This window comes from Hemitrygon akajei, chromosome 9 (assembly GCF_048418815.1).
Source record: "Hemitrygon akajei chromosome 9, sHemAka1.3, whole genome shotgun sequence".
In the NCBI taxonomy this organism is placed as follows: Eukaryota; Metazoa; Chordata; class Chondrichthyes; order Myliobatiformes; family Dasyatidae; genus Hemitrygon; species Hemitrygon akajei.
In genome coordinates, this window is record NC_133132.1 from 151,831,074 (window position 1) to 152,114,500 (window position 283,427).

General features: G+C 42.1%; 1 protein-coding gene across 7 annotated transcripts; it reads right to left on the minus strand.

Moving 5' to 3' along the window:
* Positions 1-83,896: 83,896 nt before the first annotated feature.
* Positions 83,897-239,452, minus strand: l3mbtl3 (L3MBTL histone methyl-lysine binding protein 3). 7 transcript variants are annotated; one of them, XM_073057299.1, is made up of 23 exons: positions 239,330-239,392; positions 220,687-220,752; positions 219,947-220,090; positions 219,542-219,653; positions 214,642-214,798; positions 200,157-200,304; positions 192,737-192,836; positions 192,533-192,627; positions 190,746-190,850; positions 185,732-185,867; positions 183,292-183,383; positions 180,593-180,744; positions 178,664-178,740; positions 177,624-177,709; positions 176,356-176,466; positions 174,396-174,510; positions 159,847-159,949; positions 143,857-144,024; positions 138,659-138,793; positions 122,869-122,951; positions 120,664-120,827; positions 117,065-117,127; positions 83,897-86,619 (listed from the first exon to the last, which is right to left on the minus strand). In XM_073057299.1, the coding sequence occupies exons 3-23, from the start codon at positions 220,061-220,063 to the stop codon at positions 86,476-86,478; spliced, it is 2,463 nt and encodes an 820-aa protein (XP_072913400.1). In that variant the 5' UTR covers positions 220,064-220,090; positions 220,687-220,752; positions 239,330-239,392; the 3' UTR covers positions 83,897-86,475. The 7 variants fall into 7 exon arrangements, with proteins under 7 accessions (XP_072913400.1, XP_072913399.1, XP_072913401.1 ...); XM_073057298.1 differs by lacking the exon at positions 220,687-220,752 and having other exon boundaries at positions 239,330-239,452; XM_073057300.1 differs by lacking the exon at positions 220,687-220,752 and having other exon boundaries at positions 219,947-220,086; positions 239,330-239,395.
* Positions 239,453-283,427: the final 43,975 nt, after the last annotated feature.

Here is a 283,427-nt window from a genome sequence, read left to right on the forward strand (position 1 = left end):
CACCGGGAAGTCCTGCTTTTGGCGGATGGAGTGGAGGTGTTTGACAAAGGAGTCTCCCCCAATTTACAACAGGTCTCAACAGCGTAGAGGAGGCCACATCAGGAGCACTGGACACAATAGACGACCTCAGCAGATTTTCAGGTGAAGAGTTGCCTCACCTGGAAGGACTGTTTGGGGCCCTGAATGGAGGTGAGGGAGGAGATGAATGGGCAGGAGTAGCACTTCGGCCGCTTGCAGGGGTAAGTGCTGGGAGGGAGAGTAGTGGGGAGGGACAAATGGACAAGGGAAGAACAGAGGGAGCAATCCCTGCAGAAAGCGGAGAGTGGTGAGGTGGGCAGGAAAAGATGTATTTAGTGGTAGGATCCCTTTGGAGATGGTGAAAGTTGCAGAAAATTATGTCTTCAATGCAGAGACTTGTAATAGGTTAGGACAAGAGAAACTCTATCACTGTTCAGGTGGCAGGAAGTTGGAGTAAACACGGTTGTTTAGGAAATGGAGGAGATGCGGATGAGGGCAGCATCAATAGTGAGGAAGGGAAACCCTGTTCTTTGAAAAAGGAGGACATCTCTGATGTCCTGAAAAGGAAAGCTGCATTCAGGAAATGGATGCAGCAGAGGCAAAGGAACGAAGAAAAGGGAAAAGCATTTTTGCAGGAAATAGGGTGGGAAGAGGCATAGTCAAGATAACAATGGGATTTAGTAGGTTTATAAAAGATGTTGGTTGACAGTTAAATGACCTGGATGAGGAAGTGGAGGGACGGGTTAGTAGGTTTGCTGATGACACAAAGGTTGGGGGTGTTGTGGATTGTGTGGAGGGCTGTCAGAGGTCACAGCAGGTCATTGATAGGATACAAAACTGGGCTGAGAAGTGGCAGATGGAGTTCAACCCAGATAAGTGTGAAGTGGTTCATTTTGCTAGGTCAAATATGATGGAGATGTTCCAGAGATGGAGATAGAGAGACTGGAAAGGAGAGGGAGGTGTCAGAGATGGACCGAGTGAATTTAAGGGCAGGGTGAAAGTTGGAGACAGGGTTGATGAAATTGACGAGCTCAGCATGGGTGCATGAAGCAGCCCCAATGCAATCATCAATGTAACAGAGGAAGAATTAGGGAGAATTACCGGGGAAGGCTTGGAACATGGACTGCTCCTTGTAGCCATGAAAAGGCAGTCAGAGCTGGTGCCCATGGCGACTCCTCAAGTCTGGAGAAAGTGGGAAGAGCTGAAGGAAAAATTATTGAGGGTGAGGACCATTTCTGCCAGATGGGGGAGGGTGGCAGTGGAGGGGAACTGGATGGTTCTTTAATTGAGAAAGAAGTGGAGAGCTATAAGACCTTTGAGGAAGAAGCTGAAACAATATTTGTTCAGGATAGTCTAGTGACCAAGCTATTACTTTAATATCCAGAGACTTGGACTATTGATCCAGTGTTGCAAAATTTCAATCTCACTGTGACAGCTGGAGAAGCTAAAATCCATCAATACAGTTGACTCTTAACCACACTCAAAATGACCACAGGACAGTCGGTTTTGGTCAATAAATCACCAATTACAAGACAACATCACCTGACTGTGCAGGTGATGCCTCCCTCCCAAATGCGCTGAATAACTTCTACACCTGGTTTGAGGCGGAAAGTGATGTGGCGGCGAGGATGTCCACCCCTCCTGCAAATGACCAGGTGCTGTGTCTCTCCGTGGCTGACATGAGAAGAACCCTGTGCAGGGTCAACCCACGGAAGGCTGCTGGACCAGACAACATCCCTGGTAGAGTGCTCAGAGGATGTGCAGACCAGCTAGCAGATGTTCTCACTGACATCTTCAACATCTCCCTGAGCAGCGCCACCATTCCAACGTGCTTCAAGGCCACCAGCATCGTCCCCGTGCCGAAGAAGTCTTCAGTGTCCTGCCTAAATGACTACTGTCCCGTTGCACTTACATCCATCATCATGAAGTGTTTCGAGAGGCTCGTCATGAGGCATATCAAGACCCTGCTGCCCCCCTCACTGGAACCCCTGCAGTTTGTGTACCGTCCCAACCGCTCAACAGATGACGCCTTTGCCATCACCCTCCACCTGGCCCTAACCCACCTGGACAAAAAAGACACATACGTTCAAATGCTGTTCATAGACTTTAGTTCAGCATTCAACACAATCGTCCCTCAGAAACTGATTGGAAAGCTGAGTCTACTGGGCCTGATCACCTCCCTCTGCAACTGGATCCTAGACTTCCTGACTGGGAGAACTCAGTAAGTCCGGATCGGGAGCAGCATCTCCAACACCATCACACTGAGCCCAGGGGCCCCCAGGGCTGTGTGCTCAGTCCACTGCTGCTCACTCTGCTGACCCATGACTGTGCTGCAACACACAGCTCGAACCATATCATCAAGTTCGCCGATGCCACGACCGTGGTGGGTCTCATCAGCAGGAATGACGAGTCAGCTTACAGAGAGGAGGTGCAGCAGCTAACGGACTGGTGCAGAGCCAGCAACCTGTCTCTGAATGTGAACAAAACAAAAGAGATGGTTAAAAACACAAAATGCTGGCAGAACTCAGCAGGCCAGACAGCATCTATGGGAGGAGGTAGTGACGACGTTTCGGGCCGAAACCCTTCATCTCACTCCTGATGAAGGGTTTCGGCCCGAAACGTCGTCACTACCTCCTCCCATAGATGCTGTCTGGCCTGCTGAGTTCTGCCAGCATTTGTGTTTTTATTTATTTCCAGCATCTGCAGATTCACTTGTGTTGCAAAAGAGATGGTTGTTGACTTCAGGAGGGCATGGAGCGACCACTCCCCGCTGAACATCAACAGCTCCTCGGTAGAGATCGTAAAGAGCACCAAATTTCTTGGTGTTCACCTGATGGAGAATCTCACCTGGTCCCTCAACACCAGCTCCATAGCAAAGAAAGCCCAGCAGCATCTCTACTTTCTGTGAAGGCTGAGGGAAGTCCATCTCCCACCCCCCATCCTCATCACATTCTACAGGGGTTGTATTGAGAGTGTCCTGAGCAACTGCATCACTGCCTGGTTCGGAAATTGTACCATCTCGGATCACAGACCCTGCAGCGGATAGTGAGGTCAGCTGAGAAGATCATCGGGGTCTCTCTTCCCACCATCACGGACATTTACACTACACGCTGCATCCGCAAAGGAAACAGCGTTATGAAGGACCCCATGCACTCCTGATACAATCTCTTCTCCCTCCTGCCATCTGGGAAAAGGCTCTGAAGCATTCTGGCTCTCACGACCAGACTATATAACAGTTTCTTCCCCCAAGCTATCAGACTCCTCAATACCCAAAGCCTGGACTGACACCTTGCCCTATTGTCCTGTTTATTATTTATTCTAATGCCTGCACTGTTTTTGTGCACTTTATGCAGTCCAGTGTAGCTTTCTCTGTTTTTTTTATTACGTCGTTCAGTCTAGTTTTTTGTACTGTGTCATGTAAACCATGGTCCTGAAAAACATTGTCTCATCTTTACTATGCACTGTACCAGCAGTTATGGTTGAAATGACAATAAAAGTTGACTTGACTTGACTAAATGTTGACCTTACCAGTGATGTTCACAGTGAGCAGAGAATTAAGAAGTTTTAACACCATAAGATATAGGAACAGAATTAGGCCACTTGACCTATCGAGTCTGCTCCACCACATCATCATAGCTGATCCATTTTCATTCTCAACCCCAATCTCCTGCATTGTCCCCATATCCCTTCATCCCCTGACTTATCAAGAATCGATCGACCCAGGCCTTAAATATACCCAATGACCTGGCTAAATATACCCAATGACTTGTGGCAATGAATTCCACAGATTTACCACTCTCTGGCTGAATAAATTCCTCTTCACCTCCAGTCTAAAAGGCTGCCCTCTATCCTGAGGCTGCGTCCTGTGGTCTTAGACTCCCAGACAGTAGAAAGTTTTGAACACCTTCTACTCATTTTATAACACCCACTGATCTCTATGGATGGATACAGACAACTATATGCTGTGAGAAGGTACACCAGGTAAACCACAAACATTTATTTTCTGAATGATATACAAAACTTGACTGGGGCATGAACCTGAATAATTACTAATACAGCTAAAACAGGAGAGAAGAAAGTAGTTGACTAAATAGCAAAAGAGAAGGAATTAAAGTCCTGCTCTATATTTAATACATTCACTCAATCCATTCTAAACATTGGTAGAAAATTTACTACTTTGTTTCATGATAGCTAATGCCAGAGCACTGATAGACATAAAGAATTTCAAGCAATCTTGGGAACAATGAACCAATCATACCAATTTGAAAAGAAGTGATAGTGTATAAAATACTGCAGAAAATAATTAACATAGATTCCCAAAGGGTGTTACGTTCAACAAAACTTTTGTATCTTGTTTGAAATTGTGCTAGAAATATTAGATAAGAGTAGTGTAGTAGCATAGAAATAGAAATCTACAGCACATTACAAGCCGTTCAGCCCACAATGTTGTGCCGACCATGTCACCTACTCTAGAAACTGCCTAGAATTTCCCTACCGCATAGCCCTCTATTTGTCTAAGCTCCATGTACCTATCCAAGAGTCTCTTAAAAGACCCTATTGTATCTGACTCTACCACCTTGGCAGAGCATTCCACACACCCACCACTCTCAGTGTGAAAAACTTACCTTTGACATCCCCCTTGTACCTACTTCCAAGCACCTTAAACCTATGCCCCCTCATGTTAGCCATTTCAGCCCTGGGAAAAAGCCTCTGGCTATCCACATGATCAATGCCTCTCATCATCTTATACACCTCTATCAGGTCACCTCTCATCCTCTGTCACTCCAAGGAGAAAAGGCCAAGTTCACTCTATCTATTCAGGCAACATCCTTGTAAATCTCCTCTGCACTCTCTATAGTATCCACATCCTTCCTGTAGTGAGGTGACCAGAAATAAACACAGTACTCCAAGTGGGGTCTAACTAAGGTCATATATAGCTGTAACATTATTTCACGGCTCTTGAATTCAATCCTACAGCTGATGAAGGCCAACACATCATATCTTAACAATATTGTCAACCTGAGCAGCAGTTTTGAGTGTCCTATGGAAATGGACCCCATGATATTACTTGTCTGGGTTGAACTCCATCTACCACTTCTCAACCCAGTTTTGCATCCTATCGATGTTCAAAAGCTCTAGTTCATCCTCTTTCTTATGTCTATACACTCACGCATTTCAGTCCGTTGTAAGTCATCCCTACAATTGCCAAGATCCTTTTCACTGGAGAATACTGAAGTAAAGTTTTCATTAAGTATCTCCCCATCTCCTCTGGCTCCATGCACATGTTTCTACTATCACTCCTGATTGGTCCTATTCTCAAATGGTTCATCCTCTTGCTCTTCACATACTTGTAGAATGCCTTGAGTTTTTCTTAATCCTGCTTAATCCTGCTTTTCTTCTTAACTAGATTTTCTACAACCTTTGTACACCATGGTTCTTTACCCCTACCATCCTTTCCATGCCTCAGTGGAACATCCCTATGCAGAATACCATGTAAATGTTCCTTGAACATTTGCCACATTTATGCCGTGCATTTCCCTGAGAACGTCTGCTTCCAATTATGTTCCCAAGTTCCTGCCTAATAGCATCATATTTCTCCCTAGACCAATTAAATGTTTTCCCAAATTGTCTACTCCTATCCCTCTCAAGCACTATGGTAAAGAGATAGAGATGTGATCACTACCTCCAAAATGCTCTCCCACCAAGAGATCTGACACCAGGTTCATTTCCCAATACTGGATCAAGTACAACCTCTCCTCTAGTTGGCTTATCTACATATTGAATCAGGAAACCTCCCTGAACACAACTAACAAACTCCACCCCATCTAAACTCCTTGCTCTAAGGATTTGCCAGTCAATATTAGGTAAGTTAAAATGACCCATCAGAACAACCTTATTATTATTGCACCATTCCAGAATCTGCCTCCCTACCTGCTCCTCGATGTCAGTTTCTATTTAGGGGTCTATAAAAAACACCCAGTAGAGTTATTGCCCCCTTCCTGTTTCTGGCTTCCACCCACAATGGCTCAGTAGGCAATCCCTCTATGACTTCCTCCTTTTCTGCAGCCGTGATACTATCCCTGATTAGCAGTGCCACTCCCCCACCTCTTTTGCCTCCCTCCCTGTCCTTTTTGAAACATCTAAAGCCCGGCACCCTCAGCAGCCGTTCCTGCCCCGAGAGGTAATGGCCACAATGTCATAGTTGCGCGTATTGATCCATGCTCTATGTTCATCTGTGTTGCAGATGATACTCCTCGCATTAAAATAGACACAACTAAAGCCATCTGGCTGGGTGCATCTTTGTTCTATCATCTGTTTATTCTTCCTCACAAACTCCCTACAAGCTGTCTCTACTTGTATGCCAACCACCCCATCCTTTGCCTCTTCATTTTGGTTCCCACCCCCCTGCAAATCTAGTTTAAACCCTCCTTAGCAAACCTCCCTCCCAGGATATTCATTCCCCTCCAGTTCAGGTGCCACCTGCCCCACTTGTACAGGTCACCCCTTCCCCAGAAAAGGTTCCAATGATTCAAGAACTTGAAACCCTGCCCCCTGCACCATCTCCTCAGCCACTCATTCATCTGTGCTATCTTCCTGTTCTGACCTTCCCTAGCTCGTGACAACGGGGGTAATCCAGAGATTACCACCTTAGATAGATAGATAGATAGATAGATAGATAGATAGATAGATAGATAGATAGATAGATACTTTATTCATCCCCATGGGGAAATTCAACTTTTTTTCCAATGTCCCATACACTTGTTGTAGCAAAACTAATTACATACAATACTTAACTCAGTAAAAAAAATATGATATGCATCTAAATCACTATCTCAAAAAGCATTAATAATAGCTTTTAAAAAGTTCTTAAGTCCTGGCGGTAGAATTGTAAAGCCTAATGGCATTGGGGAGTATTGACCTCTTCATCCTGTCTGAGGAGCATTGCATCGATAGTAACCTGTCGCTGAAACTGCTTTTCTGTCTCTGGATGGTGCTATGTAGAGGATGTTCAGAGTTATCCATAATTGACCGTAGCCTACTCTTCGGCCTCCTTCCTAACTCCTTAAATTTACTGCACAGAGCCTCTACCCCTCTCCTGCCTATATCATTGGTACCAACATGTACCACAACCTCCAGCTGCTCACCCGCCCCTTCAAAAATATTCTGCAACCACTCAGAGACATCCTGGACCCTTGCACCCAGGAGTAACACACTATCCTGGTGTCTCCCTTGCTGCCACAGAATCTCCTATCTGTCCCCCTAGCTACCGAGTCTCCAATGACTATTGCTCCACCTGACTTCACCCTATCCTTCTGAGGCTCAGAGCTGACCACAGTTCCACTGGTCTGGCTGCTGCTGCCTTGCTCAGATAGGTCACCCCCCTCATCAGTATTCAAAGGGGTATACTTGTTGCTAAGAGGAATGGCCACAGGGGGACCCTGCACAGACTTCCTTCTACCTTTACCTCTCTCGGTGTTTGCCCATCTGCTCCCTGAATTCTACATTCTGGGTGGTGTAACCACCTGCTCAAAAGTCATAGCTATCAATTGCTCTGCCTCCTGGATGATCCTAAATTCATTCAGCTCCAGCTCCGGCCCCTTAATGCGGTCTTTCATGAGCTGGAGTTGGCTGCACTTCCGGCAGGTGTGTTCATCAGGGAGACTGTCAGGTTCCATGAATTCCCACATCCTACAGGAGGAGCATTCCACTGCCATATCCGCCATCCTGCCTGCACTGTACAATGGACAACCAACACCAAATCTTCTAACCTGTTTCTTTGGCCTCAGCCTTTTCTCGTTGAAGCCTCTTGAGTCAAATCCTGATGCTCCTAATCTTACTGCTGGCCTACTCCCAACAATGGCTGCCCCACTTGCCCCATTCAGTACTTTTATTTGCCATTTTCTCAGACGTCAAATTCTTTTGATTACGGACCACTTAGTAGATCTATAATGAAGCTTCGGGATGAGAAATCAGGGGACAAAAAACTGAGTAGGTAACAAACTAACTGGGTTAGGGGATAAAAGTAGTTTTTCAAGATGACAGAAAATACAAATTAGTGTTCCACGTACAGCCTGATCTAATAATGATATTGTGGCTGATGAAATAATTATACATAATTTCCATTTAATGATTTGGACATGGATAAATAGCTTGATATTAAAATTTCAAAATTATATCTATAGGTTTTATACATAGTAAGAATAAAGTTGACAATAAAAAATTTTGAGAAGCTACAAGTCTGAAATAAAATCAGAACATGTGGATACTCAGTAGGCCAGCCAGCATCAATGAAGAGAAAAAAACAGTTAATGTTTCAGGTAAATGACTTTTCACCATAACTGGAAAAAAAACATGTTATTTAAAGACTTCTATCCCCCATCGAGGAGGATATTAGAGGCGTGTAAATTAGACAGAAATAATGAGAAACAAAAATCAAAGGAACAAATGAGCAGACTCATTGGATTAAATGGCCTAATTCTGCTCCTATACCTTGTGGTCTTATGCAGAAAGTCTAAGATTAAAACAGAAAATTTCTGGAAATTAGCAGATCAGGCAGCATTGGTAGAAAGAGAGATATGTAGATTTAATGCTTCTGGTCAGGAAGGTAGAAAGAAAGGATTTAAGAGAATGATTAATTTGCAAAGAAGGTGGCAGAAGAGATGGGTAGGACAAGAGGAATATCTGTGGTAGGATAAAGTCAGGACACATGGCCTAATAGGGCAGTTTGAGACGGTTATAAGACCATAAGACAAAGGGGCAGGTTAGGCATTTGGCCCATTGAGTCTGCTCCACGATTTCATCATGGTTGATCCACTTTTCCTCTCAGCCCCAATCTCCTGCCTTCTCCCCATATCCTGTCATGTCCTTACCAATCAAGAATCTATCAACCTCTGCCTTGAATATGGATATTGACAGCCTCCACAGATTAACAGCTCTCTGACTAAAGAAATTCCACCTCATCTCCATTCTAAAAGGATGCCTCTCTATTCTGATTCTGCATCCTCTGGTCTTATACTCTCCACTTCCACTCTATCAAGACCTTTCCCCGTTCAATAGGTTTCAATGAAGTCACCCCTCATTCTTCTAAATTCCATTGAATACTCGCCCAGAGCCATCAAACACTTTCCATATGACAAGCCTTTCAAACCTTGGATCATTTTCATGAAACTTCTTTGAACCCTCTCCAGTTTCAGCACATCCTTTCTAAGATAAGGGGCCTCAAACTGCTCACAATATCCCAGTGAGGCTTCATCAGTGCTTTATAAAGTCTCAACATTACATCCTTGCTTTTATATTTAGTCCTCCAGAAATGAATGATAACACCGTCTTTGCCTTCCTCACCACAGACTCAACCTGAAAATTAATCTTTAGGGAATTCTGCACAAAGACTCCCAAGTCCCTTTGCACTTCAGATTTTTGTATTTTCTCTCCATTTAGAAAATAGTCAACCCTTTCATTTCTTCTACCGAAGTGCATGACCATACACTTCCCGACACCATATTTCATCTGCCATTTTCCTAATCTATCTAAGTCCTTCTGTAGTCTCCCTACTTGCTCAAAACCACTGCCCCGCCACCATTCTTCATATCGTTTGCAAACTATGCAAGAAAGCCATCAATTCCATCATCTAAATCATTAACATATAAGATAAAAAGTATCTGTCCCAACACAGATCCCTGTAGAGCATTACTAGTCACCACCAATGAACCAGAAAAGCTTCCCTTTATTTGCACTCTTTGCCTCCAGCCAATCAACCACTGCTTTATCCATGCTAGAATCTTTCCTGTAATACAATGGGCTCATAGCTTGTTAAGCAGTCTCATAAGAACATAAGAACATAAGAGACAGGAGCAGGAGTAGGCCAATCGGCCCCTCAAGCCTGCTCCACCATTCAACAAGATCATGGCTGATCCAATCTTAACTCTCGTGTATGGAACCTTGTCAAAAGCCTTCTGAAAATCCAAATACATAACATCTACCTATTCTCTTTTGTCTATTTTTCTTGCTGATCCTTCAAATAATTCTAACAGATTTGTCAGACAAGATTTTCCCTTGAGGAAATCATGCTGACTATGACCTATTTTATCATGTGCCTCCACGTACTATGAGATCTCATCCTTAATAATCGACTCCAACATGATGATCATTTGCTGATCAAAATGACTATGATCACTTTCCCCTAAGGGTCCTTTAACCTTAAGCTCTCTGATCAATTCTGGTTCATTGCACAATACCCAATCCAGAATAGCCGACCCCTTAGTGGGCTCAACCACGAGCTGCTCTAAAAAGCCATCTCGTAAGCATTCTGGATATTCCCCCTCCTGTAATCCAGCACCAACCTGATTTTCCCAATCTATCTGCATATTGAAATCCCTCATGACTATTGTGAAATTACCCTTTTGGCATGCATTATCTATCTCCTTTTGTAATTTGTAGACCACATGTTTACCACTGTTTGGGGGTCTGTATATAAATCCTGTCAGTGTCTTTTTACCCTTGCAGTTCCTTAGCTCTATCCACAATAATTCAACACCTTCCAACCTTATGTCACCTCTTTCTAATGATTTGATTTCATTTTTTACTAACGGAGCAACACCACCTACTCGGCCTTCCTGCCTGTCCTTTTGATACAATGTGTATCATTGGACATTAAGCTCCCAGCTATAATCTTCTTTCAGCCATGATTCATTGATGCCTACAGCATCATACATGCCAATCTGTAACTGTGTTACAAGTTCATCTACCTTATTCCACATACTGTGCACATTCTAATATAACACCTTCAGTCTTTTCACCCTTTTCGATTTTGTCCACCTTTTACATTGCAACTCATCCTGTTGACTGCAATTTTTCCCTATCATCAGCCTCCCCTTGCTCGGAGTCTCACTACATATTGTGTGTTTGTAAACCAGCTACCTCACCTTCAGCACAATCACTCCAGTTCCCATCCCCCTGCCAAATTACTTTAACCCCACCCAAGCAGCTCTAGCCAACCTGCCCGTAAGGATATTGGACCCCCTTGGGTTCAGGTGTAACCTATCCCTTTTGTAGAGGTCACATCTTTCCCAGAAGAGATCCCAATTATGCATAAATTTGAACACCTGCCCCCTGCGCCAGCTCCTCAGCCATGCAGTCACCTGCCAAATCATCTTATTCTTCCCTTCACTGGCACTACCCTGGAGGTCCTGTTTCTCAGCTTTTTACCTAGCACTCTAAAATCTCCCTTCAGGACCTCCTCACCTTGTCTACTTATGTCATTGGTGTTAATATGTGCCAAGACTACTGGCTACTCATCCCCACCCTTGAGAATGCCATGGACATGATCCAAAACATCCCTGATCCTGGCAACCGGGAGGCAACATACCATCTGGGTGTCTGTTGCACACACAAATCCTTGTCTCTGTTGTTTGGAAGAAGAAATCTCCGATCAACACTGCCGTCCTCTTATCCTCTCTGCTTAGTGCCGGAGATCCAGTCACTGTCGCTCCCTCCTGTAGGTCACCCTCCTCAATGGTATCTAAAGTTAGGTACTTATTATTGAGGGGGACTGCCACAGGTGTACTCTGCACTGGCTGTGCATTTCCCTTCCTTCTGGCAGTCACCCAGTTACCGATCTCCAGCAACCTAGGGGTGACTACCTCCCTGTAGCTCCTATCTATCACCTCCTCATCCTCCCATATGAGTTGAAGGTCATCGAGTTGCAGCTCCAGTTCCTCAATATGTTCTCTCAGGAGCTGCAACTCAGTGCACCTGGTGCAGATCTGCTTAACCTGACTTCCCACATCGCACACAGAGTACAAAACACTGCACCTGGAGCCATTCTTACTAAACTACTATGCATGAACAGATGAGGAATGAACAAATAAGGACAGAGAGAGAGAGAGTAACTTACAAGACAATTTACTTTATCCAATCCTGATCTCGCCTAAGCCTGAAGCCACTCTAAGCACTGACACACTCCAAAGGAATGGCTGCTCTGCTTGCACTTGAATTGATTTTATTCGCCCTTTCTGAAAAATCCCTCTTGCTGATTGGTTGGTCCTCAAGTCAGAGAAACTATTGCGAAACTCTGCCTTTGGAATCTCGGTCATCCTCTTGATTAAAAGGTAGCTCTTTTTACGCAGTCCTGACGTATTATTGTCCAACTCAGAGAAAGCTAGCATGAAGTTCTGCTTTTAAGTCTTGAACATGGACCTAACTGAAAGGTAGCTCGTTATGCTTCCTTATATTAATGTGCTACTGGTCTCACTCTGTCACATATATTCCCCAGCATTTACAAAGCAATTGAAAATACTTAAAGAAGTTCTGGGATTTACTTCCAAAGGCATAGAATTCAAATGTTAATGTTAACCTTGTGTAGAGCTGAGATCGGCCAGAATGAAGCACACAGGTTTGGTCACAGAATTATGAAAAGCACAGGGAAACAGTGAACAATGCCAAGAATTACCAGGATTGTATTAAATTACAACTATAGGGAAAGTTTCCACAGATTTTTGTATCTTTAAAAATAATCTCTGAGTTCACTTGTTAGAGCAATTTAAAAATATAAAATGGTTGCATAAGATAGATGTGGAAAGAATGTTTCTCAGATAATCCAAACTGAAATGAATAAATATAGATGGTTACTGATAAATTTCAGCGGGGAAAAAGAAAGAAATTTCCATTCTCAGCAGGAGTTTAGATTCTGGAACTCACTGTCACAGGAGGTGGCAGAGACAAATGGTTTACATATTTACAAGATATGGGGGAAATAGGAACAGGCAGGAAGGCTCAAAGACCGTTAAGAAGCAGCAGAATGAAAGGACACTATGAATGCTTGGAAACTCTAATTGGGCTGGATGGCCAGTTTTTCTGAGTGTATTCTCCATGCAATTTGATGTAATACTCTGATACACTTGGATATTGGGCCCGGGATGGCTAAACATGAGCCAAATGTTGTTATATATACCCCATTGAATTGCCTTCTTTCATGTTGCATGCTTTTCTGATCAGAATCTATAATTTATCTTGGAGGCAATTGAAAGCATTATAAAAATTCCTCATTGAAATAATTGCATCTTCATCCTGGAGTTTCATCCAAACCATGACAAATGCTGGAGAATGAAACAGGGTACTTTAGACATTTGAACCAAATACATAATTCAAACTGAACATTTCATTTCCTGGTATTGAGTTCCTTGAAGACAAACTGTCTCAAAATACTATTGGATTAATGTGCATGCATCTCCTCTGTAAATAAACTAAAGTATGATTGTGACACATAATCCAAACTGTGCACCAAGTAGTCAACCATCTCAATATGCACTCACTCTGTGAGATAATAGCAAAATTGCAAGGGTGCCGCTCATATCTAACAGAACTTGACATTGACATTTAGCACTTGCAGATTTTGCCACATTCATTTGTGAACTAGCAGACATTGCAATCCTAAAAGCAGAAATGGCTGAACAGATGAAAACTGGTTACTTAGAGAGAATAGAAGGTCTCAGTGTATCATGCTGTTTATAATTGTGGCTTACCTTTTGAATCAGTTTTTATTAAAATCTTTGCCGAAATTCACATCAGTGAATGGTGTCCACTTGCCTGCCCATATCAATCCTCATGGTCACCTTTTCAAAAAACTAAATTAAATTCACAAGACATGGTTTCCAATGCACAAAAGCTAGTTGACTATCCATAATCACTCCTTATCTTTCCTTTCATGTCCTTACAGGGCATGTAGGCCCTGTCTAGAAACAGAAACATAGAAAACTACAGCACAATACAGGCCCTTCAGCCCACAAAACTGTGCCAAACATGTCCTGACCTTAGAACTTACCTAGGGCTACCCATCACCTTCTATTTTTCTAAGCTCCATGTACCTATCCAGGAGACTCTTAAAAGACCACCCCCACCTCATTTCCACCTCCACCATTGCTGCTGGCAGCCCATTCCACACACTCACCACTCTCTGCGTAAAAAAATTAACCTTGACATCTCCTCTGAACCTACTTCCAAGCACTGTGTCCTCTTGTTCTAGCCATTTCAGCCCTGGGAAAAAGCCTCTGACTATCCACACGATCAATGCCTCTCATCATCTTGTACACTTCTGTCAGGTCACCTCTCATTCTCTATCGCTTCAAGGAGAAAAGGCCAAGTTCACTAAACCTATTCTCATAAAGCATGCTCCCCAATCCAGGCAACATCCTCGTAAATCTCCTTTACACCTTTGCTATGGTTTCCACATCCTTCCTGTATTGAGGCGACACGTACTGAGCACAGTACTCCAAGTGGGGTCTGACCAGGGTGCTATATAGCTGCAACATTAAACACTGCTCTTAAACTCAATCCCACAATTGATGAAGGCCAATGCACTCTCTTAATCACAGAGTCAACCTGTGTAGCAGCTTTGAGAGTCCTAAGGACTTGGACCCCAAAATACCTCTGATCCTCCACACTGCCAAGAGTCTTACCATTAATACTATGTTTTGCCATCATATTTGACCTACCAAAATGAACCACCTCACACTTATCTAGATTGAACTCCATCTGCCACTTCTCAGCCCAGTTTGGCATCCTATCAATGTCCCACTGTAACCTCTGACAGCCCTCCACACCATCCACAACACAGCAGCAAATTTACTAACCCGTCCCCCCCATTTCCTCACCCAGGTCATTTATAAAAACGACAAAGAGTAGGGGTCCCACAACAGATCCCTGAGGCACACCACTGGTTACTGACCTCCATGCAGAATATGACCCGTCTACAACCACTCTTTGCTTTCTGTGGGCAAGCCAGTTCTGGATCCACAAAGCAATGTCCCCTTGGATCCCATGCCTCCTTACTTTCTCAATAAGCCTTGCATGGGGTACCTTGTCAAATGCCTTGATGAAATCCATATACACTACATCTACTGCTCTACCTTCATCAATGTGTTTAGTTACATTCTCAGAAAATTCAATCAGGCTCGTAGGACATGACCTGCCTTTGACAAAGCCATGTTGACTATTCGTAATCATATTGTACCTCTTCAAATGTTCATAAATCTTGCCACTTAGGATCTTCTCCATCAGCTTACCAACCACTGATAGACTCACTGGTCTATAATTTCCTGGGCTATCTCCACTCCCTTTCTTGAATAAGGGAACAACATCCACAACCCTCCAATCCTCCATCCCCATTGATGATGCAAAGATCATTGCCAGAGGCTCAGTAATCTCCTCCCTCGCCTCCCACAGTAGCCTGGGGTACATCTCATCTGGTCCCGGTGACTTATCCAACTTGATGCTTTCCAAAAGCTCCAGCTCATCCTTTTCCTTAATATCTACATGCTCAAGCTTTTCAGTCTGCTGTAAGTCATCCCTACAATCACCAAGATCCTTTTCTGTAGTGAATACTAAAGCAAAGTATTCATTAAGTACCTCTGCTATCTCCTCCGGTTCCATACACACTTTTTCACTGCCACACTTGATTGGTCTTATTCTCTCATGTCTTATCCTCTTACTCTTGCTTGCCTTGGGTTTTCCTTAATCCTGTCCACCAAGGCCTTCTCATGGCCCCTTCTGGCTCTCCTAATTTCATTTTTAATCTCCTTCCTGCTGGCTTCTAGATCTCTCTCATTACCTAGTTTTTTTGAATCTTTCATAAGCTCTTCTTTTCTTCTTGACTAGATTTACAACAGCCTTTGTACATCACAGTTCCTGTACCCTACCATCCTTTCCCTGTCTCATTGGAACGTACCAATGCAGAACCCCATGCAAATATCCCCTGAACATTTGCCACATCTCTTTCGTACTCTTCGCTGAGAACATCTACTTCCAAGTTCCTGGCTGATAACCTCATATTTCCCCTTACTCCAATTAAACGCTTTCCTAACTTGTCTGTTCCTATCCCTCTCCAATGCTATGGTAAAAGAGATAGAATTGTGATCACTATCTCCAAAATGCTCTCCCACTGAGAGATCAGCCACCTGACCAGGTTCATTTCCCAATACCAGATCAAGTACAGCCTCTCCTCTCGTAGGCTTGTGGTAAACCATGTATATAGGTTGTAACTGGGTTATCTGTCTGGACACGCCCCTCTGCTGACTGCTCCTGTGGCTCCTCCCACAGACCCCTGTATAAAGGCGATTGTGTCACTGCTCCTCCCACTGTCCAGGACAGACATACAGCATGAACGTGGATCCATTTTACCATTACTAAAATTGATGCACTATCAATTATTCCAAAAGACTGGAAGTAGAGTAAATACTGAAAGGCTTTTATTAACTGTAAAATGGATCCACGTCCATGCTGTATGTCTGTCCTGGACAGTGGGAGGAGCAGTGACACAATCGCCTTTATACAGGAGTCTGTGGGAGGAGCCACAGGAGCACTCAGCAGAGGAGCGTGTCCAGACAGATAACCCAGTTACAACCTATATACATAGTTTACCACAAGGCTTATCTAATATTGTGTCAAGAAACTTTTCTGAACACACCTAACAAACTCCACCCCATCTAAACCCCTCGCTCTAGGGAGATGCCAATCGACATTTGGGAAATTAAAATCCCCCACCACAACAACCCTGTTATTATTACACCTTTCCAGAATCTGTCTCCCTACCTGCTCCTCGATGTCCCTGTTACTATTGGGTGGTCTATAAAAGACACCCAGTAGAGTTATTGACCCCTTCCTGTTCCTAACTTGGCCTGAGTTGATGTAGTAGTAGTGTTCCTAACTTCCACCCACGGAGACTCAGTAGACAATCCCTCCATAACTTCCTCCTTTTCTGCAGCCGTGACAGTATTTCTGATCAACAGTGCCACACCCCCACCTCTTCTGTCTCCCACCCTGTCCTTTCTGAAACATCTAACATTCGAACTAACCATTCCTGCCCCTGAGTTATCGAATTCTCTGTAATGGCCACAACATCATAGCTGTCCCTCAGAAGTTCCTTCAGCAATTTTACCGCCATAATGTTAGGCTCACCAGCCTGCATTTCCCTAGCTTGGTATTGAAGCCCTTCCTAAATAAAGGCACAACGCTGGGCAACCTTCAGTGTTTTGGCACTTCACCTGAAGATACAAAACACTTCTGTCATGACCCCGGCCACTTCGTCCCTTGCTTCTCACAGTGTTGTGAGATACTGGACATACACCAGTGAACATGCACTCAATACATGAGCTGTTCCTGAGCTTATAAACTCGGCACTTGGCTGGCATTCATCTCTCAGACATCCCTTTTTAATTCATGTTCATTTATTTAAATCTGCTGTCACTTGATGCAAGTAATGGAATGTGTACAAGTTGTCCAACTGACTGCTTCTCAAGTGACAAGCATAAACTCCTCGGCATGAAGTTAGGTAAATCTGACAGTTGTTCCAGCTCATGGTTAATATAATCATTCCTTTTTTTTTTACATTTTATAGTGCTTTGCAGGACAGCACACAGCAAAACTGAGCATGGATAAGGAAGCACAGAACTAGAGGTGTTCCACTCAATCAGCTGAAGAGCGACAGTGCAGGACCAAGAAGTATCAGAACTTGCCTATAAATCCAGTAGAGTAAGTAGCAGTTTATATAATGTTTTTGAGAATTCCCACTGTGGAGTCATAACTCGTAGCTGTAAACTGTTGTGTAAACACTTTACTGTCATGAAGAACACCATGGAGACCTGGGCCAACCAGTGGCTTCAATGGTCAAGATCAAATGCCAGCATATATTTCCTTCAATTTCACTTCCTTCACTTCATATGACCTGTTAGGGAACCAAAAAATCCAGAACTTCCACTTACTAGGCAGCCAATTTACATGATTTTGTCACAAATATTTGTTTGGTTATTTTTATAGATAAAATAAAACCTTTCAAATTCTCATTGGCTTAAATATTTCTATTATCCTAAACACTTTAGTTTTATAAAAGTATTTTGTTAATCAACTGCGAGGCACTTCCCAGAAATTAAATTTCTGTTAATTATTTTTTCCATATTTGCTATAAAAAGTAGTAATCTATCATCTGAATTTTAAGGGCACACTTTGCAAAAACAAGCCAAGATGTTACATTGTGAGTAGATTTCTAGAATTGCCAGGTGTATGTAGACAATTGCAATGTGCCACTAGACCTTTGCACTTAATGTAAATGCAATGAATCTAAATCCCTCTCAGTCTGTCAGTCAAATATCTCATTCAATTTTATGTGACAAGAAAAATGTTGAAAATTGACACCGCCGAAGTAGCTCATGAATCAACCCACTTCACTTACAGAGCTGATTGAGCCTATTTATTGCTTCTGTCTCCAAACACTCTTAGACTGTTCCAAATCTGTGGGAGAAATCAAGCTTCGATGTTAATATCTATAGATCTATTCTTTAGCAATACCAATCTAGTCTTTATTCAGAAGTCTATTTGTCCTGTTGCTGCTGAAGACAAAAAATAAACATCTCAAAATAAATTCAATTGTGTACTGAAGAGTGTATGCTTGTTTGTATTTCATCATAATGATTTTAATGCCAATGTAGCCATTCAGCATCAAATTTATTAGTGATTTCCAACCAGCTAAGAAAGTATAATCAAATATGCACCTCAATTCAGTTTCTGATTAGCTGGAATATTCTCACCATACTTTTTAATTCAAAATCCTCTTGTGTAATAAATCAGTATGACTGACTGTGGGCTTAATAGAATGCAGAGCCCAAGAGTACTGCCTGTTTCTCAACATACAGTACTTGAGAGCTGGGAATGTTTCCAGTGTTAAAATAAATGATAAAACTTATAGAAAAACTGATAGGTATAATTTCAGTAATATTTATTGTAAAACCACATGCAGAGAAATCTCTGAAAGGACCAAACAGGTCAAGACAGGTGACGTACACACTATTTGGTATTACAAATGGAGTATGATCTTACATCACCTGCCCTACAATGTGTATCATGCTGCAAATTTCAACTCCGAAGAGAAAAAGGAAATCATTACTGGTTATCTTGTATCTTAAAAGAAAATGAATGTGGCATATGAAAGCTTGAAAAGGAAATTCAAATCTTGAAGGCATTGAATTGTGTGGTGCAATTTAAAGAATTTGCAGCTAACCCCTCTGAAGAATTTGATTTTTTGAACAAAAACACTGCTGTAAGCACAAGACATTTTGCAGATACTTCATGTCCTGAGCAACACACTCAAAATGCTGGATGACCTCAGCAAGTTAGTCAGCATCTCTGGAGAAGAATGTCCTGATGAAGAGATTTGGTCTGAAACATCGATTGCTCATTCCTTTCCATAGATGGTGCCTGACCTGCTGACTACCCACAGCAAAAAAATCTTTTGTTTCATTTATCCACTTTTACTTTGCATAACTTACATTTGTGATAAATACTTGCTTCTATCTCATGTTTGCTAAGCCTGCTTTCTAAATAGCAGCTGCCACTTGAAAGGGCACAAACAGTTGTAAGTAAACTTTCAACTATATTGCTTTATTAAACTTCTGGGTGTTAAAAAGAAGTCAGTCTTTAGTTCGTAAAATGGAAAGTAGCTTGAAGATGAAAAAACACTCTTTATAGAACAACTTTACAAATAGACTGTATTTTGCAGATGTTCTTTCTGTAAAGAGTCACTGCACTTGCTTTGTTATTACTCTAGAGTAGAATATAAGATAATTGGTTATTTAATTTGGGCTGTTTCAAATAGACAAGCTGATTCTTAAGTTGATTAGTGCAAGGAAGCTTGCATAACAGATGGAGAATATCATTTAGCATATCAATAATTGACATATTTATAGTTGGAAGAGTTTTATGTACTTTGAAGTTAACTTTACAACATTAGTGGGAGCAAGCTAAGATAAATATCTCCAGAAAATACTTCTAAACTATTTGTGTTAAAAGAATATCTGAGTAAATATCACATGCTTGTCTCACTCAAGTGGCTAAAAATGGTATAAATGTAGAGAGAAGTTCTGTCCCATTAGGTATGGGATAAGGAACATCAAGAACCATGGAAGACCTAGAGCCCATTCTTCCAGCATCGATTTCTGTGATGTCAACTTGTTCATCGGCATCTTTGATATGTCTTTTTAGTTTATGGAAATTGTGCCTGAGTTTTGGAAATCCTTATTTCTTTGTTTCAGAAATGTTTTGTGCTTTGTGCTTAGGAAGTGGTTTGTGTTTTAGAAATGGTTTGTAGTTGAGAAATATTTAAGATAGAAATCCCCTGTAAGATTTAAATGTTTTTTTAAGAGTGTTGTGTGGATTTAAGCGGGTGTCACAGAAAATAAATAAATGAACAGTGTTTCAAACTAGTTTGTTTGCTGGAAATATCTTCTCCTTGGTAGGGAGAAGGCAGCCACCACTTGAATAGTAAGTATTGGCAGCTAAACACACCTTGGAGAACAAACAGGGAAGTCAACTAGTCTTTGAAGAGTAGGTAGTTACAGTAAAATGACAGTAAAAGTGCAAGTACTCATGGCTATTTATATCAAATAGGGCTTAAAGTCTTTGCTTGTGTTTAAAAATTTGTAAACAGTGAACCTAATATCATCATACACTGCTAATAAATGAAAAACTGAAGTGAAATTTGTAATTCTAGTGTACTAGCTAAACCATTGCTTTATCAAAGGCTATGCTAATGAATGGGGTTTGCGAACTTACTTACCCATTTATGTGGTTCCTACAGCTGGGGTGGCCTTGGACAAACTATTACGTAGTGAAAAAGGCAAAAGGTATGTTGGCATTCATAGCAAAAGGATTTTAGTACAGGAGCAGGGAGGTTCTACTACAGTTGTACAAGGCCTTGGTGAGACCACACCTAGAGTATTGTGTGCAGTTTTGGTCCCCTAATCTGAGGAAAGACATTCTTGCCATAGAGGGAGTACAAAGAAGGTCCACCAGATTGATTCCTGGGGTGGCAGGACTTTCATATGAAGAAAGACAGGACCAACTAGGCTTATACTCACTGGAATTTAGAAGATTGAGGGGGGATCTCATTGAAACCTATAAAATTCTAAAGGGATTGGACAGGCTAGAAGCAGGAAGACTATTTCCGATGTTGGGGAAGTCCAGAACGAGGGGTCACAGTTTAAGGATAAAGGGGAAGCCTTTTAGGACCGAGATGAGGGAAAACTTCTTCACACAGAGAGTGGTGAATCTGTGGAATTCTCTGCCACAGGGAACAGTTGAGGCCGGTTCATTGGCTATAATTAAGAGGAAATTAGATATGGCCCTTGTGGCTAAAGGGATCGGGGGTATGGAGAGAAAGCAGGTACAGGGTTTTGAGTTGGTTGATCAGCCATGATCATACTGCATATATGTCAAACTCAAGGCCCGCGGGCCAAATCCGGCCCGCGAGATAATATCTAATTACTATTAAAGCTGGCCCCAGTAATCGAAGCGCCTATGGCGTATGATATGGCTAATGCTGAGTTTATTCAGGTACCAGGTTTTCAGGGTTTTTAGTGTTTATTCGGCAGTCTTGCTCGGCAGTCTTCTTCATAAGAAACGGAATTTGTAAAGTGAAACACTTTGTAGTTATAGCAGAGACTGAGACACATGAGAGCAGGCTGAAAAAACGGAGGCAACGAAAGCTGCGTTCGCACGCATCCAACTGATCCGGCCCGCATGAAGCTGCATTTTGCTCAATCCGGCCCGTGACCTAAAATGAGTTTGACACCCCTGTCATACTGAATGGTGGTGCAGGCTCGAAGGGCCGAATGGCCTACTCCTGCACCTATTTTCTATGTTTCTATGTTTCTAGTTGGAAGAACTATTTGCAGCGGTTGATCCTTTTCATGAGAAAACTGGTATCCCTGAAGATACATTGCAGGTTTAATGAGCATTAAGTTAGAAATACCATTAGTATCCATCACTAAATGGCTTATATCAATAAGACATTAGATCTTTGCAGTAATTTTGACTATTTATCTGCAACTTTAATACTATAACACACAAGCAGCACATGGTCCTTGGCAAACTCCCAAAGTAATTTTCACAACTAAGTATAATTTTACATTATTAATAGGAAAAATTCCTCACCATTTTAGTGCAACATTGAACATTTCATGCTACAACATAATTTCTTTTTACTTCTCATCACATTACAGTGTTCCCTAATTTAGTCAAATAGAAGTGATAAGCTGTCATTCGTAATGTGTGAAAGCAGAGGGGGAGTTAATATTATCACAACAGAGATCACTTCCAATCACATCCTGTTTATTCATTCAGTTGAAATTGTTGACCAAGTTCTTTAAAAAAATGAGTAAAGCCCTGTAAGAAACAAAACACCACAAAAATAAAAATTAACATTGGAATTTTTGAATAAACAATGAGACATGCTGAAACCAACAGTACTTCAAAATAAGACCACATGATCATAAGACATAAGAGCAGAATTAGGCCATCTGGCCCATCGAGTCTGCTCCACCGTTCAATCATGGCTGATCCTTTTTTTCTATCTCCTCCTCAACCCCAGTTCCCAGCTTCTCCCCATAACCTTTGATGCTATGTCCAGTCAAGAACCTATCAATCTCTGCCTTAAATACACTCAACAACCTGGCCTCCATTACTGCCTGAAGCAACAAATTCCATAAATTCACCACCCTTTGGCTAAAGAATTTTCTCTGTATCCCTGTTTTGAAAGGGTGCCCCTCTATCCTGAGGCTGTGCCCTCTTATCCTAGACTCTCCCACCATGGGAAACATCCTTTCCACATCTACTCTGTCGAGGCCTTTCAACATTCAAAAGGTTTCAATGAGATCCCCTCTCATCCTTCTGAATTCCAGTGAGTACAGACCCAGAACCATCAAATGTTCCTCGTTTGATAACCCTTTTGTTCCTGGAATCATCCTTGAGAACCTCCTCTGGACCCTCTCCAATGCCAACACATCTTTTCTAAGATCAGGGGCCCAAAATTGTTCACAATACTCAAGGTGACTTATAAAGCCTCAGCATCACATCCTTGCTCTTGTATTCTAGACCTCTTGAAATGAATGCCAACATGGCATTTGCCTTCCTCACCACTGGCTCAACCTGCAAGTTAACCTTTAGCGTGTTCTGCACAATGACTCCCACGTCCCTTTGCATTTCAGATTTTTGGATTTTCTACCTATTTAGAAAATAGTCTGCACATTTATTTCTACTACCAAAGTGCATGAAAATGTTGCATTTTCCAACATTGTATTCCATTTGCCACTCTCTTGCCTATTCTCCTAATCTGTCCAAGTCTTTCTGCAGCCTACCTGGTTCCTCAACACTACCCGCCCCTCCACCAATCTTCTTATCATCTGCAAACTAGGCAACAAAGCCATCTATTCCATCATCTAAATCATTTATATACAGCATAAAAAGAAATGGTCCCAACACCGACCCCTATGGAACACCACTAGTCACTGACAGCCAACCAGCAAAGGATCCTTTTATTGCCACTCGCTGCCTCCTACCAATCATGGCTCTAACCATGTTAGTAACTTCCCTGTAATACCACGGGCTCTTAACTTGGTAAGCAGCCTCACGTGTGGCACCTTGTCAAAGGCCTTCCGAAAGTCCAAATATCCAACATCCACTGCATCCCTTTTATCTATCCTACTTGTAATCTCTCAAAGAATCCCAACAGGTTTTTCAGGCAGGATTTTTCCTGAAGGAAACCATGCTGATTTTGTACTATCTTGTCCTGGGTCACCAAGTACTCCATCACCTCATCCTTAACAATTGACTCCAACATCTTCCCAACCACTGAGGTTAGGCTAGCTGGTCTATAATTTCCTTTCTGCTGCCTTCCTCCTTTCTTAAAGAGTGGAGTAACTTTTGCAATTTTCCAGGCCTCTGGCACCATGCCAGACTCCAATGATTTTTGAAAGATCATTTCTAATGCCAGCACAATCTCTAACACTGCCTCTTTCAGAATAAGAGCAACACAATTAATGCACAGGCCATTGGAAAGGAAGAAAACTGAAAATAATGGTAATCTGACTACAATATCCAAATAAGAATCTAAACTACTAATATAAGCTAACATTTTAATAAGACTGGGAAACTAGAGCAAAAGCATCAGATCCGGGTCCAGGATATCTCAGATCGAGTCCTTAGCATTCTTAAGTGGGAGAGTCAATAGCCAGAGGTCGTGGTCCAAGTAGGTAACATTGACATAGGTAGGATGCTTGTTGAGGTTCTGCATTAGGAATTCAGGGAGATAGGCGCTAAGTTGAAGGGCAGGACCTCCAGGGCTATGATCTCAGAATTGCTACTCATGCCACATGCTATTGGGGCCAGAACTAGGAAGATTACACAGATTAATACATGGCTAAGGAGTTGGTGGAGGAGAGAAGGCTTAAGATTATTGGATCATTGGGCTCCCTTCCAGGGAAGGTAGGACCTGTACAGAAGGGACTGCTTGCACCTAAACTGGAGGGGGCTAATATCCTGAAGAGAATGTTTCTTAATGCTATGCGGTGGGGTTTAAACTGGAATTTGCGGGGGGGGGGGGGAGGGGGGGGAGGGGTGAGAACCAGAGTGCCAGAGCAGACAATGGAGAGGTTGTGGAGGCAGATGTCGATAAGACCTCAGACAAAGTTAGGAATCAAAAAGTTGAGCATGCTGTACTGAGCAGCTTATATTTCAATACAAGAAGTATCAAAGGAAAGGTGGATAATAGTGCTAAAGATCAGGTAGCTGGTTTACAAACAGAGGCAACGCGCAGTGAGGAGAGGCTGTTGATAGGGCAAAATTGCAGTCAACAGGATGAGTTGCAACGTAAAAGGAGGACAAAATCGAAAAGGGCGAATACAGGACTGAAGGTGTTATATTTGAATGTGCGCAGTATATGGAGTAAGGCAGATGAACTTGCAGCACAGTTGCCGATTGCCAAGTATGACATTGTAGGCATCACTGAATCATGGCTGAAGGATTAAGCTGGAGGCTTAATGTCCAAGGGTACACATTATATCGAAAGGATAGGCTGGGAGGCAAAGGGGACTGTGTTACTCTTGGTAAAAAATTAAATCAAATCATTAAGAGGTGACATAGGCTTGGAAGGTGTTGAATCATTGTGGATAGAGCTAAGGAACTACAAGAGTAAAAAGACCCTGATCGGAGTTGTATACAGACCTGCAAACAGTAGTAAAATTACAATGGGAGATAAAAAATGTATACCAAAAGGACAATGTTGTGGGGACTTCAAGATGCAGGTAAAATGAGGTTGGTGCTGGATTACAGGAGGGGGGAAATTCTAGCATGCCTGTGAGATAACTTTTTAGAGCAGCTCATGGTTGAGCCCACTAGAGGATCAACTATTCTGGATTGGGTGTTGTGCAATGAACTAGAATTGATTAGAGGGCTTAAGCTAAAACATCCCTGAGGGGAAAGAATTCGCCCTGAAATTTGCGAAGGAGAAGCTAAAGTCAGACATATCAGTACTACATGGAGTAAAGGGAATTACAGAGGCCTGAGAGATAAAGAGTGGGCATATAATCGAGCAAAAATTAGTGGGAAGATGGGGGATTAGAAAGCTTTTAAAACCCAACAGAAGGGCAACTAAAAAATCATTAAGAAGGTAAAGATGGAATATGAAAGTAAGCTAGCCAATAATATTAAAGAGTATACCAAATGTTTCTTCAGATACACAAAGTGTAAAAGAGAGGTGAGAGTGGATATCAGACCACTGAAAAACAATGCTGGAGAGGTAATAATGGGGGATGACAGAAGGACAGATAAACTGAATAAATATTTTGCAACGTTCTTCATGGTGGAAGACACTAGCAGTATGGTGGAAGTTCCAGGTATCAGTGTGTGAATTTCCCATAACTAGAGAAGGATTTTGGGAAACTGAAAGGTCTGAAAGTAGGTAGGTCACCTGGACCAGATGGTGTACACCCCAGAGTTCTGAAAGAGGAGGTTGAAGAGATCATGGAGGCATTAGTAATGATCTTTCAAGAATCATTAGATTGTGGAGCGGTTCTGGAAGACAGGAAAATTGCACTCTTCAAGAAGGGACAGAGGCAGAAGGAAGGAAACTATAGACCAATTAGTCTGATTTTACTGGTTGGGAAGATGTTGGAGTCAATCATTAAGGATGAGGTCTCAGGGTACTTGGAAGCACATGATCAAATAGGCTGTGATCATCATCGTTTCCTCAAGGGAAAATCTCACCTGACATTCTGTTGGAATTCTTTGGAAAAAATAACAAGCAGGTAGTTAAAAGAGAATCAATTGATGTTGTGTATTTAGATTTTCAGAAGGCCTTTGACAAGGTGCCTCACATGAGGCTGCTTAACAAGTTAGTCTCTGGCTGGTTGCCAGAGACTAGTGGTGTTCCAAAGGAGTCTGTGTTGGGACCATATCTTTTTACATTATATGTCAATGATTTAGATGATGGAATTGATGGCTGTGTTGCAAAGCTTTCAGACGATATAAAGATAGGTGGAGGGGTAGGTAGTTTTAAGGAAGTATAGAAGCTACAGAAGGACTTAGACAGATCAGGAGAATGGGTAAAGAAATGGCAGATGGAATATAGTGTCGGGAAGTGTATGGTCATGCACTTTGGTAGAAGAAATGAAAGAGTTGACTATTTTCTAAATGGAGAGTAAGTACAAAAAGACTGTGGTGTAAACGTACTTCTGTGTGCTTGTGCAGGATTCCCTAAAGGTTAATTTGCAGGTTGAGTCTGTGATGAGGAAGACAAATGCAATGCTCGTATTCATTTCAAGTGGTCTAGAATATAAAAGCAAGGATGTAATGTTGAGACTTTGTAAAGCACTAGTGAGGCCTCACTTGGAGTATTCTGAGCAGGTTTGGACACCTTAACTTAGAAAGGATGTGCTGAAATTGGGGAGAGTTCAAAGGAGGTTCATGAAAATGATTCCAAGTTTGAATGGCTTGTCATGTGAAGAGCTTTGATGGCTCTTGGCTGTAATCACTGCAAATAAGAAGAATAGGGGGTGACCTCATTGAAACCTATGGTGACATGTCTTGATAGAGTGGATGAGGAGATGTTTCCTATGTCTAAAACCAGAGGACATAGCCTCAGGACAGAGGAGTATCCTTTTAGAATGGAGATGAGGAGAAGCTCTTTGCCACAGGCAGCTGCGGAGGCCAAGTCTATATGTATATTTAAGGCAGAGGTTGATAGATTTTTGATTGGTCGGGGCATGAAAGGTTGTAAGGAGAAGACAGGAGATTGGGGCAGAGAGGAAAATTGGATTAGCCATGATGAAAATGGCAGAGCAGATTCGATGGGCAAAAGAGCCTAATTCTGCTCCTATATCTTATGGTCTTATGGTCTTATAATAAACTGGAACCTATGATAAGATGTCTCTGTGCAGTGTTTATCGATAAAGTCATGACACTCTAACTTTTGTGGAGCAAGAGGTCTTATACGTATCTACATATATCTAGATTGCCTAAGACTTTTGCACAGTACTGTATTTGTCAACGTGGAGCAGAGAGTGAGTTTGTAAATCTTGCAGGAGCAGTGGATATTGAGAACGGTGAGCGTGGAGCGCATGGGATGGGGTGTGGGACAGGTGACAGAGAAGGAGTGCCGGGGCAGTGGGGGGGGGGGGGGGGGTGGCGCGGGTGCAGACACGCCCAGCCCCGAGATGCCAGACAAGGTCATCTGATTCCAAAACAATAGGTTTATTGATCATTACTGAATGCCACTCTGGTACTTCCCACTCTCTCCCCTCTCCCTTCCCCCTTCCCCTTTTCCCAACCATAACTCCCCTCTCCCTGCCCCCTTCTTACTTTCTGTCCACCATAGAGACCATATCAGAATCAGATTTATCATCGCTCATATATATTATGGTTTTTTTTGCGACAGCTGTACAGTGCAATACATAAAATTTCTACAGTACTGTGCAAAAGTCTTAGGCAACCTAACTATATATCTGCCTAAGACTTCTGCACTGTACTGTGTGTATTCATTTTCCAATGTAAGTGGAAAGCTTTATTAATTAACAAGGAGGCATCCTGCATAGGATGTCCAGGAGCATTACTATTTCTTTATAGGATGCAGGAGTACCCAGTCTGCCACCATATGAAAGAAATCATTCCCCTTGCCACACCCCAAGCCAACCGTTTTCTCTTCCAGCTCCAAACTCTGATGGCCTGGCTCTGATCCTTTCACAATGCAGATTAAATGGAGTCTACAAAGTAAGTTTGTTTTGTGCTATTATTGGCAAAAAGCTGAAAAATCATCCGATCTTCACTTTTAGGTCCCTTATTTCATGTCAATGTGGAAAATTTTGAAGCTCATTCTCTAGATTTCTACTAAAGCAGTCAAACTGTCTTTTTTCACTTCCTTTCTGATAGATTGAATTATACTATTCATCAAAATGTATCAGGAACAATATGAATACAAAAAATCAAAGCATTCATTGTTGCAGATGATCACGCCATTTTATTGGGTCTATTATCCATTGTACTGTGCATGACAGAGATAATACGCTGTTTCAACACCTTCAGTTTCAGGTTAGAATATTGATCACGAAACCAGTTTTGAAAGAGATTTTCAGTTCGGATACTGTCGATGGTTTAATGAAAGAATATGTGCTTTAGTGCATTTATATGAAACTCAACTGACTGTTAGAAAGGAAAAATAAACTACACAGAAATTACAATGAATAATGATCGCCACAAATATGTTGACGGGCACTGAGACAGCTTTCTTAATAGATCATGGACATAACAGCCCTTCCACCTTTCAGCTCCTCAGGACATGCCACATCACTCTGCAGCTAACAAAACACTTTTGGTTGATGTGTAGCCACTATTGTTAAATGGACAAATGTCAACAGCCAAAAGGCTCTCGGCAAAATCTCTCGAAGAGCTGATAGATACATTTCCATGCAATTTACTATTGTAACACATTTATGACTCCATTTACTTACTTCAAGTAATTGTGAAGTAGAAAAGAATTTCCCTTCCTCATTTCCCCCAGAGACAAAAGCTCCATCTGTTTTGAGGAAGGAAAGAGTTATAGAAATCATGGTTTAAACACATCCATTTGAATTAGCTGGAAATGCAGGGAAACAAGAATAAGTGATGATTTTTATAAACATATAAATTAACAAACTAAGCAGTAAGACACAGCAATGGAACAGCACAGATGTAGAACTGGAACAGGCCCTCCAGCACACAACTAACTAGAGACATAGAGCACTGCAGCACAAGAACAGGTCCATCTAGTCCATGTTCTATCATCCCACATCTGAACCATAGACCTTTATAGCCCTTCTAGCCATTAACTAATTCTATGGTACGTGAAAGATGTAGAGGAATGCCCAATTAAGTTTACGTCTTCTACCACATCTTTCCTACCTGGGAGCCCCATGAATGCACTTTCATGTTTATCTCCACAATCACCCCAGGCATTTCTGGGACTCTGTGTAAAAAAAAATTGTCCCGCTCATCTCCATTAAGCTTACCCTCGCTCACCTTAAATGAGGCCCTCTAGTATTAGACTGTGGTAAACTATGTATACCTGTCTGGACACGCCCCCCCCCGCTGACTGCTCCTGTGGCTCCTCCCACAGACCCCTGTATAAAGGCGATTGGGGGCACTGCTCCTCTCTCAGTCTTCTACATGGTCGAGTTCCCTTTTTCGCTGTTAATAAAAGCCACTTCCAGTCTCCTTGAGTTACTGATGGTGCATCATAGACATTTCAACATCGGGAAAAAGATATCAACTGGCTACTCTACACTGTCTCATAATCTTATAAACCTCTATCAGATCACTCCTCAGCCCAAGTTTCTCCAGCCTTTAGGAATTGGAACTTTTTTTTGAGTGATCATGGACGTTGGATAAGGAAGCACAGAAGTGTAATAATAGTTCATATGGGTGTACGAATCCTACAGTAATAAGTGTGACAAAGATGTAAGCTCCAATACTACAGGCCAATGGGAATAGGCAGTTTAAATGGTTTGGCACAGACTAGACTGAAGGACCTGTTTCTGTGCTGTACTTTTCTTTGACTCTATAACTCTATTGGCAATACAACTTTACTAGAACTACTTGCATTATAAGGAAAAGCAATGGGAGTCAAAATCTCATATAATTTAGATCATAATAAAGGAAAGAACTTAGAGATCTTTTTTGTTAAAGTACTTTCCAGTGCAAGGGAACACTATATTAGAACATCAGTACTTGAGCCAGATTACCCTGATATAAAATGATGTAACATTGTTTGTTAGTACACTCTGGTCAAATGCATCACATTCAGAAGCATCTCTGTGCAATTGCAATCACAAGTTCCATCAAGAAGTTCAAGAAAAATCAGAATGAAAATTCTGTAACTGAAAGCTCATAGACAAGTGTGTATCCAAATGCCATAAATGCCAATAAACTCCATTTCTATTGTTGTTAAAATTGCTGCAATCTCTCTGACCCTTCTTCACGCCTTTCTTTCTCTCTCTCCCGTTCCCCTTCCTGTATTCACCACCTAAGCTACGGAACCTGCGTCTCTGTACCTCCCTCTGCAATTAGATCATCAAGTTCCTAACTGGAAGACCACAATCTCGGATTGGTATTAATAACTCCTCCTCGCTGACGATCAACACTGGCATACCTCAGGGATGTGTACTTAGTCCACTGCTCTATTCTTTCTACACCCATGACTGTGTGGCTAGGCATAGTTCAAACGCCATCTACAAATTTGCTGATGATGCAACCATCATTGTCAGAAGCTCAGATGGAGCTGAGATGGTGTATAGGAGCGAGATTTATCAGCTGGTTGAGTGGTGTCGCAGCATCAACCTTGTATTCAACGTCAGTAAGACCAAAGAGCTGATTGTGGACTTCAGAAAAGGTAGGATGAGGGATCACGGACCAATCCTCATAGAGGGATCAGAAGTGGAGAGAGTGAGCAATTTCAAGTTCCTGAGTGTCAAGATCTCTGAGCATCCAACCTGGTCTCAAGATATTGATGCAGCTATATGAAAGGCAAGACAGTGGCTATATTTCATCAGGAGTTTGAGGAGAGTTGGTTTGTCACCTAAGACACTTGAAAACCTCTACAGATGTACTGTGAAGATCATTCTGACAGGCTGCATCACTGTCTGGAAATGGGGGAGGGTGCTACTGCACAGGATCAAAAGCAGCTACAGAAAGTTGTGAAAGTAGTCAACTTCACGCTGGGTACTGGCCTCAGTAGCATCCAAGGCATCTTCAAGGAGCGGTATCTCAGAAAGGCAGCATCCATTACTAAGGAACCCCATCACTCACGCTTCTCATTGTTACCATCAGGAAGGAGGTACAGAAGCCTGAGGCACACACTCAGCGATTCCATAATAGCTTCTTCCCCTCTGCCATCCAATTCCAAAGTGGGCATTGAACCCACGAACACTGCCTCACTTTCATTGTTTCTGTTCTTGCACCATTTTTAATTTAACGATTTAATATGCATATATATACTTACTGTAATTGACTTACACATTTACTTTTTCCCATTTTACCATGCATTGCATTGTACTGCTGCCACTAATTTAACAAATTTCATGACATATACTGGTGATATTAAACCTAATTCTGATTCTGATACTCTTCCTCCCAGTGTTTGAGATGAAATTTCTGATTGTAAAATGGAGGGCAAACTGTTAACAAGTCTATTGAAGGCACTCAGGCAATTTTAGCTCAAATTCATGCTTGGCTCTGACTCTTGCTTGAAGTTGGCAGATCAGATGTTACCATGGCTGTGGTGAGAGGGTTCATAAAGGCTCACAGGTGGAATAAGTCATGATGTGGGGAGGATTGTGTAGAGCCTGTGACAGCAAGCTGAAAATCCGCAATAGGATATAGACTACATCAGAAGATCAGAGTCAGAATCAAGTTTAATATCATTGGCGTAAGTCGTGAAATTTGTTAAGTTCATGGCAGCAGTACAACGCAATACATGATAACAGAGAAAAATAGTGCAAAAATCAAAATAAAAAGTAGTGAGGTAGTGTTCATGGGTTCAGTGTCCATTCAGAAATCGGATGGCAGAGGAGAAGAAGCTGTTCCTGAATCACTGATTGTGGGCACTCACACTGCAGTACCTCTTTCCTGATGGGAGCAAGGCGTGACCTGGGTGATGAGGAGTCCTTAATGATAGACATGCCTTTTAGGGGTATCACTCCTTGAAGGTGTGCTGGATACTTTGGAGCTAGCTAAGTTGATAACTCTCTGCAGCTTCCTTCAGTCCTATGCAGTAGTTCCTCCCCACCCACCAATGCCAGACAGTGAAGCAGCCTGTTAGAATGCTCTCCACCATACATCTGTAGAAATTTTCAAGTGTTATCGGTGACTTAACAAATCTTCTGAAACTGCTAATGAAATAGAGCCGGTGTCGTGCCTTCTTTGTAGCTGCATCAATATGCTGAGTGCAGGTTAGATGCTCAGAGATACTGACACCCATGAACTTGAAATTGCTCATTCTCTCCATTCCAGCTCTCTATGAGGACTGGTGTGTGTACCCTTATCGTGCCCTTTCTGAAGTCCACAATTTTTGCTTCCTTTCGAATACTGAAATAAAAGAAAATCATTTAACTCAGGCTCCCGGCCAGAATTCTCTATGCTACAAGTTTGTTTTGACAGCTCAAAATTACTTAAGCCTGTATATTCAATAATATAAGCTATATAAGTTCAATAATGTGGCTGGAATTTTAGTATTGCTATTTATAATGGACCCTGGGTCATCAAAGATTGGGATACCAAAGATGTCCAACAATTGTGAGGCCAGGTGAAGATTCTTCTTCTACTGGCTGACACATTGTACCTGATAAGTGAGAAGTTAATTAAACATTACAGTGACAAGAAAACTGTTACATCCAAGGTGAAATATGAAGTGTATAAACATCAGCCTTTCAATTCAAAGGTATCAGGAATGGCGATGAATGCTGGTATTGCCATTGACTCTTACGTATCATAAGTGAATTTTGAGAAGAATTAACCCTGATACACTTGTTATCGCAACATAATCTATGGAAATCATTTTAAAATAGTAGGAACACTGTCTCGTTCAGATGTTACTAAGTATGGTTTGAATGATAATTAAACTTGATTTGATAGTTCAGAGTTGACAAAAACATAGTTGCATACTGTTACAGATAAACTATAAGGGCAGGGCCACAGAGATTTGAACTGATCCATTACTGTGGTCAATTATTTCTGTTGATTGCATACTGTAAAATACATTCTATATTTAATGAAACACATTAGAAAAGGTCATGTTCACAGAAATGTTTCATCATGGGATATGTCTCAGGGCAAAGCCATAAATTTGGATCTCTACAAACAGGCATGTGAAAGTGAAAATACAGTCTTAAGTAATCTGTGAGAAGCCTTTTTAGCTCTAAGCCTCTATGTTGCTATTAAATCATTTTGTGAGTCACCACAGTTCTCACCAATGAGTAACACCAAATATAAAACAATCAATCCAATCTGGTTGACTTTCTTCTGACATTTTTACTCTATCAAGCTCTGAATGTGAGTATCTGTGCCTGTTTTTGGTAATTATATAAATAGTCCACTGAAACTGGCTAACAGCCTAAAATATTCTGACTAGTCCAGTTGGCCACCAGCCCAAAGCATCCTGACTGGTTCAGTTTTTGAAGCCAGTAGTCTTAACATATTTAATATAGAACACAGCTGGACACACCCAAATGCTGGAATTAGCATCATTTGCACTCAAAGTAGTACTCAAAAAGCTTCAAACACTGAGTATTTTCTTGCCAATGGAAAATTTTTTACCCCCTCTGAGGAATTGGAAAGATTTTTGACAAGCCTATGATTAATTACAAAAGCACAGTCTCTTGATAATGTTAAGCTTTCCTCTGCTATAAAAATATTGGATTGAACATTAGCAGTTAAGACATGAGAACTTTTTGCAAGTGGCATTGTAAATTGTTGAGAGTTCGAGTTTTTTTTCTTTTGTTATGAACAACAATGCTTTGCATTATACAGCAACGACTAAAATACTATGAGGCCTTTAGATAGGAATATTCAAATTCACATCTATTCATTAAAATTAAATCCAGCATAGAAATCCCACATAAGCAAAACCTCAGATTTAGAATTGCATTGTTTTATAAACTTTTAATTAGTGTTGGCTCTCCCTACCTCTGTAACTTCCTTCAGTCCTGTAACCTTCTGAGATAGCTTCGGTTCTGGTTTCTTATATATCCTGGACCTTAATTGCTCCACCACTAGGGCATGCATCTATAGCCCCTCTATAAATCTCTCTGCTTTTCTTTCCTCCCTCAGCTGCTCTTAAATCCTTCCTCTTTGACCAGTCTTTTGAATATCCGCTTTATTATCTCCCTAGATAGTTCAAGAGTATTTTGTTTGATGATCCTCCTGAAAAGTGTCTTGAAAGTTTCAAAGCCAAATCTTGTTAATGTAATCAAACTGTACAGCAGGAATCCTCTCAAATGAATATCTATCAATGAATAAGTCAAGAGGTCGGTACTGAGAGAAGAGATGCCACTTATCATTAAACTGACTTTTTAATGTTTTAGGAAATTTTTATTTGCTATTTCTTTTGTTAAGTTATTTATTCGAGTGACCTTTTTTTTAATATTGCGCCAACCTCAGTCGTTACAACTTGTATTGGCGTGTAAGTCTCCTTCTGAGGTTCTATTATTTGGAATAAGAACAGAACAAAGATATTAGGGAACAGAAAGAACAGAGGAATGTGATGCTGAGGCTTTATAAAGCACTGGTGAGGCCTCAACTGGAGTATTGTGAACAGTTTAGTCTCCCCATCGAAGAAAAGATGTGCTGGCATTGGAGAGGGTTCAGAGGAGGTTCACAAGGATGATTATAAGAATGAAAGGGTTATCATACCAGGAATGCCTGATAGCTCTGGGTCTGTACTCGCTGGAATTTAGAAGGATGGGGGGGGGGGGGGGATCTCATTTAAACCTTTCAAATGTTGAAAAGCCTAGGAAAGGATGTTTCCCATGATGGGGGAGTCTAGGACAAAACGGCACATCCTCAGAATAGAGGGGTATCCATTTAAAACAAAGAAATTTCTTTCGCCAGAGGTGAGATAGGTGGTGTTGTGGATAATGGAGTAGGTTTTCAAAGCTTGCAGAGAGATTTAGGCCAGTTAGAAGAGTGGGCTGAAAGATGGCAGATGGAGTTTAATGCTGATAAGTGTGAGGTGCTACATTTTGGTAGGACTAATCAAAATAGGACATACATGGTAAATGGCAGGGCATTGAGGAATGCAGTAGATCAAAGTGATCTAGGAATAGTGGTGCATAGTTCCCTGAAGGTGGAATCTCATGTGGATAGGGTGGTGAAGAAAGCTTTTAGTATGCTGGCCTTTATAAATCAGAGTATTGAGTTTAGGAGTTGGGATGTAATGTTAAAATTGTGCAAGTCATTGGTGAGGCCAAATTTGGAGTATTGTGTACAGTTCTGGTCACTGAATTATAGGAAAGATGTCAATAAAATAGAGAGAGTACAGAGGAGATTTACTAGAATGTTACCTGGGTTTCAGCACCTAAGATACAGAGAAAGGTTGACCAAGTTAGGTCTTTATTCTTTGGAGCGTGGAAGGCTGAGGGGGGACTTGATAGAGGTATTTAAAATTATGAGGGGAATAGATAGAGTTGACGTGGATAGGCTTTTTCCTCTGGGAGTAGGGGAGATTCAAACAAGAGTTGAGAGTTAAGGGGCAAAAGATTAGGGGTAACACGAGGGGGAACTTCTTTACTCAGAGAGTGGTAGCTGTGTGGAACGAGCTTCCAGTAGAAGTGGTAGAGGCAGGTTCGGTATTGTCATTTAAAGTAAAATTGGATAAGTATATGGACAGGAAGAAATGGAGGGTTATGGGCTGAGTGTAGGTCGGTGGGACTAGGTGAGTGTAGGTGTTCGGCATGGACTAGAAGGGCCGAGATGGCCTGTTTCCGTGCTGTAATTGTTATATGGTTAGAGGCTGGTGAATTTGTGGATGACAGGTTGTTCGGTGTATTTAAGGCAGAGCTTGATAGGTTCTTGAATGGACATGACATCAAAGGTTACGGAGAGAAGGCCAGGGAGTGGGTCTGATGAGGGGAGTAAAGGATCAGCCATGTTTGAATGGTGGAGCAGACTTGATGGGCCAAATGGCCTAATTCTGTTCCTATGTCTTATAGCTAGTCAGGTAGCACGACAAGCACTAGAGACATCCTGAACTCATTGTTATCCTTTAACAAGCATGCACATTTCTGTCCAATCTGTATGATTCCATTTTTATCCGTTGAAAGATTGATGTTGCATATTTCCATTTTTCAGAAGGACTTTGACAAAGCACCACACATCTTTCTAGCAAGGATAAAACAGTTGCTGATTGGCAGAAGGCCAAGAGTGTGAACAAAGGGAGCCTTTTCTGGCTGGATGTCGGTGATTAGTGGTGTTCCACAGGGGTCTGTGTTGAGACTGATTCTTTTTACATTATATTTCAGTGATTTGGATGTGGAATTGATGGCTTTCTTGCAAAGTTTGCAAACAATATGAAGATAGGTGGAGGGGCAGTTAGTTTTGAGGAAGTAGAGAGGCTACAGAAGGACTTAGACAGATGAGGAGAATGGACAAAGAAGTGGCAGAAGGAATACAGTGTCAGGAAGTGTATGGTCATGCACTTTGGCAGAAGAAATAAAAGGGTTGAATATTTTCTAAATGGAGAGAAATTACAAGAAACTGAGGTGCAAAGGGGCTTGGGAGTCCTTGTGCAGGACTCCCTAAAGGTTCATTTGCAGGTTGAGTCTGTATTGAGGGAGGAAAATGTGATGTTAGCATTCATTTCAAGAGGAGTGGACCCATTGCAATTTGCCTATCGCTACAATAGGTCAACGACAGACACGATCTCAATGGCTTTTCACAAGGCCTTATACCAGCTGGACAATACAAACACCTATATCAAGATGCTGTTCATCAACTATAACTCAGCTTTTAATACCATCATTCACACAATCCTTATTGAGAAGTTACAGCACCTGAGCCTCTGTACCTCCCTCTGCAATTGGATCTTCGACTTCCTAACCAGAAGACCACAAACTCTGCGGGTTGGTGATAACATATCCTCCTCACTGACGATCAACACTGGTGCTCCTCAGGGATGTGTGCTTAGCCCACTGCTCTACTCTCTGTATAGCTTTGACTGAGTAGCTAGGCATAGCTCAAATTCCATCTATAAATTTGCTGATGATACAACCATTGTTGGTAGAATCTCTGATGGAGACGAGAGGGTGTACAGGAGTGAGATATGCCAACTAGTGAAGTGGTGTCACAGCAACAACCTTGCACTCAATGTCAGTAGGACGAAAGAGCTGATTGTGGACTTCAGGAAGGGTAAGACAAAGAAATACACACCAATCCTCATAGAGGGATCAGAAGTGGAGAGAGTGAGCAGTTTCAAGTTCCTAGGTGTCAAGATCTCTGAGGACCTAACCTGGTCCCAATATATCAATACAGTTATAAAGAAGACAAGACAGCGGCCATACTTTATTAGGAATTTGAAGAGATTTGGTATGTCAACAAATGCACTCAGAAACTTCTATAGATGTACCATGGAGAGCATTCCGACAGGCTGCATCACTATCTGGTATGGTGGGGGTGTCTACTGCACAGGACCAAAAGAAGCTGCAAAGGGTTGTGAATTTAGTCAGCTCCATCTTGGGTACTAGCCTACAAACTACCCAGGACATCTTCAAGGAGTCTCAGAAAGGCAGCATCCATTCTTTGGGACCTCCAGCACCCAAGGCATGCTCTTTTCTCATTGTTACCATCAGGTAGGAGATACAGAAGCCTGAAGGCACACACTCAGCGATTCAGGAACAGCTTCTTCCCCTCTACCATCCGATTCCTAAATGGACATTGAACCCGTGAACACTACTTCACTTTTTAAATATAAATTATTTCTGTTTTTTGCATGGTTTTAATCTGTTCAATATACATATACTGTAATTTTTTTTCTCTCTTCTGTATTGAGTGTTGCATTGAACTGCTGCTGCTAAGTTAACAAATTTCACAACACATGCTGGTGATAATAAACATGATTCTGATTCTGATTCTGATTTTGACTAGAATATAAAAGCAAGGATGTTATGTTGAAACTTTACAAACCACTGGTGAGACCTCACTAGGAGTATTGTGAGCAGTTTTGGGCTCCTTATCTTTGAAAGTTCATGCTGAATCTAGAGACTGTTCAAAGGAGGTTCAAGAAAATGATTTGAAGTTTGAACGGCTTGTCATATCAGGAGTGTTTGACAGCTCTGGGCCCATATTCACTGGAATTCAGATGAATGAGGAGTGACCTCATTGAAATATATCGAATGGTGCAAGGCTTAATAGAGTGGATGTGGAGAGGATGTTTCTTTTGGTGGGAGAGTCAAAGACCAGAGGACACAGCCTCAGAATAGAGAACTGTCTTTTTACAATGGAGATGATGAAGAATTTCTTCAGCCAGATAGTGGTGAATCTGTGGAATTCATTGCCACAGGCCAAATCTGTATGTATATTTGAGACAGAGGGTGATAGTTTCTTGATTGTTCAGGGCATGAAGGCATACAAAGAGAAGGTAAGAGACTGGGGCTGAGAGGAAAATTGGATCAGCAATAATTAAATGGCAGAGCAGACTTGATGGGCCAAATGGCCTAATTTTTCTCCTATTTCTTATTGTCTTATACCAGATGGAACCTGTGGTCAAATTTCTCTGTGCTGTGTTTATAGATAAAGTTTTGACACTTTAAGTTTTGTGGTGCAAGAGGTCCTGCTAACATCAGTCATGTTATTTGTAACAGAGATTTCAAGCAGGTTTAGGGTAGTGGTGAATATTTTAAGCAGGAATCTAGTGCCTTGGTTTGAGAGAGGTAATTGCCTAATTTCTACTAAAGTGGGCAATGATCTGCATGGGAAAAATAACTTTTTCAAGGTGGCAGAATCTTACAGGATATTTGGAATAAAAAGGGAGAATGCTGGAAATATACAACAGGCCAGGCAGCATCTGTGGAGAGAGAAAAACAGGTAATGTTTTCAGTCAAAAGCCTGTCATCAGAATAAAGAGAAATCCCCTTTATCCTCTTCATCCCTTCCCCTTCGCTGCAGTTTATAAGATCTTCATTTTCTAAATGTTCCTAGTTCTGATGAATTGCCATCTTACAGAGATCAAAAACAATTCCTTACTACTTCTTAGGCAGTAGCCTGACAGAAAAGAAGCAACTTCCCATTATTCATTGGTCACTCCCAGTCATGTTCAATGGATCAGAGTGCAATACGTAGCTGATTTGTTTTGCCAGTTTTCTGCTACCTTCAAAGTTACAGTTGTCCCCTCTATGTTGGCTTCCAGTGAGATCACATCCATGTTTCTATGTGTGTGCTGTTCTTATGATTTTGGAAAGGAAGATAATACAAGGAAAGGAAACTCACCGGCCACTTTTTTTAGGTACAACTGTATACCTACTCGTTAATACAAATATCTTAAACAGGCAATCATCTGGAAGTAACTCAATGCATAACCCTCTTGACGTGATCAAGAGGGATAGTTGTTCAGACCAAACATCAGAATGGGGAAGAAATGTGCTCTAAGTGACTTTAGCCATCGATTGATTGTTGGTAGCAGTTGATCTCCTGGAATTTTGTGCAGAACAGTCTCTAGAGCAGGGTATCCAAACCTTTTTTACACCATGGATCCCCGCCATTAACCAAGGGGTCCGTGAATGCCAGGTTGGGAACCCCTGCTCTAGAGTTTACAGAGAATGATGTACAACTGACAAGGAGAAAACATCTGGTGAGCAGTAATTCTGCAGGCAAAAATTACTTGTTAGTGAGAGAGGTCAGAGGAGAATAGCTAGACTGGCTCAACCGACCTGGAAGGCAACAGTAACTCAAACCATGCATTACACGATGTGCAGAAGAACATCTCTGAATGCACAAAACTTCGAATTTTGAAGTGGATGGGCTACAGCACGAGTCTCCTGTACCTGTGCATGGATATTTATTTAACTGATATTTTTACAGTATGCCAACAGATGCAGAAAGAGAAGCGTGTCTATGTGAAATTGTTGTTCCTTTTCACGCTTTGTGGCACACCAGGTGGCACTTTTTGTCTTTTACGAGGCTGAGTTGCTGGCTCGACGCTCAACGCAGCACGTCCAGATTTGAACCCAGGACCATTCGCCTCGAAGTCAAGTGCTGATGCCACTACACCGCCGGCCAGCATTTATATATGTGAAAGAGCAATGGCAAATTCCAGCCCCTCGTTGACCTTGATCCATCTGCTCAAGCGTTAAAAATACACATTTCTGAAATTTTTTGTTTAAAGTTAGACTGGGAAATGGGAGAAAGAGAACCTAATGTGCAGTCCTCATGTACATTAAACATGTTTCGGAAATGTTTATTCAAGAAGGCCAAAATGTCTATCTCCATTTATGGAAAAATGTTTCTACTCTGCAGTATTTCTCAAACCCTGGGTGCAATTGATAACTGGTTTATTATTGTCACATGTATGAGATACAGTGAAAAACTTTCCTTTGCATGCCATTTGAAATTATCACAGGGTCAAACAAAGGGAAAGGATCTAATAGTTTGCTGAATGTAGTATAACAGAGAAAGAGTAGTGCAGGTAGACAATAAGGTGAAAGGGCCATAATGAGCTTGACTGTGAGATCAAGAGTTCACCTTTATTGTACAAGAGGTCCATTCAAGAGGCTTATAACAGAAAGATATAAGCTGCTCTTGAGCCTGGTGTCACCAAAATTACTTCTATTCACACATTCTAGTTCTGAATTCAAGCTGAATAAAGTGTGGCAAAGAAAGGGTCTCTCATCTATTAATAAAGGTTACCATCTGCAGAAAGAGTTACTTAACAAATCTAGTTAGACACAACTGAGTATAAGAAATATCCTGAAGTTATGGAAGCTGTCAGCAACTTTCTGTCTTTAATCTGGCACGTGATACCAAAAATACTAACTAAGCAAAACTAAAACAAACCTTGAGTTTGCCATAAGCCATTAGTGAGCATTTTAGAGACATCTCAGGGCAGTTGTATCTCCAGCACTTCTATTTTTAATTTCAGAATGTCATAGTGATACTGTCTATTATTGCTACTTAGAATTAATATTGTATCTGGAAACTATTATCTGTTGTTCATGCGCTCAGAAGAAATAAAAGCAGAAACAGACCATTTGGCCCCTCTTGCCTGCTGTGCTATTCATTAAGGGCACCTTTTATCTCGACAATACTTCTCTGCAATAAATCCTGTTATCCCTTGTTTCTTGTTATATCTTAATATAATAAAATGGTAGCGTTTGTGATTCTTCCTCCAGGAAATTGTTTCTTATTTTCTTCAAGCCTGCTGAGTGCAGATTGCCTATAAGCATGTCCTTACGACCATGAATCAAAATAGTGTTTGCTAAAGACGATAAAACAGTAACACAACATTAGTCGCAAAAGCACAATGATTCCTATTGATTTAGAAGACGGTAGCTATCAGCTACATACAGTACATTCAATATTAACTGGATAAACTACATACATGGTTACAGATCTCTTAATATAAAAAATCTACTGACATTAGTCTTAAATATAGTCAGAGAATGAACATCCAAAAACTCCATTCTCTCAGAGAGAAGAAATTTCTCATCTCTGTTCTGAATCGACAATATCTTACTGAATAAGTTCTTTCTACATAGACAACCAGAGGAAACACCACCTCTCCATCCCTGCTCTTCCCTCCCCCTACCTTTTTCTTACATCTTCCCCCCCTTCCTTTTCAGTCCTGAAGAGGAGCCTGAAAGATCAACTGTTTATTCATTTCCATAGTTGCTGCCTGACCTGCAGCATTTTCTGTGCGTTACCATAAGAAGTTTATACATTTCAGTTGAGATCATAACTTGCACTTCTAAGTTTAAAGGAGTACAGTATAGATCTCACCTGCTTAATCACTCCTTAAATGCCAAATTTTCAATCAATTCCCCTATCCTTTCCTAGATAGGGAAATGCGAACTTTGTGCTATATATCCCAAATGTATTCTCAGCTGTACTTTATATAATTGGTGCCATAAGACAACCCGAATCCTCCGCCTTCTTCCCATAACATTTTACGCTTTGATTAATCAAGAATCTGATAACCAACATCTTAAGTACACCCTATGACTTGGCATTCACAGTTGCCCGTGGCCACAAATTCCACAGATTTACCACCCTCTGGCCGAAGAGATACCTCCTCATCTCCGTACTGAATGGATGTCTCTCTCATCTGAGATTGTGCCCTCTGGTCCTAGACTTCCCAACTATATGAAACATAAGAGCATCTCCAGCATCTGCAGATTTTTTCTTGTTTGTACTTTACAGCTCTGGCGGGATATAATTAATAGCGCAAGTAACATTTTGCATACAACAATCCCCTTGGAGATATTGGATTGCATAGTGGGAGAGAGATATCAAAAGAAGCAATCTGGGGCAGTAAGAACATTCTGAATGGCAAAGTTCCCTTGAGATGTTGGACTGCAGAGAGGCAGAAATATTTCAAAAGAGGTGAGCTGAGGCAGTAGGGAAATTTTGCAAGCCGCAGATCCCTTGGGGTTGTTGGATTGTGCATAAGTAGGTACTTATTAAGGGTCAATAAAAAGCAGTTAGGTTTCAACGGAGCGGTCATTGTGGGAGCGGGCTGGTGTAAGTCAAGCTTTGGCTTGTGGAGGCTTTGACAAGGAGAGGTCGATGTTGTGGATAGATTTTTTTTTGTGTAATTTTCTTTCTTTCTCTTTTTTTGCACAGTTCGAGCAGTGGGGATGCCAGACAGGTTAGTAGAACGCTCCTCGTGAGAAGGCAGAGAGCCTCCAGTGTACCTGACGACCATACACCCAGCTGCAGCTTCTTTCGGACCATGTTAAGGAATTGTAGCTGGAACAGGAAGGACTCTGCATTATTCAGAATGCTGAGGGGTTTATAGATCTGGAGATAGTGACACCCAAGGTGCAGGACACAGTTAAATGGGTGACCATCGGAAGCAGGAAAAGAGATTGACAGGCAGTGCAGAGTAATCCTGTAGCTGTTCTCCTCAGGAACAGGTATACCACTTCAGATACTGTGAGGGGATGTCAAGAAGAGGAAAGCCACAGCAGTTAGGTCTCTGGTACTGAGTCTGGTTGTGAGGCACAGAAGTGACAAGAAGACCAAAGCTGTAGTAACAAGGGATTCATTCGTAAATGGAACAGATAGTAAGTTCTGTGGATGAGAACGAGATTCTGGGATGGTATGTTGCCTGCCAGGTGCCAGGGTCAGGGACATCTGAGATTAAGTCCACAGCATTGTTACATGGGATGATGAGTAGCCAGAGGTCATAGTCAATCTCATAGGTAGGAAGAGTGAAGACGTCTTGCAAAGTGAATTCAGGGAGTTAGGGGCCATGTTAAAGGACAGGACTTCCAGGGTTGTGATCTCAGGATTGCTATCCATCCCACATGCTAGTGAGGCCAGAAATAGGAAGTTCATACAGTTTAATATGTGGCTAATGGGATGGTTCAGGAGGGGAGCTTTAGATGTTTGGATCATTAGGATCTTTTCCAAGGAAGGTGGGACCTATACCGAAGGGACGATTTGTACCTGAACTGGAAGGGGACTAATATGCTAGTGGGAAGATTTGATAGTGCTGTGGGGGGTGGGGGTGGAGGGGGTTTAAACTGGAGTTGTAGGAGGATGGGAACCAGAGCACCAGAGCAGATAGTGCAATGTCTGTAGGGAAAGATGCTGCTAAGCACACATATATACATATAAGGTCAAGAATTGAATTGTTGACTAATGTTCTGAGTTACGTATATTTCAATAAAAGGAATATTGTTAGGAAAGGCAGATGAGCTTAGGGGACAGATCATCACATGGAATTACGACTGTAGCCATTAGTGAGACTTGTTTGCAGGAAGAGCAGGACTGGCAGTGTTTGATTTATTTAGACACGATAGAGTGGGAAGGTTTAAAGGGGGAGGGGTGGTATTACTAGACAGGCATTACAATGTCACAGCAGTGCTCAGTCAGGACAGACTGGAGAACTCATCTACTGAGATTATATGGGTAGAACTGATGAATAAGAAATGGACGACCATGTTAACGGGACTAACATTTAGAGCAGTAAATTTGTAGAGAAATCGCAAATGGGTGCAAGAAACATAAGGTTGTGATCATAGATGATTATAACTTTCCACATCTTGACTGGGACTCCTATACTGTAAAAGGGCTGGATGGGATCGAGTTTGTCAAATGCGTTTAGAAAAGTTTCCTTAATCCTAGAGTTTCCAACTACAGAGAGCGCAATACCAGATCTCCTATTAGGGAATGAGACAGGGTAGATGACAGATTTGTGTGGGGGATCACTTTGCATCTAGTGATCACAATGCCGTCACGTTCAAGATAATTATAGAGAAGGATAGATCTGGTCCTCGGATTGAGATTCTGAAGTGGAGAAAAGTCAATTTTGATGATATCAGAAAGGATCTGACAATTATAGACTGGGACAGGCTGTTCTCTGGCAAAGGTGTACTTGGTAAGTGGGAGGCCTTCAAAACGTGAAATTTTGAGAGTATGGAGTTTATATGTCCCTGTCAGAATAAAAGGTTTAGAACAGATTTAGGGAACCTTGGTTTTTGAGAGATATTGAGGCCTGGGTTAAGAAAGAGAAAGAGGTGCACAGCACATATCGGCAGGAAGGAGCAAATGAGGTAATTAAGGAGAGTAAGAAATGCAACAGAATGCTTAAGAAGGGCAAAAAGAAGGCATGAGGTTACTCTAGCAGACAAGTGAAGGAGAATCCCAAGGGCCTCTACAGATACATTAAGGGAAAAGGAAAGAAAGGGACAAAATTGGTCCTGTAGAAGATCAGAATGGTCATCTATGCATGGAGCCAAAAGAGATGTGGGAAGATCTTCAGTGGATTTTTTTTTTTTGCACCTGTACTTAGTCGTGAGACAGACACAAAGTAAATGGAAGTGAGGCAATGCAGCAGCGAAGCCAGTTGGTGGTGTAGTGGCATCCGCACCGGACTTCAAGGCGAGTGGTCACGGGTTCTAATCCGGCTGGATCCTTGCACACTTTCCAGCCGTGCTGCGTTCAGCATCAAGCAAACAACTTGGCCTCATGAAGAACAAACAAAAATGCTACAGAAATGGCAGGGTTGCTGCCCGATGCACCACGAGGTACGGATAGAAACAACAACAGCAACAAAGCAGCAATGTGGTCATGGATGGTTTACAGAGGAGGACGTGTTTTTTGTTTGGGGGCAAATTAGGATAGAGAAATCCCCAAAACCTGATAAAATACTCCCGCCGACCCTCTGGGAGCTAGTGCAGAAATTGCTAGGAGAGAAGCAGTAGTGAATAATTTATTGGAAGATGTTCTAAGGGGAACCAGATAAATAGTATTTGGACAGACGGGGACTGATTAGAGATAGTCAACATGGCTTTGTGAGTGGTGTCTAGCCAATCTTTTCGAGTCTTTTGAGGATGTTACCAAGAAAGTTGATGTAGGCAGTGGATATTATCTACATGGACTTTAGAAAGGCATTTGACAAAGTCCCACATGGGAGGTTGGTCAAGAATGTTCCGTCACTTGGCATTCAAGATCAGGCGGTAAGTTGGATTAGACTTCGCAGGAAAAGCCAGAGAGTGGTAGTGGATAGTTGCTTCTCTCACTGGAGGCCTGTGATTAGTGGTGTGCCACAGCGATTGGTCCATTGTCATTTTGTTGTCCATCTCAATGATCTAGATAATAATGTGGTTAACTGGATCAACAAATTTGTAGATGACACTTAGATTGGGGGTGTAGTGGACAGTGAGGAGCACTATTAAAGCTTACCACAAAGTACACTGCAGATGCTGTGGTCCAATCAACACGTACAAACAAGCTGGAGGAACTCATCAGGTCGGGCAGCATCTGTGGAAACGAGTAGAAAATGTTTCTGGCCGAGACCCTTCATCGGGACGGACGAAGGGTCTTTGCCCGAAACGTTGACTGCTCGTTTCCACAGATGCTGCCCGACCTGCTGAGTTAACTCCAGTTTGTTTGTATGTGACTATTAAAGCTTGTAGCAGGATCAAGACCAAATGAAAAAATGACAGGTGGAATTTAATGCAGACAAGTATGAGGTGTTGCACTTTGGAAGGACCAAACAAGGTAGGTCTTACACAATGGGCACTGAGGAGTTTGGTAGAACTCAGGGATCTTCAAATATTGATTCACAATTTCTTGAAGGTGTGCCACAGGTAGATAGGATTGTAAAGAATGCTTTGGGCACCTTGGCCTTCATAAATCAAAGTTCAGAGTGCAGGAGTTGGAATGTTATGTTGACGTTGTATAAAATGTTGGTGAGACCTAATATGGAGTATTGTGTCCAGTTTTGGTCACCTACCTGCAGGAAAGATTTAAATAAGGTTGAATGAGTACAGAGAAAACTTACAAGGATGTTGTCAGGACCAGAGGACTTGAGTTATAGGGAAAGGTTGAGCAGGATAGGACTTTATTCCCCAGAGTGTAGGAGACAGGAGAAGTGGACAAAATTATGAGAGACATAGAAAGGGTAAATGCAAACTGGCTTTTTCCACTGAGGGTGGGTGAGACTACAACTAGAGGCTGTGGGTTAAGGGGGAAAAGGTGAAATATTTAAGGGCATCATGAGGGGAACTTCTTCACTCAGAGGGTGGTAAGAGTGTGGAATGAGCTGCCAGCATAAATGGTGGATGAGGGTTCGATATCAACATTCAAGAGATATTTGGATAGGTACGTGGATGGGAGAGGTATTAAGAGCAATCATCTGAGTGGAGGTCAATGGGACTAGGCAGCTTAACAGGTTGGCATGGACTAGGTGGGCCAAAGGGCCTGTTTCTATGCTGTAGTGTTCTATGACTCTGTAACACAAATGAAGTATGTGTTTGTGATGCTGCTCCAAGCAAGTTTATCTTTGTATCTGCACCTCACTGCGCTTGCGCACATGACAATAAATTTAACTTGACTTGATCTATGCAAGAAGGCAGCAGTTCTACAGGAGTCAGTCAGGTCAAGTTAAGCAATAATAAAGGGTCTTGACCCAAAGCATCGACTGTTCACTCATTTCCATAGATGCTGCCTGACCTGCTGAGTTCTTCCAGTATTTTGCATGTGTTACTCTGGGTTTTCAGGATGTGTAGAATCTCGAGTTTCAAATTAAGCAATGCTTCCTTTTGCTATGTACCATCTTGACCATGACCTGCTAATTAAATTTGCCAACAACACTAAATTGATTGGCCTTATCTCAAACAATAACAAGGTGGCCTAAAGGGAAGAAGTCATCTCTCTGACACGGTGGTGTCAAGAAAACAACCTCTCCCTCAATGTCACAGAAACAAAGGAGCTGGTTGTGGAATGGAGATAGGCTAACACCTATTGACATCAATGGATCTGGAGTTGAGAGGATAAACAGCTTTAAGTTCCTTGGCATCCACATCACCGAGGACCTCACGTGGTCAGTACACACCAGCTGTATGGTGAAAAAGGCACAGCAGCACCTCCTTCACCTCAGATGATTGAGGGAGTTTGGTATGGGCCCCCAAATCCTAAGAACTTTCTACAGGGGCACAATTGAGATCATCCTGACTGGCTACATCATTGACAGGTATGGGAACTGTACTTCCCTCAATGGCAGGCTCTGCAGAGAGTGGTGCAGACAGCCAGCACATCTATATTAGTGAACCTCCCATGATTCAGGACATTTACAAAGACAGTTGTGAAAAAAGGCCCAAAGGATCACTGGGGACCCAAGTCACCCCAACCACAGTCTATTCCAGCTACTACCATCAGGGAAACGGTACCACAGCATAAAAGCCAGGACCAACAGGCTCTGGGACAGCTTCTTACACCAGGGCATCAGACTGATTAATTCATGCTGATTTGAGTGTTCTCTATAATACATTGACTGTTCTATTTATTACAAATTATTATAAATTTCTACAATTGCACATTGCACATTTAGACGGAAAGATTTTTGCTCTTCATGAATGTGAAGGATATAAGAAATAATGTCAATTCAAATTCAAGAATCATGCATGGGTGGAAACTCCTCACAACTTATTGTTGAAGATACAGCTGAATGTTTTCTATGACCTTACTGTTTGCTGTCTAAAGCCAAAATGCAGTGGTCGTGAAAACTAATCCTGAAAATATAGGTGCATTGTCATCTTGAAAGAAGTTTGTAGAGGTAACCTTTCTGACGCCATAGAGCTGCATGTTACAAATTCATTTCCTGCAGACGCACCACGAGTGATTATAATCCTGTGAGCAAATACCTATTGGATTAGCTACATTGCAAAAAATTGATGCTTCTACGTTGAAAAGTTGACTTGAAACAATCAGCTTTCTGATTTAATCAGAATGGGTCAGGCTGTTGCTGAGAAATAGCCTCAAGAGAGAAGGTCGTTAATAAATCATTTTAACTGCTGAGATGTTATCTGCTACCATCATCCTTACCCTATCCAGTGTTCTCTGCTTTTGTTGACATCACATGGAGTGAATAGAATTGGCTGAACACTGGCTGCATTGGTGGGGGAGTGCTGGGAATAAACAGGATGGATCATCCATTCAACAATTCTTAACCATATACAGTTTCAAATGCTTCAGCTCTGCCTTTGGTGTGCTCATGCAAGCATCACCATTCTCAAGTAAGGGGAATGTCCTCGGATTCTCTTCCTTCTGTTCACTGCTTAACTGTCATCCACAGCAGAAGTTAAAAAGAATTAATTCACCAGATGCGGTTGTCAGGAGAAAGGCCATTCCCATGATTGCCCTTGTACTCAACAAATAGCTCTACTGTTTCAGAGGGCTCCAAGGGTCATTCACAATGCTGAGCATCTGGACTCACACATACACCGGGATAATCATTTCTTTCCTTGAAATACTCAAGTGAGATCAATGTATTTTTGACTACAGAATTTTATACCATTGATGTTCCGGATTTATTTATTATCTGACTATGACACCCAAATGACCATACTAGGATTTGGGATTTATCTCTGAATCATAATGAAGACACTTTAGTTGCTTGTTTAGTAATGTAAGTATTACCTAATTTGTTTTCACCATGTTCTGGTAAATTTATGATGTTGAGGATGTCAAATACATCTATCAGTTACCCAAAACAACTTGTTCAGTCAAATGACAGGTGACAATGTACTGCATTTGCTTGTGGCAAGAAAATATTTGCTCATTTCAGACTTTTCTGCTGGATCAAAGAACTTCAAGTAACAGAAGCCTTTGCTAGAGAAAGAAATGTATCCATTGTTTAAAACTGAAATACTGATGTCTGTGATGGCATCTGAAGGTTATAATAGATTAACTAGTTAGTTACATGTGGTCAAAAATGTAATTGATCTACTAACATGGAAACATGACAATAACCTTTCATTCAATGTCAGCAAAACAAAAGAGTCGATCATTGACTTCAGGAAGGAGAGTAGAGCACATGCTCCTGCTTACATCAAAGGTTCTGAGGTTGAGAGGGTTGAGATCTTCAAGTTCCTAGGAGTGAACATCACTGATAGCCTGACCTGGTCCAATCACATTCATGCTATGGTCAAGGAAGTTCAACTTTGCCTCTTCTTCCTCAGAAGGCAAACAGTTCAGCATATCCACTTTGACCCTCATCAATTATTACTGATGCATCATGGAAGGCATCCTCTGGAGATGAGTAATAGCTCAACGTGGCAACTGCTCTACCAGTGAACACAAGATATTGTAGAGATTTGTGGTCACAGCTAAGCAAATCACGGAAACAATACTGCTCTCCATGATCTCTTTGTAGACTTCTCACAGCCTCACTAACGCAGCCAGCATAGTCAAAGACCCCAGTCACTCCAGATATACTCTCTTCTTCCCCTTTCCATCGGGAAGAAGTTACAAAAGCATAAAAGTGCTGCCAGGCTCAAGGACAACTTCTATCCACTGTAATAACACCACTCAACAGTTCCTCAGATTGATAAAGTGGACTCTTGATTTGAAAATCACAAACACCAGCCATAAGTTCACCAAGGATACAACTGTTGTTGACAGAATCTCAGATGGTGACAAGGAGGTATACAGGAGTGAGATAGATCAGCTGGTTGAGTGGTGTCACAACAACTATCTTGCACTCAACGTCAGTAAAACCAAGTGAATCAGGAAGGGGAGATCAAGGGAACACATGCCAGTCCTCATCAAGAGGTCACCAGTGCTAAGTGTGAGCAGCTTGAACTTGCTGGCTGTCAACAGCTCTGAAGATCTATCTAAAGCCCAGCATATTTGATGCAATTATGAAGAAGGCATGCTGGTGCTTATATTTCATTAGGAGTTTGAGGAGATTTGGTATGTCACCAAGGGATCTAGAAAATTTGCCATCAGGAGTATTCCAACGGTTGCATCAGCATCTGGTATGGAGGGGTCACTGCACAGAATCAGAAAAAGCTGCAGATGATTGTAAACTCAGCCAGCTCATCACGAGGACCAGCGTCCCCACTATCAAGGACATCTTCAGAAGGCAATGACTCAGAAAGACGGCATCCATCATTGAGCAAGCCTACCACCTAGAACATGGCCTCTGCTCAGAGGGGAGGAACAGGAGGCTAAAAGAACACATCTTAGAAACAGCTTCTTCCCCTCTGTTCACCAGATTTCTGAATGGTCTATGAACATTACTACTTATTTATTTGAAAAGAAATATATATTTATATGTATTTATGATTTATTGTATTTATAGCATGTTTTATGTATTGCTGCCACAAAACAATATATTTCACATCTGTCAATGATAATAGACCTAACTTAAATACAGATTCAATCTATCTCGCTATGACCTTGCACATTGTCTGCCTGCTGTGCACTTTCTCTGTAATTGCAACAAGTTGCTGTGCACACTATTATTGGTTTACCCTGGACTATCTCAATGCACCATTGTAATGAATCCATCTGTGTGAATAGTAGGCAAGACCAGGTTTTCACTGTACCCTGGTACATGTAACAATAATAAAACAATTTACCAGTCTTACAATTTGAAATCGTGTATTGGATTAACTGTGGTTATTAATTTTAACTTTAAATCATTACGTTTTTCATAGAGTTATTAAGCAGCTCCAGTTATGTGTTTATGATCAGCACTTACAAGGCTGTTCTCAGTTGTGCATACATGCTTTGAGGTTTGTCAGCTTCATCCAGCTGACTAATATTGTGTAAAACAAAGCTTGCTCAATGAAGATATTATTTTAAAAAATATTAATCTCCATTGTTTCTCCATATGCCACAGAAACCACTTTATCATTTCATGCCACTTTGAGGCTGCCAGGCAAATTGCTCTAAGGTCAGTGCTGATGCTGCTGTGAGTCAGTTGCTAGGAGATGAGCGAGACTAGTGGGGGTTGGCTCAGCCTTTGGCTTTACCTCCGTCTCAGAATTAGCTCAGCATTTAATAGTTCCTAGAATCCCACTGTTCTCTGATAGAGAAACACAGGGCTGAATATAGTTCATGGTTCACACAATGATAACTAAAACTCTTTCATATTGTTGTGACAACAATATACATCTTTAAATTAACTCTGAAGAGATGAGATCCCATTTATCAAAAATAATTCTCAGGTGTAAGACAGCTTTCTGCGTGTGAATTGCGTTAGATCACAGGAATTATGAGGTTAACTTTTGAACTGGGTTCCAAGATAACTATTATGCTGTTACAAGGCATAAATAAAACCAATGTAACGGCAATATTATTTCTTCTTCCTCCAAGATTTTTCTTTGAAGTTTTCTCGTTTGCTCTACCTCTTTGGACGCCAGTCCTACACAGCAGAGCAGTTTGCCGGTCCGACAATATCAATTGCGAAGTCTGGGTAACACAAACAACTCCGCTCCTGCCCATGTTTGAAGGGGGCACATTAGCAGCTTTTAATTATCAGCAGTAGGCCTCAGCTGAATCTTGCATATGAGGCTAAAGTGACCAAATTATATCAAATTCATCAGCTATCCTAGCCAACAGTACCACTGGAGGAATCTCCTGATTAGATTTATTTTCAGCTGATGCGAAATTCTCTATTCTTCTTTGTATGCCACACTCACTTATTAACAAATCTTTTGTGTGGTGATAGCAACTTTCATGCATTAACTCAAGCTACCTGTTCAGTGATTCTTTTTTTAAATACCCAAGAGGGAAATCAGAAGGGCAGATGGAGGTCATGAATTTTTAGCCATTGTGGTAGGTTAGATTAAGGAGAATAACCAGTCATTCTTTAAGTAAGAATGAAGCAAGAGGGTAGCTAGGGAATGAATGGATCCTTTGAGGGGCCAAAAGGGCAATCTATGTGTCGGGGGATTTGGGTGACACCGTAAATAAGTACTCCTGTCTGTACTCACCAAGGAGAAGGACATGGAGGACTTTCAGGGAAAGATATATTGTCAGGATCATGTATTTATTAAAAAGTTGAGTTGTTAAATGTCCTGGAACACATCGGAGTGGATAAATCCCTTGGACCTGATGAGATTGTAGAATGGTACAGCACAAAAACAGGCCTTTCCATCCTCTGTCATTTGTGCTGACTGCGGCATTTATTTATTCCTTCCCTCTCACCTTAAATTCTGTGTCCTCCGGTTCTACTCACTTGCCTCAGAGAAAAATGATCCTGACTGTCTGTCCTGTCTGTGCCACTTGTAATTTTATAAACATCTATAAGCCTCTTGTGTTCCTGTGGTAATAAATCCAAACTATCCAGTCTCTCTTTATGACGACAGCCTTCCGTTCCAGTCAGCATCCTGGTGAATCTCTTCTGCACCCTGGTGTACCACAGGGGTTGGTGCTGAGACTTTGATGATTGTGGCTTATATTAACGATTTGGATGTGAACGTGGGGGTATGACTATTCAATTTGTGGATGATGTGAATAATACTGTGATGTTGTCGATAAGGTGGAAGGTTGTTTAAGTCTACAGCAGGATATAGGCAATAGACAATAGACAATAGGTGCAGGAGTAGGCCATTCAGCCCTTTGAGCCAGTACAATCAGTACCCCATTCCTGCCTTCTCCCCATATCCCTTGACTCTGCTATCTTTAAGAGCTCTATCTAACTCTTTCTTGGAAGCATCCAGAGAATTGGCCTCCACTGCCTTCTGAGGCAGAGCATTCCATAGATCCACAACTCTCTGGGTGAAAAGGTTTTTCCTGAACTCTGTTCTAAATGGCCTACCCCTTATTCTTAAACTGTGGCCTCTGGTTCTGGACTACCCCAACATCGGGAACATGTCTCCTGCCTCTAGCGTGTCCAATCCCTTAATAATCTTATATGTTTCAATCAGATCCCCTCTCATCCTTCTAAATTCCAGTGTATTCAAGCCCAGTCACTCCAATCTTTCAACATATGACAGTCCCGCCATCCAAGGAATCAACCTCGTGAACCTGTGCTGCACTCCCTCAATAGCAAGAATGTCCTTCCTCAAATTTGGAGACCAAAACTGAACACAATACTCCAGGTGTGGTCTCACCAGGGCCCTGTACAACTGCAGAAGGACCTCTTTGCTCCTATACTCAACTCCCCTTGTTATGAAGGCCAACATGCCTGCTGTACCTGCATGCTTACTTTCAGTGACTGATGAACAAGGGCACCCAGATCTCGTTGTACTTCCCCTTTTCCTAACTTGACACCACTCAGGCCAGTTGGAAATTTGGTGGGACACTGGCAAATGGAATTTAATCCTGACAAGTACGAGGTGATGCAGTTTGAGAAGTCAAACTGGTAGGGCATTAAGGAGTGTTGTTGAACAGAAAGACTAAGGGGTTAAGTTCATGCTTCTCTGTAAGGGGCAATGTAGTGAGAAAGGCTGATGGCATGGTTTACTGCATAGGGCAGGACTTAGAATATAAGAGTTGGGATAGGGTGTTGCAACTTTACAAAACATTGGTTAGATCACATTTGGAAATATTGTGTCACCACACTATAGGATGGATGAGATTAAACCGGAGAGTGCGCAGAACAGATGTTGTTGGGACCAAAAGGCCTGAGTAATGAGAGACTGCATAAACCAGGATGGTCTTCCCTGGAGCAAAGGAGGCTGAGGGGTGACTTAACAGAGGCATATAGAATCATGATGGGCATAGATAGTCTTCTTCCGTGGGGTAAGGGAGTCTTTTCACCTTGAGGGCAGTGGGTAAATGCAATGAGCTGCCAGAAGAGGTGGTAGAGGCAGGTACATTTACAACACAAAAGACGTTTGGACGGGATAGGGAAGGTTTCAAGGGAAATGAGTTTAATGCGCTAGCTCAGGAAGGCAACTTTGTTGCCAGAGGATCTATTTCAGTGCTGTATAAATTTATGACCACGAAAGAAATTATAAAGAATGCCCTAATAAAAATGGAAATATCAGTACATTGAGTGAGGTGTTTATCCTTATAATGCTGTACCACTCTTCAGAAAGTTTTTTTTAGATGAATTGTAAATCAGTATCATAATTTTAAATAGCAAGTGAATTCGAATTGCCTGCATTTTTCTCAAAGTAGGCATATTTCTCCGTAGCCCTTGGTTTCAGTACATTGGTATGGCAACCTCCACTCTTTCAGTAACATCAATCGAAGTATCTCTGGTTCTACTGATTAGAAGCTGTGACATTATATGAATATGTCACCTGACTCTTACCTCACAAATAACTCTCTGAATTGTTCACCGTCTCAGATTTGACAAATTTTTTTTGCCATTGGAAGCTGAGTGAAGAGAAATTTCCCAACAAATAAATGCAGCAAAGACTTAAACCAGGGGTTCCCAACCTGGGGTCCACAAACCCTCAGTTAATGGTTGGGGTCCATGGCATAAAAAAAGGTTGGAACCCCTGAATTTAACCATTGTCTATGGACTCTATCACAAATTCACGTATCAAGACCAAGGGCATAGTTTTAAGGTGAGAAGTAAGTTTTGAAGGGGAGCTAAGGGGTATTTATTTTGCAGATATGAAACACACTGCCAGAGGTAATTTCAAAGGCAACACAAGTGAATCTGCAGATGCTGGAAATAAATAAAAACACAAAATGCTGGCAGAACTCAGCAGGCCAGACAGCATCTATGGGAGGAGGTAGTGGCGACGTTTCGGGCCGAAACCCTTCATCAGGAGTGAAGTAACATGGGATGGTTGAGGGGGGATAAGAAGTGGGGGGAGGGATGAAGTAGAGAGCTGGGAAGTGATAGGCTGAAGGGAAATGGGCTAGGGGGAAGGTGGAGAATTATGGGAAATAAAGGAGAAAGAAAGGTAGGGCTGGGGGGAGATTATATTGAGGGAGGAAAAAGAGAGAGAAAGAGAACCAGACTAAAACTATAGATAGGGATGGGGTAAGTGGGGGGCAGGGGTATCAACAGAGGTCTGTGAGTTGAATGTTCATGCCGACAGGTAGGAGGCTACCTAGGTGGGAGATAAGGTATTGCTCCATCGACCTGCGTGTGGTCTCATCTTGACGGTAGAGGAGGCCATGGACAGACATATCGGAGTGGGAGTGGTCTGTGGAATTGAAGTGTGTGGCCACAGGGAGATCCCGCCACTGCTGGAGGACTGAGTGCTGGAGTTCGGTGAAACGGTCTCCCAGTCTGTGGCGGGTCTCCTCAATGTATACATGGCCACATCGGGAGCACTGGATACAGTATATCACCCCAGCTGACTCGCAGGTGAAGTGGTGCCTCACCTGAAAGGACTGTCTGGGGCCTAGGATGGTGGTGAGGGAAGAAGTGTGGGGGCAGGTGTAGCACTTCATGCCAGAGGTGATGGTGGATTTGCATACAGTTAATACATTTAAGAAACAGTTAGACAGGCACTTACATAGGCGGGGCAAAGAAGGAAAGGGTCCTAGTGCAGGAAGGCAAACATGATCAATATTGTTGTCTAAAATGGCTGGCATGCATGCGATGGGCCAATGGGCACATTTCTGTGTTGTGCCAAATTATGAAACACTACTGCCTATTAAAACATAGAAAAAGTTGACCTGGTATACCTTAGAGATCAGTCATTTTAGAAAGAAAATAAAAATCCTCTTTTAAAAAAATGACATCAATAAGGAAGAAAAGTGACTACCTAATACAGAAGTCGACTACAAATCATGAGAGGGTACAGTGAAAATAAATTCTGAGAAATTTATTATTTGTTTTGTTTGAGCTGCACCCTCTCATGATCCCTGTCTAATCTGTTGTCAGCTTCAATCTGCTTTCTCATCGTTTCCTAATTGCTAATCATCTAACTGCATTCAGTAAGGTCACTAATGAATTAGGCTCCAATACAATCTTTTCACTGGAAAGTTCCAGGACTCGTGCGATCTTTCTTACCTGTAATCACAGATTTCAGTCCATTTTAGAATTCAGGAGTGGTTACAGCAAGAAGCAGGCCATTTGATCTCTAGTCCAGGCCAGCTCCAGGTAAAGAGAATCAGCTAGTCCACCCTTTCCCCATAGCATTATGAATTCTTCTTTGTAGATATTCACCAGTAACAGAAAAAAGCATAAGAAGCCATTTTATTGTTATGATCATATCTGCTTCACTCCTACCTTCAGCAATGTATTTCACTTGCTGAGCGACAGAAATTTCCCCTTGTCACAAATCTTTTTGACCTTCTGTAAGCTCGAGCTCTTGACCTTTCCGTCAATGGGAACAATTTCTCTCTCACTCTTTCTATATCTGTGGTGAACTACATATACCTGTCTGGACACGCCCCTCTGCTGACTGCTCCTGTGGCTCCTCCCACAGACCCCGGTATAAAGGCGATTGGAGGCACTGCTCCTCCCTCAGTCTCCAGGATGTTGTGTGATGGTCTCTTGCTGCTGACAGTGCTTTCTTCCAGCTAATAAAAGCCTATCTCTCGCCTCACATCTCCAAGAGTTATTGATGGTGCATCAATATCCCTCATGACCTTCAAAGCCACTTGCACACACTCCTTTTCTGAGGAGAATCACCCCAGCCTCCCCAATCTACGCGCATAACCAAAGTTTACTTGTTGCTGGAATTATTTCAGTCTGCAATCCCTCTGAAGCTTTTACACCTCTCCTGAAGTGTAGTGTTCCGTTCTGGGCGAAGTGCTCCAGCTGTGGTTATGCTGGTGTTTTGTAAAATTCACCATGATTTCCTTGATCTTGCATCTTCTGCCCCTCTTTGTGAAACACAGGATTCTACATGCACAGGAAGCCTTTCTCAACTTGCCCTTCCACTTTCCGGAAGCTATGCACATACATATCCTTGTAAAATTGTGGTCTGTAAATTATACTGCCTCTGCTGTTTCTTCTGCCAAGATCATACTGGTTGATTTTTCTTAGGAGGAGAAAGGAAATACAGGAAGCACATACAGACCGCTCGTCAGGTGCTCCAGACCAGTTCAGAAGCAGGTGAAAACCTGGCCAGCAGGAGCCATCTCTGCTCTGCAAGACGGCTTTGAGCACACTGACTGGCACATGTTCAGGGAGGCTGCAACTGATGGCGACTCTACCAACTTAGAGGAGAACACGACATCAGTGACCAGCTACATCAGCAAGTGCATTGATGATGTTACTCTGTCCGAGACCATCACTATACGCGCTAACCAGAAGCCATTGATGACCGCGGAGGTGCGTGCGGTGCTGAGGACCCAGAACTCCGCCTTCAGAGCAGGCGACAAGGCAGCTCTAACAACAGCAAGGGCCAAACTGTCCCAAGCTATCAGAGGGGCAAAGCGTGCACACGCCCAGCTAATCCACAGCCACCTCGAGGACAGCAGCGACACGCGGTGCATGTGGAAGGGCATCCAGGACATCACCAATTACAGGACAACATCACCTGACTGTGCAGGTGATGCCTCCCTCCCAGATGCGCTGAATAACTTCTATGCCCGTTTTGAGGCGGAAAATGACGTGGCAGCGAGGAAGTCCGCCCCTCCAACAAATGAACAAATGAACATCGACGGCTCCTAGGTAGAGATCATTAAGAGCACAAAATTTCCTGGTGTTCACCTAGCGGAGAATCTCACCTGGTCCCTCAACACCAGCTCCGTAGCAAAGAAAGCCCAGCAGCGTCTCTACTTTCTGTGAAGGCTGAGGAAACTCCATCTCCCAGCCCCCCATCCTCATCACATTCTACAGGGGTTGTATTGAGAGCATCCTGAGCAGTTGCATCACTGCCTGGTTTGGAAATTGCACCATCTCGGATTGCAAGACCTTGCAGTGGATAGTGAGGTCAGCTGAGAAGATCATCAGGGTCTCTCTTCCCACCATTACGGACATTTACACTACACGCTGCATCCGCAAAGCAAACAGCATTATGAAGGACCTCACACACCCCTCACACAAACTCTTCTCCCTCCTGTCATCTGGGAAAAGGCACCAAAGCATTCCGGCTCTCAAGACCAGCTCATGTAACAGTTTCTTCCCCCAAGCTATCAGACTCCTCAATACTCAGACCCTGGACTGACACCTTACCCTACTGTCCTGTTTATTATTTATTGTAATGCCTGCACTGTTTTGTACACCTTATGCAGTCCTGGGTAGGTCTGTAGTCTAGTGTAGTTTCTTCCTGTGTTGTTTTTTACGTAATTCAGTCTAGTTTTTTGTACTGTGTTATGTAACACCATGGTCCTGAAAAAACATTGTCTCGTTTTTACTATGTCCTGTACCAGCAGTTATGGTCGAAATGACAATAAAAGTGACTTGACTTGACATATACAAAATATGCATTTTTTTATGAAAACATGATTAACACCAGTATGATCACTTGTACTTCCACTCAGCCTATGATACCAATCTTACTGCAACCTTTAACCAAAAGACACACAAGATACTAATTTGATAATACAGGGTCTCAGCAGAACAAGAAAACTGCCACAAATAAATCACCATCATCATTACGTGCCATGCCATATCTAAGAACAAACGCTATTGACAGTAAGAGGCTGTAAATTCATTGACGTTATCATCTGACGATCTCTTTGGTATAGGACTAAATAGGTTACCTTCTCCATTGCTTCCGGCCATCTGTCTTTAGCAATAACAAAGACAGAAATTCCTCATATCACACTCCTATTATAACTCTGGATTCCAATCCTCACCTACATTAAGATTTCACACTTGCTCTTAAACCAGATTTTATCAAATCAATGGTGTATAAGATGATGAGAGGCATTGACCGTGTGGATAGTCAGAGGCTTTTTCCCAGGGCTGAAATGGTTGCCACAAGAGGACACAGGTTTAAGGTGCTGGGGAGTAGGTACAGAGGAGATGTCAGGGGTAAGTTTTTTATTCAGAGAGTGGTGAGGGCATGGAATGGGCTGCCAGCAATGGTGGTGGAGGCGGATACGATAGGGTCTTTTAAGAGGCTTTTAGATAAGTACATGGAGCTTAGTGAAATAGAGGGCTATAGGTAACCCTAGTAATTTCTAAGGTAGGGACATGTTCGGCACAACTTTGTGGGCCGAAGGGCCTGTATTGTGCTGTAGGATTTCTATGTTTCTATGATGAAGACAAGAACATGGAGTAGAGGGAGACTGAGGGAATGTGGTGCAGATTTAGGATTCTGGAGCAACAAGCAACATTCTGGAGGAACTCAGTGGGTCAGACAGCATCTGTGGAAAGCAACAGGAAATCAACATTTCACATGAAGACCCCTCATCTGCGGAACAGAAAAATAGCCCTCTCCAGATGCAGGGTTTTCATGCAAAATGTCTACTTCTCATTTCCTTCCACAGATGCTGCCTGACCCATTGAATCAGGCAGCATCTGAGAGAAATGGAGGTAAGGGGTCGGGCTGGAACATGAGCTGGCAAGTGATAGGTAGATTTAGGTGAGGAGGGGTGATAGGCCGATGGAGAAGGGTGAACGGAAATTATGACAGAGGCTGAGAGGTGATATGTGGAGGAACAAAGAGATATAGACAAGCAGAGACAGGGCCAGGATCAGAAATGATCTAGGATCTCTAAGACTAGAACTGACTTAGCATAACATGTTAGGAAACAAGATGTCACCAGAACAGATAAGACCTCTCCTTTTATGAAACATATCGAGGTGTTTTTGTAGAACATTTGGATGGTGGCTGGAGAAGGTTAGCAAGGAAGCCAATCCTGAAATGCTCTGTGATTTTCAGTGGAAACCTTGATCAGCTTTAAACCGCAGTATCATTTAACTAATCATTAAAGCTTATCACCCTATTTTAGTGGCAAGATGCTGCCAATTTTTTTTAAAATGCAATATCTTCTAATTAGTGATAATTTCTTAGGTTCCCACATTTGGAGTTCAAACACAGGTTTCCTCTCTGATATGCAGATAGTTCCCAGAAGCACAGCATATCCCAATAGATTGTGTGAATTCCAGAAAATATTCTGATGTGTTTATTTTACTTTACACAGAAGATTTGCTTCTTTATCATTTGTTTTTTAATAATGGTTACACTTCGACCACCTACATATACTTGCTTAAAATTGACACCATTACTCATGGCACACAAACTTATTTTCACTCAGCCATTCACTTTAAAGCACAACCTGTAGCAGCAAAGCAGTTGCAGGAGAAAATACCTTTCTGAAATAAAACAGCTCGCGACATGCTATAAGCGTTCTATATTGGCGCCAGAAGAATGGCAACTCACTCAGGCTGCCCCCAACACATCCTCGGACAGTGTTGATCATCATTCCTCAATATATTTCAATGCACAGGACTGTGCAAAGGTCTTGGGCACGTATATGTAGCTGGGGTGCCTAAGACGTTTGCACAATACTGTATTTATCAATGTGGAGCAGAGAGCAAGTTTGCAAATCTGGCAGGAGCAAAGGGTGTTGGGAATGGTGAGGGTAGAGCACCATGGGAGGGATGTGGGCCAGATGGAAGGGATGGGTGCAGACACACTCAGCCCTAAGACACAAGCAAAGTCTTTTGTTTCAAAACAATTTGTTTATTGATCTTTACAGAATCTCTCTGGTGCTACCCGCTCCCTCCACTCTCCCTGTGGTGAACTACATATACCTGTCTGGACACGCCCCCCCCCCCGCTGACTGCTCCTGTGGCTCCTCCCACAGACCCCGGTATAAAGGCAATTGGAGACACTGCTCCTCCCTCAGTCTCCAGGATGTTATGTGATGGTCTCTTGATGCTTTCTTCCAGCTAATAAAAGCCTATCTCGCCTCACGTCTCCGAGAGTTATTGATGGTGCATCACTCCCTTCCCCTTTTCCAACCGTGATTCGCCTTTCCCTACCCCTTTTTCACTCTCAGTCCACAGTAGAGACCCATATCAAAATCAGGTGTTTCTTCACTCACATGTATCATGAAATTTAGTGGGTTTTTTTGTTGCAGCAGTACAGTGCAATTCATAACATTACTACAGAACTGAGCAAATGTCTGAGGCACCCCGGCTATATTCTCTGAGCTGAAGGCCTGCGTACTGTACTGTACACGTGACAAATAAAGGTAATCTTTAATCTTTACATGTAGTAGTGTTCAATCAGTCGAGTCATGAGTACCTACCCACAATCAGTCATGATACTCCCTTAAGGGGTTGTCTACAGGTAGCTGTAAAGGCCACACCTTTCTGCCTCAGTCCAAGAGCCCAGTGACTGAATCAAACACAGCCCAATGTGCCAGCTTGAGCCTAGGGCCTTCCAGTCTTCACAAACCTGCCATCCTTGCCACTTGCTGATCACCGTGGGACTTAATTCAGGATGTTAAGGTGGATTCCCTTAATGCTTGTGTGTGACCTGGTTTAATGTGAGGAGGCTGAAGCAAGGGCAGTCCTTGGCAAATCCAATGACAGGGGACACTTCACCGCTGCATCCTTCCTTCACCTTCACTGCCGTTGTGATGTGTCGTCATCATCTTCCACCAGCTCCACCGCTGAGGGCTTGGTTAAATCGCTCCTCCTTGACCTTACCGCCAGGAGTGACCCGAACAGGGTCTAAACTCCAGACGCCATTGCTCTTGGGATCTCAGGAACTCACAAGCTTATCTACCTGGCGAGGTCTTTACCTGTAACAAAGCAGGATTGCAGTCCTGGTTTCAGAGAGTTCAGGATTGCTGTTTCTTGCATCCTCTCAGCTCTCACTCCGTCCTGTTAAAAACATAGAAACATAGAAAATAGGCGCAGGAGTAGGCCATTCGGCCCTTCGAGCCTGCACCGCCATTCAGTATGATCATGACTGATCATCCAACTCAGAACCCTGTACCTGCTTTCTCTCCATACCCCCTGATCCCTTTAGCCACAAGGGCCATATCTAACTTCCTCTTAAATATAGCCAATGAACCGGCCTCAACTGTTTCCTGTGGCAGAGAATTCCAATGTTACTCTATTTCTGATCGCCCCAGAGGGCTGCTTTAAGTGAGGTAGGCAGATAGGCCTTCACCTCATCACGGTGCCCAGTGTAGGCAGATTGCACAGTGTGATCAGGCCAGAGACCAGCTTCCATCCATCCTCTGGCCCTCCGCCTTATTCACAGGCCAGTCACCAAAAATCTGCTCCTGAGACTTTGCAAAGGAACTTGCCATTCATTGTATCATTGTCTAGGAGTTGTGACACATGTGGAAATATATTCTAAAATATTGACACACAGGCAATCCACATCAGTTTCTCCCTGCACTGTGAGGAAGGGTATTATTTTTATATATACACTCTATGAGTAGAGATGTTGTGTGTGCAAGTGTGTGATTCCTGAATTCACACTTAGGTTCAGAAACTGCTGGCGAACTGGCATGTGTAATCTTGCACACGGCAGGGCTGTTAAAGCAGGTAGTGTCCTATCATTGGGAGCAGGGAATGAACAGGTTATCACGGACCCTGTTTCCCTGATGCTTGATCATGATCAGATACAAGCCCTGTCCTGGGGTTGGTGGTCTGTCTGTGTGTGTGAGCGGATGGGTAGATGGGAGGGAGGAAAAGGGCTTGTTTTGCTGTTGTTTGTGTTCTTGTTGCTTTCGCTTGTGTTGTTCTGCTAGAAGTTGTCGGTGTGTGTTCTCTGTCGGCACCGGAATGTGTGGTGACACCTGCAGGCTCTTTGACGTTGTTTTGACTTACACGCGATAAGTAAGTGAATCTGAATCTGGTGGTGGGGTTACCTGCTCAAAGCATTACTTACTGTCACGCCCACCACCTCCTCCCTGCTCACCCAAAAAAATATAAGGCCTCACCAGCATCATCTGCTTCATCAGAGAAGAATCCCTAGTCGTCTTCGGTGGCAAACACCAACCATCTGCTTTCCTTCAACTAACGCACGTGCTGACAGGTGTCCGAGTGTTGAGACCTACTACCTTCCTGGCCCATGCTCACTCAGTACGGTAGTGTAATGGTTAGCATAATGCCTTTCGGTACGGGCAACCCAGGTTCAATTCCCGCTGCTGCCTGTAAGGAGTTTGTACGTTCTTCCCGTGAACACATGGATTTCATCTGGGTGCTCCAGTGTACTGGTCATTGTAGATTGCCCCTGTGATTAGGCTAAGTTAAATCAGGGGTTGCTAGGTGGCGAGCCTCAAAGGGCCAGAAAGGCCTGTTGCTCACTGTATCTCTATAAGTAAATAAATAAAATCTGTTGCAGCATTGACAACAGTCATCCACTGGATGTCCAGTTAACTCAGCAATCAGCAGCTGGTTTAACTTCACATCATGCTCCCCCGTGTGCACTAAGTGCTGATTACATTCAGCAGCCAACTTAGCAGTTCCACTCGATTGCATCGCACTCGTTCAGCCTCTCATTAGCTACTCACATGAAAATGCAGACAGTGCTCTCGACCAAGTGCTGACAAGTAAGATTATTATGGGCAGGTACTCGATAGTTAGAATGGGGATGCAAGACTGAAGAGCCTGTAGCTGTGTGTACGACTTTCTGACACTATGAATGCAAGCACAACAGTATACAGCAGAAAACAGTGCTAGCATTGACCCAAGCTGTAGCTTTTTTGTTCATGTGGCGAATGCAGTGCTCAAATTAGTATAGATGGAATTTTAAATTGTGAAATAACCCATCCACTTTATAGATGGCGAGAAACATGCAGGTCCTCAGAGAAAGCAGACAAATCTCTCTGCTGGGTTGCTTGCACAGTAAACTGGCATAGGCGCAATGGGCCAAATGGCCTCATTCATTCAGAGGGAACCACTCTGAAAATATTTATTACTAAGCACCTCTGTTTTCCCAAATGGGCGGTAAGGTGGCAAATGAGAATAATTTGAATGAGAAAGTGAAACAAAGAAAGTTTGTTGCTTCTGGAGCTGAAGAGGTATAGATGATGGAAGGGGCAGGATTAATGCGGCTGCTGGCTTGAATATCAAGGTGTTCAGAAGTGATAATATTAATCAGCTCGTATTATTGCTTTCTGGAGCAGGATTAAGGGAAAAATGAATGTGAATTGGGCAATTAATGGTTGTTATTATGCACGATAATCTAATGACAGCACAAAGAGAATGCCAGAGAACTGAAAACTAATAAAGCTGGAATGAGTAGATTGGTGATGAATGTTGCCAAGGTAGCGGTTATCTATATTACTGTTGGATACATTTTTCCTTATTATACAGCGTGTTTTCTGTCATAAGGAAACTTGCAAATTTGTTTATCATGTGTCAGCCCACCCCTATCCGCAAATGAACAAGGAGCAAACAGGTAAGATATTGAAATTTATGGAATTCATTTATGGAAGGCTTGTAATCAGTTGGATAAAATAAATACAGGCCGCTGTGAAATCAATATCACACCAATATTATTTCCCTTCCTTTATCTGAAATCTCTTCAATAAGATGCCCATCTGAATGTGAGCCACTTATCAAAAGCTCGGATCTTGAAGCTATGGGACATCAATTTAAGGCTTGCTATCATGAATAGGTAGGCTCATGGAATTCCACCCAGTATGTTATGGATTCACTCTTTACAAATATTTTATAAAAGATCATGAATACATCTAAGTGACTAAAACTTCGTTTTAAGCCTTGAGTTGTTATTTTTATGTCAGTACAAGAAAATGCTGAATGTGCAGGGCTCCTCCTTTGCAAGCCTTCCTCCTCCGCTCTGATTAGTCAGCATTTGGTAAATTTCAGGATTAATGCCTCAGCTGCAGATCTATATGACACCATATGTGGAGCTTGGTGAGTGGAGAAGCTGGGTCTTCTGAGGAAAGAAAAGGTAATAGAGGGAAACCAGAGCCAGGACTCATGGGTTCACAAGGGTGACTATGAATATGATAAAGTGTAAAGGTGAGTATGTAAACTTGTCAAATGAAAACCAGGCTAAATGTAACAATTGGAGAAGGGAAGCAAAACAAAGAGGCCATATGAGAATAGAAAGACAACTCGTGTGAAAATAAATCAAAAATATTTTTTCCTGGGAGTAAATAGTAAGTGGGTACAGTGAAGGAATTATTAGAGGCAAAGAAGGCAATGTGTGATTGGAGATGCAGGGCAAGGCTAGAATAGTTAATGATTGCTTTGTATTTTGTTTGCTTAAGGAAGGAGATGCTTGCAACTTATTAATAGATGTAAGACAGTAGAGGCATTGGATGGGGTGATTCTTGGTAGGCAATGTGTAATCAAAAAGTTGGCTGGTTTCAGGAGGATACCTTTCCTCTTTTTGCTGTGTATTTAATATTTGAGTAATATTGTAGCTGTACATACATTTGATTAAGCATTCTTTCTTGTTTACATAATGCGAGTTATATATAAAAGTACATAAATGGCATACATCATTACGCCACCACATCATACATACGCTCCTCGCTTATGGTAAAAACTAAGTTAGACTCGCATTCCTGGCCCCCTTGTTTTCCTTTCAATTAGTTTTTATGTTTTTGAGTTACAACACATAACACTTTTAATCTTCCCCGAATGTCAGATTCTTAAAAGTTGCAAAAGTGGCAAAGCTTGTTCGTAAGTGTAGAATATGGTGATTATAGGTGTTGGGTAAGGTTTTAGAAACAGTAATTCTACCAGGTATTTGGAGATATTTAGGTCATTAAGGAGAACCAGCATTGATTTGTAAAAGGAAAATCATGTTGGCCCAACAGACTTGCATTTTTTTGATGACGTATCAGAGAAGGATGGCCCCTGTAATGATGCAGTTGCTGAAATTACCATGCAGCTTGGGTTCGATTCTGATCTGTGGCACTGCTCTCTGTGTAGATTTTGCATGTTCTCTTTACGACTGCATGGGTTTCCCTGGTGATGCACCATCAATAACTCACGCCGAGACTTAGGAAGTGAGATATCGGCTTTTATTGACTGAAGAACAACACTACATCCTGGGGAAAATGAGGGAGAGCAGCAGGCCACAGTCGCCTTTATACAGGGGTCTGTGGGAGGAGCCACAGGGGCAGTCAGCAGGGTCTTGGGAGGAGCCACAGGAGCAGTCAGACAGGTATATCTAGTTCACCACATTCACCCCCCACTTTGTTTAAAAAAATTCCCAAGCATATTTACAGGTTAAGTCGATCAGGTGGTCGAATCGTTCGCTGCGATCTACGTAGCTCCGGCTGCAATTGCACAGGAGCCGGAGGTGATGACGGCACAGGTGCCGGAGGTGGTGTGTGCTCCGGAGGCGGAGAGTGGGTTAATTCTGTCCCAACAGGAGGTGTCAGGGATCCCTCGCGTGTGAGCGAGGTCCCTGGAACAGACGCATACGGAGTCTGTGTGGGGCACGGTGCGCGCGGAGTCACCTCGGGTACAGGGTGCATAGTTACCGTGGAGTGCTCGGGGTAGTGGTCTGCTGCTCCGGCGGGCGCCAGGTCGCAGACAGAGACCGTGTCCTCCCGCCCATCAGGCAAGACCACGTAGGCATACTGGGGATTAGCATGCAGGAGGTGAACCTTCTCGACCAGTGGTGAGTACTTATTACTCCTCGCATGTTTACGCAGCAGCACTGGCCCCGGGGACGTCAGCCAAACTGGTAGGGTGGTCCCAGTGACAGACTTCCTGGGAAAAGAGAATAAGCGTTCGTGAGGGGTGGCATTAGTGGACGTACACAACAGGGAGCGGATAGAGTGGAGTGCCTCAGGGAGGACCTCCTGCCATCGGGAGACCGGCAACCCTTGTGACTTAAGGGCTAAAAGAATGGCCTTCCACACTGTGGCATTCTCCCTCTCCACCTGGCCATTCCCCCGGGGATTATAACTCGTGGTGCGACTAGTAGCTATGCCCCTAGCAAGCAGGAACCGGCGCAACTCGTCACTCATAAAGGAGGACCCTCTATCACTGTGGACATAGCAGGGATATCCGAACAGTGTGAAGAGCTGGCGCAGGACTTTTATGACCGACGTGGTAGTAGTGTCGGGGCAGGGAATGGCAAAGGGGAATCGCGAGTACTCGTCAATAATACTGAGAAAGTAGACATTGCGGTCGGTGGAGGGAAGGGGGCCCTTAAAGTCAATACTCAGTCGCTCAAAAGGACGGGTGGCCTTGACAAGCTGCGCAGTGTCAGGACGGTAGAAGTGCGGTTTGCACTCAGCGCAGATCTGGCAGTCCCTGGTCATCGTCCTGATGTCCTCCAGGGAGTACGGCAGGTTCCGGGCTTTAATGAAATGATAAAACTGGGTGACCCCCGGGTGGCAAAGTTGGGCATGAAGGGCATACAGCTGGTCGAGCTGGGCACTAGCACACGGTCCCCGGGATAGGGCATCAGAGGGTTCATTGAGCCTGCCAGGCCAGTACAGGATATCGTAAGTATAGGTGGAGAGTTCTATTCTCCATCGCAAAATTTTATCATTTTTGATTTTGCCCCGCTGTTGGCTGCTGAACATGAACGCAACCGAGCGCTGGTCGGTCAGCAAGGTGAACCTTCTGCCGGCGAGATAGTGCCTCCAGTGCCGAATAGCTTCCACTATGGCTTGGGCTTCTTTCTCCACCGTGGAGTGCCGAAGTTCAGAGCCTTGAAGGGTACGAGAAAAAAACGCCACTGGCCTGCCTTCCTGATTGAGGGTAGCAGCCAGCGCGACATCAGAGGCGTCACTCTCTACTTGGAAGGGAATGGTCTCGTCTACCGCATGCATCGTTGCTTTGGCAATGTCCCCTTTAATGCAGCTGAAGGCCGCGCGGGCCTCGGCAGAGAGGGGAAAGGTGGTAGACTTGACCAGGGGGCGGGCCTTGTCTGCGTAATGGGGATATCGGCTTTTATTGACTGAAGAACAACACTACATCCTGGGGAAAATGAGGGAGAGCAGCAGGCCACAGTCGCCTTTATACAGGGGTCTGTGGGAGGAGCCACAGGAGCAGTCAGACAGGTATATCTAGTTCACCACACCTGGGTCAGCTGAGACATAGAGCACAGAAACTGTCTCCCCTACCCATCTTGTCCACGTCAACGCTTTTTGCCCAGCTACAATAAAAGCCATTTGCCCACTTTCGGATTTTGTCCTTTGCCTTACCTATTGTGGTGTCTGTCTAAATTCCTCTTAAATGTAGCAACTGTATTCTGTCACCTCCTCTGGCAGTTTGTCCCAGATGTCAACCACTTTCTGTGCTCCAGTTTCCTCCTATATCTTCAAAAAAATGAACCAGATGTTTGGTTAATTGACTAATGTAAATGATCCCTGATAGAGTTTCTTTTGGCAAATCAAGCAGTTAATTAGTATGTGAGAGAGAATGGATTACAGAAAAATAAATGGGGGAATGGAGTAGATAGGATTACAAACAGCAGAATTCCAGAGACAGTCTCCCATTTTCCTGCTACACTGGACCCTTTCCGTTCATTTATCACTCAACTCAGTCCACTGATGATGCCTAGCGCTGTCCTGTCGCACCTGGAAAATAGTGCCTCATATGCCAGGATGCCATTTATTGACTTCAGCTTGGTGTTCAATACGATCATATCTCAGAAGCTGATGGGTAAACTGTCCTCGTTGGGTCCCAACATTTCTCTCTGTAACTGGATCCTGGACTTCTTGACAGAAAGGTCACAGTCAGTCTGTGTTGGTCCCACCACGCTGAGCACCACGGCTCCCCAGCTTTGTGTGCTCAGCCCACTGCCAGGTCCAGTTCAAACTGAATCATCAAGTTCGCTGATGACTCAACAGCGGTTGGCCTCATCAACACTGACGACGAAACAGCATACAGAGAGCAGGTAGAGTGGCTGGTAGAATGGTGCTAGCACAATAACTCGAGTCTCAATGTGAACAAGACTGAGAGATGATTGTGGACTTTAGGAAGGTGCAGGCTGACCAACATTTAGACGGCTCATCCAAGGAGAGAGTTAGGATCACCAGGTTTCTGCGAGTGCACATAGTGGACAATCTCTCCTGGTCCCTTAACACCATTACTTCTTTGATCAAGAAATTACAGTAGCATCTCCACTTCCTGAGGAGATTGAGGTAATTGAGACTCAACCCCTTAACCAATTTTTACAGGAGCACCATCAAGACCAGCTTCATCACTGTCTGGTACAGGAATAACAAGGCATCTGACCGTAAGTCCCTAAAAGGATTGCAAGGACTGCTGAGAGGACCATCAGGGTCTTTCTTCCACCAATTAAAGATATTTATCAAGGGCGCTGCATATGCATATGCAGCGCCCTTAGCGTTGTTAGTGATCCCTCCCATCTGCCCAACAATTTCTTTGACACCCCTACCATCAGGCAGGAGGCACTAGGACAAGGACCGTTAGGATGGGAAATAGCTTCCTCCCCCAGGCCGTAAGACGACTGAGCTCCCTGCCACCACCCAGGTCTCATCACGCACGACGAGCCAGTATCGTCATATTGTACGTTCTTTAACTTGTATCATATGTGCACCTTTTTAATTGTTAATTTGTCTGTGACAATAAAAGAACATCTGCAGGCATCCTGACCTCTGCAAGGGACTGGCAGCTGTTGGTGGACCTCGAAAGGCAGCTGAAGTTCCCCAACCATATCACAGCCACCACCCTGCGACCAGACATTGTCCTTGTGTCTGAGTCTACGAGGCAGGTGTGATGCTGGAGCTGACAGTCCCATGGGAAGATCACTTGGAAGAGGCCTTTGAAAGGAAGCTCTCTAAGTACTCAGGACTGGTCAGCAACTGTCAGCAGGCTGGATGGAGAGCGAGGAGTCTCCCAGTGGAAGTTGGTTGTAGGGGATTCACAGGCCATTCCTTAGCCAGAGCCTTCAGCAATTTGGGCATCGAGGGAGAGAGGAAGAGGAGAGCCATCCGCAATACCACCGATGCGGCAGAGAGGGCCTCAAGATGGCTGTGGCTCAAGAGAGGGGAGCCATGGAGTCATGTGTAGCTAGCCATCTGGACACAAGCTGGGGTCTGATCAGCCCCGGCTGGGTCACCTGGAGGAGGGTGTATGATGTTGAAAGACCCGAAATACCCAATGATTCCAGGAACATCACTGAAGATGTGTCCAGAGGCATCAGTAGATGTACGTACACAGCTTATGCATTAGTTATATGTACCGTGTTGTGCACCTTGGTCCAGAGGAACATCGCTTCGCATGGTAGTATACATGTGCATGGTTCAATGACAATAAACTTGAACTTGTACAAGGCGGCATGAAGGTAGTACCTGACTGAGTGTGACATAGAATCAGTGGGCAGAATGGTCACTTCCTATGTTATAAGGAAATAAGTATGGGGAAGAGATTGCTGTGGACTTTACCCATATATAATTTACAAAGGAGTAACAAAATTGGAAAACTTGTCACTTTGGAAACAGAATTGGCTTAAGAACATGAAGCAGTTTGCAGAGTAAAATTGCTAAATTCAAGCATGAAACCAAACACAGAGGTGTCACAGACAGTGAGAATAAAACTGATCCAAGTCAGTGGGACCAGACCGCAGTTTAACTGCAGTACTGAAGGTCTGCACTCCAGCGCTGGCTGCAGCTCCAGCCAATATGTTCCAGTATGATTTCAATAATGGTGTCTGCCAAACAGCGTGGAAAATTGGTTGCTCACTAAAAGAAGGATAAGTGCAATCTAATTAACTACCAAATCAGTCTATTCTCAGTGATCATCAAAGTGATGGTGTTGTCTTGTGAGTAAGGTCACCAGAGAGAAGCACTGCTATTGGTAGTTATGAAGCAGTCTCTTTATTCAAATGTATGAGACACAGCAGGCAATATATAGGTGGAAAAAGGCCTGCCCGACCCAATGTTAATTGTCATTTTATGTGATCAAAGGACAATTCCATATTTACAATGCATCCTTTGAACTACACTCAAACTTCACACCTCCGGCTTTGCACTCATACCACAGACATCTAAATGCATTTTAATCAGCATTGTCTGGTCTTCCTATTACCTGTGATTCATGGGTTTTCAGGAACCCATTGTTCCAAGCTGCTTTTTAAATTTAATCTACAGACTATATTCATATTTGAAGATTGGTGGCTGAAGTCATATTTGCTATATGTGCTAATCCTAAAAATGCTATTCCTAAAAATGCCCTAACAGTCCCTCTTCTTGGCCCTCCTGGACAAAACTAAATTTGTACGTTGAAAGGCCATTCTTAAGGAGGATCTAATTGCATGGTGCAGCAGAAATCTGCTGTTTCTGTTTCAGAATTCCCCCCAATTATTTTATGTGCATGTCCATCTACTTTATCATCCCTAATGGCTACCTACAACACTTAAGTTAATAAGCATTAAGGGGAAAGCGTAGAATTGATTGAAGTCATATCTTGCATATAAGGACATAGCTATGGTTGCTAGGAAACAGTCATCCCAGCCCCTGAACATTGTGGCAGAAGTCCCTCAGTGGAGTCTAAGGCCCAACCACATTCAGCTGATCTGACATGTCAGAAATTAGTACATATTTAATATCCCCAGAATTTTATTTCAGTTGTGGATCCAGCTTTAATTTTAAATGAAGAAATACTTTTATTTTCTACGGAATATTTGACGAAATCCTTCTCTCCCCTTACGTTGTTTCTCCTGGAGTCTCATTTTTCATACCTATAGCACATTTATTCAAAACCACTTGCCTACTCTATTTTGTTTTTGCAAATTTTTGGGTTACCCAACTATTGCTTTGCTTCATGCATTCAAAACAGGAAAACTGGCTTACACAAAGCTCAACAAAAGTAAATCTTTGAAGGAGGAGGATATAAATAGAATAGTAATCCCTGGAATCATGTCAAGTATGAGCTCTGCTTGAATCATAATGATCAGTAGAAGAATCCATAGCATCCTCGCATCGTTCCACTGCAGACATTTATTGGAACTTGCTTGTGATGGGCCGGTGCTGGGAGTCAGAGTTTAATGACAAGTGTAGGTATACCCCCTGAAAGAGGAGCATAGGTCTTGTAGCATATACCTAAGAAAATATTGCAAAGAAAGAAACAGGTCTTCAGGCTTCTTAAACAAATTTTAAGTTGCAAGGAGGAGGAGCAGCAGCAGAGGGAATGAAGAGAAGTTTGTGATAAGGTAGAGGCTGAGAGAATCACAATACTGCTCTCTAAATCCCCTTCTTGCAATCCTTTGCGATTAATCATTTTTCATTAATTGACTGGTTTTTTTGTACGCCACCAGTTGTTTCATCTGATTCCCAACATGGAGAACAGTTAAACATCTATTGCTTATCATACTACATATAATTCATTCTGTTCAGCCCATTCTCTGTCTTCAAAATTATAGCCAGTGTCTAAGGAAGGCTAAGGAAAGATATGGGGAAGATGGGACTAGAATGAGCAGCTCCAGTTAAAGCTAAGACTGGCATCTGGACAATGGATCAAATGTACCTTTCCAGTGGGATAAAACTATAAGACCATAAAGCATAAGAACAGAATAAGGCCATTCAGCCCATAAAATCTGCTCCACCTTTCCATCATGGCTGACACCCTTACCAATCAACCGAATAATAGTGGGATGGAGTCTGTGATACTGAAGAACTTGCTATAATTGTCAGAGGGAACGGATGTGGAAAAAGAAGGAAAGGTACATATTGTAAGCAATTACTACCTTCCATTCATCGTCTCTTGACAGTATAATAGAGATTGGAAATGAAATTTTTATTACCATCTCCTCTTCACATAATTGATGAAGGACTAAAAACAAGGTAGTACTCTACTGAAAATGCTTTCTACACTCAATGCCCCAGAACACTGGAATATTAACATGCTCTGGAAAGCAAATATGGCCTGGAGTAGCTCATTCCCAATATCGATCCTTGCCTCTCTCATATTCTTAGAACTCATATTAGGTGTTCTTTTTAATTATAATGGGTGGGAGCAGAGAACTGAACACAATTAACTGGCTTATTTACTGTAAGGCATACTAGGAAAAGATGAGCTGGACGATATCCTGGAGCTCTCTTTTAAAAGGCATTGGGAGAAAACCTTTAATGCATAGACTCTGGAGAGACAACTCTGGCATCTCAAAGTTCAAAGGTTCAGAGTTCAAAGTAAAATTTATTATCGGAGAACATACATGTCACCACATACAGCCCTGACATTCTTTTTCTATGGGCATACTTAGCAAATCTATAGGACAGTAACTGTAAACATCAGGAACTGTAAACTGTAAACAAACTGTGGAAATGCAGATATAAATAAATAGCAATAAATAATGAGCATGAATAACAAGATAAAAGAGTCCTTAGATGAGTGTAGTTATCCCCTATTGTTCAAGAGCCTGATGGTTGAGGGGTAGTAATTGTTCTTGAACCTGGTGGTGGAGTCCTGTGGCTCCTGTACTTTCTACCTGATGGCAACAGAGAGAAAAGATCATGGCCTGGATGGTGAGGATCTTTGAGATGTGCTCAATGGTTGGGAGGGTTTTACCACTCTGTGATGTACTGGGTCGAGTCCACTTCCTTTTGTAGGATTTTCTGCTCAAAGGCCCTGGTGTTCCCATACCAGGCCATAATGCAGCCAATAAGCACATCATCCAAACTCCTCAATGGCAGTAAGCATCAGGCAATATATGATGGCCTTTCTGTAAAAAAAAACTTAAATTAATATAAATACTGTTGTATTCAAAAAATTGTGACAAAGGAATTGAAATGTACTAATGTCACAGATTGAAGATTCAAGTTTATCAAGCGTACATTGAAACATTGAGTAAAATGCATTGTTTGCATTAGCAACCAACTGAGGGTGTGCTGGGGGCAGCCGGCAAGTGTTGCCACACATTCTGGTGCCTATAATTCTCAGCAGGACAATACAAAACACAACACACAATTGCACATAAAAATGAAAGCACTGTAGATGCTGGAAATCTAAAATAAAGCTAGAAACTATTCAGACTACTCAACTACACATACGATGTTGGACGATGTCAGGCAGCGAAGACACCAGAATAAAAAGGTGGAGGGGGAAGAGGATGTATAGCCCTCTGTTAGGATCGATTGACCCATGGATTTGCACCTTGGAAAGTTTCCAGGGCACAAGCCTGGGCAAGGTTTTTTTATGGGAGACCGGCAGTTGCCCAAGCTGCAAGTCTCCCCTCTCCGTGCCACCAATGTTGTCCAAGGGAAGGGCATTAGGACCCATACAGCTTGGCACCAGAGTCATCGCAGAGCAATGTGTGGTTAAGTGCCTTGCTCAAGGACACACACGCAGCCTCAGCCAAGGCTCGAACTAGCGACCTTCAGATAACTAGATGAACACCTTAACCACTTGGCCATGCGCCAACACTAGACAGGGGAGGAGGAAAACTAGAAGATGATAGGTGAAGTCAGGTGGGTAGGAGAGATAAAGGGCTGGAGAGGAAGGAATCTGATAAGAGAGCAGAGTGGACCATAGGAGAAAGGGAAAGGAGGGGCCCAGGGGAAGTGATAGGCAAGTGAGAAAAAGTAATAGGCCAGAGTGAGGAATAGAACTACACAGAGGCCAGGCTGTATCACTGGTAGAGAAAGAGTCAATGATTCAGATCAAAGTGTTTCCAGAACTTTCTGTTAAAATTATGTCATAATTGGAAAAGGCCATAGTTACACTTTTGAGATAATAATTTCCCTGCAGTGCACCAGTACGAATGCTTTATACTTCGAAGGTATGATCTGCTTCCCAGGACTTCTTATTAGTGCACGGAATTGTATTCATTAAGTTATCAGGATGCAGCGCCTGGTTCAGCCTGCACTTTGCCATTCTTGCACATCCCTTTGATGATGCTAATAGAAATTTTCAATTAAGGATTTATAGTAAGAATCTGCATAATTATTGTAGATTTTTTGTATGCTTGCTTCTTTCAAACAACACAACAGTCACAAGCTTTTTACTATCATAGTACATTAGCAGCAACTCCTAAATCTGTTACTGATGTTTATGTTCAGGGTGCTTGGTTTATTAATAATTTGGCAGCTCTGATACCAGTTACATAATTAAGTGACAAAAAGAGGCAAATATGAAAACTTTGAAATATGAACAAAGGCTGTGGACAGCAGGGGGGAAATGGTTATAACATACCAAGGCCTGACATGACTCTTCTCTTTTAAGTTGTTGACTCTTCTGTCTGCAGAACCAACTTGAGGGACCAAATGGCCTAATTCTGCTCCAATGTCTTACGGTCTTCTTTACTTTCTCCATTTTACTCTGAATAATTCTAATCCAGCAATTTCGCGAGTTGGCTTTAAACCATTCAGGAAGCGTTGTTAATTTAGTCCATGTTGAATGAGTATCAATTAGATTTTATAGATTTCACAGGTTGGTTTTTACAGGGGAAATGCACAGCCAGTGCAGGGTACACCTGTGGCCGTTCCCCTCGATAATGAGTACATACTGTAACTTTAGATACAATTGAGGGGTACAATTGAGGGGGGGGAGCCACTGTGAGTGGGCCTCTGGCACTGAGCTGGTGCTGTGGCTCAGAAGGGTCGGGAGGTGAAGAGGACTGCGGTGTTGATAGATTCCTTAGTCAGAGGAACAGAAACGAGGTTCTGTGGGAGCGATAGAGACACCCAGATGGTATGTTACCCCTCTGGTGCCTGAATCAAGGATGTCTTGGTTCATGTCCAGGGCATTCTCAAAGGCAAGGTGAGCAGCCAGAAGTCTTGGTACATATTGGTACCAATAATCTAGGTAGATAAGTTGAGAGGTCCTGAAGAGAGACTTTAGGGAACTAGGTAGAAAGCTGAGAAACAGGACCTCCAGGGTAGTAATCTCTGGATTGCTGCCTCTGCCATGTGCTAGTGAGGGTAAGAATAGGATGATTGGGCAGGTAAGTGTGTGGCTGAGGATATGGTGCAGGGGACAGGGAATCAGATTTATGGATCATTGGGACCTCTTCTGGGGAAGGTATGGCCTATACAAAAGAGACAGGTTATACCTGAACCTGAGGAGGTCCAACATCCTTGTGGGCAGTTTGACTTGAGTTGCTCGAATGGGTTTAAGCTAATTTGGCAGGGCGGTGGGGAATGGAGTGATGGTGTGGAAGATGAGGTAGTTGGGTTACAAACAGGCAATGTGTAGATAGATAGATAGATAGATAGATAGATAGATAGATAGATAGATAGATAGATACTTTATTCATCCCCATGGGGAAATTCAACTTTTTTTCCAATGTCCCATACACTTGTTGTAGCAAAACTAATTACATACAATACTTAACTCAGTAAAAAATATGATATGCATCTAAATCACTATCTCAAAAAGCATTAATAATAGCTTTTAAAAAGTTCTTAAGTCCTGGCGGTTGAATTGTAAAGCCTAATGGCATTGGGGAGTATTGACCTCTTCATCCTGTCTGAGGAGCATTGCATCGATAGTAACCTGTCGCTGAAACTGCTTCTCTGTCTCTGGATGGTGCTATGTAGAGGATGTTCAGAGTTTTCCATAATTGACCGTAGCCTACTCAGCGCCCTTCGCTCAGCTACCGATGTGTATGTGCGTGTGTAGTGAGACTCCCATGCAAGGAGAGGCTGACAATAAGGCAACACTGCAGTCAACGGGATGAGGTGCAACGTAAAAGGTGGACAAACTAGAAGATAGTGAATACAGGACTGAAGGTGTTACATTTGAATGCGTGCAGTATACGGAATAAGGTAAATGAACTTGTGGCACAGTGACAGATTGGCATCACTAAATTAAGGCTGAAAGAAAATTACAGCTAGGAGCTTTATGGCCAAGGATATACATTGTATCAAAAGGATAGGCAAAAGAGCAGAAGAGGTGGCGTTGATCTGTGGGTAAAAAATTAAACTAAATCATTAGGAAGAGGTGACATGGAGTCAGTAGGTGTTGAATCTTAGTGGATAGAGCTGAGGAACTGCAAGGGTAAGAAGACCCTGATGGGAGTTGTATACAGACCCCCAAACAGTGTGGTATACAAGTTACACTGGGAAACCGAAAATGCATGTCAAAAGGGCAATGTTACAATAGTCATGGGGGATTTCAATATGCAGGTAGATTGGGAAAATCAGGTTGGTGTGGGATTCCAAGAAGGGAATTTCTAGAATGCCTACAGGATGGCTTTTTAGAGCAGCTCCTGGTTGAGTCCACTTGGGGATCAGCTATTCTGGCTGGGTGTTGTGGAACTGATTAGAGAGTTTAAGGTAAAAGAACCCTTAAGGGAAAGTGATCGATTTCTCCCTGAAATTTCAGAAGGAGAAGCTAAAGTCAGATGTATCAGCATTACTGGGAATTACAGAGGCATGAGAGTGGAGTTAGCCAGAATTGCTTGCGAAGGACCACAGCACTGGCAGGGATGATGGCAAAGCAGCAATACCTAGATTTTCTGGAAGCAATTTTGAAGGCACAGGATATATACAGCACAAAGAGGAAGAAGCATTCTAAAGGAAAGGTGACACAGCTGTGGATAACAAAATAAGTCAAAACCAACATAAAAGCCAAAGAGAGGGTAATAATAGAGCATTAGTTAGTGGGATATTAGAGGCGAGAAGCTTTTAAAAACCAACAGAAAGCAACTAAAAAGTCATTAAGAAGATAAAGATGGAATACGAAAGTAAGCTAGCCAACAATATTAAAGAGGATACCAAAAGTTTCTTCAGATACATAAAGTGTAAAAGAGAGTTGAGAGTGGATATCGGACCTCTGGAAAACAATGCTGGAGAGGTATTAATGGAGACAAGGAAATGATGGATGAACTGAATAAGTATTTTACATCAGTCTTCACTGTGGAAGACACTAGCAGTGTGGTGGAAGTCCCAGGTGTCAGGGGTCATGAAGTGTGTGTAGTTACCATTACTAGAGTAAAATTTATTGGGAAACTGGAAGGTCTGAAGGTAGATAAGACACCTGGACCAGATGGTGCACAGCCCAAGGTTCTGAAAGAAGTGGCTGAAGAGAGTGTGGAGACTTTAGTAATAATCTTTCAAGAATACTAGATTCTGGAAGTGTTCCAGAAGACTGGAAAATTGCAAATGTCAGTCCACTCTTTAAGAAGGGAGAAAGGCAGAGGAAAGGAAATTATAGGCCAGTTAGTCTGACCTCAGTGGTTGGGAAGATGTTGAAGTTGATTGTTAGAGGCTCATGATAAAATTGGCCATAGTCAGCAAGGTTTCCTCAAGGGAAAATCTTACTTGACAGATCTGTTGGAATTCTTTGAAGAAATAACAAACAGGGTAGACAAAGAGAATTGGTTGATATTTTGCACTTGGATTTTCAGAAGGCCTTTGACAAGGTGCCACAGGTGAGGCTGCTAAACAAGCTACGAGCCCATGTTGTTACAGGAAAGACTCTAGCATAGATAAAGCAGCGGCTGATTGGCAGGAGGCAAAGAGTGGGAATAAAAGGAGCTTTTTCTGATTGGCTGCCAGTGACCAGTGGTGTTCCACAGGGGTCTGTTTTGGGACTGATATATTATATCAAAGGTTCAAAGGTCTAATTTAATGTCAAAGAAATGTATACAATATACATCCTGAAATGCTTTTTTTTCCGCAAACATCCACAAAACCAAAGAAGTGCCCCAAAGAATGAACGACAGATTAACGTAAGAACCTCAAATTTCACCCTCAGCTTCCCCCCCAACGCGCAAGTGGCAGCGAGCAACAATCCCCCACCCCACACCAGCAAAAAAAATATGTCAATGATTTGGATGGTGGAATTGATGGATTTGTTGCAAAGTTTGCAGAGGGCTTGAAAATAGGTGGAGGAGCAGGTAGTTTTGAGGAAATAGGGAAAATGATTCCAGGATTAAACAGCTTGTCATATGAAGAGCATTTGATTGCTCTGTGCCTATATTCGCTGGAATTTAGAAGAATGAGGGATGACCTAATTGAAACCTATCGAATGGTTAAAGGTCTTGATAGAGAGGATGTGAAGAGGATGTTTCCTATGGTGGGAGAGTCTAATACCAGAGGACACAGCCTCAGATTGGAGGTGCACCCTTTTACAACAGAGATGAGGAGGAATTCCTTTAGCCAGAGAGTGGTGAATCTGAGGAATTTGATGCTACAGGCAGCTGTGGAGGCCAAGTCTTTATGTATATTTAAGGCAGAAGTTGATAGGTTCTTGATTGGTCAGGGCATGAAGGGATACAGGGGGAAGGCAGGAGATTTGGGCTGAGAGGGAAATGGATCAGCCATGATGAAATAGCAGAATAGACTCGATGGGCCAAATGGCCTAATTCTGCTCCTATATCTTATGGTCTTAATATCTGTGATGCACACGTGTGATGGTTCACAAGGTGTTAACCTACCAAGGAGAAATACACTCCCTATGGTGGCTGACACAAAATTTAAGAGGAATGTTTATTGTCTTGGAAGCAAGAAGACCTTACCTCCATACTCATCGCCCAGTCTGAACAGAATAAGGATGAAGCACTTACTTTGAATTGTGTTCAGTTATTATACTCATCTCTTATTGCTGTGAACATCCTTTGTGACTGCAATTCATTCATGACTGTATGGCTTACCCCTCTGTAGTGCTTCCTCATTGTCAGGAAATGTGGGATTTATAGTTGAAACAACTGGCAGCCATTGAGGTCAGAGATGATACTGATTTTGGTGTAATCTATTTTTGGCAATATGTCTATACAACTATTTAAATATTGTGTTTATTTTTTTTGTCAGCCTGCTATAGGAAAGATGTTATTAAACTGACTTATATGGATGTTGCCAAGACCTATAGAAACATAGAAAACCTATAGCACAATACAGGCCCTTCGGCCCACAAAGCTGTGCCGAACATGTCCCCTGCTTACGGAGCTGAGGTGTAGGGAGCAGTTGGACAGACCAGGACTTTTGTCCTTGGAGCATAGGAAAGAACTAGAGGGAACAAGTTTAAGGTAAGAGGGGAACAATTCAAGAGGAACCTAAGGGGCAAAACTTTTAAATAGAAGGTATGTGGAATTGGCTTCCAGAGGGAGTGATTAAGGCAGGCAAAATAGCAACTTTTCACGCACATGGATTGAAAAGGTTTAGAAGGTTGTCGACAAACCCCTGGCAAATGGGACTAGCTCAGATGGGCATCTTTGTCAGCATAGACAAATTGGGCTGAAGGGCATGTTTCCTTGGTGATGATTGTATCCCATGCACACTGGGTCAAAACCACTAGTCTCTTTTGTTTTGACTTTGAAGGAAGATGCATTACATTTGGTCATTACCATGAGAAAGAGCAACATAAAAATGAGTTAAAGACATTTATTTTAGAAAGCAGTCATTAATGCCGTTCTACCAGTAGATGTAACCTTTGGAAACTATTGATAATTGGTGGCTGCATAATTCCGAATTGCTGTATTCAGTAGGACGTTGCTGAAGTCATGAGGTATGTCTTGTATGCATTATGACTGCAGACTAATAGACTGCTTTCATTGCTTGCTTATAAAATCAATGCTCCCAAGTCCTAAATTGTTATGAACTTTTTTTTGACAACTTAAGTATCAACCTATATATTTCCATTTCTTCCAACTCAGAAATACTCTGCGAATTATCCAGTGATTTTATCAAGTGTCCTTACCCTGAGTTGGCTGATAGTTGAATCATGAATTTAATATCATGGGTCAACCAACAATAACTTGTATGGGTTCAAAGAGTAAAACTGACACTTTATTTCTTTTGAGGGGAGGTTTGGGCAGATGATGAAAAGCAGAGTCAAAAAGGTGGATTTTAAGGAAAATTTCCTTAAAGGAGGGAGTGATAAGGAGACAGGTTTAAAAAGGAAGTTTCACAAGTTTGGTGCCTTGACAACTAAACACAGTTGCCAATGATAAAATGGTCAAAAATAAAGATGCTCATCACACTAATATTTTACCAAGTTATTTTGTTGGAGAAGTTATGAGCTAGAATTAGGCGAGACCAGAGAGGGATTTGAAAACATGGATAGAAGTTTTAAAATTGAGATCAATAAAGATACTTTGGATACTATAGAGAGTGTACAGAGGAGGCTTACACTCCACTTACACAGAGGAGATGTTGCCTGGATTGGGGAGCATGCCTTATGAGAATAGGTTGAGTGAACTTGGCCTTTTCTCCTTGAGGCGATGGAGGATGAGAGGTGACCTGATGAATTGTATAAGGTGATGAGAGGCATTGATCGTGTGGATAGTCAGAGGCTTTTTCCCAGGGCTAAAATGCTAACACAGGGGGCATAGTTTTAAGGTACTTGGAGGTAGATACGAGGAGGATGTCATAGGTAAGGTTTTTACACAGAGAGTGGTGAGTGCATGGAATGGGCTGCCAGCGACAGTGGAGGCGGTGGACACAATAGAGTCTTTTATGAGACTCATAGATAGGTCCATGGAGCTTAGAAGAAGAGAGGGCTATGCAATAGGGCATAGTTTCTAAGTAGGTCAGCACAACATTGTGGGCCAAAAGGCGTGTAATGTGCTGTAGATTTCTACGTTCTATACTGAAGTACTCAGACCTGGCAGCTGAGTGTGAGGAAGCTGTCTGGAGGACCATGATCTACCCCGTGGAGGTAGGATGCTGGGGCTTTGTCAGTGCATCGACGGCAAGGTTGTTCTGTGACATGGTAATGACAGGAGCAAGGCTCAGGACGGCCACTAGAGAGCTGGCTGAAGAGGCAGAAAAGGGCAGCTTTTGGCTGTGGCTGAGGAGGAAGGACAGAAACTGGGGGACCAACTAACCCCATTGGGAGCTGCAGGGGGAGGTAGGGAGACGTCCCTGTCACTGCTCCACCACCAGAAGATATACCAGGGCTAAAGGAGTGAAACATCAATGAATAGTGGTCCCCGGCTGATGACCCTACAGCTGACCTTAGGACAGGTGAGGCAGGCAGCAATGCTGAGCAGGAAACATCATCTTCCTGTAAATCCTTCAGTAGGCATAGTGCAATGGGCAAATGCGATAGTACAAATGCAAGAGTATTTTGGATGAACTCAACTTAATGGAGAATAGGATGAAGAAGTCCAGCTGGGGACTAGGATGGTTGAGTGTGGATATTAATATACTTTCATAGAATCCAGGGAAACTTGATTACGTAGACAGAGGCTGCTTTCCCATAGAAGCAGAGGGTGGCAATAGTTGGAGGGCATTCTGCCTGGAGTCTGTGACTGGTAGTATTACACACTGATCAGTTGTGGGACCACTGCTCTTGGTGATTTTTATAAATGAAATACATGAGGAGGTGGAAGGGCAGGCTAGAGAGTCTGTAGATGACACGGTGGTGTTACGGATAGTGTAGAAGGTTGTCGCAGGTTACAACTGAACATTGACGGGATGCAGGTCTGGGCTGAGAAGTGACAGATGGAGTTCAATCTGGAAAAGTGTGAAGTGATTCACTTGGAAGGTCAAACCTGAAGCCAGAGGACAAAGTGAATGGCAAGGTTCTTCATAGTGTGGAGGAACTGGGGGCTTGTCTCCAAGTTCATAGATCCCTCAAAGTTGCTGCGCAAGTTGATAGGGTGGTTAAGAAGGTGTTCTTGCCTTTGTTAGTCAGGGGACTGAGTTCAAGAGCCTTGAGACAGTGTAACTCTATAAAACTCTGGTTAGACCATATTTGGAATATTGTGTTCATTTCTTGTTGCCTCATTATAGAGAGGATGTGGAAGGGTTAGAGAGATTTACCAAGATGCTGCCTGGATTGGAAACCATGTCTTATGAAGTTAGGTTAAGCAAGCTAGGGTTTTGCTCCTTGGAGCAAAGGAGAATAGGAAGGGACTTGTTAGAGATGTATATAGTAAGAGGTATAGAGTGGACAGCCAGTGCTTTTTTTTTTACCCCCAGGTGACAATGGTTAATACTAGAGGACATACTTTTAAGGCAATTGGAGTAAAGTATAATGGGATATCAGAGGTAAGCTTTTTACACCAAGAGTGCTAAGTGCAGAGTCTTTGATGATGCGTTCTTGTGGCAGTGCTCCATGTAAACACTCAGTGGAGGGGAGAGATTGCCTGTGATGGATTGGACTGTATCTATCACTTTATGTAGCCTTTTCTATTCCGAGTCATTGGAGTTTCTACACCAGACAGTGATGCAACGAGTCCACTGTGTATCAATAGAAATTTGTCAAAGTCTAAATGACATGCTAAATCTACAGAAACTTCTAAGAAAGTAGAGGTGCTGTTGTGCCTTCTTTGTGATGACATATAGGTGCTGATCCCAGAAAAGATCATTTGAAACACTGACACCACGGAATTTAAAGCTATCGGTCTCTCCTTCTCTGTAGCCTTAACGAGGACTGGCTCATGGACCTATGGCTTCTTCCTCCTGTAGTCAAAAACCAGCATCTTGGTTTCTGATATTGAACACGACGTTGTTACTGTTGTGGCACCACTCAACCAGATTTTCAATCTCCCTCCTATATGCCAATTCGACACCACCTTTGATTCACCCAGCAACAATGTTGTCATCAAACTCAAAAACAGCATTGGAGCTGTACTTAACCACACAATCATAGTTATAAAGTGAGTAGAACAGGGGGCTAAGCACACAGCCCTGTGGTACACCTGTGCTGATGGTAAGTGTGGAGATGTTGCCAATACGAACTGATTGGGATCTGCCACTGAGGAAGTAGAAGGCATTGCAAAGGGATATTTGTTTTAAAATATATTTGCTCCTTCAGCTAATGGTACTCAATAACCACTGCTTCTAGTCATCTGTGCAATCTGGAGCAGTATCTTCATGTTAACGAACATCCAAAAAAATTTGTCCTAAAAAGTGCAAATTTTCTGACAATTTTGGGAAATTCCACGTATAAAGCATGTTTTAAAGCATTTCCTTAGCTGACAATGTACAATCAGACACAGAACTGTTTTAACATTCAAATATTATTTATTTGTTTCAGTAAAAGGATAGCACACAGTTTCCCACATAAGATAAAGGATAATATGAATGAAATCTGCTCTGAGGTAATTTATCTGCCATTAAAACCTACTGTGCTGTAGTGCAAAGGCCTTAAATGGTACCAATTGAGATAGCTAATGTCGCCAAATTTTTTTTTGCATTGATTATTTCTCACAGCAAATCTTTAGGCTTCAAAGAATAATGGAGTATCTGTATCAGGATGAGTGGACTGTCAACCTTAATCTCAAAGAAACAGAAGTGGCTTTATACTTGACCAAATGGGCTTCTTTTAATTTTTCAGACCAAAAAGAACAAGAATATGATTTTTATAAAAGAGTAGTAAGATGCAATTGAAACAGTACTGTTTCTGCTTTGAAGTGATTTATAAAATCTTCTGTAACTGAAAGCAGAAAATGCTGGAAATACTCAACAGGTCAGGCAGCATCTATTGATCAAGAAACAGAATTAATGCTTTAGGTTAATGAACTTTCACCAGAAAGGAGATCATCAACATGAAATATTAAGTTTGTATCTCTCTCCACCTATACTGCACTGCCTGCTGAGCATTTCTACCATTTCCCCTTTTCTTTAAAATTTCAGATTTCCAGCATCTGCAGTCTCTTGCGGTTCAAAAGCAAAACCCAAATATGTAGCCCTATAACACCCAACGCCTCTTCAAATTATTTGGACGAATTCTTGTTATATATGTAGCACCATATAAAGGGAAAATCTCTAGCTAAATATCATGAAGTCTAAAGGCATTATCGCTGGTGACTACTGCAAACTCTATTTCTTTGCCACTTGTTTGCACCCAAATCTCTGGTATCTATCTGAAACAGAACCAGACTGTTTGCATCTTGGTACCACACTTAACCATGTGCATGTCACCATTAACAACACCCATGTCCACCTCTATGAGATTACACAACTCTGCTCCCCTTCCCATGGATCAATTAACCTTTTTTCGCTTCTAGGTTTTAGTGTGGTCCTGGCTAACCTCTCGCTGTGGTCTGTATAAACTTCAGAATACTGAAAACTCTGCTGTCCATATGCTACCAACTATACAAATTCTGTGCACACTTCAAACACTGTGCTTGTGGACATATGCTTGCTTCTAGTTACACATTGTCTCCATTTAAAAAAAATCTCATCCTGGCTTACACATCCCTCTAATCTCCTCCTGCTCTACAACCTTCTCAATCACTTGAAAATTTAATTGGTAATGGTGTCTTCAACAGCACATAAGCTCTGGAATTCACACACTAGCCCTCTCTGCCTCATTATCTTTCCTTTGAAGAAACTTCTGAAAAATGACTAGCTTTGGCAATCTGCCTGAATACCTTGTGACTTGGAGATACTGTAATAGGGCAATATCCCTATGAAGTGCCTTGTGAAAGGCACTAAATAACAATAATTTGTTCTTGTATTGCAAAGTTCAGCAGCAAACCTCCCATTATTAACAACCAGTCTAGTTCAAATCAAAGCTATTATTGCACGACATATTCAACTCATGACTATAATTTAATTTACATCACACCAAGGTTAGTTACTTTTGATCTGAAAAAAAAACACACTGAAAAACAAATCCAGGATTGATAACTTCACAAAGATTGTCAGGATATGGAATGCGTGGTTCCTGTTGGTTGAATATGTAGAATCAATTACATTGTTTAAATAAGAGGGAAATTTACGAGGAATATTGGGATAGCAATCCCAACTCTCTAGTCACTTTCATGAATGACCAGAAAATTATTAATATGTTGGTCTGCGCTTGCAAACTTTTCCTTCTGATGCTCCAGTCCAGAAAGTGTCCAATGTGCAGAGGACCTGTCTCAGTTTTTTAACGCAAGTTTGTCACAAAGTTTGACTTTACCTGCAGTTCATTCATCCTTTAATTTATGTGATTTACATAAATGGTTATTGTATCAAGCATTAACACAATACTCAATAAACCAAAGAACATTTTAACTAAAAGTGAGAAGGCCAATTCTGTGTCTCAATTAGAGTTTCCTGCTTACTTTTGGATATTAAATTAAGATGCATACAATCAAATAGTTAAATTAAATCCAACTATGCTAAAGTTTGAAAATATATATCCTTGTGTACATTTCATTATTTTGGAAAATGAAATGTTACATTACCAGATATCAAATAATTCTATACACAACCAACAAAACCAAACCATTCCACTGAAAACAAAAAGAGGAAAAAATTAACAACTAATCCATTTTAGTGTCTGATACATTAAATGTCCAGTTCTTGAAAAAAAAACCCTTCAGCCATGTTTAAATATACAATATAAAGGTCAATTACTTGGGTGGGTATTTGCATAATTAAGTCCTGAGGAAATGAATGGGAGATGAGCTCAATTTTTAGAACTGCTGAACATGCAAGCACACTGACTGAGTCTGCCAAGTCAACAGTAATATTCCAGTAGTATTGTTTTGGAAGTCCATTCTAGTATCGAGTTCTTGTGCTTTGAATTAAAGATGAGTTTTAATTGAGAAACAGATGATCTACAGCTCTGATGCTGTACCTCCAGTTGTTTCAAAGCTCATTCTGTCCGTTTTCCTCTGCAGTTTTAAACATAAGGATCGAATTGTAGATTTTCAGAGCTGGTCCTAGTTTAATACTCATTATTTTCACAATATCAGTCTGAGTCAGTAGTAGAAATGCTTCTCCGTCAATTTGCTGAAGACAAAGGAAAAACAGTGAAATAGGTTCAATGTTGCATATAACAATACTAGTGACTAATCATGTATAGATCTGTAATTTAAGACAATGATCTCTAGGCAACAAATCTTTTATCATCATTTATTGCAATATTTATAAATTTATATTAACAAATCGACCTTAATTTCCTGTAAATTATAGTCTGTAATCGACACATGTATGAAGCAGAATACAAATTATAGCCCTGAAATGTGTTCCTTACCATATCAGAAACAAATTGTAATACTGTAGGTCTGATGTTCCACCATTATGACTATTTATTAAATTCCAGTACCTCATTTATGTAGTTTACTTGCCGTAAAAACGAACAAGGAATATTATTTTCTTTTAAAACATCTTCTCTGCATTTCATATTTTCTTTATATTCAGGGCCAATACAGCAGTAAAGTGGGAAGGCCTGCTGTTTGATTTCCTCATGATGTCAAAGAACAGCTGCAGCTGGGAAAATATAATCATTCTCCAGCTTCTCCCTCCCTCTGACAAATACCAAGCCCTTTCTTTGCACTTCTCCCCCACAGCCCAGCTGAGAATAGAAACACAGCACATCATAAAATGCTCTAGAAACCAACAATGTTAATCCATGACCAACAAGATGTACGGCGGGGAACATCTGCTCTGTCTGAGCTCTATCTCACTCTAATCCAGCATAAATGTAAGTATATACTGAATTTAACACTCTGCACACTAATGAACAATTTACTGTGATATCCAAGGGAAAAGTAATCTGGGGCTGAACTGATTTGATTTTTCACCGGTTGTTTATAGCAATTAAAATGAACATATAACTTAACGGTTAAATATTTAAGGAAAATACATTTAGTGCGTACCTTACACCTTGCTAATGCAAACATCTAACCAGCTAATCGTGTGGCAGCACCACAAGGCAGGAAATCATGCAGACATGGTCAAAAGGTTTAGATGTTGTTCAGCCCAAACATCAGATTAGCGATGACATGCGACCTAAGTGTCTTTAACTGTGGAGTGATTGTTGGTGTTAAACAAGGTGACTTGAGTATCTCAGAAACTGCTAATCTCTTGGAACTTTCATGCAAAATAGTCTGTAAGATTTACACAGAACGGTGCAAAAAACAAAGACAAAAATATCCAATGAGGAGCAGTTCTGAGGGCAAAAATCCCTTGTTAATGAAAAAGGTGAGGAGGAAGGCCAGACAGGAGGGCGACAGTAATTCAACTAGCCATGCATTACAATTGTGGTGTGCAGAAGGGCATCTGTGAATCTACAACAAGTTAAAGCTTGGTGGATGGGCTACAGCAGCGGAAACCACGAACGTGCACTCACTGGACACTTTATTAGGTATCTCCTGAATCTAATAGAGTGCTCACTGAGTGTACTTCTCCCTGCAGGATGACATCGAGTAAGGAGCTCCTACTCATGACATGGCAATGGTCATATGCAATTAAAATATAAAAAACAGATGGTGGAGTTTGGATTCTATTTAGTCATAGAAAACTTCAGCACATGAAATTTAGTTCAATTACTATCGACAAAAAAAGCTGAACCTTCATATATCAACAGGCTTACTTAGAGTTAATACTTAAATGGAGTCATAGGAAACTATAACACAGAAACAGGCCTTTGAACCATCTAGTCCATGCCGAACCCTTAAACCTGCCTACTCCCATCAACCTGCACCAGGACCATAGTCCTCCATGCACCTAACCAAACTTCTCTTAAACATTGAAACTGAAATCACACCCACCACTTACACTGCCAGCTCATTCCACACTCTCACCACCCTCTGAGTGAGGAAGTATCCCCTCATTTTCCCTTTAAACATTTGATTTTCACCATCAACTGTGTGGCTAGGCATAGCTCAAATTCCATCTATAAATTTGCTGACGATACAACCATTGTTGGTAGAATCTCAGGTGGTGACAAGAGGGCGTACAGGAATGAGATATGCCAACTAGTGGAGCGGTGCTGCAGCAACAACCTGGCACTCAACATCAGTAAGACGAAAGAGCTGATTGTGGACGTCAGGAAGGGTAAGACAAAGGAGCACATACCAATCCTCATAGTGGGATCACTAGTGGAGAGAGTGAGCAGTTTCAAATTCCTCAGTGTCAAGATCTCTGAGGATCTAACCTGGTCCCAACATATCGATGTAGTCATAAAGAAGGCAAAACAGCAGCTATACTTTATTAAGAGTTTGAAGAGATTTGGCATGTCAACAAATACACTCAAAAACTTCCATAGTTGTACTGTGGAGAGCATTCTGGCAGGCTGCATCACTGTCTGGTATGGAGGGACTACTGCACAGGACCGAAAGAAGCTGCAGAAAGTTGTAAATCTAGTCAGCTCCATCTTGGGCACTAGCCTACAAAGTACCCAGGACATCTTTAGGGAGCAGTGTCTCAGAAAGGCAGCATCTATTATCCAGCACCCAGGGCATGCCCTTTTCTCACTGTTACCATCAGGAGGTCCAGAAGCCTGAAGGCACACACTCAGCGATTCAGGAACAGCTTCTTCCCCTCTGCCATCTGATTCCTAAATGGACATTGAAGCTTTGGACACTATCTCACTTTAAAAAAAAATACAGTATTTCCGTTTTGCAGCATTTTTAAAACATCTATTCAATATACGTAATTGATTTACTTGTTTATTTATTACGTTTAACTTAATATTTTTTCTCTCTAGATTATTAATTGCATTGAACTGCTGCTGCTACGTTAACAAATTTCACGTCACCTGCCAGTGATAATAAACTTGATTCTGATCTCTAGTTGCTGTCTCACTCACCCACAATGGAAAAAGCCTGTTTGCATTTACCCTATCTAAATCCCTCATAATTTTGTATACCTCTATCAAATCTCCCCTCAATCTTCTACATTCTAGGAAATAAAAGTCCAAAGCTACTGTATTTGATCTTTCCTTTCAATTCAGGTCCTCCAGACCCAACAACATCCTTATAAATTTTCGTTGAACTCTTTCAATCTTATTTACATCTTTCCTGTAGATAGGTGACCAAAATTGCACACAATACTCCAAATTAGGCTTCACTTACACCTTACACAACTTGAACATTCCATCCCAACTCCTGTACGCAATACTTTAATCTATGAAGGCCAGTGGTCCCAGAAGCTTTCTTTTTGACCCTATCTACCTGTGACACCACTTTCAATGAACTATGGACCTGTATTCCCAGATCCCTTTGTTCTACCACACTCCCCAGTGCCCTACCGTTCACTGTGTAAGGCCTACCCATATTGCTCCTCCAATGCACTGCAACACTTGTCTGCATTAAAATCCATCTGCCATTTTTCAGCCCATTATTCCATCTGGTCTAGATACCACTGCAAGCCTTGATAGTCTTTCTCACTGTACACTACATCCCCAATTTTGGTGTCACCTGCAAATTTGCTTATCCAGTATCATCCAGATCATTGATACAGATAACAGACAACAACAGACCCAGCACCAGTCCCTGCGGCACTCCAGTAGTCACAGGCTTCTAGTCAGAAAGACAGCCATCCACTACCACACATTGGCTTTTCCTGCAAAGCCAAAGTCTAATCCAATTTACTACGTCAATGTTTTACCTTTCACCATTAACTCTTGACCTCTAATTGTCATCTCACCCACCCTCAGTGGAAAAAGCCTGCTTGTACTTACCCTACCTAAACTCCTCATAATTTTATACACCTCTTTCAAATCAAATATCCCCTCAATCTTCTACATTCTGAAGAATAAAGTCCTAACCTATTTGATCTTTCCTTATAACTCAGGCTCTCCAGACCCAGCAACATCCTTGTAAATTTTCTTTGAACTCTTTCAGTCTTTTTTAATCAGTTGCCAAGCAACTGAACCTTCTTGACCAACCCCACAGGATCTTGTCAAATAACTTGAAGTCCATGTAGACTTGCCTTCAGCTTTCCTGGCAACTTCTTGAAAAACTCAATAAAAATAGGTAGATATGACCTACCATGCACAAAGCCATCCTGACTATCCCTAATCAATCCCTGTCTATCCAAATACTCATATATTTGGTCGATGGGCCAAATGGCCTAATTCTGCTCCTATGTTTTATGGTCTTGTATCCAGTCCCTTGCAATACCTGCCAATAACTTTCCCACTACCGATGTCAGGTTCACAGGCCTATAATTTCCTGGTCTATTTTTAAGAGCCTTTCTTAAACAGCAGAACAACATGAACTATCCTCTAATTCGCCACTATCTCACTGTCACTAAGGATGATTTAAATATCTCAGCTAGGATCCCTGCAATTTCTGCACTTGCCTCCCACAGGATCCACGGGAACAGCCTGTTAAGCAGGTTAGGGTAGACAAATCCCCAGAGCCTCAAGACAGCAAACACTTCCTCCTCTGTAATCTGTATAGGGTCCATGACTTCGCTGGTGGTTAGCCTCACTTCCATAGATTCTATGTTCATCTCCCAAGTAAACACTGATGCAAAAAAAATCTACTGAAGATCTCCCCCATCTCTTGTCTCCACACATAGATTACCATTCTGATCTTCAAGAGGGCCGATTTCATCCCTTACAATCCTTTTGCTCTTAACATATCTGTACAATCCCTTAGGATTCTCCCTCATCTTGTTGGTTGGAGCATCCTCATGCTCTCCTTGAGCCCTCCTGATTCCTTAAGTGTTCTCTTGAATTTCTTATACTCCTCAAGTAGCTTATTTGTCCCTACCCACCGATACCTGCTTTGGACCTCCTTTTTATTCTCTTAGCCAGGGCCTCAATATTGCTCAAGAACAAAGGTTCCCTAAACCAGTTCTCCTTATCTTTTATTCAGAAAACTTTATACAAACTTTATACTCTCAAAATTTTATTTTTGAAGGCCTCCCAACTACCGAGTACAGTTTTGCCAGAAAACATCCTGTCTCAGTTCACGTTTGCCAGATCATTTCTGATATTATCAAAATTGGCCTTTAGAATCAACCCAAGGACCAGACCTTTCCTTATCCTTAATTACCTTGAAACTAATGAAATGATAACTAAATGTAAAGTGTTCCCCTACACAAACTCTGTCACCTGCCTTATCTCATTAACTAATAGATCAAGCATTCCACACTCTCTCATTAGGAGTTCTCTGTACCGATTAAGGAAACTTTCCTGAACACATTTGACAGACTCTATCCTATCTAGTCCTTTTACAGTATGGAAGTCCCAGTCAAAATGTGGAAAGCTAAAATCACCTACTATCACAACATTATGTTTCTTGCAGCAGTCTGTGATCTCGCTACAATATTTTCCCCTAAATCCAATGGGTGGTCTGTAGTACAGTACCATTAACAAGGTCATTCCCTTCTTATTCCTTAGTTCCTCCCATAAAACCTCACTAGACAAGTTCTCCAGTCTCTCCTGACTAAGCAGTGCCATGACATTTTCCCTAACTAGTAACGTCATCCCTTCCCCTTAATCCCTCTAATTCTATCACATCTGATATAATGGAACGTTAAGCTGCAGTCACAGTCACAGAGAACTACAGCATAAAAACAGGCCCTTCAACCAATCTAGTCCATGCTGAAACCATTTAAACTGCCTACTCCCATTGCCCTGCACCAGGACCACAGCCCTCCATACCCCTACTATCCATGTACCGATCCAAACGTCTCTTAAATGTTGGAATTGAACTTGCATGCACCACACTTCATTCCACGTTTTTATGACACTCTGAGTGAAGAAGTTTCCCCTCAGGTTCCCCTTAAACTTCTCACTTTTTTGATCAAGCTTACTTTTTCCTTCTCTTCTTTATATCTGCTCAGCTAGGAAAGTAGGGATGCAAGGCAGGGTAGTGGGATGTGGGAAGGCAGGGAGAGCTCCAGTGTCCCTGAAGACAAGAACTGCAACTTCTAACAACCTACATTAAGGAGATGGAGCTGGATGAACTCTGGAGGGTGAGGGGGCAGTAGATAGACATATAGAGAGGTAGTTACACCCAAGGTGCAGGGCATAGGAAACTGGGTGACAGTCAGGAAGGGGAAAAGGGGTTAGGGAGCCAGTGTGGAGTACCACCATAGCCACCCCCCTCAAAATCAGGTATACCACTTTGGATACAGTCAGAAGGGGGATGATCTAACAGAGGAAAGTCACAGGCACTGAGTGAATACAGGAGTGAAGGTGTTGTATCTGAATGCACGCAGAATACAAAATAAGGTAGATGAACTTGCATTATAGTTGCAGATTGGCAGGTATGATGTTGTAGGCATCACTGAATGAAGATTATAGCTGGGAGTTTATTGTATTGAAAGGTCAGACAAGAAGGGGGAGGGGTGGCTTTGCTTTCCTAGTAATGAGCCCAAAGATCCAAAAATCTGAAGCCTTCCCTCCTACACCAACTCCTTAGCCACGTGTTAAACTGTATGATCCTCCTGTTTCTGGCCTCACTAGCATGTGGCATGGGTAGCAACCCTGAGATCACATCCCTCAAGGTCTTGCCTTTTAACTTAGCACTAACTCCCTGTACTCACTTTGCAGATCATGGATTGACATATTGGAATGGGAACTTGAATGGGACGTGGAATTAAAATGTGTGGCCACTGGGAGATCCTGCTTCCTCTGGCGGACAGAGCGTAGGTGTTCAGCGAAACGGTCTCCCAGTGGTCACACATTTTAATTCCATGCCCCATTCTGATATGTCTATCCACGGCCTCCTCTACTGTCGAGATGAAGCCACACTCAGGTTGGAGGAACAACAGCTTATATTTCGTCTGGGTAGCCTCCAACCTGATGGCATGAACATTGATTTCTCTAACTTCCATTAATGCCTCTCCTCCCCTTCTTACCCCACCCCTATTTTTATATATTTTTTTCCTTTTCTCTCTCTTTCCCTCTCACAATAACTTCTTGCCTGTTCTCCATCTTCCTCTGGTGCTCCCCTCCCCTTTTCTTTCTTCCAAGGCCTTCCATCCTCTGATACTCTCCCTTCTCCAGCCTTGCATCCCTTTTGCCAATCAACTTCCCAGCTCTTAGCTTCATCCCTCCCCCTCCTGTCTTCTCCTATCATTTCGGGTCTCCCCCTCTCCCTCCCCCTTTCAAATCTCTTACTATCTCTTTTTTCCCGATAGTCCTGATGAAGGGTCTTGACCCGAAACATCGACTGTACTTCTTCCTATAGATGCTGCCTGGCCTGCTGCGTTACCCCAGCATTTTGTGTTAATAATAGGCAAATTATTTGATATTTAATCATGCAATTAAGGGGTCAATTTCATCGTGATAGACTTTAAGCTTTATTCTTGCATTCATAATAATCGTTTCCCAGGACTTACAAGAAATTTCCTTAAAAATTACGACAAGGTTTTAGGCCATTTCCTGGTGTAGATGAAGAGCCAGAACTGCAAAGTCAGGCTTACACAGCACCACAGATGATCCAGCTTGTCTTCAGGCACCTAGCCATCAAAACACACGGCCCCAAAGGTATTCTTGAGAATAATCTGAAAGGTTGCACAGCCTGAGGCTGTAGTTCACCACAAGACTACAGGGAATACTCTGTTCCATTCTCTAGGAAAATATGCAAACTCCTAGAGATAGGATAGGGTTTACTCAAAATCTCTACTCATTTCCTGACCTGAGCAACAAGTGTCAATTGCAAGGGCAGTCAGTTAGCTGTCCACTCTTGCATAAGGCAAGTTATATATTCCCTGCCCACAGGATTTTACATCTGACAACAGAGCAAGACAAATGAGCTTGCGGCTATTAATTTTTAATTTGTCCTTTGGATTTCTTTCTGCTTAGAACAATAGATTGCACTTGTATGGCCCAATACGTCTGTCAACACACAACATTTTGTCAACCAAAAAGGTAATGCATTCCCTAACGTCCAATTAGTGTGAACTGTAAGGGGATTTTTGCACATCACTGCCAAACATGCAAGGGGAATGTCACGATATATTCACCCTCTGAAAACCAATTCTCCATCTTTCCAGAAGCATGATCAAAGCACTAGCTGGTTTCATGGCAACAAGTACTTTTTAAAAATATATTAGTTTTATAAAATCTTTGAGGGAAAATAAACTACCAGTGAAATGGAAGAATGCTGACACACTTTAGTTTGAACCAGACACTGCAGAGATGAAAGAACTCCTCTAATGCCAATGGAAACTGATTAAAGTCTTGCCAGTTACTGCACACATTTGGATAACCCTAGATTTAGTTATCATAATTTGCAAGTATTTACTGAGATAATTTGGAATATTTAATCATTAGTATCTCATGTTCCTTATCCTGCATCAGGAACTTGAATGAAATAGGTACAGAATATAAATGTTACACTCATTTTCATTTATGTTCAACCACTGTCACTTTGATTACCTCAGGGCAAAGTATTTTTTTAGCCTTGAGAGGATTAATGAGTATCCAGAACTTCTGGCAGGGTCACAAGATAAAACCTGCGTTGATTCCTTTTCACCAAATTGGAAGCAAGTTACTGATTCCCATTCATTACTGCTGTCTCACTAAAGTGGATCTCAGTGCCCCAGATGAATAGTTAGTGATGTGTAGCAAAGTCTAAATGAAAGTTGCAAGTTCCAGTCAGGATCAGAGAAATCTTGGGGTCGGAGTCGATATGACACTTAAAGCTGCTATGCAGGTTGACTCTGCAGTTAAGAAAGCATATGGTGTATTGGCCTTCATCAATCGTGGGATTGACTTTAGGAGCTGAGAGGTAATGTTGCAGCTGTATAGGACCCTGTTCAAACCCCACTTGGAGTACTCTCAGTTCTGGTCGCCTCACTATATTAAGGATGTGGAAACCATAGAAAGGGTGCAGAGAAGATTTACAACGATGTTGCCTGGATTGGGGAGCATGCCTTATGAGAATAGGTTGAGTGAACTCATCTTTTTTTCCTTGGAGCGACAGAGGATGAGAGGTGACCTGATAGAGGTGTTTAAGATGATGAGAGGCATTAATTGTGTGTATAGTCAGAGGCTTTTTCCCAGAGCTGAAATGGTTGCTTCAAGAGGACACAGGTTTACAGTGCTGGGGAGTAGGTAAAGAGGAGATATTAGGGGTAAGTTGTTGTTGTTATTTTTAAGAACGCAGAGAGTGGTGAGTGTGTGGAATGGGCTGCCGGCGATGGTTGTGGAGGCAGATATGATAGGGTCTTTTAAGAGACTCCTGGACAGGTACATGGAGCTCAGAAAAATAGAGGGCTATGGGTAACCCTAGGTAATTTCTTCTTTTGTGATTTTTTTAAAATTGAAGTTCATCATCAAACATTTCCATAAGATGTATTTCAGACATTGTACATATATATCACAAATCTCCACAAAGTATTTATCTGAGGTATACACTTATAGAAAAGAGTGGAACGAAAAAACAAGCAAAAGGAAAGAACTATGTACAAGTAGGGAGTGATTTTTTTTAACAAAAGATTCATTGATTTGTGAGAATAAAATCAGGCCTATGAGGCATTATGTAGTTAAACCATTTTTCCCAGTATGAATCAAATTGTTCCAGCTTATGATTAACAGATGCTGTTATCTTCTCCATTTTGTAAATGTCCATTGTAATTTCCATCCATGTATTTAAAGTTGGGCTCTCCTATGATAACCATTTCCTAATAACTGTCTTTTTACCAGCTACCAACAGTATATTCATTAAATATTTATCTCTTTTCAACCATTCTTGAGGTATATAACCAAAATATATGGTCTTATTCTCTAAGGGTATTTCATATTTAAAGAAGTCTTGTAGGGCATTGTGTATCCCCCTCCAATAGTTTTTGACAACAGGGCAGTCCCAAAAAATATGATAATGATTTTCATTTTGATTTCCACAATTTCTCCAGCAAACAGGGAGGTTACTATCATAATAGGATTTCTGAGAGAGTGTAATAAAATAACTTATCATGTTTTTCCATCCAAACTCCCTCCATTTCTGTGAACTGGTACACTTCCATTGATGCCTCCATATTGTTGTCCATTCTTCCTCAGATATAATTATCCTTCCTTCCTTCTCCCATTTTGTTTTAATGAATGAAGTCGAATGTGTTTTAAGATTTGACAACCCCTTATACATGCTTGAAATGATTCTACTACCATTATCTGAATTATATGCTTTTCGAAAGAGCTCTATCAAGCATGTATTTGCCTTGGTTACATTTTTAAGCATCTTATTAACATATTGTTGCATCTGTAAATACCGATAGAAAACTTGTTTTTCTAATAAGTGTTTCTCTTTAAGCATTTCAAAACTGAACAGTGTTCCTTCTTTCATTATGTTGCAAAGAACTGTTATTCCTTTAGCTGTCCAGTCCTTAAATCTAGCATCCAATTTATTTGGTGTAAAATCCGAGTCATATGCACACCATTTAAAAATTGCGATTTCTCCCTCTAGATTATATTCTTTTATAGTAGTTTTCCATATTTTAAGAGTCAATTTCACCCATGGGTTATCAATAGTATTTATGTATCTTTGCAGGTTGTTATCAGCCAAAATTGCTTGTATGGGGATGGGAAGTACCCGCTCCTCAATGTTTTTCCATTGAGCGTCATATGATGGGTTGCACCAACATATCACAGCTCTCAACTGTGCTGCAAAATAATAATCTCTAAGAGAAGGCAAGCCCCATCACTCCTTTTCCTTTGCTAATTGGAAAGTATTGAGACGAACTCTAGGCCTTTTACCCTGCCAAATATATCTTGTTCCATTCATTGAATTGATTTTGATTAATCTCTATTGGTAGGGTCTGAAAGAGATATAACAGTCTGGGCAGTATATTCATTTTAATAGACTCAATCCTTGAACTGAGACTGAAAAAAGGAATCAGGTTCCATCTTGCCACATCTTCCTTAATTTTTTTATCTAAAGGCTGATAATTACATTCTGACAATTTTGCCAAATCTTTTGGCATAATGATGCCCAAATATTTGAAAGACTCTGTGTGCCATGCCCAAGGGTATCTACTTTCAATTTCTCTTGGTGGGCTACAGTAATATGAAAGTAATTGGGTTTTATCTATGTTGATTTTGTATCCTGATAATTGACCATATTGTTCAAAGGATTGCATCAATTTAGCTAAAGAGTATGTTGGTTGCCCTAGATAGATCAAAATGTCATCCGCATAACAAGCCAATTTATGCTCTGACCCTTTAATAGTAATTCCCCTGATATCTTCATTTTGTCTGATGTATTGAGCTAACGGTTCCAGATATAACGCGAAGAGCAGCGGTGACCATTCACAACCCTGTCTCGTGCCCCTTTCTAGGGTAAGACTATTTGATAAATATCCATTGATTTTAATCCTAGCAGTAGGATTGTCATATAGTGTCTGTATAGTTTTAATAATTGTCTTAGAAACCAAATCTATGTAAAACTCTGTAAAGAGAATTCCAATTAACCGAATCAAATGCTTTTTCAGCGTCCACGCTTATCACTATTGCTTCGATTTTATTTTTTTGTATATGATCCATAATGTGAAGTGTCCTTTGTATATTGTCTTGTGTCTGGTGTTGTCGTATAAAACCTGTCTGATCGTTACGTATCAGTATGGGTAGAAATTCCTCTAATCGTTTGGCCATGATGGAGATAAATAATCTATAATCTACATTAAGAACGGATAAACACGAGGAAATCTGCAGATGCTGAAAATTCAAACAACACACACAAAATGCTGGTGGAACACAGCAGGCCAGGCAGCATCTATAAGGAGAAGCACTGTCGACGTCTCGGCCCGAAACGTTGACAGTGCTTCTCCTTATAGATGCTGCCTGGCCTGCTGTGTTCCACCAGCATTTTGTGTGTGTTATTAAGAACGGATATTGGTCTAAATGACCCGCATTCCATTTTATCCTTGCCTTCTTTCGGTATAGCTGAGATTATCACTTCCTTCCAACTGGGTGGCATTTGTGCCTTTTTTAGAGCCCAGTTCAGTGTAGGGTGTAAAACAGGAATTAACTCATTTTTAAATTCTTTGTACCACTCTGCCGTATACCCATCTGATCCTGGTGACTTGCTTAATTTAAGCCTACTAATTGCAGCTTTTAAGTCAACTTCAGTTATGTCAGCAGTCATTGTTCTATTTTGTTCTTCACTTAAAGTGGGTAACTCTAGAGAATTCAAGAAGGTGTCAATTTGGGTTATGCTTCCCCCTGGAACTTTGGAATATAGATTTTTGTAAAACACTTCAAAAGCTTCTTCAATTTCACTTGGCTTATTTTTTTTTATCATTTTCGTTCTTGGGTCCCTAATTCTATGAATTGTAACCCTAGGTAATTTCTAAGGTAAGGACATGTTTGGCACAGCTTTGTGGGCCGAAGGGCCTGTATTGTGCTGTAGGTTTTATATGTTTCTATCACAAGCAGATACTTTTACAAAGGCCTGGGTGGTACTGGTGTACCATCAAATGGCAGTATGGCCATTTATGTCCTATCCCCTATTTGAGTTTTCAAAATGCATCACCTTGCACTTGTCCAGATTAAATTCAATCTGCCAATACACTACCCAACTTTCATCTACATCCTGCTTAGCCTTAAACAACCTTCCTCACTATCCACACCACCACCAACTTTTGTATCACCTGGAAGACATTAAATATAAATCAAGTCCCTAAGGCGCAAGTACTAAAAAGGTTTCTATATCAAATAGTTTTGTTTCTACAAAACAATTCCTCAATTGTTTTTACTATTCTTGACTCTATTTGTTCCTTTATGTATGGCAAAAGTTGTAGTTTACAGATGAAATTTACTTTGTAGAGGAGTTTTGTACAAATCTAGCAACAAGATGAATGATCATTTACCACCTCAAATCAGATGATCAAGTACAGAATACTGCCTTGAGTACTTCATATGTTGAGACTTCTGTCTGTATATGATGGGTGCACTACAGAAGCCCAAATGAGAATTTACTATTTATATTGAAATATGCTTCCACAAAGAAAATCAATTGGACTATCTTTTAGGGTTCTAGTCATACTTATTGATACCAGAATGCATCTTCAGACGTATGAAAGAGAAAAAAGGCAGTAGATGCTCTAAGTATTTAGTAGGTCAAGTGGCAACTATAGACAGAGAAAATGACTCTATTTCCATAGGACCATAAGATACAGGAGAAGAATTAGGCCATTTGGCCCATCAAGTCTGTTCCGCCATTTCACCATGGCTGATCCATCTTTTCTCTCAGCCCTAATCTTCTGCCTTCCCCACCATATCCCTTAATGCTCTGACCAATCAACCTCATCCATCAATATACATTAAGACTTGACCTCCACAGCTGCCTGTGGCAAAGAATTGCACAGATTCTTTGGCTAAAGAAATTCCTCCATATCTCCATTCTAAAAGGATGCCTCTCATTATTGAGGCTGAGTCCTCTAGCCTTAGACACTGCACTTAACTAGTGAAGACTGATACAAAATGCTTATTCAGTTCATCTGCCACTTCCTTGTCCCCCATTATTACTTTCCAGCATCGTTTTCCAGTGGTCCAATATCCACTCTTGCCTCTCTTTTACACTTTAGATGGATAGATAGGTAGATACTTCATTGATCCCAAAGGAAATTACAGTGTCACAGTGGCATTGCAAGTGCACTGATATACAAATATTAGAAGAGAAGTGGAAAGAATAAAAAATAAGTTACCTCAGTATCACTTCCCCGGCCACAGGTTGATTCATTATAGAGCCCAATGTTGAGGGCAAGAATGACCTCATATAGCGCTCTTTGCAGCAGCACAGTTGTCTTAGTCTATTACGGAAACTGTTCCTCTGTTCAGCCAAGGTGGCATGCAGAGGATGAGAAACCTTGTCCAGAATTGCCAGGATTTTCTGTAGGGTCCTTTGTTCTACCACAGCTTCCAGTGAGTTCAGTTTGACTCCTATAACACAGCCAGCCTTTCTATGTATTGAGCCTGTTGGCATCACTTGTTTTGATGCCACTGCCCAGCAAACCACCGCATAGAAGACTGTACCGGCAACAACAGACTGGTAGAACATGTGAAGGTGAGGCCTGCATGCTCCAAAGGACCTCTGTCTCCTCAGGAAGTAGAGGTAACTCTGGCCTTTCCTGTACACAGCCTCTGTGTTTGTGCTCCTCTCAAGTCTGTCATCCAGGTGCACTCCCAGGTACTTGTAGGTCCTCACCATATCCATGTCTTCACCATCAATAGTAACAGGGAGCAGTGCAGGCTTAGTCTTCCTAAAGTCCATCTCCATCTCCTCTGTCTTACTGATGTTGAGCTGCAGATGATTCAGCTTGCATCATTTGATAAAGTTCTCCACCAGGGCCCTGTATTCATCCTCCCATCCTCCCCCTATACACCCAACTACTGCTGAGTCACAGAGAATTTCTGCAGATGACAGGATTCAGTATTGTATCCTAAGTTTGCGGTATACAGGGTAAACAGGAAAGGAGTCGATCCAGGCTCCTGTGGGGCCTCAGTGTTGCTTACAACCATGTCTAGCACATAGCTCTGAAGCCACACAAACTGTGGTCTACCAGTCAGGTAGTCCATTATCTAGGATATAATGGAAGTGGCTACCTAAATTGAACAGAGCTTCTCACCCATCTATATGGTATTGAAGGCACTTGAGAAATCAAAAAACATGATCCTCAGTGTTGCCCTGCTTATCCGGGTCTGTTCAGCAGGTAGATGACAGCATCATGGTCTCCAATGTGTTCCTGGTCGGCAATCTGCAGGGGGTCGAGAATTGATCTGTCCAGGGCTCTGTGGTGAGCCAAGTCCAGCTTCTCTAGGGTCTTTATGATGTGTGAGGTCAGGGCCACTGGATGGTGGTCTTTCAAGACTTTTGGTTGACTTTTGGTACTGGGATCACACATGATGTTTTCCACACAGTGGGGATCCTTTCCAAACTGAGACTAAGATTGAAAATGCTCTGGAGAACTCTACGCAGCTGCTCAGCACACTCCTTCAGGACACTGGGGTTCACACCAGCCAGTCCCAATGCTTTGCCGTGTCTGAGTTTCCCCAGAATCCTTCTCACCTGCTCAGTCGTGAAGGTGAGTCCATGATGTCTGGGGAGTTGCTGAAAGAGGGCCTGGGGGTGGGGGGGAATAGGTGAGTATTGGGACGATAACAGTTGATATGTGGAGGTGTGGATGGTAGGTGCAGGGCAAGGAGGAGATGTAGATAGTGGTAGCCAATGTTGCTCATCCACGTGTTGAACTGGAGGGTGGGGGGAGAAAAGGGAGCAGGGGAGTCGTTGGTGCTGAGGGAGCATTAGGTGCCTCGGCATCTGGGCTGGTGTGCTGAGAGGGGAGTGAACAAGAGGCAATTGTCAAACCTATTGAAGAATTGGTTTAACTCATTAGCCCATTAACGGCTGTATTCCGAAGATTTACAGCTAAACTGCTTGAAGCTAGTGATGTTCTTCATGCCTCTCCACACCTCTTGTCTGCTACTCTTCTCAAGCTTGTTCTCCAGCTCTCTCCTGTATCCCTCTTTAGACACCTTGATCTTCTCCCTTAACTCCTCTGCACATGTTTCAATTCCTCCATGTCTCCTGATCTAAAGGCTCTCTTTTTGTGGTTAAGAAGAGCATTTAGATCACTGGTGACCCATGGTTTGTTGTTAAGGAAGCAGTGAACAGTCCTTGATGGTATTACGGTGTCCACACAGAAGTTGATGTAGCCAGTGATGCAATCAGTATGTCTGTTAATGTCCTCCCCATATGGTTCACAAAGCACATTCCAGTCAGTAAACTCAAAGCAGCTCTGTAAGGCCTCGATGACCGCTGCAGAAATTTGTGTATCTGAAGAAACTTTTGGTATCCCTTTTAATATTATTGGCTAGCTTACTTTTGTATTCCATCTTTACCTTCTTAATGACTTTTTAAAAGCCTTCTGTTGGCATTTAAAAGCTCCTAACCTCCTCTAACTTCCCACTAATTTTTGCTCTATTTGGCTTTTATGCTAGCTTTGACTTCTCTTGTTAGCCATGGTTGTGTCGTCTTGCTTTTAGAATACTTTATCCTCATCCTCTTTGGGATGTATATATCCTGTGCCTTCCGAAGTGCTTCCAGAAATTCCAGCCGTAGCTGCTCTGCCGTCACCCCTGCCAGTGTTCCTTTGCAATCAATTCTGGCCAACTCCACTCTCTTGCCTCTATAATCCCCTTTACTCCACTGTAGTACTGACACATCCAACTTCAGCTTCTCCTTCTCAAATTTCAGGGTGAATTCGATCATATTATGATCATTTTCTCCTAAGGGTTCTTTTATCTTAACCTTCTAATCAATTCAGGTTCATTGTACAAAACCCAATCCAGAATACAACTCCCATCAGGGTCTTTTTACCTTTCCAGTTCCTTAGCTCTATCCACAAGGATTCAAAATCTTCCAACACCATGTCATCTCTTTCTAATGATTTAATTTCTTTTTTTTAAACCAACAGAGCCATGCCACCCACTGTGCCCATCCTTTTGACACAATGTGTATTCTCAACATTAAGCTCCCAGCTAAATTCTTCTTTCATCCATGATTCAATGATGCCTATAACATCATACTTACCAATCTGTAACTGTGCTACAAGTTCATCTATCTTACTCCATTCAAGTATTCCACCTTTAGACCTGGATTCTTCTTTTTCAATTTTGTCCACCTTTTACATTACAACTCATCCTGTTGACTGCAATTTTGCCCTATCAGCAGCCTCACTACACATTGCCCCAGCTTGTAAACCAACAACTTCTGCACTATTACTCCAGTTCCCAGCCGCTGCCTAGTTAGTTTAATCCCACTCAAACAATTCTAGCTAACCTACCCGAAAAGATATTGGACCTCCTCAGGTTCATGTGCAAACAATTTATTTTGCTCAGGTCAAACCTTCCCTAGAAAAGATCCCAATGGTCCATAAATCTGAACCCATGCACCAGCTCCTCAGCCATACATTCACCTGCCAAATCATCCAATTCTTACCCTCAATGGCAAAAAGCACAGGCAGCAACCAAGAGATTACCCTGGAGGTCCTGTTTCTCAACTTTTACCTAGCTCCCTAAAATCTCTCTTCATGACCTCCTCACCTTGTCTACCTAGATCATTGGTGCTAATATGTACCAAGTCTTCTGCCTGCTCATCCACACTCGAGAATGCTTTGAACCCGATCCGAGACATCCCTCATCTTGGCACTAGGGAAGCAACATACCATCTGCGTGGCTCTATCCCACCCACAGAACATCACCTCAGATCAAAAACTAAGTAAAGATAAAGTTAAACATAACATTATACTGCACAGAAGCACAGTGATGTGCTAAACTAATTAAACCAATGACTTCAAATTAGTCCAATCCCTCTTCCCCCCCCCCCCCAACACATTTAACATATTCTTCCCTTGCTACATATTTATGCATGTGCCTGTCTAAAGAATCTTTTAAACACTTCTATGCTTTTTTCCCATACCACCCCCTGAAAGTGCATTCAGGGCCCCTACCACACTCCGGGGGGGGGGGGGGGGGGGTGAAAGCCACAGATTTTCACAGGTTGCTCTTCTCACCTTAAACACATGTCTTCTGGTACAAGACATTTCAATCTTGGGAAAATACACTGGCTGTCTGCCCCTGCCTCACCTAACTTGAAAAAGTCCTGTCAAATCTCTCCCTCAGCTTCCATTTTTCTAGAGCAGGGGTTCCCAGCCCTTTTGTGCCATTAAACGAGGGTCCGTGGAGCAAAGGTTGGGAACTCCTGCTCTAGTTGGGAATAGTCCCAACTTCTCCAACCTCTCCTCATAGCAAACTCTTCCCATACCAAGCCGCATCCGCATAGATCTCCTCCGCACCTTTTCTGCAATGAGGCAACCAGATCCGAACAAAAAACTATACTAAATTCTCCGAATGTGGCCAACCAGAGTTTTATAAAGCTGTAACATAATTTCCTGGCTCTTGACTAATGAAGGCAAGCATGCCATATGCCATTTTTAGCACACTTTCATATACTTGAGCAACCACATTAAGGGAGCCATGTACCTCAACTGCAGGATCCATTCTCTCATCAACACTGTTAAGGACACTGCCAATAACTTTGTACTTGCCTTTAATATTGGGTCTCCCAAAGTACAGAATTGTACACTTGCCTAGATTAAGCTTCATCTGCTGCCATTCCATCCATATTTTGCTCCAATCCACAGGGTATATCCTGCTGTATCTATGCAATCCACATCATCAATCTTTGTGCCATTTACAAACTTACTTGCCCATCCATAAGACTAGAAGATATAGGAGCAAAATTAGAACATCTGGCCCATCCAGTCTGCTTCACCATTTCAGCATGGCTGATCCATTTTCCCTCTCAGCTCCAATCTCATGCATTCTTCCCATATCCCTTCATGCTGACTAATCAAGAATCTATCAGCCTCCGCCTTAAATATACCATTTTACTACCTTTTCATCTCAATCACATACATAGTACAAAGTCAGCATGGTTTCTTTCGGGGAAAATCCTGCCTGACGAACCTGTTGGAATTCTTTGAGGAGATTACAAGTAGGATAGATAAAGGAGATGCAGTGGATGTTGTATATTTGGACTTTCAGAAGGCCTTTGACAAGGTGCCACACATGAGGCTGCTTACCAAGTTAAGAGCTCATGGTATTACAGGAAAGTTACTAATATGATTACAGCATTACTGATAGGTAGGAGGCAACGTGTGGGAATAAAAGGATCCTTTTCTGGTTGGTTGCCAGTGACTAGTGGTGGTCAGTGTTCAGACCACTTCTTTTTATGCTGTATATAAATGATTTAGATGATGGAATAGATGGCTTTGTTGCCCAGTTTGCAGATGATATGAAGATTGGTGGAGGGGCAGGTAGTGTTGAGGAAACAGGTAGGCTACAGAAGGACTTAGACAGATTAGGAGAATGGGCAAGAAAGTGGCAAATGTTGGAAAATGCACTTAGCATTCATTTTAAGAGGTCTAGAATACAAGAGTAAGGATGTGATGCTGAGGCCTTGTAAGGCGCTGGTGAGGCCTCACCTTGAGTATTGTGAACAGTTTTGGGGCCCGTCATCTTAGAAAAGATGTGCTGGCATTGGAGAGGGTCCAGAGGAGATTCACAAGAATGATTACAGGAATGAAAAGGTTGTAATACGAGGAATGTCTGATGGCTCTGGGTCTGTACTCACTGGAATTCAGAAGGATGAGGCCTAGACAGAGTAGATGTGGAAAGGATGTTTCCCATGGTGGGAGAGTCTAGGACAAGAGGGCACAGCTCAGAATAGAGGGTCACCCTTGCAAAACAGGAATGCAGAGAAATTTCTTTAGCCAAAGGGTGGTGAATTTGTGGAATTTGTTGCCACATGCAGCTGTGGAGGCCAGGTCATTGAGTGTATTTAATGCAGAGACCAATGGGTTCTTGATTGGTCATGGCATCAAAGGTTACGGGTAGAAGGCCAGGAACTGGGGTTGAGGAGGAGAAAAAAAAAGGATCAGCCATGATTGAATGGTGGACTAGACTCGATGGGCCAGATGGCCTAATTCTGCTCCTGTGTCTTATAAATATATACGGCATATTATATATAACATAGCAATTAACGTAGCACTACTACTGTGCCAGCAATCTGGTTCAATTCTGCCACTGTCTGTAAGGATACGTTCTCCATGTGACTAGTAGGTCACCTAGGTGTAATTGTGCAGGTGGCCTTTTCAAACAAAGCAAGAGGCTGAGAGTGGAAGACTGAAGTATCGTGGAGGGAAGGTTGTTTTTCTTTTCTTTAACTGATTGGGGAAAAGAGGCTAGACTGCGCAGGTGCGTGATGTAGCACGCCAAGGTTTAAAAGAAAGACCGCCATATACAGCAGCCGTCGTTGGAGTGGGACGGCTTTGGCGAGAAACAGGCAGAGGCGAGGGTAGGTTCCCGTAAGTTTCTGTTTTCTTCTTTTTCTTCAGGCGAGGGAAGGGAAAAGGGCAGGTAGTGCAGGGTTCCCCTGTGGCCATTCCCCTCCAAAACAGGTATACCAATTTGGATACTGTTGGGAGGGATGGCTTACCTGGGACAAGCTGCGGCAGCCGGATCTCTGGCACTGAGTCTGGCTCTGCAGTGCAGAAGAGAGGGAGGAAGAAGAGGAGAGCGGTAGCGATAGGGGACTCCATAGTCAGGGGTACAGACAGGAGATTCTGTGGTTGTGACAGAGACTCCTGGATGGTCTATTGCCTCCCGGGTGCCAGGGTCAGGGATGTCTCTGATTGCATGCACAGCATTCTGAGGTGGGAGGGTGATCAGCCAGATGTCGTGGTACACATCGGTACCAATGACATAGGTAGAAAGAGTCAGGAGGTCCTGAAGAGTGAGTACAGAGAGCTTGGTAGGAAGTTGAAAAACAGGACCTCGAGGGTAGTAATCTCCATGTGCCAGTGAGGGTAAGAGGAGGATGCTCTGGCAGATGAGCACGTGGCTGAGAAACTGGTGTAGGGGGCAGGGTTTCAGATTTCCAGATTATTGGGACCTCTTCTGGGACAGATGGGACCAGTACAAGAGGGACGGGTTACACCTGAACGACAAACCCCATTTCCAGAAAAGTTGGGATATTTTCCAAAATGCAATAAAAACAAAAATCTGTGATATGTTAATTCACGTGAACCTTTATTTAACTGACAAAAGTACATAGAAAAGATTTTCAATAGTTTTACTGACCAACTTAATTGTACTTTGTAAATATACACAAATTTAGAATTTGATGGCTGCAACACATTCAACAAAAGTTGGAAGAGAGTTAAAATAAGATTGAAAAGTGCACAGAATATTCAAGTAACACCGGTTTGGAAGACTCCATATTAAGCAGGCTAATTGGTAGCAGATGAGGTATCACGACTGGGTATAAAAGTAGCGTCCATCAAAGGCTCAGTCTTTGCAAGCAAGGATGGGTCGTGGCTCACCCCTTTGTGCCAAAATTCGTGAGAGAATCGTTAAATCAGTTCAAAAGGAACATTTCTCAATGCAAGATTGCAGAGAATTTAGGTCTTTCAACATCTACAGTACATAATATTGTGAAAAGATTCAGAGAATTCAGAGACATCTCAGTGCGTAAAGGTCAAGGTTGGAAATCACTGTTGAATGCACGTGATCTTCGAGCCCTCAGGCGGCACTGCCTAAGAAACCGTCATGCTACTGTGACAATTATAGCCAACTGGGCTCGGGAGTACTTCGGAAAACCATTGTCACTTAACACAGTCCGTCGCTGCATCCAGAAATGCAACTTGAAACTGTATTACGCAAGGAGGAAGCCATACATCAAATCTATGCAGAAATGCCGGCGAGTTCTCTGGGCCCGAGCTCATCTCAGATGGACCGAAAGACTGTGGAACCGTGTGCTGTGGTCAGATGAGTCCACATTTCAGCTATTTTCGGAAAAAACGGGCATCAAGTTCTCCGTGCCAAAGATGAAAACGACCATCCTAATTGTTATCAGCGAAAGGTGCAAAAGCCAGCATCTGTGATGGTATGGGGGTGCATCAGTGCCCACGGCATGGGTGAGTTGCATGTATATGAAGGTACCATTGACTCTGAGGCGTATATTAGGATTTTAGAGAGACATATGTTGCCATCAAGGTGACGACTCTTCCCGGGACGTCCATGCTTATTTCAGCAGGACAATGCCAGACCACATTCTGCACGGGCTACAACAGCGTGGCTTTGTAGACACAGAGTGTGTGTGATTGACTGGCCTGCTACCAGTCCAAATCTATCTCCTATTGAAAATATATCATGAAGAGGAGAATCAGACAATGGAGACCACGGACTGTTGAGCAGCTGAAGTCTTATATCAAGCAAGAATGGACAAAATTTCCAATTGCAAATCTACTACAATTAATATCCTCAGTTCCAAAACGATTAAAAAATGTTATCAAAAGGATGTAACACAATGGTAAACATGCCTCTGTCCCAACTTTTGTTGAGTGTGTTGCAGCCATCAAATTCTAAATTTGTGTATATTTACAAAATACAATTAAGTTGGTCAGTAAAACTATTGAAAATCTTTTCTATGTACTTTTGTCAGTTAAATAAAGGTTCACGTGAATTAACATATCACAGATTTTTGTTTTTATTGCATTTTGGAAAATATCCCAACTTTTCTGGAAATGGGGTTTGTACAAGGGGACCAATATACTTGCAGGGAGGTTTGCTAGTGTTATTGGGGAGGGTTTAAACTAGATACGCAGGGGGATGGGAACCACAGTGCCAGAGTAGTGGAACGGGGGTAAAAATAAATGATGTTAGTAGTTCATGCGAAGTTACAAATAGTAAGGTTGTGTGTGGGGGTAACAATCTTCTGAGGTGTGTATATTTCAATGCAAGGAGTACTGTGGGAAAGGCAGATGAGCTGGGGGCCTGGATTGACACGTGGAATTATGACATCATAGCCATTACTGAAACTTGGCTACAGGAGGGGCAGGACTGGCAGCTCAATGATCCAGGGTTCCGATGTTTCAGATGTGATAGAGGCAAAGGGATGAAGGGTAGGGGAGTGGCTTTGCTAGTCAGGGAAAATACTACAGCAGTGCTCAGGCAGGACAGATTAGAGGGCTTGGCTACTGAGGCCATATGGGTGGAGCTGAGAAACAGGAAAGGTATGACCACATTAATAGGGTTGTATTATAGACCACCCAATAGTCAGCGAGAATTGGAGGTGCAAATCTGCAGAGAGATACCAGACAACTGCAGGAGACAGAAAGTTGTGATTGTAGGGGATTTTAATTTTCCACACATTGATTGGGACTCCCATACTTTTAAAGGTCTAGATGGGTTAGAGTTTGTGAAATGTGTTCAGGAAAGTTTTCTAAATCAATATATAGATGTACCAACTAGGGAGGATGCAATATTAGATCTATTAGGAAATGAGTTAGGGCAGGTGACGGAAGTGTGTGTAGGGGAACACTTTGGTTCCAGTGATCATAACGTCATTAGTTTCAACTTGACCATGGATAAAGATAGATCTGGTCCTCGGGTTGAAGTTCTAAACTGGAAAAAGGCCAAATTTGAAGAAATGAGAAAGGATCCAAAAAGTGTAGATTGGGACAGGTTGGCAAGGATGTGATTGGTAAGTGGGAGGCCTTCAAAGGAGAAATTTTGAGAGTTCAGAGTTTGTATGTTTGTGTCAGGGTTAAAGGCAAAATGAATAAGAATAAGGAACCTTGGTTCTCGAGGGATATTGGAACTCTGATACAGAAGAGAGAGATGTATAACATGTATAGGCAACAGGGAGGAAATAAGATGCTTGAGGAGTATAAAAAGAGTAAGAAAATACTTAAGAAATCAGGAGGGCTAAAAGAAGACATGAAGTTGCTTTGGCAGTCAGGGTGAAGGATAATCCTAAGAGCTTCTACAGGTATGTTAAGAGCAAAAGGATAGTAAGGGACAAAATTGGTCCTCTTGAAGATCAGAGTGGTCGGCTATGTATGGAACCAAAAGAAATGGGAGAGATATTAAATGGGTTTTTTCCATCTGTATTTACTAAGGAAACTGGAATGGAGTCTATGGTAACAAGGCAAACAAGTAGGGAGGTCATGGAACTTGTACACATTAAAGAGGAGGAGGTGCTTGCTGTCTTGAGGCAAATCAGAGTAGATAAATCCCCAGGACTTGACAGGGTACTCCTTCAGACCTTGAAGGAGACTAGAGCTGAAATTGCAGGGGCCCTGGCAGAAATATTTAAAATGTCGATATCCACGGGTCAGGTGCCGGAGGATTGGAGGATAGCTCATGTAGTTCTGTTGTTTAAAAAAGGCTCAAAAAGTGTGATGGGAAATTATAGGCCAGTAAGTTTGACATCGGAAGTAGGTAAATTATTTGAAGGAATACTAAGAGATAGGATCTACAAGTATTTGGATAGACAGGGGCTTATTAGAAAAAGTCAGCATGGCTTTGTGCGTGGTAGGTCATGTTTAACCAATCTATTAAGAGTTTTTCGAGGAAGTTACCAGGAAAGTGGATGAAGGGAAGGCAGTGGATGTTGCATACATGGAGTTCAGTATGGCCTTTGACAAGGTCCCGCATGGGAGGTTAGTTAGGAAGATTCAGTTGCTAGGTATACATGGCGAGGTAGTAAATTGGATTAGACATTGGCTCAATGGAAGAAGCCAGAGAGTGGTAGTGGAGGATTGCTACTCTGAGTGGAGGCCTGTGACTAGTGGTATGCCACAGGGATCAGTGCTGGGTCCATTGTTATTTGTCATCTCTATCAATGATCTGGATGATAATGTGGCAAATTGGATCAGCAAATTTGCTGATGATACAAAGATTAGAGGGTTAGTGGACAGTGAAGAAGGTTTTCAAAGCTTGCAGAGGGATTTGGACCAGTTGGAGGAATGGGCTGAAAAATGGCAGATGGAGTTTAATGCAGACAAGTGTGAGGTATTGCACTTCAGAAGGTCAAACCAAGGTAGAACATACACCATAAATGGTAAGACACTGAGGAGTGCAGTAGAACAGAGGGATCTGGGAGTACAGGTACATAATTCCCTAAAAGTGGCGTCACAAGTAGATAGTGTCGTAAAGAGAGCTTTTGGTACATTGGCCTTTATAAATCAAAGTACTGAGTATAAGAGTTGGAATGTTATGGTGAGGTTGCATAAGACATTGATGAGACCGAATTTGGAGTATTGTGTGCAGTTTTGGTCACCTAATTACAGGAAGGATATTAATAAGGTTGAAAGAGTGCAGAGAAGGTTTACAAGGATGTTGCCGGGACTTGAGAAACTGAGTTACAGAGAAAGATTGAGTAGGTTAGAACTTTATTCCCTGGAGCGTAGGAGAATGACGGGTGATTTGATAGAGGTGTATAAAACTATGATGGGTATAGATAGAGTGAATGCAAGCAGGTTTTTTTCCACTGAGGCTAGGGGAGAAAAAAAAGAGGTCATGGGTTAAGGGTGAAGGGGGAAAACTTTAAAGGGAACATGGGGGGGGGGCTTCTTCATGCAGAGAGTGGTGGGAGTGTGGAATGAGCTGCCAGATGAAGTGGTGAATGTGGGCTCACTTTTGACATTTAAGAAAAACTTGGACAGGTAATATGGATGAGAGGGGTTTGGAGGGATATGGCCCAGGCTCAGGTCAGTGGGACTAAGCAGAAAAATGGTTCAGCACAGCCAAGGAGGGCCAAAAGGCCTGTTTCTGTGCTGTAATGTTCTATGGTTCTATGGGCTCATTGGGGCCAAAGGATCAGCTACTGTGTTGTCTCTCTAAATAAGCAAATAAATATGACTGTGTATGTGTGTGTGTGTGTCCTACACAGTCCTAGTAGAGATCGCTGTGTAACACCACTCATTATAGACCTCCATCCATCATAAACAGATTTACGTCACATAGAAAGGAAGGTGAGGTAAATGACTAAGTGAATAATTATGCAAGTGAATAAATATGGCAGTAATGAGATGAGTAAAGAAAAGTTCAATGCAGAGAACTGGGAATAGCAGATTCATAATCAGGTTTCCTACAGTGTGATGTTAAGAGGTTGTACATTCAGGAACATGCCACAAAAATTCATTTTTAAAAAAAATACATCGATATGAAAGCTAAACTAAGATCAGATATTGTTAAGAGCCTTGCCACTGCCCGGATAGCCCCGACTGTATTACAGCTTAATACTACAGCAAATAATACCAGCATATTACAGCCAAGTCTTATTACAGTTATAAGGGGAAAATAATATACCATAATCATTTTCTAAAAAAGGAACTTTGATGCAAACTTCTGTTAAAAATGAGAAGACTGGGTTTCTGCCAAAGTGTATAAATCAATTGAACAAGCCTCTTGTGGTTCACCATACACTTTATAACATTTGAAAGCTTCCTTAAATCACAGAAACATATAATCATAGAAATCTATGGCAGAGAAAGTCACTATTTGGTCCATATGTCTAAGTCAAACAAAATTGGAGCCAACTCCAATTTTGTAGATTATGGCTCTTTGATTGCTCACCTGAGTAGCTGTTAAATGTGCCGAGGATTTCTGCTTTCACTTGGTTTTCAGGCTTTGATTTCATAACTCTCCAGCATACTTGAACACTTACCTGAACCTAACCTATGAAAACTTCCTCAGTATTTTCTTCCCCTTTCTTCTTGCACTATTCAATTAATTTATACTTATTGTTATTTATAGTTTTTATTATTATGTATTGCAATGTACTGCTGCTGCAAAACAATAAATTTCACAGCATAAGCCGGTGATTTTAAACCTGATTCTGATAATATCTATTACCTTCTGTGAGAAAAGATGCATCTTCAACTCTCTTCAAATCCTTCCACCAATTAACTGTATCTATTTCTCTTACTTATTAAGCTCTCTGCCACAGGAAACCAGTCTTTCCTGTTCGGCATGTCTAGACCTCTCAATTTCATACAGCAGAATCAAATCTCTTTTCAATATTCTTCCTTGAACAAGTACAACCCCAAATTCCTGTAGTTGCTCTTAACATTTAACTCTTCAACTCTGGCAACATAGTTCTAAATCTCCTCTTCGTGGTATCATATTTTTCCTGTGATGCAGTGACCAAATCTGTTAACAGCATTCCAACTTCACCAAAATAGTGTTTAATGGAGATTTAGTAATGACTTCTCTACTCTTTTGTTAGGTGAGCAATGACTCAGTTATGTCCTCCTTTTTTCATTGATTTGTGGACGTGCCATGCAAGATTTCTCTATTTCTTGCCACTTTTTAAAATATGTCACCTTATATTCCCTTGTCTTGTTTGAACTTTTCAAATGCATTAACTTGCTCTTCTTTGGATGGAATTCCACTTGCGACCTTTTCTTTCCCCAGAATCAGTTGTAATAGCATTGAACAATTTTACATTTAATACTTCATGCTTCAAGCTTGAAACATATTGTTCATCTGGGTATACATTAGGTTAATTTTGATGGACTGGTGAAGTTATGCAATTAGCAAACTCTGCTTATTCCCTAGTGAGATACATTCTGCACAATGTTGAGTGAATCTAATTACACAGAAGAGAAGCTCTGTGTCAAAATATTTGACAAGACAATAGCACACATTATCTTGAATAGTACACTTTCAACAAAGAACAATGATAATTATTAGCTATCTCTACATTGTTGATAATTACGATAGTTGCGTGTGAATTACAGACAAAGATCGTTTATTCTTTAATTTTAAAAAAATCTGAACTGGCCTGAATATGGCCTGAACTTGCCCCAACTACTACAACCCAAATGATTCAGTAATTTGCCATGATGGTTAAACATTTAAATATTACATATCTTGCACAAGGTTAAAACATACAAACCGTATAATTTCATCAATAATTTAAAATGAGGATCTTAGGTTTATTACTTAATTACCACTTTAAAAACTTCTTGTTGGGAAATGTTTTATTTTAATTCACGAAATGAATTTCTGCTGTTCTGGAATCATATGAACTAACTGTCCTGCTTTCAAATTAGGAATATCAAATTGCTAGTGTTGGCAGGGGACTCCGGAAATTCACATCAATCCTGCAGATGGTTGTCATACATAACCTGTAGAAAAGTGGAGTTGAAGACATGGGAAAGTGGCATTTTGCTCAGTGGAAAAGTAGTTCTGCCTTTTCCTTCTGGCTATTCTGACCACTCCCTCACCATCCATTGTCACTGGCCTTACCAGTGTCACTCGACCTGGCTGGTCAAAGTGTCTGGATTGAGATGTTATTCAAGGTCCATCCTTTGGACCAACTTCAGTCACTTCAATTGAAAGAATATAAATTTCCCGAGCTGAATCACTGGTTAAGCACTTAAACACATTGAAATAGATAGAACACACATTTCCAAGTCTGGTCAACATTGCTCCTGATGTTCCACAATCTCTTCCTTTGATAGTTTGCCTTCACGATGTTGACAATGTTCTCTCTAGAAAGCAAAGCTCTGTAGTAAGCCTGGAATCATTGCCAGCAGAACCTATGGATAGGAATAAACAGTTGACGTTTCAGGCCGAGGCCCTTCATCAGTTCTAATGAAGGGTGCTGGCCCGAATCAGCGACCATTTATTCCCCTTCATAGACGCTGCTTGACCTGCTGAGTTCCTCCAGCATTGTGTGTTACTCAGGATTTCCAGCACCTGCACAAACTCTTTTGTTCATCATTGCCAGCAGTGCTTAGTCAGCAAGGCTCAGGAATCAGAGCCAGGTTTAGCACACAGGCAGTGACTCACGCCAGATTTCTGGAGGTGGCATGGCTTCTCTTTTGTAGTGCTGCTGTGTCTTTACCTGGAAGTGTGCCTGGATTGTTTGTGGGTAGTCACTAATTAAGCAGCCTGTGATACTGAAGAAAGACTGGATGAATGAAGCTTTTTCCAAAGCACCTGGCATACAGCCACCCGATGCTGTGCTTGTAGCAGCTGAGAAACACAGAATTCCAAGAACTCAAGGTGCTTCCACATTTAATGACAGTCGCTGCCGAAGGATCTCGGCCCAAAACGTCGAGTGTCCTATTTTCCATAGATGCTGCTTGGCCTGCTGAGTTCCTCCAGCATTTGCGGACTTTCTCTTGTTCTTAATAACAGTTCTTCACTTTAACTTCATACAGCCTGGCCAGTCATCAGGTTTCGAAGCTGGCATTTACTAGGCAGAGTGGCAGCACAGGAAAACAGATTGTTCTCTAGAGATTAAGAATTCTATAGATGGTCTTCAGGTCGATAAGAGGTGTGTGCATCTGCTGGTATGATACTACTGTTCCAGATCCGGAGGTGCATGGCTACAAAACTAGTGTGAACAGACCCAGGCAGGTGGAGGATATAATACTACCAATCCGAGACCAGGGGCCGGGCTAATGTCACTCCCAGACCCAGGGGCAGGATGGCTTTCACCCTGCAGATCCAGTGATGCTGGCAGAGCACTGGCCTGCTGGATCTAGCTGCTCCCAGCTCCTATCAGCTGTGGTTTTTCCATGACCTAAAACACATCTTTGGAACTATTTAATTTACAAGTCTGGGGCTCTACACAGCATCATTAGCCAACTCATCATTGTACTAACTCTTAACCTGCCTCCCTTAAATCGGAAGTGGACATGCTTGAAACAGAGTGGGATAGAGTTTCAGACCATTGAAATCTGACTGCCAGCCACAGTGATGTTTCATAGTGTACTGGACAGACAAATGTAGCAGTGCGGTCTCAAGAAAAGCCATTTACAATTAAAATGGTATGAAGTCATAAATCCTCTGCTATTCTGACATTTAGTTTATTTAAGAAGGATCGATACATTTTTGGGTCCGAAGGAATATGTGGTACTAGCAGGGAAAATGAACATGAAGTACAATATTAGCTATGATGTTAATGAATGACAGAGCACGTTTGAAAGGCTGTACCATCTACTTGGGCTCCTTGTTAAGTTCTTAAATACACCTGATGTCTTGACCAGGAGCAAGTTATGTGAGCTGGCAAGCAACGCTGCAGGTACTTGCATAGATCATTTTAATCATATGGCACGGAGAATGGGAAGTGTTCTGTACTGATACTGCAACTTAACAGTCTCAATGTTCTGATCTGTATGGCGAAAGACTTCTTTTGTTATAAACAGTATTTCCTCTTACTCATTCTGAGCAACTCCATAAGAGATCTGCTAAATGTTTAAACATGTTGCCTGGTGTCATTTTTAAGACAAGAGAGAAATATTATTTGCAGAAAGGAATATGTAGGGGAAATCATGACATTCACAGGACCTCTTTAGAGTAGATAATATAAAAATAACCAGGGATGTCAAAAAGATAAAAGTTTTTGACAATCTAAAACCCAAAGCTACATTATCATTCTCAGTGATTCTGTATCACACTCAAAATAAATCAGAAAAATAACTGAGGAAAATTTTTTATCTCATTGTTTCAAGAAATAAATTTTTAATTAGTAACAGCAGTGACTGCTAAATGTCCTCAATCAAAATAGACATACTTCAGTAGAATTAATGCATCTTTCTAATAATAGAGCTAGGATGTTCATCATTATTCAATAATTAAGTATGGAAAATTATAAGGTGATTTAAAAAAGACGTTCTAAATTAGTTCTCACTTCCTTTTCATGTAACAAATGGTCACACCAGTGTCATCATAAAAATGAACTACATCTAGTAATCTACAGATTTGAGTTTAAAGCCTGCTTTAATTATTTTTTTAAATGAACATGTTTCTCCCAATCACGTAATCTTGGGTGATCTTCCTCCCTACTGACTTTAACAGATCACACATGACGTTTCAAATACAATTTAATTACTTTGTTGTGCAGTCATTGTATACAGTACAGCGTAGCCTTGCTGAACACTACAGAAAGCAGTAACTTCGACTATTTTGTTCCAGTTCAAACACTGTTAGTTAAGTAGATATATGGTGGAAATTTATCAGAATTGCAGAATGATATATTGCTTAATTCAGCTGTTGATTATTATGGAATGCATTTCTGCTAAGAAAGAGTAGTGTGGGGGGTGGTAAAATCCCTTCTCACATACATATTTTCATTATGGGATTTAATTAACATTTATTTTGATAGTTTCATCTCAAGCTTACCTCATGCTTAAATGCTTTGGCTTGTTCTTCACAACCTGGCAAACTCAGTATAAACTCTGATACCTGCAGATATTACCAGACACAGTAATTTAACAAAACAGACCTGGAATATAGAACATTAACATAAATATTTGGATTAATCAGTCTTTACCATTTTGCTCTTATAATTTATTAGTAAAGTTTCTGTCTCTGTTGGTGGTACGTCTAATTCCTCGTAATAATGTAATCAGCTGGAAGGCAGCAGCAGATTGTGGATTAGTGCTAATCAGCTCATCTATTACTAAAAAAGTTCTTTCTCATGTTTAAATTGTTCAAAGTATATTTATTATCAAAGTATGTATACGTCACCATATACTACTTTGAAATTCATTCTCTTGCAGGCATTAGCAGTAGAACAAAGAAATATGATAGAATCAAAAAAAAACACACGCACAAACCAAGTCTGACAAACAACAAGTGTGCAAATGGCGACAATCTGTGTAAGTAAAAATAAATAAGTAGAAGAATAATACTGAGAACATGAGTTGTAGAGTCCTTGAAGGTGAAAACATAAGAAGTGGAGTCAGTTCAGTGTTGATGTGAGTGAAGTTATCCACGCTGGTTCAAGAGCAGTTCTGGTCACCTAACTATAGGAAGGATATCAGTAAGATTGAAAGAGTGCAGAGAAGATTTACTAGGATGTTGCTGGGTCTTCAGGAGTTGAGTTACAGGGAAAGATTGAACAGGTTAGGACTTTATTCCTTGGAGCATAGAAGAATGAGGGGAGATTTGATAGAGGTTTACAAAATTATGAGGGGTATAGACAGAGTAAATGTGAGTAGGCTCTTTCCACTTAGATTAGGAGAGATAAATACGAGAGGACATGGCTTTAGGGTGAAAGGGGAAAGGTTTAGGGGAACATTAGGGGGAACTTCTTCACTCAGAGCGTGGTGGGAGTGTGGAACGAGCTGCCATCTGACGTGGTAAATGCTCTTAAGTTTTAAGAATAAATTGGATAGATGCATGGATGGGAGAGTTCTGGAGGGTTATGGACTGGGTGCAGGTCAGGGACTAGCGGAATAAAGTTTCGGCACAGACTAGAAGGGCCGAATGCCTGTTTTCTGTGCTGTAGTGTTCTATGGTTCTAAGAGCCTGATGGGTGTAGGGTAATAACTGTTCTTGAACCTGGTGGTGTGGCTTCTGTTCCTCCTTCCTGATGAGAAGAGAGAAAGGCCTGGATTGTTCTTGAATTTCTCCAAGGCTGTGCATTGTCCTTGCACTAGACTTTATTCCCATCATCATGATCAGTACAAGACACTTCCATTGCTCTGGATATACGCTTTGACCCTACTCAATGAATTAACTTGCCAGAGGTTCACTTCCATACAGAAAATACTACAGTTTTTTTTTAAAAAGTCAGTCAATGAATTTCACTGTGTGGGCGGAAACATGATCATTTATTTTCATGAAACCCAATGGTTCACCACTGCAACTCAACAGAATGAGATATTTTGATCAGGCATTTAACCCTTATCCAAAGTTACTGTGAACATATTACCGTGGGTCTAAGAGTTTTGTTTCGAAAATCAAAGATATAAATTAGTGGCCATCTAGAACTTGGACCCATCTGCACCCGTTTTTTCCCTTGAAGCAAAAGTCACACCTATAATGAGTTTTTGCACATTCTGAAGTGTTTCCTGCTGGAACCTCCCAAAATGGAAATTAGATTAGGCACAAAAGTACTCTTAAAAACCTTGTTCTTTGTTGCAGGAGGTTTAAGTGAGCGCTTAATAGTGGGCTAAGCCAAGCAAACTGTTTTCCTAAAAATATGCACTTTAATTCCCTCATAACATTAAAAACTAATTAGTCTTATTCACTTGGATGTAAAGATCTTCATCAAGTACAAATGTGCATTTCAACCTATTATTTTGTTTGTATAGTTTCCTTAATGAGGATGACAGAGAAGACATTGAGAAAAGCAAGTCCTTGACGTGGGTAAACAGATCTTGAAAGGGAACTTCACCCCCCCCCCCCCCCCCACAACCTCCCGAGTATTGTCACAGGTGTTGTTGCTTTGTCATTCATTGTGTATGTAAACCTGCTAAACCAGAAGAATAAAGCAGCCTAAAGGGTTAAAATTTTCACTAAATTGCCTTTAGTTCCAGCAATGTTGAAGATTTTAAGAGTAACTTAAAATAAACAAATGTTTACCCTTTCAAAATCATTTAACCGGTAGTTTGATGTGACCACAGTATGAATTTGTATTGAACAGATACTGATTTCTTTGGATGTATTTAAACCATCTTTGAAACATGATATTAAATCCGGCAATTACTAATGTTTGCCTGCCTACCTTAAGCACTTCTGTGGTTTAGTAATATCATAATTGGGGTGGTACAGTAGCATAGTGGTTGGCACGCTTTACAGAACAGGAGGTCTGAGTTCAATTCCTGCTGCTGCCTGTAATGAGTTTGTACGTTCTCCCCGTGACCATGTGGGTTTCCACCAGGTGCTCTGGTTTCCACCCACAGTCCAAAGACGTGCCAGTTGCTAGGTTAGTTGGTCATTTAAAATTATCCCCTGATTAGGCTAGCATTAAAGCGGGGGAATGCTGGGCAGAGTGGCTCAAAGGGCTGGAAGGGCCTATTCAATGCTGTATCACAGTAAATAAATAATTGCATTATAAATGTTTAAAATAAACTGCAAAGCTAATTTGTAATTTTGTTATTTGATTTCCTAACATAGTTATCTCATTATTTATTAGCTTATATTAAATAGCATGGAGGACTGGTAATTTTAGAGCAGTTTGTACAAGATCATTCAAACAAGTCAAAATTACACAAACTTTTATTTTAACCAGAAAATGGTGAATTATCACAAGTGATATGGTGCGCATCATCCTGCCTGGTCCACAAAGTTCCGAGTATACCTCGCACCTGACTCCACGCTATAAAAGACTCAGTTGAGGGTGGGATATTGTGTATTGAACCATTTGTGGGTATTCTGAATTCTTTGTGCAAGATAGTGATCACAGAGATGGGGGAGTCTGAGACACTAGAGACCCAAGGTCTTAACATGGACAAGGAGGAGCACTCCTTGTCTTCCTGCAAAATAAAAGATACTTAAGTAAAACCAGGGTCTCAGTTTGTTCTCTTGCAGGAGATGGTGCGTGACATTGAGAATTAGACACATATACTCAGATTGCCTATGTGTAACTATGCCATTTGAGAGGCCATCACCAGTAGATGGCTATCTGAAGTTCTGTTAAAATGCAGAGCATTTTGAATGGCTTGGATGTTTCCAAACTGTAATAATAATGCTCTGCCTTCCATGCTGGGGTGATATCGAGACTACAGATCTTTTCAAAATTTCTCAATAGTCCTGTGTCAGTAAATCAGGCTGAATGGAACTGGAGATAGCTGCTCTTAATTAAATTTCCTTCAAGACATACCTATCCTATTATTCCAATCTGACATATCATGATGTTGCTTACTGCTATAAAGGGGAGTAAGAATTTTGTAACAATTAACCAAGACAGATACATCCAAAAAATTGAAATGCTGCAATGCATTTAATATAGAAAGATATATGCTGTTTAAAAAAGGACACTTCCTACCCACCTCATCAATAGTCCATTTTGCCACCTTTCTGGCAGTGATGCCAGCAACTCCAGGTAATAGCTTGCTGTGCTGCTCCCAGCAGAGAGGCAGACTGGGCACGGGGCATGCTGAGGACATAAACACTGACTGGTGCAAAGCTTGCTGCAGGCTGCTATCATCATTTTCTGTGGAGAGGATACAATGTGTTACAAAATTAACTTGACTTTATTTCTTACATCCTTCACATACATGAAGAGTAAAAATCTGAATGTGCAATTTATAGTAATTTGTAATAAATAGTTTGTACAACAGGACAGTCACTAACTACAGTTGTATTAGCATGAATTAAACAGTTGGATGGCCTGGTGGAAGAAGCTGTTCCAGAGCCCGTTGGTCCTGGCTTTTATGCTGTGGTACCGTTTCCCAGATGGTAGCAGCTGGAACAGTTTGTGGTTGCGGTGACTCGGGTCCCCAATAATCCTTCGGACCCTTTTTACACACCATCTTTGTAAATGTCCTGAATAGTGGGAAGTTCACATCCACAGACGTGCTGGGCTGTCCACACCACCCTCTGCAGAGTCCTGCAATTGAGGGAAGGACAGTTCCTATACCAGGCAGTGAAGCAGCCAGTCAGGATGCTCTCAATTGTGCCCCTGTAGAAAGTTCTTAGGATTTGGGGACTCATACCAAACTTCTTCAACTGTCTGAGGTGAAAGAGGCACTGTTGTGTTTTTTTTCCCCCACCACATAACCAGTATGTTCAGACCACATGAGATCCTCGTTCACATTAAAATAATGAACAAACATGTTAAATATAATTTATTCTGGCATCTTCCCCCCTTCCTTCTCAGTCCCGAAGAAAGGTCTCAGCCTGAAACATCAACTTTCTATTCATTTCCATAGATGCTGCCTGACCTGCTAAACCTCCTCCATCATTTTGTGTGTGTTGCTTTGAATTTCCAGTATCTGCAGACTTTCTCATGTTTATTAAATATCAGGGCATTTTCCTTAATCACACATTTCAAAACAAAGTAGAAATGATTACATGTCACAAAATTAAAGCTAAATTATTTTTCACTCACAAAATTTTAATTAGAAGACTACTTGATTTCATTTTGTAGCACCCATGTTCTCAACATAAGTAGGTTCTGCTCAACAAGCCCGATTGAAATTGTTTGCATGGTGACTAGGGCAATGGACAGGCGAATGCCCCTGAATTCCTCTTACAAGGACTTCCAGAAGGAAATTAGTAAAATTTCTCATTAGAGACTGTTATCTGAAGTTGAAGTGCTTGGTAAATTATTGACCTGGTCAGAAAGGGACAGTAGGCAGGTACATTGATTTGCAGTTTGTGACTAGTGGTGTTGCATGAGGGTCTGTGTCAATGCTTCAACATTTATCCATACGTACATATTTTACATACAGAGTAAACACATTTACAGTAAGGTGTTGATATTCTGTGATGAGCGCTTAACTAGATTAGATTTAGAATTAATGACATGCCAGTCTCTTTCCATTCTCAGGGTGAAGCAGCAACACCATATATTCTGTCTGGATGGTCTCTAACCTGATGGCATGAATATCAACTTTTCTTTAAAAAAAAACACCCTCCCCTGCCCCTCTTCTTCTATTCCCCACTCCTCACCCGCTTATCACTTCTCCCTGGGACACCTCCTGCTTCCCTTTCTCATATGGTCCACTCTCCTCCCCTATCAGATTCCTTCCTCTCCAGCCCATTAACCTTCCCCACCCACCTGGCTTCACCTATCACCTGCTAGCTCTCCCCATATCTTTTTATTCTGGCATCTGCCCTCTTCCTTTCCAGTCCTAAAGAAGGGTCTCAGCCCATAACATCGACTATCTATTCATTTCCATAGGTGTTGCATGACCTGCTGAGTTCCTCCAGCATTTTATGTGCGTAAATTCCGAGATTATCTTACTTACATGTGTACAATAATAAGAGTTGCTTATATATTCCGATTCATAACTGAGCAAACAGATATCACCCCTGGCGTCTGTGAAACAGATCATTGCATCCATTGTTTTCTGCCTACTTAACACCAGAGAGTACTTCCACTCAAATATAGAGAGCCATTTTCTTTCTGATATTGGCAGACACATCTTTAAAATTTTCATACTGAGAAGTAATATTTTATGCATTTCAACTTCCTGACCAAATTAATATTGAGTTTGTGTGTATGATGACCCATGATTAGTTCCCCTTACCCTTGTTATCATTTTGCCAGTTAACTTTATTTGATACATCCTCCTCCTCCTTTAACCTCGGATGTTTCAATGGTCTTCCCGCTCTAGAAAAAAAACGAGAGAAAAAGTCAGAAGAGCACCATATAAAATTAAGCAAAAGCATAATTGTGAGAACAAGATGACATTGAAGTGTTAAAATAACAAAATGTGTGAAAAATAAAGTATTTTTTCAGTCATAAAACATAGCTACAAGTTTATCAATGCACCTTTTCTGGTCAGTTCTTAATGATGTCCTTAATACAAAATTTCGCTTGAAATCATTATCAACTATCTCCAACCTGTGCTTACAAATTAATTTACAAAAAAAGGTAAAGGATCTATGTTTGGTTAACGGAATAGTAGATGCTGCTGCTGCTTTTAAGCTGCTTATGGCGTTAAGGACAGAAGCATATAGGGAAAAATCATATTTAATAAATATTATTAGCAACACTTACAGACAGAAATGAGAATATATTCTTGTTACCAGTGTTATTAAATGTTATGAATGATGTCACTATGGATTATAATTCATTTCTGCTTGATTATAAATCTTATTTTTACTTCTAAGAAAATAGTTTCATACACTGTTATTATAATTTCTTCGCCTTTAAATACAATGCATCAATTGTATTAATTAATTATTTTGAAAAAGAGCATTACGAACAAATTACAAAGTTCAGAAGTGCTTATATCACTGGAGTTTGAAATAAAAAGCTAATATCGCAAACACTTTCTATTGCAATCAACAGTTCTACTATTGAGCAAAACATGGCACTGATTAAATAATTCCAAAAATTTCTTCATATTCCCTCATTGGATTAGGAATCAATTATGCACAAGTTACAAGTTTGTAGCACCAAACTACCTTGTCAATGTTTGAGGAATTAAACAATAAACTCCACTGTGGAACAATTAATTGTGCAAGTATTGAAATCAATACTAAATGAAACATTAATACAAAAACATGTTTATATTTTGAGTGTCTCAATTTTTTTTCAATGCAGGCTGATTTTTAAAAAAAATATTCTTGTTCTTATTTTCCTACTCTAGTTTTCATTTCCAGCCATCAGCCTTCTTGTTAACAAGCATCATTATTAATTTGAACAGCTTGAAATACGTGCTTGGGAAGCTGCAAGCAAATTTTTCCATTGTAACTCTACTTCAATATATTTATGTAAATGACAATAAACTCAACGTGATTTTAATCACCCTAGGACCACTTGTATCTGATGGAATGAAACAAACAAGTTAATGCAATCTTTCATTGCAATATTATCGCTTTGACTCTTGGTACAATTTTGGTAAAGCTACTTTTGACCCCCACCAAGCTCGATATCTTTCAGGGTGCTTACTTGCAAAATGAAATCGAGTCATAGATTGATAGAGTTATGACATCACAGCAACAGGCCCATTGGCCTATTTTATCCTTGCTGATCAAGTTGCTAACCTGAGTTAGTCCTATTGTTCTGTGTTTGTTCCATATCCCTACAAAGCTTTCTTATCAGTGTTCTCTGGCTATAATAATTGGTTCCTTATTTTTTGTAATGCAATTCAAACCTCTGAGATAATACATCTTGGACTGCTTTTTGTACCTGTAAACCAGCTTGAATTTGTGTTACACAATTTTATATCTGAATACAAATTCTCAATTAACAATTGTGAAAATTAACATTTTTGAGGATCTTTAAAAATGTAATCGTAAATAACTTGAAATAGAATTTCATAATCACAGACTAATATTGCTTCTCTAAACACTATTAATCATTAATAAACCATTTTCTCAACAACATATTTTTATGAGGTTGAGGGCAAGTTGACTACAGTTTAAAAGAAAACAACATTTAAATATTAGCTCTAAGTATACCTGCTGATGAATTAAGGTTCAGTTTTTTTTGCAGGTAGTAATTGAACTAAATTTTATTATTAAATCTTATTCAAATAGGCATATTTAAAAGAAAGGCATTACTGAATTAATAATGAATCTATTAAAATAAAACAAAGTAGTCCTATACTGTATTTGATGTTAATTATAGTTTTATTTTTAATTTTAATTAATTTAAAAAACATTATAAAGAAAATGTTATAATGTTTTCAGTTTTATGAAGGTACTGTCAAATAATGCTGCAAATTTGAAAGCCTCTGCAATGAAACTCGCTGTAAGTCTTCCTCAAGATAGTGCCATAGACCCAACAAACTCTGGCTGCTTCATCAAAAACAAAGCTTTATCGTTAAGCCAAAAGTAGGGAAGCATGTCAATGATTTTCAAGCAGTCAATTACTTGGAAACCCCCATGCCCAGATGCAGAAATCTCAACATTTGGCCGAGTTAAACAGCAAAAAGCAAATGCATTGCATTGGCTCAGGCAATGAACATTTTCTAATTGAACTAATCACCTACCCTTGTGTTCAAAAGCATCACCACATTCCTCATCATTTAAAAGATGGGGTGGCGTGGTGGCAAAGTGGTTAGCACAACGCTTTACAGTACCAGCGACATGGGTTCAAATCCCACCACAGCCTGCAAGGAGTTTGTACGTTCTCCCTGTGATCACATGTGTTTCTTTTGAGTGCTCTGGTTTCCAAAGACATACCAGATGGTAGGTTAATTGGTCATTGTAAATTGTCCTGTGGATTAAATCAGGGGTTGCTGAGTGGTGTGTCAGGAATGGACAGGAGGAGGAGTATAGGAAACTGATACAGGACTTTGTGATATGGTGCAACTCAAACTACCTGCGTCTCAATATCACCAAGACCAAGGAGATGGTGGTGGACTTTAGGAGATCTAGGCCTCATATGGAGCCAGTGATCATTAATGGAGAATGTGTGGAGCAGGTTAAGACCTACAAGTATCTGGGAGTACAGTTAGACGAGAAGCTAGACTGGACTGCCAACACAGATGCCTTGTGCAGGAAGGCACAGAGTCGACTGTACTTCCTAAGAAGGTTGGCGTCATTCAATGTCTGTAGTGAGATGCTGAAGATGTTCTATAGGTCAGTTGTGGAGAGCGCCCTCTTCTTTGTGGTGGCGTGTTGGGGAGGAAGCATTAAGAAGAGGGACGCCTCACGTCTTAATAAGCTGGTAAGGAAGGCGGGCTCTGTCGTGGGCAAAGTACTGGAGAGTTTAACATCGGTAGCTGAGCGAAGGGCGCTGAGTAGGCTACGGTCAATTATGGATAACTCTGAACATCCTCTACATAGCACCATCCAGAGAAAGAGAAGCAGTTTCAGCGACAGGTTCCTATCGATGCAATGCTCCTCAGACAGGATGAAGAGGTCAATACTCCCCAATGCCATTAGGCTTTACAATTCTACCGCCAGGACTTAAGAACTTTTTAAAAGCTATTATTAATGCTTTTTGAGATAGTGATTTAGATGCATATCATATTTTTTACTGAGTTAAGTATTGTATGTAATTAGTTTTGCTACAACAAGTGTATGGGACATTGGAAAAAAAGTTGAATTTCCCCATGGGGATGAATAAAGTATCTATCTTGAAGGGCCAATAGGGCCTTTTCCAAGCTGTATCTCAATAAAATATAATAGATACAAGAGAGCAAGTCAGGGGCTTGGTGCTCTTCTGTGCCTTCCAATTCTCCAACACTCATGTAATGCTACTGTGACACTGTAATTTCCTTTGGGATCAATAAGGTATCTATCTGTGGGGCAAGAGTCATCAGTACGATGGCATGCACTTTATTTGGCTGTCTAAAAGTTTGTCATCATCCAGTAAGCCACTTGATCAGCAAACTAACTACATACTTTAACATTTATCCCAGTGACACACCGTGACTTTAGTATGTAAAATCTATAAGGGATTGCAGCAACTCAGCAGAGCGTCCTCAATACAATCTCATTAGCACAGTGCCTCTACTCCAAAATCAGGTTGAATGACAGGTGGCCACTCCAACAATGGTAACAATCTAGGAGCACTACCTGAAATACCTTCAGCACACGAACATTAACAATTCATGGTGGCAACTCAACAGCAATTCCTCAAGGCAAATTAGTGATGTGAAATAAATGAGTATGCTGGCAGCAATGCCTGTTCCAAATACAGTTTTGAATAGGAGTCAAAGTAATGAATCAGGCGGAATTAAGGCAATGTACTCATTGGATGAGGTTTTAAATTTTTCCTATGGACAAACAAGTGATTGCACATCAGTTGCCCGTTTCAGATCTCACTAGAGTCAACATGAAGCAACGTTGAGCAGAGTAATGGCTGGTTGATTTGGTGTTTCCCCAGTTACCAACAAGCAATGAAATATTAAACCCATCCTTAACATATAAAAGCGAAGTAAGAGAGACATTTTAACAAAACCAATTTACATAATATGTAAATTATTGGAATAGCTTGCAGTATTCATTAACATATTCTTTAAAGTGATTAAAATGTTTCAGAAATACAAAAGATAAAGCAGTGATGCAAGCCATTTTAGTTGCATTCTCTTCAATATGCAAATACATGACTGGAGATAAAACTAGCTAATGCCAATGTATTTTGATGGCTCTCAAATTAACACGAACACTGTCTGCGGAACAGAATAGCTGTTCTAAATTGTCACTATGATTTAATGAGACACTCTGTTAGCAGCAATGCCCAGAAATTAATGCTGTCAATAAAGAGCACAGTTAGAGTTGACTCATCCTGTGATTAATGAAATCGGAAGCAGGTTGTAGAATCATAATCCACACCTTCTTTCTAACCACCCCACAAGTTTTGGTCCAATGTAATTATTTATGCAATTTTTTTTGCCAACTTTGTCATACGCACTTGAAAACATTCTATTCTTGAGTAATGATGATAGATCATTGAAGCACAGAGTGTAATCACACTCCAGCTGAGAGATCTCCAAGAGCACAATTTTGATTGGTTTATCTCCTCCAAATGAAGACAGCCAATTTAATGATCACATTGCCATCTGTAAATTCAACACATGCTAGTAAAATACCACTTGCCCAAGATTTTAATCTAGTTTTAATAACCTACCCATTGTTTTAACCATGCAGCCCAAGCTAGCTAATGGCTTTGCCATGAGTTGAGCCACTGTGGAAATTTGACCGGTACAATTCCTGATTCAATTCTTGCCATTTATTTAAGACGTCAGCACTTGAATCTTGTATGTGCAACATTCAGAGCATTAATGTGTTTTCTTAAATAATATTCAGTGGATTATTTGCCCTGCTCTATTCTACAATATGAACACATAGATGATTCTTTGAAAAATTCTATGTCACATTAAAGGAAAGTTGGAGTTATTTATGGAGTTATATCAACAACAATATAATTTCCAATTACAATAGCACTTCATGGTCTGGCTTTATAGTTAGGGTTAGCTGGCCAGTTTGTCATTCCTCTCCCGGCCTCATGTTGCATCCGGTGGCAACCTTGCCATTTCTTTAGCATTTTGTCTGTTTTATTTTACAAGGCCAAGATGCTAGCTCCACATTCAACCTAGCACGAAAGGAAAGTGTGCAAGGAGCCAGCCAGATTTGAAACTGGGACCTCTCGCCTCGAAATCCGGTGTTGAAGCCACTACACCACAGGCCGGCAAACTGGCCAGTATAGACATTATTAATTCATTAATTGCCAGTCAGGAGCCAATGGTGAACCGACCTCTCAAACCGCTGCAGCCCTATACCCATAGTACTATTCTGAAGAGTCTTCCAGGAAGGATCAGCCATACACTTCCACATCAGGCTGGGGTACAACATACAAGTGGTGATGCTCCCAAGTACCTGTTGCCCTTACCCCTCGTGGAGGTAGAGATGCTGTCTGAATAGTCCTGAGCAACTGTATGGTAATGATGAAGGGATAAATAATGAGGTTAGGATGATGGTTCTGGATAGCGATCAAGGAAAGTGACAAGCTATCCAAAACGACTTGGATGGTGTCAAGCTTCTTGGAAGTTGTTGAAGCTGCACAGATCCAGACAAGGGAGAAGAATATTCCACTCCGCTCTTGACTTACAAACAGGAAGCCATCTAGCCTACTGGGTTCAAGCCAGTCCCAGCTGAACACTCAAATGTCCCATTACCCCTCTCTTCATCTCCCTTTGCCCCTGCAACTATTCTCCCTTTCACATGCTGTTTTGATGCCTTTAGGGCCAATAACTTACAGTAAGGAGTCATTTAGAAGGAAACTTAAAGCCACAGGAAGAACATGCAAAGTTTGCACAGACAGCCCTCAAGATCAAGACTAAACCCAGGTCCCTAGAACAACAAGGCTTGCAAGCTTTAGGCCTCATCTGGAAGTGAACGACACCACAGAATTCTCAAATTCCGACATGGTCCTATATCCACCCATTATGTGGCTGATTCAGATCATTTTCCAGTCAGTGTTGATACCCAAGATGTCTATAGTGGGATAGTCAACAATGATAACATTATCAGCGTTCTTAAATTATTAGTCTAGTTATTTTGTCCTAAATATTCATACTACATTTTTACATCAGGTACTTTTCTTTTAATCCCCTACAACATTTTCTGATGCTTCTCCTAATGGTTATTTTATCCCCATGGTAACAAGTTAATCAATAAGCAGATAGGGAAAAAAATTATGAAAATTTTATTTCTATGCAACTTACTGGTAAGATCCAGGAGAATGTTTTCTAAGCAAAGTACTTTGATTTTGCCTCTTCCATGCTACCAAACTAGATGCTGTCCGCCAATGTTGTTGTACAAGCTTCTTATGGGCCATGGTTTAGAAGAAAAAGGCTGGGTGAACTTTTCAGCCATCTTATAGGAGAATGGTTTCCAAAGATGCAAGATAAATTAATGTTACATGTTTGAACAATCCAAATATGTCGGTCAACCAACTTTTCCTCCCCAAGCCTTCTGAAGAAGATGTACTTGCATTATCTTTTCAAAATGGTATCCCAAATCACATGAAAAACATCCAATTGAAACAGCACTATCACTTAACAGTACTGCTCCCAAGTAAAAGATAAAGAATAGCCAGAATGCAGTCTGCAATTTGCTTTGTACTTCAAGGAGTCATACGGCACAAAATAAAAGTTGATCTATCATTTTCAGAAGGCCTTTGACAAGGTGCCACACATCAGGTTGCTTAACAAGTTAAGAGCCTGTGGTATTACAGGAAGGATTCTAGCACGGATAAAGCAGTGGCTGATTGGCAGGAGGCAAAGAGTGGGAATAAGGGGAGCCTTTTCTGGTTGGCTGCCACTGACTAGCGATGATCCACAGGGGTCTGTGTTGGGACCGATTATTTTTTTTGTTATATGTCAATGATTTGGTTGATGGATTTGATGTCTTTGTTGCAAAGTTTGCAGACAATATGAAGACAGGTGGAGAAGCAGGTAGATTTGAGTAAGTAGAGAGGCTACAGATTAGGAGAATGAGCAAAAAATTGGCAGCTGGTATACAGTGTCAGGAAGTGTATGGTAGAAGAAATTAAATGGTTGACTATTATATAAGTGGGGAGAAAATACTAAAAGCTGAGGTGCAAAGGTACTTCCGAAGCCTTGTGCAGGATTCCCTAAAATGTTAATTTGCAGGTTGAGTCTGTGGTGAGGAAGGCAAATGCAATGTTAGATTTCATTTCAAGAGGACTAGAATATAAGCGGTGGTGGTGAGTGCGTGGAATGGGCTGCCGGCGACGGTGGTGGAGGCGGATACGATAGGGTCTTTTAAGAGACTCCTGGATAGGTACAGTTGAAGTCAGAAGTTTACATACACTTAGGTTGAAGTCATTAAAACTCAGTGTTTAACCACTCCACAGATTTCATATTAGCAAACTATAGTTTTGGCAAGACGTTGAGGACATCTACCTTGCACATGACACGAGCAATTTTTCCAACAATTGTTTACAGACAGATTATTTCATTTTAATTGACTATATCACAATTCCAGTGGGTCAGAAGTTTAGAAACAAAATCAAAAGAAATCAAACAAGACCTCAGAAGAAAAAAAAATTGTGGACCTCCACAAGTCTGGTTCATCCTTGGGAGCAATTTCCAAACGTCTGAAGGTACCACGTTCATCTGTACATACAAGTGTATTCAAGTATAAACACCACGGGACCATGCAGCTGTCATACCGCTCAGGAATGAGATGCATTCTGTCTCCTAGAGATGAACGTACTATGGCGCGAAAAGTACAAATCAATCCCAGAACAACAGCAAAGGACCTTGTGAAGATGCTGGAGGAAACAGGTAGACAAGTATCTATATCCACAGTAAAATGAGTCCTATATCGACATAACCTGAAAGGCTGCTCAGCAAGGAAGAAGCCACTGCTCCAAAACTGCCATAAAAAAGCCAGACTACAGTTTGCAAGTGTACATGGGCACAAAGATCTTACTTTTTGGAGAAATGTCCTGTGGTCTGATGAAACAAAAACTGAACTGTTTGGCCATAATGACCATTGTTGTGTTTGGAGGAAAAAGGGTGAGGCTTGCAAGCCGAAGAACACCATCCCAACCGTGAAGCATGGGGGTGGCAGCATCATGTTGTGGGGGTGCTTTGCTGCAGGAGAGACTGGTGCAATTCACAAAATAGATGGCATCATGAGGAAGGAAAATTATGTGGACATAGTGAAGCAACATCTAAGACATCCATAGAACCATAGAACATTACAGCACAGGAACAGGCCTTTTGACCCTTCTTAGCTGTGCCGAACCATTTTTCTGCCTAGTCCCACTGAACTGCACCTGGACCATATCCTTCCATACACCTCTCATCCATGTACCTGTCCAAGTTTTTCTTAAATGTCAAAAGTGAGCCCGCATTCACCACTTCATCTGGCAGCTCATTCCACACTCCCACCACTCTCTGTGTGAAGAAGCCCCCCCCCCCCAATGTTCCCTTTAAACTTTTCCCCCTTCACCCTTAACCCATGACCTCTTTTTTCTCCACTGTCCTCAGTGGAAAAAGCCTGCTTGCATTCACTCTATCTATACCGGTCATAATTTTATACACCTCTATCAAATCACCCCTCATTCTCCTACGCTCCAGGGAATAAAGTCCTAACCTACTCAATCTTTCTCTGTAACTCAGTTTCTCAAGTCCTGGCAACATCCTTCTCTGCACTCTTTCAACCTTATTAATATCCTTCCTGTAATTAGGTGACCAAAACTGAACACAATACTCCAAATTCGGTCTCACCAATGTCTTATACAACCTCACCATTACATTCCAACTCTTATACTCAATACTTTGATTTATAAAGGCCAATGTACCAAAAGCTCTCTTTACAACCCTATCCAGCTGTGATGCCACTTTTAGGGAATTATGTACCTGTACTCCCAGATCCCTCTGTTCTACTGCACTCCTCAGTGTCCTACCATTTACCTTGTATGTTCTACCTTGGTTTGACCTTCCGAAGTGCAATACCTCACACTTGTCCGCATTAAACTCCATCTGCCATTTTTCAGCCCATTCCCTCCAACTGGTCCAAATCCCTCTACAAGCTTTGAAAACCTTCCTCATGGTCCACTACACCACCAATCTTTGTATCATCAGCAAATTTGTTGATCCAATTTGCCACATTATCATCCAGATCATTGATAGAGATGACAAATAACAATGGACCCAGCACTGAACCCTGTGGCACACCACTTGTCACAGGCCTCCACTCAGAGTAGCAATCCTCCACTACCACTCTCTGCCTTCTTCCATTGAGCCAATGTCTAATCCAATTTACTACCTCTCCATGTATACCTAGCGACTGAATCTTCCTAACTAACCTCCCATGCGGGACCTTGTCAAAGGCCTTACTGAAGTCCATGTATACAACATCCACTGCCTTCCCTTCATCCACTTTCCTGGTAACTTCCTCAAAAAACTCTAATAGATTGGTTAAACATGACCTACCACGCACAAAGCCATGCTGACTTTTTCTAACAAGTCCTTGTCTATCCAAATACTTGTAGATCCTATCTCTTAGTATTCCTTCCAATAATTTACCTACTACTGATGTCAAACTTACTGGCCTATAATTTCCCAGCTTACTTTTTGAGCCTTTCTTAAACAATGGAACTACATGAGCTATCCTCCAATCCTCTGGCACCTGACCCGTGGATATCGACTCTGGGGATCTCCCAATCCACCACCACTAGCCTCTTAGTTCCTGTACCCCACAACTTCCATTTCTACCCCCTACCCAAGATCCACAAACACACTTGTCCAGGTAGACCCATTGTTTCAGCTTGTTCTTACCCTACTGAACTCAAATCTGCATTCCTTGACTCTGTTTAATTCCCCGATTTAGTCTTTTCCTACCTACATCCAAGACACCTCACGCACTCTGGATCTTTACAATGATTTCAGATTCCCTGGCCCCCATCATCTTATTTTACTTATGGATGTCCAGTCCTATACATCTTCATCCCTCACAAGGAAGGCCTGAAACCTCCCCATTTCTTTCTGGACACCAGACCCAACCAGCTCCCCTCCACAACCAATCTCCTCCGCCTCATGGAACTTGTCTTCACTCTAAATAATTTCTCCTTTGGGTCCTCCCACTTCCTTCAAACAAAAGGTGTAGCCATGGGTACTCACATGGGTCCCAGCTATGCCTGCCCGTTTGTTGGCTACGTGGAACCACGTTCCAAGCCTCTGGTCACCATCCGCATTTTTCCTATCCTACATCGATGACTGCAGGGGTGCTGCTTCCTGCACCCATGCTGAACTCATTGACTTCATCCACTTTGCCTCCAACTTCCACCTGACCCTCAAATTTACATGGCCCATATCTGATACCTCCCTCCCTTTCTAGATCACTCTGTCTCTCCATCTCTGGAGGCAGCTTAGCTACTGATGTCTACTACAAACTCAAGACTCTCATGGCTACCTAGACTAAACCTCCTCCCACCTTGTTACTTGTAAAAAAAAAGCCATCTCCTTCTCTGAACTGCTCTGTCTCCGCTGCACCTGCTCTCAAGCCGAGTTTCCTCATTCCAAAACGAAGGAGATGTCCTCTTTCTTCAAAGAGAGGGGCCCTACCACCGCCCTACCAGGTATAGGGTTCCTCTTGACCTCACCTAACACCCCACCATCCTCGCATCCAGCATATAATTCTCCACAGCTTCCACCATCTCCAACAGGATCCCACCAAGTAACACATCTTTTCCTCCCCCTGCTTTCTGCAGGGAACACTCCCTATGTGACTCCCTTGTCCATTTGTCCCTCCCAACACTTACCCTTGCAAGCAGAACAAGTGCTACACCTACACCTACTCCCTCACTACCATTCAGGGCCCTAAACAGTCCTTCCAGGTGAGGTGACACCTTACCTGTGAGTCTTTTGGGGTCATGCACTGTGTGTGGTGCTCCCAGTGTGGCCTCCTGTACATTGGTGAGACCCAATGTAGATTGGGAGACTGCTTTGCTGAGCATCTATGCTCCATCTGCCAGAAAAAGCGGGATCTCCCAGTGGCCATCCGTTTTAATTGTACTTCCCATTCACATTCCAATATGTCATGATGAGGCCACACTTGGGTTGGCAGAACAACATCTTATATTCCGTTTGGGTAGCCTCTAACCTGATGGCATGAACATCAACTTCTCGAACTTCCATTAATACCCCCCTCTCATTCACCATTCCCCATCCCCTTTTCCCTCTCTCACCTTATCTCCTTGCCTGCCCATCACCTCCCTCTGGTGCACCTCTCCCCTTTCTTTCTTCCATGGCCTTCTGTCCTCTCCTATCAGACTCTCCCTTCTCCAGCCCTGTATCTCTTTCATCCAACAGCTTCCCAGCTCTCTACTTAATCCCTCCCCCTTCGGGTTTCACCTATCATCTTATGTTTCTCTTTCCCCTTCCCCCACTTTTAAATCTATTCCTCAGCCTTTTCTCTCCAGTCCTCCCGAAGGGTCTTGTTCTTTTCCAGATAGATGCTGCCTGGCCTGCTGAGTTCCTCCAGCATTTTGTGGGTGTTGCTTGGATTTCCAGCATCTGCAGATTTTCTCTTGTTTGTGCCAGGATTAAATGGCTTGTCATATGAAAAGTGTTTGATGGCTCTGGGCCTGTATTTACTAGAATTCAGAAGAATGAGGGTGACCTAATTGAAACCTATCCATTGGTGAAAGGCCTTGATAGAGTTGATGTGGAGAGGATGTTTCCTATAGAGAATCTAAGACCAGAGGACACAGCTTCAGATTAGAGGGGCTCCTTTTAGAATGGAGATGAGGAGGAATTTTTTTTAGCCAATGGCGAATCTGTGGAATTCTTTGCCAAAGGCAGCTGTGAAGGCCAAGGCTTTATGTATATTTAAGGCAGAGGTTGATATATTCTTGATTTGTCAGGGCATAAAGGGATATGTGGAGAAGATAGGAGATTGAGGCTGAGGGGAAAATTGGATCAACCATGATGAAATGGCAGATCAGACTTGATGTGTCAAATGGCCTAATTCTACTCCTATATCTTATGCCCAGCTATTGGGAAAAGCTATTCAATTTGTCTCCCAGTTTCATCTTTACCAACTTGTTAATTTTCTTTTACAAATATTCGTCCAATTCCTTTTGAAATTTACTCCAAGTGCAGGTGATAAACATACTGATTAACCTGCATATTGAAGATCCGATCACCTTTCCATAGTCCCTTATTGCAAATATACAAATGAGGTTTGCATTGGAGTAATTAACCGTGCACTGCACATGGACTAACATCACTACATTACACTCTTTGCTTCATATTTATTTACTTACAGCATGAATTAGACCCTTCAAGCCATACTGTCCAGCAATCCCCTGATTTAATCCTAGCTAAATCATGGAAAAATTTACAATGACAAATTAACCTACCAACTGTTATGTTTTTGGACTGTGGGAAGAAACTGGAGCACCCGGAGGGAAGTCATGTGGTTATGGGGAGAATGTTACAGATAGTGGCAGGAATCAAACCCAGGTCACCTGTACTATAAAGCATTGTGCTAATCACTGTGCTACAGTGCCACTCTACTCAGATACACTATGTACAACTGTTTGAAATTTGCATGCATTCTGAAAAGAACCAGATTACTTCTATGTATCTATTTTATTTTAACATTCCATCCTTCAATAACAAAAATAAAATACAACTCGTGACCAAATTTCTAGCTCAGGAATTAAACTGGCAAGGAAACCTCTATTTCAATGCTGATCTTCATCAGCTTTCACTGCAATTTACGCTAAGAACTAAGCATTTGTATACATCTCTCTAAAGGATTCTGAAGAGTATAATAAATGTTACAGTTTAAAGTAAAATGTAAGCCAGTTACTTTGACAAATTTTTCACTTAGTAAAGTAGTTGTCAGACTAACTCATAACTCATAGGTGAATTTGCACATTATATGGCATGGCTAAACATCAAGAGTTTAAAATATTCCCGTGAAAGTGAGAGATGTGCATAATGCATTATTTTATTAATTAAATCTACATAACATCAAGTCCAGCCAACATATTTTTTGCAATTCTTTCAAAGATATTTCTGAGGCACTGCAACTGTCCAGAAGTTATGGTAAATTTTATGTTCAGCAGTAAATCTATTCATCAAACACTGCAAAGTAGTGCAAAATCATATGGCAACCATTCCAACAAAATCAAAATATCTTAGATGTATAGTTCTACTTGAATAATGATATATACATTTATAGACATAACGCTCTAGCCCTTTAATGAGCCAGTTGGGCATACTGAACTGTTAATTCTTTTTGAAAGACTGAACCCTTTAGTTGATAGCACAAAAGCACATTTAAGATCAAGTGCAATCCCTCTTCTCCATTTACCCATTCCCTCCCCCACCCAACTAGTAAAGCATCTATCCTCCAATAAATTTGTTTTGAATTCTATAGAATATGTGATAGATCTGGAGATGTATTTTACTTACAGTATGGAGTCTTCACCAAATTTAAAATAAGGGCCAGAACAACCACACAGCCCACTGACATTTCTCTACTGAAATGGCTGGCTAGCTCCAGCGCACTCCAGACTCACACGCCTGTATGGTGCACTGCTGGAGATGGGAACATGCCACAAGTTAGATTCACTGCTCTAACCTTTTGATCTCACCACTGCAATTGCTCTATATGTTGCATGGCTGAAGGAGTAAATACACTTGCATTTAACCCCCTGGTTAGCACAGGTAGCTCAGTTTCATCCATCCGAATGGGGTCAATGACCCTCACTGAAATTGTTAGTCTGAATGCCTTTACTTCTCATTTCCCTTATTTTGCTGTAGCTTCATACTCTTAAGTTAACCAAATTCATAGCTTAAAAAATAATTTTCTAAATTATCCGAGACAAGGAACAGTGACAAGGCATTCACTGTCAGGGCAAAATGTGGGCAAGGTCATAGGGTCCTGGTTTTGAGTCACTGAAAGCCACAAAAGGCAAGTTTGGCTACTGGGCTAGTGCAGAGGAGGATCTACAAGCCAGGTCATGCCCAGCAGTATCCAGCTCACTAAAGATCAAAATCTTGTACTCCTTATAATCCAGATCATTAAGCACCATTTCTGGAGTATCAATAGACTCAGGAATCACCACTGAATTTTGTAGAAGTGACAGTAGACGCTATAGAAGTGCGGTGCACATTTTAATGACAGGATAAAATAACCAATTTTCAATTGATTTTTAAATTCACTTTCCGCAGCTTGGCACCACTGGCAAGACCAGCATTTATTTACCACACTTGGCCAAATACTACCTTGAACATTTGACGAGTGTGGTAAATAAATGCTGGCCTTGCCAGTGGTGTCAAGACACCACTGGAATTCATCTGTGATGGGGTCTGGAGCACAAAATCCAGCCAAAACCCAAATCGGACATTGTTGAGAGAAGACCACATGATAGAAGCATTGATGGCATCTTCCCATCAATCTGATAATGGTTGAGTGTAGACTGATTCAGACAATATTAACTGGATTGGATTTGTCCTGCCTTTTATTTTATAAACTGAGCAATACTCCACATTTTTGGATTATTGCCCTTATTGCAATGCTGTTCAGTTACCTAGAAGTTTAAATCTGTAACTGGTGCTTTGCTTTTCAGATCATAATACAGCAGAGCAGATTTAGGCCATTCAGCCCATCAAGTCTGCTCTATCATTTGATCATGGCTGATTTATTTTCCCACTAAACGGCAGTCTCCTGCCTTCTCCCCGTAGCCTTTTATGCCCTTACTAATCAAGAATCTATCAACCTCTTCTTTAAATATACTCCGTGACTTGGTCTCCACAGCCAGCTGTGGCGATACATTCCACAGATTTGCCATCCTCTGGCTAAAGAAATTCCTCCTCATCTGTTCCAAAAGGATGTCCTTGTACTCTGAGGCTGCGCCCTCTGGTCCTGGACTCACCCACTACAGGCAACATTCACTCCACATCCACTCTATCTAGGCCTCTCAGTATTTGGAAAGTTTCAAAGAGAACCTCCTCATTCTTCTAAACTCCAGTGAGTACTGGCCCAGAGCCAGCAAAAACTCCTTATGCGCTAATCCGTTCATTTCTGGGATCATTCTCATAAACCGCCTCTGGACCTTCTCCAATGTTAGGACATCCTTTCTTAGCTATGGGGCTCAAAACTCTTTACAATACTCCAAATGTATCCCCCCCCCCCCCCCCCCCCCATTGACTTCAGATAAGGAGAACAATCTTTCACTGAGCTATGGTAAGGGATGAATCTCTAGGCGAGTTCATGCATGAATGAATGATATAGTGGAGAATCCAAAATAATTAACAAATTATGCCAATGTCTCTATGCAGTTATAACTCTGTAGTTAACTAGAACATTAGACATTTTGTAGGCAATATATTACAGTTTATATTTGTGTGGAATGCTGACCTGGGATACTTTCTTCCTTTGCTAGAAAACAAAAGGGATTTTTTGCAGGGCGATTCTTCATCAGAGACAGAATCCTCAGCACTCCTTTTTGCTTGAGCAGCTACTTCTGCCAGCCAATTGTCCTTGGAGCATTTTCTGTAGACCAAACATTATTGTATTTAAATCTGAACTCTTCCAACAACATTTTTTTTTAGGTAACTTGTACAAGAGAAATTGAAGTTAGTATTGCAGATTGATATTTTCTCACTCAGGTAGGCAGCCGATGAAGTCTTCTGCCTACAACTCAATGAGAAATACATTTCCCCTCGAATCCAACAATTCAGTTTTGTCAGTATCTTCAGAGAAACAACCCTCAAAGTACCAATTAAGCTTTTTTCTCCATTGCTCACATAAAGATTCTTGGAGTGAATGCTAATTTGTGTCAAAATCTTTTTGTACTGTGGAGGCAGGTTAAACAGCAACTTCATTAAGGTTACTAAACACCCCATTTTACATTATTGCTAAAATATGAGATCCTCATTCTAATAGCATATGCTTTGTTGTCTCCAAACATCAGTGAAAGGTCACTTGTTTTAGCCAATGAACTGCTTCATCAAATCAACTGAAATTAAGAAGCTGCAAGTGAAAATATTTGAGCATTTTGCCTTATTGCGCTTAATTACGATATGGTATACTTATTCAACTTCAAAAATTTTTTCCTCTATTAATAATGGCAAGAGTCCAATTAACATTTGTAAAAACCTACTCAACTTGTCCTCCACCTTCAAATGTTTGAGTGCATACACCCCCAGGTCATGCTGTTTCTGCCTGCCCAGCTGTGTTTTAAAACTGTACCATTTACTTCACATTGTCTCCCACTTCCTTCCTGCTTCACCACACCAGTTTATACTTTCTTGCATTCAGTTTCATCTGCAATATATGTTCATTTCACTAGGCTGTCTTTCTCCTCCCAAGGCCTTTGCTGTCAGCTTGTAGTTTATACAAAGTGCAAACTTAGAAATGCTAAATCAATAACATCGTCTCAAAATGAGAAGGGGTCATAATTCTCATCGCGGAAAATAACACCATATACCACACAGCAATCTCACTCTCTCGTTTCTCAGGCATGGTTTCCTTGTACCTTAGTTCCGTGACTTTAAATGTGGGCTAACAAACTGCAAATTATCAAATTGCTTCTTAAAGTCTAAGGACACGACTTCCGCCACACTGTGCTCATCAACTCTCTCCATTAATTCAAAGGTTAATCAAACATGACTTCCCATTAAATTCACATTCCTTCCTAGTATTTTTTTGGAAGGCATAGGTAATGGAGCCTTGATATTTATTGCATGAGGAGGGCAATGATTTTGACTTAAAAATGGGTTTGATATTTCCAGTGTCCTTTTGTAAAAGTCAACCAAGACAATGCCCCAGTGGAGATGAAAACTCCTGGGAATATCTGGGCCAAGACCACACAAACTGAAGAATGGCTGGCACTGAGAAACTTGAGGCCAGGCACCAGGAGCACAAGGAAGCCTTACATAAGCAGTGGGGGAGAAAAACTTCATCATACAAACTATCAACTCACTTGCACATTCAAGTACTGGTGGAAGAGTCTGTGGTTCCCACACTGCTTTCTTAACCACCCCAGAACTCACAGCAGAACTGAAGCAAGTCATCCTTGACCAAAACAAAAGGCGGCTGCAAAGAACTGGAGCAGAAAGCAACTCGGAATAGGAGAAGCAGCAGATTATCTCAGGTTCAGCCTTCTCTGCCAGTAAGTCCACTTCAATGAACGATCTCCATATTCTTTTATTCCCTAAATACATGATCAGATCTTACTAAGGTAAAAAAAAATTCCAATGAGCTACAATGCTCCAAAATATTTCTCTTCATCTCAGTTTTTAAAAGGTAGCACTTGTCTAATTTCAGACCCTTGACAGAATCTTCAGAGCACACACACGCACCCAGTCTATCCCAGCAAATAGAACAGCAATCTCGGTAGTCTTATTTCCCTGTTGTTACATGACAATAATTCTCTCATTCCTTTCCATTTTGCTATTGAAGGTACTGATTAATTATTTCTGCCACCACTACAGGCAGCGCATTACAGATCATAACCTTATCTAACCTTATTTCTTTTCCCTGCGAGAGCAAGTTAAGGCAGTTGTGCAGATCAAAACCCTGGTTCTTCTAATAAAACAGCTTCCCTCTATTAAGCCAATCGTGCAGCTCAATCCAATCTTCTAACTTTCCTTTTCTCCAAGGAGAACAACTCTTGCTGCTTCTGTGAACATGACTAAAATCCTTCATTTCTCAAACCTATTCTAGTTCATGTTGATAAATACAAGAGATTCTGCAGGCGCTGGAAATTGAGCAACACACAAAATTCTGCGATTCAGGCAGCGTCTATGGAGGGGAGCAAGCAGCCAATGTTTTGGGCCAAAGCCCTTCATCAGGACTGGAAAGGGAGGGAGGATAAGAAGGTGCGGGGAGGAGGATACACACTGGAAAGTGATAGGGGAGACCAGGTGAAGGGAGAAGGTGAGTTGTTGGGGGGGAGGGGGATGAAGTACCTGCAAACGATAGGTGAAAGTGGAAAAGGGCTGAAGGAGAGGGACGGTGGACCATGGAAGTTAATGAATTCTGCACCTTTTTCGAGCCGGGTGAAGAATAACAGTTACGATGCAATATTCCAGTTGTGACACAAATGACCCAAACCAGTCCATAGGACAGTCGCACCTGCTGCGCAGGGTGACTCTGTGGTGCATTGGCCTTCATCAATCGTGGGATTGAGTTTAAGAGCCAAAAGGAAATGTTGCAGCTATATAGGACCCCGGTCAGACCCCACTTGGAGTACTGTGCTCAGTTCTGTCCGCCTTACTATAGGAAGGACGTGGAAACCATAGTAAGGATGCAGAGGAGATTTACAAGGATGTTGCCTGGATTGGGGAGCAGGCCTCATGAGAATAGGTTGAGTGAACTCAGCCTTTTCTCCTTAGAGCGACAGAGGATGAGAGGTGTACAAGATAATGAGAGGCATTGATCGTGTAGATAGTCAGAGGCTTTTTCCCAGGGCTGAAATGGCTAGCATGAGAGGGCACAGTTTTAAGGTGCTTGGAAGTAGGTACAGAGGAGATGACAGGGGTAAGTTTTTTTATGCAGAGAGTGGTGAGTGCGTGAAATGGGCTGCCAGCAGCGGTGGAGGTGGAAACGATAGGGTCTTTTAAGAGACTCCTGGGTGGCTACATAGAGCTTAGAAAATAGAGGGCTATGGGTAAGTCTAGGTAGTTCTCAGGTAAGGACCTGTTCTGCACAGCTTTGTGCGCCAGAAGGGCCTGTATTGTGCTGTAGGCTTTCTATGTTTCTTTGTACTTCCATGGCTTCTATTTAAGAGTCCCAAACTGCTATAATCTTTGCTAGCTACCCTCACAAAATGCCTTTTCACTTTCAGGGATTTGTACATGCATACAACCAGGATCCTCTCTTTCTGCACATCCTCTGGGAGCTTACCAGTGTTACGAACTCCGTAACTGAGTCACTTACCAGCAAAGATAGATATGTCTGCTGAAGTCTGATGGTACTATTTTTAAACATTTTTATTTATAAAGGGGCACAAAAGTAAGGTTAATACAAACATTCAGCTAATATAAGTCGTCACTACTCAATCTACAGCACAGGTATAGTAATAATCAATCAGAAATAAGCTCTATCGTTGTCTAGGGGATAATACTAAGTCCAATTGAAATATAAAGAGTCACTCAGAAGTCTGCAGGCTTTTCCCTTTTGGGAACCGCTGGGGTTTCACGTTGTGGAGAGAGAGAAATGGTTGAGAAAGGATAAACACTTGCCCGTTGTCTTTACGGAGCAAATCCTTGGAATCAGGGGAGCAGGCTTCCCCGTTGTTAGTTAAAAGCGGTCTTCCGTTGGTTCCAGCCACAGATTCAAAATTCGGAATCTAACGCACGTGGCTTCCTTCAAAATGGCTTCCCGCTCCCACGGGAATCGGTATCGTGCTTCCTTGGTGTCTCCTTGGTGCGTCTGAGGGTTGTCCCCCCCCCAGACCCTCCTTTATACTTCTTCATGGGATCGCAGGTGTCAATCAGGTTGCAGGTGATGCGATCTCCCTCTCAACCAGCCCACTTTGCCCGAGGGCTTTTCACATGGTCTCCATGAGACAATAGTCAATGTCGCCTTTTTTTTCATCCCTATGGAAACGCGAACTTCCGCACGTCTCTCTCTTGGGTCAGTGACCCCCCCCCCCCCCTTCACTAGCGCCCTTGCGATTCTCACAAGGGAGGGGGCTGGGATCATAACACCAGCCAGAGGTTACATCCACCAAGCGGCCATCCTGTAAAGTCCTTTTTAAAGCCTTACATATGTTTCAGCAAGATCAATTCTTATGTCTTCAAACCTACAATGAATATATTGTACACCCATCCAATTCAAGGTCTATTTATTGGGCAATGTCCTCATCTGAAGTGCCATTCCAGAGAATCGCCTAACACCAGTTTTAGAGCAAGGAGGTTAGGCTCTGTGCAAGGCTATCTGCACTATGCAGTGAAATGGAAACACCGTTCAGTCTGGTCAAATAAACTGTGGGTAAAGAATGCATGTTTTCTCCAGGAACACAAAGATTTCAGATTAAGTAGCCAAAAGCACAATGTGGGAGGAGAAGTAGGGCAGCTACACAGTTGGATGAGAGGCAGGGCTAGGTATGGATATGCATCTGGGTGAACCACATTATGAGGGAACAAAACTCGAACATGCCACACAAAAACTGATTCAATTAAGGCCCAGGAAATTAATTCAAAGAGTTTTAAATAAATAATAGCATAAAGCAATGGGGTGATAAGCCAATTGCATAATTTAAGCAAAAATTAAAATGATCCAATAAGAAAACAATGGCCGGAGAGCAAAGATAACATTAACGAACCAGAATAAATTGAAACATAGTGATAATGGAAAAAGGAAGCAGAATTAATAAACGTTAAGCATAACAAAGCTATAAACCAGAACTGTAACAATGAAAATACAACGTAAACATTGTTTGAAGGTGAACCATTTTCAATCCTAGATCACATAATTCAGAGCTTTCAAATACCAACGGATTTAGTATTCTCTCAGAAAAGGAATTCAATTAACTAAGGTTCAGTGAAATGAAATGTTCTAAGTATGAAACATTCAGCTACAAAACAACATGAAAAAGAATCGCAGACCCTTGAGATGTGATGGTAGATGAACATGGGATCGTTTCTACTCCATCTGCTTCCACCTTCTTGTTCCTTTGTATACCAGGACTACAGACTGGCATTTCTCCATTCAATCGATCCTGTAGCACATTTTCTCTGTTGAGGTTGATCTCAGAGTATGGGCAACCTAATGCACTACAAAGGAAAACCATTTCTTACTGGTGAACAGCATAATCCCTCTCTTTGCAATGATAAAGAAAGGTGCCAAACTTTAATAATCCCAAAATTTCTTACTATAATCAGCTTTAAACACTATAAAGATACAATTCAGTGATCCAATGAGTTAGAACCATGGTTAATTCACTTTTGAGAATTGGGGATTAAATTCATTTCTTTTATCAGTTTCACTTGAATTCAATACTGCTGGCTGTACAGGAACTACACCTTTAACATATTTTCTATGGGCAGTTGATCCATCAATGCAATAATATTGATGAATAATATTGAGAAACAAGTTTGCAAGTGCTGGAATCTGGAGCACTTAATGGATTCAGCATCTGCAAAAGCAAGAAGGATGCATCAAAGTTTTGGGTCTACATTCTGCGATGGGGTTGGGGGGAGGGGTGTGAACACATCGCTGACGTGTTTTCTCTGATGCAGAGGAGGACGCTGAGCTTAGAAAGGGTGCACGTGAATCTCTGCTTCAGGAAGGATTGTTTAGGTCTCCAAATGCTGGTGAGCTGAAAGGACAAGTATTGCACCTTCTGTGTTTGCAAGGATAAGTGCCAGGGAACAGGATGGAGTGGGTGGGAATGGATGGGTGAGGAATCAGAGAGAATATACCCTGAAGTTGGGGAATGAGGAAGATGTGATTGGTAACGGGACCTGGTGGGAATTGATGGATGGGAACTGGAGTGATAGGGCTGAGGATGGGGCAGTTGGTATACAAGTAGATGCAGTGTGTAGTGAGACTGTGAGGATTGACAGACAGACAGACATACTTTATTAATCCCGAGGGAAATTGGGTTTTGTTACAGTTGCACCAACCAAGAATAGAGTAGAAATATAACAAAATAAAACCAGAAATAATTAAATGATAATAAGTAAATTATGCCAAGTGGAAATAAGTCCAGGACCAGCCTATTGGCTCAGGGTGTCTGACACTCCGAGGGAGGAGTTGCAAAGTTTGATGGCCACAGGCAGGAATGACTTCCTATGACGCTCAGTGTTGCATCTCGGTGGAATGAGTCTCTGGCTGAATGTACTCCTGTGCCTAACCAGTACATTATGGAGTGGATGGGAGTCATTGTCCAAGATGGCATGCAACTTTGACAGCATCCTCTTTTCAGGCACCACCGTCAGAGAGTCCAGTTCCACCCCCACAACATCATTGGCCTTATGAATGAGTTTGTTGATTCCGTTGGTGTCTGCTACCCTCAGCCTGCTGCCCCAGCACACAACAGCAAACATGATAGCACTGGCCACCACAGACAGGCAGATGATAGGACAAAATTGCAGTCAATGGGATGAGGTGAAGTGTAACATAGGGCAAAAAAAAAAACCTGAGAGGAATGATGAATGCAGGACTGAAGGTGTTATATTTGAATGCACGCAGCATACAAAATATGGTAGATGATCTCGTAGCATAATTAGAGGTTGGCAGATATGACGCCGTGGGCATGACTGAGTCGGGGCTGAAAGAAGATTATAGTTGGGAGCTTATCATCCAAGGATACACATTGTATCAAAAGCACAGGTAGGGAGGCAGAGGCTGGAGTGCCTCTGTTGGTAAAAATTGCAAACAAATCTGTAGAAAGAGATGACAATAGATCAGAAGATGCTGATCCTTGTGGACAGAGTTAAGACACTGCAAGGGTAAAAAGACCCCAATGGGAATTATAAACAGGCCTTCCAGCAGTAGCCAGGATATGGGATATAAATTACAATGGTAGATAGAAAAAATGTGCAAAAAGTGAAATGTTATGATAATCACGGAGGATTTCAATATGCAGGTACAGAAAATCAGGTTGATACTGGATCCTAAGAGATGGAATTTGCAGAATGCCTAAGAGATAGCTTTTTTTAAAAGAGCAGCTTGTGGTTGAGTCCACTAGGAGAAAGGCAATTCTGGATTGGGCATTGAGTAATGAACCAGGATTGGTGAGGGAGCTTAAGGTTAAGGAACACTGAGGAGGTGTGATCCTAATATGATAGAATTCACCCTGCAATTTGAGAGGGAGAAGATAAGGTCAGGTGTATCAGTATTACAATGGAGTAAAGAAAATTACAGAGACATGAAAGAGAAGCTGGCCGAAGTTGATTGGAAGGGGACACTAGCAGGGTTGACGATAGATCAGCAATGGCTGGAGTTTCTGGAGGCAATCCTAAGTGGAGAGAAAATTAAAAAATTTGAGGTGCAAAGGGACTTGGGAGTGCTTGTGCAGGATTCCCTAAAGGTTAATTTTCAGGTTCAATCAGTGGCGAAGAAGGCAAATGCAACGTTAGCATTCATTTCAAGATGCCTGGAGTACAAAATCAAGGATGTAATGTTAAGACATTATAAAGAACAGGTGAGGCCTCACTTGTAGCATGGTGAGTATGGCCCCTTATCTGAGAAAGGATGTGCTGAAACTGGAGAGGGTTCAAAGGAGGTTCACAAAAATGATTCCAGGATTGAATGGCTTGTCATATGAAGAGTGTTTGATGGCTCTGGGCCGGTATTCACTGGAATTCAAAAGAATGAGGAGTGACCCAATTGAAACTTATCAAATGTTGAAAGGCCTTGATAGAGTGAATGTGGAGAGGATGTTTCCTGTGGCAGGAGAGTCGAGGACCAGAAGACAAAAGGCTCAAAATAGAGGGGCATCATTTTAGAATAGAGATGAGGAGGGATTTCTTTAGCTAGAGAGTGGGTGAATTAGTTGCCACAGATGGCTATGGAGGCCAAATGTTTGTGCATATTTACATCAGAGGTTGATAGATTCTTGATAAGTCAGGGCATGAAGGGATACGGGGGGGGGGGGGGGGGCAGGAGATTGGGGCTGAGAAGGAAAATGGATCAGCCATGATGAAATGGCGGAGCAGACTCGATATCTTATATATCTTATGGTCTTAATTCAGAAGGTGCCGGATCAGTACATCCCAAAGAAGAACTATTCTAAAAGGTAGGATCATGCAACCATGGCTAACAAGGGAAGTTAGGAACAACATAAAAGCAAATTAGAGGGCAAATAATATAGAAAAAAAGTAGGAAGTTAGAGGATTGAGAAGCTTTTAAAAACCGATGGAAGGCAACTGAAAGAGCCATAAGGAGAAAAAAATAAATAATATAAACTAATATAAAAGCAGATACCAAAAGTTTTTATCAGATATATAAAAATTAAAAAAACAGCGAGAGTCAATAATGGACTGCTGTAAAACGATGCTGAAGAGGTAATAATGGGGGACAAAGAAATAGCAGACAAACTTAAGTATTTTGCTTCAGTATTCAATGTGAAAGACACTAGCAGTGTGCCAGAATTTCGAGAGGGTCTGGGGGCAGAAGTGAGTGCAGTTGCTAGTACGGAGGAGAAGGTGCTTGGGAAGCTGAAAAGCCTGGAAGTAGGTACGTAGAAAGCAGATAAGTCATCTGGACCAGATGGACTACACCCCAGGGTTCTGAAAGAGATGGCTAAAGAGATTGAGGAGGCATTAGTAATGATCTTTTAAGAATCACGAGCTTCAAGAAGGGAGGGAGGTAGAAGAAAGGTAAACTATAGGCCAGTTAGCCTATAGTGGTTGGGAAGATGTTAGAGTCCTTCATTAAGGATGAGGTTTTGAGGTACTTGGAGACACGTGATAAAATAGGTCAAAGCAAACATGGTTTCCTTAAGGGGAAAATCTTTCCTGGTAAATCTACTGGAACTCTGAGGAAATAACAAGCAGGATAGACAAAGGATAGTCAGTGGATGTTATTTACTTGGATTTTCATAAGGCCTTTGACAAGGTGCTGCATATGAAGCTGTTTAACAAGATAAGAGCACATGGTATTACAGGAAAGATACTAGCACGGTTAGAGCATTGGCTGATTGGCAGGAGGTAAAGAGTGGGAATAAAGGGGGCCTTTTCTGGTTGGCTGCCAGTGAAAAGTGGTGTTCTGTGGTAATCGCTATTGGGACCACTTCTCTTCATGTTATATGGAACCAAGGATTCTGCAGAAAGACTTGGACCAGGAGAATGTACAAAGAAGTGGCAGATGGAATATAATGCAGGGGAAGTGCATGGCACGTACTTTGGCAGAAGAAATAAAGGCAGAGATTATTTTCTAAATGGGGAGAAAAATTCAAAAAGCAATAGTGCAAAGGGTCATTGGAGTCCCCAAAAGTGTACTAGCAGGCTGAATCGAAAGGAAGGAAGGCACTCTGAGGGGACTAGAATACAAGAGCAAGGGTGTAATGCTGAGGTTTTGTAAGGCATTTGTCAAGTTGCATTTGGAGTATTGTGAGCAATTTTGGTCCCCTTATCTGAGAAAAGGAGTGTCAACATCGGAGAGGGTTCAGTAGAGGTTCGCAAGAATGATTCCAAGAATGAAAGGGTTAATGTACAAGGAAGATTTGATGGCTCTGGGCCTGTACTCACTGGAGTTTAGAGGAATGAGGGGGATGTCACTGAAACCTAGTGAATATTGAAAAGCCGAGATAGAATGGATGTAGAGAGGATGTTTCCTACAGTATGAGGGTCTAGGACTAGAGGGCAGAGCCTCAGAATGAGAGGGTGTCGTTTATAATAGAGATGAGGGGGAATTTTCTTTAGCCAGAAGGTGGTGGATCCGTGGAACTCATTGTCATGGGAGAATGTGGGCGCAAAGTCATTGGGTAGATTTCAAGTGGAGGTTGACAGGTGCTTGATTAGGTGGTAGAGGAATGGAGAAAATGTGTGTGAGGGCAGAAGGGACGTCTCATTTCTGGAAAAAAGGCATCACGTCAGAAACTCCAGAGCAGAAAGTACAGATGTGATGGTGGTGGAGAAATAGATGAGAGGGAGGAGATTTAGTCGAGCTCGCTGTAAGAGTCAGTGGAATTTTAGTAGATACTGGTAGAGAGTTTGTCTCTAGAGAGGGAAATAAAAAATATCTGAGAAGTCCACAAGGAAGTTAGTGGCATGACAAAGGCAAGAAAGTCACGTCCTGCACAAGTGCAGGCAGCAGCAACAATGCGGTCTTTCTTCCTCAGAAAGCTGAAACAGGCCAAACTCCCACAAAAGCTGTGCTCAACTTCTACAGAAGCACAACTGAAACCATCCTGACCAACAGCGCCACAGTGTGGTGTGCCAGCTGAACAGCTGCTGAGCAGCAAGACCTGCATCGATCGCGTGGTGAAGGCGGCCCAGCGAACTGTCAGGATGGAGTTCCCAAGACTGGACACCATCTTTTCCAGCAGACTCAGGAGGAAAGCAATCAGCATAACCAGAGACACCACACGCCCTGGCCACTCCCTGTTTGACCCGCTGGCGTCCAGCAAAAGGTTCAGGACACTAAAAGCCAGAACAAATAGACTGAGGAACAGCTTCTACCCCAGAGCTGTAGCCTCCATCACACCACTCCCACAGAACAATGACTGAAACTGTGAACACACACAAGGACTCAAATACTCGCACTGACGGCACTTTGTGCATTACTGTGATATTCTGGTGCTGCTACAACTTATTTTCTGCTACTTAACTATTTAACACTGTTTTTCTATTGCTGTCTTGTTTTTATCTACTGCTTTATTTAATTGCCTGAGAGGAAGCCAAACAGAGTTTCATTGTATCTATGTATAATGACAATAAAGATCATTCATTCATTAATTCATTCACAGATGCAGCAGAGGAGGAGTTTGGGGTGGGGTTCTGGTATCTTTTGGGGAGGAGGGTGAAGGAAATGGCAGAAAGAATGTGTCTGTGTGTTTGTGTTCCTTGGTGGTATGATCTACCCACATCAGACTTGCAACATCAGGGCTGGGAATTGTTCAGGGGGACCGCTTAAAAATTGCACAGCTGCAGTAAAGCAACTGCTTCTGGGTGACCAGTAACAGACGTGTTCTGGATCAATGTGTCTCAAATTTCTCCTGATAATACTCTCGAGTGAGCATTGCAGTCACAAAGTCATCCAGTAAATAGTTCATCTGCACAAGTGTCAACTGCAGCAGGAGACACTTAGTCAGATTTGCAGAGCGGCACAACTCAACCTGAAAAAACACAAAACTGTGTTATACGCTGGGAGCTAGGGGTGGAAAGGTGGTTGGTTGTGGGTGAATGGTATGGCAAAAATGAATAAATAAATAAATGGAGATAATTGTATTTCATATGTGTAAGACTGACTAAATTATTGCCATGGCAATAAAGATCTTGGCATAAAATTATGCACCAGAGCAAACAGTACCTGTAACAAGATCCCACATAGTTAAGTTTAACTATATTTCTTAAGCTGTCCTATGTACTACACTTTAGAGTTACAGGAACAGTGGAGCTCTGGAAAGGGTTACAGAAAACAGACTGCTGTGTAGATCAAGGAATCTTTTTTCAAAAATATAAAGCACAAATGTTCTCCTCAGAAATAAGAGTTCATTAGTCCAAGAGTTGAAAGTCTGGATTTAATGCTCTTGGAATTGATATAAATGTCAACATTAACTGGCTAACATTATCAAAACTAATTTTAGAGATTCTTTAATTGCCTGCTGAAGCACCTTTGGTACTCCTTGCAAAATCAGCATGATCTGGAGATACAGTTAAGATATGAACTTCTAATGCTCCTGTCTAATCAAGGCTCCTGGCTACCAGGATACACAAATGCCATCTCCGATACAACAGCGCCATCTGCTGCCTTCCATGCCACAGTTCATTTGTGCTTGTCTTGGTCTCGTCCCATCCAAAAGCTTGCGTTTCCTGCGGAGCCTTGTGAAATTCCAGTTGAAGACTATTGTTAATCTCAGGCATCTGAAGAGGGTATCATGTGCACCGCCATTTCTAACACTATTGTAATAGATATTCAGACTAGGAGATGTTAATATACCAACACAGATATCTGAACAACCTTAAAGGAAACCGGCTTCTGACAGCAAATTATATTTTTTCCCAAACAATTCTTCTTGCTTAAACCATGTTCTCTTATTACAATGCAACCCGGGGCTACTGTGTACATAGCCTAGTAACTGCTGATAAAGTTTGAATCCCATTTGTTTGGAAAAGTAGCTTGAAATATCTAATTTTTATTTACTCTCTGGATCTTCACTTGATTGATATTACTACCCTCTTGAACTTGCCAATTGTCCTCAGTTGCGCACAGAACTCAGCTTCACACCACAGCTTCAGAACTGCCATTTATCTTTTTATTTTCCCAAGTCAATGTATCAAATTACATTAATTTTCCTACTGTAAATAGTCCAAACTAAATCAAAATCATGAGTGTGCTCCAAAAATTAAAGGTAGTATACGTGCATGCATTTTTATATATTTTTTGGGATGATATTGCTTTAATCACCATGCAGTTCAATTGATCATTTACATTGCCCCATTAACATTTGTTTTCCTTTTCAATAGATGTGCAAATAAAACTAAGGCTATATAAGGCTACATTTTAATTCCACGTCCCATTCCCATTCTGATATGTCTATCCATGGCCTCCTCTACTGTCAAGATGAAGCCACACTCAGGTTGGAGGAACAACACCTTATATACTGGCTGGGTAGCCTCCAACCTGAAGGCATGAACATTGACTTCTCTAAATTCTGTTAATGCCCCTCCTCCCCTCCTTACCCCCATCCCTGATATATTTATTTTCCCCCCTCTTTTTCCCCCCTCTCTCTCTGCCCATTCTCCATCTCCCTCTGGTGCTCCCCTCCCCCTTTCTTTCTCCCGAGGCCTCCCGTCCCATGATCCTTTCCCTTCTCCAGCTGTGTATCCCTTTTGCCAATCACCTTTCCAACTCTCAGCTTCACCCCACCCCCTCCAATCTTCCCCTATCATTTCGCATTTCCCCTTCCCCTCCTACTTTCAAATCTCTTACTATCTTTCTTTTCAGTTAGCCCTGACGAAGGGTCTTGGCCAGAAACGTCAACAGTGCTTCTCCCTATAGATGCTGCCTGGCCTGCTGTGTTCCACCAGCATTTTGTGTGTGTTGCTTGAATTTCCAGCATCTGCAGATTTCCTCGTGTAAGGCTATATAGTAAACTTTTTGAAAGGAATTATTCTAAGATGTGTTCCACTCTGTAGGCAGTTATAGGTTCATAGTCATACAGTACAGAAAGCCTGACTGGTCCACGTTGACCAAAACTCCCAGCAAAGTTGGCCCTATCTGCCCACATTTGCCCCATATCCCTCTCACTTTCAACCTGTGCCCACTAATTCTTGATTTCCCCCAACCAATGGAAAAAGACTGCACTGACCACCCCGCCCCCCCATTCTCCTACATCATCACCACCATGTCGCATGACTTGGCCGATCATGGTTCCAGGACTATGATCGTTCTTGGCAAATTTTTCTACAGGAGTGGTTTGCCATTGCCTTCCTCTGGGCAGTGTCTTTACAAGACAGGTGACCCCAGCCATCATCAATACTCCTTAAAGATTGTCTGCCTGGCGTCAGTGGTTGCATAACCAGGACTTGTGATATGCACCAGCTGCTCATATGACCGCCCACCACCTGCTCCCACGGCTCCACGTGACCCTGATCGGGGGCTAAGCAGGTGCTACACCTTGCCCAAGAGTGACCTGCAGGCTACTGGAGGGAAGGAGCCCCTTACACCACTTTTGATTGAGACCTAGCTCCACCCCACCAACCCTATTCTCCTACGCTGTAATGAAAAAATTCCCAGGCTGCTTAATCTCCCTCTATATCTCCGTCCTTTGAGTCCCAAGAACATTCTCCAATTTTCTCTGCATTCTCTCCACCTTAACAGCATCTTTTCAGCTGAATAGCATCTTTCTTATGGGAGGTGACCAAAACTGAACATAATATTCCAAATATGGCCTCACCCGCATCTTGTACATTTCTACATTTTTGATACAGTTTCAAAGTAAAAAATCCCATAGATAATGCAAATCTGCTTACAATCTGCACTTTAAAAAAAAAGACTGTAAGAGATTCCCCGCAGAATAATATAAATATAAATTTATAGCCTGGACTGGTAACTTTACATAATTATACCCCTGAAAATATTTGCGGATTGGATGCATTCAATTTTATCAAATATTACCTATGTGCATAGAAAACTAAAGCAGCTTTAAATTTGTTCATCGTTTTGAAAGCATTAATTCCTTGAAGACATACAAAATGACGTTTGTCTCTCATATGTTGTTCTGTATTACTTCACTCCTTAGACCAGTAAGAATATATTCTGCCCATTGTGAATATCGTACCTAATTTTAAGTCAGAGGAAAGAGAACAAAATCCCTTTTGAACAAAGTAAATACTTTGTATTACTGTGCACGATATAGAGAACTTCATCCTCAGGTGATAACTTTGAAGATTAATATTGCAGCAACTCTGAAGATAGTGGAGGAAAGATTCAGGAAGAGTCCTAAGTAGCCACTGATGCGCGTGAAGATAATGTGCTCAGTTAAAATCGGATCAGTCGCAGTGGAAGTAGTAGCTTGCTACTTGCTTCTTTCATTATTTGAAGCAACAGTCGAAAGACATCAGAATACCTGGCTGGGCAACTTCAAGGCTAATTATAGTCTGCTCGCCTTCCAAAATCCAATTTACACTTGTGACATACAGCTGCACAGATACCCCTTCACTGAGCAGTTCAATGGTAACACCATTGATAACATTCCATTATTGAATATATCCTCGTCAATGACTAGGTACTCAGGGTGGGAAAGCTGAGGGAAGACCTTTAGCCGTAGTCTTATGCCTGGACTGTTGCCTCCATCATGGTCTACAGATCTTTTACTCTGAACAGTTAAGCCTATACTAATGGCAGTTTAGAATGAGATGTTGATTTTATTTTAACGTGCGGCACAGAAACATAGTGGCTAGCACAACGCTTTACAGTACCAGAGCCTGCGTTCAATACTTGCCACTGTCTGTAAGGATTTGTACGTTCTCTCCATGACCGCGTGGGTTTCCTCTGGGTGTTCCAGTTTCCTCCCACATTCCAAAAACGTACCGATTGGTAGAGTAATTGGTCACTGAAAATTGTCTCATGATTAGGCTAGGGTTAAAATTGGGGGATTGCTGGGTGGCCCAACTCGAAGGGCCGGAAGGGCCTATTCCGCGCTGTATCTCAAGAAAACAGAATTCTGAGATAGTTTGACAGGGTAGGTTCAGAGAGGACATTTTTCCCCCCCAGTGGGAAGTATCTAGAAATGGGGTGCAGAGTTTCAAAATATAGGGGTCACCCACTAAAGACAGAGATGAAAAGGAATTCCTTCTCTTGAAGAGGAGTGACCATTTTGCAGCCTCTATCAGAGGAGATCTGAGGGTGCCAAATTGAAGCAGAGACAATACATTGAATAGACCCCGAGAAGAAAATATGGAAGTGGTGTTGCAACCACGATTGGATCAGTCATGGCCATATTGAATGATGCAACAGCTAACTATGCCAAGTAGCCCTTGTTTACTTTGTTCTTATGATTATTTACTTTATTGTCACCAAACAATTGATACTAGAGTGTACAATCATCACAGTGATATTTGTTTCTGCGTTTCACATTCCCTGGAGTACAAATCGAAGTAAATATAATAAAAAATTAAATTATAAATCATAATTAGAAAATAGAAAAGGGAAAGTAAGGTAGTGCAAGTCAGGTCCGTATATTTGGAAGGTGTATCTATAAAAATTAGTAAGGGTTTTAGGGGACAGGCCAAATTTCTTCAGCTTTCTCAGGAAGTAAAGGTGCTGGTGGGCCTTCTTGGCAGTGGACTCTGCTTGGTTAAACCAAGTCAGGTCATTTGTGATATTCACCCCGAGGAACTTAAAGCTTTTGACCTGTTCCACCTGCGCACCACTGATGTAAATGGGGTCGTGCGGTCCGCTACTCCTTCTGAAATCAACAACCAATTCCTTCGTCTTGCTGACGTTGAGGGATAGGTTATTGTCTTCGCACCATGCCACCAGGTTCTTAATCTCCTTTCTGTACTCAGACTCATCATTACTCAAGATACGGCCTACAATTGAGGTTTCATCAGCAAACTTATATATTGAGTTCGATGGAAACTTGGCTACACAATCATGGGTGTACAGTGAGTACAGCAGGGGGCTGTGTACACAGCCTTGTGGGGCACCGGTGCTCAAAGTGATTCTAGAGGAGAGCTTGTCCCCTATTTTTACAGCCTGGGTCCTGTCTGTGAGGAAGTTGGAGATCCAGCTGCAGATCTGAGTGCTAAGACCCAGGTTCCGGAGCTTAGGAAGCTTAGATTATCTTGAGCATTGCATATACTTTTTATTCTAATACAGTACCAAGGAAGGTATAAGTCTCTGAAAAGACAACCTGGCAGTTATTTTCCAATTCACTGTCAAGCTATCAAACAATCAAGGTTCAAGAATGTGAACAATCCCAGCCAGATATCTATCTAATCTCTCTGATGTAAACTGATCAGCAATTTATCCCTTGGTGAAGATGAAGTACTTGCTTTATTACACAAATGTGGAAATTTGCAATTAACAATACCACTTCCAATAACTGCAGAAAATAACTTCAGTTTTATAAAATTATGGCAGCCAGAGTCTGCAAGATACAAGTTAGCACAACAGCTTTAGCCATTCATGTCAGTGGTACTGTATGGGTTAGGCTTTCGTTTTTTAAAAAAAATTCTTATGCACACATGATCAATTTCAAAAAATATATGGAAAGTCCTATCATGATGAAAAATAAAATAATAGCAAACAATTTTCCTCAGAATTTTGATTTACAACTTATACTTAATGTGGCAAATAACAAAGTTATCAATTCCAATGGTTATCTTATTGGCTTATAATTAATTATCAGGAGTAGGCAAATCACTCTACACTCTTGATAAAAACAATACAGTGGATTCCGAGTAATTGAGACACATCGGCACCAGTATATTTGGCCCATTTAAGTGGCTGCACCATTAGCTGAAGTTTCATAGAAATAATTGAAAAGGTATAAAGAAAGACAAACTACAGTTTAACTGAGTAACAAATTATCTGTTTAAATGAAATACAGAACTAATTAGAAAACTACAAACACTACTACAGTACTATAATACTGTATTAATTCCTAATAGTTATTGATAATACACTGCCATGTTCTTTTGACTGACTGTGAATTAAAATCAGTGCAGACACCTAGGTCTACCTTGACAATTGCATCCTCCAAGTCTTCATTTTCATTGTAACAATGAAGACAATTGTCGATAGCTTCAAATTCTTCATAGCTCCCAATTTGTTGAAGTAGTGAAATCATTTCATTAAAGCCTCAATGGCTGAAACTGAAGTGAGCAAAACAGCTCTGGATTGTCTTACTGCTTTTTTGTCACCAACTATCAGTGACAAAATTTGCTGCTTTTTGAACACAAATACATGCAACTGAGGTTAAAATCTGTTCGCTCTAAGCACGGTGCAGTATTAAATATATTTAAGACAAGGTTGGATAGATTTTTGCATTAACGGTTATGGGGAAAAAGGCAGCGATGAGTTCATGACCAATTCAGCCAAGATCTTATTGAATAGCAAAGCAGGCTCGACGGGCCAGATGGCCTACTCCTGCTCCAATTTCTTATGATCTTATGTTTTAGTTAGAAACTGTTTAGCAAGTCTCCTACCCTAATTAAATGGCATAGTGTCCCAAATAAATGAAGGTAATTTCTCGATTAGTTTTTTGTATTTTTAACAGTTGTCTCAAATAAGCAGTTGCCTCAGTTAACTGAAGGCCCAATTAACCGGAATCCACTGTATTATGATGTCAAATCCCATTTCAGAGATGGGACAGGGGTAAGCAAATGTTCCACATCAGTGGGATCCAAAGTTGCTACAAGAATCTAGCTCAGATTCCCCCAACATAATAATGAGGAAATCAACTTCGATCCTGTGCTAGACAGAACTGGCAAAGGATGCAAGACCCACTGGTTTCAATGGGGAATTTCAATATTCAAAGCCTTCAGGATAGGAGGCAATGGGAAACAGTCTGTTTCATTATTTTGCTTTAGTTTCCTGTATTTATTTATAAGTGGGTTTTAAAGAAATAACCAATAGCTTAGTTCAAGATACCTTGGTCAATTTTCCTAATTTTCATTCCCGCTTTGAAAGGGAGAACACAGCTACAGCTGTGAAGATCTCTGCTGCACTTGATGATCCTGTGATCTCTGTCTCAGAGGCCAATGTTAGGCTGTCTTTAAGGCGGAAGGCCCTGATGGAGTACCTGGTAAGGCTCTGAAAACCTGTGCCAACCAACTAGCAGGAGTATTCAAGGACATTTTCAACCTCTCACTGCTATGGGCGGAAGTTCCCACTTGCTTCAAAAAGGCAACAATTATACTAGTGCCTAAGAAGAATAATGTGGGCTGCCTTAATGACCATCACCCAGTAGCATTCATATTAATAGTGATGAAATGTTTTGAGAAGCTGGGCATGACTGGACTGAACTCCTGCCGCAGCAAGGACCTGGACCCATTGCAATTTGCCTATCGCCACAATAGGTCAACAGCAGACGCAATCTCAATGGCTCTCCACACAGCTTTAGACCACCTGGACAACACAAACACCTATGTCAGGATGCTGTTCATCGGCTATAGCTCAGCATTTAACACCATAATTCCCACAATCCTGATTGAGAAGTTGCAGAACCTGGGCCTCTGTATCTCGCTCTGCAATTGGATCTTCCGAACTGGAAGACCACAATATGTGCGGATTGGTGATGACATATCCTCCTCGCTGATGATCAACACTAGCACACCCCAGGGGTGTGTTCTTAGCCCACTGCTCTACTCTCTGTATACACATGACTGTGTGGCTAGGCATAGCTCAAATACCATCTATAAATTTGCTGATGATACAACCATTGTTGGTAGAATCTCAGGTGGTGATGAGATGGCGTACAGGAGTGAGACGTGCCAACTAGTGGAGTGGTGTTGCGCAATAACATGGCACTCAACGTCAGTAAGATGAAAGAGCTGATTGTGGACTTCAGGAAGTTTAAGACAAAGGAATACATACCAATCCTCAGAGGGATCAGAAGTGGAAAGAGTGAGCAGTTTCAAGCTCCTTGGTGTCAGGATTTCTGAGGACCTAACCTGGTCCCAACATATTGATGTACTTATAAAGAAGGCAAGACAGCAGCTATACCTTATTAGGAGTTTGAAGCGATTTGGCATATCAACAAATACACTCAAAAACTTCTGTAGATGCACTGGGGAGAGCATTCTGACAGGCTGCATCACCGTCTGGTATGGAGGGGCTACTGCACAGGACTGAAAGAAGCTGTAGAAGGTTGTAAATCTAGTCAGCTCCATCTTGGATATTAGCCTACAAAGTACCCAGGACATCTTTAGGGAGCGGTGTCTCAGAAAGGTAGCGTCCATTATTAAGCACCTCCAGCATCCAGGGCATGACCTTTTCTCACCATCAGGTAGGAGGTACAGAAGCCAGAAAGCACACACTCAGCGATTCAGGAACAGCTTCTTCTCCTCTGCCATCCGATTCCTAAATGGACATTGAACCCTTGGACACTACCTCACTTTTTTTGAAATATATAGTATTTCTGCTTTTTTTACACTTTAAATCTTTTCAATATACATATACTGTATTATTATTATTACTATTTTTATTTTATTGTTTTTTCCTCTTCTTTATTAAGTATCGCATTGAACTGCTGTGGCTAAGTTAACAAATTTCACATCACATGCCGATGATAATAAACCTGATTCTGATTTGACAAACAGTGATTGGGTTATTCAAGGCTCCATTGTTGAGCAGTCAGAAATGCCCATTCTCTATAGCTACTCATATCATATTGCTCGACAAACATTTAATCAGGATGAGAGGTGACCTGAGAGCGGTATATAAGATGATGAGAGGCATTGATCATGTGGATAGTCAGAGGTTTTTTCCCAGGGCTGAAATGGTTGCCACAAGAGGACACAGGTTTAAGGTGCTGGGGAGATGTCAGGGGTAAGTTTTTTTAAAAAACGCAGAGTGGTGAGTGCGTGGAATGGGCTGCTGGCAACGGTGGTGGAGGTGGATACAATAGGGTGTTTTAAGAGACTATTGGATAGGTACATGGAGCTTAGAAAAATAGAGGGCTATGGGTAAGCCTAGTAATTTCTAAGGTAGGAACATGTTTGGCACAACTTTGTGGGCCGAAGGGCCTGTATTGTGCTGTAGGTTTTCTGTGTTTCTATGTTTCTAATTTGATTTAAGTTAGATTTGTTTATGTCAGGTCATTTGTAACCCAGGGTTATTCATCACAAGACATTTGTGGATACATATGCTTCAAATCCAGCTGCACTCACCACACACACATACCCCCCCCCCAGAAAAAAGGAGAAAAAGGGAAAATGGAGCCCAAGTTGTGAATCCCTGGGAGCACAATGCAGCCCATTAAATGTGTATGTCACTGATAAAAAGAAATACTTTGTCTAGACAATATATTCAAGACATATAAAAGATGGTTTATGAATACACTCCAGAAAATCTTCCATCTCCATCAAAGCTTCCACAACCCTGGGGCATCAGAAGTGATTAATGACCAGTCCAGTACAGTCAATGCAGAAAATACAACTCAGTGTAAGCAGGGAGCTCTCAAAACCAGCACTGAGCTAACATCCAGGTAACTTGTTTCAGTGCTGCTGTTTGAGATAAAAACAAGCTACTCAAATGCTGTGCTTCGTCAGGAAGAGAGTGACAAGGGACCTTTCACTTTCCGCCAGAGCCTCGGTTTAACAGCACACCTAAAGACAGAATGCACTGGAATGTCTGCCTGTATTTTATGCTCAGATCTCCGGAGCTCCATAAAACTAATTAAAAGATACTGTAGTATCAAATTCAACTCTGAACGCAAGAACAAAATGCATCTTTTTCAAACACTGCTCTTTTACCTGTGGTGGCCAGAATGTTTTACTCCTTTTATGTGGCCGATGCCTTTACAGCCTGGCGTAGGGCATCCGCCCTGTTCTGAGGCTTCCACCAGATCCAAAGGACCTATTTGCAATCAAAACACAAGCTGTTAATTCTCCAAACTCTGTCATATTTACTGTATTCCATTTTGCCACAGAAGGCTATTTTAGCCCAATAATTTGATACCAACTCCTAAGAGCAATCCCATTCCCTCACTAATTTACCCCGAATTCTTGCTACATCCCCATCAACCTCACTTAGATTCTAGTACTCACCTAATATCAGGGACATGTACAATGGCCAAATAAGCTATCAACCTACCCATCTTAGGTACATGGGAGCACCTGGTCAAAAGGAGAACATGAAAACTCCACTAGAACTCCTGTAGGCTGCTAGAGTCTTGAGGTCTTTTCTGTTGCCCTCAACATTTTTTAATGGTTCATAAAGCTTCGATTCAGAATGAGTTAGAATTAAGAAGGGTACAAGAATGCCTATCACTCTCATCCGTGTGGATCGGCTGCTCATTTGAATTATTTGATAGACCCTGTATTCATTTTAATGCTACACAGAGCATTAAGGCACTGTATTTTTAAAGGGAGTGAGGTCTCCACCGGTCAGGGTTGACCATGGTTATAACCATATAACAATCACAGCACGGAAACAGGTCATTCCGGCCCTCCTAGTCCGTGCCGAACTCTTAATCTCACCTAGTCCCACCTACCCGCACTCAGCCCATAACCCTCCACTCCTTTCCTGTCCATATACCTATCCAATTTTACCTTAAATGACACAACTGAACTGGCCTCTACTACTTCTACAGGAAGCTCATTCCACACAGCTATCACTCTCTGAGTAAAGAAATACCCCCTCGTGTTTCCCTTAAACTTTTGCCCCCTAACTCTCAAATCATGTCCTCTCGTTTGAATCTCCCCTACTCTCAATGGAAACAGCCTATTCATGTCAACTCTATCTATCCCTCTCAAAATTTTAAATACCTCGATCAAATCCCCCCTCAACCTTCTACGCTCCAATGAATAGAGACCTAACTTGTTCAACCTTTCTCTGTAACTTAAGTGCTGAAACCCAGGTAACATCCTAGTAAATCGTCTCTGCACTCTCTCTAATTTATTGATATCTTTCCTATAATTCGGTGACCAGAACTGAACACATATTGCATTCTAGCTGTCTGGATACGCAAGCCTGACAGTACGATATGGAGAGCAAGTTGCTGTCCATGTAGCAAGCTCCCCCTCTCCACACATTTGATAAGTTCAAAGAATGGCAGAGACCGTGAAGAATACAAACATTCTTTAAAGTTATGCCAGAAATACAAGAATTCTTAGTACCTTTGGCAAGACAGATGCGTGGAATAACTTGTCAGCTTTCAGGTGGCATTTTTGTTTAGAAATTTAATGTGCTCTTACAGCTGTTTTCAATGTGAGGTTATGCAAGTTTAACTGTCCGTATTTCTACAAGTCTTGATAAATTTGTGCTTGATCAATGATTATACACCCTGGAAAGAGGAGATAACCATGATATCTGAGGTCAAACAGTTGAATGATGGCAGTTTGAATGAAATTAACACTTGGTAGAAGATTAGTGATTAAGTCATGCAGAATACAGTAATCCAAGATCGTATTGATTGACCAGAAGGTACAGTTTACAAAGTGGTTCATTAGGCTTTTTTCCCCAGACTGAACAGATTTTTTTAACAGTGGTTTTCATTCACCAGTCATAATCTCTTTACCAGATTGAACAGCAAGTAGTTTACATTGAGGTTTTTATTTCAATTACCCCATTTTGATCTATTGTGATGGCCCGCACACACGGGACTCGAACCGCCATCGGGAGCCGCGGGCAGACACACGGTAGCACGTTTGGAACTACCCGCTCGAGGTTTTTCCGGGGAACGCCGGAGCCAGCCGTCACTAATGGCTATGACGGCTGGCCACCAAGACAGCCTCCTGTACCTCTGGGACCGACACTCCAGACGGCACTTCCTGGTAGACACCGGGGCCGAAGTCAGCGTACTCCCCCCCCCCTCGAACATGGACACTCATAACGCGGTCCCAGGCCCCGAACTCGCCGCTACAAATGGCACCAGTATTCGGACATACGGCCCGCCAACTATCTCACTGCATTTCGAGTCCAGCCGTTTCACTTGGACTTTCACATTGGCAGCAGTGTCACAGCCACTGCTAGGGGCAGATTTCCTACGCGCCAACTGCCTCCTAATCGACCTAAAAGGCTGGCGGTTGGGTCCACGCCAAGACGTTCCAGACTTTCCAGCTCGGAGAAGCCAAGCTACCGGCCGTCCACCTGGATTCCGTGACCCTCTCGGGTAACGAATTCACCAGGGTGTTGGCGGAATTACCCTCCAGTCACCCTGCAGTTCTCCATGGCCAACCCCAAGCACGGCGTGCAGCACCACATCCCCACGCAAGGACCGCTACTGCACGCCCGAGCTCGCAGGCTCCCGCCCGACAAGCTCCACCTCGCCAAGGAGGAGTGCCGTAAGATGGAAGAGATGGGAATCGTACGCCGCTCAGACAGCCCGTGGGCATCCCCGCTGCACATGGTGCCCAAATCCGCAGGAGGATGGAGGCCCTGTGGAGAATACAGAAGGCTCAATGACGCCACAACCGCCGAAAGATACCCGGTACTCCATATCCAGGACTTCTCGGCGCACCTGCACGGAATGACCATCTTCTCGAAAATCGACATCATCAGATCCCAGTGCACCCTGATGACGTGCCCAAGACAGCCCTCATCACCCCGTTCAGCTTGTTCGAATTCCTGAGGATGCCTTTCAGTCTCAAGAATGCAGCCCAAACTTTCCAAAGGCTCATGGACTCAGTGGGACGCGCCCTGGATTTTGCTTTCATTTACTTGGACAATATCCTGGTGGCCAGCAGTTCGCACCAAGAGCACGTGGCACATTTGTGCCAGCTCTGCCAACGTGTGAGCGACCACGGACTGGCAATCAATCCGGCAAAGTGCCAGTTCGGGCTGACGGAGATCGACTTCTTGGGCCACAGAGTCAACCAACATGGTGCAGTTCCCCTACCCGACAAGGTCCAGGCCATCCACCAGTTCCCCAAGCCCAGCACGGTCAAGGGCCTGCAGGAGTTCGTAGGGATGGTCAACTTTTATCATCGGTTTGTGCCGGCGGCAGCACGCATCATGAGACGCTTGTTCAGCCTGATGGCCGGCAAGGCCAAAGAAGTAGCATGGGACGCGGAGTCCACGGAGGCGTTCGAACAGGCCAAGGAGGCGCTGGCAAAGGCGGCCCTCCTAGTGCACCCGAGAGTCAATGTACCCACGGCACTCACGGTCAACGCTTCCGACACGGCAGTCGGCGGAGTCCTGGAGCAGCTCGTTGAGGACCAGTGGCGACTGCTCGCTTTCTTCAGCCGGCACCTACGGCCACCAGAGGTGAAGTACAGCGCTTTCGACAGAAAGTTGCTAGCGCTCTACCTGGCTATCCGGCATTTCCGGTACTTCCTCGAGGGAAGGGAGTTCACCGTGTATATGGACCACAAGCCCCTCACCTTTGCACTGGCCAAGGTATCGGACCCATGGTCGGCTCAGCAGCAGAGGCACCTGTCCTTTATTTCAGAATTCACCACCGACGTCCACCACATTGCAGGGAAGAACAACGTCGTCGCCGACACACTGTCTCGCCCCTGCCTCCACTCAGTAAGCATATCGTCCTCAGGAATAGACTACGCAGCACTGGCGGAAGCACGACGGTCGGACATCGAGATCCCGGCTTACTGCACCGCCGTTTCGGGGCTCCAGCTGGAGGATGTCTTCATCGGCCCGGCAGCGGATCGACTCCTGTGCGAAATGTCTATCAGCAAACCCCGACCCGTGGTACCAGCAGCACGGAGGCGCCGGGTGTTCGACACGTTGCACGACATGGCCCACCCTTCCATCAAGCTGGTAGCGGACAGATTCGTCTGGCACGGTTTGCGCAAACAGGTCGGACACTGGGCCAGGACTTGCGTACACTGCCAAACCGCCAAAGTCCAGCGACACGTGAAGGCTCCCCTCCAGCAGTTCCAGCCGACGCACACGAGGTTCCAACATCGTGAACATCGTCGGCCCCCTGCCAGTCTCCCGGGGCATCAGGTATATCTTTACCATGGAAGACAGTTCACCAGATGGCCGGAAGCCACTGAGTCCTGCGCCAGGACGCTCACTGCAAACTGGATCACCAGGTTCGGCCTCCCAGTGGACATCACCTCCGACAGAGGGGTGCAGTTCACGTCTGGTCTGTGGACAGCACTGGCGCAGCTCCTGGGCACCCAGCTGCATCACACGACAGCATACTATCCCCAGTCCTACGGTATGGTAGAGCAATTCCACCAGCATCTCGTTGGACCTGATGGCGCGCCTCAGGGGCCCCAACTGGACAGATGAGCTTCCCTGGGTCCTACTGGGCATCCGCACAGTCCCCAAGGAGGACCTGGACCCCTCCTCGGCGGAATTGGTCTATGGCACCCCCCTGACGGTCCCGGGCAAGTTCATACCAGAGGCCCGAGGTTAGGAAGAAACTCCAGCAGCGATGCTAACGAGGCTGCGGGACAAGGTAGGGACCCTGGCACCGGTCCCAACCTCCAGGCATGGTCCCACGTCATCCTTCACTCCTAAAGACCTCCGAGACTGTGAGTATGTTTTTATTCGCGGGGGGCATGCACAGGTCACCTCTACAGCAGCCATACGAGGGGCCCTTCAAGGTGATCCGGCACAATGGAACCACGTGTGTCGTGGAGGTGGGTGGCCGGGAAGAGACTTTTACAGTGGACCGCCTCAAACCGGCGCACTTGGACATTGAGCAACCAGTGAGGGTACCCGCACCGCGTCGGCGGGGCCGGCCACCCAGGCAAGCCACACGGACTGGGGGCTCCACTCCCCCGATGAACCTTTCTGGGGGGGGGGGGGGGGGGGGGGGGTGGTAGTCCGCACACACGGGACTCGAACCGCCATCAGGAGCTGAGGGCAGACACACGATCAAAACTACCCACTCGGGGCAGACCTTCTGGGGACAGTCTGACGTCACGTCCGCACCGCGGGTCACATGGGCCCACGGGAGGGGAGATTTAAGCGTGCAGTTTTTAATCAGTAAAGGCATTCTGAGTTCAGCTCTCTCTGCCTCTAGTATTTCTTTAGTAGCGCGTTGCAGGCGACTACACTATGATGGAATAATCTGAAATAATTTGGCAAAATTTCTATTTTCACTTAAACAGGTTTAGAAGGGAATGAACAAATTCAGATGACTTCAAGATCTCCATCCAAGCAAGACAATGTGATCCTGCAGCACAATACTGCCAAGCTTCACACCGTTTGAGCAGTCAGATACTGCCATATTTTGTATGTTCAGATGTGTGTAAAGAATCCATTCAGTCTGGGGAGAAAAGCCTTCTGAACCACTTTGTAAACTGTACCTTCTGGTCAATCAATAAGATCTTAGATTACTGTATTCCACATGACTTAATCAATAATCTTCTACCAAGTGTTAATTTCATTCAAACTGCCATCAATCAACTGTTTGTCCTCAGATATCCAGAGGTTATCTCCTCTTTACAGGCTGTATAATCATTGATCAAGCACAAATTTAAGTTGGAAACTTCACTTAGAGTCACTAAGTAACACAGCATGTAAACAGGCTCTTTGGCACATCTAGTCCATGCTGACCATTTTGCCCACCAATCTAGTCCCATATCCCCCTCCAAAAACCTCCTTTCCACAATCCCATCCAACTATCTTTTAAATGCCGTACCTGCCTCAACCACCTTATCTGGCAGCTCATTCTGTTTACTCACAACCCTCTTGCTCCTTTTAAATCTTTTTCCTCTCACCTTAAACCGATGCCCTTTAGTTTTGAGCTTCCCTTCAATGGAAAACAGATTGTGTTGACTAATCTATTCCTCCTCACCATTTTATACACTTGATAGATAGATAGATAGATCGATAGATACTTTATTCATCCCCATGGGGAAATTCAACTTTTTTTCCAATGTCCCATACACTTGTTGTAGCAAAACTAATTACATACAATACTTAACTCAGTAAAAATATGATATGCATCTAAATCACTATCTCAAAAAGCATTAATAATAGCTTTTAAAAAGTTCTTAAGTCCTGGCGGTTGAATTGTAAAGCCTAATGGCATTGGGGAGTATTGACCTCTTCATCCTGTCTGAGGAGCATTGCATCGATAGTAACCTGTCGCTGAAACTGCTTCTCTGTCTCTGGATGGTGCTATGTAGAGGATGTTCAGAGTTTTCCATAATTGACCGTAGCCTACTCAGCGCCACCACTGCCATTACCATTACTTGTACATGGCCACCATTCAGTTCTTTACACTTTAAAGAATAAAGTCCTACCCTGCCCAACCTCTCGTTTTAATTTTATGACTCTAATTTGCTACTAACTTTGAATCTGCTCATGGTGCACTTATTCCTTTTTTTGCTACAATGTCTGTTCCACACAATGCAAAATTAAACTAATTCCCTTCTGTCTGTATATGATCCAAATTCCTCCACTTCTGTATAAACATGTGTCTAATGTTCTCTGAAATGCCACGATCATATCTGTTTCCACCACAGCTTTTTCCAAATATCTACCATTCTCCGTGTTAAAAAAAATTGTCCTGCACATTTCCTTCTCTAACCTTAACCACATGCCCTCTTGTACTTGACATGTCTGCCCTGTGGAAAAACAATGCCTCTCCGTCAGGTGTCCTGTCATCCTTCAATGCTCGAGATCCCAACCAAACTTTGTCCAACTTCACTCTCACATAACTCATACCCTCTCCAGTGGCAGCATCCAGGTAAACCTCTTCTGCACCCTTTCCAAGGTCTCCACATCCTTTCGGTAATGGGGGAAACCAGAATTGCACCCAATACTCCAGGTGCAGCCTAATAACAGTTTTACATAGCTGCATCATGAATTCCAGCCTCTTGTATGCATTGTCTCGACCAATGAAGGCAAGCATGCCATATGCCTTCTTTACCATCTTAACTACTTGCACAGCCATTTTGAGAGCTATGGACTCGGACCCCTGGATCATTATGTGTTAAGGGTCCTGACATTATAATTTCCCCTTACATTAGGCCTCCCAAAGAGCAACACCTCATATTTGCTTGATTTAGCTCCACCTACCATTTTCTCACCCGTATCTATAACTAAACTGTACTTTGCTATTTTCTTTGACAGCCCTCTGCACTGCCAACGACTCTACCAATCTTTATCTGCAAACTCAGTTACCCAACTCTCCTCATTTTTATCCAAGTCAATTATTTCACAAACAATGGGGCCCCAGTACCGAGCCCTCTGGAACACCAGTGATCACAACCTCCGATCAGAGTAATACCCTCCACCACTACTGTGGACAGGCAGAACTAAAATAGCGCTTAACAGCGACTCCTTCAAGCTCATCTGCAGAAACAGCTTAATTTCTACCTGTGATGTCTCTCTTTTCCCTTTCCAGGGTGGATGGGCTTCTGTCGGAGACCCTGACCTAGAGTTACACTCAAACTTTGGTTCTCTGTGGTTGTGGGACCCGCTCTGGGGGTTCACAACTAGCTGATTTTCAAAATCCCAAGGACGCAGCCGAGAAGACGAGCGTGCCTTTGGGGTTCTGAAGCTTTGCGGTCCTGCAGAGAAACCGACTCTATGCCGATGTGCCAACTGAAGCTTTGCAGGGCGTAACAGAACATCGAAAACTGCTCATCGGCTGTCACTCATCTGTACTCAGCGAATCACATACTCTCTTTCTCCTGCTGGAGGAGGAGAGCTTGTTGCTGATTCTTGAATCAGAGAACTTGGGGGAAAAAAAGCAATGCAGCAGACTTTATCACTGTTTTGTTATCTCTCCCACCTCGCTGTGAACGGGTGACACCTCTCTGTCCCTTCATTGGGGAGCAGAGAGCCTGTGGTGTGTCGAATGATTAGGTTTTGTTGTACTGCTGATCGTGGTCTTTCTTGGGGGCTTTGCAGTTGCTCGCTTGGTGGATGGAGGGTGCTGATGCTTTTTTTAAAAAATCTGAAGTGGAGGAGGGGGAAGGTCGTTGCTTTGCTGCAGCTTGAGCGTGGGGGGGGGCTTCGGGGCTCTAACGTTTCTAATGTCATTCATTCTTTGGGACACTTCTGCTTTCGTGGATATCTGCGAAGCGTAAGAACTTCATGATGTATATTGTATACATTCCTCCAATATTAAATGGAACTATTTAACTATTCCGTCTTCAATGGACAAGACAGTTCTAAATCCAAAATGACTGATCTTTAGAAAAAGAAATGTTATTTTTCCATCATCCACTTTCTCAAGATCTGTCATTTGAGATTAATTGTTGTGGGAGGGCATTCATATTAGTGGTTTCTAAGACTTTTACCTTAGGCTCCTAAACCCCACCCATCATTACTGGGATGAGGTACAGGCAGTCCCTGGGTTACGTACAAGTTCCGTTCCCGAGTCCGTCTTTAAGTCGGAACACGTACATCCGGTATTATTTAGCATCAGTTCGTCAAACGTTTGTCTCAGTATATAGTATATATATTTTACTTTTCTATGCATATAAAAACACTTAAGAAACGTACGTATTCCAATAATTAAACCGCTGCGTTGCTTAGTAATAATTGTAGCTTTCATTGGGGCAGGGCGTTTCACATGCTCCATTATTTTCACTTTATCCGTTATCCTTTAAAATTGTTCTGATCGTTGACCGACTGTAGTCTAACACTTTTCTAATAACCTATGGCGTTTCACCTCTTTCCAAACGCTTTATTATTTCCACTTTATTTTCAATCGCGGTTGCTTCCCGTCAATGGAACAGAAACACTGCGGGCGGCGGGTCCCGACCTCTGCTGGCTCCCGAGGTCCGCTGGGTCCTAAGGACCACCACACTGAGACAGGCTAAATGGGACAAGTGGGGGCTGTGCTGGGTTTGGGTATTTGATCCTCCACAATATTCTGCGTGGGTATTTAAACTGGAGGAGGCAGTGTTTTTTTTAACAAGGTTGAGTTGTGAGCTCGATATCAACCCGGCATGGATGGTAGGGATCGACATCAACCTGGCACGGGAGCGGTCTGTCACTGGATCGAACTCGCTGATCTGACTGCGCCACCAGCCGACCGGAATGGGGGGGGGGGGGTGGGGGGTGGCCAGGGTCAGGGTGAATCTTACTAAGAAAAATTTAAGCCAAATACAAAGTTAAACACTCAACACAGTGTCAACGGCAATGACTTAAAATGGCGGATGGCGTTCTCCTTCCTTGGTTTGTAAATACGTGTTGTCCGTAAGTCGTACGTTTGTAACTTGGGGACTGCCTGTATTTTAAAAATTCTGGATATCTGAAAGGTGATAATTGATAATAATCCAATTTTGGAGTTGTGTTCAGATCCTCCAAAACTCTCAAAACCTCTCTCTGTTCAGTGTATAGATATACGGCACACAAGCTATATATGCCTAAGACTTTTGCCCAGTACTGTGGTAATTTTATCTACTTCATTACACTGCTGCCTCATAAAAATGACAATGTGAGTGATAGTAAACTTGATCCTGATACTGGTCTCTATTATGGACTGAGAGTGAGAGGGGGACAGGGAGAGAGGAATCATGGTTGGGGAAATGGGAAGGGAGAGGGGAGGGAGTGGGAAGCACCAGAGAGATATGCAGTAATGATCAATACACCAATTGTTTGGAATCAAATGACCTTATCTACTGTCTCAGAGCTGGGTGTGTCTGCACCCACGCCACACTGCCACCTGTCCCACACCCCTCCCATGGCACTCAAACATTGTCATTCCCAACTTCCTTTGCTCCCGCCAGATTGACAAACTTGCCCTCCGCTCATGCTGACAAATACAGTACTGTGCAAAAATCTTAGGCGCACTAGCCATATCGATCTGTCTCAGACTTTTGCACACTACTATTCACTCAGTGGCCACTTTATGAGGTACACCTTCCACCTGCTTGGTAACGCAAGCATCTAATCAGCCGATCGTGTAGCAACAACTCAATGGGCATGCAGACAGTTCCAAGAGGTTCAGATATTCAGGCTGATGCACCATCAATAACTCACTCTGAGACGTAGGAAGCGAGATATTGGCTTTTATTGACTGGAAGAATGAACAACACTACATCCTGGAGAATGAGGCCGGGCACAGGCCTCAATCGCCTTTATACAGGGGTCTGTGGGAGGAGCCACAGGAGCAGTCAGCGGGGGTCTGTGGGAGGAGCCACAGGAGCAGTCAGCGGGGGGGGGGGGTCTGTGGGAGGAGTCATCAGGGGTCTGTGGGAGGAGCCACAGGAGCAGTCAGCAGGGGTCTGTGGGAGGAGCCACAGGAGCAGTCAGCAGGGGTCTGTGGGAGGAGCCACAGGAGCAGTCAGCAGGGGGTCTGTGGGAGGAGCCACAGGAGCAGTCAGCAGGGGTCTGTGGGAGGAGCCACAGGAGCAGTCAGCAGGGTCTGTGGGAGGAGCCACAGGAGCAGTCAGCAGGGGGTCTGTGGGAGGAGCCACAGGAGCAGTCAGCAGGGGTCTGTGGGAGGAGTCACAGGAGCTGTCAGCAGGGGTCTGTGGGAGGAGCCACAGGAGCAGTCAGCAGGGGTCTGTGGGAGGAGCCACAGGAGCAGTCAGCAGGGGTCTGTGGGAGGGGCCACAGGAGGAGTCAGCAGGGGTCTGTGGGAGGAGCCACAGGAGCAGTCAGCAGGGGTCTGTGGGAGGAGTCAGCAGGGGTCTGTGGGAGGAGTCAGCAGGGGTCTGTGGGAGGAGTCAACAGGGGTCTGTGGGAGGAGTCAACAGGGGTCTGTGGGAGGAGTCAACAGGGGTCTGTGGGAGGAGTCAGCAGGGGTCTGTGGGAGGAGTCAGCAGGGGTCTGTGGGAGGAGCCACAGGAGCAGTCAGCAGGGGTCTGTGGGAGGAGCCACAGGAGCAGTCAGTGGGGGTCTGTGGGAGGAGCCACAGGAGCAGTCAGTGGGGGTCTGTGGGAGGAGCCACAGGAGCAGTCAGCGGGGGTCTGTGGGAGGAGCCACAGGAGCAGTCAGCAGGGGTCTGTGGGAGGAGCTACAGGAGCAGTCAGCAGGGGTCTGTGGGAGGAGCCACAGGAGCAGTCAGCGGGGGTCTGTGGGAGGAGCCACAGGAGCAGTCAGCAGGGGTCTGTGGGAGGAGCCACAGGAGCAGTCAGCAGGGGTCTGTGGGAGGAGCCACAGGAGCAGTCAGCAGGGGTCTGTGGGAGGAGCCACAGGAGCAGTCAGTGGGGGTCTGTGGGAGGAGTCAGCAGGGGTCTGTGGGAGGAGCCACAGGAGCAGTCAGCAGGGGTCTGTGGGAGGAGCCACAGGAGCAGTCAGCAGGGTCTGTGGGAGGAGCCACAGGAGCAGTCAGCGGGGGTCTGTGGGAGGAGCCACAGGAGCAGTCAGCGGGGGTCTGTGGGAGGAGCCACAGGAGCAGTCAGCGGGGGTCTGTGGGAGGAGCCACAGGAGCAGTCAGCGGGGGTCTGTGGGAGGAGCCACAGGAGCAGTCCAGACAGGTATATGTAGTTCACCACACAGGCCAAACAGCATAATGGAGAAGAAATGTGATTTGAGATGAGCTTGACGGTTGGAATATTTGTTGCTGCCAGGCAGACTGGTAAGAGCGTCTCAGAAGCTGCTGATCTCCTGGGATTTTCATACGCAATAGTTTCTAGAGTTCACAGAGAATGGTGAGAAAAGCAGGGCAATCTTTCAATGAGCAGCAGTTCTGTGGGTGAAAAAGGCACGAATGGTTCAAGCTGACAGGAAGGCAGCAGTAACCACATGTTACAATAGTAGTGAGCACAACGTGTCACATAGCAGCAGAAGACCACACCAGTTTCTGTTCCTGTCAGCTAAGAACAGGAAACCGAGGCTACAGTGGGGCATAGACTCGCCAATACTGGACAGTGTAAGATTGGAAAACCATCGCCTGCTCTGACAAATCTCGATTTCTGTTGTGATGTGCTGTTGGTGGTGTCAGAATTTGACATAAACAACATGAATCTATGGATCCATCCTGCCTGTGTCAATGATTCAGGCTGCTGGTGGTGTAATGGTGTGGGGAATGTTCTCTTGGCGAACATTAGGCCCTTTAATACCATTTAAATGCCACAGCCTACCATGCCACGAAGAATTCAGGCTGTTCTGGGTGCAAAAGGGGGTACTACCCAGTACCAGAAAGGTGTACCTAATAAAGTGGCCACTGAGTCCTTCTTCAGAGTTTTGAAATTTGACTGCAAATGCAGTTGTGGGATTGCGAAGATTATAGAGCATTTGCTTTTAGTAGTTTATTATCTTGTCAACTTGGGTCACCAGTATCATAACTATCGTTAATATCTCCTGGTTTGTGAAGACAATCAAAGCTTTGTAAAAATCTGTGCCGCTTGATAAGATCAGTAGAGAGATGACTGAAATGTAGTTATGTTATCTCCAATAACAATTTTTTGGAGAACATTATGTTGTATTTTCTCACACAAAGAAAAAACTGAGGTTAACAGCATCAAGAGGAGAGCAGCTCTTACCAGTCTGCCTGGCAGCAACAAATATTCCAACCGTCAAGCTCATCTCAAATCACATTTCTTCTCCATTATGCTGTTTGGTCTGAATATCTGAATCTCTTGGAACTGTCTGCATGCTTTCGCCCATTGAGTTGTTGCTGCACGATCGGCTGATTAGATGCTTGCGTTACCACTGATTACACAATACCCAGAAACGCTTCTGGCTTCTACAAGGCCATTGAAAGGCTTAAAGTGGTAGCAGGATGCAAGGAAATGAATAATTAAAGTGGGAGAAGGCTATATTTTATCCTGGGGTCGTACTCAGGGTTGTACCACCAGGAGCACATTGGAGACGACGATGTTATCATCTACCTGCTGAACAGACCCGGATAAGCAGGGCAGAACTGTGAGAATCATATTTTTTGAATTCTCAAGTGCCTTCAGTACCACACAGCCCTCATTGCTGGGGGAGAAGCTCTGTTCAATTCAGGTTGGCACTTTCATTGTATGTTGGAAAATGGAGTACTTGTCTGGTAGACCACAGTTTGTGCAGCTTCAGAGCTGTGTGTCAGATGGCTATAAGCAGCACTGGGGTCCCACAGGGGACCGTATTGGTTCCCTTCCTGTTTACCCTGTACACCTCGGACTTCCGATACAACGCTGAGTCATGTCATCTGCAGAAATTCTCTGATGACTCAGCAATAGTTGAGTATATAAATGGAGGACGGGAGGATGAACGCAGGGCCCTGTCAGAGGACTTTGTCAAATGGTGCAAGCTGAATCAACTGCAGCTCAACATCAATAAGACAAAGCAGATGGAGATGGACTTTAGGAAGACTAAGCTAGCACTGCTCCCTGTTACTACTGATGGTGAGGATGTGGATGTGGTGAGGATCTACAAGTACCTGGGGATGCAACTGGATGACAGACTTGAGTGGAGCACCAACACAGAGGCTGTGTACAAGAAGGGTCAGAGTCGCCTCTACTTCCTGAGGAGACTGAGGTCCTTTCAAGTATGTCGGCCTCTCCTTCAAATGGTCTGCCAGTCTGTTGTCGCCAGTACAATCTTCTATGCAGTGGTGTGCTGGGCAATGGCATCAACATGAGTGATGACAACAGGCTCAATAAACTGATTAGAAAGGCTGGCTCTGTTACAGGAGCCAAACTGAACACACTGGAGGCTGTGGTAGAACAAAGGACCATATGGAAAATCTTGGCAATCCTGGACAATGTCTCTCGCCCTCTGTGGGCCACCTTGGCTGATCAGAGGAACACTTTTAGTAATAGAGTAAGATGACTGTGCTGCACTGGAGAACACTACGAGGTCATTCTTACCCTCGGCTATCAGGCTCTATAATGAGTCAACCTATATCCGGGGAAGCGATGACCTCCTCCTGTTAGACTGAGGTTTTTTTTAATTCTTTCTTACTTCTTTGTGATGCTACTGTGACACCTTAATTTCCTTTGGGATCAATAAAGCATCTATCTGTCTATCTATCCATCTACTCTGCTGGTACCCAGTCTTCAGTGTTTCCGTTTGCAAGTCTACACCTCCTGCCTGGGATCTGCTGTTAGGAATTTCACTGTGAAAGCCTCCATTTATCATTAAAAGTAAGTCAGATACTGATGTTATTGTTAGGCCATGACTTCTCAATATTAATTACATCCTGTCTGTCTTTTGCAGGAGACAGCAGTGTTCTGTATTACGCATTTTCACGCCGAAGTAATAGAATGGTATTTAAGTTATTATCTGTTATACAATAAAAGAGCTTTCTGAACATCTCATACATTTTCATCGGTATATCCCATGAACAAGAACTAAAAGGTCACTAAAATTGTTTTCATCTGTTCTTAAATAGACCATGCTCAAGAATTTCACTGGCATAAAAGGAAGTTGTGCAAATTGATTAACAAACATTGTCTTTGGAGTGTCACTATTCCGTTATTTTCCTATGCTCTACTAGCAAGTTGAATATGATCAATACTAGATGAAAAATTTAATTGATGGAGCTTACTGATAGGTGGCTGAAGAGGGTGACCAGTTTTAGCACACCAGCCTGCGGGATGGACATCAGCACTGTCAGCATCAATCCAGTAATCGTAATCATGGTTCCATCCATCAAAATGTATCTGTATAAACAATAAGTTCAAAAACCTTACATCATGGTGAAAGCTAAATATTTGTCAAAGAGTAATATTTTCAGATCCATGTTCACCTGAATTAACAACTTAGAGTCAGAAGTTTTAAATTTACTTATGAAATGATCTTTCATCATCCCTTTTGCATTTGTTACTGTATCACCTACATCACTGGATGGATTTATTTCATTGATGTTTTTGCAAGAGTATGTTTTTCACTTACTAGTGCTTTTGTATTTTCCAAGCTCTCCACATCAGCCTCTGGATACCACCCACAGACCCTGTATAGCCCTTTCCTCCTTCTTTTACCCCTTTCCTCCTTCCCCAATTATCTTCCATTGAAATACTTTGTTTGCTCTCAAAGCTCAGTGGAGTTTGTAGAATGAGTACAGGTTCTGATCAAAGGTGATTGATCTGAAACATCCTCTATTTTTCTCCCCACTAATCCAATCTGACCATATTCTGCTTTTATTCCAGTGGAAAGAGAGGCACTGACTATTCCTCTTCTGTCTCTTCTACTCTTCTCTTAGGCAGTGGAGTGTGGACATTTTTTCAATTGTTAACAAAGCACAGAAAAAAGTTTTTCTTTCTTTTTCTTCAAGGGTAACATCTTTTTAAAAATAACTTTGAGCACCCATAACCCCCTTTTTTTCCCTCTTTCTGGTAAGGTAAGAAGGGATACTTTCAAACAACGGCCCGAGTGAAAAGCATTTCACCATTTGGACAGATCAAGTGCCATTGCTGAACCTTGCAAATAGCACACGTCATCTGCTTAGAATGCACCATTACCATTTATAAGTGCTGCTTCTGGGGGTGGGTCGGTGGCAGAGAAAGAGCAAGCATCTTAAAATTCAAAGGTGAATAGAAATCGTACTGTTGAATCAAATTTCAATCCAATAGATGTATACTTGCTGCCCAGGTTAAAACAGGGATCTATTCCTGAGAATTATTTGTAATCAAAACAATTGGCAAGTCAGAAATGCAGCTACAGATCGAGAGCCCGTGTAGCAGACGATGCTTCCAGTAGCTAGTATAAACATACTAGCACTCATTTCTATGTATGGGCTATACATTAACTGAGCACAAGTTATGGACTGTATTTTGTGATGCCAAATACAACAGTATTTTAAAAATATTTTAATATTAGAACTATTTATGAATGAAGAACACAAGTAACAGTAACAACCAATGCCTAGAGGCCATCACTACACACTAAAGGGACCAATTCACCAGGTACTTCAATTTGAAACAATACATAAACTTAAACAGAGCAAAAACTGGCTGAGAAGTTGGACATAACTTGTTATTTTTTTCTCATATACAGTATAAAGTGTTTAATATGATTGGATATTGAACCAAATTGCACTGAGGGCTCGGCAGGCATAGTTTTTTTTGAACGTATGATGCTTGCTTCTTAATTGGAACTTTACACCTTTATTAACATGCTGTTTCTATAACCCAAATGCACATTATATGAACCGAGAAAAAGATGATTAAATGGAAAGTGCAAAGAAGCTACTAAAATTATTTTTGCTTCAGCTGTGTTCAATGTACTTGAAAGGAGATTATAACCTTATCCAAACAGAAAACATCAGCTGCTTGAGTAATCCACTGGACCAACCAGCTATCTTTTTTTTTAAATCATGCATTTGGAAGAATAAGTAAAGAGGCTGCAAGAGGGTTGAAGTCTCAACCTGCTCCATCGTGGACACAACTCTGCCCACCATCGAGGAGATCTTTGCGAGGCAGTGCCTCAAGAAACTGGCATCCATCATTAATCATTCTGACATTTCAACCACAATTAAATCAAGGCAAGTATCTTGTGCAACAACGCACCAATACTCGGTGATCGTCTGTGTCTATGACTGATGCTACTCTAATAAGCATCGGATTCCGCTTGTCAACAACCTCAAATTTCATGTTTGGTAGAAATCCATGTGCAGGCCGCTGAAACAAAACAGAGAAACAAAGACGTATTTAGATAGATTTTTCCCATGCAATCTTCAAAATTCAGATGCCTAGATCATAGTACATCAATTCAAATTTAAACCTTAGATGGGAAATTTGAAGAGGGGATTAAAATATGAATTTAACAACAGTATTTAAAGTAAAATTTTATTGAAGATGCTTTGTTTATGTATGCTACTGAAATCCAATGACTGAATTAGATCAAGAACTCACCTTAATCAATCTCAAACCATTAACTGATTCCAAGACCTCTGTGCACTGAATATTTTTAAACATACAAAGCTGAACAGCAAATGCAGTGTCGTCAATAGTACACACTGCTCATCAGGGCCTAATTTCCATTAAATTCACTGATAGGGGCCATTTATCCAGAGGCAAGGCTGCATCAATAAGATTTGGTGAGATTTAAAGAGGAACTCACTGTATAGGTTCCAATTCTGTGGACTCCACCACTGGAGGGCAGCTTCCTGTAGCAGATGACCAATGAGCTTCTTAACCGTCAATGCATTTCTCCCCCAGCCCACCACACTCTCCCCTCCAAACTCAACACCTCCTCCTATCCTTGATCCTTCCCATCCTCCACTGAACAATTAATCTTGACCCTTCCAACCTCCTCCTTCCTAATGATGACGTCCTGAGCCCAACCTCCAGCAAACCATACCCAAGATCTAGGTAAATGCTTTTCACTGTTTGCTGTGTGGAGGAAAAGAATTTGAGTCCGTAAACTTGTAAGCCTTACTTTATTGAAAACATCATCTCTAGCTTTGTGCGCAATGGGATACTGAAGCACAAACTTATTTTGGTCCATCGGACGTCATCTGTTTAACTTAGCTTTCCAGGCACTAATAACTTTGAGCCACCATATTTTATTGTAAAAATAAAACTTCTATGAATTAGAATTATATAAGGTTACTTTTAGCTCATGCTCACATTGGTTTTCATGTTAAGATCAGTTTTTACAACGAGTTTCGGATACTGGGCAAGATACAATTAAAATGCAATAAACACCACATAATTAAATTTGGCAGTGATTTTCACAGCATCAAAATTTACAGAGCAACTGAAAAAGATTCCATTTGTTATAAATTTGATGTTAATATATTAAGATCACCGCAGTTTATTACTAATTTACTTACAGATTTAAAAGCCCGTGCAGGTGCAGGGAGAGAGTTCGTTTCTTCTAAGTATTTCTCCCATGAAAAATGCTTAGGATCATGATAATCTAAATAAATTAAATTAACATTTCATGAGGAATCCAAAATAATTTCCTTAAATCAATTAACCTTCACGGTATTGGGACAAGCAGTTTCAGATTGCAACTGCCAATACAAGAAATGCATGCATAACTCTGTTGAAATATCACATTACTTTAGTTGGTTTACAATGTTTAAATATCAACTTCTTTTTAAAACACATTAAATCATATTCACTTGCTTCTTTGAATTCCACTTTCAAATGCATATTGTGAATGTCTAATCTGAATGGGAATAAAGTGATTCTGCTGATTAACATTTTTACAGGATCTCTAAGGAAATTATTTTAAAGTGCTTACGTCTTACCATGGGAGGTCACGTCATCTGAGTCAATTCATTCTTACTTGCAGTGAATGTACCAAATTTCAAAGCTGCTGCTTAAATACACCATTTACCAGATACCAAAGATTAAATAACAGCATTTAATATTAGCTATCTGTACTTCTAACATGCAACAATTATTAGTTAAGATATTTTCATTGTTCGAATATTTCCCAATAGAAGGTATTCATTGGGAAATTTGCGATTACTTATCTGTTATTGCACCTACCCCTATTCCTGATGCACAAACTGTACTTGACAACTAAATACACGACACTAAATACAGACCATGTGGAGGCAATAATCTGAATATGCATCACAATTCAGTGACAAAGAAAGTCCAAATTTTGCACTGGTTTGTTTAGGTATACACCATTTTGTTTAAATAAAGATTTGAAATAAAAATCACACTTTTGCTCGGTGCAAAAAAAATCTGTCCATACATTGTGAAGTTAGGCATTGGTCAGCAAGTCCAGGAAGATATTAGAATTTATCGACCTTAGATATCTTACCAACGTGCAAAGCTTCATATCAAGGCAACAAGGCCACAAAATCTGCTCTACGTAACTTTCTGAATAAATCAAGGTATTGAGGACATTCACCTGGTGGGATTGTAAGGATTTTCCCGTGCTGCTGGCACCATCCAACTGGGTGAATGTAAGGACTAGTAGCATCACACCTAAAAAAATAAACACAGCCCGTAGTAACCAAATGACAATACGTTGTTGCCATAAATACAATAGGGTTATTAATCACCATTATAACTGGAAATTACCTACTTATTCACAGTACTTTTTTTTACATTTTTACACAAATTACAACTTACAAAAAACAGTTCTGCATCCCACCTCCCTGAAGGGATTTGAACCAAGTAATTTAACACGGATGATGTTTACAATCAGCAGCTGGCATTGGCAGTGATTGGTTAGACGGAGCAACCCCACAACAGTAATCCCTTACAGCTGAGGAAAAGCAGACCGATTTTAAATTGCATTGTATCATAAAGGCAAATTTTCCATTGAATCATTCAAGTAGATTGAGACTTAACAACAGCGCTATTAAAATTGAAATTTCGCAATTAATCACAATATTTTTCTTGCTTTGACAGCACTACTCAATATTAGATAACTCCCAGACCATGATTCTGACAATAATAGAAGCTCTGGAGAACCATCTTGTACATGTGTAAGATCCTCTCGGCACATTCACTGAAATTAGCAGGTACCTGGGTGGGCTCGGCGCTGCGTCTGCCTGGCGGATCCATTTCTTTCCAGATGCCTCACTATTTCTTCTGTAATGATAGCCTCAATCATTTTCCCCAGCTGCAGATGTAAAACTAACTGACCAACAGTTACCTGGAGGTACAGGGAGCCTGAAGGCCCACACTCGACAGTTTAAGAACAGCTTCTTCCCCTCCACTAGGTTTCTGAATGGTCCATGAATATTACCTCACTGTTTTGTATTATTATTTTTTATAGATTCTCATTGTAATTTACAGTGATTTTTATGTGTTGTACTGTAATGCAACTGCAGAACAATGTGACACCATATGGAGGGCTATATGGGAGGGAAAGGGTGGGCACAACATCGTGGACCAAAGACCTGTACCATGATGTATAGTTGTACATGTCTGTGATAATAAACCTGATTCTGATTAACATCAGCGTTAGATCTTCAGCACTTACAATTCCGTTTTCTTATTCCCAGTCATTGACTCATACAGCACGGTAATAGGCCAATGAGGTCATGCTAAACATTTAGACCTAAACACCTCTTATTCTCCCCATACTTCCATCTAATCCTCCCCCCCCAATATTCTACCAATCATTGACAAACTAGCATCAGTAGTGACAGTGATTCTATACTTTAGGCATTACCTCCGGTTAGTAAATGTGAAGGTATCTCCCTGCCAGCCAAATAGAAACTCATTTATTTTATGAGATTATCTAAGAATGTATTTTATCAAAAATCGTGCTAATTGTAGCAGAGATTTGCCCTCGAGGTATGAAAGGAACACTGTATTTCTAGAAAGGTGTACATTAGTAGCAAGGAGCATTTATTTATTCTAAGCAGGATGGCACCATAACTTCTACTAATCTTATAATATTTACATGCAAAATAAAAATATTTGCTAGCACAGAAAAATATTGGTACTTGTTTGTGAGGGAGGTCAAATCAAAATTAACTATAGGCCGTTGAAACTGGATTCTTGCCACCAGTATTGCTTTTGATCACTATTTTAATTGCAGCAGCTACTTGTAGGCTTTCACCTAGAATTTGTGCAGAAGTATTTCCAGTGGGCTCATGAGCTACCTGAATCTAATGTCACCAGTTAAAGAATCAATATATTTAAAAGTTTAGAATAGATCAACTGTGAACTTTTCTGCGATCCTTGGAGTCAAATCACACAATGGAATAAAACTGGAGTTCTATTGCCCTCTTGTGGTTAGAATAAATTTGATTTGTCCCCCCCCCCTCCCCCAAACAACATTCACAAAGGATATATAGATACAAAAGTACAATTTCCTCACCAGTAGTCATAACTTTCATCCCAGTTGTCAAAATGCACCAGAAAACGATTATCAACCATATCGGAAACCGTCGCCACACAAATAAACTCTGGATTCTTTTTATCGACAGCTTCCAGTTTCATACCCAATCGAAAGCCCAATGGTGTAATTGTCTAAAGCAAATATATTTAAAAATACACTTATTTTAACAACAAAGGCGCATCATATGCTTCCTCCATAAATGTAGCAAAACTGCAAATGTTATTACCCGTAGTTACTGAAAATTTTCCATTGAGCTGCAGTTTACTGAGATCACAGCTCACAAAACCAGACTGGATTTTCTGATTGATAATTTATCCATCCTAGAATTACATTTGCAACTGCTGAACAATTTTAGTGTGTTAATCAAAACTAAGACTTCTGTATTCTTTAAAACAGAATATTTGATTTTTACTTAAATAAAATGCTGAGCCGTAAAGGAAATAAATAAATGCATTTTACATTAAAATGTCAGGGATACAGTTCATTATTTGCTGTAAACAGACCAGATAGTTTTCTACCAGTCATTCCGTTCAAACAGCAGTTTCGCTGTATCGAGGAATTCCTTTTGTAAAACTGTAATTTTCCAAGAGTAAATCACTGCTTTTACTAGGATGCTGTCTGGATTAGAGAGCAGGTTTTATGAGGAAAGACTGAGTAAGCTAGAGTTTTTCTTTTTGGAAGGAGGATGAGCAGAGACTTGAAAGAGGTGTGTAAGGTGGTAAGAGGTAAGGTGATAGAAACATAGACATAGAAACATAGAAAATAGGTGCAGGAGTAGGCCATTCGGCCCTTTGAGCCTGCACCACCATTCAGTATGATCATGGCTGATCATCCAACTCGGAACCCTGTACCTGCTTTCTCTCCATACCCCCTGATCCCTTTAGCCACAAGGGCCATATCTAACTTCCTCTTAAATATAGCCAATGAACCGGCCTCAACTGTTTCCTGTGGCAGAGAATTCCACAGATTCACCACTCTCTGTGTGAAGAAGTTTTTCCTCATCTCGGTCCTAAAAGGCTTCCCCTTTATCCTTAAACTGTGACCCCTTGTTCTGGACTTCCCCAACATTGGAAACAATCTTCCTGTATCTAGCCTGTCCAATCCCTTTAGAATTTTATACATTTCAATAAGATCCCCCCCTCAATCTTCTAATAGCCAACAGTAAGAACTGCCATTAATAGAATGTCAGAGGAGAACAAAATCAAGCTAAGTGAAAACAAATCCATTCCAAAATACAATTACGAACTGAAAGATCGAGAGCTGATGTTGCTCGTCCTCCGCGGAGGTCATCTCCATGGCATGAGGCTATGAAGACTGTTCTGGGTGTTGTACTCTGTGCCTACTAACATGATAAACTGATAAGTGAGGCTTTGGGCCTACTCCAGGCAGCTCCAGGGTTTGGAACTGAGGACTCAAATTTTGGTTCGGAATGCTGTTGCTCACTTCAATTGTTTGCAAGATTTTTTTCCCCCTCTTGCTCATTAAGTGTTGGTCTTTTATTTTTATTTTCTTTAATTGTGTTCTTTTGGGTTTCTTGCTGTGTGTTTACCTGTGAACAAGCAAATCTCAAGGTTGTATAATTGTTACTTTCTTTGATAATAAATGAATCTTGAAAATAGCTCACTACTTCCGGAATACTTCTGCTGTAACTTCACTGGGATGATAAAGGGACAGATTTTAGGCTTGGATTAGCTACTAGTCTTGAAAGAAAACTTGTCTTCACTACAGTAAAGAGTGGAATCACATCCTGTCCTACATTAGTAGTAGAGTCTCCTAGCAACTTAATTTTTCATAGAACACAACTTCGCACCCAATGACCAAACAGTATAATGCTGTTTAAATTCACAATCACCTCCCCAGAAAGCTGCTTAAAAATACAGTGTACACACTGTGAAAACATTAAAAAGGTTCAATGGAACAATGATGAACTTGCACAAAAAAAATTAAGCAGCAAAAATTACTGGGTGATTCAGGTGGCCATTAGTGTGCATCAAATATTGGCTCTGAAACTGATCTAACTTTTCTCTATACTTGACTGTCTAAATAATTTGACTTTGCAAGTATTTCATTACATTCTTGAATTAGATACAAAATCTGAATTCATTTACTGCTGAACTACTCTCTAAAAGTCAATATTGACATCTTTCCTACTTAAAAATATTGTGTTTATATCGGAGGGTAGAAGGTGTTTCTAAAGAGGGAAAAGTTAGGAGACTTCTGACTTCTCTGGGTACAGAAACTGTTAGTACTTTAGCTTGATGGTTCAGGTTCTGGAAACTGGGAGACCCAATCAACCCCATGGAGATGGTGCCCATCCCCTCTGTGGTTGTCTACCTATATTCTACCAGGTGATGCATGGGGTCTTGTTCAGTAAAATTTACTGAGGAAAGATATAGAGCTCCGTCTATTAAGGCCACCAAGGCCTGCAAACGCCAGTAGTCTCCGAGAATCACCCACACCCGATTCAGATATTACAAGCATTGTAAATCTTCTCCCACAGACCCCTGTCCCCACCAGGCTGTTAAAATGGGGCTAGGAGAGGTAAAATTTGATTTTAGATTCACAAATAGTATAATTCCTCCTAGTGGTAGCTGGACATTCCACAACTGATACTACAGCAGCTGAGGACATCCCGTCAGTTTTCAAACCACTGTGCTGAAAAACCCGTTGCTTTTTACCGTGTTTTGGTTTTCAAACAGAGACTTGGGAACAGCTTGAGCCTTGCACATCTTCAGGTATGACGGCCAGTTAAACTCATCTTCTCTGTACCCTGAGCAGATAAAGTTAACACTCAATTTGACATAAACTCATATGCACCAACCTATCAAAAGGTCCCAAGAGAGACATGTTCCATAAAGGAAAACAACTTCAGTGCTCGTCTTGATGCCAATTTGCTGCCAAATCCCAATTTCAAATCGGGATGTCAAACAGACATTTCAAAAAGCTACCTTGCAATATGCCGACAACGTTAGTAAAGATCCATGGTACCAGGGCGTAATTCAGTGGCATAGGAACAAGATTAAAAAATCCTCTGCTATGCAAAAGATATCTGGCAAAAAAAGTCTGTTTATTTCTATTTAATACAGTGCATAATTTTAATTTAAAGCGTTAAGTAGGCTGGGATGTTTCAAATTTTTTAAAGATTTTTTTAAAAACAGAAAAATTACAATTCGATTACATCATGAACATATGTACCTTCAGCCATCAATGCTGTTTGCTAAGCTCCACTGATAATTTGACAAGGACAATGAGGGGCAAGAGAATCATTCACATTATAGCTATCAGTTCACAGAAAATAACCAGCAACTGACATTTAAGGTGGTCTGTTCATTTTGTGCATAGATCTCATCAAATGAAAGCTGATTAAAAAAAAGCACCCATCAATATTTTCACATGGTGGAATGGTGGACAATATCACTTCATAAGCATTGAATGCAGATGGTTACCCAATGATGTAATTATTTATTATTGGGCATGCAAATACTCATTTAAAAATATATATCTATATAGTTTAGTCAGCAATATTTAATCTGCACTAGCTAAGGCAATGAATCTGAAGTTATTGCTTCTTCACTGCTGATACTAATTAGAATATTATATCAGTTTGTTGTAGAGATTTGAGGAAAATATTTTGTTGCTTTAATCTGACAAGGAGATACAAGTATCTCAATAAAATAGTCTAATTCCTATGTCTCTTCTTTGTTTCATCTCAATTGTACTGAAGGGTTTCATTCTGTTGTTCAGATTGGTTTATTAAAAATATTGATTCAAAGACCTTAAATTCTCCGTCAGTCCTCGAATGGAAACTTGCCAATTCAGCATCTTTTTTCAGCTGGCCTGGACATCTTCCAAAACAAACATCTAATGAACTGATTCTGTTCACAACAAAAACATCGACATGTTCAAGAAATGAAAATTCACCTAAGATTGGGACTTCTTCTGTTTCTCAATAAACATACCAAACCAGGTGCAGCAAAAATACTTGGCCATTTTATGACACCAGAAAAAAAGAAAAAAGTTCAATTTTAATCACAAAAATCCATCAGTGTGCTGCTCTAATTTCTCTGCTAAAATTGAACAACAATGTTCAGAATACCTTTTTAATTGCCTTGGTAATTTTAACCTTCTAGTACAGCCGGAGGAGGGCAAACTGTTTAGAATAAAACATGAAGATTCAATTGCACTAGCTCTTCAAAATATAAGCAACATAAACCCAAGGGTCTTTAGCCCAAAACATTAATTTTGTTTCTCTTCCCACAGATGCTGTCTGATCTGATGGGTGCTTATAACATTACTATTGGAATGAGATGCACCAATCATTTAAAAAAATAATCCTTGCAGTTTAACTCAACTATTAATTTTAATGAAGGCAAGCTGAATTTCCCACATCTGCTGAATCTGACAGCTAAGTAAAGGCACAAATTGCTAGGAATATTGGGCAAGTGCCTTTCCAACACTGCAAGTACAGAAAGTACAGGAGTATCTGCTCTTAACTGACCATCCGAATTACGCATTTGAATCAATCCCATACTAAATTAATCCCTCACTAAATTAATCCCTCCTTTTCTTCAAAGGGCACTTGATGATCACTCCCCTTCCACTCTCATACAACTTGTTAGAGTTTGGTCCGATCCCTAGCTAGTTACTTCTCCAAAATTCAGGCAATCAGTCCAGCTAGCTGCACTCATGAAAAAAAAGGCCATAAACGATAAGCACGAAACATTCCCATAGATACACTCAAATGAAAAATGGAGTATAAATTTACAATTATGACAATGCTTCCATATGTGAGATAGGACAGTGTTGATGAGCTAGGTGCTCTTTTCCTGTCCCGTTACGTTCAGAACATTCACAGGGTTCAAGTCCAAAGCAAAGCAGCAAGGAAAATCATAAATTTGTGGTTCATTTAGATGTTACTTTTGGCAGTAAATACCGTCAATTTTCATGGCACATTCAAGCTTGAGGTATCCAATCAATCTTCAAAAGAAAACATGAGGTAATTTTTTATCATTTTAAGTGATTAAAGACAGCAATTTACCCTCATTGATAGTAGTACCTGATAAACATTTAATAAGATGATTTGGAAAAAGATCCAAACAAATTATGTCTGAAACTTACCTCTGGGAGGATTAAGCTTATGTCCAGTTTTCTCACACCATCCAACAGGATGAATGTCTGGCGAGTCTGCGTTTACCCAGAAGTCATAGCAATCAGCATATTTGTCAAAGTGGAGCCTTATTCTGTATCCAGACACCTGAGAAGTCAGATTATTTGTAGATCACCCATTAATCTTTTGAAAACATTCATCATTTAAGTTATTTTAACTCTTAAAATGTAAAGACGAGGAGTGAAAATGAATATTACATAATCAAGGGAGTGGTTAAAAAAAAGGCAAAAGGAATGTGAAATGGAGCTTCTAATTCCATGAAGACCCATTGTTTTGCCCTTGGTAAAGTTTGATCAGCATAGTCACGTATTCTCGAAAATGCAACATCCATATTGATATCATAAGAAAGCAGTTGGTTACATCGCCACAAATCCTAAGCTACAAAACCAAAGCATGGCTACGTGATAGGCCACTTGGCACCAATGACTAATGGGGATCAGAGAGTAGTTGGACTCCTCTTTGCTGATTCAAAAATCTGAATGGGTTGGGGATACTCCGTAAGTTACTCATGGAGTGAAGCAAATGGCTCCAATCCCAGGTTTTGCAAAAGTGCCTGGAAAAGTCATAGTCAATCAGATTCATGTGCCTCCATAATTTTGGTAAGGCAGATATTTCAGTTTGAAAATGAAACAAGAAGCAACAGTAGATTTTCTTTTTAAAATCTCTGTGTTTCAGTCTTGCAGAAGATGATGAGGGAGAGATGGAGGCAAGAGGTACAAATCTAGCCTCTGAAATGTCTTCCTTCTTCTAGAAATATGGCTACCTATTTACCATAGTGAACAGAACCCACGAGGGGAGACATACTTGTACACACTGTCTCACTTGACAAATTCTGGTTAATTTCACATACTTCACAAAAATCACCACGCTCTGTCCGCCAAAGAAAGCAGGATCTCCCAATGGCCACACATTTTAATTCCACGTCCCATTCCCATTCTGATATGTCCATCCATGGCCTCCTCTACTGTCAAGATGAAGCCACACTCAGGTTGGAGGAACAACACCTTATATTCCGTCTGGGTAGCCTTCAACCTGATGGCATGAACATTAATTTCTCTAACTTCCATTGATGTCCCTCCTCCCCTTCTTACCCCCATCCCTTATTTTATTTATTTATTTATTATTCTCACCCCTTTTTTCCCTCTTTTTTTTCTTTTTTTCCTCTCTCTGCCCCTCTCACAATCACTCCCCTCTCCCTTTCTTTCTCCCTAGGCCTCCCGGACCATGATCCTTTCCCTTCTCCAGCTGTGTATCCCTTTTGCCAATCTACTTTCCAGCTCCTCCTCCTCCTGTCTTCTCCTATCATTTTGCATTTCCCTGTTCCCCGCCTACTTTCAAATCTCTATCTTTTCTTTCAGTTAGTCCTGACAAAGAGTCTCGGCCCAAAATGTCGACTGTACTTCTTCCTATAGATGCTGCCTAGCCTGCTGCGTTCCACCAGCATTTTGTGTATTACCTATAAAACAAGATTTGTCTGATACATTTCCTATAAACATTTCCCCTCATACACCCTTTAGTATTTGACATTTCCACCCTGGGTAAAAGGGCCGTCTACTCTACCTGTGCCTCCCAGAATTTTAAACTTTGCTTTCAGGTTTCCTCTCAGCCTCTGACAGTGCAGTGAGAAAAAAAAAGACCAGTTCAAGTTTGTCAAAACTCTCATTGCAGCAAATAAACAGCAATGTGGCAAACAAAACTGCATGCAATAATCTCCATGTGCCCTCACGGGAGTTTTACACAGCTGTAACATGACTTCCTGACTTTATACTCAATGCCCTGACTGATGTAGGCAAGCATGCAATACAGAGCCATCAATTGTGTTACCACTATCACAGAGCCATAAGATTTACACCCCAAGATCCTTCTGTACATCAGTACTCCTAAGGGTCATGCCATTTGCCATAAACTTTCCTCTTACAAAGTGCAACCTCTCATTCTCATTCAGATTAAACCATCTGCCATTTCTAAGTGATCTATATCTTGTTGCAATCCCTTGTAATTATATTACAATCTCATCTTAGTAAAAATTCTGTGCAACAGAACTCCAGAAACTCTGAAAGCTTTCTTTTCTAACCCAAGTTGTTGTATGGCGCTTTCTTTAAAAAAAAAGGGTGCCCATGCCCATGCTAACTTGCAACAGTGTTGTCATCAAACTAGTAAAACAGCCAATGGAATTGAAATATGAGAGATGAGAAATCAAAAAGCTCTAACTTTTATAATCTTTCAATTTACCGAGAGTGAAATAAGGATTTAGATTTATTATGGATTAAAATAGTTGGGGGAAAAAAAAGCTATTATCAAAGTTTGGAATTACGCTGAGGAATTAAAACTTACATAAAAACACTTTTCAGAAGAGGAGTTGTTCAGCTATAAATGACTTATTACACTGCTAAAAGTTCAACTAAACTTCAGTTAAAATGCACAATAACTTCATTTCCTTTCTTTGAAAGTTTAGTACATAATAAATTTCAACCTATTATGTACTTAAAAAGGAATCAAAAAACAAAGAGCTGGTCCAAGCAGTAACTAATAATTTGACATCCATTAACAACAAACTTTCCATCACCACACACCCAAACCACAACAGTTCACCCTTAGCTAGGAGCAGTCCCTGAGAGTTTCTAGATTTTTGCATTAAATGCACAGGTGCATACCTCAGAAGTCGTCATCAGATTTCCTTCATTGTAATGGGAAGTGCTGATGATACAGCACAACTTTCATCCCAAATTTGGGGCCAATATGTTTTAATAAATCTTCTCAGAGTTACGTGTATCAATTATAATAAAAAGTTATTTAAATAACTCTTAACTTCCTGTCAAAATTAATTGCTTACATGAGGCAGGCTGATGACCTCCAAGGTCTGAGCCCTGGAATCACACCCTTGCAACAGCTGACAGTCCTAAGGGAGAGTATCAGTCACTATTTGCCTTCCCACCCATAATCAGGAGTGATCGGCAAAGGTCTGATTCCAAAGAATGAAAAATTAAAAATATGAATAGCAGACTTCAAGCCAATTAACAGAATTGTATCTGCTTTCAGAGAGCAAAGATTATTCAACATCTCCAATTGAACTTAGACCTGAAAATGACAACCCTCAATATAGGAGATACATTAAGTTAGATTGCAAATATCATGATGAAATTCTCAAACCAAAAATAAACCCTTGTTTCCTGCCAAAAACCATTTTGAGTTGCATAGTGTTTCCTTAAATACTTTTCTTTTAAAATACAAATGCTTAGATATCTAACTGAAAGCAGAACGTAATCTTACGTAGAAATCCACGTAGATTTCCCACTGCATTAAAAGTATATAAAAAAGGTCTAAAATTTGATCAAATTACATTGCAGACAGAATTTATTTCAGCTGGATCCCGTAACCAAAATTTCACAAGTATGCAATGTTTTCCTTTTCAAAACATAAGCTTAGAAATTTCTGATTAAATCACCCATTTCTAATTAAATGAACCCGAAAACCAAATAAGGCATTGGCAAAAAAAAAAGAACCTTCACAAAATTGATGTAGTGATATATTCTTGCTTTGGCCACATGCTAAAACATGCTTTACAAATACCACCGCTTGCAAGGAAAGCATTTGTGCACAGGCCTATGGAAAGCAGGCAAACCCTGAGAAGGAGAATTATGAAGAAGAAATCTGGAAACAGTGGCTTAACATCCTGGATTTCCTGAACACCTGCCCCCATAGGGTAGGAGCCCCCAACATCATTACAAACACTGGATTACAGATCAATGAATCTGATCTGCTGTAAGCAGTTCCCAGACACCTTGATTTATACCAAGGACTGCCACAACAAAATTATATAGAAATAAAAACTACAACCAATGAGTTTTCTTGAAAATCTACCATGAGAAGTGGTATTAGTAACTGAAATCACAGAGGTTTCATTACTTCCACTGGGATGTAATGTTTGTTGACCCTTGTGTAAATTGTGACCTTTTGATCCAATGTCTAAGCATACAATACAAGCTGTGCTCACTCATGTATGTCACAACAAATTAAAAGCCTGATGGGAAGATAATATCAGAGCTAGGGTGAATCACAGAAGAGCCGAGTCTAATTTTCCAATGTTGTAGCCTCACCAGGGAGCATGCAAACATTGCAAAATCTGGACAACACTAAATTTTATTTGTTATTTACACAGAAGAAATAAGGGTCATATGTATAAATCGATTCACAACAGATACAAATGAACCCAAGTCAAAAAAAATGCAAACACTGGTGAATATCTGCCACTCTTTTCCACAAATTTGTGACAGGTTACAGTTTGACAACTACTGAGGTGAAGCATAATCTCAGAAATGAAAAACAGGCCAAGAAGATCACCGCAAAATATTGTTATCAGCTAGATGGATTTATTTGCATTTTATTTGGATGGAAAATAAAAATTGGTAAGAAATTGTTGTATTTTGAGTACACAAAATAGTACAACAGGCTGAAAAAAAAGTATTGAAATTTCACTTACTAACTGTTATATGCCACAAGTTTTCAATAATCATGGTTTAAAGAATATAATATATAGCCAATAGAATGTGAAGACCTAAATGAAGCCAAAATGGAAGAGGAAGATTTTTAAATTATGGTTTGCTATTGTTCCTATCTCTTTCACTGTTGTTGCCAATGTATTTTTTCCTCTACTTTCAATGATGTCTCTAACATATAATAGGGTGGTATGGTAGCATACATTACGGATGACCAGGGTTCAATTCCTGCAGCTGCCTATAAGGAGTTTGTGCACTCTCCCTGTGAGCGCAGGTTTCCCTCAGGGCTGCTCCAGCTTCGTCCCACAGTCCAAAGACGTAACAGTTGTACAGAATGGTCATTGCAAATCATCCTGTGATCAGGCTAGAGTTAAATCAGGGGGTTACTGGGTGCTGCAGCTCAAAGGGCCAGAAGGACCTTTTACATGCCGTAACTCAATAGTACAAAAGATTATATGAAGAAACATACCTCAGCCACAGTAAGAACACAGTACATGGATGGATGCTCTGGGTCAACCCCCTCAAGTTTCATTCCAACTTTAAATCCATTTTTACTCTGCGGAAATGATTGATACTGAAATAAAATGAAAGAAGATGTTAGAAAAATGTACTTTGACCCTGGAAGGTAATAAAAATAATGCTGGACTACAGAAGCAAAACAAGTATACCCTTAACAAGGAATAGATTGTTATAGAATGTTAGCAAAAAACAACATTACATGTGCAAGTGCATTACAGAATCAGTCAAAAAGTGATCTCAAACCAAAGAAGAAATCGAAGATAGAAGAATAAAAATGTGGTTGAGAGCAATAAATTTTAAAGGAATATCCTAAATGAGGAATGGAATGGAGGAAGGAAAGAGGGAAAGAAGGAAAGAAGGAACGGGGGGGGGGGGGGGAGAAGAGAGAGAGCGAGAGAGATAGTTAGTTAGTTAGTTAGTTTTGGGAAAGTTCAGTTTTTCTACATCACCTCCTGGGTGCGAGCATCTCTTAGTACTTCAACAGGCACAATGCTCCAGGAAAAATCTGACCAAACTCTGCATACTCTCAAGCTAGAAAAAACTGTTGGAGAAATTCAGCACATTGTTTTTGATCCAGATGCTAGTGTCTGCTGTCTCTTGTGCCTCAAGTCCTTCAACTATTTCTATAACCTTTTTCTTTGTATAGTTTTGGCAACCATGTTGTTTGATTGTTGATCCCAGTAACTGGGCTCATAATAAGAACATAAGAAACAGGAGCAGGAGTAGGGCCTGGTCAGCCTGCTCCGCCATTCAATAAGATCATGACTGATCTGACCATGGACTCATTTCCATCTATCTGCCTTTTCTCCACAAACCTTAATTCCCCTACTATGCAAAAATATATCCAACCTGGTCTTAAATATATTTACTGAGGTAGCCTCCACTGCTTCATTGGGCAGAGCATCTCACCTCTCTGGGAAAAGCAGTTCCTCCTCATCTCTGTCCTAAATCTACTCCACTGAATCCTGAGGCTATGTTCCCTAGTTCTAGTCTCACCTACCAGTGGAAACAACTTACCTGCTTCTATCTTATCTATCCCTTTCATAATTTTAAATATTTCTATTAGATCTCCTCTCAGCCTTCTCAGTGAGCACAGTCCCAGGTGACTCAATCTCTCCTGAGTCTAACCCCCTCATCTCTGGAATCAACCTGGTGAACCTCCTCTACACTGCCACCAAAGCCAGTATATCCTTCCTCAAACAAGGAGACCAGAACTGCATACGGTACTCCAGATATGGCTTCACCAGTACCCTGTACAGTTGCAGCATAACCTCCCTGCTCTTAAGTTCAATCCCTCTAACAACATTTGCCTTCCTGATAGCCTGCTGCACCTGCCAACCAGCCTTTTGTGATTCGTACACAAGCAATCCCAGAATTCTTTTTACCATTTAAATAATAATCTCATCTTCCAATTTTCCTTCCAAAGTGGATGACCTCAGTTACCAACATTGTACTCCATCTGCCGGACCCTTGCCCACTCACTTAACCGATCTATATCTCTCTGCAGACTCTCCGTATCTTCTGCACAATTTACTTTTTCACTCAATTTAGTGTCAAACCCGATGAAGAGCCTGATGGTCGAAGGGTTGTAACTGTTTCTGAACCTGGTAGTGTAAGTCCTGAGGCAGCTGTGCCTTCTACCCGACGGCAGCAGTGAGAGAAGAGCATTGGCTGTGTGGTGAGGATCTTTGAGGATTGATACTATACAAATTAACAGTTGTATAATTAGAACTTTACCTCTCTAAAAAGCTTAGTAGGTGCTGCCACAGCTTTCTCTTCGTCCAAATAAGAAGCCCAACACCAGGTTTTTCTCTTCCCTCCGAAAGTTAAAGCTGCAAAGTAAAAAAAAAAGTATAGAACACATTAGGCAAGTTTGTTTTTAAATCCATCAGGCAGGATTTTATAACTAGGATTAAATTACACAATTATTCAGTAACTTACTTTGTTTTAATAATCCAGAGTCACATTTTCTTTTTCTCCGAGCTCGAGTTTGGTTGTTCTGCGTTACCTTCAGCATCTTCAGCTCTCCTGCTTTCTCTTCCTAAATTACATAAATGACAATAATTTTCAACCAGTCACCGAATTAACCATTACTGCCTTCTCATGGTTTCAAAGATCTCATTACCATGGAGGTTACCAAACTTTATAACCCCCATTAAATAGAATCATACCCTCCTCATCCACGGCCAAATAAGGAGGATTCCAGTGCTCCCAACCAAATTCAGTCCATAAGACACAGGAGCAGAATTAGGCCATTTGGCCCATTGGGTTTGATGTCAAGAAAACAGAGAAAGTACAGAGGAGATTTACTAGAATGTTACCTGGGTTTCAGCACCTAAGTTACAGGGAAAGGTTGAACAAGTTAGGTCTTTATTCTTTGGAGCGTAGAAGGTTGAGGGGGGACTTGATAGAGGTATTTAAAATTATGAGGGGGATAGATCAAGTTGACGTGGATAGGCTTTTTCCATTGAGAGTAGGGATGATTCAAACAAGAGGACTTGAGTTGAGAGTTAGGGGGCAAAAGTTTAAGGGTAACACGAGGGGGAATTTGTTTACTCAGAGGGTGGTAGCTGTGTGGAAAGAGCTTCCAGTAGAAGTGGTAGAGGCAGGTTTGGTATTGTCATTTAAAGTAAAATTGGATAGGTATAGGGACAGGAAAGGAATGGAGGTTTATGGGCTGAGTACGGGCCAGTGCGATTAGGTGAGAGTAAGCGTTCTGCATGGACTAGAAGGGCCGAGATGGCCTGTTTTCATGCTGTAATTGTTATATGGTTACAATTTAATTATGTCTGATCCATTTTTCCTCTCAACCCCAATCTCCTGCCTTCTCATCGTGTCCCTTCATGCCCTGACCAAACAAGAATTTATCTTAAATATACATTTGCCTTAAATATACTGTTACGCCTGTGCCCCCTCCTTTTTGAGAATCGCAAGATCGCTATTAATTCAGGTCAGGAGACCCAGGAATTGAGAGAGAGACGTTTGGAATGTCTTGGCCCCTCGGCGATACAAAGCTACGGGAAACAGCCATTGCCTCTTGGAGACGGAATTATGTATTGAGTATGGTGCTATTTATTTGAAGCCCTCAGGGAATGACCAAAAGTGGGCTGACTGAGGGGAGGCATCCCTCCACCCTGATTGACATCTGAGACCCTGTGAGTCAGGATAAAAGAGGGTCTGGGGGAACAGCCCCTTCAGACGCACCAGAAGAAACGCTAGAAATTCCGTGACAGCGTTTAATAGCGACAGCCAGTGGAGGGCCCACGTGTGTCCTTTCCCGTTGCCCGGGATTGAGGCCCTACCACGGAAGGTGGCTTAGCTAAGGAAGAGATCACCATTGACGCCATTTCGAAGGATCGACATCATAAAACGGAAAAAACGGGCAAGTTCTAAAAATCCGTCTCTCTCTCCAACCAAAAGCTGTCGCCTGAATGAACTTGAGTGACTTTTATATTTCCATCAGACAATACATTATCCCCTAGACAACGATAGTTATTTCTCATTGATTATTATTATTATACCCGCGCTTTTAGATTTAGTATTGACGACATATATTATCTGTATGGTTGCATTGATATTATTTTTGTGTATTTTTATCGATAAATACTGTTAAAAATAGTACCATCAGACTTCAACGGACCTCTCTATCTTTGCTGGTAAGTGACCCAGTTACGGGGTACGTAACAATGCATAACGACTTTGCCTCCACAGCTGGCTGAGGCAAAGAGTTCCACGGATTCACCACTCATGCAAAATATACTGGAGACTCCACAAATGGGCAATGACAGACCCCAACTCCTGAAAGGTATTGAGGTTCAGGAACAACTACAATTTAAAAAAAAAATCATGTGGCGGTATCACACTGCAATGGATCAACATGTGGTGACAGATGTGGATGAATTTCTAGCTCAATTGTTTAGGAATAAATATTCATAAACTTTAATGCCTATAAAGGACAAATAATTTTGTGCTCCCAATGTCACTTTTCTTTGTATCATTATAGATGCTACTCAGATTTCTTTACTTCCCCATATTGGAAAAATTCTGCTGACCCATCCTTAAAAAAGGTCCTGAGCTAACAACTTTTCCATTCAGTCGTCGTAGTGAAGAATTGGTAATAAACTTAGAAACTGTTACCGCCATTTCCTACTTCTTTTCTCCCCCTTTCATTTGGGATCTACTTTTTTGCTACAATTAACACAAAAGAATACATGTCCTGTGCTATATTTTGGGAGAAATCAAGTAAATGTACACATGGTAAAACAGCTCAAGTGTAGTTTAACATGAGGCGTTTCAGCTTTCAAATCATGTCGCCAGTTGTGCTAAAGACTACGCTACCGTTCCTCGGCAAAAGTAGAGCAACTTCAGATTACCTAGCTAGTTTGTAAGTAATTGGAAATAATTGCACTTTGTTTGCCTTTGGGGCATTCTAAGTGCTCTTTTGCAACAAAAAGATTGGATAAGATTGTAAAAAAAATTAAAAGGCAAATTCAGTTAACATGGCAGGTTGATGGGGTTTCGGCAGAGCTGAGAAATCTCAGAAAACAAGGACGTTTGAGTTGTAGTGTAAGGGAATGAACCACATAAACTGTTTCAGCCCGATACAGCTAAAAAGCACAACTGCTTCCAAGGTCAGTACAGTCAACAAAGATGTCTAGTTCGTTTAAACGAACTATCGCTGCTTAAAACTGATGGAAACAAAGCTGATTTGGGACGGATTTTTCCTCATAGGATTCCACACAAGAAACATGGCTGCAGGTCGGGGTTACAAGTGCACTTAAGAAAGCGAGGTTTTAAACTCCCAATACCGACCATCTTGCTGGCAAACGTGCAGTCCCTGGTGAATAAAATCGATTACCTCAGAGCTAGAGTGCTGAATCAGAGGGACATTAGGACCACATGTGTCCTTTGTTTCACAGAACCCTGGTTAACCCCTTCCGTACCAGATGCAGTGATCCAGATTGACAGATTTACTATACACCGTCAGGATAGATCTATAGAGTCTCTCAAATGCAGAGGAGGAGGAGTAAGCCTCATGATCAACTGTTCTTGGTGCACAGATATATCAGTGCTGTCCCAATTCTGCTAACCAGACCTGGAATATCTAGTAGTTAAGAGATTTCTGGGATCGTTTTGGTAGTGGTACACATTCCACCTCAGTCCAATGTCAATCAGGCTTTAGATGATCTGAGCAATGGGATCAACATGCACGAAACAGCACACCCTAACGCTTTCACCATTGTTTTGGGAGATTTTAACCAGGCCAGTCTGAAAAAAATCACGAAGCAACTACCATCAACAGATCACTTGCAACACCAGAGGAAACAACACACTGGACCATTGTTACACCACCATCAAGAATGTCTACCGTGCTATTCCACACCCTCACTTCGGGAAGTCTGATCACCTGGCTGTACTTCTACTCCGAATACAGGCAGAGACTGAAAACTGCAGCACCAGTAGTGAGGACCAAGAAGGTACGGACAAGGGAAGCACAGGAGCACCTACAGCACTGACTTTGAATCAGTGGACTGGACTATATTCAGGGATTCATCTTTGAATTTGGATGAGTATGCTGCAGTTGTTACCAATTTCATTAAAACCTGTATGGATGAGTATGTACCTATAAAGAATTATTGTACATTCCCAAACCTAAAGCCCTGGATGAACCAGGAGGTACGTCATCTGCTGAAGGCTAGATCTGTGGCATTCAAGTCTGGTGACCCAGGCCTGAACCAAAAACCAGGCATGTTTTGTGGAGGGCTATTTCAAGGGCAAAAAGACAATTTCAAATGAGGTTGGAGGCAACATCGGATGTATGACAACTCTGGCAGGGTTCGCAAGACATTACTTCCTACAAAGCAAAACCAAATAACATGAACGGCAGCAATGCTTCACTACTAGATGAACTAAACGCCTTCTGTTGTAATGTGAGCATTATTAAAATAAGTTAATACTAATTAGGATAATGGTAATATAGTAATACTCCCGCTGTGGTAAGAGAGGCTGGCTCCGGGGTTGGCAGGGCTTTGCTTCCGTTCTTTTTACTTTCAGTGTGCTTTGTATATAGTTTCTCTGCCATGTCGTACGGGTTAGTGAAAGCCTCTGTATGTAAATATCAGTTTTGCCATCCCAGATAAAATTGTTCCTTTGGGCATGAAGCTGTTGAGTAGTCCTTGTTCAAAGTAGAAGTTCCCACACCTTCTATGCCCACTTTGAAAGGGAGAACACAACTACAGCTGCGAAGGTACTGCTGCACCTGATGACCCTGTGATCTCTGTCTCAGAGACCAATGTTAGGCTGTCTTTAAAGAGGGTGAACCCTCACAAGGCAGAAGGTCCCAATGGTTTACCTGGTAAGGCTCTGAAAACCTGTGCCATCCAACTGGTGGGAGTATTCAAGGACATTTTCAACCTCTCACTGCTATGGGTGGAAGTTCCCACTTGCTTCAAAAAGGCAACAATTATACCAATGCCTAAGAAAAATAATGACTATCTCCCAGTAGCATTCACATCAACAGTGATGAAATGTTTTGAGAGGTTGGTCATGGCTAGACTGAACCCCTGCCTCAGCAAGGACCTGGACCCATTGCAATTTGCCTATTGCCACAATAGATCAATGGCAGACGCAATCTCAATGGCTCTCCATTTTTTCTTTCTTCTATATTATGTATTGCATTGAACTGCTTTAGACCACCTGGACAACACAAACACCTATGTCAGGATGCTGTTCATCGACTATAGCTCAGCATTTAATACCATCATTCCCACAATCCTGATTGAGAAGTTGCAGAACCTGGGCCTCTGTACCTCCCTCTGCCATTGTATCCTTGACTTCCTAACCGGAAGACCACAATCCGTGCAGATTGGTGACAACATATCCTCCTCGCTGATGATCAACACTGGCGCACCTCAGGGGTGTGTGCTTAGCCCACTGCTCTAATCTCTCTAAACCCATGACTGTGTAGCTAGGCACAGCTAAAATACCATCTATAAATCTGCTGGTGAAACAACCATTGTTGGTAGAATCTCAGGTGGTGACAAGAGGGAGTACAGGAGTGAGATATGCCAACTGGTGGAATGGTGCCGCAGCAACAACCTGGCACTCAGCATCAGTCTCAACTTCAGTAAGACGAAAGAGCTGATTGTGGACTTCAGTAAGGGTAAGACGAAGGAACACATACCAATCCTTAGAGGGATCAGAAGTGGAGAGAGTGAGCAGTTTCAAGTTCCTGGGTGTCAAGATCTCAGAGGACCTAACCGGGTCCCAACATTTTGATGCAGTTATAAAGGCAGCAAGACAGTGACTATACTTCATTAGGAGTTTGAAGAGATTTGATATGTCAACAAATACACTCCAAAACTTGTATAGATGTACCATGGAGAGCATTCTGACAGTTTGCATCACTGTCTGGTATGGCATGGGCACAGGACTGGAAGAAGCTGCAGAGGGTTGTAAATTTAGTTAGGTACGAGCCTACAAAGTACCCAAGACATCCTCAAGGAGCGGTGCCTCAGAAAGGCAGCGTCCATCACTAAGGACCTCCAGCACTCAGGGCATCCTTTTACTCAGTTACCATCGGGTAGGAGGTACAGAAGCCTGAAAGCACACACTCAGCGATTCAGGAAAAGCTTCTTCTCTGCTGTCATACGATTCCTAAATGGACATTGAATCCTTGAACACTACCTCACTTTTTTTAATATATATTATTTCTGTATTTTTGCATGATTTTTAATATATTCAATATATGTAGACTGCAATTGATTGATTTATTAATTTTTTTCTTTCTTCTATATTATGTATTGCATTGAACTGCTGCTGCTAAGTTAACAAATTTCACGATACATGCCGGTGATAATAACCATATAACAATTACAGCACGGAAACAGGCTATCTCGGCCTTTCTAGTCCGTGCCGACGCTTACACTCACCTAGTCCCACTGGCCCGCACTCAGCCCATAATCCTCCATTCCTTTCCTATCCATATACCTATCCAATTTTACTTTAAATGACAATACCGAACCTGCCTCTGCCACTTCTACTGGAAGCTCATTCCACAAATCTGATTCTGATTCTCGACTGTTTTTCCCTTTCAGGGCTCTAAAGAGATCATCAACCCACTAATGTGAAAAACTGCCCAGAGGCAAAAGATTGCTGCCAAGAAATGCCAACAATCTGCAGAGTTAATTGGAGATCACCTGGGATCACTTGGCTCCAAACAGCCCTAACTTTACGGTAACAGCTCTGAATATCTGAGTTGGGGTCGAGCACGGATGTTGTATTCCAGCTCTCTACGTGATACACAAGTAACAGTGTGATATGGAGAGCAAGCTGTTGCCCATGTAGCAGGCTCCCCCTCTCGATGCAGCTGATGAATCCAAAGGAACGGCAGAGAGGGATAAAGTTTGGCACCAGTGGCGTCGCAGGAGTTGCCAGGCAGCATTGAACTCAATGTAGGACTACCTTAGGGACTCCAGCTATGGATTTTTCCCTTGGGCCATCTCCATGAGTGGATAGAGATCAGGGTTTTCCTTCTCCTGGATGAGCTGCTAACTACAACTGACAATCCCCATTTGCCCAAAGCAACTGCTTTTAAGACACTAATAACTCGCCTTTGCACCTTGTTCTGTCAGTAGGAATTGCTTCGCTGGGATTAGTAGCTAAACCACATATGAAGGCCAGGAGCTGGACTTCCTGAAGGAGCCAGCTCAGAATTAGAACTGAGTAAGTTCTAGCAGCAAGGTAACTGCTGAACTAGCAAGGAACTGTTTGGACCCAAAATCACTGTAGTTCAATAGCAACTCAAACTGCAAAATCTTTCTTTAAGCATTAGATTAAATTAGATCCAGTTTATCCAGTTCCTATAATCTATTTACTGGGACAGGGCATATGCTGGAGAAAAATGTCTGAAGTTGTGAAATTTAGTTTTACATCTCACTGAATGCATGTACAGTATATACAAACGTTTGTAATTGTTAAACTTCCCTGCAATATTTCCTACTTTCCAATAGAATCTGTCCATCTCCAATTAACTGTGCAAGTTTTAGAAATACAAGTTATTTTTATTGTGTGTAATTTTGAAGGCTTGATTTAATTCCAGGTAACTGCACATTGTTTAAGAGTTTGAGGAAAATTAATTATCCATTTGCTGGATGGCAGAACTCCCAGACATCTCAACATTTCTCTGGGAATATCTCACGTTGTGTCCCTGGTATCTGATGAGCCACAGTGATATTTCAAAGTATCAACATGCTCAGAAATTATTATTAACCAGCATCTTAGCACATATTCTTTGAGCATTATATTTTGATTGGCTTCTGCAATATGCTTTCTCAATTAGATAAAAGAAACTAATACATACAATGTCTTCCTCCTCTTCCTTCAACATCTCTCCATTTTCTTTAATATCGCCTTTTAAAGACAGAGCTGGCTTTTGTCTTTTTTTCCGATTGTATTTTGAAACTTCTTCACTGTTACATGTTGGTGGTTCCTTTTTCAAGACGGACACCCTGCAGCAAAAGAAGAATAACTAAAATCAACAGAAAATCAAGAGGAGCTAAATAATTCGGTAGCTCAGTAACATGGTGCAGGGATCAGGAAAGTGTCTCGAGGCCTTCGACTGCAATGCAGGCAGCATGCCAAATTGTACCCTGGCTACTTACTGCATACTTCAGCATGGGACCCATGACAGGGAGTGGCTAGCTCCAGTTTTTTAAAAAAAATGCAGTGCTCAAAGGCAGCCAGCACTTCTTAAAAGAGAGGTGCATTGTTGGTGGCCATACAGGAAATGAATTTGGCATGAGAAACACAGCTGACATTTAGCCTGACACTTAAAATCTCCTTTCCTTCAGATCATTCCTGGATTCTGCAACCTCCTGCAGGTCCTCCAACCATGACCTTTTGCGCATTACTTTCTCCCCATTCATCCTTACACTGGTTCTACCATTTGGCTAGCCTTACTAATTACCCACTCAAAAACTCTTCCACCACCTTTTCTGCAAAGCACCTTATTGACGCATGCTCTTTTCTTGACTTGCTATCCATTTCCTTCGTGCCTCTCTGAAGCACCTAACTAAATCTAATATTAACAGATATCCTACTGTCTGTATCACTACCGTTTTGAGCTCAGTGCTCCCTTTGTTTGCATCAATACTTGCCCAATGTGAAACTTAACAGGAGCAATGCTGAGGCAGTGTCAGCCCAGAAATCAGTCTGTATTTATTTGCTGCAAGATAGAAAACAGACTCTTTCTCTCCAGAAATTGACCAACTTGCACTCTTTCCCCTTCGGCTGAGATTTTTGGCTTGAGGTTTGCCACAACCCTCATCTTTTCTACACAAAAAAAAATTTCCTTTTATTCACATAAATTCCAATTTCAAACTCTTAAAAACCAAATGTGTATCAGATGATGAGAGGCATTGATCGTGTGGATAGTCGGAGGCTTTTTCCCAGGGCTGAAATGTTTGCCACAAGAGGACACAGGTTTAAAGTGCTGGGGAGCAGGTACAGAGGAGACATTAGGTGTAAGTTTTTTTAGTCAGAGAGTGGGGAGTGCGTGGAATGGGCTGCCGGCAAAGGTGGTGGAGGCAGATATGATAGGGTCTTTTAAGAGACTTTTAGATAGGTACATGGAACTTAGAAAACTACGGGGCTATGGGCAAGCCTAGTCATCTCTAAGGTAGGGACATGTTCGGCACAACTTTGTGGGCCGTAGGGCCTGTATCGTGCTGTAGGCTTTCTATGTTTAACTCTGTAATGATAAGGACATGTGAAGAACTGAGAAACGATTTACTGATGACATCTTGCTGAAGGGGAACAACTAAGTACCTCATGTTTAGGTATCTGGTAATACTCTTGCCATTTCCTTCCGACATACCTTCTCGCTGGCCATTAATTGTAGAGCAAGGAACACATCAGGACCAGGGGTTACAGCTTATTTTGCTGCTCTCCAATTTGCCATTTTACTGATTGTTTTCACATCTCATTATACCAAGAGATAAACAACATAGAAAAGTACTGATACAGCAGCCAAACAACATCAGACGATGATAATCATTTGAAAAGCTAGTCTTGCCCATGTTTGACATGATGCCAGAGACCTCAAGGGATCCAGCATCAAAGAGGTCTGATGACAACTCCTGATGGGACAATTCCATGTTGCCACCTTTGCTGGGTCAGAATGTACCAGGGACAAAGATTAAGATGTCTGGGACAGTCACTGTCAATTATGATTCTGCGAGTGGGCTTATGCCAAGTTATGTTTGGTTGCCTTCTTTTCTACACAAATCTCCAGATATCTCATAGGAGGACTTCACAGGATTAGATTGACCAGATGCTTCTTCGTTATTTTTAGTGTTTTAGTACGATGGCAGAATTTGCCTGCTTTTATTCATGTTATTAACGTACTTGGTAGCCTTGATGCAACCATTTAAAGAGGCATTAGGCTAGCAATACTGTTAAGGTGCTGAGGTCTAAGATGGATCAGGCTATGTGAAATATCCAAGATTCAAAGCACATTTACTATCAAATAATGCATAAATTTGGATGGTTTGGAGTTTGTAAAATGTGTGCAGGATAGTTTTTTGCCACAATACATAGAGGTACCAACTGGAGAAGGGGCAGTGTTGGATCTCCTGTTAGGGAATGAGATAGGTCAGGTGACGGAGGTATGTGTTGGGGCGCACTTCGGGTCCAGTGATCACAATGCCATTAGTTTCAATATAATTATGGAGAAGGATAGAACTGGAGCCAGGGTTGAGATTTTTAGTTAGAGAAAGGCTAACTTTGAGGAGATGCGAAAGGATTTAGAAGGAGTGGATTGGGACAATTTGTTTTATGGGAAGGATGTAATAGAGGAATGGAGGTCATTTAAAGGTGAAATTTTGAGGGTACAGAATCTTTATGTTCCTGTAGGTTGAAAGGAAAGGTTAAAAGTTTGAGAGAGCCATGGTTTTCAAGGGATATTGGAAACTTGGTTAGGAAAAAGAGAGATATCTACAATAAATATAGGCAGCATGGAGTAAATGAGATGCTCGAGGAATATAAAAAATGTAAGAAGAATCTTAAGAAAGAAATTAGAAAAGCTAAAAGATACGAGGTTGCTTTGGCAAGTAAGGTGAAAATAAATCCAAAGGGTTTCTACAGTTATATTAATAGCAAAAGGATAGTGAGGGATAAAATTGGTCCCTTAGAGAATCAGAGTGGACAGCTATGTGTGGAGCCAAAAGAGATGGGGGAGATTTTGAACAATTTCTTTTCTTCGGTGTTCACTAAGGAGAAGGATATTGAATTGTGTAAGGTAAGGGAAACAAGTAGGGTAGTTATGGAAACTATGACGATTAAAGAGGAGGAAGTACTGGCACTTTTAAGGAATATAAAATTGGAGAAATCTCCGGGTCCTGACAGGATATTCCCTAGGACCTTGAGGGAAGTTAGTGTAGAAATAGCAGGGGCTCTGACAGAAATATTTCAAATGTCATTAGAAACGGGGATAGTGCCAGAGGACTGGCGTACTGCTCATGTGGTTCCATTGTTTAAAAAGAGTAAACCTAGCAATTACAGGCCTGTCAGTTTGACATCAGTGGTGGGTAAATTAATGGAAAGTATTCTTAGAGATGGTATATATAATTACCTGGATAGACAGGGTCTGATTAGGAACAGTCAGCATGGATTTGTGTGTGGAAGGTCATGTTTGACAAATCTTATTGAATTTTTTGAAGAGGTTACGAGGAAAGTTGATGAGGGTAAAGCAGTAGATGTTGTCTATATGGACTTCAGTAAGGCCTTTGACAAGGTTCCGCACGGAAGGTCAGTTAGGAAGGTTCAATCATTAGGTATTAATGTTGAAGTAGTAAAATGGATTCAACAGTGGCTGGATGGGAGATGCCAGAGAGTAGTGGTGGATAACTGTTTGTCAGGTTGGAGGCCAATGACTAGTGGTGTGCCTCAGGGTTCTGTACTGGGTCCAATGTTGTTTGTCATATACATTAATGATCTGGATGATGGGGTGGTAAATTGGATTAGTAAGTATGCAGATGATACTAAGGTAGGTGGCGTTATGGATAATGAAGTAGGTTTTAAAAGTTTGCAGAGAGATTTAGACCAGTTAGAAGAGTGGGCTGAACGATGGCAGATGGAGTTTAATGCTGATAAGTGTGAGGTGCTACATTTTGGTAGGAATAATCCAAATAGGATATACATGGTAAACTGTAGGGCATTGAAGAATGCAGTAGAACAGAGTGATCTAGGAATAATGGTGCATAGTTCCCTGAAGGTGGAATCTCATGTGGATAGGGTGGTGAAGAAAGCTTTTGGTATGTTGGCCTTTATTAATCAGAGCATCAAGTATAGGAGTTGGGATGTAATGTTAAAATTGTACAAGGCATTGATAAGGCCGAATTTGGAGTATTGTGTACAGTTCTGGTCACCAAATTATAGGAAAGATGTCAACAAAATAGAGAGAGTACAGAGAAGATTTACTAGAATGTTACCTGGGTTTCAGCACCTAAGTTACAGGGAAAGGTTGAAAAAGTTAGGTCTTTATTCTTTGGAGCGTAGAAGGTTGAGGGGGGACTTGATAGAGGTATTTAAAATTATGAGGGGGATAGATAGAGTTGACGTGGATAGGCTTTTTCCATTGAGAGTAGGGGAGATTCAAACAAGAGGATATCAGTTGAGAGTTAGGAGGCAAAAGTTTAGGGGTAAGACGAGGGGGAATTTCTTTACTCAGAGAGTGGTAGCTGTGTGGAACGAGCTTCCAGTAGAAGTAGTAGAGGCAGGTTCAGTATTGTCATTTAAAGTAAAATTGGATAGGTATATGGACAGGAAAGGAATGGAGGGTTATGGGCTGAGTGTGGGTCAGTGGGACTAGGTGAGAGTAAACGTTCGGGATGGACTAGAAGGGCCAAGATGGCCTGTTTCCGTGCTGTAATTGTTATATGGTTATAAATTATACACCTTGAAGTTTGTCTGCTTATAGGAAGCCACAAAGCAAGAAACTCGAATAACCCAATTTAAAAAAGACCAAAAGCCACTGCACAGAGAAAGAAAGAAACTAACATATTGTGCGAACAATAGAAGCAAGCCAACAGCATCCTGAACCAGAAGGAGTCCCAGATCCTGCCCTGGAGCAACCGGAGTAGGCCCGAGCCAAGCCTTGGTCCTCAGCTTTCACACCAGCAGGGCAGATTACCTTTCCAAACACAAACTGTGTGGGCGGGGGAGGGGTTTGTGAAACAAAGTAAAAAAATACTTTACAGGACAGGCGAAGTATGTGAGAAAAAAGGGCAGCATCATAGAGTCGTACAGCACAGAAGCTGGCACTTCTTTCCGACTCATCCATGTCAACGAAGATATTTTCCTGAGCTATATTTAGACCATTTTTCTCAAAACCTTTGCTATCTTCACACCATTGCAATGCTAACTGCTTCTACAACTTCCTCTGGCAGCTCATTCCACCTACCAGCCACCCTCTGTATGAAAAACATGCCCCTCATTCCCCTCTCATCTCAAACCTATAGTTTTAGGCTCCACCGCACTAGTTCAAAGAAAGTGACCTTCCACTCGAGTGCAGTGAAGGTCTGCACTCTTCATGATTTGATAAACCTGTATGAAGGCTTCTCCTTTGTTCCATGGAAAACAGTTCCTGTTCATCCAGTCTCTGCGTATACCTTAAGCCCTCCCGTCCTGGCAATGTCCTCATGAGTCTTTCTTCCCCCTGCACTTTAATTAGGTCACATCCTTCCTATAGTACACTGGCCAGATATGCACACAATATTCCAGATGTCATCTCACCAGCCTCTTTTAGAGCTGTAACAGTACATCCCGATGCGCTATCTGATGCCAGATGCCTTCTTCACTAGAACGTCCAGCCGTGTTGCTACCTTCAGGGACTATGTACGTGTAGCCCTTGGTCTCTCCATTCTGCAACTCTCCCAGGGCCCAGTCACTCACAAAGTATGCCTTGCTGTGGCTTACCTTCTCAAAACGTATCATTTATCAGAGTCAAATTCCACCGGCTGCTCCTTAAAAATTAATGGTTCATATGAATGACCTAATAACTGAACTGCAAATGGAGGGTTTACCGGTCAAGTGTTGTAGCTGGACGGGGTGAATATCTTTTCATGAGACAGATACCAGCAGCCTCCAAAGAGAGAATACTCACAGCCTCAGATTTGAAAACAGTGCATTTCTCTAGTAAAAGGATCAGGGTCCTGAGAACTGGGAACTCTATGTGTGAGTTGGTAGCCACATAAATAATATAATATAAATCGTAGCCACAACCCTTCATGCAGCAAACGCTAAAAATTATTGTCAAGCTGAGAGACTTACCAAAGAATTAGCACCTGCTTGCTAATAAATTACTGTTGCATTCTTTCTCATCAAGTTCTCTCCTGCTGCCAGTATACATTTAGAAATCACAGCAGTACACTTGCAAATTCCCAATAAAGTGCTGACGACAAGCAAGCTTCAAAGGCAATATTGATTCATCAGCAATGAAAGAGATTACAAAAGATGCTTCTTCATAAACTCTTTAGTTATGTCAAAGTGGGAAATGCATTACCAGAACAGTTGCATCCCAAATGTCACTCCACTCTTTAAGAAGGGAGGAAGGCAAAAGAAAGGAAATTACAGACCAGTTAGTCTAACCTCAGTGGTTGGATAAGTGTTGGGAGTCTATGATTAAGGATGAGGTTTCGGGGTATTTGGAGGCTAATGATAAAATAAGTCAAAGTCAGCATGGTTTCTGTCAAGCGAAATCTAGCCTGACAAATCTTTTAAGAGTTCTTCAAGAAAGTAACAAGCAGGTGGACAAAGGAAAGGCAGTGGATGTCATTCACTTGGATTTTCAAAAGGCATTTGATAAGGTGCCACATGAGGCTGCTTAACAAGATAAAATCCTATGACGTAACAGGGAAGATACTGGCATGGATAGAGGAATCGCTGACAGGCAGGAGGCAGCAAGTGGTAATAAAGAGGAGCCTTTTCTGGTTGGCTGCCAGTGACTAGTGGTGTTCCTCAAAGGTCAGTATTGGGATGGCTACTTTCCACATTGTTTGTCATTGATTTGGATAATGAAACTGATGGCTTTGTGGCAAAGTTTGCGGATGATACAAAGATAGGTGGAGGGGTAGGTAGGGCTGAGGAAGCAATGCAATTGCAGCAGAACTCAGATAAATTGGAAGAATGGGCAAAAAAACTGGCACATGAATAGTGTTGGGAAATGTATGATAATGCATTTAGGTAAAAGGAACAACAGTATGGACTATTACATAAATGAGAAGGTTCAAACATCAGAGGTGCAGAGGGACTTAAGAATCCTTGTGCAAGACTCCCAGAAAGTTAATTTACAGGTCGAGTCTGTGATGAAGAAGGCAAATGCAATGTTGGCATTTATTTCAAGGGGAACAGAATATAAAAGCAAGGAGATAATGCAGAGGCTTTATAAGACACTAGTCAAGACCACCTGTAGAATCATCAACATCTCTCAGAAAGGAATGTTGTCATTGGAGAGTCCAGAGTAGGTTCCTGAGGACAACTCTGAGAATGAAGGGGTTAACATATGAGAAGCATTTGGCAGCTTTGAGCCTGTACTCACTGGAATTTAGAAGAATGTGGGGGGATCTCAGTGAAAAGTACTGAATGTAGAAAGGACTAGATTGGGTGGATGTGGAGAGGTTGTTTCCTATAGTGGGGGTATCCAGAACTGGAGAGCACAGCCTCAAAATTGAGGGCGACCTTTTAGAACAAAGGTAAGGAGGAATTTTTTAAGCCAGAGAGCAGTGAATCTGTGAAATGCTCTACCACAGACTGCGGTAGAGGCCAAGTCCATGCCTATATTTAAGGTGGAAGTTGACTGTTTCCTGATTACTCAGGGCATCAAAGGATATGGCGAGAAGGTAGGTGTATGGGGTTGAGTGGGATCCAGGATCAGCCATCTTGGAATGGAGGAGAAGATTCGATGGGCTGAATGGCATAATTCTGCTCCTAACCATTTAACTTCAAATCCTTTGAGAAAGGCCAGAAAGAGGATTTGAAAACAACCATAAGGAAGATCAAGGTGCGGGGGGGGGGGGGGGGAAGGAGGAAGAAAATGACATTACCTTTACCATCCTGGATTCAATCACTTCATAATCCGAGAATTATTAAGTCTCTTCCAATTCACTCCAGTGTCTGAACTCTATAGACATGCCCATGCCATTCTATATTTGCTTCCACCACATGCCAAAATCTAAACATCCTTCATAACCTTCCGCTTAAGTGGCTTAAGAGTGGCATTTCTAATGAATGAACACACGTTGATTCACAGCAGTTTAACGCCAGCTTGGTCTTTTTTGCTGCTGATACCTACTGCTGCTCAATATCAATACACCAAATCCTCATGCTAAGAAGAAGTGCCCTGTGTTGCATTGATATATAATGGCAAACCATGTTTTAGGCACAGCACTGTCTTATCTCGATTTTTGTTCATCTACCACCTGACTTGGAAGTGTTTTCATATTTTCTAGCTTTATTATTAGAGTTCGCTAGTCAGAAAATAAAACGAAACAAAAAAAAAAGCAACACTTCAGACTGACACTGAAATAGCTACTGTTGTCTCCCCTCTCACTGTGGAAGGAGCGATGTCTCTCTCCCTTGTTAGCGGGAGAGCCTGTGGGATGTCGAAATGTTGGAGTGAATGGTTAGTTCTTGATGTACTGTAGACCATGAAGGGAGGGGGGAGGGTTTTGCATGGCGCATGATGGAAATGCTGATGTTTTATGCTGAATAAGTAGGGGAGGGGGGAGGGTCGATGCTGTTTGTTGTTGCTTGTGTAAGGCGGGGGGCAGGGGGCTTTGGCGTTCTTGCATTTTTTCCTTGTCCTTCATTCTTTGGGGTTTTTCTTCTGCTTTGAGGATGTCAGCAGAAAGTGAGAATTTCAGGTTGTATATTGTATACATTCTCTGATATTAAATGGAACCACTGAAACTTCAATATTCATGAAAAAGGTATTATGAAATATCAAATCATCAAAATCCACTTTTAGAAAAGTCCTCTGGATCCATAGTGTACAGAAGGACCAAGCATAGTACTGGGGAAATAGAACATTACTCACGATGCTAGGGCAAATAGAGAACTGTGATGGAAGACAGCAATTGACATCACACAAGATAGGACAGAAGATTCTTGTCAACTATGGCACATCAGCCAGGAAGCTGCTAACCTTTTCATAAGCTGAATAAAGCCTTATCTGGAAAGGACCTGACTTCATTAGCTATGGCATGTCACAAGCAAAACTAAGACAAAAGGTATGACTTCCCAAGATCAGTGGTGTCCCCTGACTTGAGACCATGCTGCATAGACCAATAGCCTGTTCTAATATTTGTGGTATCTGTAACAGACACTGCAAGTTGATACATCTTATAGGCTGAAAGAACACATTTACTGTGAGCTATTGTGCTTATCAGTTGTTCAATGAAGTGCACAAACAGATCCTGGGAGAAAAAACAAACCTTGTACATTGATGCCATGGGTAATGCTACCATCTCTATGATCCACAGCACTAACAATATTATCAGGCAGTCTTTTGGATCCCAAAAGACTGATTAGGTGCTAGGATATGTTAGTGGTGTACCCAAGAGTGTAACAGGAAGAGAACTAGTCTACCATAATTCACAATTGTGCCTAGTGGGCTGGGATTTATCTTACTCTTGCTAATGAGGAACCAAGGGCACCAGGATATCTTTGACTGTGGGTCTGAGGCCTGGAATACAATGCCTGCTCAGAAGTGAACTGGCCTCAAGCTGTCCAGATTATGAGGGGGCTTGTTCAGTACCTGACTATTTCACGAAGGGAGAAAGTAGGTGTTTTGGATGCACTGAAAGCATTGTATCAGACTTCTTATTCTACAAGTACACTTGCTTTCAGCAGCTGCGAAGTTGTCCAAACAACTTATGTGGTCTGTTTCCCATCCGACTATAACCTCAATGATTAAATAGAAGTAAAAATCAAACATAGTATAGAAATGAAACCATTTTACTCAAACAAGACCCTTTAGGTATTAACTTTCAGGCAGAAGATATGCAAGACCCCGACTTTTTCCCCAAGCATATTCAACTGAAAAAAAAACAGTAATGAGTTCAAAGTGCATAAATATATTGCAAGTTATAAAACATTTCTTCATGGAACTCTATTATTGTAATTTGAACCCTAATAAGGAAGAAACAAACAAGCAGGCCTGTATCAACGTCTCAGAACAGAAAAAGTAGTGTTTTCATTTTTATATTGTTTTCAAGACTAGACATACTCAAATAAATTACTATTGATGCATATGAAATTTGGTAAAACTAATCTTCCACAAACTTCAAGTCTGCCATTAAAAACTTCAAATCCAACATTAAATTGTACATGAGAGTTAAAAAAGGATAACACTCTTCCTGCAACTTCAAGAGTGCATAAAGAAGAAAGCAAGAGGAAAATATGCTGAACCATCCTGAAGTCTTTAATAGCAAAGAGTACAGGATATAGACATTGCAATTATTTAGTAATCTAACTAAAACAGTACGCATTCTTTAAGAGAATGAAATATTTTCTCTTCCAAATAGTCTAGTGCTACAAGTAATATTTGATCATTGGGAGCAGGATGTGGGAAATCTATGCTGGAATTGGGAATTGGGCCATGGTGGCCCACATCACATGGCTGGTGACAGACAGCTCCACTGAAGGCAGTACGTTTGCAGTCTGATCTTGCCATTACAGGCAGTCCCCGAGTTACGAACAAGTTCTGTTCCTGAGTCCGTCTTTAAGTTGAATTTGTACGCAAGTCGGAACAAATACATCCAGTATTATTTAGCATCAGTTAGTCAAACGATTATCTTAGTATATATTCTACCTTTCTATGCATATAAAACACTTAAATATATGTATTCCAATAATTAACCCACTGCATTGCTTAGCAATAATTGTAGCTTTCATCGGGGCAGGGCCTTTCACATGCTCCATTATTCTCACTTTATCCTTTATCCTTTAAGATTGCTCCAATCGTTGACCGACTGTAGTCTAACGCTTTTCCAATGACGTTTCACCTCTTTCCAAACACGTTATTATTTCCACTTTATTTTCAATCGTGTTCGCTTCCCGTCAACGGAACAGAAATACTGCAGGCAGCGGGTCCCGAGCTCCGCCGGGTCCTAAGGACCACCGCACTGAATTCCCCGGGTCCTAAAGTCCACCGCACTGAGACAGGTTAAATGGGACAAAGTGGGGGCTGTGCTGGGTTTGGGTATTTGATCCTCCACAATATTCCGCGTGCGAATTTAAACTGGAGGTGGCAGTGCTTTTTCTACGAGGTCGAGTTGCGAGCTCGACATCAACCCGGCATGGATGGAGAGCGTGCTCGGGAGCAGCCTGTCACTGGATCGAATTCGGGAACCGTTCTCGAGCCCGGCGCTGATCTCACTGTGCCACCAGCCAACCGGAAAAAGGGGGGGGGGGGGGAGAGAAAGGGGATCAGGGTGAATCTTGCTAAGAAAAATTTAAGCCAAATACAAAGATACACACTCAACACAGTGTCAACGGCAACGACTTAAAATGGCGGATGGCTTCGCAATCTGACTTAAAATGGCGGACAGCATTTTTCTTCCTCGGTTCATAAGTATGAGTTGTTTGTAAGTCAGATGTTCGTAACTCGGGGACTACCTGCATATTCCACTCCCCCGAAGATTTGAAAGAAATAACCGAATGAAGTCATGGTGAAACTTTGTAGCATTGGGACTACAATTATCAGCCTTCCACTTCGCTGATTACTCAGCACCTAGATGGCATAACGTGGTGACGTCAGTCACCAAAATCCTCAGAGCCTTGCATAACTGCATAGTGCACGGTAATGTCATATTTCTGATCTCCTATGAAACTGGTGGTCCCAATTGAGTGTACCCAATCTCAGCATAAGTTGATGTTGTAATGGAGTGGCTACTTTTTATATTGGGTCATGCGGAGTGGACACAGTAGATTCATAGATAATCGCTACCAGCTTTGTAACCAGAACTATGAGATGCCACAAACCATGGGAGAGTACCAAACTATCCCAGTGCTTCACTGATCACAGATCTCCACCTACAAAATTACTAACCCATGACATCCGGAAATTATAACATCAGAAACCAGATCAGAATCAGGTTTAATATCACTGGCATATGTCGAGAAATTTGTTGTTATGTGGCAGCAGTACATAATAATAAAAACTGTGAATTACAGTTATATATAAAGTTAAATTAAATTAGTGCAAATAAAAAGCATTGAGGTAAAGTTCATGGGTTCAAAAATCTGATGGCAGAGGAGAAGAAGCTGTTCCTGAATCGTTGAGTGTGTGTCTTCAGATTCCTGTACTTCCTCTTTGATGGTAGCAATGAGAAGAGGGCATATCTGGGTGATGGGGCTCCTTAATGAATAATGCCACCTTTATGAGCATTAAAATGTCCTGGTTACTGGTGCCCATGATGGAGGTGACTGAGCTTACAACTTCCTGCAGTTTATTTCGATCCTGTACAATGTCCCCTCCCCAAACTAGACAGTGATGCAAGCTGTAAGAAAGCTCTCCACGGTACACCTTTAGCTCTCTCAATATCACTTTTGCAAAGATAGCCATATTTCACAGTGCCCCAAACTACAGGATTTATTCAGTGAGCTTGTTGGCTGTTACCAACTCAAGCATACTTGGAGATAGTCGACGACAGTGTGAGTACTGGTCATCAGAAAAGTCTGATTGGAGAGGGTGCAGAGTATATATACAGCGAATGTGTGAAGGCTGGACCGAGACTTGCTTATAACAAAAAAGGACCAATTTCTTTTTACACAAGAGAGGAATTTTAGTGAGTAGATTTAAAGTGGACAGCTTTATTTTCCACCAGTACAGACATTGTAATAGCTTCAGACTCTTGTAATTTTTGACATTCTGCAAATTCATATGTTGACAACTAGAAAAGGAGAGCATAATAAGACCAATCACTAGGTAAAGTACAGAAATGCTCAGAATGATACTCTCTTGGCTGAAGATAAAGAGCTAAGAGTCCTACTTTTCAATGTCAAAACTTGAAGCTTGTAGGAGCAAGAGGCCCATCTTTGCTTCTTTAAAACTTTGCTCCAAACTGAAAAGTCCTAGCCCGCTCAACCTGTTCTCATAAGACGTACGCTCTACTCCAGGCAGCATCCTGGCAATCTTCTTAAATATAGAATGAAAAACCATGTAACAATGGTTGAGGAATGCCATTTGAATTTTGATATGGAATTCCTTTTGATATGGAATCTCCTTCAGTTGGCAGTGAAAGTTCAATCCATGTTTTAGGTTGTAAGGTTGCCATGAAGCATTGCTAGTCACAGCTTCTGTCCCATCCAACCCACATCGACATGGGTGCTGGATGGTTTTCCCTTAAGAGCTGGATGGAGAGATACATGCATCAGTTCAGTGTTATAAACTTCTGAGGTCACCTCTCATCTTACTTCACTCCAAAGAGAAAAGCCCGAGAGCACTCAACCTGCCCTCACAAGACATGCACCCCAATCCAGGCAGTATCATTGAAAATCTTCTCTGCACCCTCTCTAAAGCTTCCATGTCTTTCCTACAACCAGAGCTGAACACAATACTCCATGTGTGGTCTGAACAGATTTTTATAGAGCTGCAACAGCACCTCGTAACTCTTGAACTTAATACCCCCCGACTAATGAAGCCACCATATGGCTTCTTAGAACCTTAACTTGCGCAGACTTTGAGGGATCTATGGACATGGATCCCAAGATCCCTCTGGTCTCCCACACTGCTAAGAGTCCCACCATTAACCTTGCATTCTGCCTTCAAGTTCAACTTTCCAAAGTGTAACACTTCACAATGTACCAATTGAACTCCATTTACCACTTCTCAGCCCAACTCTGCATCCTATCAATATCCCGTTTTAATCTACAACAATCTTCTACACTATCCACAAGTAAATAGAAGTGTGGGTTTTAGAATCAGTGGTCTATGTCACCGAGGATATGGATAGCATAGTCAATCTATTATCAGAGAGCATTTGAAAAATTATCAAAACCTCCTTTGGCACTGTGCAGAGGTCTAGAGAGTATTAAACTGTAAGAAATAATACAAGTTCCATCTTGATCCAGGTATAACAAAGCTCTCTTTTCAACATCATTTAACCTATCTGTTCTCTAGTAGCCAGCCATCTTCACCCAAATGAGTTTGTGCAAAAATGGAAGTGCTGTTGACATGCCAAAAATAATTTAAATGATTATTTAAAAAAAATAACAAAAGCAGCCTGACACTCACCTTCAAATTCCAGGTCTTTTATTTTGAATAAAAATGTTAAAGATACATGCTTCTTTAGAGGTCTGCTGGAATTTCTATGTGCCCTCACTGGCCATGTGCTAATTTTAATAGCTATAAGCCAGAACATCAAAATAAGTTCCACTTGAAACTTTGGTCCGAGTTCCCAGATGCATGATGGATACAGAAATTGGTCTAAGTATCAATGCAACTTCAGTTCAAAACAAAACCTGATAAATCCCAGCCCCATGGCTTAATGTTCAAAATTATATCTGGTGTTCTAATAGTGACCCAATACATTTTTTGTAGCAGTTCTTGACTTGTGCACAAAAATTTAGGGATTATTTTGCCTCCCTCAAAATTACTTTGTCCATTTTGAACCCAAGATCTCCCCATTTCTCTAGTGGCTTTCTATTGTTTTGACTCGAGAGTTCTTGTTTTTCAATTTCATTTCACATTCGTTCTAACCCATCTAATTTTGTGCCTAGTAGATTACCAAGTAAATAAGTTATCGTAATTACAGAAAAGGCAAAACCAAAAGCTGGGAACTTACTTCTCCTTTGCCTGCTGCGTACATTTTTCACTACAAAATTTACTTCCATGACTAAACTCTTCAGTCATCCCATAGTGACCGCAATTCTCACAGCAAAGTATGCCTTCCATACTGGGTGGCTCTTCCATATTTGATGGAACGGAATTTCTGGATAAAACTAAATGGCAAAATACAATGCTGATTAATATTGTGAACAAAATATTGTCACACATTTGATCATCTACACAGCAATGTTATTCAACTGCCTTCAAATCAAAAGTGTAAAATTATGACCAAATATAGAGTTTGCAATACACCTGGTAGTAAGTATTCATGATCAGCACCAAATATAGTAAGTTATTATTTCTGTTGAGTAACTCCATTAGTTTAGTTCCTCTAAAAATTCAGGTTAACAAAATATTTTACTTGAAAAGGGCAATTAGAAATACTGTAGCGGTGTGCTACACGCAGCGCTAAAATAACGACACGGAGTCGGTAAACTGCAATTAAAGAAGATTTTATTCGAACTTCACAGCCTTGCTTTAAAGCCTCCCTCATCCCGCCCTCCCCGGGCGCGGATGCTGTAAGGGGCACATACTCACAAACCCCCGCAGGCTTTTCCCTTTGTTGGTGAAGCAGACCTGGCCTTTGTGCCAGCGCGCTGGCTATTTGTGAGCTGGTTCGAGTGCGCTAGGAAGTGAGTCGCCACATAACCCCCCCCCCAGAACCAGCGATACACCCCCCAATGTCCACAGTCTGGGCTGGACCATTTGGGAGGTTGGCCTCTGCGCCGCGGTGCCGGAAACTCGACCAGTTGTGCCAAGTCCACATGGACCGGTTTGAGTCGGTCCTCCGTGAAAACCTCCTCTCTCCCCCCAACGTCCAGCACGAACGTGGACCCATTGTTCCTGAGCACCGTAAACGGCCCCTCGTAGGGCCGTTGCAGCGGTGGCTGATGCCCGCCCCTTCGTACAAACACAAACTTACAGTTCTGCAGGTCAGTGGGTACACAGGTCGGGTTCTGCCCATGCTGCGAAGTGGGTATGGGGGCCAGGTCACCGAGCCTCTCGCGTAGTCTGCCCAGGACTGCTGCGGGTTCTTCCTCTTGCCTCCTTGGGGCTGGTATGAACTCCCCGGGGACGACCAGGGGTGCACCGTACACCAACTCGGCCGACGAGGCGTGCAGATCGTCTTTGGGCGCCGTGCGGATGCCGAGTAGGACCCAGGGAAGCTCGTCCGCCCAGTTAGCTCCTCGCAGGCGGGCCATGAGACCCGACTTTAGGTGACGGTGGAAACGCTCCACTAGTCCGTTCGACTGTGGTTGGTAGGCAGTGGTGTGGTGCAACTGTGTCCCCAAAAGGCTGGCCATAGCTGACCACCCCACTGCAGCTGTGTCCCCAAAAGGCTGGCCATAGCTGACCACAGGCTGGAGGTGAACTGGGCGCCTCTGTCGGAGGTAATGTGGGCCGGTACACCAAAGCGGGACACCCAGGTGGTGAACAGTGCCCAGGCGCAAGATTCGGAGGTGGTGTCGGTGAGCGGGATCGCCTCTGGCCATCTTGTGAACCGGTCCACGATAGTCAGAAGGTGCCGCGCGACACTGGCAGGGGGCCCACGATATCCACATGAATGTGGTTGAAACGCCGGCGGGTGGGGTGGAACTGCTGCGGCAGAGCTTTGGTGTGCCGCTGCACCTTGGCTGTTTGGCAGTGCATGCACGTTCTGGCCCATTCACTGACCTGCTTGCAGAGTCCGTGCCAAACGAACCTGCTGGAGACCATCCGGACGGTTGTCCTGATGGAGGAGTGCGCTAAGTTGTGAACGGAGTCGAACACACGTCGCCGCCAAGGTGCTGGGACGACGGGACGGGGCTGGCCGGTGGCGACGTCACAGAGTAGGGTCCTCTCACCTGGGCCTATGGGGAGGTCCTGGAGCTGCAAACCGGAGACTGCGGTTCTGTAACTCGGGATCTCCTCGTCTGCCTGCTGCGCCTCTGCCAGCGCCTCAAAGTCTACCCCTTGGGAAAGGGCGTGAATGTTAGGGCAAGAGAGTGCGTCCGCCACGACATTCTCCTTTCCCGAGACGTGCCGGACATCCGTCGTGTATTCGGAGATGTAGGACAGATGGCGCTGCTGGCGGAACGACCAGGGATCGGACACCTTCGTGAACGTAAAGGTAAGCAGCTTGTGGTCCGTGAACGCGGTGAAGGGCCTACCTTCTAAGAAGTACCTGAAATGCCGGATTGCCAGGTATAGCGCCAACAGTTCCCGGTCGAAAGCACTGTATTTGAGCTCGGGTGGTCGCAGGTGTTTGCTGAAAAATGCCAGGGGTTGCCAGCAACCCTCGATGAGTTGCTCCAGTACCCCACCGACTGCTGTGTTAGATGCGTCCACTGTGAGGGCGGTAGGGACGTCCATTCTGGGGTGCACTAGCATCTCAGTGTTCGCCAAGGCTTCCTTCGTTTGAATGAAAGCGGCGGCAGACACCTCGTCCCAGGTAATGTCCTTGCCTGGACCCGACAGCAGGGCGAACAGGGGGCGCATGATTCGGGCAGCTGAAGGGAGGAAGCGGTGGAAGAAATTGGCCATACCTATGAATTCCTGAAGGGCTTTGATCGTGGTGGGTCGGGGGAAATGGCGGACCGCATCTACCTTAGCGGGCAGTGGGGTTGCCCCGTCTTTAGTAATCCTGTGGCCCAGGAAGTCAATGGTGTCGAGCCCGAACTGGCATTTGGCCGGGTTGATTGTTAGACCATATTCACTCAGGCAGGAGTAGAGTTGACGGAGGTGGGACAGATGCTCCTGACGACTGCTGCTGGCTATGAGGATGTCATCCAAATAGATGAATGCGAAGTCCAGGTCGCGTCCCACCGCGTCCATTAACCGCTGAAACGTCTGTGCGGCATTCTTCAGGCCGAACGGCATTCGGAGGAACTCGAAAAGGCCGAACGGGGTGATGAGAGCCGTTTTGGGGATGTCGTCCGGATGCATCAGGATTTGATGGTATCCTCGGACGAGGTCTACCTTGGAGAAGATCCGTGCGCCGTGCAGGTTTGCTGCAAAGTCCTGAATGTGCGGCACAGGGTAGCGGTCCGGTGTGGTAGCCTCGTTCAGCCTGCGGTAGTCGCCGCACAGTCTCCAGCCCCCTGTCGCTTTGGGCATCATGTGCAGGGGGGAAGCCCATGGGCTGTCGGACCGCCGGATGATCCCCAATTCCTCCAACCTCTTGAACTCCTCCTTCGCCAGTCGGAGCTTGTCTGGGGGAAGCTGCCGAGCACGGGCGTGGAGAGGTGGTCCCTGGGTCGGGATGTGGTGCTGTACGCCGTGTCGGGGCATGGCTGCCATGAACTGCGGTGCCAGAACCGATGGGAAATCCGCCAGGACTCTGGTGAAGTCGTTGTCGGACAGCGTGATGGAGTCGAGGTGTGGGGCTGGCAACTGGGCTTCACCCAGGGAGAACATCTGAAAGGTCTTGGCGTGGACCAGTCTCTTCCTGGGCAGGTCGACCAGTAGGCTGTGAGACCACAAAAAATCCGCGCCCAGAAGCGGTTGGGCTACGGCGGCCAGTGTGAAGTCCCACGTGAACCGGCTGGAGCCGAACTGTAGCTGCACCGTACGGGTGCCATAGGTCCTTACCATGCTGCCGTTCACGGCCCTCAGGGTGGGACCCAGTGCCCTGTTGCGGGTGTCGTAACTCGTCGGAGGTAAGACGCTTATCTCGGCACCGGTGTCGACCAAAAAACGGCGTCCCGACCTCTTGTCCCACACATACAGGAGGCTATCCCGATGGCCAGCCGCCGTAGCCATCAGCGGCGGCTGGCCCTGGCGTTTCCCGGGAACTGGCAGGGCGGGCGACAACGGCGGGCTTCTGCGCCCCACCGCTGGTGGTAGAAACACCATTGTTCGTTGGGCTCCCCACCCCTGCCTCTGGGGTTAGCGGGCTCTGCGGCCGGGCCTGGACTGGTTTGCTGCTGGGAGCGTGGCCGGGTGATCAGTGCGATGGATGCCCCACTCCCCTTCTTGGCGTTCCACAGCAAGTCCGCCCAGGCTGCCACCTTCCGGGGTCGCTGAAATCCGCGTCGGACAGCAGCAGGCGTATGTCCTCGGGCAGCTGCTCCAGGAATGCCTGCTCAAACATGAGGCAGGGTGTGTGTCCGCCGGCCAGAGACAACATCTCATTCATTAAAGCCGATGGAGGTCTGTCTCCCAAGCCATCCAGGTGCAGTAAACGGGCAGCTTACTCGCGCCGAGAGTCCGAAAGTCCTTAGGAGCAGGGCTTTGAATTCCGTGTACTTGCCGTCCGCCGGGGGAGACTGTACAAACTCCGCAACCTGGGTCACTGTGTCCTGGTCGAGGGAGCTCATCACGTAGTAGTAACGTGTGTCCTCTGAGGTTATCTGCCGAACATGGAATTGGGCTTCTGCTTGCTGGAACCATAGGTAAGGTCGCAGCGTCCAGAAGCTGGGCAGTTTCAACGAAACCGCATGAACAGATGCGGCGACGGTCATCTCCGGTCCAAAAATCGTTTGGACCGTCGGGGTCACCAATTGTAGCGGTGTGCTACACGCAGCGCTAAAATAATGACACGGAGTCGGTAAACTGCAATTAAAGAAGATTTTATTCGAACTTCACAGCCTTGCTTTAAAGCCTCCCTCATCCCGCCCTCCCCGGGCGTGGATGCTGTAAGGGGCACGTACTCACAAACCCCCGCAGGCTTTTCCCTTTGTTGGTGAAGCAGACCTGGCCTTTGTGCCGACGCGCTGGCTATTTGTGAGCCGGTTCGAGTGCGCTAGGAAGTGGGTCCCCACAATACTATTAATTTAGGAATATAGCCCAAAAGTTAAAAAAAAAAAGCATTGCACATAAATACAGCACACAAAGAAAAAGAAAATATGAAAACCATCCTAAAATTGGACACTGACCTTCCTGTGCAGTGGGCACACTCCATGTTGTTGTTGCAGTTGCCTTCTTTATTCTATCTACTTCAGTTTCATCTGTGATTATCTCCAATGCACCAAATTCATTTATTCTGAACTGAAGACAGTGGTTAATAAGATGATCAATCATTATTCATAATACCATTCACAAATTCTTAGGAGTCAAGAAAAATGCTTTGTACCACACAACAAATAATTTCCATTTATGATAAAGTAATCCTCAATACATATCAGCAGTAAATAGAGATAAAATAACAGAAAATCAATCAACCATAAGACTGTGTAATTGTTCTGCAAAGTTATACTCTTGTAAAATACTTCTAACATGTTTTGAAGCAAATATATTATTTCCCAATCTGCTTGTCAAAAACATTTCAATATTAGTTTTACCTTTAGATCACTCCCTGGAAGTGTAGCTATTCCATCCTTCCAATCCATAGCACTGAAGACATCAAAATCCTGGCTACCAGTTGCAGGGGAGCAGTCACTCATAATGCTTTTCTCCATTACAGAAATTACTGTTGTGAACTCTATCTGAAGGGAAGAGCAAAACAGATTTGTTTAACGTCTGATTTGGGCTGATGGAAAAAGTATCATACCCCCTCAAAAAAAAAATCTTTAATCAAATGTCTATTGTAATCATACAAATCTTCCTTCTACACAAATTGTTTTATTCTTCTTGAGAGGAACATACATATAAGCTGGTATGCATAGCAATCTCGGTATTTCCAGCCAAAATATCTGGAGAAGTAGCCCTATAGATTATAACCCCATGCCAGTTGCATAGGCAACATCAATCTCCTGCCCACGCCCAGTGGGATGCTGGTGTGCAGATTAGAAGGAATATTCAGGAAAGAACAACGGATCAGGTACCAATGCTCATTCCTGAAAGAGAAGTGCCAATCAGTGCCCTCTCCAACAAGAAGTCAACCACCCGTCCTTGCCATTCAATCATGTTACCATCACTGAATCCCACAACATTAATATCCTGGAAGTCATCATTGACTCAAAGACTAGCCACATAAATACTGCGACTATGAGAGCAAGTCACAGGCTAGGTATAAGGCAAGCAGCTCATTCCTTGTCATGTCAAACCTACAGAGACACAAGTCAAGATTATGATGAAATACCTTGCCTGGATGGCAGCTCTAACATCAGCTCCTGGAACAAAGCAACCCACTTGACTGATTCATCACCTGAAAATAATGAAACCCTCAATCATTCACCAAGGCAACTCTGATTGCAACACACCCAAACCTACCAAAGCGTGGTGGGGGTGGGGGGGGAGGAAGGAGGAGGGTGAAGAGTTCAAGAATTTTAGGGAAGTGGAATCATCACCATCTGCCATGTTCCCCTCTAAGACTTGACTACACCGACAGAAATAGTTCTATGTCAGAATCATGAAACTGCCCGTAGAAAGGACTGGAGCAGTTTAAGAATCCAACTAGATGATGAACAATGAACACGAGCTCTGCCCGGATCATCACACAATTTTAAAAAATTAAATAATTAGATGATGGAGGCTAGCCTATGGGCGGGAGAATCAACCCCCTTGCCCCAAAAGATTTTCTCATGAAGCCGAAATTAAAATCAGTAAAATAAAAATAAAATTAACTTCAACTTGGCCAGTTAATGTATCCTCTCCTTGTCAGGCTAACCTGACAAAGAAACCAAGGTGATTAAGGAAATGTCAGATTCAAACACAAAATTTTCAATTCATGGTTACAGGGATTTATCAGTAAAGAGGTGGAGGGGGAAATGGCACTGTATGTTTTTGTATTCCTACTGATGCTCGTCATTCTATGGGTTAGATGCACATAATTGTACTGATACTCATTTGCTGAGGCACATTTTAATTTGTATTGTGCCAATCAAGTGTGTTTTGTTCCTAACCTCCAGTTTTCCTATCCTTTCAAATGACTCAACAAAAGCAGTCACCTTCGGCCTGCCCTTGAATAGAAAGCAGTTCCTAATGGAACAGAGGTTAACGGGATGTTGATGTTCACACTTACATCATATTATTTCATGCCCGTGGAGCCGCAAGTTATCTCTGTGGTTCGTTGACCTAGAGGGAGTCCTCCAGTACGAAGGAATCTCACTGCACAACTGTTATGGTAATTATATGACAACATATGTTCACGCATGTGGAGGTGGGCAATATCGCTAGAGGCGCTTGGAATGATCCTAACCAATAAAAATCAAAATCAAAGGCATTGGCAATCTCCATTGTCACCAACTGAAAGCAACAGATCAACTTGAGACAAGACTATCACAACCTCCTTCCTGAAACACTGCATCCCTAGATTACTGCACTTGAGATATACTAGCACGAAACCACTGTGGGAAGGTTTACACCCTGGAGTGTAACTGGCATAACAAGATATTCCAGCGGCCCTTCTCCACCTCAGAAGAAGAAATACATAAAGTGTACAAATGGATTACAGTAAGAAACCCAGAAGGTTAGTCATATATTTGTTTAATTTTGGACTTAGACATTTTGCCAGTGGGCAAAAAGGATTAAAAAGAATATTTTCTTACCAAAACTCATTTCAGGGTTATCCAGTTCTGTAATATGGGTGGAGGAGAAGGATATGGAAACATTTGTGAAGGAAGGACACTGTCTATTACCTTGCCATAATGCCAGCTCTTAAACTACCCCTCCCCCCACCAAAATAATGTTACTTTTAACTATTTTTCAAGGCAAAACTCCCTAAAATGCCCAGGTTTCCTTTATCAGATCTCCATAAAAATAATTAGTCATGTGCCTGAAATTGAAAAGAATGGAAAGTGACAATCTCTCACCAAAATATATACAGTCTTTGCAGTCATGATGCTCTATTTAAATAGTAATCAAAAACAGAAATGAATTCACTGAGTGTTTCTGGTAAATCAAAATTGTTGGAAGAAAATAAAAAGTTAATTCCTCGATTGTGGATCCACATCATTTTGGGAAAAGATTAAGCTACGAAAAATATAACAGCAAAATATGAAGTTCATGTTATAAGATGAAGCACTTTTGAAAGTTAACTTCTAAAATCTTATTTACATTTAAAAAAAATTCTTGTTCCGCCACTGGCTCACTAATCTACCCAATTCAATTTTTGAATTTCACATATGAAGACCATACATGAGGCATTGATAGAGGAATGTTGTTTTCATGTTATTGATGCTTTTTTTTTGGGGGGGGAGTATTCATAATGTGTAGATGTGTGCAACGTATATATGAAATGCTAATTGAAATATGTACTTCACAACTTCCAAGTAGTGTTGCTCACCACTCAATTTCAGGAGTTTAATAGCATTTACCATGTCTTGAAAGTTTTGAAATCTGCTTTTTGATTAGATAATATGTAAAAATAAAGTATCAATCCAAACCCAAACTCAGCAATCCATTAGGTTCACTTCAATAAATGAGGATGCAACTAGGAATCACAGTCGATACTCTCCTCCATGACAACTAATGATAATACATCTAAATGCCAAAATAGCTTAGATCAGGTAACTTAGTTAAGATGAAGTAGCTGTTTGAGTGTTATTAATCCGTACAACACACTCGCTGAAAAAAAATAATCAGCCGACAAGATGAAGTCCATGAACCAATTTCTCACTAGCTGAGGTTTTTCAGTGACAATATGGCTCGTCACTGAGCTCAAAAGAAAGTTGGCAGCGTAACTTTGCATACTTTTGGGCCTTGCTTTTGTTAATTCTGACACACAAAGTAAAACCAATTATAATCGAAGCTGGGACTTTCAGGAACAATGGTATAATTAAGCAAAATAGGCAACCAGATTCTTTGACCCAATTCTCAGAACAGAAAAGTATATTAAAAAAAAATCATAATTTTAAAAAAATCTAAGAAATGTTATCGTGAAATGGAGGGAATAACTTTATAAATCAATGATATTAGCTCTTTTTAGAACCAGAATATGCTCATTAGTATTTCTAACAATATATTAAGTTTATTAACCCACTGTTGAATCATTATTTTCTTTGCATTTTAACAATTATCTGCTTGTATTTTAAGTAGTTCTTGTATGCAGGTAATACACGTCCTAGAGGCCACAGTATGTATATGCAAGCTCAGCGTGTCCTCTAGTGGTTATATTGTATAATTTTGGAAAGTTCTGGAAGCTTCCTTTGGTGATGCATTATTTAAGTAAGAGTTCTCTCATTGGTTAATCTGTGAACTTGAATAGAACTTTCCTTATCTAATATAAAAAGAGCTGCACCACGAAGCAGTACCATTTTAGATCGTTTGGCTCCCCCTCTCTTCAACTAGTAGACCTCTATCACTGTTCTTTTTCAACTCTCTCTGTTTTATTAACACATAATAAAACTCTTGTGAAGCAACAAATGTCGTGCCTCTTTCCTGACTTCTGAAAGAACCTGGGATTAAAACATCAGAATCCAACACCTGCAGTGGAAAGAAACTTGAACGGAATTATGGAACGCAATGTGGTGCTTGCAGATCTAATCAATACACTGACTTACAGATACAAAAAGAAAACCTGGTCTCCTTCAGGGTTTGTTCATCACTATAATCAATTGTGGACTTCTATATTTAACCAAGCACATACTTTGTCCAAACACAATGGTCCTACAGAGTAATGATAGTGCTTACAAAAAACATGCATGCCATCATTGTAATCACAAGGTTTTGTGCAACACTTTGTTTTATATGCATACACACATTAAAGCCAACATTAAAAATGCTTTATTTATTAAATAATATAATTTGTATAATAAAAAGTATAAAATACTTATAGAATTTAAAAAATTATAAATTGTTAATTCAATCATGTCATTTTCCTTGGTAGGCAGACTTCATCATAAAAGGATGTGAATTTATAGTGATCTTGGGAAATGTTAAAGCTTTTCCAAATCAAGTCATTGTTTCTGAAATGCTGTTACTGTCGTTCACTCAAAAACAGTCAATTTGCAATAAGTTCTCACAGTTAGCAAAAACATTAATGGCCAATTTTGATGGTGATGATTTCAGGATTGAGTGTTGTTCATGCACATGGAGAATTTAACGTTCCTTTGAAAAAGTCACACCAGCTCTGTCATTATTACCCGAACTCCTGGATAAGGTCTTGAATTTAACTGCTAGTCAAAAGACAAAGTTAAGTTTATCTCACTAAACTCATACGCTCTAGCACAACTGCAATGACAAACTTGCTTGCAGCAGGTTCCCACGTATAGACCAAAGCAGCATTCACAAAAAAAAGCATACACAAAACACAAATTATGCAGGTATTTAACAAGGAACACAATTAGAATTGGGGAAAAAACCACGTTAGTGAAAAATGGTTTACGTGCCCATAGTGTTGTTAAACTGTAGTGATCAGTGTTTGCCAACTGATTCAAGAACTGAATGGTTGAAGGGCAATAGCTGTTCTTGAACTTGGTGCTGCAAGACTTCAGACTTCTGTACCTCCTGTCCGATTGCAGCTGCACAAGATAGTAAAGCCCAGATGGCGAGGGTCAGTGATGATAAATGCTGCCTTCTTGAGGCACCATGCCCTACAGATAGTACCAATGGCAGGAAGGTGTGCGTCCATGTATAGTGCAGGGGATTATGAAGCAGGGAAGTTTTGGTGCAACTTCACAGAGCGCTGGCAAAACCACACCTGGAGTACTGCCTACAATTGTGATTTGCATATTAACAGAGATGATTTGCTTTGCAGAGCCAGAATGGTGAAAGAGGAGAAATGGTGCTGATTGGTCCTTTGCTCTCTGACGTTTAGAATGAGAGATGAGCTATTAAAAATATACCAGCTTCTGAGGAAGACTGACAAGGTGGATGCCAGAAGGATAATTTCCTGCGTAGAACCAAACACAATTAAAGGGCATAGTTTCAAAGAAAAAGGACTCCCATTTAATACAGGGGATGAGTAAAGGCAACTTCAGTTTGAGGTTGCAAATCTACAGAACTCTCTATAACAGGGTAGGTAGGGCACTCAACAGAGAGTGGCCAACATTTAAGAGTACACCTGCTCTTGTTTCTTACATTTCATTTTCTTAAAGTGATAGTTTTTACGATTACAAGAGAACACTTCACACCAGTTTTACAGGATTAATAAATTAAGTCATTTAATGAAGGAAAGACAATGTTAAATAATTTTAGACAAGTTGACAGTAATTCTTACATGTGATGATCAGGGGATGGGGGGTAGAAATTATCCTACAGAAATAAAAGGAAATGCATGATGGAATTGTGGAAAATTATCTCAGATACGGTTGAGTAAGTCACCAATACTAAGTTTTGTTGGCTGGTCAGTCAAGTCACAGGAGGGACAACAGAAACCCTGGCTACAACTCATAATAACTTCAAAACTGTACAGATGCCCATGGGCCAATTCCTATCTAAAGGTGCTGCATCCAAGCTGCTGCAGAATAGCTATGGGAAAAACTGTCAGGATCATAATGTTGAAAACATATAAGAGAAATGCATTGGGTTATTCAAGAAAATCCAGCAGATTTTTGTAAAAAATACAAAGTAAACCATGTCAAAAATACCATAAAATATGCTGAAACATTGAATTTTAGTTTCCAAAGGGAAAGGAAACTAAAATGTTTAATGTAAATTTAACACTAAAGCACATTTTCATCTCTAGTTTCCTTAAAGCTTTCATCGACTGCGTTCCTGCTAAAATGTTTGTAATGAGCGCTTTGGTAGCATACCATCAGGAATCATATCAAGGTTACTAGCACAGCAAAGGTGAAACAAATTCACGTCGAGTCAATGTGTGTATTGCTTCTCATCCATTAAGTCATGGGCTTGGAAGTAGCCCTGAAGTAATGTTGATCTATGGCTACGGTACGCCCTGAGATTTTACAAATTGGAGAGAAAACAAATCTAATCGTGAGAATGGAGAACAAATACAGAAACCAGAATTTTTTCTAAACACTACTATAAAAACTTACACTCACATAATTATGTGCTGCGCATTCAGAGAAGCTCTTCTGCACACCACTGTTGCAACGCATGGTTATATGAGCTACTGTCACCTTCCCTTCAGTTTGAACCAGTCTAGCCATTCTCCTTAAACAAGGCATTTTCGGCCACAGAACTGCCACTCACTGGATGTTTTGTTTGCACCATTCTCTGTAAATTCTAAAGACTTGTGTGTGAAAATCCCAGGCTGTTCAGCAGCTTCTGAGATACCGAAAAACCACTCTGTCTAGCACCAACAATCATTCTACAATCGAGGTTACTTAGATCACAATTCTATCTCCTTTACCATAGCATCAGAGGGGGATAGGAACAGACAAGTTAAGAAAGCATTTAATTGGAGTAAGGGGAAATATGAGGATATCAGGCAGGAACTTGGAAGCATAAATTGGGAACAGATGTTCTCAGGGAAATGTATGGCAGAAGTGTGGCAAATGTTCCGGGGATATTTGTGTGCTGTTCTGCATCAGTACGTTCCAATGAGACAGGGAAAGGATGGTAGGGTACAGGAACCGTGGTGTGCAAAGGCTGTTGTAAATCTAGTCAAGAAAAAAAAGAAAAGTTTACCAGCGGTTCAAAAGCTTAGGTACTGATAAAGATCTAGATTATAAGGCTAGCAGGAAGGAGCTTAAGAAGGAAATTAGGAGAGCCAGAAGGGGCCATGAGAAGGCCTTGGCAAACAGAATTAAGGAGAACTCCAAGGCATTCTACAAGTATGTGAAGAGCAAGAGGATAAGATGAGAGAGAATAGGACCAATCAAGTGTGACAGTGGAAAAGTGTATATGGAACCGGAGGAGATCGCGGAAGTACTTAATGAATACTTTGCTTCAGTATTTACTACAGGGAAGGATCTTGGCGATTGTAGTGATGACTTGCAGCGGACTGAAAAGCTTGAGCATACAGGTGGCCCCCGCTTTTCAAATGTTCGCTTTACAACAACTCGCCGTTATGAAAGACTTACATTAGTACCTGTTATCGCTAACCAAAGAGGATTTTCACTTTTACAAAAAAAGACGCCCACTTTATACGTGTGTTTACCCCGAGAAAGACTACAATGACTGAAGCCTTGTGCAGGCAGTTTGCACATGCGTGTACGTGCGTACTCATGTGCGTACATATGCGTGTACGTGCCAATTTTTTTTTCTCCAAATCGACTTTGGCTCGCTGTTTTCCCAAGTTTGATAAGTGAAACTACATCGTACCTATAATATTTCTACTTTATATAGGGTGTATATTTATCATAACATTCCTGCTTTTACTATATCTTAGTGTTATTTTAGGTTTTATGTGATATTTGCTTTGATTTGGTAGGTTTTTTTGGGTCTGGGAACGCTCAACAATTTTTCCCATATAAATTAATGGAAATTGCTTCTTTGATTTACGACATTTCGGATTACAAACGGTTTCGTAGGAATGCTCCACCTTCAGATTGCAGGGGAACCTGTATACATATTAAGAACGAGGATGTGCTGGAGCTTTTGGAAAGCATCAAGTTGGATAAGTCACTGGGTGTGGACAAGATGTGCCCCAGGCTACTGTGGGAGACAAGGGTGGAGATTAACTCAGCCTCTGGCGGTGCTCTTTGTATCATCAATGGGGACGGAAGAGGTTCCGGAGGGTTGCGGATGCTATTCTCTTATTTAAGAAGGGGAATAGAGATAGCACAGGAAATTATAGACCAGTAAGTCTTACTTCAGTGTTGGCAAGTTGATGGAAAAGATCCTGAGAGGTAGGATTTATGAACATTTGGAGACGTATAATATGATTAGGAATAGTCAGCATGGCTTTGTCAAAGGCAGGTCATGTCTTACGAGCCTGACTGAATTTTCTGAGAATGTGACTCAACACTTTGATGAAGGTAAGCAAGGCATTTGATAAGGTACCCCATGCAAGACTTATTGAGAAAGTAAGGAGGCATGGGATCCAAGTGGACATTGCTTTGTGGATCCAGAACTGGCTTGCCCACAGAAGGCAAAGAGTGGTTACAGACGGGTCATATTCTGCATGGAGGTCAGTGACCAGTGGTGTGCCTCAGGGATCTGTTCTGGGACCCCTACTCTTTGTGATTTTTATAAATGACCTGGATGAGGAAGTGGAGGGATGGATTAGTAAATTTGGTGATGACACAAAGGTTGGAGGTATTGCAGAGTGGAGGGCTGTCAGAGTTTACAGTGGGACATTGATAGGATGCAAAACAGGGCTGAAAAATAGCAGATGGAGTTCAACCCAGATTAGGTGTGAGGTGACACACACAAAATGCTGGTAGAACACAGCAGGCCAGGCAGCATCTATAGGGAGAAGTGTTGTCGACATTTCGGGCCGAGACCCTTCGTCAGGCCTGAAACTGACAGAAAAGATAATAAGAGATTTGAAAGTAGGAGGGGGAGGGGGAAATGCAAAATGAAGTGCTTCTTCCTATAGATGGTGCCTGGCCTACTGCATTCCACCAGTATTTTGTGTGTGTTGCTTGAATTTCCAGCAACTGCAGATTTCCTCGTGTTCTTTTAATGTTGTAAGTTTTGTCAAACGAGTGAGAAAAATGTTTACAGTTGATGCTGTATACTGGAAGATGTTCCTGGACCCCCAAGTGCACATTCAGGAATCCACCAAATTGTAACAAATATCAGGGCTACGATCTGTTCCTCCCTGCACAAAAATGTGTCCCAAACACTGGCTGAAATTGTTTGCATCTTTACAGTTGGTTCCCTGGCTGCCTCCCAGATATAGAGATTACCACAGCATTTTGACGTCTGCCTCTGGGGACCTGATGAAATTCAAGATCTTATTTAATAATCGCGTTCCCAGGTTGGGGGAATTTAATTAAATCAATTCAGATCAAGTCACTTTAAAAAAAGCTCAAACTCCCAATGTCCCTATGGTCAAGCTCAACACAAGCCCAACAAGCCTGTGCCATCCAGTTAAGCCCATGCGATCAATTAACCTGCTAACCCATACATCTTTGGAATGTGCGAGGAAATCAGAGAACCCGAAGGAGGCTTATGTGGTAACAGGGAGAATATACAAACTCCTTACAGGCAGCAGTGGAATGGGACCCAGGCCACAGGCACGGTGCTAACTTTGTTAACCACAGCCCTACAATGATTTGGACAGAGTGATGCTGAAGAAATGAGTAGCAATATGTTGCCCGTTTCCTCATCCTTCTTGTTGGTAGAATTAGCAGGTTTGTAATGCATTGTTGCGGTAGTCTTAGTGAATGCATTTTGGAAATAAGGAAAGGTTGAGCAAAGTCAGGCTTCTCCCTTTGGAGCAAAGGAGGATGAGAGGCGACTCAATAGAGGTGTACAAAATGCTGTGAGGAGGAGAGAGAGTGGATAGCCAATGCCCCCCCCCCCCCCCCCCCACCAAGGCAGCAATGACTGATATAAGAGGTCGTACTTCTAAGGTGAGTGGAGGGAAGTACAGGGAGCGGGGGGGGGGGGGGGGGAAATATGTCAAAGAAAGTTTTTATATGCACAGAGTGGCAAGTTCCTGGCACACACTGCCAGGGGTAGTGGTGGTGTTAAGAGACAGATACATTATGGACATTTAAGAGACTCTGAGATAAGACACATGGATGAAAAAAAAAACGGAGGGCTATGTAGGATTAGATTAGGATTTGGTAAAATTGATCTTGGGAATAGGTTGAAAGTTCAGTACATCATGGGCCAAAGGAGCTGCACTGTGCGGAGATGAAATACTACATATACTGCAACCACTGTGCACGGCTTCCAGAGGCATTTAATGGTTTGAATACCAATCGCTGCTTTGAAAGGGTGGTGTCAGGATTGCTGCAACAGCACTCTTTCAGTTCGGCACATACCATCTCATCTTGATTCATGTTTTGTAGATACTGGAGCAACTTTGAGAAGGCAGAAGACAAGACATTCACTCCAGGATACTCAGCCTTTAAGCTATTTTTGCAGGCAGTATTTACGTAGTTATTCAGGAGCTTGATACTGGGGACTCAGCAATGACATCTGAATGTCAAAGAACGTACGTGCTCTTTTGTTGGAAATACTAAGTTCTGGGCACTCGAGGAGTGAAAGTTACTGATCGCCTGATGCACAAATGTTTTGTTGATCCACGTATTTTCACATGAGACTGTCTCATTTGGTGAGGGTGCTGAATGGAACCGAACTTTGATCTGCTGACAGGACAGTTACTGATGAAAACTTTAAATGGGTAGGCTTAGGATAATGCTTTGAGAAATTTCTGCAACAATGTCCAGGAGTTGAAATGATTGACCTCCATTAATCACAATCATTGTCCAACTTGCAAGATATAACTGCAACCAGAAGGAGGGATTTTCCATTAGACTTAGCTACACTACAATTAGGTGCCACGTCTGATTAAATGACACATTTTGTACCTGTCTCAGCTTATGTCTGCAAATCATGCTTTAATCCAAAACAAAATATGAGCATTGATAGACAGGTTTTTGATGAATGGAGCCTAACTACACTGTTGATGACATCTTCCATCACCGTGCCGATGATTGATTGTAGACTAAAGAACTGGATCTGTCCTGCCTTGTGACAAGGGCACGTAAGATAGTTTGGAAAATTGTCCGGATGCGTCTCCACTGTAAGGGTACTGGTAGAGCCCAGGCTGAAGCACGGCATTTTCTAGATCCCAAATTCTTTACGACTGCAGCTACTACTTTACTCTGTTCCACAGACTCTGCTCTCAGATTTCCTTGCTATGGTGCAGAGTGAATCCAAATTGTGCTGACGGGGGGGAACACCTGGAAGCAGCAAGCACGAGTCACATGCACAGCTCTTCTAGCTGAAGGCGGCTGTAGATGCTCCAACCTTGCCTTCTGTAGTGAAATGCTAAGCTTTACCATTGATGCTGATGGTGTAGCTCATGGACATCCCCCCCACCCCCGTCATCTGGACACTGCCAATTAAGGCAGGATCCAGCAAGACCGGAAAGCTTTGATTCACTTTGTTAATCAATTTGAGTGACAATCCTTCCTATAACATGTTACTGTCACATTTTATAGAATCATTCCAATGTCGAGGATGTCAATCAGACCACAAATCTAGGCCATGCGTACAACGTGCATGTAGTATCCAGCCTTGAATACCTTAATTAAGTTGACCATGAACTTTATATTGTGCAGACAACATTAAGCTCTGTTAGGGCCCTTGCATTCCTTTAAACACCAACTTTGGAAGCTTTGTGGGACAAGGACTTGTACAACAAGATACAAGATGGCAATGATATTACAAAACCAATTGGCAGGTTATGTCATTGTGATTGTTAATACCCAGATAGATTTCAAATGCTCTGCGCAGTTTTTTTTAAATAAAGTAGATTTCTTTCAAATAACTGTTCGATATAACTTAGTAGATTACCAGGTAATTTTAGACCTGGTTAATAATTTTAGACGTAGGTCAGATATTAGGGTGGCAAATTACTTACAGGGATTATATTGAATGAGATGGATTTTTAAAAACAATTCATTAGCTTCATATCCACTATTAATCACTTTAGGTTTCTATTTCTAGATGATTACATTATCTGGAATTGAAACTCCCATAGCAGGACTTGAACTTGCATCTCAAATAACTAGTCCAATAACTATTGGTTACTGATAACGATATACAAATGATTAACATTAAGTTTTTGGTTGTGGGTCTAAGTATTGAGCAGCTTCACTATTAAATGCAAACTTGCACAAGCCACTACAGCAAATATCATGCATTGCAAGTTATCTTCATGCCCCTGTGCTCAATTAAAATCTACAGTGTAAAAATTTGTATTCTGAAAATACTTTCTGCATTCTTGGTGCAAAGTAAGAATATTATAAACCATGTGGCCCATTGCAGAAGGCAGTTTTCATATCCTTTTAGAGATGTGAAATCTTCCCATTCCTCAGCCATGCACATGCTACCTTTCAATATACATACGTTTCACAATAAAATTGGTTCTCAATAAGTAGGAACCAATAGAGCAGTCACTAAAAGCACTATTAAACTTAATTTATATACATAATTCCAGAAATTATACCAATCGCAACAAGTTTTATCACAACTCACAAACTGAAGTGACAAAATTCCTATCATCCAAATGATTACAAAACCAATTAATGTATTCAGGCAACCAAGCACCACTTCAGGATTGAGGGCATTTTATCTATTTAGAGATACAGCCCTCAACAGCCACTGCCCAGCAAAACACCAATTCAACCCTAGTCTAGTCACGGGTCAACTTACAATGACCATTTAACCTGCTAACCAGTACGTCTTGAACTGTGGGAGGAAGGCACGTGCATACACGAAAGAACGGACTACTGTGCCTACAGAGGGCCCTGAATTGAACTCCAACATCCAGAGCTGTAGTATTCATGCTACCATGGTCACTATATTTAACCACTGACAAACTTTTTAATCTTGCACCAACTACTTCTTCCCTATCAAAGTAAATTAAAGTTTTAGTAAACTTCTGCTTATCATAACAACAAACCTACAATTTCAATACAATGCCCCTGTGGATAACACTCTGCAAGAATGCCCCAATAATATTTTAACTAAATCAAACACAGACTATACCATTTGTTTTATTTTCTCACACTTTCAATGTTTTCCACTGTTAAGAGAACCAGCTCAAATTAATGAATACAATCAGAGTAATTTACTATTGAGAGATTGATTCAGCTTTTCGGTTCCACAAAAAGCAATTATTACCTTTGTAATTCTGCGATATCCTCAGTCTTATCAGGGTATTTGATATCAAATTACCATATTTCAGTCCAAATACATTTTGACCCTTTGCAATCATTCATCATACCTAACGGATAGATATGGTGTTGGATTTGGTACTATTATGTACCTCAGGACCAGCACAGGATGGGTTTTCACACAGATAATCATGACAAAAAAAAAAGTGCCTCAAAACACAAAAAATTAGCTAAAAGAATGACCCCAAATCCTTTCTCTCTGGAGACAGGACAAGAAGCATTACACACGTGTCACACTTCTGAAATAGATCATGTGTTGCAGCCTGGTAGATCTGAGCAATCAAAACCACTTTCAACATATATATATAATTCAATTATTTGCAGAACAGCAGGCTCCTCCTTGTCCATCACATAAAAGTTTTCAAAGTAATAGAAAATATTCTTTTCACACTAATCTGCAATATATTATAAACTTATGAAACACCAAATAAGTCTGATCACAGAACAACTTAATACACTGCGACAAAGCTTCAAATGACTGGACATTATATCACAATATCTCTTATAAAAACTATCGTTAAGTATTCACTATTGGAAAAAAAAATCACTTTTCAATTAAAAACTAATAGATATAGGAACCTAATTTTGTTTTACTATAAAATAGTAACCTGAAGCAAATGATATACATTTTCCCACAAGCTGGCAGCAAATTTCTGATACATCATTTAATTGATATCATGCTTATTCACCATGATTAAGCTGATTTCCGAATTCCTTATATACACCATTTTCCTTTAATACTCCAATAAGGATTTAAAGAAAATTTAAATAGGTTTCCTTTGATTTTTTTTGGGCAAATTTCCCACAACACCTTTGGAGAAGTCCACTTCAAACACTTCATGAAACCTTTTTCTAAAAAAAATGATGAAAATAATACTTTGCACCCCCAATTTCAAATTCTATTCCAATGGTTCCTGCCAACAACTTTCAAATCAATACACAAAAGAAAGGCTCCCAGACAAAGGAATAAAAGAAAAAAAGCTTCTGAAAATGTGCCAGAAAGATAAACTCCATGCTTTGATGCATAGCAAGACTTCAATTTGACAGAAGAACCTCAAAGTGCGCTAGACATTAATCTAGCAAGAAATCAGCTTGCCAATGTCAACACCACTTAGGTAATTGTTACTAACATGGTACAATGTCTAGGACCTACAACCTCACAGAATGACCAATTAGATCTAATAAATATTTTGAGCTATTTATAGACCAGCAAGATATAGTTAATAACATGAATCACATTATTTCCAATAAGTTGAGCAAGAACTAATTAGAATGCTCCAATACTTCATGATGGCAATATATCTTTCATGGATAAATTTAAAACAACATTGACCATACAAATCCTTTGTTAGACACGGTGCCAGAAGAATGGAGAATATATATGTTATGGAATTCTAAGGATGCACCCTTTAAAGCAACAAGTATATATATTTTTTAAAAAATAGGTCTGGTTCCTCATGTCAAACCCACTCTTCAATACAACGACGGCTGATTAGTTCAGACCCCAACTCATCTTCCCTACCAGTTCTATATTGCCCTCAGATATTTCAAAAGCTAAATCAAACTTTTCTTTAAATAACTCCGATGATTTATCCTCCATAACACTCCAAAGTAGAGAAATTCATCACCCGAGAGAGAAAAAAAAAATCTTCTGTTACCTGTTTTAAACGACCACCCGTTTAACCTTGTTCAAATCTCTCCCACTAGTGGATCTATTGGTTTGCCTATTAGGATGTTATTTGTTTCCATAAGATCACCCTTCCTTCAAAATTACAAAATAATATAATCTAAATTTTATGAGGCACACTTGGTAGGAAAACCCTCATCATAGTTACTGAACAAGTGAACCTCCTCTCAACACCCTCATAACACTATAAGTGTTGGCTTTTTAAGAGTAGTTTGCTGTTGAGCCGAGTAGGGGATCAGCCAGACTTGATTGGGTGTTATGTAATGAACCAGAGGTGATTAGTGAGCTTAAGGTAAAAGAACCCTTAGGAACCAGTGGTCACAATATGATTGAGTTCAACTTGAAATTGGATAGGAAGAAAATAATGTCTGACGTAGCCGTGTTTCAGTGGAGTAAAGGAAATTACAGAGGGCTGAGAGAAGAGCTGGCCAAAGTAAAATGGAAGGAGACATTGGCAGGGATGACAGTAGAGCAGCAATGGATTGAGTTTCTGGGGAAAATGAGGAAGGTGCAGGATAGATGTATTCCAAAAACAGAAATATACAAATAGCAAAATAGTACAACTGTGGCTGACAAGGGAAGTCAAAGCTAATGTAAAAGCAAAAGTGGGCATACAACAAAGCAAACATTAGTGGGAAATCAGAGAATTAGAAAGCTTTTAAAAACCTACAGAAAGCAACTAAAATCATTAGGAAGGAAAAGGTGAAATATGAAAGCAAGCTAGCAAACAATACCAAAATGGATAGAAAAAGTTATTTCAAGTATATAAAAAAATTAAGAGAGTGGATGCAGGACCACTAGAAAATGAGGCCGGAGACATAATAACGGGGGACAAGGAGATGGCAGATGAACTAAATGACACCAGCAGTGTGCCAGATGTTGAAGTGTGTGAGGGAAGAGAAGTAAGTGCTATTACAAGGGAGAAGGTGCTCAAAAAGCTGAAAGACCCAAGGGTGCACAAGTCACCCAGACCAGATGAACTGCACCCTAGAGTTCTGAAAGAGGTACCGTTAGAGATCATGGAGGCATTAGTAATGATCTTTCAAGAACAATTGGATTCTGGCATGGTTCCAGAGGACTGGAAAATTGAAAATATCACTCCACTCTTTAAGAAAGCAGGGAGGCAGCAAAAAGGAAATTATAGAACAGTTAGCCTGACCTCAGTGATTGAGAAGATATTGGATTCAATTATTAAGGATGAGGTTATGGAGTACTTGGTGACACAGGACAAAATAGGACAAAGTCAGCATGTTTCCTTCAGGGAAAATCTTGCCCGACAAACCTGTTGGAATTCTTTGAGGAGATTACAAATAAAGGGGATAAAGGGGATGTTGTAAAATTGGACTTTCAGAAGGCCTTTGACAAGGTGCCACACATGAGGCTGCTTACCAAGTTAAGAGCCCGTGGTATTACAGGAAAGTTACTGGCATGGTTAGAGCATTGGCTGATTGGTAGGAGGCAGCGAGTGGGAATGAAAGGATCCTTGTTTGGTTGGCTGCTAGTGACTAGTGGTGTTCCGCAGGGGTCGGTGTTGGAACCGCTTCCTTTTATGCTGTATATCAATGATTTAGATGATGGAATAAATGGCTCTGTTGACAAGTTTGCAGATAATACAAAGATTGGTGGAGGGGCTGGTAGTATTGAGGTAACAGGCAGGCTCAGAAGGACTAGGACAGGTTAGGAGAATGGGCACGAAAGTGGGAAATAAAATACTATTTTGGAAAATGCATGGTCATACACTTTGATAGTTGAAACAAATGTGCAGAGTATTTTCCAAATGGGGGGAAAATCCAAAAATCTGAGATGCAAAGGCACTTGGAAGAACACTCCAAAGGTTAACTTGCAGGTTGAGTCGGTGGTGAGGAAGGCAAATGCCATGTTAGCATTCATTTCAAGAGGTCCAGAATACAAGAGCAAGGATGTGATGCTGAGGCTTTATAAGGCACCGGTGAGGCTTCATGTTGAGGTATCGTGAAGAGCTTTGGGCTCCTCATCCAAAAGATGTGTGCTGGCATTGGAGAGGGTTCAGAGGAGGTTCACAAGGATGATTCCGGGAATGAAAGGGTTATTATACAAGAAACGTTTGATGGCTCTGGGCCTGTACTCACTGAAATTTAGAAGGATTGGGGGGGGGGGGGAAGGTCTCATTAAAACCTTTCAAATGTTGAAAGGCCTAGACAAGAGTAAATTTGAAAAGGATCTTTCCCATGGAGTTGGGGGGTGGGGGGGGGGTCTAGCACAAGACGGCACAGCCTCAGGACAGAGAGGTGTCCATTTAAAATAGAAATGTGGAGAAATTTCTTTAGCCAGAGGGTGGTGAATTCATGGAATTTGTTACCGCAAGCAGCTGTGGAGGCCAGGTCATTGGGTGTGTTTAAGGCAGAGATTGATAGGTTCGTGATTGGCCGTGACATCAAAAGTTACAGGGAGAAGGCTGGGGAATGGCGCTGAGGAGGGGATAAAAAAAAATCAGCCACGATTGAATGGCAGCATGGACTCGATGGGCTGGGTAGCCTAGTTCTGCTCCTATATCTCATTGTCTAAGTGAATGAAAAACTCCAGTTTTCAGAGAATACTCTCACTTTGTAGTAGCAATTTTGAAATAATTAGTTCCACTGCTTTACTTCGCTCAAAAATATTAACAGGGTACTTTTATTATACTGTAGTTGGTGCATCTTCCTGTGCAAATTTCTGTCACCGGACAGGAATGATCATGATAAAAAAAAAAATTTGACTTGAAAATTAAATTCACTTCGTAATTCACAAAATACAAGTTATCTCAAAATACATGTTTAAAGTAGCGTTTCGTTGACCCTGGAGAGTATGTTAGAAATTATTTCCTTAGTAGTAAGTCACTAGAGATAAATTTATTAAACCCTTTATTCTAGCCATCTGACCAATGCAATGCAATCGCGACGAAATTAATGCAAGCCACTGATTAAGAAACTGATTCCCAAGCAAGTCAGCAGAAAAAAAGGCGGTCAAAGAGAAAACATACCATTGGGGAACAATAGCAAACATAAGCACACGTATAGTCCCTTTAAATTTGAACAATTAAATTCTGTCTTTGCCTTGAGAACACTTGACAGCCAAGTGCAGTATCGTCTCCTGCACCTCTAGACAAAAACCATTTGAGGTCGCTCTGCATCACCTTTTAAAAAACATGTTTTGTACTTGAAAGTTTCCAGAATTCACTCAACTATGTACAGTAGTTTCAAATAATGAATACAAAAGAAAATACATTTCATTTACATGACCACCGCAGCTTTTATCCGCGTTCACATCAGGTCACTGCAAATCACCAGCAGCAACTAACGTTACGATAAACCGTTTGAGTAAATACATAAATGAAGCTGAACATTAAATAAATCGTCATCGGACTTTCTTACTGTCAGGTCAGATCCGATGCCTCCAACATTTGACAGAAATTTTACTTCTTGGATTTCAAACACGTCACAGATCATATTTCCACAACTAAATGCTTACACTGTCAATAAGGTTCCCGGTAACAATAAAAAACTTAAACCGACTGGAGAATTTATTAATTTAAATGTGCATCACAATCGCGTGGACTTCCTGAAATAAGCTCACAAACCAGTTCAAATTCTGTCCCTTTAAATATAATGTACATTTATGTAATATTTTTCCTTTTCTCACTCTTTTTTCCTCTCTCTCGCAGAATCCACCCTGAGATTTCTCTTCCTCAAACACTTCTTGTATTTTATTTGGGCAGTTTCTCAAAATGGCGGAGTCTATATTCATGAAAAGGCCTAAAAGGAGACACGTTGCATTCAAACGTGAATTTATTGCTTTTTTTGTCAATATAAAAGAAACAGAAAGAGAGATGAAAAAGCAGACTAGGAGTCGGCCAGAAACATTGTATTGAACGGCAGCTCGCTGCCATTCCACTGGAATCCTCGCACTTTGCTCGGGAGCCACAAAATGGTCTGTGTCACTGAAGAGTTCAATGTTTGGAATAATCTGAATAATATTCAGTTCCAAATAGCATCACTCATCATTTAACAGCAAAAGTCCAACGCTCTCTTTTCCCCTCGTCTATTTGCATTGTTTTCCCTCCTCTACCCTATTTTTTTCTACTATTAAATCATTTATTTCTAATTGCTGGGGGGGGGGGGGGGGTTGTTACTCCACTGCTCTCGCAGACACACGGTCCCGGCCACTCGGTTCTCTGCAACTACTTTATTTAAGTTACAGCAAATGCAATTAGGATAAACGTCAGGAAAGAAGAAAGAGAAAGGGGTTAGGTGGGGGTAGAGTTAAACACCAGTCCAGGTGAAGGAAAAACACAGAAATACCATCCATTGTCAGAGAGCTTTGATTCTAATTTATTTTTTTTTTAAATTAAAAATTGCACCGTTTCTTACCCAAATTCTGTCACGAGTAGCAGACAAATTTCCAGGTCGGCAATGCGCAGGCGCGCAGGACAGCTGCTAGCAAGGAACTGCAGAGAAAAAAACTAGACACTCAGCCGCTCACCCACCTTCTGTGAGCTTTCTCTTCCAAACGTCTGCCTTTCAATCGCTCAGTTCTCATTTGCATATCATTTCTGTATTGTTTTCACTTAAAACTTTACATGCTGGCAAGTAGTTTGAATTTACACGGACATTTACGAAATCCAGATCCGGACTACGTTCATTTAACGTATTTTTGAAGGAAAGAACTTGCCATTAATGTTTAGTTATTTGAAGACAATGATGTCTCTGACGCATATTTCTTGTGTGTTAGGTTAAGTTGCTTTTGGTGGAAAGACTAATTTCTTTCCCCGGCAGCCGAGTGACTGCTATTTTGAGTATTCTGTATTTCATATCTTCAGTGTATTTTTGGTTTTTTTTTATAAAAGGCATTATTGCGATTTTTAGGAAGAAGTGAGTGGGGAAATTAAAACTGAACACGCAATCAGCCATACAATCATCCCTCAGTTTAAAGGAGCAATTCCTAGAAAATGATTTAAGGAAAATTCCATAAAAGGAAAAAGCTGGGTGAAATGCTTTGAGTATTTTATGTGTTCATGTGGGTGGAGAGTTGCATGTTGTTTATAAGTCAAGGGTATATAACTAAAAATTACATTTTAGTGAATATTTGTAAATCAATTATTCAGTAATTGAGGATTCCCTGCAATATCAGTGACTGTCCAAACATATTGGCTGATCCATGCTGAAATCAGTAGAAATCTACAAGAATTAGAATTAGTTGGCCAATTTTTCACACTAAGTTGGAAGTTCTTAAAATAAATGCGTGGTTTTTAAACAGCGAATTGATATAATATTAAGAAAATATCTTTCACCGTGAATCACTGCTGTCTTAATAAACTGCATAGTAAGTTTCCAAGAATCAACTTATTAATTCTGGTGTAACTGAGGAAAGGACTCAACTCGAGTTTTGCCTTTGAGATTCCAGAGCCGTTTACTGGGAAACAGTCACCAAAGTGCTTTCAGTAATGCTTTTTATTCTCAGAATTGGTTCTACAAACAAAACGAGAGATACCCACCAGTTTGTACATCAGCAAGTCCATTAGTGGTGCCAATACACCACTGGATATCTACCTGCCGTGCTGAACAGGTGTTTTTGTCACCATTTGCCAGGGTGTCCAGGTTTGACTGCACTAGATTCTTCCAACACTGAGGCAGGGAAACTACCACAGAGCCAGTGAATGAGAGTAATTTGTTAGATGCTAACTCAAAGTTTAGATATTATTTAGCCATAGAATTTCCTCTCATATATGAGATTAATATTAGCAGCGAGTAGTCAGTCAGTGGCACAGAAACAACTAGAAAGAATTTGGGAATGTCAAAGTGAAGTGGGAGAAACCAAGGAAATAGCTTCCCAATAACCATTAAACTCTAAGTTTATGTGTGTATGCGAATAATATGCAACTTATCTAATGTCCTCCTCCAAGAACAAAGAAATTTAATTATCTGCCCAAAACTTGAAAAACAGAAATCCAAAATGTAATGAATATTCAGTTGAAAATAAAGTAAATACATTTAAACCTGAACAGATTTTATTGAAGGAAAACTGTGTTTAGTTTAATTGAGTTGTTTGATGCAGTAGCAGAAAGTGGTGATGAGAGCAAACTGTTGATATTGTAAGTATGGATAGATAACATATTTCAAAGTGCCACAGTACAGGCTTGTCAACAGGCTTAAAACCCATGACACATTGGTAACATAGATGCAAAATTAGCCAAGGGATAAATCATATAACAATTATAACATAATCATAACAATTACAGCACGGAAACAGGCCATCTTGGCCCTTCTAGTCCATGCCGAACGCTTACTCTCACCTAGTCCCACCTACCTGCACTCAGCCCATATCCTGCCATTCCTTTCCTGTCCATATACCTATCCAATTTTTTTAAAATGACAATATCAAACCTGCCTCTACCACTTCTACTGGAAGCTCATTCCACACAGCTACCACTCTCTGAGTAAAGAAGTTCCCCCTCATGTTACCCCTAAACTTTTGCCCCTTAACTCTCAACTCATGTCCTCTTGTTTGAATCTCCCCTACTCTTAATAGAAAAAGTCTATCCACGTCAACTCTATCTATCCCCCTCATAATTTTAAATACCTCTATCAAGTCCCCTCTCAACCTTCTGCGCTCCAAAGAATAAAGACCTAACTTTTTCAACCTTTCCCTGTAACTTAGGTGCTGAAACCCAGGTAACGTTCTAGTAAATCATCAAGAGTCCCAACTTTTGACTGCTTTAAAATGAAGGAAAGTATACTTTGAAATTTCTTAAGGAACAGGACAAGAAGCACTGCCGTTTCTCATTAGCTACTTGGACCTAATACTTCTTCAAACTTGGTAAGCATGAGGCCAGAGAAAGATTTCCAAGGAAGTTAAAGAAGCAGGTGAAATGAAATGAGTTCAGGTGAAATTCAGTGTAGGAAAGTTTAAAAGAACGAATCTGGGATGAAGCAATGTAATCTAAATGAGGAAGAGTTTAACAAAAAGTGCACAAACATAGAAAGCAGGGAGGAGCCGGAGTGTAAGTATCTCTGAATGTGGCAAGAGCATAATTAAATATCAATCTGGAACCCAAGCATCATTAATAGAGAAATGAAGCACTAAAACAAAGAAATTCTGCTGAAACCCCATGAAGCATGGGTTTGGCCACAAAGATCTTGCCCAGCTTCAGGCATTGCATTTGTAGTTGATATCTGGATCTCGCTGCCAGAGGAGGCAGTAGAATCTGATACAATCACTACATTCAAAGGACATTCATACAGGCTCTTATAATAGCAAGGTAGGAGAAGGATGCAAGTAAATGGGATTAGTGTAGATGGGCAAAAAGGTTGGTGTGGATATGGTAGGATGTAGGGCCCATATCTGTGCTGTACAATCTGAGTCCATGACTCTAACCAGGTTCTATCCATAAAATAAGCCACTGATGTTGCTAATTTTTGAATAAGGAATTGACTTCAAACTTCAAACATTTAGTTTCCGCAACACAAAGAGTAGGCAAAATAATGTTTAAAAAGTTTATTTAAAATAAAATACCAAGAAACTAGTAAAAGGTTCAAAGATTCATTTGATTATCAAAGTATATATATATGCCGTGTACAACTCTGAGATTCATATTTTCCAAATAGCCACGAAACAAAAAAAAATCAACTCCCTCGCGCAAAAACTAACAAATTGCCCACACAAGGAATGGCAGCTAATAAATAGTTGATTACAGAGTTTAATTGATTTTAAAACAGTATTGCCATTTTGGGTGTTGTTTAAAATGTATATCTTTTGTGATAATCCTATATTACTTCATATTACTTACATCTGATATCGTGTTTAAATAACTCAAAGAATGCTAGTTAAAGGGAAAAAACACATTTCGTTACAGGTCCTAATAGCAGTTTATTGAAGATTTTAAAAAAAATCTATGTAAACATTATTGTATCAGAAATTTCAACTATGATCCCACCGAGCAAATTTTAAATAGTGCCCTGGTATGTATCATTTTCTAATCTCACTCATCAGGCTTGTATAAAGCAGGTTTCAAACCTATCTCCTCCTTACTGATTGACAATAATAAACCACACAATCACTCCCCATTCCAATCGTTTCATTACACAGTTTGGAAAAGGTGTTTCTATTAAGTGCAATGAGTATGTTAATGTTAAAAGCTTCATATTTCCATTCTTATTAGGTTCCCTAAGCGACTACAAATTGCAAATTAAGTCAACGTGTAGTATTTTGATTTGATCTTTTTAATCTATTTTTGTATCAAAATTTGGAATGTCCCATTTAGTTCTTGTTTTACAACAAATAAACGGCTTTGTTGGGAAAACAGCTGCTATTTTTTATAAGGTAATGACATACCCAGTGACAAACAAATTTGTAGCAGAGATTTGTTCATGCACAGCTTAAGTTAGGTTTTTCATAATGGATCAATCTGTCATGGCCTGTAGATGAGAAATATTAAGAGGGAGAAAGCCAAGAACCCAGAGGAAATAGATAGGAAAGAAAAGAATTCAGTTGTTCTTAATGGCACAAATATTGCATGTACTTGCTAAAAACACAGATACACAAATCCCAGTACGAGCAGAGAATTAGTTCACTAGCAAGTTATGTGGTTAAAAAGAGCTTGATAGTTCCAAAGTTTGAAGTTCAAAGAACATATAGTTTTGTATACATGTTACCATATACTACCTTAAAATTCATTTTCTTGCAGGCATTTACAGGAAAAAGAAATACAACAGGATTCTATCAATAACTACACAGAAAGTAAGAGTGACAACACTAATATCCAAAAGAAAACAAGCTGCAAATCAAAATAATACTGAGAATGTGAGTTGTGAAGAGTCCTCAAAACTGAGTCTGCAAGTCATAGAATCAGTTCTATGAATCAGTGTGTGAATGAAGTTATCCACACTGGTTCTAGAGCCTGATGGTTGTAGGATAATAACCGATCCAAGAACCTGGTGGCATAAGACCTGAGGCTTCTATACCTCCTCCCCAATGGTAGTAGCAAGAAAAGGGTATGGCCTGGATGGTGGGGGTCTTTAATAATGGATGTTGTTTTCTCGTGGTAGCATTCCATGTGAATGTACTCAACGGTGGGGAGGGCTTCACCTGTAATGGACTCCCTGGATCCACCCTTTCATGATTACCTTGCTGATACCAGTTTTTAGTCCATAATTTGAAATTTTCCAGCTTGCCACAGTGAGATTTGGACCTAACTCTGGCCATTAGTCTAAGTTTCTGTTCTGGAATGCCAGTCCAATAATGTTACTGGATAAGATAAACTACCATATCTGCAGTTCAGCCATACCAGACTCCATGCATTCTCCCTATGTCCATAAATCCTCACTCTTACAAGTCGCTTTTTATAATGAATGTCTAAGTCTCCCTTTGGTTCAGTATCAGCAAGTTCATATCTTCATGCTAACGTTTCCACTACACCCCAGCTACCCAGCGTCAGTTTCAATACCAGGCAGGCACACGTACGATTACAAAATCCATAACCTAAGTCAGGTTGTTGTGAACTGATCACAATTCAGATGCATCACATTCCCCGTTTTCCAGCATGTGGCAGAGGGAGCAGATGCAAAAGTTTCCTTGCTAAAGCAAGTGGCCTGAATCCCTAAGCACCCATGGAATATAAAGGTCAGTAGAGGCATAAATAAAAGATTAGCTTAAAGACAGAAAGCAGAGTCTTGTGGTAAATAGTTGCTCACCAGAATGGAAGATGGCAGTCTGTGGTGTTCTCCAGAGATCTGTGCCAAGGCCCCTATTGTTTTTCCATAAATTAATGGCCTGGATATGCGTATGGGGGGGGGGGTAAATTTTTAAAAATTTCAGAAGTCATTAGTCTTGGAGGTATTGTAAGCTGTGACAAGGGTAGTAATAGATTGCAGGTAGCCATAGGTAATCTGGTATAATATAAATAGGCAAGTGGCAAATGAAATACAATAAAGAGAAACGTTATGTGGTACATTTAGTGGAGCAAATGAGAAGAGATTATATATAGGCTGAAGAGATCTGAGTGTACATATGCATAGATTTTCAAAAGTCATAGGATATGTTGGCAAAATGGTAAGGAAAACATTTGCGATAGTGATTTTCATAGACAGAGGTACAGGGTACAAGAGTAGCAATGATACACAAACTCTTAGACACAAGATTCTGCAGATGCTGGAGATCATGAGCAACACACATAAAATGCCAGAGGAACTTAGCAGGTCAGGCAGCACTTATAGAGGGAAATGACCAGCTGACATTTTGGCTCCACTCTTTTGGAATGATGTGAAGGTCTTGGTGAGAGTACAGAAAAGATAGAATGGTTTCTGTGATGAGGTTTCATCTCCAAGGTTAGATGAAAAAAATGGTGTTATTGTTACAGCAAATAGGGTTGAAAGGGGATTTGATAAAAGTTTGCAGATTTATGAAAGGCCCCCCCAAAAAATGAGTTGTGTAAAGATCACAGGCCACATACTTAGAGTAAAATGCAAAAGATGCATGAGGAATGTAAGGTAAAATATTTTTAAGCAGAAAGCTACAATGACCTATAGTTCACTGCCAGTGAGGTTAATAAAACAAGAGTACATCAAAGGTACATGAGGGAAAATAATTTACAGGGCTAACTTGAAAGAGTAGGAGAACGAGACTGAATGTATTACTCTATAAGGAGGTGGTGGGGGCTGGATCAGTTAAACGGCCTTCTGAATCTCAATGATTACATTACTGTAGTGATGTGAGTTTTCTATTAAGCTCACCTTCTTGGGGCTTCAGTTCTGGCTCTTCTCCATCTGGTCTTTAGTGCATCATGTCATGATTAACCCCTGGTACACTGCTCAAATCCGCTTAAATACATGTATCTGGAACCATCCTTGATCGTATTGCTAACAGTTGTAAAGATGCACTTTTATTGTTCCAGAGATATTCTAAAATGAAAAGCCTCTAATGCAAATACGGTAAGTCATATAATTCCTTGTGTCTGGATGATAATAGAACTGAGTGTATGGTATCTGTAAAGATCAGTGTTATTGTGTCATGCTGAAAGTATGATTATTTGGTCATTTGAAATACTGTGTTTTATATTGACATCACATTCAAAAATTTCCTAGAGAGCTACATCAAGATTTCCTCTTTACAAAGTGGAGAAACATTCGGGTAAAAACTGGACATCTTCTGTTTAGAAATGTAAGCTCTATGAACCAATTTAAATTGTAGAAGAGAATGACGAGCACAGAAAGATGATTTATTAACCCGTTTAAGAATTTTATTCCATCTATCATCAGAAATCTGACAATTTAGGTCATCCTCCCAAGCTTTTTTTATTTTATCTAAAAAGTCTTGTTTAGAATCAATCAACAAGTTATAGATACCGGTAGTAGAACCATTAACAAAAGGTTTTAAATTTAAAAGATCATCCAGTAAATTTTTATCAGGACCTATAGGAAAAGTAGCTAATTGGAAACATAGAAAATCTCTAATTTGAAGGTATCTGTAAAAATGTGTTTTTGGGAGTGCAAATTTATTTGACAATTGGTCAAATGAAGCAAGGGATCCTGAGATAAACAGGTCCCAAAAACACTTAATAGCTAGTTCATCCCAATCTTTAAAGACTTTATCAGTTATGGAAGGGATAAAAAAAATTAAGGAGAATGGGAGATGATAATGAAAAATTCGCTAAACCAAAAATTTTTCTAAATTGAGACCAGATCCTTAAAGTTTGCTTAACAATTATGGTATCTGTTGTTTTATTTGCTGAAAAAGAAGAGTATGATCCAAGAAGAGAGACAGAAGAATTTTTTACAGAATTAACTTCTAAGGAGACCCATGATGGGCAATCTTTACGATAAATATAATAGGACCAGAAAGTAATATTCCTTATATTGGCAGCCCAATAGTAAAACCTAAAATTGGGTAGGGCTAGTCCAGCCATCTGTTTATTTCTTTGTAAGTAAACTTTACTTAAACGAGCTTGTTTATTATTCCAAATATAAGAGGTTAAAATTGAATCTAAAGAATCAAAGTACGTCTTAGGAATAAAAATAGGTAAGGCCTGAAAAAGGCATAAATTTCTTTTATGATGTATGACTTATCTTTAAATTTTTGATTACAGAGTGGTATACCTTTATGTGTTACGCTATAACATTTTGATCAATTTTATTACAATATATGAATGTACACAAGTTATGTTGAGATGTATCTATGTGTTGCACTCTGTAAATCTTGTTTTTTTTTGTTCTGAATAAAAATATTGTAAAAAGAAAGAAAGATTTCCTCTTTACAAATATGAAGGTTTAAGTGAAATAATTTCCAGTTAACTCTTTGGTTTAAACAAACAAATGGCATTATAAAAGAAAACTAAAGATATAATCAATCCAATGATTTGGCAGTGCTGGAGTTTAAAGTATTCAAAGCTTCCCAAATGAATCCTCATGATATTTACAAAATTGCTAGGGTCAGGACAGCAAAAATCAAGTTCATCGAGCCATTTTGTTACTTAGAAATGTTCCAATTTTGAAATAAGCTGTTCCTCTTCATTTCTATCTACAATGTTTACACTACTAGTTGGCCAATAAGAGTGTGTTTTCCATTTAATCACCTTAGCAAGAAGCTCCTTATTCCTCTCAGTGGTATTCTGGTGTCCCGCTTTTGTGCCATGTAGACCAAGTGACTTCAAATTTAAAATGTTGCCGTCATTAGGTTCTTGATTTCCTTCCAGAAGAAAAAAATTATTATTAAGTGGTGAGCGTGTGTCTTCAGGCTCCTGTACCTCCTCTCTGATATTAGTTGTAAGACAGAGCACCATGTGGTTGATGGGGATCCTTAATAACAAATGCTGCCTTTTTAAGACATCACCTTTTGATGGTTTCCTCAGTGCTGGGGAGGCTAGTGCTCATGATGCAGTTGAATGAGTTTATTAGGATTTGCTAGAGTCTTTGGTGATGTACCAGATCTCCTCAAACCCGAATGAAATACAACCGCTGGTGTGCCTTCTTCATAATGGCAATAATAAGTTGGACCCAGGGTTAATCTTTGAAATATTTAATTATATTACCCAGTAACCCACTCACCTCAAAACAATATAGAACATAGAACATAGAATAGTACAGCACATTACAGGCCCTTCGGCCCACAATGTTGTGCCAACCCTTAAACCCTGCCTCCCATATAACCCCCCACCTTAAATTCCTCCATATACCTGTCTAGTAGTCACTTAAACTTCACTAGTGTATCTGCCTCCACCACTGACTCAGGCAGTGCATTCCACGCACCAACCACTCTCTGAGTGAAAAATCTTCCTTTAATATCCCCCTTAAACTTCCCTCCCCTTACCTAAAAGCCATGTCCTCTTGTACTGAGCAGTGGTGCCCTGGGGAAGAGGCACTGGCTGTCCACTCTGTCTATTCCTCTTAATATCTTGTACACCTCTATCATGTCTCCTCTCATCCTCCTTCTCTCCAAAGAGTAAAGCCCTAGCTCCCTTAATCTCTGATCATAATCCATACTCTCTAAACCAGGCAGCATCCTGTTAAATCTCCTCTGTACCCTTTCCAATGCTTCCACATCCTTCCTATAGTGAGGTGACCAGAACTGGACACAGTACTCCAAGTGTGGCCTAACTAGAGTTTTATAGAGCTGCATCATTACATTGCGACTCTTAAACTCTATCCCTCGACTTATGAAAGCTAACACCCTATAAGCTTTCTTAACTACCCTATCTACCTGTGAGGCAACTTTCAGGGATCTGTGGACATGTACCCCCAGATCCCTCTGCTCCTCCACACTACCAAGTATCCTGCCATTTACTTTGTACTCTGCCTTGGAATTTGTCCTTCCAAAGTGTACCACCTCACACTTCTCCGGGTTGAACTCCATCTGCCACTTCTCAGCCCACTTCTGCATCCTATCAATGTCTCTCTGTCAATATCTCAATGTCTCAATGCCAATATGATCCAAATTTTATCCTTGCTGGTGATTCTTTACTGGATTGGTAAAATCACCTTCCTGACAGAGGACACTAACATGAAAATAAAACAACTGAGAATGCAAAGGATACAGCCATAAGAATTGAGAACGAGAAGGACTGGTGTTGTTCATTTTGTCACCCAAACCTTGTCCTATCATTGTAAACAAAACTGGATCAAAATATTTCATAGAAATTTGATTTATTATAAGGCCACTAAATATCCCCTTATGAATATCAGTTATATATCCATTTATCAATTGCTGCTTCTAAGGATACTCATGCGGAAAATTTGCTGCGGTTTTTAAAATATTACAATGATCCAAAAGTCCTACATTGCTACACCTCGAAAGTTCTTTGATCCCTAGTTAACTCTTTGTGACACCCTGGAATGTCATAGAAGTGAAAACCTTCCCTTTTAGCTCATGACAGTATCTTTGAATTCCTTACACCACTGTATCCCAGATTTCATAACGTATAGCTTCAGGAAGCGGTTTATTAATTTACTTACTAATTCCTTGAGACTGGCAACACAGATAGACAGGGGGTGACAGAGGCTTTTGGCACGCTGGCACTGAGTATAGAAGTTGTGATGTTGTGCAAGACATTCAAGAGCATCAGGGAAGTGAAGTATGTGCTGTGAAAATTACGACTGAGAAGGTGCTCAGGAAGCTTAATGGTCTGAGGGTGGATAAATCTCCTGGACCTGATGGAATACACCCTTGGGTTCTGATAGAAGTAGCTGGAGAAATTATGGAGGCACTAACAATGATCTTTCAAGAATCAATAGATTCTGGCATGGTACCGGATGACTGGAAAATTGCAAATGTTACTCCGCTATTTAAGGATGGGAGGCAGCAGAAAGGAAGCTATAGACCTGTTAGCCTGACATCAATGGGTGGGAAATTGTTAGAATCGATTGTTAGGGATGAGATTATGGAATACTTAGAGACACATGACAAGATAGGCCAAAGCCAACATGGTTTCCTGAAAGGAAAATCCTGCCTGACTAATCTACTGAAATTTTTTGAGGAAATTACAAGCAGGGTAGACAAAGGAGATGTAGTAGATGTTGTGTACTTGGATTTTCAGAAGGTCTTTGACAAGGCGCCATACATGAGGCTGCTTAGCAAGATAAGAGCCCATGGAATTACAGGGAAGTTACTAGCATGGGTGCAGCATTGGCTGATCGGTAGAAAACAGAGAGTGGGAATAAAGGGCTCTATCCTGGCTGGCTGCCAGTTACCAGAGGAGTTCCACAGGAGTCGATGTTGTGACTGCTGCTTTTTACGATGTATGTCAATGAGTTGGACTATGGGATTAATGGATTTGTGGCTTAATTTGCCGATGATACAAAGATAGGTGGAGGAGCGGGTAGTGTTGAGGAAACAGAGAGCCTGCAGAGAGACTTAGATAGTTTAGGGGAATGGGCAAAGAGGTGGCAAATGAAATACAATGTTGGAAAGTGTATGGTCATGCACTTTGGTGGAAGAAATAAATGGGTAGACTATTATTTAGATGCAGAGAGAATTCAAAGTGCAGACATGCAAAGGGACTTGGGACTCCTTGTGCAGGATACCCTAAAAGTTAACCTCCAGGTTGAGTTGGCGGTGAAGAAGGCGAATGTAATGTTAGCATTCATTTCCAGAGGTATAGAATATAAGAGCAGGGATGTGATGTTGAGGCGCTTTAAGGCACACGTAAAACCACACTTGGAGTATCGTGTGCAGTTTTGGGCTCCTTATTTTATAAAGGATATACTGACATTCGAGAGGGTTCAGAGAAGATTCACAAGAATGATTCCAGGAATAAAAGAGTTACTGTATGAAGAATGTCTAGCAGCTCTTGGGCTCTGTTCCCTGGAATTCAGGAGAATGAAGGGGGATCTCATAGAAACATTCCAAATGTTAAAAGACCTGAACAGATTAGATATGGCAAAGTTATTTCCCGTAGTAGGAGAGTCTAGGGCACGAGGGCACGACTTCAGGATTGAAGGATGTCCATTTAGAACAGAGATGCAGAGAAATTTCTTTAGTCAGAGGGCAGTAAATCTGTGGAATTTGTTGCCATGAGCAGCTGTGGAGGCCAAGTCATTGGTGCATTTAAGGCAGAGATAGATAGGTTCTTGATTAGCCAGGGCATCAGAGGATAATAGGGATGACTGGAAGAATTGGATCAGCCCATGATCGAATGGCAGCGCAGACTCGATGGGCCAAATTGCTTACTTCTGCTCCTATGTCTTATGGCTAAGACATTGGTTGGATCACATGTGGAATATTGTGTTCTGTTCTGTTCTGATCACCTTGTCCCACTTGCTGGTGCAATAATATCAGTGCCGGACTCCGGAGCGAAGGTTCCCGAGTACGATTCCAAGTCGGGTTGAGCATCGAGCTAGCAACTCGGCCTCATAAAAACAAGAATAGCTTGCTACGGAAACACCATCATGTCGGTGCCCCGATAACTCCACTGCCGAGTTAAGGGCTATTCTTCTTCTTCTTCTGGTCATCTTGCTATAGGAAAGAGGCTATCAAGCTGGACAGAGTACAGAGGAGGTTTATGAGAATGTTGCTGGTACTCAAGGAACTGAGTTATGGATATAGGCTGAGCAGGTTCTAAGATTCAAAGTACATCTTAAGTATGAGTTCAGTAACCCACCCTTAGATTCATCTTCCCAAGAGACAGCCTTGAAACAAAGAAAACCATGAAACCCATTCAACGGAAAACATCAACCCCCACCAGGTTTAAAAAAAACACATTGTACAAATGGCGACAAAAATAATCAAGCAAAAAACACAGTACGGTATATAATAAGCAACACCCGGACAAGAGTCCAGACATATTCAGTTTAGCTCATCGTTCATTATCTACAGGCCATCCGATACAAAATCACACAAAATAGCAACAAAAAAAGGAGAGACCAGAAACGACACCATATCATGACGTGAACTATAGAGTCCAATCCACTGATCACATAATGTTGCCCAAGACCCAGAACTCTGGCACCAGCCTCCGACAGCATCAAGGGAGAGAGAGACCATTTGAACACAGGGACAATCCTTCGAGAGCAGTGAGAGAGAGAGAAGGCAGACATCTTCCACCGCCACCAGCAAGCGAGAGGCTGGTAGACAGGGCTGGACACCTCCTCGCCTTCTGCACTTGTCTCAATGATTTCAATCTTCCTCAGTTCTTTAATCGGCGAGATTGGAAAGAAATGGAGTTGGCCGTGGGCTTGCGCCCCATCTCCAGGCTTCTTGGCTTCGAGGCCGCACACTTTGCTCGAAGCCTCACAGAAAACCTTCAGAGATGACAAAGCTCAATTGGCCTGAAAACACACCACCAAAATGTAGATCACAGGCTTCAACAGTAGCAGAACACATTTGAAAGAGAAAAATTATGTAAAAGAAGTGAAACCAGTTGTTTCATGAAAGAAAGAAGTAGGTTAAGACTTCATTCACAGGAGTGGAGGAGAATGAGGGGCGATATTATAGAGGGGTATAGATAGGGTGTATCCATGAAGTATTTTTCCAAAGGTTAGGGAGTCAAGAACCTAGATGGCATAGATTTATAGTAAGAGGGAAAGTACTTCATAGGAGCTTGAGGGGCAACTAATTTTACACAGAGGATGGTATGTATATGAAATGAGGTGCCAGAGGAAGTGATTGAGTCAAGTACAATTGCAACTTTTAAAAGACAGGTACATGGATAGGAAGTGCTTAGAGGTATGTGGGCTAAACACAGGCAAGTGAGACTGGCTTGATGGGCATTTGGTTGGCATCGATGAGTTGGGCCAAAGAGACTGTTTCTGTGTTGTATAATTCAATGACTCTATTAGTATTCAACTAGACTGTGATCAGACCAAAAATTCTTTAAGCCTATGGGCAGCTTTCTGTTGCAACTCTTTTTACCTGCACCAATCACTCATAACCCAATACTCACAGAGCTACAAGGGAATAAATGCTCGAGGATATGTGCTACCCCTCTGGCATTCCACTACAATTCTATCAGAACTATGTGATCACCAGTGCATTCAGCACCTCACTGGGTTCCTAAAACATATGTACTGGTGGCTTAATGCGTGGGTGTAGGAAAGGACAACTCTATCCCTGTCTTCCTATTAATAAGATGCAATTCCTTGTATTCTATAGATATCTATATATATATATATAGATACATACACACACATACATATACATACATACACACAGACTGATAAGTACTAAGCAAAGTATTAGTCTTGTATATACATTGCCTTCAATTTGAATTTGTTTATTATTGTCACATACTGTATACTACCTCAGCATGTAGATGTTTCCAAAAGTCCCTGTCATATCAGTCAGGCCAGGAATAAAAGGATAGATCAAATGAATGAGTTGGTGAGAAAATGATTTCATGTTCTTGGATCATTGGCACCTCTTCTAGATCAGGGCTGATCTGCACAAGAGGGATGGGTTGGACCTTAACTGGGGGTGGAACCAATATCCTGGCTGCGAGGTCTGCTGGTGCTACTGAGAAGAATTTAAACTAGTTTGACTGGGGGATGGAAACCAGGTCATCAAGTCAGAAAATGAAAGGATTAAGAGGAAAGTAGATGTCATGACCAACAAGAACAACCAGGAGCAAGGTAATAAACAAAATGGGATGGTTGAGTTGAAGTGTGTATATTTTAGTCCTAGGAATATTGTGGGTAAGGTTGAAGATCAGTACTTCAAACTATGATGATGTGGCCATTGCAAGGACTTGATTGGGAGAGGGAAGGAATGTATGCTTAATGTTCCAAGGTTTTGATGTTTTAGAAAAGATGGAGCTGGATGGGAGTGGGAGGAAATTGCACTATTAGTCAGGGTTAATATCACAGCTGCACTCAGATGGGGCATAGTGGAAGGCTAATTAAGCCAATGTGTAGAAAGGTCAACCAGAAGAGGGGCTAAACTGGATCTAGTGATCACAAGTCCTTCAGCTTTAAGATAGATGTGGATAAGTCCGGACCTCGCAAGAAAGTATTAAATTGGAGCAGGTCAAATTCCCTGAACTCTGAATTGTTCCACAACCTGGACTCACTTTCAAGGACGCTGCAACTCATGCTCTCGATATTATTTATTATTTACTTATTAGCATTACTGTATATTTGTAATTGCTCAGTTCATCTTCTTTTGCACGCACAGTTGGTATTTTGCAATTTGTTTGTTTGTCCATCTTTGTGTGTTTGTGGTTTTTCATTGATTCTATTGTGTTTCTTTGTATCCACCATAAATCCCCAAAGAAAATGAATCTCAGGGTAGTACATGGTGTCATAAACATTGTTTAATAATAAATTTACTTTAATCTACTTTTAAGATTCCAAGAGTATTAGGCAGGACTCGAGTGTTAATTGGTTTCTCGGTGTTTAAGGACCGACTACACAGAGTACAGAATAGGTGTGTTCCAGTCAGAAGGAAAGACAGAGATAGCAAGGGAAGAGAACCATGGATGTCGTGAGAGGTGGTGAATTTAGTCAAGAAGGTTATAGAAATGTATATAATGTTTAGAAAGCTAAAATCATACAGAACCCTTGAGGTTTATAAAGGGGCTTAAAGAGACCTCAAGAAAAGTAACCAGGAGGGGCCATGAAAAGTACTTGGTAGGTGCGATTAATGAGAATCGTAAAGCATTCTATACATACGTCATGTAAGAAGATAACTAAGGAGTGGGTTGGACACAGGGAACATGTGCTTGGAGAATGTGGGTGAGATCTAAATGATACTTTGCATTGGTATTTACCAAGAAGGCCTTGGAGGATAGGGAGGTCGGTGTGGAGTGTATTAATTTACTAGGACATTGTGAAATAAAGAAGGGGTATTGTTGGATCTCTAAAAGAACATGAAGGTGGATCAGTCCCCAGGGCTTGATAGTTATATACCCAAAGTTGTTGAAAGAGGCAATCTACATAAGTATTGCTGTGAGCTTGACCAATATCTGCATGTCCTCTCTAGCCATAGGAGAGGTCCCAGAGGACGGTCAAGTAGCTAATGTTGTCCCATTATTGAAGAAGAGAACTAGGGATAATCATGGAAACTATAGACTCATGAGTCTCACATCAGTGGTAGGAAAGATCCTGAAGAAGATAGTTAGGGATAGGATTTCTGAGCAAACCATGGCCTAATTAGGAAGAGCCAGCATGTCTTTGTGCCATTGATTAAGGTTTTTGAGGAGGTGATGAAGGTAGAGCTGTGGATGTTGTTTACATGGATTTTACCAAGGCATTTGTCAAAGTTTCTCATGGGATGCTCATGCTAAAGAATAAGATGCATGAGATCCACAGTGAACTGGTCATTAGGATTCAAAATTGGCTTGCCCACAGAAGACAAAGGGTAATGGTAAATGGGAGTTATTCTGGCTGAGGATCTGTGATCAGTGGTGATCTGCAGGAATCCACACTGGGACCTGGGCTGTATGTGATATATATAAATGACTTGTATGAAAATGTAGATGGATGGATTGGCAAATTTGCAGATGACATGAAGATTGGTGGAATTGTGAATAGGGTAGAAGACTGGTAATGGATACAGTGGGATACAGATTATTTGCAGATTTTGGCAGAGAAATGGCAGATGAAGTTTAACGCAGCCATGTATGAAGTGTTGCTCTTTTGGAGATCAAATGTAAAGAGTCAGTGCACTGTTAAAGCAAAGAGCCTTTACATTGGCGTGCAGTGGGACCTTGGAGTCCAAATCTATCACTCGCTGAAAGTGGTAGTTAGGGTGGTAAAGAAGGCATATGGCTTGTTTGCCTTTATTACTTAAGGAATGGAGTTCAAGAATCAGGAAGTCAAATTGCAGGTTATAAAACTATTTAAGCTGCATCTGAGGTATTGCATTCATTTCTGGTCGCCCCATTACCAGGAGATGTTGAGGCTTTGGAGAGGGTGTGGAAGATGTTGTCTCATTTAGAGGGTATGTACTATGATGAGATATTTGACAAACTTATGGTGTGACAGAGGCTGAGGAGAGATCTGACAGAGGTTTATAAGACTATGAGAGACATAGATACACAGTCCTGATTAAGGGCCTTGGCCTGAAACATTGATTATTCATTCCTCTCCACAGATGTTGCCTAACCTGCTGAGTTCCTCCTGCATTTTGTGTGTGTGTTGCTCTAGATTTCCATCATCTGCAGAGTAGTCCTTCCAAACAGTCCCCAAACAGTCGTTCTAGGTGAGGCAACATTTCACCTGGTAATCTGCGGGGATCCTCTATTGTGTCCAGTGTTCCCGATGCAGGATCCTCTACATTGGTGAGATCCAGCATAAATTGGGAATCCACCTTGTTGAACATCTCTGCTCTCTCTGCCAAAACCGGAACTTCCCAGTGGCCAAACATTTTAATTCCGATTCCCATTTCAGTCCGACACGTCGGACCATGTGCCAAAATGAGAATACCCTCAGGGTGGAGGAACAACACCTTATATTCATTCTGGCCAGCCTCCAACCTGATGGCATGAATATAAAACCATAAGCGATAGGAGCAGAATTAGCGTATTTGGCCCATTGAGTCTCCTTGCCATTTCATCATGGCTGATCCAATTTTCCTCTCAGCCCCAATCTCCTAGCCCATATCCACTCATTCCCTGAACAATCAAGAATCTATCAACCTCTGCCCTAAATATGCATAAAGACTTGGCTTCCACAACTGCCTGTAGTTAAGAATTCCACAAATTCACCATTTGCTGGCTAAAGAAATCCCTCCTCATCTCCATTCTAAAAGGAGGCTCCTCTATTCTGAGGCTGAGTCCTCTGGTCTTAGACTCTCCCACCATAGGAATCATCCTCTCCACATCCACTCTATCAAGGCCTTTTACCATTCAATAGGTTTCAATGAGGTCACCCATCATTCTTCTGAATTCCAGTCAATACATTCCCAGAGGCATTAAGCGCTCTTCATATGACAAGCCATTCAATCCTGGAATCATTTTTGTGAACCTCCTTTGAACCCTTTCCAATTTCAGCACATCCTTTCTAATTTAAGGGGCCCAAAACTGCTCACAATACTCCAAGTCAGACCTTACAGTGCTTTATAAAGTCTCAACATTACATATTTGCTTTTATGTTCTAGTCGTCTTGAAATGAATGCTAACATTGCACTTGCCTTCCTCATGACAGACTCAACCTGCAAATTAACCATTAGGGAATCCTGTACAAGGACTCCCGAGTCCTTTTGTACCTCATTTTTTTGTATTTTCTCTCCATCTAGAAAATAGTCAACCCTTTCATTTCTTCTACCTAAGTGCATGACCATACACTTCCCAACACGGTATCCCAGCTGCCATTTCTTTGCCCATTCTCCTAATTTGCCTTTCTACTTCTGTAGCCCTTCCACTTCCTCAAAACTACCAGCCCCTCCATCTATCTTCATATTGTCTGCAAACTTTGCAACAAAACCATCAATTCCATCATCAAAATCATAGACATATAATGTAAGACTAATCAATTCCAATACAGACACCTGTGGAACACCACTAGTCACCAGCAGCCAGCCAGAAAAGGCTCCCTTTATTCCCACTCTTTGCCTCCAGCCAATCAACCACTGCTTTATCCATGCTAGGATCTTTCCTGTAATACCATGGGCTCGTAGCTTGTTAATCAGCCTCATGTGTGGCACCTTGTCAAAGGCCTTCAGAAAATCCAAGTACACAACATCAACCGATTCTCCTTTGTCTGTCCTGCTTGTTATTTCTTCACAGATTTGTCAGGCAGTGATTTTCCCTTGAGGAAACCATGCTGACTATGGCTTATTTTATCATATCTATTTCTCCTACCAGTAAAAATAATTTCCCTCCCCCAATCTGGCCTCTTACCTCTTCTCACCTGCTTATTCCCCCAGCCCTGGACCCCTCCTCCTTCCCCTTCTGCAATGGTCCACTTTCCTCTCCTATCAGGTTCCTTCCTCTCCAGCCCTTTACCTTTCCCAACCACCTGGCTTCACCTATCACCTTCTAGCTATCATCCTTCCCGTCCTCCCACCTTTTTATTCTGGCACGTTCCCCCATCCTTTCCCCTCCTAAAGAAGGGTCTTGGCCCGAAATATTGATTACTTTTATTGATCCTGACCTGCTGAGTTCCTCCAGCATTTTGTGTGTGTTGCTTTGGATTTCCAGCATCTGCAGAATTTCTAGTATTTATGATCTGCAGAATATCTTGCGTTTATGATAGATATACAGCCAGTTTCATTTACTCAGGATTGAAATGTCTAGTACCAAAGGGTGTGCACTTAAAGTAAGGGTGTTAAGTTCAAAGGAGTTGTACGGGGCAAGTTTTTTTAAAAACAGACAGTGATAGGTGCCTGGAATTTTCTCCTTGGGTGGTGCTGGACACAAGTATGATTGGGGCATTTAAAGGGCTCTTAGATAGCCATATGAAGGAGCTGGAAATGGAATGGTATGGACATTGTGTAAGCAGAAGGGACTAGTTTAGCTGAGAATTCATTGTGGGCTGAGAGCCTGTACCTGTGCTATACTGTTCAACATTCTATGTTCATACATGAAAGTGGTATAAAAATTTCAACAATGCCCTTACCACCCTCAATTTCCACAACCCTAAATGCTCTTGTAAAACAATAATGTATTAAAATTAATTCTGAAATTTTAGCTTGATCAAAACACCTGATAACTTTTCATCTAAACATAGGGCAGTGATGCACCATCAATAACTCACGCCGAGACTTAGGAAGTGAGATTATCGGCTTTTATTGACTGAAGGACAACACTACATCCTGGGGAAAACGAGGGAGAGCAGCAGGCCACAGTCGCCTTTATACAGGGGTCTGTGGGAGGAGCCACAGGGGTAGTCAGCAGGGTCTTGGGAGGAGCCACAGGAGCAGTCAGACAGGTATATCTAGTTCACCACAGGCAGAACCTACATTTCTGAAGTAGGTTCAAGAACAGCAACTTCTGATTCTTAAACCAACAGGCAAAATTCCTAATCACTACAGTTTAGAATCAGAATCGGAATCTGTCCAACATCTGGCGACCCTGTGAGCTCTATCTTGGAGGCTAATGTCAGAACATATTTCAAGAGGGTGAATCCTCGCAAGGCGTCAGGCCCTGATAGTGTACTCAGTAGGGCACTGAAAGTCTGTGCCAGCCAACTGGTAGGAGTGTTCAGGACATCTTCAATCTCTCACTGTTGCAATCAGAGATTCCTACCTACTTCAAAAGGGCGACAATTATACCAGTGCCCAAGAAGAGCAGGGTGAGCTGCTTCATTAAATCTCACCCAGCTGCACTCACATCTAATGTGATGGAAGTACTTGAGAGGTTGATGATGGCTAGAATCAACTCCAGCCTAAGCAAGGACCTGGACCCACTGCAATTTGCCTATCACCACATTAGGTCTACAGTACATGCAATCTCTGGCTCTCCACTCAGTCTTAGATCACCTGGACAATAGCAATATCTTTGTCAGCAGCTGTTTATTGACTACAACTCAGTGTTCAACACAATCATACCCTCAATTCTAACCAACAAGCTCCAAACCCTGGGCTTCTGTACCTGCTCTGCAACTGGATCCTTGACTTTCTCACTGGGAGACCATAGTCTGTGCAAATTGGAAATAACATCTCCTCCTTACTGACAATCAACACTGGCGCACCTCAAGGATGTGTGCTTATCCCTCTGCTCTACTATCTCTACACTCTCAGCTCTGTGGCTAGGCGCAGCTCAAACACCATCTATAAGTTTGCTGATGACACAACTATTGTTGGCAGAATTTCAGATGGTGACAAGGAAGCGACTAGAACAAGATGGATCAGCTGGATGAATGGTGTCACAGCAACCTTGCAATAGACAATAGACAATAGGTGCAGGAGTAGGCCATTCAGACCTTCTAGCCAGCACCGCCATTCACTGTGATCATGGCTGATCATACACAATCAGTACCCTGTTCCTGCCCTCTCCCCATATCCCTTGACCCTGCTATCTATAAGAGCTCTATATAACTCTCTCTTGAATGCATCCAGAGACTTGGCCTCCACTGCCTTCTGGGGCAGAGCATTCCACATATCCACCACTCTCTGGGTGAAAAAGTTTTTCCGCATCTCTGTTCTAAATGGCCTACCCCTTATTCTTAAACTGTAGCCTCTAGTTCTGGACTCACCCATCAGCGGGAACATGCTTCCTGCCTCCAGCGTGTCCAATCCCTTAATAATCTTATATGTTTCAATCAGATCCCCCCTCATCCTTCTAAATTCCAGTGTATACAAGCCCAGTCGCTCCAATCTTTCAACATATGACAGTCCTGCCATTCTGGGAATTAATCTTGTGAACCTACGCTGCACTCCCTCAATAGCAAGAATGTCCTTCCTCAAATTTGGAGACCAAAACTGCACACAATACTCCAGGTGGGGTCTCACGAGGGCCCTGTACAGCTGCAGAAGGACCTCTTTACTCCTATACTCAATTCCTCTTGTTATAAAAGCCAGCATGCCATTAGCTTTCTTCACTGCCTGCTGTACCTGCATGCTTGCTTTCATTGACTGATGTACAAGAACACCTAGATCTCGTTGTACTTCCCCTTTTCCTAACTTGACTCCATTTAGATAGTAATTTGCCTTCCTGTTCTTGCCACCAAAGTGGATAACCTCACATTTATCCACATTAAACTGCATCTGCCATACATTTGCCCACTCACCCAACCTGTCCAGGTCACCCTGCATTCTCATAACATCCTCCTGACATTTCACACTGCCACCCAGCTTTGTGTCATCAGCAAATTTGCTAATGTTACTTTTAATCCCTTCATCTAAATCATTAATGTATATTGTAAACAGCTGCGGTCCCAGCACCGAACCTTGCGGTACCCCACTGGTCACAGCCTGCCATTCCGAAAGGGACCCGTTAATCACTACTCTTTGTTTCCTGTCAGCCAGCCAATTTTCAACCCATTCAGTACTCTGCCCCCAATACCATGTGCCCTAATTTTGCCCACTAATCTCCTATATGGGACTTTATCAAAAGCTTCCTGGAAGTCCAGGTACACTACATCCACCGGCTCATCCCTTGTCCATTTTCATAGTTACATCCTCAAAAAACTCGCACTCAGTATTGGTAAGACCAAGGAATTGATTGTGGAGTTCAGGAAGGGAAAGTCAAGGGGGCGCACACCAGTTATCACTGAGGGTGAGCAGGTTCAAGATCCTGAGTGTCAGAATCTCTGAAGATGTACTCAATGTATTGTAACAATTACATAGGCATGACAACAGCTATATTTCATTAGGAGTTTGTATGTTACCAAAGACTCACAAATTTCCACAGATGTACCGTGGAGAGCATTGTAACTGGTTGCACCACCACCTGGTGTGCAGGGGGGTCACTGCACAGGATTGGAAAAAAAGCTGCATCATGGGCACTAGCATTGAGGACATCTTTAGAAGGTAATGCCTTAAAAAGGCGGCATCCATCATTAAGGACTCCCATCACTCAGGACATGCCCCCTTCTCATTGCTACCATAAAGAAGGAGGTACAGGAGCCTGAAGGCACACACTCAATGTTTAAGGAACAGCCTCTTCCCTTCTGCCACTTATTTATTTAACTTAATTATTCATATATCTATATATAATATAGATTTCTATTGTAATTTATTCATTTTTATTGCAATGTAGTGCTGTGACAAAACAACAAATTCCATGATATGCCAGTTATATTAAACCTAAACACCAGGAACACTTTAGCCACTCTGCATTACTTTTTATTCTACTTGTGTTTTCTTATAAAAAAGTAATATCTAACTTATGTTAAATTGATGTTTTCTGTGTGAATGTTGTTATACCTGTAACAGCAACCCTGCGCTACTACCAAGTAATTGGAGCAGATTAACGGAGCGGGCGACGGAGTAGAGGGAGACAGAGTAGGAAGGCTTTGGCTCGAGAGGCTTCGGCGAGCAGAGACTGAGGATGAGCTTGCTCCCACTGATGTAAGGCCAGGTAAGTTCCTTTAATTGATCTAATTAGCTTAGGAGTAGGTAATGGAGGCAGCAGTTAGGGCAGTCGAGTGCTCCATTTGCAATATGTGGGAAGTCAGGGCGAGCAGAATTGTCCCTGCTGACTACACCTGCAAAAGGTGCATCCAGCTGCAGCTCCTGACAAACTGTGTTAGGGAACTGGAGCTGGAGCTGGATGAACTTCGGATCATTTGGGAGGCAGAGGCAGAAATAAACAGGAGTTACAGGGAGATAGTCACCCCTAAGAGTAAGGAGACAGGTAGCTGGGTGACTGTCAGGAGAGGGAAGGGGAATAGACAGAATGAGCAGAGAACCCCTGTGGCCGTTCCAATCAACAATAAGTATACCGTTTTGGATACTGTTGGTGGGGATGACCTACCAGGAACAAGTCACAGTAGTTGCATCTCTGGCACCGAGACTGAACCCTCAGCTCAGAAGGGAAGGAGGGAAAAGAGGAGAGCAGTAGTGATAGGGGAGTCGATAGTTAGGGGGACAGATAGGAGTTTCTGTGGAAGAGATCGAGAATCCCAGATGGTCTGTTGCCTCCCTGGTGCCAGGGTCCGCGATATCTCAGATCGAGTTCTCAGTATTCTCAAGAGGGAGGGTGAGTAGCCAGATGTCGTGGACCATGTAGGGACCAATGATGTGGGTAGGAAGAGTGAGGAGGTCCTGAAAGGTGAGTTTAGGGAGTTAGGCACCAAGTTAAAGGTCAGGACCTTCAGGATAGCAATCTCAGGATTGCTTCCAGTGTCACGTGCAGGCGGGTTTAGAAATAGTAAGATAGCACCGATCAACACATGGCTGAAGATGTGGTGCAGGAGGGAGGGCTTCAGATTTATAGATAATTGGGTAGTTTTCCAGGGAAGGTGGGACCTGTTCCAGTGGGACGGTTTACATCTGAACTGGAGGGGGACAAATATTCTTGCAGGTAGGTTTGCTAGAGAGGCTCCAGTGGATTTAAACTAGATACAAGGGGGGAAGGGGAACCAGAGTGTAGGAACAGATGTACAGGAGAAGGAAGTAAAATAAGACAGTAAAGTTGTTGGCACCGTTAGTGATAAACAGAGAGTAAGAGGTGGAGAATTTCTTAAATGCATTTATTTTAATGCTAGGAGCATTGTAAGAAAGATGGATGAGCTTAGAGCATGGATTAATACCTGGAAATATGATGTTGTAGCTATTAGTGAAACATGGTTGCAGGAGGGGTGTGATTGGCAACTAAATATTCCTGGATTTCATTGCTTCAGGTGTGATAGAATCAGAGGGACAAGAGGGGGAGGTGTTGCATTGCTTGTCAGGGAAAATATTACGGTGGTGCTCTGGCAAGACAGATTACAGGGCTCATCTAATCAGGCTATTTGGGTGGAATTGAGGAATGGGAAAGGTGTAGTAAGTGTATTATAGACCACCTAACTGGGAGCTAGAATTGAAGGAGCAAATTTGCAAGGAGATAGCAGATATTTGTAGTAAGCACAGGGTTGTGATTGTGGGAGATTTTAATTTTCCACACATAGACTGGGAAACCCATACTGTAAAAGAGCTGGATGGTTTGGAGTTTATAAAATGTGTGCAGGATAGTTTTTTGCAGCAATACATAGAGGTACCATCTAGTGGATCATCAGTACCATCAGTGTTGGATCTCCTGTTAGGGAATGAGATAGGTCAGGTGATGGAGGTATGTGTTGGGGAGCACTTTGGGTCCAGTGATCACAATGCCATTAGTTTCAATATAATTATGGAGAAAGATAGGACTGGACCCAGAGTTGAGATTTTTGATTGGAGAAAGGCTAACTTTGAGGAGATGCAAAAGGATTTAGAAGGAGTGGATTGGGACAACTTGTTTTATGGGAAGGATGTAATAGAGAAATGGAGGTCATTTAAAGGTGAAATTTTGAGGGTACAGAATTTTTATATTCCTGTTAGGTTGAAAGGAAAGGTTAAAAGTTTGAGAGAGCCATAGTTTTCAAGGGATATTGGAAACTTGGTTAGGAAAAAGAGAGATATCTACAATAAGTATAGGCAGCATGGAGTAAATGAGATGCTCGAGGAATATAAAGAATGTAAAAAGAATCTTAAAGAAATTAGTAAAGCTAAAAGAAGATATGAGGTTGCTTTGGCAAATAAGGTGAAAATAAATCCAAAGGGTTTCTACAGTTATATTAATAGCAAAAGGATAGTGAGAGATAAAATTGGTCCCTTAGAGAATGAGAGTGGACAACTATGTGTGGAGCCAAAAGAGATGGGGGAGATTTTGAGAAATTTCTTTTCTTTGGTATTCACTAAGGAGAAGGATATTGAATTGTGTAAGGTAAGGGAAACAAGTAGGGTAGTTATGGAAACTATGATGATTAAAGAAGAGGAAGTACTGGCGCTTTTAAAGAATATAAAAGTGGATAAGTCTCCAGATCCTGACAGGATATTCCCTACTGCCTTGAGAGAAGTTAGTGTAGAAATAGCAGGGGCTCTGACAGAAATATTTCAAATGTCATTAGAAACGGGGATGGTGCCAGAGGATTGGCGTATTGCTCATGTGGTTCCATTATTTAAAAAGGGTTCTAAGAGTAAACCTAGCAATTATCGGCCTGTAAGTTTGACATCAGTGGTGGGTAAATTAATAGAAAGTATTCTGAGAGATGGTATATATAATTATCTGGATAGACAGGGTCTGATTAGGAACAATCAATATGGGTTTGTGCGTGGAAGGTCATGTTTGACAATTCTTATTGAATTTCTTTGAAGAGGTTACAAGGAAAGTTGACGAGGGTAAAGCAGTGGATGTGTATATGGACTTCAGTAAGGCCTTTGACAAGGTTCTGCACGGAAGATTAGTTAGGAAGGTTCAATCGTTAGTTATTAATATTGAAGTAGTAAAATGAATTCAACAGTGGCTGGATGGGAGATGTCAGAGAGTAGTGGTGGATAACTGTTTGTCAGGTTGGAGGCCAATGACTAGTGGTGTGCCTCAGGGATCTGTACTGGGTCCAATGTTGTTTGTCATATACATTAATGATCTGGATGATGGGGTGGTAAATTGGATTAGTAAGTATGCAGATGATACTAAGATAGGTGGCGTTGTGGATAATGAAGTAGGTTTTCACAGCTTGCAGAGAGATTTAAGCCAGTTAGAAGAGTGGGCTGAAAGATGACAGGTAGAGTTTAATGCTGATAAGTGTGAGGTGCTACATTTTGGTAGGACTAATCAAAATAGGACATACATGGTAAATGGTAGGGCATTGAAGAATGCAGTAGAACAGAGAGATCTAGGAATAATGGTGCATAGTTCCCTGAAGGTGGAATCTCATGTGGATAGGGTGGTGAAGAAAGCTTTTGGTATGTTGGCCTTTATAAATCAGAGCATTGAGTATAGGAGTTGGGATGTAATGTTGAAATTGTACAAGGCATTGGTAAGGCCAAATTTGGAGTATTGTGTACAGTTCTGGTCACCGAACTATAGGAAAGATGTCAACAAAATAGAGAGAGTACAGAGAAGATTTACTGGAATGTTACCTGGGTTTCAGCACCTAAGTTACAGAGAAAGGTTGAACAAATTAGGTCTTTATTCTTTGGAGCGTAGAAGGTTGGGGGGGGGGAGGAACTTGATAGAGGTATTTAAAATTTTGAGGGGGATAGATAGAGTTGACGTGGATAGGCTTTTTTCATTGAGAGTAGGGGAGATTCAAACAAGAGGACATGAGTTGAGAGTTAGGGGGCAAAAGTTTAGGGGTAACATGAGGGGGAACTTCTTTACTCAGAGAGTGGTAGCTGTGTGGAACGAGCTTCCAGTAGAAGTGGTAGAGGCAAGTTCGATATTGTCACTTAAATTAAAATTGGATAGGTATATGGACAGGAAAGGAATGGAGGGTTATGGGCTGAGTGCATAACTAGGTGGGACTAGGTGAGAGTAAGCATTCGGCACAGGCTAGAAGGGCCGAGATGGCCTGTTTCCGTGCTATGATTGTTACATGGTTATATAATTGATTGTGGACTTCAGGAAGGGTAAGATGAGGGGACACACACCAGTCCTCATCGAGAGATCAGCAGTGGAAAGGGTGAGCAGTTTCAAGGCCCTGGGTGTCCACATGTCTAAAGATCTATCCTGGACCCAACATATTGAAGCAATTACAAAGAATGATGCCATGTGCCTGCAATGTTGCTGCAAGTAAGTTTTTCATTGCATCTGTGCATACACATACATTTTCTTTAACAATATTATTGTAAATAAAACTTGACTTTGACTTTGAATATCTTTTCCTGATGATTGGGTGTTAAATCTATTTTTATCAAATTGGCCATTGTAGATAAATATGTTTTTAACTTTTATTCCCATGGATAGCCGCTATCCCAGAGCTTTTATCATCTTGAAAGCCACTCCATGAAGAATATTGCAATCAAATGCTGGACAAACGCTATATTCCACCACATCTCAAAAAGCCCTTAGGTATCGCTTGGCCTCTAAATTAGCATGAAACTCAATAGTGGCATATTGCACTCTTGAGTGGACACTCACAACAGCACCTGTAACATAAACCAGACTGTATCACATTGTAATGGGATTACCACAGACATGAAAAATAATCAAATCGATTGGGACAAGAGTTTCATATGTAAAATATCTCCCACTTGTTTCCTTCATAAAAATCAAGCGATCTCCACTCACATCTGACCAGGCAGGTGGACAAGCACGTTATCCCTATGCTTGTTCTTTACCCTGATGCACTACTGTTAAAGATACCAAATCATTCCTTCACTGATATCTCAGATTACCTCTTTCAATGAGCTCCTACTTTATACATTCACTTTACTCAGCCTGATGCCACATTGTGCATGTAAGGTTAATAGCCTAATGTCATGATGGTGATGTAGTGAGGCTAGTGTGTGGAGGAAATGAATTCAAGCAACCTTAATGTACGCTCAACCATGAAGCTATATTGTAATGAAACAATAATGATATGGTGGCCCAAATATAATATTATGTTTGTTAGCACTTAATTTACATTTAATTCATACCTATATAAAGCAATTACACAGTCTTGAAAGACATTGATAACAATAATATTGAATTAAAGAGTTAGGACAGTTTGTGGATTCTTTGCATATTTTGAAGAAAGAAATGAAAAAGGAACATTGCCAAGCTAGTCTTATACCGCAAACATATAATCCTATCTATATTCATAAACAGAACTTAAGCCTTGCCATGTCTAGAGGTAATTTTATACTACAATGACTATCAAAGATAATAAGACCATCTCCTTGTCTTGCTCTCCATTGACATTTCCCTTTCCCTCTCCAAATCCATTTATTTCTGGAAAATCCTCTCTCTCAAATCACTTCCCCATGCACATATAAATTCCCAACTGTTCAATTGCTGATCCTCTCTGATTATCATAACATTTCTGCAGCTACAAATCAACAAAACCACACTCTTCCTTCTGCCTTTAATACACTTGTCACCATGGCAACCATTCTTCTCTCATATCCTTGTCTATCCCGTCATTTCATTTCCTTTGACCAGTTGATACAGACTTGATAGATGGACTTAATTATTCAATACGGCTGCCCTTTGCTAGAACTGGAATGCAAAGACCATTTTCATTTATAATCCCCATCATAAGCCAAATTCTTAAAACACCCTTGTATACTTCCTTTACACTAAGCTCCAGAAATAAGTGCAAGGTACTCATGGAAATATTATTTTCCAAATCATGACCACTCATTGAACTACTTCAGCTTTTGAGAGCCATAAGACACAGAAACAGCCCCTTGGGCCAACCATGTCCATGACATCAACTAGATACACATCTATATTAATCTCAATTGCAAGTATATAGTCTGGGCCCTTCAGTGCCTTAGTGATTCAAATGCCCATTAGGAAAGTATGAGTACATGCACTTTGGTAAGAGAAATTTAAATAATGATTCTTAACTAAATGGAGAAATAGAAAATGTAAAAAGTACAGAGGAATCTAAGTGTTCTTGTGCATGAATTGCAAATATTAATAGACAGGTGCAGCAAGTGGTTAAAAGGCAAATGATTTATTGGCCTTTATTAAAAGTGGCTTCAATTCTTGAAGTAGAGAAGTATGCCGGCTGAGGCCTAACCAATTTTTATAACATTGTACCATAAGCTCTCTACTCTTTTATTCTATACCCTAGTTTATCTGTAGTTACGTTCCTATTTCCTGTTGAGCTCTCTTCAAGTTCATGTTGACCTCCTGGCCTCCCCATGGTGCAAATGGAAATTGTGAATGGCTTCTTCTTTTTGAGTACTGTTCAACATCTCTTCGAGTCTGGTGTCATCAGTTCTTCCTTCAAATAAATCCCTATATCCTTGCTAACTGCTACCTGAATTCTAAACACCTTTTCCCACTAATGATCTTAAGCCTACTGTATCTTTTCAAATGTGTAACTGTATTCCCAATTTCATTTTTAATGATCATTTCTGAGCTTTCAACAGTATGGAAACAAAGATTATAAAGTGACATTCTATCCATTTGTATCTGTGCATGTCATCTTTTATCCTGTATGCAGTCTTTGATACAACTGATCACACCTTTCTCCTCCGGTGCCTCTCCTCGATCTTCCAGCAGGTGGAACTGAACTTCCCTGGTTCTGCTCTTGCCTATACAATAAGAAGCAAAGGATCATCTATGGCTGTACAAGCATTTCTCTTACTGATTCCATGCCATTAGCAGAAATATCTCCCAAGGACTCCTAATACTTTTCATCTAAAACCGTCCCTTGACAAAAACATATGAAGTTCTCTGAATATTTGAACAAAAGTTTGTTTTATCTTTCTGTGACATCCTTTGACAATTCAACTGCCTCTGATTTGTCATGGAGCATTCCAAATATCAGTACTTTTCAATAAATTAATAGTAGTTCGAGGACAATCTGAGGCTGATCACTTGCAACTTTGGTGATGAGCTTTGGGCCACTTGCCCACCATAGCAACAAGATCATTTGTTTTCACCCCAGAGACTTGCTCAACCCAAATAATGATCCTACCAAAGTCTTCCTGTTTCTGAGGCCATGATCATGCCAATGTTGCCTCCAAATTTGTTTGATCTAATATTCTCCTGCTCGCCTGCATTTTTTAACCTGACCTTAATAATGGCCATCAGAACTTCAGTACCCGTATTGTGCCAAATCCCATTCAGCCACCATTTAGTGTTTATTTACTCACACATTTTCAGTCCTGCAGTGCCTCAGTTCTAAAGTCCAAATCCTAGCTTTCAGATTCCTCCTCCCACTTCTATCATCTCAACCATCTCTGTACTTCTGCCACATGAATTCCTGTTTTTTATTGTTTCACACCCGATGACTATGCTTTCAGCAGCCCTAAACTCTGCATCTCACTCCCTAAGTCACTTATAATTAAACAGAAAATGCTGGAAATATTCGGCGGGTGTTAAGACTCATCTTTGACCTGTAACATCAACTCTTCCCACAGATGTGGTCTGATCTACTGGGTACTTCCAGTTTTTTTCTGTTTATTTATATCTTAGATTTCAAGCATTTCCCCCCTAAATCACTTCAACCTGTCTTGCCTCCTGTAACTTGTCCCTTTTAATAGCCACAGAAGCATATTCTTCAGCCCTGAAGAATATTCTTCAGCCCTGAATCTACACCAACCATCTAGCAGCCATTGTCTCAGCTCCACTCTTCCCTCCTCCACCATGGCCACACACTCAGTTCAAGGGGGTGTGCAGAGATGCTCTTTTCCTTCCCTAGCACTCTGCTTCCTTTGTCACCTGCTAACTACTTCTACACAAAAGAATTTATTAGTGAGCGGCTTACAGAAGGTTAGGGGGGATGTAGTTATCATTGGTAGAACAGTATGTGTGAATTATGAGTTATGGGTAAGAGATGCTTGTAACCATTCCCGTGTGTGAGCACGAAAAGAATGAGTTCCAGGCAAACCTAAGATTGGTTCTGTAACAAATATACAGATAGAAATATAAATGCGTGTAAATATAATTAGCGAAGACATGCTCCGAGTGTCATCAAGGCTGCAAGGCCAAGAAAAATGAAAAGAACAATCTCTGCCCAGTACCTCTCAAAGTTGCCCCTTCTGTTTCCCTACACCAGGTCCTCCAGTGTGTAAAAAAAATTGTACCACCAACTCACTTCCTCCTTCTGCCATTTATTTATCAATTAATGTTTTGTCACTGTTGACTAAAAGTCACTGACAGACTAACTGTTTTTACAGACACTAATATAACCAACATTCCTGCTGTCCAGAAATGGCACATGCTTCTTGCCTTCAGACTACAGTACAAGCAGAACCCGTCCTACCCCTGCACACCTACTTCTGAGCAAAATTGGGTTTCCAGGCCAGATATTTGTAGCTTCAAGTGTGGGCCACCAGCTGCCCGTCTGGCTGATATATGAATTAATAAAGTAGAAGGAATATAAATAACTTGCTTTAAAATTAAGACGAAGATCCACCGTGCTCCCTTCATCACAGGAAGTCATGTTCCTTGGTTTCCTGTATTGTCTCCTGTGCAGAGTTGAGGGTGTCCATGATCTGTGGCTTTCTCCTATAATCAGAAAGAATGGAGTTACAGGAAGCCTGAAGTGGTTGAAAGTTATTACCACTCAACTGTGCAGCTCTTGTCTTCTTTGTGTGCAGCTCTGAACTGGTGGCATACATGGTCACATATTTTGGATACCGTCATTTTTCTGCTTTGTGCATTGTAGGGTAAAGATGTGCCCTCCATCTCCCAACTAAGATGAAGCACGCTTGTCAAAAACATAATCAAGAACTTCCAAGATAATTTGATGTCATTTCCAGTACCGAATTGCAAAGGAGAACAAGATAATTGCTACTCTGGGTCTGAAGCAGCACCAAAAATTACAGTAAGATAAAGAACACAATAAATAAAAAAAATACAATAAATATAAATACATAAGATAGCTTATATACATAGATTGACTGCAAGTCCATGGAGTGACAATAGCACGGGAGCATCTGTACATAAGGTGACGGATGGGAAATGACGAAGTAGTGATAGTGGGGGATATGGAGAGATGGATTAGTGGGTGGAGGTGTTGATCAATCTTACTGCTTGAGAAAAGTAACTGTTTTTGAGTCTGATGTTCCTGGTGTAGATGTTATGTAGACTCCTCCCTGATGGGAGTGGGACAAACAGTCCATGAGCAGGGTAGATGAGATCCTTCATCATGTTACTGGCCCTTTACAGGTAACTCTCTGTATACATGCCCTTGATGGTGGGTAGGCTGGTGCCAGTGATGTGTTGGGAAGTTTCAACGACCCGTTGTAGGGCCTTTCTGCCCGCCACAGGGCAGTTTCCGTACCATGCAGTGATGCAGCGTGTTAGGATGCTCTCTACCTCACATCTGTAGAATGACGTGAGTATAGATGTGCATAGAATAGCTCTGTTCAACCTCCTTGGAAAGTAGAGGCATTGGTGAGCTTTCCTGATTGTGTTAAATATGTTCTGAGAACATGAGAGATGTGCAGTCCCAGGAGTTTGAAACTGCTGTGTCGCCAATGTACAGAGGGGTGTGAGTCGTACAAGTTCTCCTGAAGTTGATAACAATCTCCTTTCTCTTATTGACATTTAGGAAGAGGTTATTTGCCCGGCACCAGGCCTCAGCTTCTTCCACATTCTCTCTGTAGGTTGTCTAGTCGATGTTGGTCATGTCATTGTCATGTCATTGGCGAGCTTGACTCGGGTGTTTTGCTGTGCAATCATGTGTGAGCAGACGGTACAGCAATGGGCTCAGCACACACCACTGGGAGGCACCCATGTTGAGGATAATGGGGAGAGTTGTGTGTCCTGACTATCTGGTCTATTCATTGTGAAGTTCAACACCCAGTTGCACAGTGGTGTATTTAGACCAAGGAAAGGGAATTTGTTCACCAAGGTCTGTGGGACAACAGTGTTGAAAGGCAAAATGAAATCCAGAAATAGCATTCTGGCATAAGTGTCCTTGTTTTCTAGGTGTGTCAGGGCCAGGTGCATGACAAATGCTATGGCATCTGTCATAGAGCGGTTAAATAGATAGATACTTTATTGATCCCAAAGGAAATTACAGTGTCACAGTAACATTACAAGTGCACAGATGTACAAATATACAAATATTAAAAGAGAAGTAAGAAAGAATAAAAAATAAGTTTCCTCAAACAGTCCAACAGGAGCAGGGTTATTACTTCCCCGGCTATCGGTTGACTCATTATAGAGCCTAATGGCTGAGGGTAAGAATGACCTCATATAGCGCTCTTTGGAGCAACGCAGTTGTCTTAGTCTATTACTAAAAGTGACACTCTGTTCAGCCAAGGTGGCATGCAGAGGATGAGAAACATTGTCCAGAACTGCCAGGATTTTCTGTAGGGTCCTTTGTCCTACTGCAGCCTCCAGTGTGTCCAGTTTGTCTCCTATAACAGAGCCAGCCTTTCTAATCAGCTTATTGAGCCTGTTGGCATCACCAGAACTGATGCCATTGCCCCAGCTCACCACTACATACTTTACTTTTATTGTCAGCAAACAATTGATACTACAGCATACAATCATCACAGCGATATTTGATTCTGCGCTTTGCGCTCCCTGAAGTACAAGTCGAAGTAAATATAATAAAAATTTAAATTATAAATCATAATTAGAAAATAGAAAAGGGAAAGTAAGGTAGTGCAAGTCAAGTTTGGATATTTGGAAGGTACAGCCCGGATCTGGGTCAGGATCTGTCAGCAGTCTTATCACAGTTGGAAAGAAGCTGTTCCCAAAACTGGCCGTACGAATCTTCAAGCTCTTGAACCTTCTCCCGGAGGGAAAAGGGACAAAAAGTGTGTTGGCTGGGTGGGTCGTGTCCTTGATTATGCTGGCAGCACTGCTCCAACAGCATGTGGTGTAAAGTGAGTCCAAGGATGGAAGATTGCTTTGTGTGATGTGCTGGGCTATGTTCACGATCTTCTGCAGCTTCTTTCGGTCTTGGACAGGACAACTTCCATACCAGGTTGTGATGCACCCTAGAAGAATGTTTTCTACGGTGCATCTATAAAAATTAGTGAGGGTTTTAGGGGACAGGTCAAATTTCTTCAGCTTTCTCAGGAAGTAAAGGTGCTGGTGGGCCTTCTTGGCAATGGACTCTGCTTGGTTAGACCAAGTCAGGTCATTTGTGATATTCACCCCAAGGAACTTAAAGCTTTTGACCTGTTCCACCTGCGCACCACCGACGTAGATGGGGTTGTGTGGTCCACTACTCCTTCTGAAGTCAACAACCAATTCCATTGTCTTGCTGACATTGAGGGATAGGTTATTGTCTTCACACCATGCCACCTGGTTCTTAATTTCCTCTCTGTACGCCAACTCATCATTACTCAAGATACGGCCTACAATTGTGGTGCCATCAGCAAACTTATATATTGAGTTTGATGGAAACTTGGTTACACAATCATGGGTGTACAGTGAGTACAGCAGGGGGCTGAGTACACAGCCTTGTGGGGCACTGGTGCTCAGAGTGATTGTAGAGAAGAGCTTGTCCCCTATTTTTACAGCCTGGATCCTGTCTGTGAGGAAGTTGAAGATCCAGCTGCAGATCTGAGTGCTAAGACCCAGGTTCTGGAGGTTAGGAATCAGTTTATTTGGAATGATGGTATTAAAGGCAAAGTTGTAGTCAGTGAAAAGGAGCCTTACATATGCGTCGTTATTCTCCAGGTGTTCTAAGGAGGAATGTAATGCCAGAGAGATGGCATCTGCCGTTGACCTGTTGCTCCGGTAGGCGAATTGCAAAGCGTCGAGGTTGACCAGTAGGCTATGGTTGATGTGTGCCGTAACCAATCGCTCAAAGCACTTCATAGCAATTGATGTCAGAGCCACAGGTCGATAGTCATTCAGACATGCCACCTTGCTTTTCTTCGGCACCGGGATTATCGTTGCCTTCTTAAAACACGAAGGGATCTTCGACTGAAGCAGGGAGCAGTTGAAGATGTCAGCAAACACTCCAGCTAGCTCGCTTGCACAGGCCCGGAGAACTCGTCCCGGGACGCCATCTGGACCTGTTGCTTTCCTTGGATTTATCTTCAGGAAGGCTCTTCTAACGTCTTCCTCAGTGACGATGAATCTTGATGCCACCAGGTCCGGTTCATCCGGAGGGGGCGGGACACGCCTCTTCTGTTCGAATCTTGCGTAGAATACGTTAAGTTCGTCAGGAAGAGAAGCTCTACAGTTATTGATATTCCTAGTCTTTTCTTTGTGGCCAATGATCTCATTTAGACCCTGCTATAGTCTACTGGCATCCCTCTGGTTAGCCTGGGCTTCCAACTTGGCTCACACGGAAGGTTAGTTAGGAAGGTTCAATCGTTAGGTATTAATGTTGAAGTAGTAAAATGGATTCAACAGTGGCTGGATGGGAGATGCCAGAGAGTAGTGGTGGATTACTGTTTGTCAGGTTGGAGGCCAATGACTAGTGGAGTGCCTCAGGGATCTGTACTGGGTCCAATGTTGTTTGTCATATACATTAATGATCTGGATGATGGGGTGGTAAATTGGATTAGAAAGCATGCAGATGATACTAAGGTAGGTGGCATTGTGGATAATGAAGTAGGTTTTCAAAGTTTGCAGAGAGATTTAGGCCAGTTAGAAGAGTGGGCTGAACGATGGCAGATGGAGTTTAATGCTGGTAAGTGTGAGGTGCTACATTTAGGTAGGAATAATCCAAATAGGACATACATAATAAATGGTAGGACATTGAAGAATGCAGTAGAACAGAGTGATCTAGGAATAATAGTGCATAGTTCCCTAAAGGTGGAATCTCATGTGGATAGGGTGGTGAAGAAAGCTTTTGGTATGTTGGCCTTTATAAATCAGAGCATTGAGTATAGGAGTTGGGATGTAATGTTAAAATTGTACAAGGCATTGGTAAGGCTGAATTTGGAGTATTGTGTACAGTTCTGGTCACCGAATTATAGAAAAGTTGTTAACAAAATAGAGAGAGAGTACAGAGAAGATTTACTAGAATGTTACCTGGGTTTCAGCACCTAAGTTACAGGGAAAATTTGAACAAGTTAGGTCTTTATTCTTTGGAGTGTAGAAGGTTGAGGGGGGACTTGATAGAGGTATTTAAAATTATGAGGTGGATAGATAGAGTTGACGTGGATAGGCTTTTTTCATTGAGAGTAGGGGAGATTCAAACAAGAGGACATGAGTTGAGAGTTAGGGGGCAAAAGTTTAGGGGTAACACGAGGGGGAATTTCTTTACTCAGAGAGTGGTAGCTGTGTGGAATGAGCTTCCAGTAGAAGTGGTAGAGGCAAGTTCGATATTGTCATTTAAAGTAAAATTGGATAGGTATATGGACAGGAAAGGAATGGAGGGTTATGGGCTGAGTGCGGGTCAGTGGGACTAGGTGAGAGTAAGCGTTCAGCACGGACTGGAAGGGCCGAGATGGCCTGTTTCCGTGCTGTAATTGTTATATGGTTATGTGATATTGCCTCTTGGCGCCCTGAATGGCTTTCCGGAGTTCACGCCTGGATTCCGTGTAGCGACTAGTATCCCCGGACCTAAAAGCCGCAGCTCCAGCCTTCAAAAGGGACTGGACCTCATAATTCATCCAAGGTTTCTGGTTAGGGAATACCCGGATCGTCTTGCGAGACACACAGTCCTCTGTGCATTTCCAGATAAAGTCCATGACAGCTGAGGCATACTCATCGAGGTTAGCTGCCGAGTCCTTGAATACTAACCAGTCCACCAATTCAAAGCAGTCACGGAGGACCTCATCTGTTTCCTCTGTCCAACGCGACACCACTTTTGATACCATGACCTCCCGCTTCAGTTTCTGTTTGTAAGCTGGGAGGAGGAGTATGGCCTGATGGTCCGATTTTCCAAAGTGAGGTCGTGGGACAGAACGGTAGGCATCCTTGACTGCTGTGTAGCAGTGGTCAAGTATATTTGGGCCTCTAGTGGAGCAGGAGACATGTTGGTATAACTTTGGTAGCGCTTTTCTGAGGTTCGAGTTGAATTCCCGTGGCAGATAAAAGGGACGACACTTCACCGACAGATGTTCCAGGTCAGGACTGCAGGAGCTTGTCAGTGCCACTGTGTCTGAGCACCACGCAGTGTTGATCAGTAAGCAGACTCAACCTCCCTTCGTCTTGCCCGAAGACGCCGTGCGGTCAGTCCGATGGATCGAAAATCCCTCTAGTCAGATGGCACAATCGGGGGTGGCAGGGGAGAGACAGGTCTCTGTGAAACAGAATACACAGCAGTTCTGCATCTCCCTGCAGTAGGTGAGTCTCCCTTTAAGATCATCCACCTTGTTCTCTATGACTTGCACATTAGCTAGTAGGATGGTGGGCAGAGGGACCCTAAAGCTCCTCTGCTTCAATCTGACTAGCAGCCCAGCTCTTTTCCCATGCTTCCTCGGTAAATAGTGTATCTTTCCAGGTTTCCATTGATGCAGTGTGTTGTTGGCAGCTCTTCGAGGTTGGTGGACGCGTCCTGTGGGGATCGATCGGCGGGTCGCGTCATCGGGTGCTCCAGGTCGGGCTGAGTGATGGGGAGGTTCCACTGCCACTTCCAACTGCCGGGGGCCCGGGCTGTCGATCAGGTCAGGCCCGAAGCCGACTCGTACAAGATTGTACTGGTAACAACAGACTGATAGAACATGTTAAGGAGAGGCCTGTATACTTCAAAGGACATCAATCTCCGCAGGAAGTAGAGGCAACTCTGGCCCTTCTTGTACACAGACTCTTTGTTAGTTTTCCACTCAAGTCTGTCATCCAGATGCATCTCCACATCCTTACCACCAATACTAAGATGGAGCATGATGCACCATCAATAACTCTCAGAGACGGGAAGTGAACGATAGGCTTTTATTAACAGCTAAAGGGAGCATGACATCTGGGAGACTGGGGGAGGAGCAGTGCCCCAATCGCCTTTATACAGGGGTCTGTGGGAGGAGCCACAGGAGCAGTCAGCAGAGGGGCGTGTCCAGACAGGTATACATAGTTTACCACATTCACCCCCCCACCCGCCTTTGTTTTAAAAGAGAGTCCCCATGGGGCAAAGTTTCTTATACAGGTTAAGTCTATCAGGCGGTCGAATCTGTCGCTGCGATCTACGTAGCACCGGTGGTGATTGCACCGGTGACGGTGGTTGTGCTGGCTCCGTCCTGACTTGAGGTGTCAGCCCGTTAGGCGTCAGTAATCCCTCATGCGTGTGCGTGGCGCCTGGTATGGGAGTGTCGTGAGGAGCCTGTGTAGGGCTTGGTGTGCGCGGTGTCTCGTGGGTATATACATCGGTGGGTACGGGGTTCATAGTCACTGTGGAGTGTTTGGGGTAGTGGTCTGCTGCTCCTGTAGGCACCAGGTCGCGGACGGAGACCGTGTCCTCCCACCCATCAGGTAAGACCACGTAGGCATACTGGGGTTTGCATGAAGTAGGTGAACCCTCTCGACTATCGGGGAGTATTTATTGCTCCTCGCATGTTTCCGGAGCAGCACTGGCCCTGGGGACGTCAGCCAAGCCGGTAGGGTGGTCCCAGTGGCAGACTTCCTGGGAAAAGAAAAGAGTCGCTCAGGAGGGGTGGCATTGGTGGACGTGCATAACAGGGAGCGGATAGAGTGGAGTGCCTTGGGGAGGACCTCCTGCCAGCGAGAGACCGGCAATCCCTTTGACCTAAGGGCTAAGAGTGTGGCCTTCCACACTGTGGCATTCTCCTTCTCCATCTGTCCATTCCCCCGGGGATTATAGCTCGTGGTCCTACTAGTAGCAATACCCCTAGCCAGCAGGTATTGGCGCAGCTCATCACTCATAAATGAGGACCCTCTATCACTGTGTATATAGCGGGGATATCCGAACAGAGTGAAGAACTGGCACTGGGCTTTTATGACGGACGTGGCAGTGGTATCGGGGCAGGGGATGGCAAAGGGGAACCGCGAGTACTCGTCGATTATGTTGAGAAAGTACACATTGCGGTCGGTGGAGGGAAGGGGGCCCTTAAAGTCGACATTCAGTCGCTCAAAGGGGCGGGTGGCCTTGATAAGTTGTGCCTTTTCAGGACGGTAGAAGTGCGGTTTGCACTCAGCACAGACTTGACAGTCCCTGGTCATCGTCCTGATGTCCTCAAGGGAGTAAGGCAGGTTCCAGGCTTTCACGAAATGGTAAAGTCGGGTGGCAAAGATCTGCATGGAAGGCGTATAGCTGGTCGAACTGTGCGCTGGCACACGCTCCCCGGGATAGGGCATCAGGGGGCTCATTGAGCCTTCCAGGCCACTACAGGATGTCATAGTTGTAGGTGGAGAGTTCTATTCTCCACCTCAAAATTTTATCATTTCTGATTTTGCCCCGCTGTTGGTTGCTAAACATGAATGCAACTGAGCGCTGGTCGGTCAGCAAGGTGAACCTTTTGCCGGCGAGATAGTGCCTCCAGTGCCTAATAGCTTCCACTATGGCCTGGGCTTCTTTCTCCACCACGGAGTGCCGAATTTCAGGGCCTTGAAGGGTACGAGAAAAGAATGCTACTGGCCTGCCTGCCTGATTGAGGGTAGCAGCCAGCGCGAAATCGGAGGCGTCACCCTCTACTTGGAAGGGAATGGTCTCGTCCACCGCATGCATTGTTGCTTTGGCAATGTCCCCTTTAATGCAGCTGAAGGCCGCGCGGGCCTCGGCTGAGAGGAGAAATGCGGTGGACTTGACCAGGGGGCGGGCCTTGTCTGCGTAATGGGGGACCCATTGGGCGTAATAGGAAAAGAAGCCCAGGCACCGTTTGAGGTCTCTGAGGGTGGTGGGAAGAGGGAGTTCCAACAGGGGGCGCATACGGTCGGGGTCAGGGCCAATGACCCCGTTCTCCACGACATACCCAAGGATAGCAAGTTGGGCGGTTCCGAACACACACTTGTCCCTGTTATAGGTGAGGTTAAGAGCTTTGGCTGCTTGGAAAAATCGTTGGAGGTTGGTTTCGTGATCCTGCCAGTCGTGACCGCAGATGGTGATGTTATCCAGATATGGGAACGTGGCCTTCAGTTGGCACTGGTCCACCATCCGGTCCATTTCCCTCTGGAAGACAGAGACACCATTCGTGACACCGAAGGGGACGCGCAGGAAGTGATAGAGCCTGCCGCCTGCCTTGAAGGCGGTGTAGGGGCGGTCCTCTGGGAGGATGGGGAGCTGATGGTAAGCGGATTTCAGGTCTATGGTCGAGTACACCTTGTACTGAGCTATCTGATTGACCATATAGAAACATAGAAACATAGAAAATAGGTGCAGGAGTAGGCCATTTGGCCCTTCGAGCCTACACCGCCATTCAGTATGATCATGGCTGATCATCCAACTCAAAACCCTGTACCTGCTTTCTCTCCATACCCCCTGATCCCTTTAGCCACAAGGGCCATATCTAACTTCCTCTTAAATATAGCCAATGAACCGGCCTCAACTGTTTCCTGTGGCAGAGAATTCCACAGATTCGCCACTCTCTGTGTGAAGAAGTTTTTCCTCATCTCGGTCCTAAAAGGCTTCCCCTTTATCCTTAAACTGTGACCCCTCGTTCTGGACTTCCCCAACATCGGAAACAATCTTCCTGCATCTAGCCTGTCCAATCCCTTTAGAATTTTATACGTTTCAATAAGATCCCCCCTCAATCTTCTAAATTCTAGTGCGTATAAGCCTAGTCGATCCAGTCTTTCTTCATACCAAAGTCCTGCCATCCCAGGAATCAATCTGGTGAACCTTCTCTGTACTTCCTCTATGGCAAAAATGGCTTTCCTCAGATTAGGGGACCAAAACTGCACACAATACTCTAGGTGCGGTCTCACCAAGGCCTTGTGCAACTGCAGTAGAACCTCCCTGTTCCTGTACTTAAATCCCTTTGCTATGAATGCCAACATACCATTTGCCTTTTTCACCGCCTGCTGTACCTGCATGCCCACCTTCAATGACTGGTGTACAATGACACCCAGGTCTCGTTGCACCTCCCCTTTTCCTAATTGGCCACCGTTCAGATAATAATCTGTTTTCCTGTTCTTGCAACCAAAGTGGATAACCTCACATTTATCCACATTAAATTGCATCTGCCATGAATTTGCCCACTCACCTAACCTATCCAAGTCACCCTGCATCCTCTTAGCATCCTCCTCGTAGTTAACACCGCCGCCCAGCTTCATGTCATCCGCAAACTTGGAGATGCTGCATTTAATTCCCTTGTCTAAATCATTAATATATATTGTAAACAACTGGGGTCCCAGCACTGAGCCTTGCGGTACCCCACTAGTCACTGCCTGCCATTCTGAAAAGGTCCCGTTTACTCCCACTCTTTGCTTCCTGTCTGCCAACCAATTCTCTATCCACATCAATACCATACCCCCAATATCATGTGCTTTAAGTTTGCACACTAATCTCCTGTGTGGGACCTTGTCAAAAGCCTTTTGAAAATCTAAATACACCACATCCACTGGCTTTCCCCTATCCACTCTACTAGTTACATCTTCAAAAAATTCTGTAAGATTCGTCAGACATTATTTTCCTTTCACAAATCCATCCTGACTTTGTCCAATGATTTCACCTCTTTCCAAATGTGCTGTTATCACATCTTTGATAACTGACTCTAGCATTTTCCCCACCACCGATGTCAGACTAACCGGTCTATAATTCCCCGGTTTCTCTCTCCCTCCTTTTTTAAAAAGTGGGCATACATTAGCCACCCTCCAATCCTCAGGAACTAATCCAGAATCTAAGGAGTTTTGAAAAATTATCACTAATGCAACCACTATTTCTTGAGCTACTTCCTTAAGCACTCTGAGATGCAGACCATCTGGCCCTGGGGATTTATCTGCCTTTAATCCCTTCAATTTACCTAACACCACTTCCCTGCTAACATGTATTTTAATGTTCCTCCATCTCACTAGACCCTCGGTCCCTTACTATTTCCAGAAGATTATTTATGTCCTCCTTAGTGAAGACAGAACCAAAGTAGTTATTCAATTGGTCTGCCATGTCTTTGTTCCCTATGATCAATTCACCTGTTTCTGACTGTAAGGGACCTACATTTGTCTTGACCAATCTTTTTCTTTTCACATATCTATAAAAGCTTTTACAGTCAGTTTTTATGTTCCCTGCCAACTTTCCCTCATAATCTTTTTTCCCTTTCCTAATTAAGCCCTTTGTCCTCCTCTGCTGCACTCTGAATTTCTCCCAGTCCTCAGGTGTGCCGCTTTTTTTTGCTAATTTATATGTTTCTTCTTTTGACTTGATACTATCCCTAATTTCCCTTGTCAGCCATGGGTGCACTACCTTCCCTGGTTTATTCTTTTGTCAAACTGGAATGAACAATTGTTGTAGTTCATCCATGCGATCTTTAAATGATTGCCATTGCATATCCACCGTCAACCCTTGAAGTATCATTTGCCAGTCTATCTTAGCTAATTCACGTCTCATACCTTCAAAGTTACCCTTCTTTAAGTTCAGAACCTTTGTTTCTGAATTAAGTATGTCACTCTCCATCTTAATGAAGAATTCCACCATATTATGGTCACTCTTACCCAAGGGGCCTCGCACAACAAGATTGCTAACTAACCCTTCCTCATTGCTCAATACCCAGTCTAGAATGGCCTGCTCCCTAGTTGGTTCCTCGGCATGTTGGTTCAGAAAACCATCCCGCATACATTCCAAGAAATCCTCTTCCTCAGCACCCTTACTCAGCGATGTGGGGTAGGGGGTACGCGTCAAGCTGCGTGAACCTATTGATGGTCTGGCTATAGTCCACAACCATCCTATTTTTCTGCCCAGTCTGAACAACGACCACGAGGGCCCTCCAAGGACTTGTGCTTGGCTCAATGATCCCCTCCCTGAGGAGCCACTGCACCTCCGACTTAATGAAGGCCCTGTCCCCCGCGCTGTACCTCCTGCTTTTAGTTACCACAGGTTTACAGTCAGGGGTCAGGCTGGCGAACAGCGGTGGGGGAGGGATCTTGAGGGTGGAGAGGCCACAAGTGGTGTCCGTAGCACGGCTGTTGGCATGGTGTTGGGTGGGATGTGTGGGTCGGTGTGTGTGTGTGGTCAGTAGCGGGGTATATGACGAATTCCCACAGAACTGAGGATTTCTGACAGTGAGTGGTGGGAGGGTCCCGTCATACTCCATCGTCACACTTTTCAGGTGGCTCTGGAAGTCGAGCCCCAATAGCACAGGGGCACACAGTTGAGGCATGACCAGTAATGCAAAGTCCCGATATTCTGTGCCCTGCACCACCAATGTTGCTACACAAACCCCCCGGATGTCTGTGGAATGCGATCCAGAAGCCATGGTGACCCTCTGGCATACTGGCCGTGTCACGAGTCCGCAGCGTTGCACTGTGTCCGGGTGAATAAAACTCTCAGTGCTGCCCGTGTCAAACAGGCAGCTTGTCCTGTGTCCCTCCACCAGGATGTCCATCATTAACCTTGTGAGCTGTTGTGGAGCGCTTTGGTCGAGGGTCACGGAGGCCAGAGTTGAATCGCCGTCTTGGTGCCCGGTAAGCACCCGTGGGTCGGAGGCGGGGCGAGTTGGCGCCGACAAAGATGGCCGCCCCCATGCCTCACACGCGGCGGGCAGGCAAGATGGTGGCGACCAAGATGACCGCCCCCATGCCTCGCACACGGCGGGCAGGCAAGATGGTGGCGACCAAGATGACCGCCCCCATGCCTCGCACACGGCACTGCTCGAACCCGCTCGTGGTTTGGACTTACAGGACTTGGTGAAGTGGCCCTTCTTGCCGCAGCTGAATCAGGTAGCTTCTTGAACCGGGCTGCATTTTCGGGGGTGCTTTTCGAGTCCGCAGAAGTAACACTGCACAGACTTGCGACTGGCAGCAGCTGTGGTCGATTCGCCGGTGGGTTGCGGGGACTTCACGGACTCGCGACTGGCAGCAGCCGAGGTCGATTCGCCGGCCGGTGGTGGGGTCTGCAGCATCCATGGAGCTGGCGGGAGCTCGCGCGCCTGGACAGCGTCAGCATTGTGCAGAGCAGCCTCCAGCGTGTCGGCCAGCTCGATCGCCGAATGTAAGGTAAGATCGGCGTGTTCCAGCAGCCGCTGGTGCACGTACACTGACCTGATCCCCGTAACGAAGGCGTCTCTTACTAGCAGCTCAGCATGCTGTTCCGCCATCAGGCCCGCACGAGTGTCTGTAGGGCCCGGACAAACTCAGTGCTCGACTCTCCGGCCCGCTGCCGCCGTGTTGCTAAGCGATGTCCTGCGTAGATGGTGTTCACCGGCCGCCAGTATTGTCTTTTGAGGGCATCCATCGCACCCTGGTAGTCCGTTTGGTCCCTGATCATGGAGTAGACCCTTGCACTGACTCTGGAGAGGAGAACCCTGTGCATCATGGCAGGGTTGGTCACATGAATCTCCTCCAGGTACGATTCGAAGCATGCTAACCAGAGTTCGAAAGCGTCGCTGGCTTCCTGGGATTGAGGGTCGAGATCCAATCTGTCGGGTCATAAAATGTTCTCCATGTTTCAAAATTGCTGCTAATAAAATTGATGCACCATCAATAACTCTCGGAGACGGGAGGTGAACGATAGGCTTTTATTAGCAGCAAAAGGGAGCACGACATCTCGGAGACTGAGGGGGGGAGCAGTGCCC

Bases quoted from the DNA above. Each gene is read 5' to 3' on its own strand.
- l3mbtl3 (XM_073057298.1), bottom strand. From the start codon at position 220,063: ATGGAGAAAAGCATTATGAGTGACTGCTCCCCTGCAACTGGTAGCCAG. The intron at 200,305-214,641 runs GTAAGTTCCCAG...CTTTTGCTGCAG, and splicing joins ACGCAGCAGGCAAAGGAGAA to GGTGTCCGTCTTGAAAAAGG. The intron at 176,467-177,623 runs GTAAGTAAATTA...GTTTTGTTTCAG, and splicing joins CTGCACGGGCTTTTAAATCT to CGGCCTGCACATGGATTTCT.